Consider the following 288,358-nt stretch of genomic DNA (forward strand, 5'->3'; position numbering starts at 1 on the left):
AAAACACTTGTCACGCCTCTGTTTTTCCACCTAATCTGATTGAAAGGGAATCCTGCGACAAAACGGATGGTGGATACACAGTCTGAATGAAATGAAATCCATGCACATGTGAAGTGTCTTGTGTTTGTGTGACCTGGGTATGATTTCCTTGGAGAGAGATTTATTTGACTTTAGCTTGCTGTTGGGAGAGTGGGAGAGGTAGAGGTTGGCTTTGTGTTTTCAAATTCAATTGTCCACTATACAGTCAAAGAGCCAGAGTTTCCTGTGGTTTGCAGTAATAAACCTAAACTCGGGTTACATCGGAGGAATGCAAATGGTCAGGAAAAAAAACACAGTGATGTGGACGTGTAATAAGGTTAAGGCCTCAAGCTACAAGACCCTGCAAGACCTAAAGAAAGTGCCAACAAGTTCATCCTCTGAACTCTATCCCTAAACTAAAGGCTGACGTCTGGCTTGGTGAAAAAAAAAATGAAAAAACAGCTTCTATGAAGAAACAGCGGATCTTCCAGGGCCTTCCAGACCTCCTTGTCTCTTCAAAGTCAGTGAAATTGGGGTCTTTAGACTTGTGTGGTTTACAACACATTCTCTGGTCCAACCCCAAAATTGAGATCAGCGTGGCAAAGAAAAATAAGCAGTGCAATTACAACACTGGGGCCAGATTATTTATACAAAATAATGAATTTGTTTCTATACATGCCAATCATCTCACCCAAAAAGGAGTTTATTAATATGGATTTTCTTTCACTGTGAGCACAGCACTGCAGTAGAAGCATGTGTCTGGTCCATGGAAGTGTTTGAGGCATGCGGAAAGCTTACACCCATTCCATGTTGACACAAAGTGATTAGTTTATTATAGAAGCCGATGGCCTGAGTACATGGGTATTTGCTTCCATGTTGTAGCGGTAGCATGAGTGAGATCCGGCCGGGCGTCCTGACACACTGAATGACGACAGGGCCGCGGAATCGGAGAAGGAGAGGCGGCGTGTGGCCAGAGACATGCCACACGGGATGGGAGCACAGTGAACAAGGGGAATTATGGGTGGTGGGATGATGAGTGAAGTTACTCGTCCCTCTATTTTGTTTCCACAGGGCAGCAGTGCCCCAGCTGACGGTCTGTTTGCGGCCCTTGTGCTTATTGCCACAGTAGCCTGAGGCCAAGATGAAAGCAGCCCCCACAGTGAGAGCCGTTTTCTCTTCTAGGGTGAGGGGTCCCTGTCTCCTGCTTTCTCTAGGGCCTGTACACAGGGCACTGTGTTTTGGAAAATAACAAGAGTGGGTTACAATGCAATCATTTAGGTTCAAATTAGATTGACAGAGTATCAAATATGAGGAAACTCAATTTCAGCTCTATTACTAGCTGAATTGACTTACATGGATCGGAGGCCAGAGGTTCACACCAAACAAGGATAGAGATTTCCTGCTTACCCGGGGCCTGTTCTTATTAAGTTATGGGGGTCTGGTGTGATTGATGGGTACACATACAGGCCTGCTGCTTCGGAGGATATAGGTAAGCCCGTGTGTTGACAGAATCCATTGGAATTCCTCATAGGACTTCCTCCCTAAGATGTTTTTATTCCGTAAATTTAACACTATGACCATTCAGGTCGTCTCCTTCGCTGAACTATTATTTAATATAAAAATATTTCTATCAGCCAGGCCCACACAAGCAGGTTCAAGGATCGTCATTGTGAGTCAAGAGAAGGGTTGTTGACTGACTTCTCTGTAACCCAAAGGCCTACCGCAGGTCACACAGCTCAAAACAGATCAGAGTCCTCCTGTTGCCTGATGAAATGTCAAAGGGTCTAAATGTAAATGGATGCATTACAGTTGTAAACACAAGGTTCACATAATCAGTGTTTCCACCTGTAGTGACAGAGCCATCAGTTCTGGGCATGCGGGTCATTACTTCACAGTCTTGTGGTGCTCAGAGGGTAACCTTAGAGAGGCCAGAGGTTGGCTTTGGCTAACTTTAGAGGAAGGAAAGAGCAGGAGCAAAGGGGGCTTTTTCCTCTACCTCACCTCAGAACGTAAACAGTAAAAGCCTGCAGACCTACAGATGCCTCAGAGTCCTTTTGCCCAGAATAAGGAAGGTCGTCCCAAGAGAAAGGAAAGAGAGGTTTGATCATGTTTGTAAAGGTTCAACCCTATAAGCTGAGGGCCCAGGAACTGTTAAAGTGAACTCTGAGAAGGCCTGCTGTACCTCAGTGTCACCCACACCTATCACATTCTCATTATCACAGAGCTGACCTTATGGGGAACATATCAGTTCCTCACGACAATATACAATTCAGGTGGTTGTGGCAGAGGATGATCTTTCCAATCACTCTCTCACTCTCTTATTTGCTCTTTCTAAGCCAGCATGGCAAAACAATTACCTGATAGCAAACCGGCTATGAGCATGACAAAGTGAGTGACGTCTGGGAACCCAACACCTTATGAAACGATGCCCGACGTCTCGTAACATTTTTACACATGACAGCATGACTGCTCTCCTGAGGGGCTCGTCAGAGCGTTAATCCATACGGCCCACCGCTGCGACAGGCAGAGGAGGAGCAGGCAGACAAGACTCTGTTAATGAGAGCCAGATCTGCTCTGTTAGCTTAGCGCCTGGCTGAATGCTCAGACACAGACAGAACGCAGTCCATCACACTGCGCCTGCAGAGCTGCTCAGAGGCTTCTGAGGTGGGGCAGGACGAGTTTGGCATGTAAGTCTGGATGTGCAAGTGTTTAGTTAGTGTAGTTCCTTGCAGTTTTTTGTTGTTGTTGTGCAGCCAGGGTTAGTCTAAAGCCTTGTTCAGACAGCGAGTCCAAATCGAATCAAATTTAGAAATCTGGACAGCAAAAAAACAACATGAAATGCAAATTTTGAAAAGGTGCTCCATTGGATTGAGATCTGGTGACTGTAGAGGCTATTTGAGTACAGTGAATTAATTGTCATGTTCAAGAAACCAGTTTGAGATGATTTGAGCTTTGTGAAAAGGCACGTCATAATACTAGCAGTAGCAATTAAAGATGGGTAGACAGTGGTCATAAAGGAACAATACTTAGGTAGGCTATGGCATTTTAACGATGCTCAATAGGTACTTAGGGGTCCAAAGTGTGCCAAGAAAATACCCCCACCCATTTAGACAAAGAACTTTGTCCAGAAAAACAAGAAAATGATGAAAAGGAGTAGGTAATTCATTGTTTAAAGCTTTAGTGCGTAACTTTTTTATAACAATGAACGTCTGTTACATTCAAGCCATTGCTAAATGAGTTGCTACAAAGCTAATTAAGACTATCAGCTCCACCCAACTCTCTCTGGATTTCTCAGTATGGCTATGTTCAGAAGATTGTGGCGTCCAGTGACTTTCACGCACAGAAATTAGAGTGAATTACCTCTTCTGAAATGTCCTCCTTGGCTACTAGCATCTGTGTGGAGGAGGGGTGGGGGTGAAGCGCGTTTACGGAAGGCTTGTATCAGGTGGACTCACCGACAGAATTGTTGTCATCGCTTAGAATTCCTCATGGGGGTGACAGAAACTACGCACTATAGCTTTAACAAAACAATTTACAGTATCTTCAACAATTTGAAAACTGGTAAATCATTTAAATTGATCAAGGAAAAATTCCCAGCTCATAAATGTGATGACTTCCTTCCTTTATGTTTTTTGTGATTGTAAATTAAAAGTTTGGGACTGTCAGAAATCAAACACTTTGAAGAGGCTTTTTTATCTATTTGTTTTTTTTTTACACAAAAAACGACCTAGTTGCAGCCTATTGAAGAGTCAATTCTGCAATAAATTACACTTTAGACATTTCCAGTGCACCAAAAAAGAAGCACTGCTCAGTGAAGGAGGCTTTTAGGAGGCTCTACTACACGCTGCCCTACTTCACATGATGCGGCTGTAACAGAAATGTGAATCGACCGACTTTGTAGATTATTCTCAGAAAACATAGAATCCGTCAGCCCACTGAGTAGCTGATGTTTTTCCAGTGTAGTCATGGGGAAACGGCAGCGCTACAGCTCAGCACATGGTTGGACCACATGAAGGCATTATTACGCTGTATGCCTCCGTTGTTGTTTGACTGAGACATATTTCCAGACGGCTGCCTGGACTGTGGCAGGACACGAAGGATATGCTACAGGGGAAGAGTACTCGCTCTTGCTGCCAGCCCCGACCCTTTCATAATCACCCAGGAATTATGCACATCCCAGTTAAAGCACTGGTAGAGTGAGTTATGGTTATGGTGTGGTGTTTCCTGAGAAGTCTGCCAAAAAGATGATTTAGATAGATCACACGTCTGGGCTCTGAGGGTTCTTCGGACACTGTTAAACACGAGTCTTTATTCTGAGGACAGAGGAATGTGAAGGGCGCAAAGTGAAAAACCCATCACCTAACAGTGACATTTCCAACATCGCAACCGTGACAGCAAAACTATTGGTCATCTCTGCTGAAGACTTGGACATTAGATCGCTTACAAAAAAAAAAAAAAGACTTCATCTTCATCATTATACATTCTGGCTCTTTGAGTTACAGCTTGGAATAGCATAACACATCAACATGACTTCACTTAAAAAAAGAGTTTTATTTAGTTTAATACATAGGGCGGTTTGTGAAATATGTATACATTCAGCTTTACAATTCATTCAGGAATTCTCCCACCAAATTCCTAAAATACACAATTTACAAGGTATACATGTTTCAACAGATTTCTGAAGACAGAAAAAGACAGCTCTACAGTTAAATAAGTCAAAGCCTACTTCCTTTTTGTTTAATTATACCATTAAATTCAAATGGTATGCAATGTTTTTTTTTCCAGCTAAATATGATTTAGTGTTTATAGTAAATAGCCCCTGAAGGCCATTCACTGGACAAACAAACAAATAAATGGCACGCAGAGTTTCCCATGCAATTAAAAAGAGATTTAAAAAAAAAATCCATTTGTGATAAGACATGCTTGAATCCATGTAGTTTTCACCATCCCTTTTACAAGATCAAACTCTCAGAACTACATTTCCCAGAATATCTTAGAACACACACTAGCACTTGAACACTACAAACATGGTCAGAGGTCAGGGGTACAGTACATTTTTAACTGCTTCTCGGATACCAATACAGAGATAGGACTGCTGTTAAATCCATCAGCAATGTGGAGCGCACAGCTTTTTCTTTGATTTTCCAAATTCAGTGGAAACACCCTTATGACTCACTGCCCTGTCTAATATTGAACACTTTTCCTTTGTCTCTGTCCAGTCAGAGGGATCTATATGAAAACCCATGGTAGTGCTAGTGTTATTACTGATATTATCTGTCTGAGTGAGGGAGTGCCAGTAGGTCGCACTCCATTAAAGCAACTCGTTACAACAAAGGCGTGCAATTTTAAGAGGTTCCCTCTTCTTCGGCACCCAGTGGAAAGCTTGCTGGTGCCAATCTCTTTGATTTATGCACTCTTCAACACACACCAAAAGTTTGAAGTCCAAGTCAATAAAAGCAGTAAAACGTCATTCCAGACAGTTGGTAACTCTATTATATTTTGAAGAAAAGAGGCAGTTGTGTGGTAAACAGAGACACATGATCCAAGCCTTTGACTGGGAGTGGTGAGATGGAATACAAGATGACTTGGCTTGATAAGCTTCTCCATAAGCAGCATAATGTCCACAGAGTCCGGGGGCAGGATCAGGACCAAGCACAGGGCAGAGCAGAGGGAAAGAGACACACTGGAGAAAAGTGGGCCCTGCATTGAGACAGATGTGCTTACTGAGGCAAGGTGCTCTGAGGACAATAAGCATGTCGGAGACAAAAGAGAACCCTTGGTCAAAACACTTTCCCAATTCTCATTCTCACATTTCAGACATTTAGCCATATGCCCGACGACCTTTGGTTTGTACTTTTGCACTCATTTCACTGCACTGCTATATTTAAAATCATATGTACGAAGTGAGAATGGTTTATATTTTGACCGAGGACCCAGAACTGCAAGAAAACTGGAACTCATAACAAAACAGAGGAGAGAAAAACTTACTCAAATTCCATTAAGAGGAAGGCTGAGTTGCATTTGCATTTTAGCACAGCGTTGGTATTAGAAAGTGTGCAAAAAAAAATTTGTGTCTGTGTGGACGGACGGTCAACCCTTACAGCTGAGCCGGGGGGAGGGGGAGACAGGCGGACCTCCCCTCCACTGCCTTCATGTCTGATGAGGAAGCTCAGCTCAGGAACCCCAGTGGGAGGGGAGGGGGGCTGTTCTTTCAAGTGTGTTTGTGTGTATGCTTGTGTGGCACTGTGTGTGGTATTCACATGTATGTTTGAACACATGCTTTTGAGCGCGTGTGTTTGTGTGTTGTCTAGACCAGGGAGCAGTAGCCACCGCAGCCTCCACCTCCGGCGTCCTCGTCGCTGAGCTGGACTCCTCGGCCGTGGCTCTCGCTCTGCCATAAGCCGGGCGTCTGGATTATCTTCTCCACCAGCTCCTCAAATGCACACTGAACACCGTCTCTGGTCTTGGCACTCGCCTCTGGAAGAACGGAGTGTAGAAGGGAAAAATAAAAAGGAAGAAAGAATGGAGAGTGAAGGGACGGGCAGATACAGAGGAGAGGAGAGAGGCAAAAAGGAGTGAGGAAAACCAAGAAATAAAGAAAAATGAAGAGAAGTGGACAAACAGAGAAGGAGGAACAGAAGATGGGATACAGATGCAACAGCTGTTAATGTCTGCACCTTGATGTCATCATCTGCTGGGCTCCCAGAGCGCAGGGGCGGGGGGGTGGAAAATGTCTCAACAATAACTGTCAACCCTAGGCACTAGTAGTGAACCATAGGAGGTTATTAGGGGGTATTGTCAGCACCCGCTACACAACAGGACGATATCCAGAAACATTACAATAACAACAAGCAAAGGATAAAGAAATCAATCTTCGCCGAGTCAGAATTAATATATTAGGGTATGTATTGGGGAACTTGGAAACATCAGTAATCTTTTCATTTCAACAAACGTTTTTGAAATCACATCTTTTAGTACCTGATGAAGATTAAAAAAAACTTTTTTTAAGAAGCCCTTTACTGACAAACCAGAAAAAAAATTAGAGGACAGGGAAAACAAGAGCCCAATGGAAGATGATATATGAAGCCGGTTTTATTAATAGAACTATGCAAGCATTCCTCAGCAAGTATGATAGTTATTTCAAAAAGTTGTTTCCCCCTGTGTAATAGTCTGCTGTAACTCATGCCCAGCAGGTCTTTGTACTGTAGAGTAGGGAATCCTCCCGACTTACCTATAAAAAGCATGGAATGTTTTCGTGCGAACTTCAGCCCTTCGGCCCTGTCTAGCTCGTGGTTTTCCTAAAACAAAAGAGAGGTAATGGCTTATTTGAGGTCTGCCGGGCGGAGCCGTCAGCTACTGTGGTCGTCACAGGGCAGAGAGGAAAAGTGATTTTCACAGACAAAGAACAGGACACAATAAATTCATAATGCTCTACTTAGTGGGCATGTTTATCCCCACTGACTGATTCTGGTATCCTGGTAAAGGACCAGCTGCTAAAAATATGAAAGTGAGTCTGCCCCGGTCATTTAGTTCTGTCATTTGTCAACTGGCTGTAAGATGACTTTTCTTTAGTTTAATAAAGATACTTATTTTGGCAGTTTTACTTTCCTAAAATGTGGTACATATTTTTTATATAAAGTTACTGCTTAGTCCAGTTTTTTTTTTTGGTTTTTTTGCATCTCTGCGTAGATACAGAAAAACAATTTTAACATTTGTCAAAAATATTAAGTCCATTCAAAATGATGAATTTCCTTGGACAGTTCAGAGGCACAAACACTCACCTTATCGATTTTATTTCCCACGAGCATTTTCACGAGGTCGTTCCTTGTACAGTACGTCTCCAGCTCGTTGAGCCAGTTGTCAAGCTTGGCAAAGGTTTCCCGTCGTGTGACATCGTACACTGTGCCAAACCCAATGAACAAGACACGCTCAGAATGAAGGCACACACACACACACACACACACACACACACACACACACACACACACACACACACACACACACACACACACACACACACACACACACACACACACACACACACACACACACACACACACACACACACACACACACACACACACACACACACACACACACACACACACACACACTTCCTAGCTAAGAGGACTATACTTTAGTTCCAGGCATCGTTTCTGGATTGCTCTCTTCGCGACCAGGACAATTTTGCAGCATGGGAATGATCACATCAACATAATCACGGTACTGTCTTGCATTCCTAATTGTTAATAATACGTTTTAACACATTTGCATACAAGACCTAATAGAAAGACTGTATGCTATTAACTTTAAACAATGTTTTCAGGAGTGATTTTAGGTGCAGTAGGGGCCTTTCTGTGTGGAGTTTGCGTGTTCTCCCCGTGTTGGCATGGGTTTTCCTCCGGGTGACCCGGTTTCCTCCCACAATAAAGACATGCATGCTGGGTAACTCCTGCCATCGCCTTTTGGCGCAGGTACTGACATAACAACTGGAGTTGGTCCCCGGGCAGCGGACTATGGCTGCCCACTGCTCATAATTGGTTAGGATGAGTTAAATGCAGAGGACATTCCTTGTATGTGTAAATGTACTTATTGATACTATATTAATATTATTATTATTATTATTATTATTATTATTATTATCATCACCCTATAACGCTGCAGGCGGCAATACTGACAACCAAGCAATCGGCCTGTTCTGAACAGGCACGCGCAAGGTCTTTCTGTCTTGCGCCGCCATAGTCACCTCTCTCTATCACTTCTGACTGAGGTAGCAGCAGCGGGCCTATGGGCGCGTCGTGTCGTACTGCAGATTTGATCTGTGTGCTGTGCAGGAGGAAAAGCAAGAAAGACATTCTATGGCTTCTAACTTTCTCTCTGCTTGATCATTTTACAAGTGCATACAGCTGAACTCACAGGCACAGCCGTTGTCTTTAACTTATGTGTTTGGGGATTTTGTCAGATGACATCGTGATTGTAAAATCACTTCAGCAGTGCAAAAAATAATAACACTGGGAACCAAGCAATCGACCAGTAGTAGTACAACAAATTAAGATAAAATAACCAAAATAAAATGGTATCAACTAAAAGCATGTGGGAAAGGGACTGAAAACTTCTGAAAAGTATCACATAGGGAGCTCTTACAATCCCAGTGCTATAGCAAGGTGCCTTGTCTTTCTATGTCATTGGAGTGGTCAAAAACCATAGGCTGTAGAGGAAGTCTGTTTAAGAGGTTTATCTTAGTTCCTGTATGTGTGTGTGTGTGTGTGTGTGTTCATATACATGCTGTACATGCATGTCCATATGAGCAGCCTGACTTAAGGGCATAAACTAACTACCAGAGAGAGGCAGGAGTGTGTGTGCGTGTGTGTGGGTCACAGGATGAAAAGCCATCACTTTCTTTACAACCAGGGGCCTGAATCTGAAGTGAAGAGGACACACACACACAAACACACACGCGCGTGCGCGCGCGCGCACACACACACACACACACACACGCTTGAGCGATGGCGTCAACAGCTTAGCTTACCCAGGATGACTCCCTGGGCACCGCGGTAGTAGCTAGGCGTCAGGGTTCGGAAGCGCTCCTGTCCTGCAGTGTCCTGCAAAACAAAACCAGCTCAGCAGTGCAGGACACACTCACACTCACACACACACTCACACACACACACACACACACACACACACACACACACACACACACACACACACACACACACACACACACACAAAAGAAAACCAGGGCAGATGGACATAAACAACAAGGCTGACTCTTCTGTGTCCCTCAGAGCATGTAGGCAGAAATGGTGTTACGTAAGCGCCATCTTCTGGTCACTTGAGAGAATAGACCGACTGGAGTCATGGAGGACTCGGGTAGTTAATCTCTCTGCTCAGACTGACAGACAAGAGCCACGTTTTGCTTTGACGAGCGCTACTCAAGAGAGTGAACGGAGCAGAGATGACGAGGAGCGAACAGAGCTGGTCACTTACCCATATTGCCAGCTTTGCCTTGTTACCGTCCACAGTAATGGTCTTCACTTTGAAGTCCACACCTAGACGAAACGAAAAGCCAGTCAATCCCTCATGCTGTCATGATTACCTCATCCTGTTTCGGACCCAATATAGTGTCTCTTACAGGTTTGGCCAATTACTGCCAAGAATATGACACCACTGTGACAGACTATAATTATTGATGATGAATTGTCAAATTATACATATACCACACGTCTCTAAACTTCTGCTAACCCCAGCTTTTTTACGCCCATCCCATGTCCTGTATGTAAATTATGGTGTGACTGTGTATTCATATCCACCACAAAAGGGACGGTGTGTGGTTTAATGTCCTAAACTGAAACCTATACAGGTCTGTATTAAAAAGAAAAAGAAAAGTCCACCACCTGTGAAATGGCTCAGAGAACCATGATTCACCCCTAAAAATCCTGTCAGGTCCCAAAGGAACAGACATTTACATGAAAATAACATGTCCCTCCCCCCTCCCTTCCCTTCCCCTCAACAAGTAAATCTTCTCTATTGCCTTTGTGCAGGGTCTCAGCGCGCAGAGCCTGCAGTGTCTGGATGACATATCTGTCCCGAGTTTTAGCATCCACTGACAGATTTACCAGGGAAATGTACACTTGTGTTGGGCTTGTTGTTACATCTGGGGCTAGGGAAGGGAGCGAAGTTCTGAGCCAAAACAGAGGAGGAGAGGAAAAATAAAAAAAATAAGACATGAAGACAAGCCGAGGATATAAGACATAGAGTATGTGTAACACGCACAGATTTACATACAAATACTACAGTCTGTTCACACTTAATCACAACAACAAGCTCCTCCTCAAGTCCAGCAGGGTTGCTCAGATACTGAGGCCAGATGCATGTGGAGAGGACCTTACAGTAAACATTTCCCTGAACCTGAACCAGTCTCTCTGGCTTTCATGCAGTATAAATTCAGAAAGGCCTAGCAGATAACACACAGTTCGTACAGTACGCGTTTGTTAGGGTGGGGGGGGGGAAATCGATTCACATATGTATCGCGATTTTTTAAATCGTTAAGTTTTTTTAAATCGATTTTTTCCCTTAGAATCGAGATATATATATATATATATATATATATTTAAACCAATGATTCACCAAAATATGTACGGTACTGCCGACGGCGACTACGTCATATTCATTACATGTTAATGTACTTCTTTACAAATGAAGTAAATGTCAGACTGACATGCATTCTTTTTTTAAGAAAACAAATGTCTCATGATATATTGCCTTTAGAAGTGTAATATTCATTTTGTTTTTGGTGAAGAAGGAAAAGAAAAATCGCAATACTCAATACTACTGAATCACAATACTTCTTGAATTGCAATAATTGCAATACATAATCGAATTGCCACCCACGTATTGTGATAGAATCCAATCGGGACAAAAGCATACGGTCCCGGCCCTAGTGTTTGTGATATCACAACAAAACGAGATGCCACTGCTGCTGGCAGTCAAGGCTGGACTCATCTCAGCAGGCCAGCACGTTCACGGTGGACCTAGCGCTGCACGATACATCGTTATTTTATCGCCATCGCAATATTAACTGGTGCAATAAACACATCGCGAAAGGCTGCGACATATCGCGAAAGACACGCAGAGATTTGTTTGTGTTAGTTGAAAGAAATTATCAGTAGAAAACCGCAGTTTTAAATGGTTTTCATATTCAACTCAGTGTTCAATTTGTTCAATAAAAGTGTTTTCAATTCAACAAGCAATTGTTGCATTTTAGCAGAAGACTGAAAGCAGCAGAAATGCAGAATGGAGGACACTTAAATATCGGTTTATTTATCGCAAGTAGTGTCGTTATCGCGATATTCAACAGCGTTATCGCATGTCGCATATTTTCCTCACATCATGCAGCTTTAGGTGGACCTCAAAACAGCCTGTCATCATACAATATACATACACAGAGCATCACAACACACCCTGCTGTCAGCAGGCGACGTGGCGAGTCAACGTTACCCTGTAATGACAAGTTCATGGACGACGGTGAAGACAACACAAGGGTTAAGACCGACAGATGACTGGGTGTCTCAGTGATTCATTCTTGCCTATTTAATAACTTGAGGTCAACACACTGCATGCTAATTTGACGATGTACTGAGAAAGCTATTGTCACAGGGAGAAATACTCCTCAGATGAACGGTTTTAGGTGGCAAGGATGCAAACGCATTAATTGAGATCAAGTGATGCTGGATTCAATGGGATTTCTGTCTGAATGAGGAAACTTGAGGGAGGCTTAACTCCAATAAAGACATCTGTTTGGCAAAGACTCCCAGCTGGCCAAGTAAAACTGCAGAGAGCCATGCCTTGGCCTTCAAAAAAATAAAAAAAAGTGTTTTAAATGTTTCAACCTCTACTGGAATCTGTGCTTTTGGTCGTTTCAACAAAGACAGCATTGTGAGCTATACGCAATCCTCACAAAATCACATCAGTCAGGGTGGAAAATAAATTCTACGTCCAAACTCATCAATTAGATTATAAATCTTGCGTTGTTGAATGCTTTAATGAACATAAACCCATTAAGGTAGTTACAGCCTGAAGGCCACCTCAAAGTATAGCAGGTGTGTCCTTGGTGCATCGGATGATTTATCTGATTTTAAAAGAAGCTGATATCATTTGCAGCTCAACCAGAATTTGGGAAAACCGACACTTGTAAAAAAACATATTGTAGCACTAAGTTCACAATTTCACCGGATGAGATGGATAGCCTGGTCTGCTGCAGGATTCTTTTCCCCAAACTCCTCATTAAGTTTTAAATAAATCAAATAGCTTTGTGGCAGTGAGAGTGTGTGGTATGGTGCTAACTTTTACTTCCAGATACCTTCTTCCTTATAGCAGATCCCCTAACAGGCCAAACATCTGTACGGTGACCTCACCTTGAATTTGATTCCAGTATAAAAAGAAAAAAGAAAGAAGAAAATCTTTGATTTTGATTTAAATCATTTGCAATACATATAATGGGTGTTTTATTGACACAAGAAGCGAGGGTGGTGATTGGGCCAGCTCTTGTCCTGGAGCAGATTACCAGGGTTCTGTCATTAGTGGACTGTTGTTTAGTACAATGTACAGGATCTGCCAGCAGCCTCAGCAGGGCCTACAGACTTAAGAGGAAGAATGTAGAGCAGTAGGTCTATTTTACTGAACGTGGTAGCCATTATTGTCTACTGTAGTCATTTATAGCTCCAGACAATGTACTGGACAGCACAGATATTCTGACCGACCTAATGAGCCTTCTCTGCCAATTAATGGCACTAGCATTTGGTGTGCCGTCTGACCAGTGTAATAATAACAGAACTCCAGGGATATTCTAAGTCTCTTATTGTCTACAATATTTAGACAATAATATAGTAAATATATTGTTTTATTAACGAACACTCCATTGTCACTTTATTAGGTGCACCTATACAATCGAATGCAATCCAGCATCCTCATACAATGGTTCGTATATCTTACAAATAGTTATGCACACTTTTACATGCACTATCCTACAAATGTCCCAGAAACATTAGCGATCAGTGCGCCTGCCGTGCAGAACCTGTTTAGGCAACAAAACTACTTAGGTTTAGGAAAAGTGGCCCGGTTACGATTCCAACCAGCAGCCCTTTGCTTTGAAAAGACTGTTACCCAGGTGGTTTGGATCTTTACGGATTCTCCTAGCCTCATTCTTTTTCTTAATCACCAGTTTCTGTTAAAACTTTCAGAGAGGTGTTAATTTAACTATGGGTTATTACTGAGTGGTGGTGGTGTGCATTATATTGAAATGTCTATCTAGTGATCTTCGCCCCTCGTTTGTAAATGGGCTGGGCAAAACATTAGAAACGCCGCAATATCATGCAGTCCAGTCCAACACCACTACAAAAATATAACCTCAATAATGAACTATGGCCGGGCTGTTGCATTGGATTGCATTAGAAGTTACAGGTGTGCCTAATAAGGTGGCTACTTGTATTATGTTTATATGTATTTCTACTTATTGGGTGCATTTACAATGGCAACAATAAACATTTTAATATCATTGATTGTACTTAACTCCCTCGGGTCTAAGTGTGTGTGCAATTAAGTGTGTGGCTCATATTGACTCTACTAATGATGGTCTTGCAGTTCCCGCAGAACAAAACCTTACTTTTATTTCACTAAGCGAGCTCATGTGTTACTCACCTATTGTCGCTGCCTGCTCTGGGTCAAATGTGTCATCTGTGAATCTCAAGAGCAGGCTGTTGACAGGAAGGAGGAAATCATTAGATTAGGACTCATCATGAATCACTGAAAAAACACGGCAGAATGGCTTTATTTAGTAATTCTATTCCACACGGGGTTGAGCGGGCTTTTGGTCTGGGATCGGGTTTCCGTTGGCTTTGTTCACATAACCTGTCCTGCGGCACCAGACTTATCGAATTCTGTATCTCTATCTCTATCTATTGATTACTTTATCCTTCACTTGCATTATGCGTACACGCTCCAGATGCTATCACCATTAGATTGCAGTCAGGAGGACAGGGTTCATTTCTTAACTATGACTAATCAAGTGCAAAGGCCTTAATCACAGCACTGATGATGGGAATAAAGCTCACGTCTTTCCCTTGACCCAAGCATAATTCTCTTATTTTTCCTCATGGGCCATCAGGAGAGATGCTGGGGCAATGAGTGTTTATTGTTTGAGGTCCGTAGAGCCGATGAGCTATGCTTGGAGACAGCCAAGTTAGAAATGTGTTCGGTGTAGGTCATTTGTTCAGGTTAAATGCAACTTGTGTATTCCTTGCCAGGCAAACATCTCCCTGGTGATTTAAGGGCTTCTACAGATTGCAGGGAAACAAATTCAATATCTGTATGCTATTTAAAAATCAGTCCAGTCAGTGTACCGACTTGACAATAGCACAATTGGCTCAGGATAGTCCAAATCATGACATTTGAAACTAATCATGGTCTGAATTTGTTTATTGTATTAAGCAAAAGCCCAGTTAATAATAATACAAAATTGCGTTCTGGAAGCCCTTGGCCTCAATGATGCAGTCAGCGTACAGTATAGCTGGCCAGAAACTCTTCGGTTTCTTGGAAATATAAGCAAAACTAGGTGTAGGTTATGGTGTTGGCCATCCTCTGTGCTCGTTCAACACAGAGCTGCAATCGCAGTAAGCAAAATACCAGCACCACTTCCCCAAAAAAAATAAAAAAAGGTAAACATTTCGACTGTACAACTAAAACAGGCACAGACCCAATATTAAAATCACAGTTGTGTGTTAGAATCAAACAATTATCGAAAAAGAATAATGCCAAAAAAAGAGCTGACAATTGCTGCCAACACTGTGGACACATTACTGCTGACATTCTGGGATGAAAAGTGCATGAATTAGTACACACATTTGAGATTATTTACACCCTTCCTGGCTAACACTTGGCTGATCTAAATTTAAGGGTATTCTCAAATCCCTTTTTACATTAAATCAATCCCCTTTTGATCATCCCAGTCTTGTGATTACTACATACAAATCCCTACACCCTTTTGTGGTTCATGTTATGCTCTGTTATTATCAGAACCTGAGGCTTGGTCATCAGTCTGCAGTGAAAGATGATTTTTGTTTTTTGGCCAGACAGTCCACTTGTCAAAAGGCTTACAATAAAGCTTTGGGCAGCTCATTACCTATGCACCGTGCTATGACTGTGGAAAGTATGCTGTACTCGATACCATAGTTTGTAATGTGATGGTTGATGGCGTAGGCTGTCTATCAGGATTCTTTCATGCAGTCTGGACCACATTCTTGGAGACCAGCTCTCTGTTGGCATCGTACACAACATAAATTGCCAGACTAATGTTGGTAAAAACATTATACTCTGCTTTGAATATTAGGCTGATTTGTGGTTGCTAACAAGGACCTCTGAGTACCACATAATGGCAAAAGCAACTGGGTGGTAAAAGCTATACAGCCTTTTAGTCCATCTAGAGAGGCCAAGATTACTCAAACACGACCTGTTAAATGGAGCTACTCTACGTAGTTAGCCTATGTGCGGTTGTCAAGTCAATTTATTTATAGAGCACATTTAAAACCAACCTAGGCTGAACAAAGTGCTGTACAAAGTTATATTACGTTATAAAAACAAAAAGGAAGACAATACAAATATAGACACAATGAACATCATACAAACAACACACTTCTTTACAAATGTCCCTAAACTAAATCATACGTCAAAGAATAAAAATGTGTTGAAAGACGAGACTTAAAGATCTCGGCAGTAGAGGAGGACCTAATATGAATGGGAAGTTTGTTCCAGAGTCCCGGGGCCTCAACGGAGAAGGCACGATCACCCTTTTGTTTTCATCCGAGACTGTGGAATAGCTAAAAGGAACTGATTAGATGATCTTAGGTTCCTGGAGGAGTGATGTAGGTTAAGGAGATCAGTACTATATAAAAAGGGCCAATCCATGTAATGCCTTAAAAAACAAGTAACATTACCTTAAAATCGATTCTATATTTGGGCGGTAACCAGTGAAGAGAAGCCAATGTCTGGGAGATATGATCCCTCCTTCTGGTACCAGTCAACAAACTAGCAGCCACATTCTGGACAAGATGCAGGCGTGATAAAGATGATTGGCAAATCCCAGAATACAAGGAATTGCAGTAGTCAATACGAGACGAAATAAGAGCATGAATAAACGTCTGCTTTTTATTGTGTTCATAATGATGTGTTAACCACTTGATCTTGGTGAAGCTAGCGCTACAAATACAGTAAATAAGATTAGAAACAGGGAATGCTTCTTACAGAGCCATCACAATTATCCACAACAAAAGTGACAGTCACTGCTCTTCATGTCGTCACTTAGCTATATCGTCTGACATACATTTAATTATACTATAGATAACTGTCCGCCCCTATGGCAGTCACGTCAACGTTATGGCCACAAAGACACGAATAGAAGGTGGTCTCGATTGTTAAATTCAAAAGGCAACCGGACTTGGTTAAGGTTCTTGAATTCAGGAATTAAACCTTCCTTGGCTACTATATGACCTGGGTGACTGAGAACCATGGACAGTATATAAGAAGCTGAAAACCTTCAAAGACATCGTTGCTCTCGATTGCAACATCTTTGACCAACTGTTTCAGATGTGAACAAAGATGAGGTCACATACAGCTAACGTTACTGTCAGCTACCTAAGGTTAGCTGGGCAGCCATCACACCACAAACCTTATTTTAGCTTTTAACAGCCTGAAAGTGTGATTTTTTAAAAATTATTATTAAAGAAGAGGGCAACCGCAGTCAAGTCGTCTAGCTACGTAATTTTAAAATTCCGCATTATCTTTGAACCTCACACTATTTGGTTGGCTGCTAAGCTAACGCTAGCGATCTAACGTTAGCAGTGAGCCACGACATCAATTTTCTTGGAGATAACTACAACTTACCTGGACTTCCCAACACCACTCTCTCCTATTATCAATATTTTCAGAGTCGTTAGTGTATCGTCTTCCATTTTCCTTGTACAATGAGATGTGTTACTCTCAATAAACAGCTACAACAGCCTGATTAAGACGACGTTCCCAACTAACTTGCGTTCTTGTTTACAGCTCGCAGAAGATAGTTTGACAGTAAGAAGCCTCACTCCAACAATATCCGGTAAGACTTTTTGGCACTTCCGCTTGGTACATGATGATGATGATGATGAAGATGAGGTTATCTTTATGATTACATAACATAACAGTACCTCCAGGAACGATAAAAAGTAGACGCTGTAACACATGGAATGCATGAGTTTTAATAAACGAATGCTGCAAAGTGGTTTATAGGTATAAGTAAATCAAATGTGTTATTTTATTATGTAATGGGACAACATTGGAATCCATCATGTTTCTACCAGTGTTACATAACTTCAGTGAAATACGTCTATTTATTTCATTAAATATGCATTTTATTATTGTTTTCACACATTCCAATACATTTTAGTTATTGCTGTTATAAACTGTTACATAAATACTGTACACAAGGTTCATGGTTTTTGAATTATTGCTACAGTACAACAGAAATATGACTGATTATTATGTCATGTTAAGGTCATCGGCACCATTTTGTTTTGTTGCAAAATACATGAAATACTTATTTAAAAGATGCAGTGCTTGGCATGCAGGCTCTCACAGTAAAATACAACGTTGCATGTTTTATTTCTACTTTATGAAGTCAACCAAAATATAATGGGCTGATGTATATCCAGCTTGTCTACAGCTTTGTCACTGGTTTGACTATTTCTTTGAACAGGATTTTGTCTTCAATTCAATTCTCAGTCCTCCTCTGTATAACCAAACCCTATGAATACATACTACATACATACTTTTAGTAGAAAAAAAACACCATCCATGAGCCAAACCATGGCAGCACAATGTAACAGATGTTATCTTGAACTTGAATTATATATGAAATTATCGCTATTTGATCTTACTGCTCCTCAGTTTCTTTAGACATTATCTTTAAATCGTTGGAGAATGCCTCTAGCCTTCAGCGTTAATGTGTCATTACTGCCGTTTCTGGTACGCTATTGAAACGAAAAAGATACGCAGCTGAAAATAATAATAAAAAATGCTTGGATTTATTTATTTTTTTTATATTTTTTTGTGATAGCCACACAGAAAGAAACAAACTGTTTTTGTACTTTATTTAATAAATAACTCAAACAGCATTGATAGGGAACATGGTATTGAAATAAAAGGCACTTTTAAAACAATACTGTAAAGGCTTGTGTGTGTTACATTAGAGGCATTTATGTGTGAAAGCATTTCAGAGGTGATTCATGTGAAGTCTGAAAAAATACATGTTTCAGTCTTATAATCTAAAAAAAGTCCACTGCTTCATGGAACAGGCAAACATAAAACATATTTTTGGCATACTTGACAAAAACACAGGAGAGGACCTGAGAATGAGTAATAAAAGTTAACGCAGTTGGCAATTACAGCAATATTTCATTAGTTCATTACAACTTGTTTCATAACTATACAATGCTTCAATTGTTCAACATTGCCGCAATTTCATAATTTTAACAAGTGGTATACAGTCCCTTTGTGATAGTATATCAACAATTCAAATAATGATAGTTGATATTTATTTTTCATCTTGTGTATTTAGTCTTTAGACAACAGTACTCAATAAGAGTGCAATACAGTGTGTTTCTGAGCTGCAGTTAAAAACTACATTTACAACCACTGCATAATCTACTGTAATTCAACATAACTATCCAATCTAAGTTGAATGTGAAATATTATTCAATACTTCCTATTGCATTTGTTTTCTATATATATATATATACACACACAAACACACATTGACATAATGTGCCGTTATGGCTGACAATTTACACATTAAACTCAGGTCCTGTCTGGAACACACGGAGACACACAGGAAGTCAGTGCACAGAGAGACGACAAGACAGAGAAGTGTCTGAGAAAAGAGACAGAAGCTGAGGAATTCATGTAACATATATTGTATATGCATCGTGTCCACAAAAAGCTAAATCCTCTGCCAATACCAGTCCTGTGTTAGGAAAAACACCTTCAGGTCATCATTTTTGCAAATATGTAACTTAAAAGTATATACACATACTGTATACTGTACATCCAAAATACAACAAATATATAAATTGTAAGTGTTAGTAAAAATACAGATGCAGTGGTGGCGTGGTACATTATACTGGTAAAGTAGCAAAAAGAAATGATGTCAATTCCACCACAGGTCCCCCCCCCAGACCCCAAACCCGTGGTAAATACTGCAGTTGTCAGATACTTGATAGCAGAGTTCATTGATAAACTATGACGCCATCATTTTCCTTCATATTTGGGATTGACCACAGTCGTGACAGCACTTTTGTAGATGGGATTTTCACCCTGGAAAGCAAGAATTGAAGTTACAATCGTGGCATTACTGAGTCGAGCAATATGCAACATTTTGGTTAGATTTTCTGACACATTCACCAAATCACACAGACAAAAAGCTGGGTTCTCATTAGGCATAATAATAATAATAATAATAATAATAATAATAATAATAATAATAGAGCATCATCATTTCCTGTACATGTCATTTCTTTAAAATCACACTTAGCACACAGCCATGCTTTTGTGACAACACACCAAATATCAGGATGTACAAATTAGGTATCGTATTTAAATCCATTTCATACTCACCGGACAAGGTTTTGGTATTTGTGCCCTGAAGTCACTTAATATCCTCAAACACTGAACCGGTTTTGCGATTTTCTTTTCAGCTGTATTGATTGTCGCAGCACACTCATGCACTAATTTTTTACAAACTCTGAAGGTAATATTTTTCTTCCTAAGGTTCCACTTGTCTAGGAGTTTACTTCATAGCTTTGAAAGACGAGGTGAATTAGAAAAAAAGTAGATACTGAGTGAAATCAAGACACACATAAACAGCCCATGCAGGAAAATGGAAATGCAATGGAAAATAAATACAAACTTAAAGGACAGCAGCTTTACGTCCATAGCTTGGATTCTGGAACTGATTGATAGGACTCTTGTATATAGGGTTTTCTTGCTACAGATAGAGAATGAGGACAGAATAGAGTTCAGCAGGAAAAAAATAGACCAACAATACAGAAAAAGAATAATAAAAAAAGGCAGTTAAAGGGAGAAAAGTATGAATAAAGCCCAGTGAGAGTGATGAAAGGAGGACAATGCGAGAAATAGAAGGTACTGTAAGAGATGTTTAGCCTTGTTCACAAATATCTTTTTTTGGGGGGGCTTTATTTGATAGTGACATTGGATAGACAGGAAAGGGGAAGAGAAAGAGAGGGGATGACACGCAGCAAAGGGCCGCAGGTCGGACTCGAACCCGGGCCGCTGCAAAGGACTCAGCCTACATGGGGCGCACGCTCTTACTGGGTGAGCTAGAGGCCGCCCCCAAAAATATCTTTATTGTTGATCAAGTTTTCAAATGTTGTGCACTTTATAATGAAAGATCTTTTTTAATGGGAAACCTTTATTGAGGCAAGGTAAACAGACAGGTAAAGCCCACCCAAAGAGCCTACCTACCAGAGCACACCCACTCTAACTCTACGCATCACTTGCGGCCATTTTGTGTCTTTTTCTGGGGTATTTTGCTGGTTAACCCTGGGGACCTTTGTTGCATGTCATTCCCTTCTTTCTCCCATCATTTTTCTCTACTGGAATATATTCATTTTATAATCAAAAATAACAGAAATACTTCCTTTCCAACAAAACAAAGCAATTGGTTGACAGACCCTAAACTTCGGTCGGTTGCTCATGCTGCAGAGATGATCTCTCCCTTTCAGATACAGACACTACAGACAGAGTCGATCTAGACCACACGCTATAATTTACAGGGACCCAATGACAGTGTTGTGTCTGAACGCGTTCATTGAACGATAGTTCATGAACTCGTTCATTTTTTGGGCGAATTTGAACTGAACGTACTGTATTACTGCCTGATGAAAGTTTCTGTGAACTCCTTCATTCTGGTGTCTGTGAACGGCACGCACTCTCAGTTTAACTTCGTCCAATAGGGTGCCAGATTTCTATAGAGCCTTCTAGGCCAAAACCCGGCTAAAACACACCGTAAACAGGACTTAATATGTGGCGGAAAAAACACCCAATCTGGCAACACCAGCCACCAGAGTCGCACCGCTGCATGCGTCATCAAAACAAAAAGCAGCATGGAGGCTTCGTATGATCATTTAAACAAGTTTTATGACCAGGTCGGTGAGGATGGGAAAAATCTTACATTTCTGTGCAAACTTTGCCCGCCAGCTTTCAAAAAGAAAATCCACACTTCAGTCACATCCACAGCAAACCTGAAACGGCACGTTGAACTGATTGGATATGAAGATGAAATCTGACGCATAGTTTCAGTGTTAAAACTGAATAGTTGAAAAATAATAGCTCGCAGCAACATATGGAAAAAAAGAACTATGAACTAGTTCATTTTTGGAACTGTGAACTTAGTTCAACATTTTTAAGTATGAACTATGAACTGAATTAGTTCATTTTAAAAATCAATTGCTGACATTAGGAGAAACTCATAAGAGGTCAAAACTAGTTCATGTAGAAAGTGAACTTTCCCAACACTGCCCAACGATGATTTTAAAGGGGTGATAGAATGCAAAACCGATTTTACCCTGTCATAGTTGAATAACGACAGTTCGGTGGGTAAATAGGACATACATAGAAGCTCAAAGTCCCACTGACACCCCTTTACTATGAAAATCTCATATTTTGAAACTGCCGCTGAAAACGGGCGAATCCCAACAAAGCTGAGTTGCTTACGCAAGCGTTTTAAAATCCGGAACCTTAAGAGAACAGTCACGCCCCAATATTTACATAGGCTACACAACTGACCTGAGATCAGGTAGTCTTCTGAATCTAGCTAGGTCACGCGATCTCTGCTATTCCATTACAAAATTCACTTCAAAAACTTTTTTATGCGGAAATCAACCATATAAAGCTCAAATATGGGCCGCTTTACGAAAAAGGATGGCTAATTGCAAATTTGTGTGTCGGAGTTTAGTGCCGGTGTTGGTGCTGCCTGGGTTGCTACATCGCCCTGACCGCAGTGTCAGCGAGCTTGTTACGCCGCAATCTTTACCGCGGCCCGCAGGTTCCAGTAAATCTTATAATGGGTATGTGTGTTGAGTTATTTAAATAAACAATCGGGGAAATAAACGCCTCTTGTCGCGCGAGTCTCATTGATAGAGCGCGCTGAGATGGAGTCCATCAATGAGAGCTAGGTAGCCTCCTCTTAACTCTGACATTCACAAAAATACATTCAATTGAAATCCGAAATCGGACAAGTGTTAGCTAAGCTTTGTAAGACCTTGAGGAACCTGTAATATTCATGCCGGTGACGAAATTCAAACTGTAAATATACTTTAGTTATGCGAAGTGAGCAAGCCGCGCATATTTCCCCATTGTAATGAATGGGACATATAGCAAGCGCGTGCGTCCTACAAAGACGCCTTATAGTTGCTCATAAAAATGCCTTAAAATCAAATCGGACACAACGGTTAGCTTTATAAGACATTGGGGAATGATGTAATATAAGTGGTGTGGCGAAATTCAAACTGTAAATATAATTTAGTTATGGCACAGGTGTAGCTAGCTAGCTGCGGTATTTCCCCATTGTAATGAATGGGACATATAGCAAGCAGCTGCTCGTTCTTACAAAAGACCCCGCGTTCATAAAAATGCCTTAAAATCAAATCGGACACAACTGTTAGCTTTATAAGACATTGGGGAATGATGTTTAATAAGTGGCGTGACGAAATTCAAACTGTAAATATAATTTAGTTATGGCGAAAGTGTAGCTAGCTAGCTGCGGTATTTCCCCATTGTAATGAATGGGACATATTGCAAGCAGCTGCTGGTCCTACAAAGACGCCTCACGTTCATAAAAATGCCTTAAAATCAAATCGGACACAACTGTTAGCTTTATAAGACATTGGGGAATGATGTTTAATAAGTGGCGTGACGAAATTCAAACTGTAAATATAATTTAGTTATGGCGCGAAAGTGTAGCGCTAGCTCGCGGTATTTCCCCATTGTAATGAATGGGACATATTGCAAGCAGCTGCTCGTCCTACAAAGACGCCTCGCGTTCATAAAAATGCCTTAAAATCAAAGTGGCGTGACGAAATTCAAACCGTAAATATATTATAGTTATGCCGGCAGCTGGCCGCGGAGCCCCGTAGTGCAGTATCCACAAAGGGTGACTTTGCCCTGGGTATGGAGCCCAGCAGGCTGCCGCTTTCTCGTCAGACTGTGTGGAGCTCCTAAAGTCCGACATGTCTTACCAAATTTGCAATTAGCCATCAAATTCTGTAAAACGGCCCATATTTCAGCTTTATATAGTTGATTTCTCGCTTAAAAAAGTCTCAGAAGTGAATTTGGTAATGAAACATTGCAGTGTCTGGAATATGAGATTCTGTCGCGCTTCTCTAATGTATGTGTATTGGGGATTCGCTCAACCAATCAGCGCGCGTCTCTAATATGTGCGTATGGCAAGTCGCTCAACCAATCAGCGCGCAGCTCATCTAAATATTCATGACCATACCATATTTGGAAGAAAAGCTCTTGTTACAAATAGGGCCAAAACACAGGGATGCATAAGGGCCAATAAAATATCAACCAGGCCATTTTCAGCCCAACCAATGTTACATACCCCATTAGGAGACCATAAGGAACAGTGTGAAATACCCTATATAATCATTCTATCACCCCTTTAAGAGCAATTGCACGTAGTGTGGCAACGGCAAAAAAAAAAAAAAAAAAACTTTTAACAGAAACCTCGGACAGAACCTGGCTCTAGGTGGGTGGCCACCTGCCTCGACTGGTTTGGGTGAAAAAATGAATAAATATAGAAATATGGCTCATAATAATTATAGCAGTGGGTATAATGGAATGGCATGATGAACAGTGAAAATGATAGTGGCCATAAAGATAGTTGTTGGAGCCATTACACAACTTTGTTTTGCTTTGTTTATATACCACGTTGGTTATGCTAATTAATCTGCAGTTTTATGTTTGAGCACTGGGTGGAGCATTGCCTTTGGGAAGGCATATAGGTAACTAACAGCCAGGGACACACAGGTGTGTGGCTAGGGTGAAAAGCAGACAGCTTTTCACCGTGTCAGGTTTGCGTGTCATTGTTAGATTAGCGTGCAAAAGAGAATAAGTGGGTCACAGCACCGAAATGCAGACAGATTGTGGACACTGATTATTGGCACGCACAACAAGCAAGTTCTTTCCTGGTCCCACCTCATTGGCCCAATGTAGGAGTTGGTAAAAGACTCTACAATAGCAGAACTATGAAGACTAATAACAATGATAGTGGTAGTAGCGGTGGGCGACGATGCAGGAACACAGCAGGAACCGCAGCCATGATCCAGGTGCCACCACAATCCATCTTCTTTTAATCTATTATTACATCTATTTCAAATAACTAAAACCAAGTACTCTGTTGAGGCTATGGACCAGAATGGTGTGGTTGCAACCATAAGAGAGCATAGGAAGGAGCTCATGCAGTATCTGTGACATTCCTTATGGTTGCTCTGCCTTGTTATCTTTTTAGAAAACCCAGGCTAGTCAGAGTTTCACTGACAGTCTATCATTTCCCAAAATGAAAGGAATGTGAAGCGATAGTTTGCCCTGCCCATGGTAATAAGTAAGACATACAGATCAGGAACATCTGTATCGTCACACATACACTCTGTGGGTGTAACACAATTCCACCACTAGGTGGAGGCATATTACTGCATGTGAATTTGTGCTGAAATCCAGTGTTCTGTCATATTGATGTTGGCTGATGATGCCACAGTTGGGAGGAAGCAGGGAGGGGAAAGAGCTGTGGCCACTCCCCGGAAAAAGTCCAGCTATGCTCAGAGTGCATAACATTCCCAAAAAAGTCCACGCAGGCTCCGACATTTTTCCTTTTTTATTTTGAGCGGCACTCAAAAGCAACACATTCAATCTATTTCTGCAGCTGTTGAGACTGAAGAGAATGCGAGCGAGACACTTTGCAATGACATCAACGAGTCTGCAAATCTCATCTGCTGCTGAGAACAACAAATGATCTTTGCAAGTAGATACCCTGACGGCAGCTGGCTGTGCAGTGTCGTTCAAACAACACGTGTTTTAAATGACTGAACCAAACTTCTGGCAAAAATGTAATTTATTCATCTTCCAAAGAGCCGTTTAAGGATCCAAACACTCACCGTATCCCACTTGGCGTTCATCTTCTCCTTCTCAAACTTGGCGAATTCTCTTCTGTCGTGGATGATCATCAGCAGCTTCCAGATGAGCAGCAGAGCTAAGCCAATCAGGACGATGCCGGCGACCACGCCTGCCACAATGGGGATGATGTCAGGACCAGCGGGGCAGTCTGAAACACAGCGGGGCGCAGCGGTGTTTAGGCAGCTTGAAATAAGAGTGCAAAAAAATAACAAGACCATGGGAATAACACGCCATCACCCTGTACGTGAATAAACAAATGCCCTATTTTTGCAACCCCAGCCACCACAGGCCCTGTAATTAGCTTTCTCTGTAACAGAAACCTTCCACACCCTGGCTCCATGTTAGCCCAGCTTTCTGCTTACCCAGCGTGTCCACCACATGGACCTCCTTCTCAGTGTTGTTGTTGACAGCGTAGGTGTAGTAGAACCAGCAGTCGTTGGCGTCCCTCTCCTTGCAGTGCATCACGGGGTAAGAGGCGTCGTTGGGCTGGGGCAGCTTGTCCCGGTCCTTCACTTTGATCAGGTTGAAGTAGCTGCAGTCTCTCTCACATGTGTCCTTCTTCTCACCGGTGCCAAACGCCCGGCACTGGACGCACTCTCTGGAGGCAACGGGGTGTCGTTGTTAGTAATGAGCAGTGAGATTTGCGCTGCCATTAAAAGGGTCACACATGTCACCAAAAAAAACACACACACATTCTCACTGATGTCTTGTTGTGTGTAATAATTAGAGATGGTCCGATACCATTTTTTGCTTCCTGATACCGATTCTGATACCTGAACTTGCGAATTGGCCGATACGGAGTACCGATCCGATACCAGTGTGTCATATATTTTATTATGTTTAACAACTGTATAATACTATCCCTGTATGGATGTGATATGATTTTTTATCTTTGTTGTCGGTCTGGCTCAGGTTAAACATAAACAATGAATGCCACAGAACTTTCTTTTATTATCCAGTTTGACATTATGTCAGTCAAAGAACATAAATAAACTACTTTAAAGTAGATTTTCTTTAGGGCTTTATTATGTGGTATCGGATCGTTGCAAAAGCTCCAGTACCAGCGTTTTAGGCAGTATCGGAGCTGATACAGATACTGGTATCAGTATCGGACCATCTCTAGTAATAATGACGAGTTTTTAGTTTTTACTTTTACAGGTTTTGAGATATATGTCTCCATATATTTCCTCCACTCCAGAACAATGCAGGTAAATGGATTTACATTCAACATTAACATTCCAGAAATTGTCATAGTTACTCTAGACCAGGGATTTTCAAAGTCTGTGGTGCCCCACTCAGACAAATTGAGGGCTGTGGGCTACATTAGTTGGCTTTTATTTTTTTTACCCCTATTTGTTTCCATTTTGGTTAATTAGCTACATCTCGAGTCTGCCGAAATAGCTATCAGCAGTTCCTCTTTGCGATGTATGGATGTACAGACAACTATCAGTTGTGTTTTGGAAAACCGACTGGATGCTCTCGCTGATTCACTTCCTGCCTGGCTGTCCGAACGCCCCGCGGCTCGGGGGAAAATAGACCTGGCGCTTATCTTTAGCGGAGCGGAGAGCCGCTTCACGCCCGCTTCTGGGATGCGCAGTGGCGCAGCTGGTGGATTATCAAGCATTGACTTGAATGGCCGCGATTGCTCACAGGGCGTGCCATTCAAGTCAAAGCTTGATGATATATATACCGTATATATATATATATAAAACATAGGTCTATGCGTTTTTAGACAGTTTATTACATAAATGTTACATATTATACCTTTAAGGTTTGAAAGGTTAGTTTGGGATTTTTGTCAATGCACTAAAATGCCTCATGCGTATTAAAAGAGTTATGGATCGCTGTAACCATTCCTCCTCTCCATTATCAATAAGCAAACAAGCATTGTAGAGTGACTACAGTGTACTATAAGATATGAGGGATATGTGTATATGGACACATCTTCATTTCAGACTTACTTGTGTTCAGTACAGACTCCTGGGCAGGTAGGGCACGTTTCACAGGTGGGACCCTGGAATTTGGGGTCAGTGCACTTGCAAGTGCCACATTCACACGTTCCTCGGCCGTTACAGATCTGCTTGTTGCTGGCCATACACGTGCTGTTGTCCAGAGAGCAATCGCAGGCACTCCCGGTCCACATGGGGTCACAGATACACACTCTGCACTCACAGCGGCCATGCCCTAAGTAGACAGGGAATAATAAAAAAAATGTTTCCCCCTTCTAAACATCATCTTAGGTCCATTTAACAGTCTGAAAAGAAAGCCGAAGCTGGGAATGACGTCACACCGGAGTTGACTGCGTTGTATTTGACTTGTCGGAATTCACAATGGGGTTTGCTCTAGCCAGGTTAGCCATTGTTAGCAATACCAGTTGATAACCATTTTTTTGTGCATACAAACAGCTAGGGGTGGGAATCCCCAGAGGCCTCACGATACGATATCATCACAATACTTATGTCACGATAGGATATTATTGCGATTTTTAAACAACTGCAACATTCTGCCATATATTGCAATTTTCCAACTTCAAAATTGTCCCAATTTCAAATGATGTCCCCAAAAGGAAACTTTGTCAACATCTGTTTTATCTAAAAAGATACATTTCTTTCTCTGTTTGTTCATCTCACTTCAATTTTATTGCTGCAAAATGGGATTGTCGAGCAGACAAACTGACCAAAACATATATAATAATAGATCGATACTTGCTGTCTGTGTTCATACACGTGTGTGTCTGTGTGTGTGTGTGTGTGTGAGTGTCTGTGTATTCTTGTATGAATGAGTGTCTAGAGTTGCATGTACTCTAATGTGCCTAAGCTGCTGCTGAACTGTTTGAGTGTGTGTGCTGGGAGGGGGGGGGGAGAGAGAGTGAGTGGGCTGATGGCGCCCCTGTTTTTGCTAAACTGCTTGTTTTTAATTACTATGGATACCATGTCATTTATAGTCCTGTGAAATTTCTATTTAAAATTGTTAATTGTTTTTTTAAATTTGTCATACCTGCCCAGGGACTACAGGTGGAAATTTGCAATTGTTGCTATAACCTGGCCCAAGACATATTCTCTTGTTTAACAAGTTTAATGTTTATTTGTGCATTGTCCCTGTTTCAAATAAATCAATTTCCATTCCATTCCAATACAGTACTGCCACGGAAAATATTGCGATACTATGCTGTATAGATCCCCCCCCCCCACCCCTTCAAACAGCGTCACTGTCTGCAGATAGAAGTTGGACAGGACTGTGTGTACAACTGATTTAGTGAGATACAAATAAGTCTGAAGTGCTGATAAAACTGTATATGACTACAGCTTTCACTACTGTTGATGCGCGGAGCAGCCGTGTTGGATTTTAAGCTCGGGGGACTGTGAGGTTGTCCGACTTTTCCCAACTCGGAAATCCGGGGGAGGCGAGTTCCCGACTTTGAACTCGGAAATTCCAACTTCCGAGTACAAATGGAACGCGCTATGAAGCCTACGTGCCGAGATGGCTTCATCGCTTCAATTCTTCTCTGTGGAGCTGTCACACTCACCTCCACACAGTTTGTTTCCAGAGCGGTCGCAGTTGAAGTTGTCACACTCGCAGTACAGGCCGCTGTACCTCTCCTCAGGGTTGTCCCTCTTCTTGCACTCACATGTGCCGCACACACAGTCTCCGTTGTTGCTGCAGATGTCGGTGCCGTTGTCTTTGCGGCAGGTCCGGTCCATGTCCTCTGTGGCCACATCGTTGCTGCTGCATTCACACTGTCTGCCCACGCGTCCTTCATTACACCTGAGACAAGGGGAAAGGGTGTGATTCTGAAGCACTTCTTCACACTAAAACAGAAATCCAAGTAAGCTTGAACATGAGACTTAAAAGGTTCTGGATATTTTATCCGTGTAAGAGAGATGTATGGTAAAATAAAGATTGTGGAAATGGTCATAGACTCACTTGCAGGCTCCACATTCATAGGTCCCGTTACCAAAGTGGCAGAGTGGACTGTTCTTGATACCGTCCTTGTTGCATTCGCACTCACAAATGAAGTTGAGGGTGATCTCCACCTCCTCCGTAAATCCCAGGGGCTTTATCTTGATGATCTCAGGCTTGCCTTGTTTCGGACAGCCCTTAGATGTCACACTGATGCTAAACATCACCTAGGAATGAAGGGACGAAAAGGGGAAAGCCTGACTCAGAGAGCAAAATACTGAGTTTGTCGCACATCTGTGAAAATCTCAAAACAAAGTAGTTGTGTCGATTAGTTAACGTTGACGCTGGGCAGAAAACAAACCATAGTGACTGAGCGCCTACAGGTACAGTAGATCAACACAAGGTGTAGTTTTTGTGCAATACAGTGTGTGAATTACAAAAGTGAAAAAAGAAACCTCCATTTCAGATCAGAGCTCATCCCCTGCTCATCAGAGAAACATTCACGCACATTTACACATCGACAGCGCAGCCATTGGGAGCAATTTGGGGTTCAGTTAATTGCCCAAGGACACTTCAACATGTAGACTACAGACCTTCTGATTGGTAGACGACCGCTCTACATCCTGAGCCATAGCCGCCAAGATACACGTTAACAAATGTGCATCTATAGTTAATGGCAAGGAAAGACACGTCTAGTTAAAAAGGTGAGGATTTTCAGGTGTCAAATTAAAATGTCAAATTTGTAACATTACTTGCCATTGAGTTTAAGACCAATAAAAGAAGACAAAATAAAGAAATAAAAACAGGAAAAACAAGATATTTCTGTTTTAACGTAAAGGTTAGGAACTGTAAGTGGCCAGTATAAAGTCTGTCTGTACTGATCAAGACATGTTTCAAATGAAAAGACACTATGATCTCCACTGTGTGTTACTGAGAAACCATTCATTGGCATTGCATGTATACCTTTTTCATGATCTACTGTACATTTAATTGGACATTTTCAGTGTCTCAATGACAACTGACAGGGTTAATCATCTACTGGCGAAATACAACAACAAATAAAAAAAGAGCAATTTTCTAATCCTCACCTCATCTCCGATGGAGATGTTGGAGCACTTGCGTCCACTTTCGCCCTCACTAACCACTCCGTTCTTACAGCGGGACGTGTAAGCTATGGTCACTCCCTCTGGAAGCTTGCTGTTCTCCAAAATAACCTCGGACGAGAGAGACTGCCAAAAAAAAACAAGAGATAACAACACGAAATGTTGGAATGTCATCTGGTAGCTTTATTTTGACAGCGTCCGATACACAAAGGATTAGCTGAGTATTAAATGAGAATATGTGTGTGGAAGAATCTTTGACTGGTCCAACTCACAATGTTGAATGCTTTCATGTGGTTCATGTGAGTAATACATTTTTGTTTTTAACAAGGGTGCTTGAAAATCACCATTCTTGCCAGTGTACTTACATTGTAAGCGTCTATAATAAGGTTGATTACATTGCTTGAGTTGGCAGACAGAGTGCCCACTGCAGACTTTGGTATCAGATTTTTAAGCTCCTGAGAAGAGAAGAAAAAAAGTTTAGAATAAAGCTAAATCCAAGCTCTGTTAATCTTGAGATATCTTGAATCTCTATTAGCAACAACACAGGATCGAGAATATTTTTCTATTAACTTTTAAAGACTGTTGTGCATTTCATTACAGCCTGAAAATACATGTATACTGGTTTAGCCATTTAAAAGGTGCTCTAAGCAATGTCACACGTTTCTTTTAGACTACAACATTTTCCCCTCAACACACTGTAAAAAAAATGCGGTCTCTGTAGACAGCCCAGGCTCCACAAACGGCAACAAAAACAAACTGGCCAACCTGCACCACCAAACATAACAAACAGTGTTCCAGCCAATAACCGACAAGAAGGATTTGGGGGTGGGGGTTGGGGGGTTAGTGCGCGGAAGGGAGGCGGAGGGGACGGGATGAGGAGGAGGAAGGGGCGAGTTAGCCAACATTTTGTTTGAAAATACTTCGAACGTCAACAAGAAGTGCCCTCACCCAACATCGCTTAGAGCACCTTTAATTGCAGATTTAGATAAATACATTGATTTTAACCTTGAAATCATGGATTTGTTATTTGGCTTTGAAGCATACTGAAGCTACTGTGAGGCTACGTAAAAGAAAGAACTTTTATTAAATTCAGATGGAACTGGGTTGAACTGGCCTGAAAAGCATCGGCATGACACAAGGAAATAATTAGAGCTTGAATGGGGATCCATAATTCGCAGCAGAGGTACGCACTGGATTACTTCCAATCACACACGCAGAAGGAATGAGGAATGCAGGAAGTGTGCTCAAAAAGAACGGGATAAAAGTGAAGTTAAATTGTATCACGTAGAGAGAGAGGACTCACTTGGTAAACGGGCTGGAACTCCTCTGTGACTGCAAAGATAGTCTGAATGTTGTTGTCGCTCAGCTTCTGAACCAGGTGGGCAATGGAGGGATAGTCCTTCAAAACAGGATGGAGGTGAAAAGTAAAATTTACACTGAGTACGTTTACATGCAAACCAATATTCCACTAATATTCCGAGTATGACAATATTCCAAATTTGATACAGTTCATGTAAACAGCATATTCCGGTTGGATATTCCGAATAAGGCCTTTTTCCGAATATTGCATTTTCCAATTAAAGGTGCAGTAGGTAAGACTTATAAAACTAACTATCTAACTGCGTGTTAGTCACTGCTCACGCACACAGATTCATTCTCCCTTGTGGGGGGAGGGGCTTAGGAGACCGTTTTGGGCTTTAGCGGAAAGTGGGGAGGGACAGAGAAGTTGTCAATGTTCACATTTTTTGGCTAAGTCCTGGATCTTTCCAATCTTTAAGACATGTGGGATATTCCTGTATTATTTGGGTTTTAGAAGCATTTTTTCAGACATGTATAGAACACATTCAGAATATACTTCTCAACCAGGGTTTGTACCGCAGGCTTAGGGTCAGCTCTGTGCGTTGCTATGGTTGCTGTACACAAACCAAGCAGCCGACAGTTTGCAGGGCTGCAGACCCGATAAGAAGGAGAAACACGGCTACTTTTAAACATGATCAAAGACTTGGATACCAACAGGTTTTTGGATATGCACACATAGTCATTGTAACACACAGTTAACACGAGTAGCACTGTAGGCCAAACAATACTGAGCAACTTACATAGTAGTGGCTCATGGTATACACATTGTCCTCCAAGTGACATTTTCCATCATTGGGCAGAACGATGCCACCCAGTTTGCCATCGCCGGCAAAGTGGAAGCCAGCATCAGTGGAGAACACAAGCAGACGAGTCACATTCCTCCAACCAATATGATTCTGAGAAATGAGAAGCAAAACACTCAAACTGCAAGTAATAATTGTCTGCCAACAGCGATATATCCTCTCTATAAAAGCTAAGGGAGAATATGACCATCTTATAATCTGACTAGGGCTGTCAAACGATAAAAGAAATTTAATCGTGAATTTCTATAGTTAATCGCATGTTTTATCACATGATTAAAATTCTATTATTTTGCATTTCAGAACTGTTTTTAAGTACATATTAACAATGGAAAGCAATTCTTACCAGTGTATCTTGTATCTATCAAAGTTTTGGAAAATAAAAAGCGCCATTCAGAATTGTGTTGTTGCTGCATTTCTCAATCATGCCTGCAGCCAGCAGCAGGAGGATGTGTTAAGAGGAAGTGTGACAGCTTGATGATATGTAAAGGTGCGGCAAAGGGTCAAAATAGTAGCCTGTTAGGCACGACGTGAAGCCGAGTGAAGTGAAAATAAATTAATAAAGGACAGCATGCGATTAATGCGGTGAAGGCGTTATGCTCGGCCCTTAATCGCGTTGCGATTAACGCGTTAATGCTGACAGCCCTAAATCTGACACATGAACTATTACTGCATCCAAAACTCTCCTTGTAAACACCAAGGACTTATAAAATACCTTTTCACACATCACCCCATAAACGCATTTATTGGTGCTGTATCCCTCCAAGCAAGTGCGAAAAAATTGTGGGAAATTTACCTTTTAATTGAGAAACCTGAGAATGATTATTTCCCACAGGATTGCTGAAGGGAAACAGCTTTTTTCTTCTTTTTTTTGTTGTTGTTGTTGTTGCTTACCCCACACACAGCCACTTGCATGATGGCATCAAACCCCCCCTCAGGAGAGTCCAGGTTTCCGGAGATGTGCTGCTGGCCCACCAGGGTGTTGAACCTCTTGCCATCGCTGGTCAGCTTCAGCACGTTCTTGTAGCTGAACGGGCTGGTGCAGTTCTGGTCGCCTGTGCATGGGTTTAGCAGCTTGGCCGGGGTAGTGCTGATGTATGGCATGACTGTCTTTTCCACAAAGGAGCCAAAACCTGTGAAAGACAATTGGATTCAGAATTTCATTTTAAACAACTTGAGCAAAAAAAAAAAAGTCAACAAGTGCTATGGGTATAGTCTTAACAAGATGCTTGGTTTGGGACTGGGTGCGTTCGTCTAAAGCGTAAACCGACCCTACGCCGTAGCCAGATGTGCACCTCTCGAAAAATATAACTACACGTCACGGCAACGCACGTCTCTCTGCCGTGGCTTGGTAGCGCTGCATTTCCTCCCGACTCATTTCCTGGTTCTCCTTCTCCATAAAACAACATGAAATCAAGGAGAGGGTTAACTTTTCCTGCTACAGATTTCCCACCGTGGTCAGAAAGAACAGGGGACACACTGTTTCTCTCACTATGACTCTAGAGTCGCTACTCCCTCCGAAACTAATAACCGTCACTCTCTCACTCGCTCTAACACACACACACAGGCCCTGCTATTCTCTTAAAGAGAACAATGCACAAGTATTAACTTCAGGCCACTTACGTAGGCTACGGTGAAAGCTCTGCGCGGAGCCTCCGCAGGACCATAAATCAATCTTATGGGTAAGTTGACACCAAATGAGTTGAGAGTATGTTGATGAGCTCTCTGGGGATTCTTTGGTTTGTTTGTGCAGGTCACAAAAAGAGCATTCAAACTTGGGTGGCACTAAATACAAGACAACAGGACACCTGAAAAAACAAGGACAGTCAATCTACCTCAGGGGGGTTTCAAAGTCTGATACTGTGGACCCCCTCAGACAAAATCAAGACATCACCTGTACACCCCACACTGCTGTCACGATAAAAGTGTTTTCCCCTGAATACTACAGGTCAATGTATTATTATCAAATTAATATTATCATTTGTCTTACTTCTATTTGGGGGAGATCATTCTTTAGGTTTTGGAATAACGGTTCCCAGAATTTGGGAGCTTTGGAGGGTGTAAACAGCCAGTTGTGCTGGCTGCAGGCTACAATTTGAGCCCTGTCTTTTTTTTGCCGAGGCAGTGATTTCTAAGTTGATTTATGGAAGTTTATTGTCGATGATATCCTTTATAATTTTAAATAGATTTGTACGATTTGTAATAGACAGGCCGGAGAAGTGTGCAATAACTTGGTGTTCTGCATTTTATTTTTTATTTCTGTGTCTATGTAGCCTATGTGTAAATTTTTTTAGCTGTTATTTGTATTTTTTGTACGTGTATTTATTGTCTGTAATGGCAGCTACTACTATGTACTATGCACTCTTGAGTCCATGACAAATTTCCCCTAGGGGACAATAAAGTATATTCTATTCTATTTAAAAAAGTGTAAGTCACACTGATTCTAAACATGTATCATGTCTGTGTGTTCTGATTAAACTGACAACACTGAAAACATAATTCTATGAGCTGTTACAGGCAATACAGCTGCTGTAAATATTACCGTTTGAAAACCTCTGATCTACAAAGTACTTGAAGAAGAAGAACTGGTGACTGGAAATGACCAAAATGGTTTCAAGAGTATGTTTTTTTTTGCTTTTTTGGCTACTAAACGTGTATTCTTGTCATTTTTTATTAAATAACCAAAACCAAAGTGGGACAGTGAAAGCTTTTAATTTCTTTGCCCCAAAAAGAAACAAAGTGTCAAATGTGATCACACATCCCATAATGAAAATCCTCACCTATCCTGAAGTCAGAGGTGATCTTTGACATCTCCAGCATTAGACTTGTTCCCAGGTTCTTGACGTTCTCCAGATCGTCCTTCATGGAGTAGGACAGGTCCATCAAGTAGTACAGGTCGATGGGATAATCTTCCGCTCGTTTGAACTTTAAGTTGAAAGTTTGAGGCTCACCTACATAAAGTTACCGTTGTTAAAACAAAATTGCCAAAGTGGACTAATCAAATCCGAAAGAAGGTAAGAACAGCTTCAGAAAAAGCTTCGCTCAAATGTATTCTCACCAGATCGGAGGGTGAGGCTGAGTTTCTGGGGCTGGATCTGCGTGATGTCCTCGGGCCTCAGTTTCTCTGCTCCCTTTCTGCGATTTGTCACTGCTTTGTTCTTGAGAGTCTTCTGTTCCCCGTGTGGGTTCTCGATCATGGCATCACTACAGCCCCTTTTTATCAAAGACTGCAGCTCGTCACAACGGGTCGACACAGTCTCACCCTGTTTCAGGAATTTCTACGAGAAGTGACAGCAGCAAAGGGAGAATTAAAGGGACAATCCATTCGTTACACAAAAGGAAATCGGTTTGTCATGAGACACACTATTCAGTCCGTGGAAGCTGTTGCATAATGTCTTTTGTGGCTCTGGAGGAGCCTTTATCAGTTTATTTATTATTATTTATTTTTTTAGATTTATCTTGGCTAAGGCTTGGAGACTGCAAGTTTAAAACAGAAAGCCTATGTTACAAACTGGGAGCATTGTAGGTGACACATGGTCATTTACATACTGTACATACATTTAAGAGTTGCATTATGGAGCATGCAGCGTTTGTCTAAAGTGTGTGCTAAAGACAAAAAGTAAGGATATTTTGGCCTCTACTTCTCTGATTTTGATCATTATTTTTTAAGTATTTCGCAAGTCCTGTAACTTTATTAAAGTGCAATACAAAAAATAGTGACTTTATCACTTCATATTAGTCTAGTTCTGAAATTATTAATCAAAAACAATTTTGATAATCATTTTAGTTATTTTTTGTGCAAAAATACTTCTCAAATGTGAGGAATAGGACTACAACTTATCGATTTTCTACTTTTTATTTTATTGATGAATGAAGTGATCATTTTTACAAAACATCAGAAAACACTTCAAAATGCCCCTCGTCACTATATGTGATCTCTTTTAATTGCCTGTACTGTCTGACCAACTGAAAAATCCAAAATGAAAAGATATTCAATCTACAAAAATATCCTTTTCGGCTCTACTGTAGTAAATTGAAAATCTTTCAGTTTTGGACAGTTGACAAAAGTCTGACAATACTAGGAATTTAAAGACATCACCTTGGGCTCTAGGAAATTGTGATGGGTGTTTTTCATTATTTTTTGATATTTCACAGGCTAAACAAGTAATGGATTACATTAAAAAAATGATCATTAAGCACTAAGGGTGTGACGAGATCTCGTTTTACGAGATCTCGCGAGATTAAAACGTGACGAGATTTCTCGTCGAGGTGAAAAGTTGTCTCGTGAGGCGATGTGATGTCAGCGTGATGGAGCGTGAAATTACTATTGAAGATCCCCCTGCCACTTTTAAATCATTTGTGTGGCAACATTTTGGTTTTCCTGCGGAAATAATAAACGGCGAAAGAGTGACAGACAAGACGAACACAATATGTAAACATTGTAAGAAAAAAATGCCGTATACCGCGGCTAACACGAGCACTATGCAAAAACACTTACAGCACCACCACAGCTCTCTACTAACTACTGCACCCGCGACGAAAACATTAAAAGGGCAAACAACTCTAAAAGCCTTTGCATCTCTGCCACCGGTAAGTTCAAGAGCCACGGCACTAACCAGGGACATAGGCGTTTTCATTGCAGCTGATATGAGGCCATTTTCTGTGGTGGAAAATGTCGGATTTCGGCGACTCCTCCACACATTTATTTTTTATGTTCGATTTGTGGAAAGGAGTTAGATTTCTCATGTGAAATTGTACAGGGCAGAAGCCAGTTGGTAGAGTTTATACAAAACATTTTGCAGTGTTTGCACGTCCTTTACTGCATATAATTCATTAAAATAGTAAAAAAAAAAGTTAAATAACATTAATCATTAATAGTTGATTTCAAAATGCACCTAAATTGTTTTGCATTTTGTGATTTTTCAGTTGAATAAAAAAATAATTTTCCATTCATATATTTCATCATTGAGGATTTCTTTAAAAAAAAATTTTAAATCTCGTCTCGTCTCGTTCTCGTGAACCCAATCTCGTGATGTGTCTCGTCTCGTGGAGTAAGCGTCTCGTCACACCCCTATTAAGCACGATCCAAGACTACATGCTCACTATCGCTTTGGGCTATGCCTAATGGCACCACAATGGCATCAAACTGCATTTCTCAGCAGCGATTATGGCTGACAGCTTCGATTCACATACCGGGTCTTTACACCAGCCACATTTGGCTCCCGCCTGGATGCACTCCCCGCAGTATTTGGCATTGGCATTGATGCACTCGTTCCCCTCTGGATGGAAAACAAAGAGAGAAGAGAGGAGGAGGCAGAGTCAGAGGGAGCAGTGGCACAGCACAGGCCCTGCAAAGTAAGCAGCCCGTTAAGCCCCCCGTGTTTATACATCAGTTCATCTGGAACACTGTGTGGCTCGATGGTAATTGGAGACAGAGACGGAATATTCTGTCTTTTCCATTCTCCTCTACGCTCTGTGATGCTAAGGTGGATATCTGGTCAATGACATATTTAAGATAAAGTAGCCAGGAGTCCCTCTCTGGGGGGGGGGGGTCATTATGTCATCATTATGACTCATACGTTTACTATGCATTCTGACATCAACGACAAATGATGTTACGGCAATACAGTATGTAGGCCAATCTTACCTTTCTGAGCATTACTGTAACAAAAGACTCCTAACAATGTGTATATCAAGAGCAGCTTCAGGTCCATCTGAAAACACACACAAGAAAAAAATATTTTAAATGTGTTGTTGTCTCATCAAAGAGCGACTGTTGTTTTGGAAAGCAATATGCCATTTGTGATTATCTCTTTGTTAACAGTAATAGGTGGTGTGCCTGGTAGCCTGAATGCTTGAATTACTAATTTCCTGAACAAAAGGGTCGAGAAGAGCGAGAGCGTCTCAGAGAGATGACAGATTGAATGTGTAAATGGCTTGGTAATAACTGGAGATAATAAATTATCCAGTGGCAGGGGTTTGGCTATTCTTAGTCGGTCTAAGGCTAACAGGCAGCTAATTCAATTCAGACCATTTTCACATCCAAGCGTGTATGCACACATTTACGTACAGGCACTATCACACTGACTCGCCCATGGGTTGGACTGCAGCCTCCTATTTCCCACAATCCCTTTTACTGTAAATAGCATCAGTTCCCTAGAGTCCACCCCTCTCTGTTTGTGTATGTATATTGATCCCTTGTCTGTGAGCAGGCCATTTGGTCAGCCATATTGATGGCTCTTGTCCAACTCTTGATGCAAAGCTTCTGATTAACTTAGGAGAAGTAAGCTGAAGGACATTTATCTGCTCTAATGGGCTGATTTGTGAGCAGTCTACAGCCATGCTATGGGGGCGCTTCTGTGAGCTTGGACTTAAGCATAGTGGTGCTTTGAGCAAAAGCTTGCCAGCATGCTCACAGTGACAATGGTAACATGCTGAGGTTTAGCAGGTCTAATATTTGCCATGTTCACCATCTTAGTTATGCAAACATTTAATTATTAGCACTAAACACAAATAGCAACTGAGGCTGACGGGAATGTCATAATGGTGCAGGAGATTCATGTTAGGATCACGAATGTCTGAATAGCTGCAAAGGTACAGTATGTCTGGACCAAAATGGCCGACCAACCATCCATCCATCCAACCAACCAACCTAGTTAAGCGTCTTACTCATGGTGGGGCTACAGAAAAAGTCAGTCCAAAGATTCATCGATAAGTCAAAATGGTGAAATATGTGGATCAGTGTTTCCCAAAGCCCAAGACGACGTTCTCAAAAACTCAGATATTCACTTTACCGTCATAAGAGTGAAGAAACTGCAAAATACTCACAAAGAGAATTTTTACTTTTATTTAATAAAGAAATGACTCAAACCGATTCATCGATTATCAAAATAGTCGGCGATTTATTTAATAGTTGACAACTAATCAATTAAATCCACTAATCTTTGCTGCTCTAGTCTGTAGCACATTTTGTCCCAATGGATTCAGTAGATGTTGACCAAAATCCCTCAAGCTCATGGTGGCACTGGAGGAAAGTTTAGGAGATCACAAAAGTTACTAGAAGTGAAAGCAGTTATGACGAGGTCCAAGCCTCCTCGGCACAAGTCTCCCCCGACGACCCGCCCAGCATCCATAAGCGATACCCAAGGCGCAACGGTGGGGAGGCAAATGTCAGGAAGGCGCGACGGTGGGGAGGCAAATGTCAGGAAGGCGCGACGGTGGGGAGGCAAACGTCAGGAAATATTGTGAGGTGTGAGCTTCAACGTCTGTAGTACATTGCCTTTGCAAATTTTCCATTTACATTGAATGAGTTATAGGTTGATTATAGTGCTCCCTTTTGGCCAATCTTCACCAAATTTGGTACAGAGCCTACAGGGATGGCAAGGCAATAGGGATACTAATTTTTGTGCGGAAAGCAATTCATTTGGCTGAGATATGCTGAAGTTCACGTTGGTAGCCAGCTACGAAATTTAGTTTGGTCGGTAATTGCGCATAGTTTTACTTAACAAAATCCTTTTGATAACTTTTAGTCAGGTCCATCTAGAGATGCTACGTACCAGGTTTCGTGCAAAACAGTCGCACGGCCTAGGAGGAGTTCTCAAAAGTTTGCTTTGCAAACGCGGTTCCCAGCCCCCTCGGGCTTGGACCCCTAATATTCCTTAGGAAAACAATAGTGTTCAACAGCTCCACTGGATCTGTGAACCATGTTGCATTGCAAATGCAGTTCCCAACCCCCTCGGGCTTGGATCCCTAATTATAATACACCCTCTGGGGACCATTTACATAATTTCATTAAAATCCATCCAATAGTTCCAGAGATATTTCAGTCCAAACAAAGACCAACCGCCCGACTGCTAGCATGGCTACAAATTGCCTGAGAAGATTTCCTTGAGTTTGAAGGTACAGTTTTATTGACTATAAATAATCATGAGAACAGAGCTGAGGTTATATTTACAGTCTGCACAACAAATTTTCAGTGACCCCTAACTATCATCATAAATTCCACACTACTGCTGCTGTCTCAAAAGACTTATTTAGCATTGACACGCTTTTGGAATTCTCATCAGCTCTCATTGGCAGTTCTAATAATCGACAGCTGGGAGGGCTCCTACAGAGGAACACAGATTCTATGGTCTGATGTTGTATTATGGTGCACTGGCCTGGGCCGAATCTAATTAACATGTGGAATGTAAAAACAATATCCCGCTTGACCATAAATCACAAACTCATGGGAACCATTTCTAAGAGAATCTCCACAGTAGCTAATGTCTACCACGCTGGGTATTAAAGCATGAGGTTCAAATTAGAGCTAGACAGACAGTGATGAAGCGACAAAAACTTTTCTTCTTCGTTTTTCAGACCAGTGGCCATTGCTGGCTATTTAGAGAGGCTACATTAAGAGACTGCATTCCCGTACACTGTGGTAAAGGAAGCTCTGACGTTCAGTGTGCGCGGTGTTGAGTGATGCATTCCTGAGTGCCTGTGTGAGCGTGTGTGTGTGTGTGTGCGTGTGCGTGTGTGTGTCCGTTTATATAGACACAGACGGGCAGACGGCCTGTCTACAGCCCCCCCAGATTAGATCAGTTGGCTTGAATCTCCACTGCTGTACATGGGCAGTGTGTGTGTGTGTGTGTGTGTGTGTGTGTGTGTGTGTGTGTGTGTGTGTGTGTGTGTGTGTGTGTGTGTGTGTGTGTGTGTGTGCTGTGCTTCCATGTGAGATAAATACCACATTAAACGTGGTTATTCCTCTGTTACAGCATCACACCCTACTGAAGCTAGTAGACTTTCAAGAGGATAACTGTGTCACAAAATGTTTACGTGATGACCTAAAATAAAAGATCCACACAGTATTTGATCCTTGTGCAGTTTATGGTGTATGGTAAGTACAAGCACAATGAACAAGTGATTTCCATGAAAAACCAAGCTTAAAATGAAGGAATTTAGGTTCACATTCCTCTTATAACAAAACCACACACTAGATATTTTCTTTCCACTCTCGCTGGGGTTTCGTCTTCAGCTCCAAGGAATCATTCAAATGCAGACAACGTCTACAAAACGCCAGCCAGGTGTCAAGTTAAGAAAAATAACCACGCTTTCAATCCTGCGAAGCTTAGCAGCTGCACAGGAATGCTCAATAAAAACCTACAGACGGAGAGCAGTCCAACAAAAGGTCTAGGAGCAGGATGTTATGCTGCCTTAAAGTGCACATCCAAAGACGTCGTAATTGTCAGCATTTCAAGGTGGTTTTCGGTCAACGTGGCCACTATAACAAATTGTTTGTGTGTACCATTTTATGAATTTTATGAATGTGTTAGTCTGGTTGATTCCAAAGTTGAATGTCTGTGACCGGCAACATTTTTTCTTCACTTTGTTGTTTTAAAAGATATTTTTTAGGACTTTTTATTTAGAACAGCTGAAGAGAGACAGGAAACGGGGGAGAGAGAGGGGGCGAAGACATGCAGCAAAGAGCCTCGGGTCAGATTTGAACCCGGCCCGCCACATGGGGCATGTTCTCTACCAGCTGAGCTACAGGCCGACCCATACTTTCCATAATTTTAACAGAAAATGAATGTATCACGAGTAGAAATTGAGGGGGGTATAGCAAGTTGAAGAGAATTCTTTTTTTCTGCTGATGCCCTCAGAAATCTATTTAAGACGTAAAAAAGCCAGAATAAAGATGGAAAAACACAAATCAATCATAAAAATTACATTTATCCATTTGCAAGGTTTATATAGTTGACCCCTCCAAAAAAACGTTATCATTAATGATGAAGACCGTGAGATGTGGTTAAAAGTGCTCAAAAAAAGTTTTGATCATTTTGATCAAGTTAGTGTTTTGGGTCAAACATGCATTCTATCAGGTACAACTAAAAATTTTTGGCAAATGGGTTCTCTTTGTTATATCTGTACAGGAAACCGCTGTGCATAGCCACAACATCATAGCATGGTTTCCAACCTGATATTTTTTTAGTAGATAAGCAGAGACAGGGCTGACTATCCTGTTAGCTTCCTGCTCTTTAAACGGGTATTTATTCAGTTTTTCTATGTTTAAGACCAGAGAAAAGCTGCAGCTGAGGTGGTGGTGGTGGGTGGGTGGGGGGGGGGTTTAACCGTGCTAGCGAAATGGCTTAGGCATGGCAATGTCAGCCTGATGGTCAGTCCGTCCACCATTGAAATATCTCAACAACTACTAGATTGATTGCTATGAACTTTTGACAAACACATCTTGTCCATTGAACCAATATATTAACTCAAATATTTAAATAGTGCAGCAATCCATTATAGTTTAATTTAAAATGATAGTCTCGCATTGCCAGACCTTCCTCCACAGCACTGCGGTTGAGGGTCTGGCTAGTCCACACAGCATTACGGGAAGAGAGAAAAACGCGCTCTGGTTTATTGGCATTTCTTTAAACCAATCACAATCGTCATGGGTGGCGCTAAGCGCCGGACGCAATAACGGTGCCTCTGCAAAATAACCTCGGGAAGGAACTTGTTTTGGTGGAACGCGTGCTCGGGTTGTTTTAGTCGGTCAACAGAAAACTCAGAATGGACAGATAGTCTAGCTGGCTGTCTGGATTTACCCTGCAGAGATCTGAGGAGCAGTTAACCAGAGTCCTCAGAAATCCTGACTACACTTCAAACAAATTCTGACTTTCCTAGCTATATTAAGTATGTTTTGAGTTATTCATACAAGCTTAGTTGGGAAGAACCCAATTTGCAACAATCTGTGGAAAATCTGAGTTTCAGGAGGCCTGATGCTCAGATACCGTACACGCATATCATTTTGGACAAGCAAGATGATGCCAAGAAAAACATTATCTTGTATCAATGAGTGACATCACTATAACTTATACAGTCTGAACCACGAGGTGTGAAAAGTGCACGCTGCGAAAAGTACACTTTCATAAACAGCTTGAATAGTTTGGTTGTGGCACAGATATGAATTGCTCATGTGCAGAGGAGAGGGATGAGGACTATTAGAGAGGTTTGCATAACAACCACAATGCTCAGATGTATTTGTCCATGGTTAAGCATAAAAATAAAAAATACATTCCAGACAGTTTTTCCTGACTACCGCAAGACATAGCAGCACTGGTTATTCTCTTACAGTTTACGTAGCTCCCACACTCTCCCTGCCTCTCCGGGAGATACCAGCATGTGTACACAAATTTCACTCCTCAACGCCCTGCCCACTTGTCACACACACCTGAGCTGTGACTAATGGCATCCCAATGTTTTATGGGCTTTCCAAAGCTCTATCAGTTGGCAGGAGAAGGTGATGCATGGCAGACACTGTGGTGCGTGACTAAAACGGGCTGAGCTACTCAGGCATTCCTGAGGGACTGAACGCTGCCTGACCAGTATAGTAACCTGCAACAGTGTTACTGCTCTTTGGGGAAATGGGAGCTGTGAGACCCATGATGAAACGATGCCAGGGGCACTTTTATCCCCTTTTTTAAGGGGTGCTGGAGCACCTCTTAAAAGGTCCCATGACATGGTGCTCTTTGGATGCTTTTATATAGACCTTAGTGGTCCCCTAATACTGTATCTGAAGTCTCTTGCCCAAAATTCAGCCTTGGTGCAGAATTACAACCACTAGAGCCAAACCCACAATGAGCTTTCCTTAGGATGTGCCATTTCTGTGTCTGTAGCTATTGAGGAGGAGAGAGGGGGGGCAAGGTGGAGGGTGGGGGTGTGGCCTTGACCAACTGCCACTTTGCTCGTTTGAAAGCCATGATGTCTCTCTCTTATGGGTGGGCCAAATTCTCTTAAGGAGCAAGATTAAGAAGCAAGATTCCAGAGCTTTCATTTTCTCAAATGCAGAGCAGGATAACCAGGGCTCGGTTTACACCTATCACCATTTCTAGACACTGGGGGACCATAGGCAGGCTGGGGGAACTCACATTAATGTTAAAAAACCTCATAAAGTGAAATTTCCATGTCATGGGACCTTTAACTTGATCCCATCAGCCCTAAAAAATAATTGCTTTAATAAAAAAATTAAAAAAGTCTGTTAATCTATTGTGAGCTAAGGACTTCTGCCTTTAGGAATGCCACAGCATCGTGAAACTAAACCCAGAATCTAGATGCCTTACATCATTCCGAAAACAATATGAGCCATTTTCAGAAAATAGTGCTTGTCAGCAATTAGTCAAAATCACATTAATCTTTAATTTTCAGACGTCACTGATACTGCATACTGGAAATATCTGCTTTTCCATAGATACATCTCCAATTTCATTTTTAATACCACCTCACCTTTGCAGCAATGGCCCTGTGACTCAGAGCAAAAATGATGTTAAAAGGCACAGTTATCACCGTAGAATATTGTTTAAGAAAGTTACGTTAAAAGGGTGTCAGGCACCCCTAAAGCTCTGATCCTACCTGAGCGATTCTTTATTTGTAACACCCTGATTCCCACAACCCCATTTCCCCAGTTTGTTTAACTGATTAGTCAATTGAATCAAATCTTGAGATATTTCCTTACTGTTTAAGTGTTACGATTCACAATTATGAATCAGTTTGTTTTCCTGCTAAATTTAAAGTGCTCATATTATGCTCATCTTCAGGTTCATAATTGTATTTAGAGGTTATATCAGATAGGGTTTACATGGTTTAATTTTCAGAAAACATTTTTTTTGTACTGTACATTGCTGCAGCTCCTCTTTTCACCCTGTGTGTTGAGCTCTCTGTTTTAGCTACAGAGTGAGGCATCTCACCCTGTTCCGTCTTTGTTGGGAGATGCACATGCACAGTAGCTAGGTAAAGACTACTAGCCAGTCAGAAGCAGAGTATGAGGGCGTGCCACGCTAGCAGCTAGGCGAGCATTATAACGTGTGTTACAAAGTGACCACGTTTGTCTCTGAAGTAAAGGCTGGACTACAACAGAGCTGTTGGTGAACAGTGGTTTCTGTTGGAGATGGTATCTTTGGGGGGGGACTTTGGGCTTTTTCACTTTGTAAAGCTATAACGTGCGCAAAAAAATATATATAACACAATAAAGGAAAGGGAAAAAGCCAAAAAGCATAATATGAGCACTTTAAGACTTACGGTAATTTTCTTCTTGGTTAGATGCTTCAACTAAGTAGAGCACGGACATCCACTTTAATGGCTGGTTTTACTGAAAAGTCCCTAGCACTAACTCGTCTGCTCCTGCTGTTTGTGTGTCTGGACATCAGCCTGATATCTGCAGACAGCTGGCTAGCTAGCGTTAGCTACCAACTGGTCGAAACAGACTGAACCAAATAGAACTCACACACAATGTTCCATGAACTCCCACGGCTTCACCTCTCATAACCACAAATGATGATTACCAAATGATCTGTAAACCTTTAAGAAATCAATTGGAAAGAATATGTATATAATATTTGGACGGCAATTAAAAAGTTGCAACTGATTATTATAATACCTTGATGGTTAATGAATACTTTTAAAGCATCTGTGAACATTATTTAGATTACACTATTATCAGTGTACAAATATTCAAATAATCATCTCTTTTATAGATCACCAAAAAAATGATGTAATAGAGCCAAATTAATGTTACTTGATGCTTTATAAACCACGTATTAAGTATTAACTAATTATTATAAGCATTAGCCTACTTGCAACTTTATAATAGCATCCAAATAATAATTGGTAACGGCTTGAATGTAATGGATGTTCATTAATATAAAACTTTTATTGCAGACCAAGGTCCATATAACACACAATACAGTATATAAAAGAGATACAAAAATACATAACAATTACACATTAACCCATAGGATATACAGGCTATTGCACCAATGCTGTCTTAACCTGGAAGTGTATCTATAACAGCTTTTCACAGGGCTGACCAAAGCTTCAATTATGTGGTTCTCTGACTTGTCCAGTCGACATATGAAACTAAACATCAGCTGTCTTAAGAGTGCCTCACAGGTTGGCACTCTAGTGGACACAAACAAATGGCTGGCACTATGCCACCTAGGGACACGGAGCAACAGCCTCATTGCATCATTGTATGCTACCATACTTTTTTTCTTATAATTAGACCAAAATTGAGCAGTGTATAGCGGTGTGATATAAGTTCTAAACAGAGAACACTTCACAGAATCAGAGCACATGGAAAACTTCCTTATGAGCATGTTAGCTTGAGAGTAAATTTTACAGCGCTGTCGGTAAAGGTCTTGGAAAAATGTATTTCCTGTCCTCATCGCTTCTAACTATCATTATGTGACTTTTCTTAGCATTATACTTTATGTCATAATCAAGGCCATACTGAGAGCACACCTTCAGCATCTGCTGCAGCCCAGCACTATATGGACAGAGCAGGACCAGGTCGTCTGCATACATAAGATGATTAACAATAGTGTTGCCCACAAGAAAGACGGTTTTTAACCTATTTAGCTGATTTGATAATTCATCCACATAAACATTAAATAAAATAGGAGACAGAATTCCTCCTTGCCGTACTCCGTTACTAACACAGAATGGAGCAGATACAACATTATCCCATTTAACCTGAAATGTTTGGTGGGCATACCAAAATGCTAAAATTCTCACTAAAAATTTAATTAATTTAATGTCAAAAAGTTACGCACTAAAGCTTTAATAGAGCAAAACAAACAATAGATGTGAAGGGGATTTACTTTCCTTTAAACTGAGCTGCATTTGCATCACAATACTTTGTTGCAAGTGCTAAGCAAGCACTGCCATGAATAATGACCAGCAGAGTCAGGGAGCCAGACACAGTATAGCAGTAAAGAAGCTGGCGGCTCAGAGTCACAGCGCTCTTTGTAGGAGAAGGTCTGGGCTAAGAATGACTGTTATTCTCTGGCCGTGAAAAGAAGGAATGGAAAAGAAGGAAAAACAGGAAAGGGCGGTGCACAACTCGGGAGGGGAAAGGGTGTGCTTGAAGTCCAAGGGATTGGAACTAACAGACTCTCCTCTGCTGAGTTTGCCATTTAGTAATTCCTAAACATGCCTCCTCCATTTATACAGTATTAGTCTGATTGTTTAGGCCTTTTCAATGTAAATACCATATTAATGAGTTCATTTAGTAAAGGCAACTAAGTGAAAATTAACAGCTAATAGCGACTTATAGACTTTGAGGATCTAGAGTTAAGTTAATAATTAAATCATTCCAAGATGCATTCAGTCCCTCCACTGTTGTCTGTGAAGTATCTCTGGCATCCTTTACTCCCATCCTCCGTCTTTCTCCCCCTTGTTTCCTCTCCCATTCTCCTTCTCTCTCTCCCTCCTCCGTCAAACCACCCACACAATTGCTCAGTTCACTCCCTCCACTGTGAGCCATGCCAAACCAGTGGCCCCTTGACTTCACATACCCTTCAAACAGCGCAGAGAGGAACATGTCTGAGCTCTGAGACGTACAAGCCGCCCGACAGAACCGCAGGAGAATGCCAAACAGTGTCTGTCTGTGTCTCTTTCCCCCCCCCACCACCACCACCACCACGTCCCACAACCATCCGGAGGACCCTCTCATAGCAGACAAAAGCAATGAATCAGACTGCCCTCTGAGATCATGACAGAGGCTCTGATCCTTAAAGTGTTCCCAATCACTGTCCCCTTTTTGCCAGAAGCCTCCATGTGATAAATAATACTAATGAGGCAAATGTTGATGTCTTTAATCTTTTGGTTCTTTCATTGCCTCTAGGACATCGATACTGGCCGACAACCCAATGTGATTTTTCCACAAAAGAAAAAAAAAAAGAGAAAAATACTCCAGGAGAAAGGAATGAAGACACAAATGCCTAGAAAAAAAATGTCATCATAGTTTTCACATTACATGAGCTTTCCGGTTTCTTCAATAGAAGAGGCTTTGTCAGATATAAGGAAAAGTGATAACTGTATTGAACAGCTAGGAGTTGGAGTGGAACTTGCGAGCAAGGAGAAGCGATGCCACAGAGTTTCCATCAAGTCTGATTCAGTCTGGCATCCTTTATTTTTAGCCTCGAAGAAATATACACAGATGTTAATGACATAGGCTTCTATTTCTGTTTTCATATTTCAAGATTTAGGGCACTAGAATGATAAAAACTACTCTGCACAGTTGTGAAAAATAGCTATCAAGATAATGTCAGCACCGATAGTACCTTAAAGTGCTCATATTTTTGGCTTTTCCCTGGTTTACAAAGTGAAAAAGCCCAAAGTCCCCCCCAAAGGGACTTACCATCTCCAACAGAAACCACTGTTCACCAACTGCTCCAAACAGCTATTGTAGTCCAGCCTTTACTTCAGAGACAAACGTGTAACACACGTTATAATGCTCGCCTAGCTGCTAGTGTGGCACGCCCTCATACTCTGTTTCTGACTGGCTAGTAGTCCTTACCTAGGTACTGTCAGGGCACGCCCTCATACTCAGCTTCTGACTGGCTAGTAGTCCTTACCTAGCTAATGCGCATGTGCGACTCCCAACAAAGATGGAACAGAAGTGAGATGCCTCACTCTGTAGCTAAAACAGAGACCTCAACACACAGGGTGAAAAGAGGAGCTGCAGCAATGTGCAGTACAACAATATGGAAACATATTCTGGTACAACCTCTAAATACAATTATGAACCTGAAAATGAGCATAATATGAGCACTTTAAACATATTTTACAAAATTTGTAACACAGGTAAGACAAGCAAAGTAACATTCTGAGTGTGATGAGGCACTGGATTGAGCAATATTTTACATTTGCTGAACAGCAGCCAATAAGTTCAGAAGTAACAATCACAGGATAATAGCACATTTGATTTTAATTCATTCATTAAATGTTTATCGTGACCTGTTTAAAAAACATATATTTTTACGGAAGCACCAGTAGAGGCAGGGCTCGACAGTAGCGGTTGCCCGGTTGCCCTTGGCAACCAGATTGTGTCAATTGGCAACCATTTCGTGGCCTCTGGTTGCCCCCTTTGGCAACCACCTGTTCAATATTTGTGTTTTCAAATCCAAAAACTTACAAAAGTGGAAAATCTTATTTCAAAAGAAGTCAATATTTTATTTGGTTGTCTCCGTAAAGTTTAAACACTACGTTTGTGCGCAACACAAAACACTTCAGCTTTGCCGTGAAAACATACAGGCAACGCAATTTTCTGTTCACGTTAACGCCGCATGTTAAAATCCTAATATGGCACCGGTGCCTGGTATTAACCGGACGGAATAGCAACGCGGATTTCGGTGCCTCATTACAGTGCCACCTAAATGTCTGCGCTGCTCTCTATGCTCCGAAATCGTAGTAACAGGCAACAGAAAGCTCGCTGCGTGTCACGCTAGTTAACACTAATAACACACTTACACTTGGCAGCAAGTAGCATTAGCCTACCGTTAGCTACAGTAGTAACTGGCTAAATTACTGACAGCTAAACGGTGTGAAGTGTGACTGTATTTTACTGTCGAGGGTTCCAACAGTGGGACGTACAACAGTCTGCCGCTAAAGCTACAAGCTAATAGACACAAACTAGCACCATGGTTACTGCTGTTGTTGAAAAAACAACACAGACGGGACAAAGTGTTGCGTTTATTTAAAACTGGTAAACCTCGTGGTGCATTCAAAGTTATTGTAAAATACCCTTTTCTCATCTGTTTTGGTCTTTTAACAGCAATTTACTGGTGAAAGAAGTTATTATTGTTAAAGGTTATTGTTATACTAATCATTTAAATTCCCCCCTTTTTTGTGCTGATCCGAAAATTGATCCGATCCGTGACTCAAAACCGTGATGCGAACCATGAGTTTTGTGATCCGTTGCACCCCTATTTGAGAGGGATGGGAAAATATATTGCAAGATATTATCTCATTGTTTCATCATTAAAATGTGTGGTATAGTTACATAAGAAATGAATTGCTCCAAATATAGGCAGTTTAAAACATGGCAACTGTATTGCCAATTTCGGCAACCAAAAGCTGATGCCTGGTTGCCAAGCCGGCAACCACTTTAAAAAGTTAGCGTTGAGCCCTGCAGAGAGATAAATAAGGCAGCAAACTTTAATGCCGTTACAGAGGAATTATCTATCTAAAGTTTGCCAACATTAGCCACCAGATATAAGTTGTTTTGCACGAGTCCTCGTTACCCAGAATCTCTATTTTAAATTATGGGAATATGCCAGATAAAGAAAAAAACTGAATTTTCCTTTAAGGCTGCAGCAGCAGGTCCCCCGCGTGTACTGAACTCAGCAAGAGTGTGTTTTATTGCTTATGTAATCTCCTTTTAAAAGTTACATTGTCTTGCTTCAATGCTTAAAATGGTGAAAGTCATTGTGTTAAAAAGGTTTAGCTGAAATTAAATGTTGGTACAAGTGGTCTAAATGTTTTTTTTTTATTCAGGACATGCCGTATGAAAAGTGTTCTGTTAAATGATTCAGCTAGGCACCCATAATCATCCACTCTGTAATAGTTTAACAGAATAATGGGGGCAGTAGCTATGGCCTACATGCCAGCTTTATGAGTAGCTTAACAGACAGCTTTTTGCTGCTCTTGAAGATTCTGCTCTACTTTCCACACAAAATACACATATATTGGCTTGAAGCCTGCAAACATTCCCCTTGTATGAAGGAGGCTAAAGATACACCTCTGGGGGGGGGGGGCTTTCTAACTTTTCCAGTCAGAAAATCAATAACATTTAAGCAGTTCTGGTTTCTTCACAGCGCCTAAATACATTCCAATTGAATAGGGTTCACATCTCCCACAGCAGTTCAGTAGAAACATTTGAGGCAAAAACCACAACCTTTGGAGGAGGGTCAAGTCCATATCACTATTCGGGGCTCCATCTCTGTGTTGAAAATAGCTGTGCAGTGCTAACGAGTTATTTCTGACTCCTCTTCTCCACCTGGTGTCTGCAATCACTCCAAAAAGGTGGACTAAATCACAGGAGACACAAAAACAAATCTGCCTCAACCCCATAGAGACATGGAAAACCTCCAACTAACCTTGTGGTAATATAAATGGCAACATTTCAGTGTGTCAGTCTTGGAAATGTGTTCCACACAATTTAATCGCTCCAATACTGTTATACTGTTGCATTTTAGAAGTAAACCTGACAGTAGACCAGCTTTGCTCAGGCATCTGTAAAAGCTGACATTTTTGGGGAGCCATCTGTTTGACCGTTTATGGTGATCCTCTGAAAGCAGACCTAGAGATGGACAGAGAACATTGCATTTTTACCACCAACCACCAGGCTAACATGTAGGCTATTTTTGTTGGTTTTCGGGGATCTTGCGGGGTTGCCTGGCTGTGACGCTGTGAGCCGAGGGCTCCGTCTGTGGAGCTGGGATCTGCTGTACAGTAAACCTCCCCAAACTCCTTGTCTTTGCTGAGTCGGCCCTTCCTTTGCTGAAACACAGGAAGCTCAACTGGATCACACAGGAAGCCTGTATCGTGGTGCCTGGAAACCAGCCAATTCTTTCTCTTGAAGCCATAAAGATGACATAGTTGGCATTCGCTTGAGAAAGGAAAAGAACGACAGACAGGGGGAGAGAGGGCCAGGCTGGCTTGTTACAGAGAGTCAAAAACGCGGTGAGCTGCCAAAACAGCAGCATATTGTCTCTGTGAATCAGGCGTGTCTGATTCCTAAACCTAAACCAGTCGGGCCATCACTGTAATCTAAGCTCTGGGAAAAGTCAAACAAGCCTGAAAACCGCTTAACATAATGCTAGTAGCACAGCCAAACAACCTCCCTGTATATCAATAAACAGCTGTTGTCACAGATGTTCATTCTCTGGGACGATCTACAAAAATGAGCGCAGCACCTGCATCGCTGAGACAGTGAAAGGAATAATTTAGATACATGACAGCAGTGTGCAGTCTCAGGCAAATATTTACAGCAGTGAGGTGATTATTCAACAGTCTGTGGGGACAGAGACAGGGAGAAAGACCAGAGCTGATGGGCCCGAGAGCCTGTATCTGCTAAAGAGAAATTACCAGACGTCTGTACAGTTAGTACAGGCTGTTTGAGGGTGAATAAAAACAAAATTCACTTAGCTTTCTGTCTGAACACACCTTGACAGTCTGCAGAGCATGCTATATACATACACACACACACACACACATATACATATACACATAGTCCGCATATTTATGCGGGGGCCGCATTTTTTCAAATACACCGCACTTTCGCCGCATAAATTGCCGATTTCCGCGCATAATATGTGTGGCTTGCATGATTCCATAACCCCCGCATTTGTGTTGCAAAAAAGTCACATATATCTTAACAGAAAGTTGAAAAATGTTGTGTTTACTTCACACAAGAGCAGCCGTTTTCCCCTGTCGCCATGGGAACGTTATGAAGTGACGTAATTACGCGACGTGAACATCATCGAAAAGCAGGGTGTTGGGGGGAATCACTTTTTTTTCCTCTTTTTCATCAAACCGCAGTTTTGTAAGTTCCCGCAATTTCATCACATAAAATTGCATAAATATCCCGCATATTCCATCGCATTTTTTACGAAAACGTGCCGCATAATCAAGGATTTTTGCCCGCAACAATCACAAAAAAAACTCAGCATTTTTCTGGAAGGACTGGCATGCAAGCAGCTCTATATGGGGATTTGAGCTAAATGCTAGAGGTGGGGAAAAAAAATCGATACAGGATAGTATCGCGATATTTTCCATGGCAATACTGTATTGATACACAGATGCCAAGTATCAATATGTGTCAGTCAGTTTGTCTGCTTGACAATCTAATTAGGCAGAAATAAAATTGAAGTGAGATCAACAAACAGAGACATTTCCCGTAAATCTCCCATATTTTAACCTGCGTTATTAAAAAATAATAATACCCCGGGCCCGAGCGGAGTAAAAAAAAAAAAAACACAACATTCCCAATCTGAGCTCTGTCACTAGCCTCGCGATAACTGCCACCTGCAGTAGCCTACTACAGGTACTGTAGGTGGCTGTTGTCGCGAGGTTAGTGTGTGAGGTCAGATGATGAGTGACAACGCGGGGGAAAAAAAAGAAAAAAAAACAGAGACGGATGATGGACGCTGTCACTACCCAAAGTGAGTAGAGTGCAGATTTGAGTTGCGCATGCGTCACTTTGCGACGAGTGCAGATGCGAGTTGCGCATGCGTCACTTTGCGACAAGTAACCTACAAGATGCTAACGGCGGTTTGAGCTAACGTTAGCAATCAAGTAGCCTACTAGCTAGATGCTAACGGCGTTTTGAGCTAACGTTTGCAATCAAGTAGCCTACTAGATGCTAATGCCGTTTTTAGCTAACGTTAGCAATCAAACAATCATAGATAGCTAAAACGTTTTTGAAATGACTGCTAGCTACAAGTTAGCAATCAAACAACATTGGCTGTCACTTGAATGGCGTTTGAGCTAACGTTAGCAACCAAACAATCATAGATAGCTAAAATGTTTTAGAAATGATTTCCATCTTCTGTTATTGTATGTAAAGAGAAACGTTTATTATTTTACAGATTTCACAAATTTCAGTAAGACACGTTATGCCGTAAACAGTTTAAATCTGAGCATGCGCAACTCACATTTGCACTCGACCAGAGCCGGTCTGACTCGGCTAACATCGGGTATGACACGTTATGCCGTAAACCGTTTAAATCTGAGCATGCGCTACTCACATTTGCACTCGACCAGAGCCGGTCTGACTCGGCTAACATCGGGTATGACACGTTATGCCGTAAACCGTTTAAATCTGAGCATGCGCTACTCAAATCTGCACTCTACTCACTTTGGGTAGTGACAGACGCTACGACAGAGACGGTGCACTGCCAAAACTTATGAAGGCTTTACTATGCATTCCCCATAGCAATGCAAGTTGATAAAGGGTGTTTAGCATGGTACGAAATATTGTTACAGAGAATAGGAAGACGTTAGACAACAGAACTGTCTGCGCTCTACTCTCATGTAAAATGAACCACTCTGGCCCAGCCCACAAATACACTCCTTCCAAAACAGTCTTAAAGAATGCAAAGTCTGCAACAAATTTGTACAATAACTCACTAAAGAAAAGTTATGTGAAATTAAAAGAAAAACTGTAAAAGAAAAGCAATATGAAATGAAAAGAATGTGTGGAATGAAAATAAAATGTAGGCTAAATGTAAAGACAAGCAATGTTATAAATTGTAAATGTTTTCAGCATTCTGCATCAAGTGGTGATTTTAGCTTTCTTGTACACCCGTCTTAAAATGTAAGGGATACTGGAGCTTGGTTGGGGTGGTGGGACTGCTCGAGGTGGGCACCGGAAAATGTCCCTTATTTTCAAATCCAAAACTTGACAGGTATATAGATGTTGACAAAATTTCCTTTTGGGGACATAATTTGAAATTGGGAAAAATTTGAAGTTGGAAAAAAGGTAATAAATTGCAATATATCGCAGAATATTGCAATATCTTTAAAATCGCAATAGTATCGTATCGTGACACAAGTATCGTGATGATACCGTATCGTGAGGCCTCTGGCGATTCCCACCCTTACTAAATGCTAAGGTCAGCATGCTAACGTTCTCACAAGCACAATGCTAAACATGCTGATATTTAGCATGTGTAATATTTACCTTACGGTACTCACCATTTTAATTTAGCATGGTAGCATGCTAACATGTGCTAATTAGCACTACACACAAAGTACAGCTGAGGCTGATGGCAATATCATGTCATGTTAGTTTTGCGGGTAACTGGTCGTAAACCAAAATATTTCAGCTGGAGATAAGAGGTTAAGGCGTCACTAAGTTATTACAGTTCATCCTGGGGCGGGTAATAAATGGGTGTACCAAATTCTATGGCAACCCATCCAACAGTCGAGGCATTTCACTCAAGACCACAAATATGAGCTTCATTGTAACACTAGTGGAAACGTATGCAAAAAAACCAGCCATGTCATTTTTTGTGAGAACAGCAGCACAAAGGGCAAACTACAGAGTATACCAGCTGTCCAACAGAAGCTAACAGAGACTATGTGGAAACGGCTGCATTAAGTCCTTGGCTGTTCTGTTTTTCGCTACACAGACAGATATGTCAAAGTTTGGTCTTAATTGGATTTTAACCTAGCAGTAGGCCAGCTGTGGTCACCTTTGCCGTCTTTCTGCGGAGGCCCTAATGCTCGAAAAGTGGCACTTTAATGAAACTCGGATGTCTTTCATTAGGCCTCAGACTTAACACTTGAACTAGAGGGCCTCCATTTCCGCTACCATGGGAGAGTGAAAACTGCAGAGCTTAAACAGTAAGCACTCCACAGTTGCATGCATTTCCTCTTGGGAACAGTAGAGGAATATCGGTCATGTTTAATTCTCAAGGCCTTCTTAGAGGCCACTGACTGAACATCATGTTCTTAAAACTGTGTTTGACCTCTGCTGTATCACTTAGTCAGAACAATACAGTGGACTGTAATCTTTAATGTATGTTGGTTTTTTTTTAAATGTGGACCCCGGGAAGACTAGCTGTGCTTATGGGGATAAAGATAATAAAGACAACTAAAATAGACTTACTTTAGTTAATGTTCCCTGCTATACTACTGTCAAGCTTGATGTCCCTGACCTGTACAGCTGGTGTTGAATAGAAATGAGTGAATTAGATATCACGTTGTTCCTACATTTTGTTTTAAATGTGGTATTGAGTTCATGGCTTGCGATCTGCCGCATCAGTCTGCCTCAATTCGAGATACTTATGTTTGTTTCTGTGGAGTTCCTCTCCAATTCACTTAGATTTTAAAGCAGCTTAGATTTAGATTGTAAAGCAGCAGGTGATGTAAAGCCATTAAGGGTAAGAACTAACTTAAACTACTTCCCTTGTATCGGTCAGGGGTCGTGTTTTATAACTTTGGGAACAGGGATAGAACAGATATACGTCCTGGCCGATTATCGGGCCGTTTTTTGGCAGTTTGCAGATTATCTGTATCGGCGTTTTATTTGCCCGATAAACGATAAAGTTCCATAATTAAAAAGTGGTCTACTTTGGCCTGGCTACAGCTCCGTGTCTGTCCCTCTGCTTTGGTTTCACTCACCACTGAGTCTGTCCTCATTCCCCCAACACTATCTGACTATCGTTTACTGGGTATTATGTTGGAAGTTTCTCATTTATTAAATAATTGCTTAAAGCATCTAAACAAAGTTTTGTGTTGGATTTTGTAACATTCCACAATCTTGATTTTGACTTTCCGCTGTAAATGCATATCGGTTTAAATTATCGGTTTCATTAACTACTAATAATTGGTATCGGCCTTAAAAACCCAGTATCGGTCGATCCCTACTTGGGAACAGTTGGGAAGAGTTAGTTCCTTTTAAGTATTATATCAAACTAAAAAGATGTTTGTATTTTGGTTTATCTATGTCTAGTCAAACTTACTGTATCGTGCTCAACAGTTTGTGGTGGGAATGATGTCACCTCAATTTAATTAAATAATGGGCTGGTTCTGTCCGAACAATCAACTCATTATCAAGCTGCATCCCATATAAATAGAGGAATTTCCAAGTGCAACGAGTAGCTTTAAAGAAGCCCATCTATGAAGCCACAGTACTACAATGTGTTTCTGTCTCTGGACTGGTGGACTGCTGGGGACTCACTTAACACCCCTGAGACAGCAGCGGATAACAGACCACGTTCACACAGACAGAGAACAGTGTTGGCATTGTATTGCTTCTAGTGTTCATGCATATAGGGCACTGAGGGGTGGCACATGGGGAACTGATCATATGCTCAGTAGATAAAAGATATATAAAGACAAATTGTGATGTCAAAATATTAAAACAAGAACATTTTCAAGATAAGGCTTAGATACTGTAATATATGTGATATAGTACAATTTGTATACTATAATACTACTTAAAAATTAGCTAAATAAACTGACTAACAATGCTTTCAATGATGTCCTTCACATTTCAGGTTTTATGTTGACATGACACATACTTATCTAAAACTAAAACTAGGGTCAGGTAATGTTTCTTTTTTTTTTTTTTTCTCAATACTACTGCTGTTACGGTACTTGAGTTTCAACAGTCCACACCCTCCTACAACCGAGATGGCTGCACCTGATTGGACGAACACTACATGTGGGGCTCCCAGATTTCGTGAGTTTTTGAGAGGCTGCTGCTCCTCCAAAGCGTCGACCTATGAACTTGCGCGTGATCTTGACGACTGCACGCGATAATCGGTCTGGAGTAGGCCTGCACAATATATCGTTATAAAATCGCGATCTCGATTCACCTGTTCGCGATTTAATTTAAAGCATTTGACAGTGACATGTTTAAATTATGTAAAGACATGTTCAGATAGAGCCTGTATCAGGGCCATATTTAGTTCAATGTGTTATATGTCACTATTTTTGGTAGCCTACTGTACTTAAATGGCCAGTATGTACTTGATTTTCTTTATCCATTGAAGCCTCTACGTTTACAGGCTTGTGGTGATGCGCAATGTGCTATAGGTGCCAAAAATTGGTACTGCCAATTTGTTTTGTTTTGTCATGGTTCATGTGTGCAATAAACATTACACTTTATGAGAAGAAATCGTGGCAGAGAATCGTGATATCAATTCTAAGCTAAAAAGTCATGATTCATATTTTTCCCCCGAATCGTGCAGGCCTAGTCTGGAGGCTGGTCGGTGTCATACTTGTAGTGTTGCCACTCTTCCGTCCAAGACACAGAAAAGAATTTATGGCACTACGTCCGTCTAGTGTGACATAGTGACTGTCGTGAAAGACAAAAAAAATTGTGTAGTCTAATCCTGGCATAAATCCAGCTGGGGACTTTTGCTGTATGTTGTCCCACATTCCTCATTTACTGTCAGCTCTCTACTATCTCCTTTCTAATAATGGCAGAAATGTCCAAAAATGCATTAAAAAAAAAACGTATTCCATACTGTGAATACTGTGTCTAATTTGTACCAACAAAGTATTAAGGTTTGATACCCAGTCCGAATTTTCTATTGGATTATACTGACCATTTATCTGATTACAGCTATGTTACTGGAAGTGCCGGCGTTCATGTTAGTGAATAAAAACTCATTTCTAAACAAACTCTGTATATCCTTGAAGTTCTTTTGTGAATGAAAGGCACATAAAAAGTTTCTTAAAATAAAAAGTTAGGCCTTCACACTGTCACAATAATGAACACAGTAGGACAGAGCTTGCCTGCTACTATTTACTACCAACATAATATGTTTAGCCTCGTTTTCTCAGCAGACCTTGGCAGGCAGAGGTCAGCTGTAACCACGCCACTCCTCGCAGGCTGTTTTTAGAAGCAAGAGGCCGCCCACAAAAGGCCCAGAAGTGTATTTGAGCCCGATGTGGAGAGAAAGAGTGGATAGAGAAGAGCAAAGGCAAAAGTGTTGGCTAAAAGCAGCTCTGGAGGTCACAAACCAAAACCAAGAGTAAGGCCCACCCCGCAATCTAGCTGCAAAAATATACCCATTTTCAGAAGAATATAACAGAACAAAAGCAGCAAAGGACATGATTGTGTTGCACAGAAAATAGTCTTAAATTACCTTAATTAGTTTTAATCTATTACAGAAATGGGCTGATCATATCTTAACGGTTTGGTACTGTAACCATGGTAATTATGGTTAGGACCTTATTTAGGAAAAAATACCAAATTGAAAAAAAAAAAATGAAATCCTATTTTAGACTCTTCCTTTCTTAACTTAAGACTTAAGATAGGCATTTCTGTAATACAGCCCCTGGATTTGAAATGACCGTATGGTTTAAGAAACCTGGGAAAGACTGCAGAGCTTTGTGCTGTGGGTCAGGCATGCAGTTCAGAGCCTAACAAATCACAGATAACTGCTCTTCAGGGATCATCAGTTGTAGACCTACTTTCAAACTTGCAGGGTTAAGTGTGTGCGCATGTGTGTTCATGTGATGGAGGTAAATGGCTGTAACAGGCGATTATTTGTACCACCTTACGCCTCGGAGCCTGAGATCTCCCCCTCCGGCACAAAGCATGTGGCGGGGAAGGGAATCATACACATTCATCACTTCTGTCCCACACACACACACACACACACACACACACACACACACACACACACACACACACACACACACACACACACACACACACACACACACACACACACACACACACACACACACACACACACACACACACACACAATCACAAAGTGCATATTCATCACTTACGACTGGAGGGGACAAGTTCGCACATAAGGTGCACGTCCAGGCTTCAAAATTAACTTTTTCGTCTACCAGCCAAATGGCTAATGAATGTTCAAATATTACCAGCCATTCAATAGATTACCATTGGGTTTTTTGGCTGGTGAGTGAAGCAAATCTACCAGCCACTTGCATATTTCACCAGCATTTGGCTGGTAAACGGTGCTAATTTAGAACCCTGTGCACGTCACTCGCTGACAAAAAACAACAACAACAGACACATGTGAAATGTCACATGTCTGGGAGAAAGGCCTGGGTGTGGCTCTCTGGGTGCACTAAGTGACCTCGTAAATCAGGTGGGGGGCCAGCAGCAGCTGTTCCCCGGGGGCCTGAGGTCACATCCATTCAGCTACTGGCTCCGCTACCGTCGTCCAACTCCCCCACTGTCCTACAGTTACCCTCCTCCTCAATTAGCCCCCCCCCCCTCCCTCCCTCCTTACTGTTCTTCCTCCACCCCCTTTGCCTTCCATATCTCCTTCGGACATCCTCTCTTTCCTTCAGCCCCTCCCTCCCTTCCTGCCTCCATTTCCTTGATTAAACTGATGCCTAGGCTCTCCAGCTACTGTAGAGTCAGCACGGTCATATTTATGAGGCCCTCATCCTCCTGCTCTCCTTCAGATGAAATGGGGGGGGGGGGGGGTCTCTGCTTGATCCAATCAATGGATGCCGTTTAGCCCACCATTCACACACTGCATGGACAATAACAAGCATCATGGTTTTTATGGTCTATCAGAAAGCTACTGTTTCTGATGTCTTTGTCCTACTAAACACATTCATACCTCTGCTTCCGGTTTTCCACAGAAGGTTTTAGGATTTACTTCATTCTGTCTCTTTGGACGTCAGAGACGCATGCTTCAACAGTTTCACCCTCCATCCCTGATCGTCTCTCTCCCTCTGGGCTGTCAGTAGTCTGTATTTCACGTCAAGTGACCCTTGCCTAGCTAATTCAAATGGATCATGTGAGATCACTTGTTGAAGCCCTTTCATCTCACCATCCACATTAAATGTGCAAGCCTGTTGCATCTGATCCCGAAAAAAAAATGAATGGGTGTAGCCTATAGTTCACACAATATCCAAAGCAGATGAGTTTATTAATTCCACTAAAACACACACACACACACACACACACACACACACACACACACACACACACACACACACACACACAATCATTACCCTAACTTTTAATAGTGATAGGCTACCTAACATAGCCCATATAAACTCAAGCCATTTTTGAGTGCAATATATATTCAACTATCAACATTAAAAATGTTACTTCAAGTGATAGAAAATGCCCCAAAGTAGGCCTACCATCGAGCACTACAAACATAATACAAACCCCCCCAAAAATACAAAAATATGATGGCCTTTATAAAGTGCTATTTTTTTTTATTTATTTATTTTAGGCTGAGATAAAAACAATACAACAGGAGTACATTTACGAAACCTCTTTACCTTGGCGCTGTGGTGAATTTCCGCGACAACATACAGAAGTAAGCTAGCTTCTCTTCCCCAGCACCCAGCGATGATGATCCGCTAGACAGACAGCGGCAGCAACTATCTGCCCTGTTGGCACCGGGGGCCACTTTCTCCTCCGAAAAAGTCACGGTAGATTTCCCCTGCTACTCATTCCATCCCCCAACTTCCCTCTACAGAGAAAATGTATACACAGTTTATATTAAAACCAAATGCGGGAACAGTTTTGGTAGCTGGAGAATGAAAGAAAATCCCAACAGCGTCTGAGTGGACCTCTTTTCCTCAGTCTAATCGGGGGAAAGCGGCCAGGCAGACCCGCAGGGCTCCGCTCCTCTTGGCCAAACCATGGATGTATAAAAATAACGGCCAAACTACACAGCGTAACAGAGACCTCTTCCGGTTATAACCTTCAAAATAAAACAGAAAATTGGATGTCAATTGTACGTCGTGTTTGAAAGCCTACAGTACTTTTTAAACATCTGACTAGAATTCATTTTATTCCAGAATTCACAATTATGAACATAAATACATTTAGGTTTTTTTTTAACCATAAATATGTGAGGTTTATATGTGCCCTAACTTATAAGCCTTACTGCTACATAGCAAACACCTTAAACATGATACAGCTACTGTTAGCACTTTAAAAAATAAATATATACAGTGCTCAGCATAAGTGAATACACCCATGCTAAAGTTGACTAAAAATAGGAATAAAATCATCTTTTGGAAATTGATCTTAATGCCTTAAAAAAATTAGGGAAAATCCAACCTTTATGGACAACAATTTTCTTTGTGAATGAATAATGTATTGTAAATAAATAAATGTTCTTCCTTAAAATATTGATTGGCATGGGGTACTTTCCATAAAATCATCTCTCAATGTAAAGCAAACCAGCTATTAGGCTAACTGACATAAAACCATGCCAATCTCTAGGTATGGTGAAGGGTATGTGATGATGTGGGGCTGTTTTAATTCCAAAGGCAAAGGGAACTTTATCAGGATGCATAGCATTCTGGATCGGTGAAATAACTGGCCTTTAAAAATAAAAATATGCCTGCCTCTATGGGAATTTAACATAGGAGTTTACTTACTTATGCCCCCTGTATTTTAAAGAAGAACATTTATTTATTCGCGATACATTATTCATTCACAAAGAAAATTGGTGTCCTTAAAGGTTGGATTTTTACTCATTTCTTTAATTAAAGCATTAAGATCAATTTCCAAAAGATGATTTTTTTATTCCTCTTTTTAGTCAACTTTAGCATGGGTGTATTCACTTATGCTGAGCACTGTAGGCTGAAATTATACTGTATAGGATGCTTGGTAAACAATCACATGAGAGAGGACATAAAGATAAGAGAATGCACACACAATAAAGGCTTAAAATCTTCAACCTTAAACATAGAAAGAAATAACTGGAACCTTCTGATCATTTATGCAGACACACATACTGTATTTTCATTCTTTAGCTACTGTCAAATGTTTAGAAATGGATCACATTTCAAGAACTTTTATTTTGAAGCCAGCTATTCTTTTCCTGTTTCATCTTAGCTTAATGTTGCTGACTTAATGCAGCTCAAGTCTGGGCTCCAGTTTACGTCACTGCTAGAGGACACCCCCCACTCACATAATTGCCTATTTATATAGATGCTGGCAACATGTCTATTCAATGTTAGATCAATCTGTAAGTCCATTAAAATGCATATCTGTCATCGGCATCATCATCAACATCATCCTCATCATCCAAGTAGGCCTACTGCTTTTTTTTAATTATATATATAAAGGCCAAAAGTTTGGACACACCTTCTCATTCAATGCGTTTCCTTTTTATTTTCATGACTATTTACATTGTAGATTCTCACTGTAGGCATCAAAACTATGAATGAACACATATGGAATTATGTACTTAACAAAAAAGTGTGAAATAACTGAAAACATGTCTTATATTTTAGATTCTTCAAAGTAGCCACCCTTTGCTTTTTTATTAATAAGGGAAAAAATTCCACTAATTAACCCTGACAAAGCACACCTGTGAAGTGAAAACCATTTCAGGTGACTACCTCATGAAGCTCATTGAGAGAACACCAAGGGTTGCTGCAGCTATCAAAAAAGCAAAGGGTGGCTACTTTGAGGAATCTAAAATATAAGACATGTTTTCAGTTATTTCACACTTTTTTGTTAAGTACATAATTTAATATGTGTTCATTCATAGTTTTGATGCCTTCAGTGAGAATCTACAATGTAAATAGTCATGAAAATAAAGAAACACATTGAATGAGAAGGTGTGTCCAAACTTTTGGCCTGTACTGTATATATAACAACATTAATGCAAGAACAAGACTGTCTTGTTGTAATGTTAGCATGTATGCACATTTCTGTGCTGACATCTAACTTAAAGTTATAGTGCGTAGTTTCTTTTGTCGCCCCCCATGAGGAATTGTAAGTAATGACAACAACACTGTCCGCGCGTCCACATGATACAAGCCTTCCGTGATCACGCACCGCCCCCACCCCTCCTCCTCCACACAGTTGCTAGTAGCCAAGGAGGACATGATGATGATTAAAAAAACATGATGGTCTCTTCACAAGAGCTCATTATCTTCAATCTAGTTTCCGTGCGTAAAAGTTGCCGGACGCCACAATCTTGTGAACATAGTCATACTGAGAAATCCAGAGAGAGTTGGGTGGACCTGATAGTCTTAATTAGCTTTGTAGCAACTCATTTGGCGATGGCTTGAATGTAACGGTCGTTCATTAATATCAAAAAGTTACCCACTAAAGCTTTAACAATAAAACAAACAAGGTATAGATTGTTTAAACACCTCTGATTGTTTTCTGTTCACCCCCCCCCCCCATGATGCTTTGATGTGTCATTAGTATTTACCACAAAAACATGAAGAAAATCCAGCCCAACCCTCAGAATAACAGTCTGCGTAAAACTACTTCAGTCCAGACTGTAGTTATTTAAACCACAAGTTGAATCACCAACCTAATTGTTAATTACATTAGTAAAGTTGGTCTTATACCTGGAATTTAATTAATTCATTAAGTACAGCCTTCTTGCAAATAAAGTGACATTGCTCATTATTGGGTAACGTTTCAAATAATTTCAGGTTTCATGACGTGTTGTTTCTTTGTGACAAGTGACAACCTTGTACATTTCTTCTCCTCATCATTCACGTCTCCTGAGGTATCTGACATGTCTTTTTATGTATTTTTATGATTATCACATCACAAATCAAAATGTATCATTTATAAAAACCTGAGCGTTTTTTTTTCTCTCTTCACTTTTCCACGAATAAGATGCCAAACAAGCAGAGACTGCACATTTTTTTTGGATTAGTTTCAGTGAAAATAATCAACCCAGCTCGTTATATTTGTTTAAAACTTAGTGGGAAGTTATTTCTGTCTCGGCACTGGGGATGCAGCGCAAAAATGTGAGAGAAAACAAACCATCATGTCCGGAAGACCCCCTTGAATTCTGTTTAGTCTCCAGGGAGTGTTTACAAGGGAATGCAGCTCTTTATCTCTCTCTCCCTGCTGGACTGGACTCTACATGTCTTTCCATTCTCTTCCCCATATAGTTATTATTATTATAATTTTTTTTTACAAAGAACAACAGTTTGGAATTCATTGTAACATATTATGACTCATGAGACCCAGATGAAGCGATTTCACTGATATACAGTACAGGCCAAAAGTTTGGACACACCTTCTCATTCAATGTGTTTCTTTATTTTCATGACTATTTACATTGCAGATTCTCACTGAAGGCATCAAAACTATGAATGAACACATATGGAATTATGTACTTAACAAAAAAGTGTGAAATAACTGAAAACATGTCTTATATTTTAGATTCCTCAAAGTAGCCACCCTTTGCTTTTTTTGATAACTCTGCAAACCCTTGGTGTTCTCTCAATGAGCTTCATGAGGTAGTCACCTGAAATGGTTTTACCTTCACAGGTGTGCTTTGTCAGGGTTAATTAGTGGAATTATTTCCCTTATTAATAAAAAAGCCCAGATGTACAGGAGACTTTATAGAAATGAACTTCATCTGTGAGTACATTTCTCTCGTCTGGCTTCACCATGTCATCTCCTCTAACTAGAAATGTTCAAGTTGGTCAAATGTAAAAACGGATTGGTGAGTGGATCATCCCCTTTACAGATGAAAACAGCCATAATGTATCCATTTTTCTTCTTCTGTGTTGTAAGGATTTTAAGATATTAAACCTTTTAACCATTAATTAAATGTATAATATAGTATAAAACAATGAATGGGTCATTCGTAGTGTTGATGTACTGTACATGTTGTCAAGGGTGTAGGTTTTGTTTAAACATTGTGTGTGTGTGTGTGTGTGTGTGTGTGTGTGGGGGATTACATTATTACTGTGGGGTCTGGTGGTCCTCCCCCCCAGAAAATGTTGAGCATCAAACACTTAATTTCCTGCTGTGGTAAACTGTTATGCAACAATGTGTACCCTTTCTGCATCAATTAATGCTGAAAATGCGTTTAATTATATAAAGCTAATCATTAATATGAATTATTCTCCTGTATTGTTCACTTTATTGTTGTATTGAACGGTTATTATTTTATTTTTTTACCTCTTTTGGGGTTGTCTTTCATATTTTTTTGAATTATTCTTCTAAATATTGGGGGGGGCAGACATCCCCTGCATTCCCCCCCCGATACGTGACAGTGGTATCAGAAAAAGTGGGATCTTTAATAAACACAACCATATTTTGTAACACATTCTGTACTTTTTATGCATAGGAATATGTATATGCTGTAAGATTTCACTTTTGTATAGTCAGTGCTTATTTTAATGTAATATACAGTAGCCTATATGAGCACATGAAGAGGAATATGTGTGGCTATGTTTGCGAGAAAGAATATTGTTAGTTATACTATTCTTATTTTTTATATCATGTGGTTGTTTTGTCTTATCTGTTATGTCATGTTTGATGTTTTGCGTGGAGCCCAGGAAGAGTAAGGGGGATCCTAATGAAATCAAATCAAATCAAAGCTCCCTGTAGCCCAGTAACACCCTGAGGGCAGAAGCTGGTTCACCCAAACGACAAAACCCCCAGACACAAACAGAGCAATGTAGTGTCTGCCGTTGAGTGCAGTGAGGAACGCATAGACCTGTACATGGGGCAAACAGAACAATCGCTCCACAAGCGCAAGGCCCAACAGCTTAGAGAAGCGATGCTTGTGACCGGGAACATCTGCAACAATTATGACATAATTGTCTAATTGTCACCTTTTTTTTTCTTTTTTACATAATCGCCGTTTCTTTGTTTAACCACAATGAATTGCTAACATTGACCCGTTTTCAATTTTTGTTTTATATCAGAAAATATGGGATGGTAGAAATAAGCGCTGAAAATGTGTAGAAGAAAAATGTAACAATTTAAGACGTTGGAAAAAGCAAAAACAAACTGTGAAAAAAAGGCGTCAAAAACGTCGAGAGAAAAAAAAAAGTGTTGTTTTCAAGGTTGACGGGAAGACAACACAAGGGTTAAGGTCTTAAGGGGTATGACTGGTAATTGTTGATTTTGTTTAGATATGCAAAATTGTAATTACATGAGACCTCACGATACGATATCATCACGATACTTATGTCACGATACGATGTTATTGCGATTTTAAACATATCGCGATATTCTGCGATACATTGCAATGTATTACCTTTTTTCCAACTTCAGATTTTTCCCAATTTCAATTCATGTCCCCCAAAGGAAAACTTTGTCAACATCTGTTCATCTCCCTTCAATTTTATTGCTGCAAAATGGGACTGTCGAGCAGACAAACTGACTGACACATATATAATAATAGATCGATACTTGGCATCTGTGTATCGATACAGTATTGCCACGGAAAATATCGCGATGCTGTATCGATTTTTTTCCCCCACCCCTACTAAATACTTGTATTATTATTTAAATTGTTAGTTGTTGGCACTTGACCCCGTACACATTCCTAGCAACAAAGATGATCCAGTTAGAAAAATATTTTAGGATAATAAAGAGGTGTGCTTTACTTCATAGGCTGTGTACTTGTGTCACTACATTATATGGGTCACATGACAGCTATAAAACCTAAAGACATATCCTGGGATTTGTTTAAAACTTACATTTATTTAAAAAAAAGTAATAAATAAATGGTTATTTTTAAATTGGAGCGAAAGAGACAATTATATTGTTAATCGCAATTATTTCTGGGACAATTAGTTGCACAGCAACATTTGAAATAGTTTCTGCTCTGCCTCTACCTTCTCCCCGTGAATGTAGAGGGCAGAGTGCTCGGTGCGCTTGGATCTTCTGAAATCCACGATGACCTCCTTAGTTTTTGTGGTGTTTGAGTGTTTAAGTCCAGGTTATTGTGGGCACAGCATTTTGTAAACGAGGGTCTTAAAGACCCTCAGGCAGAAGCGGCCCGACGCATAAGTGAACTAAGCGGCTGCTTAGGGCCCCGTGGCTACCAGAGGGCCCCCAAGAGCGCTTGAAATTTCTCACAATTGAGCTTATTAAAAATAAGATAAGATTTAAAGATAAAGTGGTGCTGCTAATTGGTCTCGCATTAGTCTTTAAATGCTTATTTGAGTGCTTAAACTAATATTTACAATACACAAGTTGGTTTAGTGCCAAGTGCAGTGGCAAAACGTTACAATGTGGAGAGTCCCAAAACCAAATCCGGCTTAGGGCCCCCAAAAGTCTTGGGCCGGCCCTGCCCTCAGGTGGCACAACCCACCAGAGGTTAAATATCTGCAACTCCTATCTAGTCAGTCAGAACGTTTGCCTTTTGGACAAGAGGCGAAATGTCTTCAATCATTTCTGGCAATGTCCTATTTGCCTTTGCTCATCACAGAGAACTACTGAACATGTTAGACCTTCCATGACTACTGGAGCCTCCCTGTGGTCTGTTTTGGTCAGTGCAGGAAAAACAGGGACACGTGTAATAAATGCAATAATAGTTTGTAAATTTTTTTGCTTTTCCTTTCATAGCATCCAAAATCCTTCATTAACATCACATTCAGAACAAACACTTGTCACTGTCATGAAAACATAATAATAGGCTCTTTTTTTTTAAAAGCAGACAATTTGACTTTTCAGTAGGAAAAAGCACTAATGTCTTACTAATGACGTTACCGATGGCTCTGTTGTGTTCAAGTGTCCCAGTAATGTACTCTATCTGTAAAGTGTCTTGAGATAACTCTTGTTATGATTTGATATTATAAATAAAATTTAATTGAATTAAATCATGACAGTGTGACAGTGAGCAGGATTGCACAGTACCAGGACCCTAAAATGGAAATGGAGTTCAGCCACCATCATTAATTCTATTATGTACCGCTGTGTTTTCCTGTAAAAGGGCCTATGCAGATATTTACTGTGTTTGGTTTACTGTGTATGAATCACTACACTTTATTAATTTCCTTTGGCAATTATTTATCGCCTAATATATGCCCCCAAAACACATGGTATCATTTGCAGAGGATTTAAGATGGAGAAGAATAGAACGGACCTTTGACACACACACACACACACACACACACACACACACACACACACACACACACACACACACACACACACACACATGCTGGTAGACACAAATTTCAACTACCCATTCATGACACATTTGTACTTTCTACTAATCTTACTCCACTGAGCCATCCAGTGGTAAAATGGAAAACTACCGATATGGTTTTCACTGCAGGCAGGGGATGTTGGTACTGCTGTTAAATGATCTTATTCAGTGGTGGAAGAAGTATCCACATACTGTATTTTACTTAAGTAAAAGTATCAAGGCAACAATGTAAAAATACTCCAACAAAATCGTACATCAAAAAGTGTTATCAGCTAAATGTAGCCTATTAAAAGTATCAGTAAAGTACAAATTTTGCAGTAAAATGACCACTTTGACTATATTGTTCTATCTGAAAAATTGTATATTAATGCTGTATGGATCATCAGCCACTGATAAGAACAACATTTGGGTTGCCAGACTGTGAAAGATCAATTTGTGACACTTTCTATTTTATTTTTTAACTCCTTAGCTCTTCGTGCAGAACGCTTGGATGGCTTGTTTGACCTCTGAGCTTGTGGAAAAGAGCTGCATGGCCTTGGCACCACCATCCATTTATTAACAATGTAATTACATTAACTGCAGACCTGATGGATTATTAGTATTTATGACTGCATTACATCACATCAGAGAATTACCACCCATCACATATTTCAAAAAGGCACACAAACTGTTTCTTCTCAACAGTTACACTTGCACACATCGATTGTTCATGTATTGTCCAAGTCTTTTTTGCACTGTTTATATTGTTGTTTTGAGTTGACTGTATCTGTCTAGCCCATGCTAATGTCCTGTACCAATGTTTTTGTCCTCATGTGCCGTAACTGTATTGTTGTTTTAGCTGTCTGTATCTGTCCAGTCCATGCAGATGTCCTCTACAAATGTTTCTGTCCTTATGTACTGGAAGTTGTGTCCGATGTTTTCTTTTTCTGCAAAACAGGAACCTGCTGGAAACCAGTTTTTAAATTGAGTCAGACCCGTTTATATTGTAACTTAATGTTACTTTTAAGTTTCCTGTATAATAAATGAAAGAAAGAATTATTCCTGAATGTGAAGTTTAAAGGTCCCATGACATGGTGCTCTTTGGATGCTTTTATATAGGCCTTAGTGGTCCCCTAATACTGTATCTGAAGTCTCTTTTATATAGACCTTAGTGGTCCCCTAATACTGTATCTGAAGTCTCTTTTATATAGACCTTAGTGGTCCCCTAATACTGTATCTGAAGTCTCTTTTATATAGACCTTAGTGGTCCCCTAATACTGTATCTGAAGTCTCTTTTATATAGGCCTTAGTGGTCCCCTAATACTGTATCTGAAGTCTCTTTTATATAGACCTTAGTGGTCCCCTAATACTGTATCTGAAGTCTCTTTTATATAGACCTTAGTGGTCCCCTAATACTGTATCTGAAGTCTCTTTTATATAGACCTTAGTGGTCCCCTAATACTGTATCTGAAGTCTCTTTTATATAGACCTTAGTGGTCCCCTAATACTGTATCTGAAGTCTCTTTTATATAGACCTTAGTGGTCCCCTAATACTGTATCTGAAGTCTCTTTTATATAGGCTTTAGTGGTCCCCTAATACTGTATCTGAAGTCTCTTTTATATAGACCTTAGTGGTCCCCTAATACTGTATCTGAAGTCTCTTTTATATTGACCTTAGTGGTCCCCTAATACTGTATCTGAAGTCTCTTTTATATAGACCTTAGTGGTCCCCTAATACTGTATCTGAAGTCTCTTTTATATAGACCTTAGTGGTCCCCTAATACTGTATCTGAAGTCTCTTTTATATAGACCTTAGTGGTCCCCTAATACTGTATCTGAAGTCTCTTTCCAGAAATTCAGCCTTGGTGCAGAATTACAGCCACTAGAGCCAGTCCCACAATGAGCTTTCCTTAGGATGTGCCATTTCTGTGTCTGTAGCTGTTGAGGAGGAGAGAGGGGGAGCAAGGTGGAGGGTGGGGGTGTGGGGGTGTGGCCTTGATCAACTGCCACTTGTTTGAAAGCCATGATGTCTCTCTCTCATGGGTGGGCCAAATTCTCTGGGCGGGAAAAGCAGAGAAAGGGGAGGTAACCTTGCTCCTTATGACATCATAAGGAGAAGATTCCTGATTGGCCCATCTGAGCTTTCATTTTCTCAAAGGCAGAGCAAGATACCCAGGGCTCGGTTTACACCTATCACCATTTCTAGCCACTGGGGGACCATAGGCAGGCTGGGGGAACGCATATTAATGTTAAAAAAACTCATAAAGTGACATTTTCATGCCATGGGACCTTTAAACCAAAGGGATTTTAACAACCTGGCAACCCCAAAGATCTTCCTATTAAAGGCGTATAGCATCCTTATATTAATCATTAACCATTGATAATCCATTGGTAACTTCCTGTATAAAGCCTTTATAAAGTATGGCATATTAGAAAGTGGTACCGCTAAATGAAAATATGTTTTATGAGAAGTCATACACCACTTATAATCAGTGCTGGAATGTAACTAAGTACATTTACTCAAGTACTGTACTTAATTAGAAATTTTAGGTACCTGTACTTTACGTGTATCTTTTCTTTTTATGCCATATATTTTTTTTTACTTCTAGCCTACTCTGCTACATTTCAGAGAGAAATATTGCACTTTTTACTTCACTACATTCATCTGAGCTTTAGTTACTTGCACAAAAAACACATGTAGTTTATAAAATACTATGTTTTGTTATAAATTAACCTTATAATATATAAACCTACAGGTGCAGCTGAAATGATTACAGCCGATTAGCCGATTTCCAGTTTTCAAAATGTGGGGATGTTTCTGCATTGAGTACTTTCACTTTTAATACTTTAAGTACATTTACCTGACGATACTTAGCTACATACAGTGTGCGAAAAAGCACAGCTGAAATGAATAACCTTAACGATGGCTTAGTTCCATCAAGTGTCCCAGTGAGCTATTTCAGTGAGTCAGCATGTACAATACCAGGGCCTCTCCTAAGTGGAATGCAGCCATCATTAATGGTTTTGAATACACCTGTGCTTTTCCTACTATGACATGTCAACGTGTCTGCCGTGAAAAAGGTCTATTAAGGCAGGAAAATGGGTCTGTTTAGTGTGTAGAAAATCAAAAAACGTTGCTACTCTCAGAAAAGGGACCGGGTTTACACCTCGCTGAAGAATGGGTCAACGGTGACGTTACTAGCTCTGGTGTAAAGAGGCTACGAAAGAAGATATACAAAAACACGGACAGCCTGGCCCGCACAAGGTCAGTGGAAATAGCCCAGATGAAGGAGAAAGACACCTTTGGAAAGTCGCACGTATCTCCCCACGTCAGCTGAGTGCGAACGAGGCTTTTCCACAGTTAATAACACGGACAACCTGACGCGCAACCACGCGCGCAACAGGTTGGGCGCGAAGACAGCCTGTCTCCACTCCTGTTTGTGGACCTCAACGGACCTCCTCTGGACAAATTTGACCCAGTTCCATTCGCCAGAAGCTGGATTAAAGCAGGACGTCGCCTCTCTTCTTCCTGGAAACATGCAGGACGGCAACCATAGGAAGTCGAGCCAATTAAGACATCTTTGGTCTATTCTAACTTGAGGTAAGAGGCTATTTTTTTTCAATCTTCGCAGTGACTGAATTGTGATGATAGAAGTGATTGTTGTGCATGAGATGAGTGTGTGCGACTGTGTGTGTGTCCTTTCCGGCTTTGGCATAGGCTTACTGCATGGTTATATGTAGGCCTTGTGGTTGGTTGTGGTCTTAGTGAAGCAGCCTAGCCTTGGAGTTGGAGAAGTTGGAGTGATTGTGTGTGTGTGTGTGTGTGTGTGTGTGTGTGTGTGTGTGTGGAGAGAGAGAGTGAGAGAGAGAGAGAGAGAGAGAGAGAGAGAGAGAGAGAGAGAGAGAGAGAGAGAGAGAGAGAACTCGCCGTGGTGATGTTTGGCTTATTGTAGGCTGTCTGTCAGCATCCGCCGTGGTGCTTTTTTAATTTGGAGAGATGGCCTGTTTAACGGTTAGGCGAATGTGTTTTGTGTAAGTGTTCAGTGATGAATCTGTCTGATCGTATTTGCTGTAGATGGAGGGTTAAATAATGTCACATGATCGCTCATAGGCCTACTGCAGGCTCTCATGTGATTCCGATAGGCTGTACCTGGCATTTATTCAGTTGATTGCTCTAAGTGCGCCACATTGGTGCCAATTATTGTCATGTCTGCGTTGTAATGCACAACTTTGCCTCTCGTTGTTATAAAACAACGTGCTCCAAACAATTTTAGCCAATGCAACCTCCTATGTCAGTGTTGCTTTACGAATACTGTAGCATATCGGATTATCAAAAATCGTATGTGTGTGTGTGTGTGTGTGTGTGTGTGTGTGTGTGTGTGTTATAGGCTATAAGACTGATTGTCTTAATGGCATGACATATTGTAATATTAGTGGCCTACTGCATATTGAGAACATTTAGATCGGGAGATGGAGATATTGACGGGTATTTCGCACACTGTCCGACATAATAACATTGTACATACGACAGAAAATACGGAAAAGCATAATATGTCCACTTTAAGTAAAGGACCTGAATACTTGTCCCACCGCTGCTGATAATATCTAAGCAGTTTATGAAAACTGTTTCTTTGTAAAAATGTGTCATTAGGCTATATGTTTTTAAATTCTTCGATTGTTCTGTGGAGCTCTTAAAGCTCAACATTTATATTAAGTATGCAACACAGATTAATGATTGATAATGCGTTGCCTCTTGCTTGCTTGACTAATTCATTAATTAATTGATACTACATTTTTCTTTGTAACATCCTTAGGACAAGCAGTTTTAGAAGAGATAAAAAGGACCTAATGGAGTTTCTGGGTTACATATCTCTTACAGTTAATTGTGTGTGAAGAATATGCAGCCAAATGATGTTAGAGTATAGAGTCTAATTTGCTTGTTTATCACAATGGTGACTTAGTTACGGCTATTTATCCAAGATGTGCTAATGTTTAAAGACATTAACATCGCAAATAATTACATATTCACACTTTTGTCCCGCATTCTGAACTAGAATTTAAAGTGCTCATATTATGCTCATTTTCAGGTTCATAATTGTATTTTTTGTTGTACTGCACATTGCTGCAGCTCCTCTTTTCACCCTGTGTGTTGAGCTCTCTGTTTTAGCTACAGAGTGAGGCATCTCACTTCTGTTCCATCTTTGTTGGGAGTCGCACATGAGCAGTACCTAGGTAAGGACTACTAGCCAGTCAGAAGCAGAGTATGAGGGCGTGCCCTGACAGTAGCTAGGTAAGGACTACTAGCCAGTCAGAAGCAGAGTATGAGGACGTGCCCTGACAGTAGCTAGATAAGGACTACTAGCCAGTCAGAAGCAGAGTATGAGGGCGTGCCCTGACAGTAGCTAGGTACGCTAGCAGCTAGGTGAGCATTATAACGTGTGTTACACGTTTGTCTCTGAAGTAAAGGCTGGACTACAATAGAGCTGTTTGGAGCAGTTTGTGAACAGTGGTTTCTGTTGGAGATGTTAAGTCCCTTTGGGGGGGGGACTTTGGGCTTTTTCACTTTGTAAACCTATAACGTGCACAAAAAAGATATATAATATAACACAATAAAGGAAAGGGGGAAAAGCCAAATAGCGTAATAGGAGCACTTTAATATAAACTATAAAACTAATTCCATTCATATTCTCCTATATGCAAAGTCATTTCCTGTTAATGCCCTGCCAATATAACACACCGATACTTTAGGAGACTTTAGGATGTGGCCTTAGATGAAAAACAAATCAGACTAAGCCTAATTTCGGCTAATGATAGACCAACAAGGAAAGCAGATGAGCGACTGAGTGTAGCTTCTCATTAGTGGTCACGGTCAGTTCCCGCCCTTCGCTTTATGCCATGATTTCCTCCGCTGTTTACTACTGTCCTCACATTAGACACTTCACTTGAGCTTTTTTCCATCTGCTCCGGGATCTGGGTATAAATATTCACCATTTATTACTTGGTGTCGGAGTAAATGACATAATCAGTTGCATTTTCACTGCATAATTGCACCGTAATTGATAAATAAGCAAATAAATGATCAACATCCTTCATGTGAAGATGCCTTTTATTTTGTATCTTTGGAAAGCGGCAGCTGTGAGACAAAGACTAGACATAACTTGTTTGCATCACTGTCTTGCTGTAATAGTGCTTTCACATTACTTTGATGCAAAAAAAACAGATGTTGCTTCCAAGAGCTGCTTGTGAGGCTGCTGGCTAGTCCTTTACAGCACGGCTGTGATGTGCTGTACATCCGACTGGAATAGGGACAAAAAAGAGTTTTTAGATTCCAGATCACAACACAAGTATTCCTTTTTTCTTTTTAAGGCCTTGCTGTTTATTCATTTTTTTTTTCCTACAACAGCAAATTACAGAAGCAGTATTGAAAATAAAAGTCTCCTTTTCTTGTTTTTGTAAAAAACAAAACAAAATCTGCACAAAATTCGAATGACAGTACAAAACGAAGCGTTAATAAGCCATGTAAATGGAGGGGGGAGGGACATTACTGTTGGAAAAATCTTTTATGCCTTTTTCAATAATGAAAACATCTCAATATTTTTACATTTCAGAATTATATCACATAATCTGAAACTATATATATATATATATATATGTATATATATAAAAAAGATGAAAGAAATTGACACGTGTTTTTTGTGTTTTTGACCTTCTTCTGTTGTTCTTTTGCAAATGAACGCTATAAACACATAAACCTCTTAAATATATTTATCAGTGCAACATTGTTTGTTTGGATTCCACGCTACAGTATCCTTTTTCTCTAGTTTCAGCAGACCTCGCTGGAGCTACAGTCCTCCGCAGCTGTGAGCACAGACGGAAAAGGTGTAGAGGTTGAGACAACGCAAGGTCAAATCCGAGAATGAACAAGCTGAATGTGTTCACCATGGCACGACACACAAAGCACACGGATGTAAAAGACGTCACCCTTCTCAGGATCAAAGTTTTTTGATTGTTTGATTGTGGTGCGGGAAAAAAAACACACCGAGTCCCAGTCCCATGGGGCCCTCGTGTCCTGATCCTGTCAATCTCACACAGAGTCCCTTCCCCTTGTAGTGTCTGGTGGTGGGATTGACCCATCCATCCTTCTGCCAACAAGAGTCTCAATGGAGATTTGAAGAGTCCACATTGAGGTGATATTTGCACTTCTTTTGAGCTTAGAAAGAGATATAAAAAAAAAAAAAAAGTCACACATTGCTCTTCTCTACAAGTGTCCTATCATTCCCCCTCTTGATTTTCTCTCCGGGGGCTGTGACAGGGCCAAGCAAGTAGTCAGTTCTTTAGTGAGCGATGACCATCGGTTGAACTGTGGTCTTCTAGTATTTTGTGTTTAAGTGAGAACCCCCTGTGAACAAATAGGAGGCAACCATCCTTTGGTAAGGCCACGGAGGGGAGGCCAGGTGACCTGATTCAGGTGACGCCACTCAATCCCCTGCTGTACCATTGTCCCGTCCTAATGACATCAGCTCTGACATCACAATGTTATGGCTGCTACACGTGAAACACGGATAAACTCTTTGCGGTCCGAAAGGCCTTACGCTACAATACAGCAAGTGAACAATACAAACTGGGTTCATCATGAGACAAGTGTGTCCAGCTAAAGTAACGATAGCACCATTCTTCAGTTAGTGTGTTTACCCCCTCTTTTAGTATGCTCCTATCATAAGGGAATCAGTAACAAAGTGCATTCAAGCTGCACTGGCCAGTTAGGACTTCTTCAGTGATCAATCCACAGTGACGTTTGGTGGTGACAAGCTAGGCTAGGTCTTAGCTAAAGCAAAGCAACAATGAATGTTGTTATTTATTTTTTTTTGTTACCGTTTGATTCATTCGACAAGTGGGTGTTTTTCGATGACAAATGGCTTGAATGCACATTGAAATCGCTGTAATATCACACAAATCTTACTCATCTGAGCAAGGTAATCTAAAATAATAAAAAAAAAAACATAACACTTCACCGTCCACAAAACAGTCAGAAGATTGTATTTACACACACACGAACCCATGAAAAAAGGGATACTGCAGCTTTTTTACTTTCTTTAAAAAGGGCAATAAAATATATTAAAACGTATTTACAGTGTGTGTTTTTCAGGACAGAAAACAATTTTTTTTTAAAAGCGCTGTGACAGACTGTTATCCTGTTTTGCAGGTATTTATAAGATAATGTGCCCCTGTTTCCTGTCATCATAACTTAAGCCAGGTACAGTAAAAAACACCCAGATCAACAGAGGAGACCAACTGAAATGTACTAAAGGCACTGTCCGAACCATACGTTGCCATGAATGGGACCCTCACTTTAGAGTGACACCGGTCAAAGGGGAATGGGGGTACGTGTTTTAGGGTCATGGGTTATGGGCACACCCTGTATGCCACACCACAGGGCAAATCTACAGTTTTGACGGATATGGTTCATTTAGGATTTTGATACGTCTCTTTCAAAAAACAGCCTTCGTGAACTGATAATTAAAAAAACATTTCTTTCCCAGAAAAAAGATAAATACTTTAAACATTATTAATAAATTGGTCTCAACACCAGCATCCGATTGTAAAAATGAATGAAAATCAAAATAGAAAATTAAAATATCATCTAAATCATCTGTACATATTTTTTTTTCTTCTGTATTTTATTTGTACACAGTGTCCCCTACTGGTAGGTTCTTTTTACTGCAGCTCCTGAGAAAAGCGTGGATCAGTCCAAACCTCCCATTGGTTCCTGAACCTGTCCCTCATCCAGCGAGTTGAGGGTGTTGGCAGTCTTTTGAGCCTTCCTACTCGTGGATATACGAGAGGATATGCCTACAGCCAGTCTTGTGCACGCTCTGCGAGCTCTGCACATCATACAGTCACACCAACGCATTGCAGTCCCATCTCACGCCTCCGAGTATGAGCTCTGTACATTGAGTTTGTCCTTCTTTAGCTTCACACCGTCCACTAGTTCAAAGTTATAGTTCTCCAGGGCTGATAAGTTCCTGTCCGACATGCCGCCGTGCGAGCAGGCGCAGTACAAGACCACGCCGCAGATGGCACCCAAGAAGACGCCCAGGGCGGACATGGCGATGATGGTGATGAGGATGGGGTCGAGCGTCTTCAGCATGTTGCCCGCTCCGCTGATCTGGTTGGTCTCCACAAAGTCTGGGTATTCGGTGATCTCTTCAACTGGAGTGGAGAGACAGAAGCAGAAGAGGAGAGAGAGATGTGAGGTATAACATAACGTAGTCTCGCTTTGCCAGACCTTCCTCCACAGCGCTACGGAGGAGGGTCCGGCTAGTCCACACAGCATTTCTGGGATGAGAGAAAAACTTGCTCTGGTTTATTGGCATTTCTTTAAACCAATCACAATCGTGCAAAACAGCCTCAGGGAGGAACTTGTTTTGGTGGAACGTGTACGTTCAAAAGTAGTTTTAGTCGTGCAACGGAAAACTCAGATTGGACAGATAGTCTAGCTAGCTGTCTGGATTTACCCTGCAGAGATCTGAGGACCAGTTAACCCTAGTCCTCTGAAATCCACTGGAGTTTAAAATTCCAACACAGAGAAAGCGGAAGGTAACAGACATCCGGTCGAAACGAGTGAAATCTGGAGGAATCCCAGAAGTGGAATGTCGTGGATATAGACTAGACATAACATAATTATGGGGGTCTACGCTAACGCTAAATAAACCCTCCATGTGAAATGACTTACGGATTTCATTGAGGCGATCCTCTGGTAGCATCGGCTCAGTGGGTACGTCAGGATCTGTTCAAACAGAAATTTGAATGAAATCGAAAGAAAACTGTGCAACCATATTTCAGATTAGAGCTGGGCAATATATCGATATTATATCGATATCGTGATACGAGACTAAATTTCGTGTTAGATTTGGGATATCGTAATATCGTAATATGGCATAAGGCTGCATTACATTAACGTTATGTCATTTTCTGAACTTCCCAGACTGTTGTAACTGTTCTATTATTTGCCTTTACCCACTTATCCACATTACTGATGATTATTTATCAAAAATGTCATTGTGTAATTATTTTGTGAAAGCACCAATAGTCAACACTACAATATCGTCGATATCGAGGTATTTGGTCAAAAATACCGTGATATTTGATTTTCTCCATATCGCCCAGCCCTATTTCAGATCAAGAACTGAATGCAGGCATTGTAACAATGAAAACTAAAAGCCTCACCTTTACAGTCCATCATGCTGAGTCCATTAGGAACCTTAATGTCATCCACAGCAATGTCCCCCCAGCTATTTCTCTCCACCACACCTTCGATCACCACCTTAAAATAAAGCAGTGACTTTTGGCAACCTTTTCTTGAATGGCACAATAGAAAGAGCATGCGTTTAGTGGCTAATGCCCAAACAAGTCACAGACCAATTGTGATTTACCTGATAGGGTTTGTTGGTGCGGGGCACAAGGACACGCCCTTCCCTCCAGCGGTTGCCTTGGTGACCACTGATCGTCCACAGCAGGATGTCAGCCGGACCATCAACTGTCTGTTTGCGCTGTTTGATATGCAGTGTGCCAATGTGAGGCCCGAACATGTGGTACCAAAAGGACACACATAGGTCTGCGTCCGGGGAGCTGACCATGGGGCTGACCAGCCGAGCCACCTCCGTCTCTTGGGGACTTGTCGCTAAGGTGTAGATGAAGTTCCCTGATCCACCTGTTGGATAAAAGAACTCGTATCACTGACAAAAACTCATGTACTGTTTCAAGGGGTTGACCTTTACTTGTATGGCCCAATTAAGCAGTAGCCTACAGCGTCCTCACCTGTGTGGTCCATGTTAGGCCCAGTGTTGAGGGTGGGGGTGCCGCTTGACTGGATCTGCCACCTAGAGCCAGTGTCATCTGATGTCCAGCTGCAGAAGGAAGGGTCATTGGCCCAGCCGAAGTCGCAGGCAAACCACAGAAAATCTGCAAATGACAAAAGGTCAAGATCATGTGTCAGGAGATCACATTTCATCATGCCCCTATCCTCCATTACAAAAGGAGAAATTGCAAAAAGCGAAAAATGACCTGGGGGGCCTGTCATGATATGACTGCAGGCTACACTTTGGGGCTTCATTCACTCAGCCATATCAGCTACAAGCACTAGAGGGCAGCAAAGAACTGTGGGCCGTAAGCTTGAACTCCCAAAGCTGGGGGAGATAAACACAGCTAACTCAGGAGAGAGAAACAGACCGGGACAGTTATGGCTCTAACATGAGAAAAGAGCGAGCCGATAGCATAGAAGTCATGTAGACCTTATTTCTTGGCTACAGTTAATGATCTCTTATAATGAATGTAACAGGGTATATAAAAGAGGTACAGAGGGACTCTAAGAACAGGCACAGCACAAAGATAGGGACAGGGGGAGAGGAAGATGGGGTCTGGACATGGTGTCCAGTTGAGAAAGCAACATTCATTGCAAGCCGCGGGGAGCTCAGGATTTTAATGAGAGCAGGGACTTGAGGTTTGAAGACATCTATGGTAACAGTGCCGGGGCCCCATTTCAACAATGCAATCCCCCATGGACACTCGCCGTGCTGAAGGAGCCTCAGTAGAGGCACGGAAATGTGTGGGAGCTCAGGCTTTAGTGTTTTTAAAATTGGATAAAGAAAGACTTCTAAGGAACACAAGGGAGCGAATTGTTTGGGATGTCAGCCACGGCCTTAAACTCCTGCATGAGATGCCTTTAGAGATACAGGGAGGCCGCTCTCCAAATGACAGAATATATGAGCCAATATTCCCTTTAATAATGGGAAGGTTTTAACTAGCTTCCACAGGCAACGACTCTATTTACCCATTAAACACAAAGGATGGAATTCCCATGTGGAACCGCATTTCAGACGCCAAGCCACTTTTTTTCGTCGAGACATCAGCTTTTTTTTTTTTTTTTTCATTCTTGGGAGGCTTCGACTAAGGCTACCAACAAGCTCTGGATACGATGAGCAGCCACATGACTCACTTGGCCATTCGATGGAAATAAAAAGAGACTTTTTCTTGCCGAATGCCAACGGAAACTATAACCTCTGAGATTAGAGTGCACGACACGCCCACAACCAAAAAGAAACGGACACACACACACACAAATACTCAGAACTGATTAGCATGCAAGGTTTGAGACTCTTGAAATGAAAAGTCAGACTGATGAGTATTTACCCACAGAAATAAAGTCAGGTTCATACACACAGACACACACCTGCCACCTCAGCTCTGATCTACTGTATTGTAGCTGGTGCCCCAGCAGACTGCAGACAGACCACAGAGCCAGCTGATAGAGTGAAGGGGGCTGGGTGGAGCCTATGGCCCATTAGCCAAGGTCAGACTGGGGCAGAGCCTCTCAGCTGGCTGCTGCCTCATCAACCTGCTACAGGAAACAGCACTATGTGTGTGTGTGTGTGTGTCTGTGCCCCCCATTTTCTGTGGTCATTTGCATTGTGCTTCCGTGTGTGTGTGTGTGTGTGTGTGTGTGGCGGCAGTGTCGGCCCAGTGATTAGTGATTATGCTGAGAAGGCAGCAACAGAGCACCAGTGCTAATCATCAGCTAGCCCTGCATCACACAACCTCCCTCACCCTGTCAGCAGGAGCCTCTCTGGGCCATATCATCAGCTTTAATAACAGACACACATCAGAGGAGAGAGGCCACCTTGAGCTGGCAATTATTAGCTATGGTAGGCTTCTTGATAATTCTATGGTAATGAATTCAAAAAAACCTTGAGCAGTTAAATATTTACTCATCACATCCAGGGCTTAGTAAGATGTGGAATCATTGATGGGAGAGAAAAATATATAACTTTTTGGCTCACCTGGGATTGTATCCACTTCAGCAGTAGTGGTCTCTGGCATCGTGGTAACCCCTGTCACAACACAGCACAAGACATTAGCAAGGTTAGCCTAGCCTGGCAAGAGTTAGGTTTCTTTTCAAATAGCTGCACTCATGCACTAAATGTATCCATGCTAGCAAAATCTATCTAATCAACACATGCCTTGTCTTTCTCTTCATTCTTACAGGTACCCTGTCTCGGTATTTCTACCACGACACACTTATGTAATACTTCTGAAACACGTGACTAAGACGCTGCCATGCTCATCATTGGAGACTGCTGGTTAATGGGGAGTGCAGGCAGCAGTGCAGGCTCAGAGAGCTACTGGGTTAGTGGGAAATGAGGCCAAGAGAAGTTAGTGGAAAAGAAGGTGGGTGCATGCATGCGCGCTTGAAAGTGTGCACAATTAAGTGGCCGATTAGCTGCGGTAATCTAACTATAACAGAAAGAGGTGAAACTGGGAAAGTGGAGTGGATCGAGTGTGAGCCAAAGCAGACGGAAGGGCAAGAGGGGGGCAGTTTTTTTTTTTGCAGTCTCATGAGGGCGATGTTAGCACCTGTCACATCGTAGTCATCACCTGTGCCGCTGTGGCAGCTCGCCTGGTCGTCGTCACACTCGTCCGACGGGGTAGTGCTAGGGACTAGCGTGGTAGGCGGGAGCGTTGGAGCTGTAAAGATGGAGAACAAGAGAGACAGCAGACAACATACATTAGATTTGAAGTCAAACATGGAAAATGCCTTTCTGATTTGGTTCACATTTTAAAGATTTTAACCAAACCTTTGATTTATGCTTTTCCTTATTATTCAGAGAAGGTTCGCTGATGTGGTCCATCAGCTATTGCAGGACATTACATTCCTGTTGTTTGGTCTGATCAATGTCGGATCATGTTCTCAGCTTAAATGTTACACAGAGATAAAGAGGAAATATGCTGCAGGACTTGAAATCACATTACATTCGGGCAGACACTTTCGTCCAAAGTGACTTTTAATCAAGTGTATTTCAACATGATAGGGACTGGAAGTGAATACGTCTCAGATAACCAAACACTAAAAGTGTGTTCAGACTGCCAGATTAAAGGTACTTGAGAGGTAAGGAGTGCTCACATGGGGTGTAGATGTTGTCCGAAAATGTGGGTTTTCATAGCTAAAATAGAAAAGAAGCCAAGAAACACTGAAATATGTATTCGGAAGCTCAGCATGTTCTGCCCACAGTTACACACTATGCTTCAATTAAGGCCTGAGCTATTAGAATCCTTCCTTTTATCATGCTGTGGAGGTGTGGGCGTATAAATAAAGTTGAAGCTAAAGCATGATGCTTAGGACTTAGGCGGTCGAAACTATAAAGATGCAGAAACAGGGCTTGTTATTGGCTATAGGCAGGGCCCCTGGCTGACATAGTGGCCTATCATTACAGCCCCGCCACACTTGGATGTGGGCATGGCCGTAGATTGCCTCCACGTTCCGCTGCTGCACAGCCGTGCTGCGGTGTGTGTGCATTTGTGTGCGTTTACACTGGTTGAGTAATGAACGAGAGAGAGAGAGAGAAAGAGAGAGAGAGAGAGAGGGGGAAAACTGCCTGAAAAATGTATATGTACTGTACAGTATCTGTGTGTGTGTGTGTGTGTGTGTGTGGGAGCCAGTGCTCTCGCTCTCTCCCTCTGCTGGATGAAATATGAGGCAGATCAGCCCCTGTCAGATTCAGGGTGGGGGAGGTCAGGGATGGGGTCAACACTGCGTCAGGGGAGCCTCTCACAGAAATGAGGATTTAGCCCTCCCGCTATGGCTTGCTACACACATAACTGTACACACATGCTTGTACACACTTCTACAAGCACCTGTGTATGTGCCTGATTGTGTATACATGCCTGTAGCCACATATTTGGCAGGGTGATTGCGGTTGCTCCGTGTGTGTATACATCTGTGTGAGTATGTGTGTGTTTGGAATTAACATTGAAAACAAGCATTATCATCTGACTAAAGCTCCCGGTGGGAGTCCATGAGGCTTACAACGGAACGGGCCTCCCTGAAATCCAATATGTAAATCCACTTAGGGCTAGCGTGCTACACACTCTTATATCGCTGAGCTGTTTCTATGCTACATCAGCTTTGAGAGAGACTGATAGAGAGCTGGAAAAAAACAAATAGGGGTCGTTTTAAAGATAGCAAAGTGTGTGCGGAAGAAAGACATGCAGAGGTTGGGAAAAGTGCGATGGGGGCCAGGCTGCAATAATCCTACTGGGCCAGGTGGGCTTTCATTTGATCCCCTCTAGAAGTGGCTAGCTATGGGGGCAGCTTTGATGTTACAGGAAGACAAGACAACTGTCCCTTGTAGGGATAAAGAGCAGGAGCTGGGCAGCTGTGGGCTCAACACAGGGAGCCCCCACATCTTTAAATAACCCAGACTGTGTCAAAGACATGAAGCGCGAGCTACTTACAGCCATGTCATTAGCTAGGATGATAGATGGCTCACCTGTGAAAGAACACACTGAGTATAGTTGAGTTAGGTTGTCATCGTGGGTAGACAATTAGTAATCGGTCTAAACCAGGAGTGAAAATGTCATTGCCTTGGTCAAAAACATTACCACAGTTGGAAATGTAATCAACATACGGGAAAAAGGTTTCACTCTAGTAACTTTGCCACCATAGGTAGAAACGTTACTGGTAGAGAGATCAGCACTACATGTAGAAATGTCACCACCATAGATAGAAATGACATTGCTTCTTAAAAATAACTGCCTTTAACCCATCCTAAGTATAAGGATTGGAGGGCAGCTGTACATAACGCATCCAGGGAGCAACTTGGGGTTTCGGTGCCTTGCTCAGGGGCACTTTGACATGTGGCCGGAGGAGCCTGGGATCAAACTGCCAATCTTGTGGTTAAGGGGGCGACCACTCTACCCCTGAGCCACAAGACACCCCAAGCCAGCCACATTGCAAGACAATACAATAGATTTGAATAGAAGTTCCAGTTTACCTTCAATCTCACAGCCCAGGAGCTCAAGTCGCAGGCCCATGCCAGCAGGAGTGGCCCTCTCTGGGTAAATTCTGATGAAACGAGTCAGCAGGGCCTCCACCGTCCTCAGCTCAGGAGTGTCGTAGTTGCTATTCCCTTCGAATATCTGGCAGGGGAAAAGGAGAGAAGGTGAAAGGAAGAGGGGCAGAGATGAGAAAAGAGTGAGTGAAAAAACACAATATTGGTGATAAAGTCACAGCTGGGTATTTTTTTTTGGACTGATCCAGCTCTTCAAACGCAGATGCCCCGAGGCACACTTCTGAAAACCAGATGTGGGGTGTACCAGCGTGTGCTGGGTACGTGGTAAAAAGAAACAGAAGATGACCAGATCTCTCTCTCATCTTGCTGACATCTGAAGCACAGCTACGGCGCAGGCAAGTGAAGCAGGGAACCAGTGGCAAAGACAGCACGACACACACCTCTTTCAAAAAGGTGACTTTCGGCTCCTTCAACTCTGCCTCAGATCCTCCTCAAGCTAAAGAAATACATGATGAAAAAGAGGAGGACGTGGGATGCAAGAGTAGCAAGCAGAGGAGGAGATGGAGGACTGATGGAAGTGGATTAATGGGTGTGATCACGTGAAGGAGCCCGGTGCACCTTAGATGCTGGGGGCAGGAGAGAGGCGAGAGGAGAGAGGCAGCTAACTAGGACGGGGGTATGGATCCTCCTCACTCCCTTCATAAATCAACCATCAACCCATCTGGATCAGATTTATGCCCTGTCAGGGACGCTTGTAATTGGGGACGGGCTGTTGCAGCTCTTCTTGGAGGTGTGTGCGATTGTGTATGGGCTCGTATATACGGTATAGATACATATTAATACATTCTTTGTGTGGAAGCGTGGGAATGCATTGGGCAAAAAAGTCGGCGTGTGTCTTCTGTGCGTGTAGTGACCCCGGCAGATAAATCTTGGGTCACTTTTCTACGTTGCACGTTCTTTCCTCTCTCGTCCTCCTCTCTTCCCTCTGTTTTCCCCTGGCTCCCTTCGCCCCTCCTTCTACCCTGGAGAGGTTTCACTAGCCATCGAAAGGGTTGAACGGTGTGCGTGTGTGTGTGTGTGTGTGTGTGTGTGTGTGTGTGTGTGTGTGTGTGTGTGTGTCGCAGAATACAAAGCAGGAAGACAGAACTGGGAAAAGGCTCTGAGAGACTTGAGATGCTTATCCTAATGTGATTCAAAGCACTGCTGAAATTGACTCGACGACGACTCCTGAATGACTCACAACTGCCAGGCACAACGCTCCGGTGAAAATTGACTGAATGTGTCATAATCGGCATCAATGCTCTCATGTATCTGAGAGACATTTTTAGGAGCATTTATTTAAATCATTTCCCACAATGCTGAAGGTTTAAAAAACCTATCTTTTGGATTGTGTTAGAAATCAAACCAATTCCAAGAACTTCAGCCTCGACCTAAAGAACGCATTAAAGGAATACGCCACCGTTTGTTGATGAAATAGGGCTTATCACGGTCTACCCTGGCTGGAGATAGGTGGGCCAATGCATTTTTTGTCTCACTGCAAGTAATTAGGTTGTTTTTTTGTCTTTTGTTTGCTCACTTTTACTCACAACATGCTAACCGGCAACATAGGATTCCATTCACTACGCTAAGCTAACTAGCGGCGGCGCTGCCGGTATTTCACCGGACTAAATCAATGCATGCACAAAAAATGCGTTGGCCCACCTATCTACAGCTAGGGGAGACCGTGATAAGCCCTATTTCAAAAAACGGTGGCGTATCCCTTTAAGGCTCTTTGGTTAGGGTTATGCTTCTGATGTGTAAGCAAAACTGAACCAATGTCCCAGTCCATCGTAGCCCATGATTAACAGAAGCCACGTAAAGACAAACGCTCACCTGTGGCTTGCTCCCGCCGGCGTCCGACACCATCCTCCAGTCGGAGCCGTTGTTGCTGTAGCCGAGGCGAAACTTCTTCATGAAGACTTTGTTCTCGCGGTGCTTCCCCCCCTGGATGATCAACCCCTTCACCAGCTTATCCTCGCCAAGATCCACCTGCAGCCATTCGCTGGTGAAGGGCTGGGGCTGGGGCAGCAGCGTCCACCCGGTCCTGCTGGTCAGCAGGCGGGCGTTCTCCGGCACCCAGCTCCGGTCCGTATGGGAGGATGCAGTGATCTGGTTGTCGGCGATCAAACCTGATACCATGCCCAGCATGCCCAAGCACGGGTACTCTGAAAGACCAATAAGGGAAAGCAAAAGGTGCTTAGCTTTTTTTTGATACAAACTAATGAAAACCTTCAGAGCTGATGGCCAACGAAAGACTTGATCCATATCCAAAAGCTCGATGTTCAACATCGTTAACCGATGCCACAAGTCTAGCTTGAGTATGAGGTTCATATGGAGGGGCAACGGATATAGTGAAAGTCAAAGTGAGGAGGACAATTCCCCATACTCTGTGTGATGTTGCAGTGATCTCTCCCTCTATTGTATTTCTCTCTGTCTGCAGATCTCATGCATACTAATTCCTCTGCCTGAAGCGGTTGTCTCCAGGCAGCCAATTAAAACCCTCCACCCGGTTGGTGCTTCGACGTCCTGCATTCTGGGAGTGCTGTTCCTTTTCATCTCCCTCATCCAGCCGCACCTCCCCTCTATAGGCTCACATATACTGACACACAAAACCCATTCTCTTTGTGTTTTATCTGCTGCTGCACTCATCTACCTTCTGCTCCACAGCTGTCAACATCTGTGGGACTGCGTCTTTTAACACCTCGTTGTTTTCCTGTCAAACTTTCTTCTCATCCTTTTATTCTACTCCTCTGATCTTACCCTATTCTAAGTCTCTGTAGGTGTTGGCATCTTTGAATATGTTTCTCATTTGTTTCAAAAAGGAGACAGCTGTTTTCACATTTTTTTTATTTCTTCTCCTTTTTTCATAATGACATCCCTCCATATCAAAAGCCGAACAGGACAGCAACCTGTTGCTGCAGCTCGGACGCATTGTCATGTTTAAATCTGAATTTCTTAACTTTCCACATGTTGTCCCCTTCATACGAGTACAAAGATACCCAGTGCCATGCTTTTTAAGTTGTTGCTGGTATCCTACCTAATAACATGTTATGGATTGTTCAGGAATGACAACATTTCTACTGGCACTGTGAACCAGAATAGATCCAACCTAACCTGATAAACATTTCTAATTAGCAAAAATACATTTTTTGAGCAACAGTGCCAGTTTGTGTGTTTAACCCACTCTCCTCCCACATAAAAGAAACAACAAATATAATGTTTGTTTTTTTATGATAGACTCTCGCTTTGAATTTTGACATTAAGTTTTCAAGGATTTATTACACCGTTGGAATTTTGAAAGTAGTGAAGTTATGGCCTGAAGTGAATTGTGCCTGGCATTCTTTTTGAAAATGACCACATGACCAAAAAGATTCCATTCAAATCTATAGATACATATATTATTTGCTCCTCTTCATGTAACATTTAGTAGTACTAGCAATCTGTAAAACCTCCTAGTTCTTGTGTCTCGTGGGTGTAGCATTGAGTTTCGAAGCCAAAAGTAGAGCCCACAAAAGTTTCTCCATGATATAATCACCACTAGAGTTGTGACAGCAGCTTGTATTAGGGCTACATCTTCCTTTCTGTCTCTTCCTAACACTTAATCCCAAGATACTGAGTCAGGGACCTATGGTGAGCAATAACATATTTACTATCTGTCTCCCACGGAGGGATAAATCTAGACATTATTACATATTCTGTGTGTCTGTACGAGACAAAGCGCGCACTGTACTGCTGCAGGACTCAATAGCATAGCTGTATCTGGGGAAGAAAGCGCAAAGACTTGGGAAAACAAGGCCTCATTCAGACTTCTCTCTCTGGTTATCTAAAACCGCTCCTATGCAGACCCGTGAGACAAATCTCTGGTCCTGCTCTATAGAAAATCGAGGCTCAAGGAACAAACGCTGGCGGCGCGGAAGCCTCTTGACTGTTTTCGTGGGTTTCTCGACCTTCTTTCTTTCGTCTTCGGCCAAGATCTGTCTGAAACTGATCACAGCCTCTGGTAGAGCTAAGCTAAGGCACTGCACACTGATCGCCTTTGAAGTGGAAGGACATGAGGGGAAGGTACGCTGTATGTGCGTGATTGTGTGTTTGTGTGTCTGATCTGAGTTTAGACACTTGGGTGAACTCCCCGGCTCATCTGGAGCTCTTAATTGACTTCAGCTGCAATCACAGACGCTTCACAGATGACATGCATGCAATGACACACCCAGAGGAACAACGTGTGTGTGTGTGTGTGTGTGTGTGTGTGTGTGTGTGTGTGTGTGTGTGTGTGTGTGTGTGTGTGTGTGTGTGTGGACTGCAAGCGTGTATATGGTGATACATGGCGGTGTGGGCATTTAGGGTTTGGGTGGAGCATCAGTGGTTCATCAGAGATATTTATACACCATGGCGTATTTACAAACAACAGGGCGGTGGATCTTTTTATTAATGAGCAGCTATTTGCATCAGCTGGGGGAACGAGACCATGATGATTTATGGAAAAACATCTTGCAACATTCTGGGGTACACCACCTCCTCTAATCTGATGCCTGAATTATGGTCTTGACATCTAAAGCGGAAGTTAGAAAAAATGAACTTTAGAATAGTTTTATATAGCTCACACTTTTGTGCACGTACTTTTCAGGAGAAGTGGAGATGCACTAAAAAGTTCATATTTCTTTCAACAAAAGTTCCTGGAGTTATCATAACTCAAGGTAGAACGGAGTGAGTCATCGAGTTTATGCAGCCCTCAAGAGCCTTTCGCAGTTTCTCTCTCTCTCCGACTGCGCTGCTAGCCTGCAGTGGAGCTGGCAGTGACTTCACAGCGCCCAGGGGTGCTGACGTCCTTACGGAGGCCCTGCGGTGACTTCAGTCCTGTGATGTGTTTACGCTCTGTGCAGTGGTCTGGTCGCACGCCCGAAACACACGCCCCAGCTTTAACCCTGCTGTACCCGCAGTGCCCTCTGCTATTACATGAACAGCCACACATATGTAATGCATAACTGCATAACGCCACACACACACACACACACACACACACACACACACACACACACACACACACACACACACACACACACACACACACACACACACACACACACACACACACACACACACACACAGAGAACACTTGCATACTGTGTGAGCACATTTGGATGGTTACAACTAATCCGGACCCTAACTTTAATCCAAGGCTTAACGCTGAACTAACAAAACTGACAACAAATGGCCGTTTTTTTCCCTGTCCTTGTAAGATACGCTCCCTATTCAAGCCTATCCAAGTACAGAAGAACAAACCACACAGGCAAGCACTAATTAACATTCAATACACAGGCTCATAAACCCATAGAGATGCAGACAGATGTGCTAAAACCATATGAAAGTGAGCCACACACACACACACACACACACACAACCGCCCCACTTATTACAACAGCATTGCATCTAGCATTGACAAAAAAGCAAAGATGAGAAGAGCTTTTCCAAAATCAAAGCTCTCTAAGCAAAAGACAGACTGTGTTGGGACCATATAGATCCCACCCATCTCCATCTCTTTCTGTCTGCCAGCTGTTGGCTCCATTTATATTGAATGAGGTACATCTAAACATGGGGTAGCATAAATAGGTAATCCTCCTTCCTGTGCCACTCCTCTATTATGCAGCAGCTAACTTCAGGCTTAGAGCAGAACTCTCACAGAGATAGAGCTTCATCTCACACCTGGCAGAAGTAAGGTGTCTGTGCAACCGGGGCCACAGTGGTATGTTGCAACAAGAAGGGAGCGAAACTAACATCTGGGCATGTGCAGAAATCCTAAATCGAGTCAGTGGCATCATCTGATCATTGCATTTGAAACTGTATCTAGTTAGAATATATGCATGTGTAATGTAGAGTTGTGTGTTTTCAGTGGCAGCTGTGAGCAAATATAAAGCTGAGATGTGTGTGTGTGTGTGTGTGTGTGTGTCCCTAGGGATCTCAGCAGTACCAACCTGATATCTTACATCCATACACCTCGAAGCGCAGTGCGATGCCTGTTTCCCAGGTAACGGGACGGATCCGGACGAAGCGCGTCAGCGTGGGTTTGGGCAGCATCGTCTTGGCAACGTCTGTTGGGTTGGTGTTGCCTTGGAAAACCTGTGATAGAGGCGGAAGGAGAGTCAATTATTGACATGTTGAATTGAGATGCCGGTTGGAAATTTGTCTGAGATCTTGGCTGCATTAAATCAGGAAAAGGAGAGCGAAGTCAGGGAAAGGTTGTCATTCAGTGAGATTAAGATGCAGTGAAACGGCAGCAGCTGAATGATTGGTCATATTTTGTACTGAGTCAAGGTGCATTAGGTAGTGTTGGAAAATCTAAATGACACATTTTAAAGGACAACCTTTTCACCGTGGTGCTATTGCTATAACCTGGACATTAACTGACACTAGAAATTGCCCTGCCGCAGTGGCCGACATGTAGACTGTGCACAAAAGGCCGTGCCTTTTTACTTCTAAGGCGGTATGTGTAACACTGACAAGACCATATTGGTTCAAGATGCCCTTTTTCTGTCCTCTAGTTCCAGATTTGGTGGAGGTTTTACTGCAGTGTCTTGTTTAAAGGTCAAAGATGCCACTGTTCTCCCCTGGGGTCGGTTGACAGTTTACCAGCACCATACCAAGAGGCCGACCACCCAGCAAAACAACAGTCCGTCACAGTTCATTCTGGGTAATTGAATCACACCGGTGAACGGGTGACCTTCTGACCCGCCCACGGAGTAGCTGTGAGGCAGAGAGGAATCCAGCTGAGAGGAGCAGGATGGACACACTGATAGAAAGGATCTAGGGTGAACTAAAACAACACCAGCGCTGATCCATTAGTACATACAGCCTGCCTCTGCGGCCCAGTCCCTGAGCAATACCTGTCAACCACGTCACTATGGGACTGCAACAAAGTCATCCACTCTCTTAAATGTCACGCCGAGTCTCCTCTCCACTCGCTAACTGTAAAGTGGCTTTTTCCAGAGCGAAGACGCCAAACTGCAGGCTCAGCATGTAGCAAATGGCGCCCCTCCGCACAAAAGCACTTTAGAGTCCGGAAAAATACAGGCCGGGCCTGTGTACTTTGGGGAGACTATAAAATAATCAGGCCCGGGGATATGAGTATACAGCAGCACAAACACTTGTTTGGATGCTCTGTTGCTGTTGAGAACTTTTTTTTTTTTCTTCCACTTGCGTCCTTGCAGTCTTTTACTCTGAAAATGCCTCGGTGGTATTTACATGTCACACAGACACACACATGCATCTCTGACCCCTCCGGAGACCCACAGTGGACGGGGTGTTTGCCTCCAGATGGACAAAACCTGGTCTGAAACGGCAATCGATGGTTACAGCGTGTGACGCTCCGGTCAAGCATGCCATCCCTCCCTTCCCTACTCTTCTTTTCCTCTCTCTCCTGGATGCTCCTCTACCAGCTGCTCAAACATGACAGGCTTTATCCCTATCCCCTTTAACTCTTGTTTGTCAAGTCTTTTGTCATCCCTGTCTTTTCTTTCGTCAAGTTGACGGGTGCCTGACATAAAACAGAGACTACATTCCTTACATTATCCTTTCTATAGCTACTGCAGTGCTGCATTAGCACCGCAGTCTGTGCTGGAAAATACCATCCACTTACAGTATATACTGTAGACGGTGGGTATTACCATACAGAGGAAAGTGTATAATTGTACGTTGGGAGACAGACACTCAAGTACATATGGCTGGGTATTCCCCCTTTTGTTGAGTTCAAAAGCAACTTGGAATAGACCACAATTCAAGTCAGATGCTTTTTAGAGACAGGATATTTTGAGTGCAGTGCATGCGCAGAAGTGGCTTTTATGACGCAGTCACCGGTCAGGGAGATGTAAAAAATTAACCATTATCGAGTCTGAGATGATAGTCTAACATAGAGCTCAGGGATGCAAAAGTATCTAGAAAAGTTATCAGAGTTTTTCAGATTATCATTTTCAATTATAGTTTTAGAGCCTAGAGATGATGTCATCAGACCACACTGCTGGCTAATGAATAATGAGGAACAGGCACTTTGTCTACACCTTTAACCTTAAAGATATCATCTGTTTCTACGATAATTCAGGAAATGGTGCTCTTGAGTATCTAATTAATTTCATCATTCTATATGCTAAATGTTATATTCACAAGCAGAAATGTTCAGAAGTCACTTAGATCGTTGGATAACAAAAAAAGTATTCAAATTGTGGAAACTGTAGAGCTTTTTTTCCTTGAAACCGCTGACTAATTGTAAATGTATGTTATCATGTACCTCTTTTTGTTTTTATGTAATGATTATCTTTTGTATTGCTTTGTATGTTTTAAATTTTTATCTTCAGAAGTTTGTACACTTGATTACTGATTCTCTGTATACTGCATTTTGTCAATAATAAAAATTTACCTGATGAAGGTCTGAGACCGAAACGTTGTAATTTTCTTAATAAAATATTGCTTGCGTAATTGGCAGTGTGCGGGATTTACATTTTCTTTTTATCTGCTACTTTTGATCATATCCCACGCACCTGCCCGAAAAAAGAGGTGTGCAAAAAAGCTTTCCTACGTCGATAATAAATTTTTTTTTTTTTTAATATTGTAGGAGCTGAAAAATAAATAGAAAGATTTGTGCCGTTAAAAAAAAAAAAGGAACAGGGTCCCCTACCTTCTGTTTGGAGCCTTCCTTCAAAGTGATCCAGTCCTCTCCATTAGAGCTGACGTCCACTTTGTAGGACTTGACATAGTAAATCTTTCGGGTCTCCTGGGAAATGGCGCCCTGGGTGCCAATGGCCGAGATGAACCGCAAGAAGCCAAGGTCCACCTGTAGAGGGTAAAGAGAGAAGAGACACCTGAGAAAATGCTGCTTGAAATCTTCCACAGGAGCTGTAAGAATGACAAGATGTTTTCCTTTAGGTGTTTAGGAAGATGCTGATTAACTGGAGCCGATACAGCTGAAATATAGCGCCTGTTAAAATGCATGAACAATTTCAGTAGAAAAGGCTTTCAATGCATCGTCTGTGTTAATAATACACTGACAAGCTGCAGAGTTAAAAATATAAGCCCACTATTAGAATCACCTCTGGCCACAGTCTGCTACCTGGAATTTAATAAACAGCAATGAAATGATATTCACATTAATGAAAGAGACACAGGATGACAACTTAATTTCCTGAGATGGGAGACAAGAGCTTATTGGATAAAAGTGAATGTTGAATAGAGCGAGGTCTGCAATCACATTATCAAAATTGGTCAGGAGGAAAGAGAGATACCAAAACGTTGAATATCAAATATTGTGTCTTTAAAATATGCAGGGCTTTATAAAGTAATGATGGACTGCGGTACATTACTGGAGGGCTTTTATATTTTCACATGGAGAAAGCCAGAGGTGGTAGGGTCAGAGAGTGTCTGGGTGTATGTCTGTTCTGTCATTGCATATATATATATATATATATATATATATATATATATATATATATATATATATATATATATATATATGCAATATGTGTGTGTGTGTGTGTGTGTGTGTGTGTGCTGCATTCAGAGCTGATGCTAGGCAGAGAAAGTCACTGGTTTGCATCAGACCTGTGTCTGTCTGCCAACCATCACTGCCAGGAAAGGGAAAACACACGCACACACAGTCCTCTATATGTCACCCTGGCTTCTGTTTCTGTGGTGAGAATAGCCTTTAAACTGGCTTTTGATGATGTTAATAAAGCTGCCTGACTTGACTGGGACTATAAGGCCTGACTAGCGGCCTGGAGGTGAGGTCCGCTGTGGTTAGTTCTCGGACACACAAGGAATTTTTCAGCCACGAGTGAAAACTAATTGTCTCCCTTTGACCTCGGTGGAGGCTATTTAACCCCACCGTATTATACCTTCATCCATAACAGGAAAAGAGTGAGTGTATTGTGAAACTGAAAGGCTTTAAAAGACCGCTAACTCCTCAGCGTGCTGTATGAAGCAGCGAGCTTCATTTTAACAAGCGTTAACACTGAGCTGACGTTAATGAGGAGTAATGGTGTTGCGTGCAGACGCCGCAAAAACCCAGCAGTGTGGCAGGATGACGGAGCATTGGTGGAACAGGTTTCCAGATCACGATGAGAGACGAGGCCTTTGATGTTGACGTGAGATGGAAGGGCGACCAGAGTCTTGAGTCGATTACTAAGGAGATCTTCGGTATGTGCATGTGCAAGGGTGTGTAAGACACAGTGAAATCCTTTGTGAGAGAGGGCAGACGGACACGGAAGCGTGCACATATTTTAGAAAATCAAAGCCAGTGTGATCTGCCACCAAAAATCTCCATAGAGCCCCAGCATGCTTAAACCATACAGTCAGAGCCAGCTAGCTTTGTCTGCCAACCTTATATACGGTACTGCACCACACTTAATGACTCGGAGCAAAGAGCAGAAAAAGGAACATCTGCATGCCACAGAACGCTGGTCATTCCTGCTCCTCAATTTCACTTCCAGAAGTAAAAAGACATAAACAGATGGGAGCAATAAATGAGGTTCCACCGTGCTATTCTCTCACTCTCTCTTGGCTACTCAAAAAGATTTGGATGGATGCAGACTAACAAAAAAGACACACACACGTCACATACAGAGACAGAATACTTTTGTTCCTGTCTACGGGCTCATGGGGCTTATACAGTAAGTCCCAGATTTCTTTTGGGTTCCACAAATAGAGACAAAATCAAATCCCCTCAGCTTCAGACGGTTCCCACTTAATAAACGCAGCAGCTGAATTCCTCTCTCATAACGGCCATATGTGCCAGCGCTGGATGAGGAAAGCATAGCGGATGGCAGCGCGGCCCGTGCTGGCGTATATTAGCCAGGCAGGTCTTTAACATCTGTGCTTAAATGGCCAGCATGACTCATTTTCAATCTGGACCAATAGCAAAGTGGCTTATTGAAAAGGCTTACATCAAAAAAAGGTCTAATGGGAAGACTTGGCCTTGGGATTGTTCTCTAAAAAACATCTCATTAGGTGTAATAGAGAAGAAGAGCCTCTGGGAAGGAAATGAGTGGCAGGGCTAATTGGGAACACTCATGGGTGCTCAGACTCAAACAATCTAAGACCCTGAGCGTGCTGAAATATGGGTGGTTTAAAGAGGGCTGGACTGATGTATGACTTTAATCAATACTCTGGGCTAGCTGGAAAGTTTTTTTTTTGTTGTAAATGAATGTTTTTATTTAAAGGGTAGTACTTTTTGAGGGCGTGGTGAATTGGCGAGTTTTAAGGAGCTGAAAACTCTAACATACTTTCGCCATTTGTGGGCCACACAAACCGTATGATGTTGGGACAAAAAAATGTATTGTATGTTTTTGGCGCAAAAGCTGAAATTTAATGATACTGAATATATGCGAGTCCGAAAGTGGCATCGGGGTAAGCTATGATGGGATGTGACCAGGGGGAAGAATGATGAAAGAGTGGAAAGAGGAGAGAGAAGAGTGCAGAGGAGAAAGTTGGGAAGGGAAACGAGCCGCTGACAGCGACGCCTTGGAAGATGTGAAGGACAGAAGCATGGGGTCTCCAGTGAGGAAGTGCACAGACTAGATCAATTTCACAGACACGAGCTGATAACAGAGCCCGGGTAATGAGCAAAGCATGATTTATTAACGTCTGCTTGTTAGAAGCAAAGTAGCGAGGACGAGCCTGCGCTAACAGACTGAGGTTATGGGTCAGGGAGAGTAGACTGGCTGCCAGGACGCTTTGGATGTAAAGCACAGTCCATCCCACACCACAGAGACCACGGTGAAAACAAACAGGCCCAGATAATGATTACTAGTGGGACTCCTTTTAGCCCAAAGCCACGGACAGCACTAGCTGAACTATATACATCAAGCAATAACCAACACTTGGAAATCGCAAGTGTGTGTGCGCGTGTGTGTGTGTGTGTGTGTGTGTGTGTTAACCAATAGCCAACACTTGGAAATCGCAAGCATATAGTGCACTGTGGATGTCGGGCAAATATATCACTCTTTGATGATAAACTATTTGTCATCGAGCCCTGAAAGGCTGAATCACGCTCAATGGATGATGTAATCACTGTGCAGAAAGGTGTGAATTATGACTCCTAATTTAGCAACTATAGGGATCAGCTGCGTTTTGGGACTGTGCTGATCTAACAGAAAGAAGCTTGTGTCTGTTACTCGTATACCATGTTGTTATTTCTCCTATGAGAGTGCATGTTTGGACTGAAGCCCACCTAGACAAATGACACCATACATTCTTGGTATGCTGGTGCACAGTAACTCATATCTCAAGGGACACACACACTAAGCCATAAACATGCCAGGGAGGGTAAGAAATCACCGAGACATCTCAGAGTCTTTCCATAAAGCAATGTCAGGCTGATATGTGGGCAGGACTTCTGTGCGTCCTTGTCTCCCAGGTGTTTTTCCCTGCTCGAGGTGATCCAAAATATGTTTGACTCAGTGTGTGTGTCTGTGTTTTGGGTGTTCTCTACCTTCCTGTTGTGAGGCAAACCGATGACTCAAAAGCCCCTTGCCTCACAACAGCCACTGTACACGGCTCCAGTTGTTTCTCATGACTAATGAAATCAGAGAAGCAGAAAAGGAATTAGTCGTGCTCGGGCTTGTAACATCAGCCGCTTAAAGCCTGGTGTGCATGCGATTAGATCAACATACTGAAATCCGGCATTTGATTATGGCCTATATGTGTGCGTAAGTGTGGGAATAAATTATGGGGAATGACAGACGGGCAGTGTGTTTATGTATTTATTTGTGTTTGTACAAGTTTGAAGAGACCATTTTCCAATTATCCTTCAACAGCAGCAGCAGCAGCAGCTGTGGGCGAGATCATTACATCTGTCTGTTACTCAGAGTATTGTCTCTGTGCTGTGTGACTCAGACGTGCAGCGAGGCCACATGATATGTATTTGAGGCCAAAGCCTAGTCATTGTTGTGTGGGTGCAGTGAGGAGACATGCGGTTTATAAGACCAGGGAGGGGAGAGAGGGGGGGGGCGTTCAAGAAACTGCAAAGGCTCAAAAGCTTTATCTCTCGCTGCTTGATTGGCTTATAATTGAGTTGCCAAGAAGTTGTATGCAACAATCTGTACTCTGGGAGAAGTTTACCGAATTCTTTCTTTTAAATCCATTACCCTGCTTCCCCAAACAGAGGGGAGAAATAGCTTACCATCTGTATGTGTGTGTGTGTGTGTGTGTGTGTGTGTGTGTGTGTGTGTGTGTGTGTGTGTGTGTGGGCTGCTGACTGAATAACCGAGGCCTCTGGGGAATGAGTTTATTCGTTTTCCCTCACTAAAAACAACAACAAGAGAAATGCCGAGGGTGAGAACGGAGGGAGCGCTTTCTCTCTGTTCCAAAGTCAAAGAGCAGCTGGTAGACATAGACACCGGCCCCGCGTCCTGGAAACAACCTCTGGAAATGCTTTATGGATCTCAAAAGAATGGTATAGTTAGAAGAAAGATAGCCTGGAATCATTGCCTGGCCATCAAGAACGTGCAGAGCCTCTAGTCACACTCACAAAATCTGAATATAATGTCCTCTTTGTATGTTAATGAGAGAAACATTTTAGTGAACTGACATACATACAGCTACTTTACCATGCAGCTAAAGAGACACTTTCTAGCCCCAGATGCAGCATTTCTAAACCAGCTTTCAGCAATCTGTTCACTCATTTCACCTACTCGGGTAGCAGAAGCTTTTTGGAATAGCTGTATTACCTGAAAGTGTAATTAATTCTCCTTTCATGAAAATTGTATTACTCAAATGCTGCAGGACCTGTGAGCTCCGCTCACGACCTTCCATTTATCAGAATATTCACCTGACAGTCACAGTTTTTTTTTTAGCCCCCCCGACACCTCTTTGGTGGCATTAAATTATGCATGTCTTCCCCATGCGCTGATCATCTGTTTTCCTGACAAAGAGGGATGTATAGGTTTAGACGACAGCTATAATAAAATAAGAGCTTGTCTGGTTTGTTGTGTGTGTGTGAAGTGAGCTCTGATATGTACTGCTGCATGATTAAACGGACCAGCTGTTAGAGGAAGCATTTAACAGAGGTTTTTTTTTTTAAGATTTCCTTCCTTCTGAATCATCTTAAAGACTTTAACTCCAGGGCCATTCCCATCCTTGCAACACACACACATGACTAAAAGCTCTGCGTCATGATTATGAGACCAAGAAACAGTGATCAGGAAGGAAAGGAGGGCAACCTGAAGGTATGTCATGTCTGGAAGCAGGATATACAGCTGTGGAGGACCGTTTAGTGATGACGACCGACTCTATAGCTGTAAGGAATTTTTTTTTTTGGCCCATAGCGCAGACACTGAAAATGACACTGATTACGGCTGAGCTGCCGAGTTTTTGTCTCGGGGGACTTAAGCAGCGCTGTTTCATTTCATTACATCATGCCATCCCTCATGTTTCGATTTCTTGTCCCACTTTTGGGCTATCCTCCACTCGAGTGTGCTTCTCTATCCTCCCATTGATTTTCCAATTGAGAGCGAGGCCTGGGAGCAGCGAGGCACAGACAGCGTCCATTGTTTCCATTCGTACGACAGGATGATGATCTCACCGGCAGCCACATGCCAGCCTCCGCTCCTCCGCTCTCGCTAGACTTCATCAACCGAGAAGCTGCTGTTAATTACCAGTCCATATTCAAATTACTCATCACTCGGGCACGGCGGCAAGCCCTCGAACGGTGACAGAAGTGAAGACAGACACAATGGCAATGAAGGGGGCATTTCTGCAACTCATTGACCTGGGATAATTGGAAGCACATTCGTGGCATGGCAGAGCACGCTGGTTTAGCGTCTGGCGTTCGCTTAAGTAAGACAAACGCTACGGTGGCCGGAGCGGTTGTTGTCATCGAGGAAGGGTGCGATTAGTGCGATTGTTTGGTTGGCGAGGCAGTGGAACTCAACCTGTTATCTTTGCTAGGTGTGTTAACATGTGTAATGTTTCACAGTGCTGTTTGCATTATGGATTCACACGTTTCAAACTCCCATGTAAACCCGTGACAAGTTCCTCAGTAAATGGTTTACTTTACCTTGAGATAAGTATCACATGCAGGAGATAAAGGAGCATACTGTGCAAACAAACACTGATATACTTCTCATGTTTAGGGCGCCTGGGTAGCTCCCCTGGTAGAGCACGCGCCCATATATAGAGGTTCACTCCTCGACGCAGCGGCTGCGGGTTCGACTCCGACCTACGTCCCTTTGCTGCATGTCATTCCCCCTCTCTCTCTACCCTTTCATGTCTTCAGCTGTCCTCTAAAATGCCCAGAAAATAATAATAAAAAAATAATACTTCTCATGTTTAGTGATCAGACAAGGAAGATGAAAGAATTTCTCAAATGACTGGAGTAAATGGACTCACTAGCTCCTCTTATGATTAAACTATTTAGGTTATCAGAGTTATCAGAGAGAGGCTGATAAATACATAAATACCAATGAGGTAATTAAGGTATAATGCATCCTGGCAAGAAGATGACGGCAGAAGCCATTGCAGCTAAATTATACATATGGAGAGCAAAATCAACTCAAGCTAGTGTATGGGATAACGTACTGTATATTGCCATTATGAGATGCTCAATAAAGAGGCTTTCAGGTATTGACAGTTGGGTTCTCTCCAAGACAGTGTAAATTATTCATGTTTTGTGTGTATGCCCGATCAATGGCAGCTGCCTGACAGAGATTCAACCTTAGGCTTTATTGCGTCATTCGGTTATTGCGTCACACTCTCGGTGACCATCAGATCCTTTCAAAGCCATTCCACACTATATCAGCTTCTTCGCAATCGAACCGAGGAACCATCAGTTCTCAGGCCTTGACGCGCCAAAAACATATACCTTCCTCTTATAGGCGTATGTGTTATGTGTCATTCAGGTTTTCCTTATAGAGCCAGTCTGAGTTCATAAAGCAAGGATCAGGCTATAAGCTGCATAGTGTGGGGGTGTACCCTTTTGTTTTTGCTGCAACCCACTGCAGAGACCCCCGTTGTTCATCCTCTTAAGCTTCAAAGACAGTCATGGCTCACACAGGCAGATTATAAGCACAAATCTCCCCCTACCCTGATATAGATCTGTAGACCGGAATTTTCAAGAGATCAGTGGAGAAAAGGGAAGAAGAGAGAAGGGAACAGATCTGAAAGGAACAAGGAAAAAATTAAATGAAGGCCTGTTTTTGAAGGATTATTGCCTCTTTCTTTACTCCGTCCTCAAGCCGCACACCCACTCAAAGGACATCTGTCCATCTCTGTGTACACCTAAGGGCTGATTAATGGCCCGGCTAACCCGGCACTCCATGCCGAACCACACCAATCTAATTACCCAGAGAAGAGCATGCAGACTCTAGCATATTGCCCACCTCCTCTCCATGCATCAGAATGAAGCAGCATTAAAATGGATGACAAATCTGGATTATGTTAAGCAAAAAAAGGAGGGCAGAGTGAAGGAAAATGCCCAGAAATCAAAAGGCTGCCTGTCATGAATAATAAAAAAAAAGGTCTGCCTCAGACTACAGTCAGGGAATGATAATGAAATAAATAATGAATTGATTACCATGCATCTGACGGCGCACTGAGATGATTTGTACGTGCCGCGAGGGGGCCTTAGCTTGTTGCAGCACTACGTACAGCCGTAATGAAAGAGGAATGAAGAATTCTACTCTTTTGATACCACTTGTGATAATTGGGCCTCTGCTCAGAGTGCTCGACACAAGTGCATCGCACTCTTTCGAAAACATAAATTACGTGGCAACCACAGACTTGGCTCTTTCCCTGCGTTTGAAATGAGAAATTAGAAGAGCCCCAGTTTTGATCTGATTAGTACTGGGAAATCAGCATGCCCATCAGAGCACATCCCCTTTAAAAATCCAGAGTTTACTGCCAAATCAAATCCTCAATATGATCAATATTATAGCAGGGATGGTCTAAAGTGGCAACAAATCATTGTGATCACTTGTAATTTCCGCTGACAAAATGGCAAACCGAGGTGGAGAAGCCTTCAAGCCTGTGCTGTTACCCTAAATACACATATCTGACTATGAACAATGGATTTTCCTTTCAGAGAGAAAAATGCTTTAGTATAACAGACTGTCCAGCTGCTAGAGAAAGTGGTAAGGGAGGCCATGTTTCATCCTGATCCACTCAGATACATGCCGAGTTCCTCTGCAGGACAATATTGACCTGGCCAGACCCTCTTACTCAACCCCAAAGCCATGACCGCACACATGGGCACACATATGCATGGGAGACTGCACTCAAATCCGCTCAAACACTGATTAAATTAGTCTGAAGGAGCAACAAGGGCCCCTAAGGACAATATTTTCATTGCAATAATAAAGGAAAAGCTTGCTTATGGCCCTCCCCAAGCAAATATTTGGCTTTGGGTCAGCTCTATTATTTATCCCTTGAGGAATATGTGGGGGCCAAACCTTTCAGCAATGAAGCAAAGACTGTAGAAAAACAGTAGAAAAAGAAAAACAGTCTGGGCATTTACAAGGCCTGGAGGCTTTCGGTTAATAAATCAAGCATGCTCCAAATGCATCAAGGTAGTGTGCTTGTGTTACAAGGGGGTTTGTGTTGTGAGTGGACTTGGGAAATGTGACTTAAACCCATCTGGGAATGGAATGACTAAATCCTTAATCTTTCTACATAAAGTTCCCCCCGGTGGGTGATGATCGCTTTGTGCCGATAAGCCGACAGACAGGAAAATATGACAGAGCCTGTGTGTGTGCGTGTGTGTGTGTGTGTGTGTGTGTGTGTGTGTGTGTGAGAGGGCTGGGCAGGATGCCTGGACTAAATCCCAGCATCCCCGGAGGCGGCCACTGTTATCAAGGAAAGGGGGAAGTTATCAGGTAGGACAGGAAGACAGAGGGAGACAAAAGACACAGACCGACAGGTAGACAGTGACAGAGAGAGTGGACGCAGGCAATTTCTGTGAGGCGTGGACTCCACCACCCGGAGGTCCATCAGGCCGACATTCATCATCAAAATTGTTGAGTCTCGTCGGTGTTATGGAGACACCGCACCTCCCGAGACTGAAGGACAAACACAGAACACTCCTACTGTGTTCAAGCAGGCAGCAGTCACTTCCAATACCGCCTACCCCCCCTCAGACTGTGACTCACCTCCAACAACATACTGCAGGCAGTTGGCGAATTGTTCTGTGCTGCTACGGTTTACTCTCCAGATATTCTCAACCTTTCATCAGTTACTGATACTTCCTTTCGTGTAGATTTCTGAATAGTTTAATCAAATAGCCGTCACCTCTGTGTGACATGAGATAGGGTGCGGTACCTGTATCCACTCTTTGTTTGAGTCCTCGGCCGGCGTCCATGCGTTCTCATAGTAGTTGAGTCTGGAGCGCTCTGGGGACCAGCTGGGGTTGTACTGGGATGAGGCCATGATTTGGTCCGATGTTATCTCTCCGGATTCCATTCCCAAAGGGTCGCTACAGTCGAAGTCTAAAGGGAATGAAAAAAAAGGGAGAGTAAAAGATGTTCAGTTGAGTCCCGAGCACCAGAATGTACCCAGCATGGGCTTTCAGTGTCCCCCAGAATCAAGAGCTCGTCTCTGGGGAGGAGGACGCCACACGACAGGCACTCAGCGCTGCTGGCAGGAAAAGAACAGCACATCAGCGACGCCTCAGTAAATCCTTTCTGTTTCTCTCTTCTTTTTTTTGTTTGTTTCTAATGGAAGCCGGATGGAAGTGTTTCGCATTAAGACGTAAAAATGTCTTCATAAAACATTCAGCGTGGGCTAAGATTAAGCCAGTATTAGCCGTTAAAGTGACTTTCACTCTAGTTATTTCTTCCGCTGACTGGATCTGTTTCCCTCACCTCCCTGTGGGCAGTTTATCTTTTTTGCACACACTGACTATTTTGCCCAACTTGGTCTCTTGGGGGAGTTTAGGTGCGTTTAGTATCTGTATTTTGGGGCCATATATCATACTTAACGGCCCAGCCGCCTATGGTAGGAGCGGCTTCCCTTGTTTGTGTTGACATGGGGCAGCCGTTTCGAGGCATCCTGGGCTCCGGAACTAAAGACTCAGATGGGTCAGCTTGGGGCCGGCCTCTCTAACCCCTGGGGGTCAGACATGCTGACATTAGTGTAGACGGAGCTGCAGCAACAGTTGGAACGAACGATCTGACCTTTTGATCCGAGAGGGAGTCGTATAATGTCACCACAACAACACAGAGGTATGGGAAGGCACACTTTCACACATTCATGTGGACCATTATTCTTCCCATTGTTTATTTACTTCATTTGTTTTGTCCCTGGTGGTAAAGTCATGAAGCATCTCGACAGTGTTTCTGTTAACCATTCGTTGGTCTATATCCACGACGTTCCACATCTGGGATTGCTCCTTTGCCGACGGAAATTCCGCCGGATTTCACACTTTGGATGTCCGTTACCTTCCGCTTTCTTGTGTTTTTTTTTCTTACACTGCGGTGGATTTGTGAGGACTATGGTTAACTGTTCCTCAGATCTCTGCAGGGTAAATCCAGACAGCTAGCTAGACTATCTGTCCAATCTGAGTTTTCTGTTGCACAACTAAAACAACTTTTGAACGTACACACGTTCTACCAAAACAAGTTCCTTCCTGAGGCTATTTTGCAGCGGCACCGTGGAAATGCCAATAAACCAGAGCACGCTGTGTGGACTAGCCAGACCCTCCTCCGCAGCGCTGTGGAGGAAGGTCTGGCAAAGTGAGACTAACCGTTGGTCACAAGCCCGCTTCTTAAAGCCACACCAAAGCACTTTTCTTCTTCGGTCCCCCTACAGGTTGGAAGCGAAATTGTCCCTCATTCGAACTACAGATCTGCTACCTGATCTGGTAAACTTGCATAGTGCGGTCATATACATACACACACAAACACAAACACAAACACACACACACACACACACACTCAGAGTGCACAGGACAAGGAGCAGTGTGGAGCTGCTATGTGGCTGCCGCCTATGAGCTAACACAGATGGTCTCCCCATCTGCCACTATGCTAACACACCTCAGTCACCGGGTCAGCGTGTGCGTTTGTGCTTTACAGTGTCAACGCGCGCTTGCATATGTATACGTGCTCACGCGCGCAAGCGTGTCAGAGTCTGAGAGTGAGGCTGACAACACCGTCTCGCACCTCTCCACCCTCATCGTCGTCTCTCTTTGAGAAGACTGCCCGTTCTTGTCAAACTTTTGTACTCAGACCCACATCACGTAGATAACTGGATCCCGATCATACAAAGAGGCGTTTGTTTGCGGCTAAGGACGGTATCTGATCATGTGGGTTACTGACCAAAGCGGGGCTAATAGCCGAGAAGATAGCGAGGGTGGTTGGATGGGGTGGGGAGGGTGGATGGAGAAACGGGCTAAAGAACAAAAGACAAGCCCTCCTTTCATCGCATTATCACCTCCCATCAGTAGCTTTCAGCTCGAGTGTACCCTTCCCTTCGCCACGCCGAGGCGAGAAAAATCCACCGTTTATTATGCATAAGGGGATTATGAATGATTCAAGTGGTACAAGGTTGGAAGAGTGCAGACAAAGTTTCGAGATTTTCATTCCTATTCCTTGGACATGCCTTGGTCGGTGATGTAAGACCAAGCAACTCATGTAAATGAAGGTATTTACTGATCGCGGGTCAGATATTTCCCCACGCCTCTTAATAGTGAATGTGAAAAGTTGATTTGCGCAATCTGATCTTAGATGTGTGATTAAAGCGACTCAAGTAACTCGGAGGAAACTGAGGAGAAATGACATCAGCAGTCATCGTTGTGCATATTACTGCGAAGTGGGGTTGTTTGTTGTGTGTGTGTGTGTGTGTGTGTACTCTGCGCCTGTCTTCCCTCTGGGCAAGACAAAATCCTTTTTGGAGACGATTAGTAGATTTGTTGAATATCATCGATCTCTGTTCTTATTCAAAGACTGACTGTGTGTGTGGGGGTTTGGGGTGGTCTAGCCTCTGGACAGATTTATGGCTCCTACGAGCTCTCGTCTTCCTTAATGAAATGTTTAGTCAGAGCGTCTCGCAACATGGGGTCAGGGGGTCGAGCCCTGCGATGACGATGCTGGATGTAAAAGCCCTAGGGGTGTGTGTCCGGGGTGGTTGCTGGTGGGGAAGCTGCCTTTTGGAGTCTGTCTGAGCTCACGGTGTGTTAATAGGGCTTGTAAACCATGGGAGGCAGACTTGTACACTGTAACACATTACCCAAATAAAGAAGCAGGAGGTGTTTATTTATTAACTCTTCAGCTCTGTTAAACTTTTGGGAATTCATCATGATAGGACCATGTGTGGCTTTAGTTGCAGACAACATCTGCTTCTTACTTTAGAAATACTCTTCGGGGGGGGGGATTACTTTATTGCCCTCTAATTCAGGCTCATTCAATCCAGATGTTTGATTGAACAAATCTTTCTGGATTGTTATTTCATTTTGATTTCTGCCTCAATATACTTTTTTTTTTTTTTTGGCCTCCCTGACATCCCCATCTGTCTGATTTTCATTGTTTTCATGCCAGCTCACCCTCTGGAACAGTCCTTTCGATTACAGTGAAGTTGGCCGAAAAGCCTTCCTTAGCGATGGCGCTGTCAGTGTTGATTGTCAGTGCCAGGATGCCCGTGTAGGAGATGATCCTGCCCGGGGTGTTCTGCCCACAGTACCTCCCAATGTATGGGCCGACTGGAGAGAGAGAAAGGAGAGAAAAGCACCAACATTGTTACTCGGGTTAAGACTTGGGTTAACTCAATATTTGTTTGTTTGCCACAGCCATGTCACACATGGGTTTTACTACCAACTCCTCCCCATTGAGGTGTGAAAACTAGAGTGTCAGTGAGGTATGGCACCGGCTGCATTTTTCCACCACATAAAGACGAAAGAAAAGAATCCCAACATTCCTGCTTCCCTGTCGGACACAAAAAGAGCAAAGCGGAAGAGGGACCTGTGGTGTGGGCAGGTCACGGTCTATGTCTATTTGCTGGCTGTAAATTCCTTTGCCGTTTCTTTAGTCTTGAGGCGGACACAGCCTTGGCCGGCTGAGTTTTGCTGAAGGAGACTGAGCAGAGACAACAGGGAGTCATTCAAAGAGAGAGAGAGAGAGAGAGAGAGAGCAATAAAAGCACAAGAGGGACATGTTCCACTGAGCAGGCTGAGTGGAATGGGGATGCGGGAGGGACGGAAAATGGCAGCTGAAGGGAGGGTAGACGAGACAGAGTGGCGGAGAAAAAATGGGAAAAGAGTGATGGGGAAACGAGGGCGAGGGAGAGCAAGAGAGCACAATGACCTTGCCCTATGTCTCTTGACGTGTGCTATGATCCATGCACACGTGTGAGTGTGTGTTCCCTGTTGGTGTGTAGGGACCTGCAGCTTATCTGTGATTAGTAATGCTATGATCAGCAGCGAGTGACAGTCCTGCCTCCCTGTGGCCTCCCGTCATCCAAAACATGCCACTTTCAGCCCAGCTCCTATATGAAAGGCAAAGGCCAGACCACGGGGACGTACGGGGCAGGGGGTGAGATAGATCCGGTTAATCTTCATAGCCCAGGTGGCCCAGTGTATGCGTGGGAATGTATGTGTGCTTTTAAACCCGCTTCGGCCTGGGCTGAACATAAAAATGCCATCTCCCGGATTATCTGCATGACTTCCCAGTGCTATGAAATTTTAAACAGCCTCGCTATGAAGTCTGCATCCTGCCTGCCTCTCCATTCCTCAGGGAAGAGGGACGAGGGAGTGGAGGTTGTTCTTCCACAGCACCTGTCCAGCGAGGTGCGAGTACCCCCGAGCAGATGCATTTGGCCCGTACATCTCCCATCTCTACACACCCCAAACGGCGAGCGTGCCTCCAGCCTTCTGTGCTAATGCACTATTGATCCAGCAGGCACCACAGGAGCCACCTGGCAAAAGCCGACACACTATTTTCCTCCCATGGCTTATTTTTATACTAAGGCTATCTGTCACATCAAGCAACACTTGAAGGGTGTGATGCCACGTCAGACACAGCGTATAGTGTCCAGTTTCTGCCCTGAATAGGCTCACTCGTGGACAAAAGAGATTCCGCTGTGTCTTATTCTGTTTCTTTTGCATCGTACTTTTCGCTGCAACAAGTGAGAAATCTCTGAATTTTAATAAGTTGGAAGTAGCACAGGAAATGTTTCTATTCCAGACCCCTGAGGTACTTTTCCTTTGTAAAAATATGCATTAAAATGTGATAATAATGTGAGATATTCTCAGCTCTCCAAGCCTTCCCGGGTCTCCTCTATTAATCAACACAAATCTGGAAAATGAAATGTATGTCCCACCTCTAGTAGAGAACATACAAATGAGTTATGGAAATACTTTGTGGAATTAAAGGTCAACTACGTTCAATTCAAATCTACGGAGCTGTGAGCTCGGAGAACATTGAACTTCAAGTAAAACTCACTTGAAAAGGCGCTGTGATTTACACTTCAACCTATCACTCGGAACGCCACGGCAGAGAATACTGATGTGCACCAGTAGGTTGAATGCTCCTAGATAAGATTCTTTCAATTTTCAGCCACTGATGGGTGAAAAAAAAAAGCTTTCATCTGGTCCGCACCCCATGTTGGACTAGCCAGGAGAAAAACTGAAGAACTTCAAGAGGTGAATTCTCTCGCATGAGTTCAAAGCTTTCTCTCGGGCCATGGGGGCATTGCTTTTGAACACCACGTGCCCACTCTCACTCTAGGGGCCCTATCCTGCACCCGGCGCAGCGCAAAGCCCGACGCAAGTGTCTTTGCTAGTTTAAGACCAACGCAGTTGTCAATTTCCCATCCAGCGCCCACGTCGTTTGAATAGCAAATGCACCTGCGCCCATCTGAGCGCCCATGGGCGTGCTGGTCTTACAGGGAGGTGTGTTAAGGTGAACTCTTGGCGTATTGCTATCTAGAGGCAGTGGGAAGTAATCGCGCCATTGACCGACAAAAACCTGGTCTTAAGTCAATAACGTAGCACTTCATTATTTTAACGCCTGCTTCACCCTGCAGAGTTTTGGTGGCATAGTGCTCGTGCCATATCTGATCTGCTCGCGCGCTTTCACTTCACACACGAGCAGATCAGTTTCTTCTCCTGAAAATCTCTCCTTCCTGCTTAGCAAATCCGCCATCACAATTATAGCAGTGCGCCAAGGTACAAACGCGCCTGGCTTTTAAAGGGAATGGGAGAAGACACTCTGATGGGTTTATTGCAGGTTACGCCCAAAACACAGCCACGATTAACGTGTAAGACACTAAGTACAACTCTTTTGAATCATGGGGCTGGCGCACAGACCCTTTTTTTGGTTTCGTACCCGCCCTAAATGCACCTGCGCCAGGCGCTTCACGCTGTGCGCTTAGATCGTTAAAATAGGGCCCTCTGTCTCTTACCTGCTGATTTTTAAGACAAATGCGGTTATGGCGATATTTTATTGTCTGTCTGAATCTACACAGGAGCTGCCGCCTTTGCTCAACCCTGCGATCAAGAGACGTTGGCTCTAAACAGCACCAAGCCGGTTCAGTTCAAATACTCTCAAGGAAACGCAAGGAACTCGAATTCCTTTCAGAGTCACATCCTGCAAGATCGAATTATGTTTTCTATGTGTCAGAACAACTTAAATATCATAGCCTAGATTAGACCTCGGATTCCCAAATGTGCAGAAGCTAACAAATCCATGCAGCCTGTGACAGAAAAAGGAAGGGCGGGAGGCTCTCGTAATCAGGAAATGTTTGGAGTTGAGCGATGACGAGGCGTTCACACTCACACTGACAGACTCTTGGACCCCTGCCAAGTCTGGTTGAGGCAGTTAGCCCACTGGCCCGGATAATGCCATCATTCTGTGTAAACCTGTTCATTTTCACTGAGAAAAGCAGTGAGAAGTTAAGTTGAAACCCACCATCTCCCTTTTGACTACAGGATAGCAGATTCAATAAGCAGTGGGATTTCAACTATACCTTTTTTTTTTTTTATACCAGTGCTATTTTATGGAAGTTTAAGAAATGAAAAAGCACAACACAATAGTAATACTAACAAAGAGAAAACTAGTGTATGATTATAATAGAGATCTCTTGTAGAAAACCTCTTAAATTCCAGGTAAAACAGATCAGGCACAGATCTCAGCTCGCTCACCTCCAGGGAAGCCATCCCAGATCTCCAGTCTGTCATAGCGGCAGAAAACACCAGTAGGGGGAGTCGGGTCAGGCTCCAGCTCAAAGCTCTCGAACTCCAAGATGATCTCGGACATCTTGGGGGCAAAGATCATGAAGGTGCAGTCCAGGTTGTTGGGGTATTTCTCTGGGAAACCAGGCGACTTTATGACACCGCTGTTGGAGGTGAAGTTCCTGGAGCATTCGGGGCCTGCAGGGAGGAAACGAGATGGCAAGTGAGAAGATGAGACGAAACAGGCAAAGAGGAAGGGGCGGGGGTTGATTCTTTTGAATGAGTGTTGGTTAAGTGATCTGTTGCGGGTGGCTTTGTGTGGTGGATATTGAGAAGCTCTGCCCCCCAGCTGGTCTATTGAGTGGAGGGCAGTTTACGGCCCAGAGATGAGAGACCACCTTGATAGTTCTTCCATTCACCAGAGGCTACATCTGGGTCTCTCAACTCTCCTCTATGTGCCTTTTTTTCATTCCCTCATGGGCACAACCATCACACTCCTTCATCACTGTGTGTGTGTGTGTGTGTGTGTGTGTGTGTGTGTGTGTGTGTGTGTGTGTGTGTGTGTGTGTGTGTTTTTTTGTGTGTGTTTTTTTTTTTTTGTGTGTAAAATCTGTAACTCCCCGCAGCATGTGGACTGTGAGTGTAAACATTTGTGAAAGGCTTCAATCACCAGAATTGGCGATGAACAAACAGCTTGATTCACTGTGCAAAAACCTGTCTTTCTCACGCACGCACGCACACACACACACACACACACACACACACACACGCACACACACACACACACACACGCACACACGCACGCATGCACGCACACACACACTAACATACACACACTAACACACACGTCTGTGAGACATATGAGAGGTGCTCAGACAGAATAATAGTGTCAGTGATGGAAGGCGAGGGCAATGACTGCGCATACATCAACACACTCACACTTAAACTCACAATTTTAAGAGAAAGTCAAAATATTTATTCACAGCTCCCACGGAGAGCTGCCTTTCGGCTGATGTGGAGCATTAACACATTTCTTCATGTTAGCCACTTCTCAGAGCATCATGAGCACAAGATTATGATTTAAGAATGAGTGACGTGATAAAAAAAAATAAAAAATGACACTAACAGCTGCAGGATATTTTTTTAAGAGAGTGATAGATAGCACATTAAGATGTGTTTACTATGCATGCTCTAGCGCTGGGCCAGATTGTTACCAAGCCTGGCTTGAAAAAAAAAAAAAAGAGGACTACTGTCATCTGGGGCAATTATTTGGAGCCATTAGTGGCAGAAATGTGCACAGGATAATGTCATTTCCATGCTAGTCTGACAGCCGGGGTGATGGGCGCACAGGGGGCCGACTGAAACCAAAATTGCAGGGAGTTATCGCTAGATAGAGCCTCCTTGCTACAGTCATTTGCAGCTTAAATAAATGTGGCAAACTGCTTTTTCCACTGTCACTCAAGCTTCTTACTTGGCCCATAATTCAACACGATCAGGCCAAATTTTTGCCTGTCCACCAACGGAGTGAGCGAAGGGACTGAGAGCCATGTTGATTTTCTCTCTCCCCAAGTTGCAAGCCACGGCGAGCGGCGTTTTGACTCTAAAGAGAGCTGACATTTAGTGCTGCCGCTAAAGTGTGGCTTTCGAGAACAGTGGGCGCCATTAATTTCACAGCTTCCCCTCGTATTTACCCGCTGGAAAAGGGAGAGATGTTGTCGAGAGAGAGAGAGAGAGTCGGCCGAGATAAGAGGGTTGCAGGATGCTGCACTTTACCTCGCCGTATTTGTGGAGAAATGTCAGACAGTTTTGGGGGAGACAAAAAATCAACTATAGAAGCGAGCCACTTCTTTGAAAAAGTCACCCGTGATTCGCTGAGTGCTCTAGACAGCTGCAGTATGCAAAGTGCATTTCAGGTCAGCATGTTGAATTTCCTGTGGATATTGTCTCCTCCATCCATTTCATCAGCCTCCACCATGAGCCTTATCTCAGCTCAGCAGTTGACCAGAACAGATTTGGTCTTTGGGAATGGTTCCCTCTGAAAACCAGTCAAAATCCAGGCAATAGAAGAATCTTAACGCCTACACCGATTCAAATATTCCATAATATTTTGCCAGTATTAAGTTCAGTCTTACAATTTGAGGACATTTTTATTTAATACATGCATTTGTGAAATGTAGAGTGGGGCTTACAGTAAAGAGATGTAATGGCACTTATTCCCAGTTTAATTTACATAAGTCACTATCACCATTAGGCCTTCTTGTTTCTGTGCTTTTTTCGGAGTTATCATGACTGAGGCCGTGCCAAGGACAAACTCTCCTATTGCCAGCCCTTTTGTGCCCGGCTTTGTTTATACCCCCTCAAGAAAAGGACTGGGCGAAAACATCACAAACAAAATAGAGCGGCGAGAGAAGACAGAGCACTCTCGCAGGTCCCACCGGCGAGATAATCATCCAACAGATCTCTTTTATCTAGTGCCTCCACATGGGAGGGCTTCCGTCCCCCTGCTCCCCTCGCTGCACCCAGGATGCTTTGTGCTGATGTCTGCGTGAGAGGCATTCAGCGATATCAGTCACGCTTCTCTGTGGCGGCGGCGGCGGGCCGTACGGCGCGTTGTGCATGCGTCTGTGTTGACAAGGAGCTTCAGGAGACAAATACATCCCGTTGTCAGCCACACGCTAACACCCCTGGCCCTTCTTCTCTCCCTTTTTTCCTTTATTCTATCGCTATCGCAGTTGCTGGTGTCTTTCCTGGCGGATGTATCGCCTCAATATAAAAAGGGGTTAAAATAGGAAAGGTTTGATGCGGGTGAGGCTGACAGAAAACACACACTTTGATTGTTCCATTTCATCTGAAATAAAAAAATAAAAAAAATAAACTGTTTGGCCACCGTGCACCCAGTAGTCCAAACACTGCTTTTAAACAAACAGCTGAATTTACGACAGGAAGTTGGAAGAAAGAAAAAGATGTAACCTTGAACGCACACTACATTTAGTGGCAACCTCCAACCAGGCGCTCAAACATTTACTGCCGGCAGTAATGGATTCCTTTTAACTCTCGTTTATATTGGCGCCCCCTGCTGGCCTTCGTGCGGTTGGGGGGAGTAAACGAATGTCACTGTGACTCGCTCGCTGAGTGATTAGAGTTTCGTCGTAGCCGACAAAATGATATTTAATGTGGATCTGATTTCAATCTTTGCAAGTGTTAGAGATCGAAAATAAATCTTAAATAAATATGGTTTCAACATTAAGGGAGCAGGGCGCCTTTCCACTGTTAGTGTCCCTGATGACTTGTCCTCTATGTCTCTATTAAGCGGTTGCTTTAAGTGCTGAAAGCAGACTGCGGCGTTAATCATTGGAACAACATGGAGCCCAGGAACAGGCGTTAAATGTGACAGCCTCTTGCTTTTTTCATTTTTTAAAACTGTCTCTCTCTCTCTCTCTCTCTCTCTCTCTCTCTCTCTCTCTCTCTCTCTCTCTCTCTCTCTCTCTCTCTCTCGCTTTTCCCCACTTCTCTCTTTTTTTGTCCTCCATCTATTCATCTCTCTCTTTCTCCTTCATATGGGTTATTAGAGGCCGGAGCCATAGGGGCTGGAAGTGTTGTTTTTGGACTGCTCAGTAAATCACCACTGTTTATGTTCCATGTTGCTCTCTGGCTGATCATTAGCGCGGTTCACAACCCCTCCAACCCCCATTACTGCCCCCACCCCCTTCGTACCTCCTTTCCCCTTCACTCTGTCGTTACGCCGCGCGGACAGAGGGCTTAATTGTTGGTGGAGAATTCACTCTTTCGACCCTGAATCAAACATTAACCTGAAGCCTGGTGCGTGTCAGTCACTGAAACAGATGAGGTTTACATTTACCCATACACACACACACACACACACACACACCCCGAGGCACTGCACCACTGACATGGTATTTAGCGCATTTACTGTGCCTAGGCTGTTGTTTAAGGGATGACACAGTGCTGATGGGATGGGGGGGGATGGGTCACGGTCTCCCTCTGGCTCCCCTTAAAGATATTTGTTGTCTTAGGTTTCCATGAGGTCTGTGTGTGTGTGTGTGTGTGTGATGACAGTACGTTTCCATGCCAGATGTGACCTATGCGATCAGGGCGTGCCGTCCATGAAAGCAGAATGTGCCCCCTATTAAGCCCCACCCAACACACACACACACACACACACACACACACACACACACACACACACACACACACCTTGAACGTGTTTTCACAGGTGTATGCTCTGAGTGAAAGCGCTCGCATCCCAGTGACATGGTAAACAGGGCTGTTGCGTGAAGAGATGGAGCTTTTTAGTGTAAAGATGAAATAATCCTAGGCAGCCTAGTTTTCTGCTGAGTAATCGTGAGGAGAAAGGGGGATGAGCTTGTGGGTATATGCGAGTGGGAGGGAGGGAGGGGGCACTATCTCTGCCTCAGCTCCCACTTCAATGGGCCCTCTGCCAGCCTTGATGTGGCTCTAAGCTCATCAGAGCTGTTAAGAGAGAACACATGTTGTGCATGTGCGCATGTGTGTATTTAAAAGGGACGGATCTGTCCAGAAACACTTGAGGATTTTAAGTGAGATTCTGTCAGATGACAGGATAAACGCAGCTTTCAGTCTTCTACAAAAGCACCAGGATTTGGGCGGTTGGTAACCCTAACCTCATCTCGGTTTACTCTGAAATTATTCATTTTTGATCATACTGGTGGTTGTTTATCAAGTCAAGGCCATAGTTTGCCCCGACTCTTTAATGCACCATTTCATTACCGCCTGGAAGCCGAAGGCCTCCGCAGAGACATACACAAATACAAACAGCTTGCTAATCTTTGAGCTCCCTGCAGCTCAAAGATTCCTCACTCCCTGATTTATCCCTCTTCTCTATCTCTTTCTCCCCCACCATCTCGCTTTCCCTGCATGTCTCTTGCCAGACTTCAGCCAGTGGAGTGAGGCTGCCAATTTGCAGGCTACAAAATAAATTGCCCATGCTAATTAAGATAGTTGGATGGGATTGAAGAGTGGAGAGGGGTAGAAACGGATGTGGAAGCGGCCATAGAGAGCCCGCAAAACAACCTGTTCTCTTCCAATTAGACACTTTGCAGGCTACTGGTGATGAAAGCCAGGGCTACAAACGCCAGCATGTTGAAGTGTGTGTGAACATGTATTTACATAGTTTATTGCTTAAGTGGGTAAACCTGCACATGTAAACATACTTGAATAAGTTGGCGTATGATCCCTGAGGGGAGTACGTGTTTACACGCATGCTTTGTGGGTATATTTGTCTTCCATGTGACCTTTGCTTGTATAACCTGAGATGATAGGCAGCACCATCGCTGAGGTTGGCTTCCAGTGATCCCCACTCCTATAATCACAATGACAAACAGCCTGAATTCTTTGAATTCCCCTTCATTGGCATGCACAAGTGCGAGCCTCCCATTCCTCCATCCGTTATCGGAGCATCTGTGTATCATCATTAACGTTACATGTGTTAGCCAACACAATGTTTTCCCAGCTAATACCCTGCTTGTTGATAAGCTGTGCTAATCAGCAAGCTTTGAATCTCTCTTTCTTCTTGGTTCTCTCTCTCTATCTCTCTCTCTCGCTCTCGCTCTCACAAACAGGGCTGTTAATTGATCTCAGGGCCCTGGTGTTGGCGGCACCCAGAGCTGCACTAGTCAAAACACGGAGTAAACTCAAAGCACATCGAGGGTTTGGATCCACTAAGGTAGCGACGGCACACCTTAGTGCTCTCCTCCGCAGGGGGGATGGCGCTAGGTGCAAAACACCCAGAAGACAAAAAGTTCTGTCCTGGGTTTAATCTACAGCAACGCCCCTGAAGCCCCTTTTTTTCCACCCCAAGCCCTGATTCCCCTTTAAATTCCATAACCCCCCCCAAAAAAACACATATTCTCATCTAGGGCTGTGCAATTAATCGAAATGTAATCGTGATTATGATTTCGGCTCCCAATGATCACAAAAACAGAATAATCGAGAAAAACAATTGTTTAGCTCATTACGTTTCGCAAGTAAACTCTTATTTTTTCTTGTGTTCTAAATGAAAAAATAAAGTTTCAATAGGAAAAGTATTAAGGCAAATTTCACGTTATTTATTTTTTTTTACTGTTGATTTAGTTAACTTTTTCCACTGTTTTTTTAAGTTCAATAATTGCAACATCTTACCAGAAGTCAACGAGTAATCGTGTTAAATTATCGTGATTTCAATATTGACCGAAATAATCGTGATTATATTTTTTTCCATAATCGAGCAGCCCTATTCTCATCTAGCTCCAAGTCTCTATTCCTCTCTATTTTCTGTCTACACTAGCATCCATATTTCTTGCTAGTTCCCTATTTCCTCATATCTCAGCCCCCCCCCCCATGAGCTGATGTGCTCAGCGGTTCCCCTACCACCACTGGGCCCCCTAACACGCCTTATTTATAATCAGTCCTGGCTAATAGATGAGACTGGAAAATACCAAGCTAATCATGGAAGAATGTAGTAGATTGAACTGGCCTATCAAAGGGAAAGTAGGGAGTGTGTGCAGATGAGTTTGCGTATGTCGGGGTGGAGTGTCGCTTTGATCTGGTAAATGGAGCCCACACTCCTGCAGCTTCCCCGCCTGGTGACCCGCACAAACCCCAGACACACAAACGCACACAGGATAACACACACCAGCCCCGATTAAAAGGAAGGAGGGACCTCGCAGGGACATTCATCATGTCTCCGAGGTCACGGGAGGGGGCGTCCCATAGACTGCTGCTAAGGTTAATTAATGAAAGTGGAGTCTGTAGCACCTGTCTGCCTACAAGTCACTCCCCAGATATGTGCTGTCCTCCCCCTCTTCCTCCTCCTCCTCCTCCTCCTCCTTCCAGACCAAACAAAGAAAGGCAGCCAGCTAACAGGAAATTCTTCCTCCTGGGATGCTGTGTTCTGATAAGATAGACATCCCCTGAGGATATCTGCGGTTTATCATACATGCTTTCCCACTAAAATGACGCAGAGGACTTATTTTTAGGTTTAACATTAAGGAAGGAACCTCACACTGACTGTATGCCACTGCAGTGAAAGTACTTCCTAATCCCAGTTTAGTGGCTTTAATTCACTTCCTCGACAACCTGCTTGCCAGTGCTTATAACGGCAGCATTGGTGGGTTATGAGACAACGGGCCCCTGGGCACTCACAGACTTTGTGATGCTTCTGCCTCTTTTTGTTGTTGTTTTTGCGTCTCTTTGCAGTCATTTTGCGTCTCTCTCTGCGGTTGTTCACGATGTGAGGAAAATATGCGATAATGTTGTTGAATGTCACGACATCGATATTACTCGCGATAAATGAACAGATCAAAGTGTACTCGGTTCTGCATTTCTGCTACTTGCAGCATTCTGCTAAAATACAACAAAGCGCAAAGGCCCGTTCAATAATCGGGCAGGTTCGTACTCTTGCTGTGGATTGCCATCTAATGAATCAATGCTCAGCAAATTATGCCCTTGCTTCTTGTACAATCATTCGCACCAGATAAAAAAAAAACTGCTACAATTATGGAACATATGGGACTGTAATTCATTGGTTTCGAATAGAGCATATTGCATGCCATATTGGGATTGCATAATTTGATGCTCTGGTGCCTTGACTAAATCGCAAACAAACCATGAAACTACACGGAGAGGCTCTTTCTTGCCCCATTATCAGAATTATTCCTACAGCTTTCATAATGTATCGCGCTACGTATGTGTCACAGTGTCCGCGAATGACAAATTAGACTGAATTGACTTGTAATGTGGAGCTTATGTTATAACACAGGTTTCCTAACTTTAAACCAAGAACTTAATAGCTCATTTAAGAGGTCAGGTGGCACGCTTAATTAAAAAAAAATATATTGATGATGCAAAATGATATAATATGAAATATAGCTGTGGCTGTAGGTCTATTGTTTTGATATCCTATGTAACATATGAGGTAATATTCCAAATTAGCTGGGACAAAGTGAAGCTGCAGCTGTGTCAGGTCACCCACCTGTCTTGAAGATCTCATATCGAATGGAGAAACCCGCTCCGTGCGTCTCGTAGTCAGACACAAACTTGATGAAGAGCTGGTTTCCGGAGGAGACGACCGGAGAGGGAGCGATCTTCCCGCAGTACTTCCCCACCAGCTGGCCGCTCTCGTCCACGCCATCTCGCACCTCCACATAGTCGTACCTGAACAAGACAAGAGAAGAGGAAGCAGTGTTAGTCACAGTTTTCGAAAACACGTTTTTTTGATTTATTTTTGTTTGGTTTTCATTTAGTTCTGTTCTTGCTCTGTTCCCGTAGATTGGGTTTGTTGGAAATGACTATATCACTGTCATTACGCTCATGTTGGGCATGTATGAACACACACACACATAAACACTCACACACATGGAGATGAACACACAGATTCATACTCAGAGGACCACATACACGCAGAGCAACACAGCATATTGTGCAGGTAATGTAGTGGAAATAAAACACTGTGTACTAATGAGGTCTCAGGTTAAAACTCAGAGAACAGGTGGGCAGGTTAAGCTTTCATTATATCAACCCGGCACGGACACACACACACACACACACACACACACACACACACACACACACACACACACACACACACAGCAGAGGTGTTGTGCTCCCAGCAGCACTGTGGTCAGGTTTACGTAACTGCTTTGACTACTGAACTCCAGCTGAACAGTTGTCTCTCTCCTGTTAAACCACTAGATAACACTGACAGTGTGTGTGTCTCTTGTATGAGTGACAATGGGAGTCGAAAGTGATTATATCTTGGCCTTTGGCTTAGGCTGGTGTATAGAAAGAGCAGGTGTTAAAGCTGTTAAACACACACCCACACAAACATCACATTCAAATGGAATTTCAGACCTACGGCTATTGAAGGGAGCGGCGGCAAAGAGTTTAGGAGCAGCTTTGAAATAGGACTGGGAACCGGAGCCATGACACACACGCACGCGCACACACACACACACACGCACACACACACACATACAGAATCTGGCATGCGAAACGTAAGCTGGCCAACGAGGGTGGTCTCAACAGCCTTTGGTCATCATTGTGTGTGTGAGTGTTTTCAGGCACTTAAATGCACTTGAGTTGTGGTTTTAACTCCAGTGTGTGTGTGTGTGTGTGTGTGTGTGTGTGTGTGTGTGTGTGTGTGGTTGAGATGACTTTTCCGTGCTGTGTTTTTGACTGTGAGCGACGGGGAGTGCGTCGCTCAAAAAGCAGATTTCAGTTCATGTTTCCAAAGTCCCTAATTGCCCAAAACTCCCGTTCCCGCCAAGGTTTTAGCTCTGCGGGCCACTTATTGAAAATATTCCTGCCCAAACCCTGATGACCTGCTGCAACGGTCCTCCATCTTCATCAGAAACCAGAAGAAAAAAAATCCAACTCACACACAATGAATGAAGAAATCCATTTTGATGCATGTTAAGTGTAACGTGAAGCAGGTGTGCGGACACATTCAGCCACACACATCACGCTCTTTCTGTCTCCTCCTCCCTTCCTCAGAAAATATGTGCCTTCTGGGCAACAGGGCCGATTTTCATAGTTCTGCTTGATTCCCAAATTACTGTCAAAACATCACGTCTCCTTAGCGATCCTGAATTCACTTAATGCACAGGATTTCACACAAAAAGGCAATTTACACTTTGAATGATGGCTCAGGGTGGGCTAAATCCCTCAGGTGGGGCCTGACTTGTATCCACACGCACCCTTTGACACCTTTTCCACAAAAATGGTTTCCTTCACCTGCTTCAAATTTAAAAACAAAATAAAACATATTTGTAATACAGAAATGAAGTTACCAGAGGGGATTTGGAGGAGGTAGGGAGGGTAGTCTATGGGTTCTTATACACCAAATATAAAAGCAAGAAGCAGGAGGGAGCTAGTGAGAGAGAAGGACAGAGACTAGAGTGTAACTAAATGTAGAGCTAGACAGATTGTGGCACTTCTTGAAATTGGGTCCCCTGAGGAGTTGCGGTGGATGGATGACTTCACTCGTCCTTCTGCTCAGATGGAGTGATCTGAGGTGATCTGGAGATGTCAACATGGATCAAGTGCTGCTGCTTCTTTTTCTTACATGTTTAGGCTTTTATGACTTTTTTCGACCTACTATACTATGGCTTTTTTTTCCTCACTTTTTTCAACATGCTATACTATGACTTTTTTGTTTGCTTTTTTTCAACATGCTATACTATGGCTTTTTTGACCTGTTTCAAAACACTATATACTATGACTTTTTTGACATACTATACTATGCGTTTCTTATGACTTTTTTCGTTTTGTTTAAATAAAAAAAATCCTTTAAGAGCTCAGTCCTCTTATTTCTGTTTTAAGTCCCCTGCTGGAGCCGTTTGGCCTCTCGTCGTTTCTCCGTTGTGTGTGATTTCAGACCAGGTCTTCTTCCTCTCTCCTCGCCGGGCCACCAGCTGTGGCAACAGCCAAGCTCAGCTCACACAAGTACCTTTGTTTCAGCTACTTTACCAGCTGCAGCACAGTCAAAAATACTAGTTTCATTTGGTGTTTACAATGTTATTCCTGCCCACGCTTTGCAGCTAAATGGCCATGGAGTTACTTACTATTTAGTTTGAAGGTCTCCCCTGAAGCAGAGATCATGTTTCTTTCTGCAGTAACGATGTCATTGTCTAGTTTAGTCACCAGGGCAAATATTTATGAAGAAAGAATTTAAAGTTACAAAACTCATCCTTTTTTTTTCAGTAAAAATGGAAGTTATTATTGTCTTTTCAAAAGTTTTGTTTGTTTGTTTGTTACTGAAAAAGGGGCATATATATACACATACACACACACACACATATATATATATATATATATATATATGAACTTTCTTAATTTCAATTGAACTTTAAATTTGGGTTGAAGTCATGTTTTTTTGCCTGTAATTTAGTGGACAGCGTTGATCAGCATACATTAAAAGAATATTTCAAGAAGATGCAATAAAAAATAAGTGATACAATTTCCCCCCCAATGTTTGTGCAATATCTCCTCTCCTCTCCTCTCCTCTTTTTTCTTTTTTTTTCTCTCCTCTCCTCTCCTTTTCTCCTCTCCTCTCCTCTCCTTACTCACAACAGAGAGCATCAATCTTTCCGTGGCTCTGCTCTGTTGTATCAGCAGACTTATAATTCACCTCAGAGCCTCTGTTTCTGCAGCTATCTCTCCCCCCACCTCCCTCCCGCTCCACCCAGCAACTGCCAAAAGCTAAACATTGCCAGACGCCTAAAAAATTGATGCTGAGATGCATCGTTGAGATGAAGAAGGAGACAAGAGCAAGCTGAAGTAAGCAGCTGAAGGAGCTGAGCAAGTGTTTGTGTGCAGCTTGTGTGTGCATATGCACGACATATGTGCAAGCGTGTGTGTGTGTACTTGCAGAGCATTATGCAGAGCATGTTTTTATGTGTGTGCGCATGAACCGTTGCCAACCAATGTTTGCATTTTGCCTGTCCTCACAAACTCCTCATTCACCATCCAAACAAGAGGACTGCTCTTATTTTAGTTTCTATCTCGACTCCTCACACCTGCAGAAAAGCTGTTTATTGCATTTGTACCCTGGTGCATCATCAGCAGCTCGGATGGCCCTCGTAAAGGCAGCACAGCGGGAGAGAGGATGCAGATGGAAGAGAGAGTACGCCCTGGGGATCCTCGCTGTGCCCTATGTGCTAGTAGAGACAGAAAGAGCACCTCCTTCTCCAAAAATGTCTCTATTTGTGCCTAAACGACTGGTGTGTCATCCAGAACTCCAGCGGTTCTGCGCCAGTGGGCCCACGCGCTCTGCTCTACTAACACAGATCCATCCAGGCCCTTATCATCTGGAAGACATTATGGCTAAACGCTTGGCGGGGCACTTTGACGGCTCCGAAAGGCTCTCCTGTTGCCAGCTGTGTTAAACGTAGCTCTAATCCATTGCTCTAAACATCGGTGGGGACTTGCTTCTAGGGTTGAGAGTCCATGGGGAAGATAGAGGACAGTTAACAACCTCTATTTAGGATCATAAAAGAAGAACATGGCCGACATTTTAAGCCCGAATGGTCCCACAGTTTTTTGGGGTCCTCCTGACCTTCCAATTTAAACTTAAATTCCTCTTCTTAGGGGGCCTGTGTGGTGATTTTTTCATGTTGTATCACTCCTGTTGTTGTTGTTGTTGTTATTCTTCTTCCTCGTGACGGTACAATCCAGTCAAGCCACGCACCTATTTATCTGTCTAGTCTGCTTTGGGTCTGGGTGGGCCTGCCACAACACACACAGACGATTACACACACAGAGTGAGCTGCCTACCACAGTGCTAATAGTGAAAATGGTTTGCCAATCCAGTGGGGAAATTAAAGGAAAAAAAGAGAGTGGTAGGTGGGTGAGGGGGTCGGGAGGAGTGAATGTAATTCTCAACGACCTTCGCTTCACCGACTCAAATGTATTAGCCTGCCTGCTTTCTTCAGGCACAGAGAGAAAGCAATCCGCTAGTGTCAAACGAGAACATTAGCCCTCCTTGCAAAGCCAAAGAGAAGGCGACAAACCACCGGCCTAACAATATAACAGTTATATTGCCTGGAGCTTTCCCATGGAAACAATCCGTCCTCCCTCTATAAATGTCTACTTGATATGGTTCTATAAAAGCAATACAATCTGAGGCAATGGAATAACGCTATGACAGACTGTATAAGCCTCGTACAATTGGTTAGATTTCTTAATCAGACCATTTATAAGCTCCAGTATGCTGTGGAACCCCCAGAACAAGAGCGTTTTTCTTTGCTATTGCTCCCTTTGGTTCAGCCGCGTGTAGAACAAACGCCCTGCGCTTTTCTCTGGCATTTTTCTTTCCGTGGTTGTCACAGTACATCTTGCTATCACACGGAAACATGGCACCTACGACATGTCAAAACATATCTGGGTAACCCAAGTGGAGAGGCCCAAACAGCAGACTTGGGACAGCTCTGTGAGGCTCAGGGGACTTAGCAGGAAAAAGGACTTTGTTGTCAGCTGTCGGAGAACTCCGGAGACCTTGTGTTAACTAGTCTGGGCTAACAAACTGTCACTTGGGGCTCCGGAAAAACATCATTAACGTTTGTACAAGGGGGGCACAAGACAGGCTGATCCCCGACTTACTTTTTTCCAAGCCTGGAGGGGACATACCTCGCTGAAATAAAATGGTCTCTCTTTCTTTGCTTTCGCTCCAATACGGCCTCCCTCGTGCATGTGACATTCATTAACCCGCACTAGAATAACAGGTTCCCTCTTTCCTGTAACGACCCCCGCATCAGCTCACTTGGACAGAATAGGAAGTACGAAAAAAAACCAGGCCAGTACACCGGGTCTACATCTTAATGCTCTCAGCTGAAAACATTAACCCTAATTGACTTGCCAACGTTACCATTTTCATTACAGGTCAAGACCTCATCGTTAAAACAGAAGCTTGGACCATGAAGCTGGAAAAAAAAAAATCAGCAGATTTACTTTTCAGCTATCATCCTCTCCACTGATGTGTCTCCACTTCTGAATCCGCAATAAAAATTATTGCAGGAGTTGAGGGCCTCAGAACGTGGCAACCCACCCAGCGGGACAAACCACCGACCAATCAGAGATGATGGGTTTAGAAGTGGTTCCTTGTCGGCGAGGGGAGAAGGGCATGATTGCTTCGCTCGCTACCACGCTGCCACATGGATGGATGGAAGATAAAAAAGACAGATGAAAAGACGGATATTCCCCCTGCCCAGACGGTCCAGCTGCACCCCATCCGACTGGCCTCTTTGGGTGTCACCCCCACACGGTTACACTGACTCAGCTCGCTCATATTTTTAGATGCCGTGGCTGATTTTATTTTTTTGTGGCGGCCGCGGCCACACTTTGGTAAAGCATGTTCGCTTTCCTGAACAGCAATTATCATTAGCATTGATGGATTTAGCGTGCCTCCATCCATTAGCTTTCCTAATTACACTGTCGAGAGATCTGCTGTCGCCAACAATCAAATTAATGAATTTGGCTATTTAGACTCAATTATTGCATCCCCCCCGCCCCTTTGCAACATGAACAATAATCCTTTATTTGGAGATATGAGCACAGACTGACAGGGAGAATTCTTCCCCAGGGGGGGAAGCTCAGCCTGCTCAGCAGTGTGAGCCTGCTCTGCTCCGCAACACGGCCGGCTCACGGATAAGGGGTTGGGAGGGGGCTGAAAACAAGCAGGGGAAATAAAACTGACCACAAAAGCTCCCACTGTTAGCAGGCCGTCTAAATCCCCCCCGTGCTCACCTCACATGTAAGACCTATTACACTTTGAACCCTGGCGATGCTGAAGTATGTTCCACTGACTTTCTTTCTATTCCCATGGGCGACTGACATGCCTACAGGGCCAAAGCAGAGCTGTTCATATGTTCAGTTTTCCTGTTGTGCACACTTTGACCTTCTTCCCCTCATTAAAATTGCAAAGCATGACAAATAGGTCACGATAACGTGATTATAGAAATGTGAAGTAGTTTAAACAAAAGACGCAGTCAATATGCTCGCTGTTACATAGGTCTTTTTCTTATGTGGCCTGCGGACTTGAAGCTAAAATATTCAAAGTGATTATTAATCAAAATACCTATATTTGGTAAAGGGGCTTATTGGTTTATAAGAAAAAAATTTTGGTTGTGATGCATCCGAAAATTATTGTGATTCCTGCTCCAAGAGGACAATGTTCACCACATTTTACAATGAAGATGGTCTTCTTACTGAGCTTCCACTAATAGAAAGTCAAGAGAAAAATGTGAATAAAATATGCAGCTGATTATCCCTAAAATTGAATAATTAAAGAATAAATGGTTGTTGCACTGCAAAGGGCATTTGTAAAACCTGATTTTCATCTAGACATTATTGAATATTTCCATACGATTTCAACTGTATTTCTTTTTAAATATTCCAAATAAAATGTGAAAAATTAAATATTTAATAAGATATATATATATATATATATATATATATATATATATATTTTAATGAAAATCAATACGGCATCTACTGTATCAATGCACTACAAAATTACAAGCAACCATTTTAGTAATAATAATAACGTAATACAGTGCTGATGTGTAGAGTTCAAGACTATATCAAAGCTGTGTAAATAGCTGCAGTTGTGAGCAGGATTGAGAATATCCATCAAACCACATCTTTTTGTCCCCATCACACATCTTGTTATCACGAATACAGCGAGAATGAGTAAGTTTGAATTAATTAGAGAACTGCCCATGGCAAAATGGAAACACGCATTTAAAAGATTTTTTCCTGCTAAGTGAGCTTCGAAATGAAATTGCTTAGCATACAGCAGCGCTCTGTATGCATCTTAGTGGGCAGATATAAATATTCACGCGTGGATGTATGCTTTAGCAAATGAATCCCTTTGGGTACATTTCTAAGAAACACTTCATAGTAAAGCCGTGTAGTTATGGCCTTATTATAGAGTCATTTTGAATGGGCAATATTATGCAATATGTCAGTTATATCACCCTATCCCGAAACTGTTTAACATGTGAACAAAAGAAAGCCAGAAACTCTGTGATTTGATTTACAAGGGGCCAAAAGAGAAAAGCAGGAAATTGGCATTAAAGTCAGAGAAATACAAAGAAAGAAAGCAAGCCAATAAGATAGAGAGGATGAAAAGTCCTGCGTGTTTCCTCAAAGAGGGAAGAGAGACAGAGGGGGAGGGAAAGAGAAGCAGTGCAGCCCATTTCTGGGGCCATTACAGGAGGGAATGGCTCCCATTTGTCCCACCTTGACATTTGAGAGGATCTCTGATTACACAGGAGAGAGAGGCAGGCAGAGGTGAACGAAGAGAGAGTCCTCCACAGGGGTCTGTGGCACAGCTCAGATGATATGCCGTCGTTACAACAATGAGAAGTCAAGGGTAAAAATAACAAAGGGGCCAATGTGGCACAGCAGGGCCAACATGTGAGCTGTCTTTTTTAAACCACTGTCACCACCCTGCTCTAGTCGCCCACTCGCTCCACAGGGCACCTATAGGACTCAGTGGCTTAGATACAGGCACACCCTGCAGGGAATAACGAAGTATACGGTTGCTTCATTCTTATAATAGACATAGAGTGCATTTAAGTCCCGCCCCTACCGGATGGGAGTCCAGCAGAGAGAATGGGAGATACTTTGGGATCCTGACACTAAGCTAACGATATGTCCCACATTACGTGTGTTAGCTTAACTTACAGCCTAAAACTAGTCTTGCTTTGCCAGACCATCCACACGTTGCGAAGCGGAGGAGGGTCTGGCTAGTCCACACAGCATTCCGGGATGGGAGAAAAACGTGCTCTGGTTTATTGGCATTTCTTTAAACCAATCACAATCGTCATGGGCGGAGCTAAACTCTGCACCTAGTCGCTGCAAAACAGTCGTGCGAGAGAAAACTCAGATTGGACAGATAGTCTAGCTAGCTGTCTGGATTTACCCTGCAGAGATCTGAGGAGCAGTTAACCATAGTCCTCAGAAATCCACCGGAGTTTAAAATTCCAACATGGAAAGGGAAGTGGAAGGAAACGGAAAATACATGCATCCTGCGGAATTTCCTGTGTCACTGGAGCAATCCCGGAAGTAGAACGTCAAGGATATAGACTAAAACTAACATAAAACTAACATTTGGATATTTGACTTGGCAACTAAATGCTTGCTGCAAAGTTATCGTTGGACATAACATTAGCTTACAGTCTTCCCATTCTCCCTGCTGATTCCTCACGTCTGAATCCACCTTTGTCTTCTTTTTCGGGTCAGCAGCTAATAAAAACTTAAGTCATGGGTTATTTATCCTGTTGGTAGTGAATATCGCCACACAGCAGCTTTTAGGCATTTTTCTGTTGTTTGCTAGCACACGAAATTGACCAGGAGGCACCTTCACGCAATACCAGTCAATGGAGAGCGGAGAGTTGTTTTGGACGTGGCTTTCAGAGTGTGATGTGATGCGCTCTGTCTCTATGAAGACTCAAAGACCCATATTCCTCAGCTTAGTTCATAACATATGAATGTGTAACATATCTCGATGAATTACAGGCCTTTAAGCTGGAGTCCAAAATGGCCCAGGATCATGACCCTAATCAAAAGAGTCCATGAACAGTATCCCATTTATTTTGAGTAAATCATAACAAGGGGGGCTTTTAAACTATAACTGGATATCCTGCTCAATGATTACATGTGTAGGATGTACATGATTGAGGCCCGGCATGCTGCAACCATGTGACAAGAAGAAACATAAGGAAACACGGAAATAATTGTCCACAACTTCAAGCTAGTGACCCACTGAACTTAACATGGGACTAACATTAGCCGAGTGAACGCTACATAACCTCGCATTTTACGGGCTGAGGAGAAAAAACAGCGACAATATGCACTCCCCAAAATGGAGCAGCATATACATAGGCAATCATATATCTGTTTCTGATGCTGTGAGAAGCTAGCGGTGCTCCCCGCTGGGTAATGAGCTGTGTGTGCGAGGAGCACGCCGCTTTCAAAGAAGGCAAAGAAGAGCTGAGGAGAAGAGTAGAGGATGGAAGGATAGGGAAGGGAGGAGGGGAGTTGAGGCTGAGGTCAACTAGAGTTAAAGCCTTTGGGTGCTGTTCAAAAACTCTCTTTCTCATCTCCACAATGGGCAGGAAGGGGGAAAGAGTGTGGCGTGGCTGAGATGGTGGTGTTGCTGGGTTTAAAGGAAACTGAGTGACGAGGGAGATAGAGACAGAGAGTGAAGGCATGTAAGTTGAGCGGTTGATAGAGCGACGGAACTGAAACAAAAGAGAGAAGTAGTGCAAATAGCTGATAAAGGTAGTTGGCAAACAGGGGCCAACATGAATCCAGCAAGAGATTCAGAAGCGTAAAGCATGCTCTCTCTTGCTCTCTCTCTCTCGCTCTCTCTCACTCTCTCTCTCTCTCTCTCTCTCTCTCCTCACTCTCTCTCTCTCTCTCTCTCTCTCTCTCTCAAGATTGTTTTACATGGCTCAGCAACAGCTAGGAAGCTCGAGGGCAATGGTAGTAATAACTGCACTGGGAATTATTCAATTAAACGCCCCATCCGTCCCCCCTAGCATTCTCCCTCGTCTTTCTGTTCTTTGTCCTCCCTGCAGTCTGCGGAGGTGGCGGGGGATTGAGGGGGTCAGAGAGCAGTCTGGGCTGGGTGCTCCGTGACCCGGTCATCCGGCTGGACACGCAGTCACTTGGCTGGGAGCAGCGGAGACTGTGAACAGGCCCTGAGAATGTTGTGGAGGACTGGGATTGTCCGCCTGAGTGTATACAATAAGTGCAAGCAGCTACCTGGCCTTCAACCACACAATAACCTTAAGACAAGACAAGCTATTTCTAGTTCTTAACAGGAAGAGGAAAAAGGATGGTGATCAAAATAAATAAGGGGAGTGTTTTTACAATAGGCACATATTTGCGAGTTGATCAGTTGTTGCCAGATTTGGTCAGTTTCCTTTTTGAACGTTGATTAGCTCTTGGACACAATATCTACGGTTTAAAACCACATCCTTCATTTTATTCCGATGGCTGTATTGTTCTCACTGCATGCAAAGAACTCAGATTTTCCAATGATGCAGCACTTTGGAAGCCGAACAGGCCATGCTGTTGGGGCCACATGCCAAACAGTGTATCTATTCCATGGTGCTGGGCACACAGGCGGAATGCTTGGCATTACAGAGCCAATCTAAGTGCTGATGGCCAGCCAGCCCTTGCCAGCATTTTGAAGGGCAAGGTGACTCTTCCATTGACAGGCCCAACAATCAAACTTTCCTGCCAAGTTGGATGCCGTCTGCCCAGTAGGCTCATTCCCCTCTGCTTTCTGGTGAAATCCTCTGGGAAATTGTGTAAGTATGCATGGAAGAGATGGGCCTTCTTGTCACTTATCCCTGTGTCGGCAGGGGCCAGCCTAGAACGGCTTGACAGGCACCGGGGCTACAGGCTACTAATAACACTTTCAGCACTACCCCACTGTGATAATGCCACAGAAGGTTGCTGTGAGGCTGAATTGCTGTCCTCTTCTTTCCAATTACTGCCATCTAACAAAATAAATAAAGCCGTGAGAAAAAATAAATAAAGTGGTAGCACTTATGAAAAAGAAAGACCACAACTAATGTTGCCAATTTAGTGAGGAAAGATCAAGCAAAGAGCAAACAAAGCGAGGGATTGTGAGTGGCTCTAACTCAATCAGAGAGCAGTGGGGTACCGCCCCATCAATCACTGCCTGCTTGCCTCGAATCCCGTCCGGTTGAGTGGTGAAAAAAAAAACAACACCAGCGAGCCGACCGAAACACATTGACCGAAAATGACCCCGGGGATTTGGGGCCGAGACAGGAGGGTCCTTGGCTTAACTTCCTACCTACCTACCCTCTTACCCACTGCAAACAAACTTTGCTTTACCAAGAGCCTCTCCGGGGATTTGCTTGATTTGTTGAATAAAGAACCCTGTGGTCGCTGAGCACCCCACTTCCACCTGCCCCCACACCCATGTGGATCTGAAAGCACTGTGGCGTAAGGGCAACATAGGACCACGGCAACATCAATCAAACTCATGAGCCCTATTCAAGGTTAGACCACTGAACGAAACATGTCTGACAAGCCTGGACACGCTATGTTAAAGTGTCCAGAACTCCCTCTTCAATTCAACTAAACAGCCTCTCCTTCTTCCTTTCTCCCCTGGGACGGGAGCGTAAGTAAGACATTGGGAGGTACTGTTTCAAAGTTATCCTCTCCCGACTAACGCTCTGCCACCCACGTATCGTGAACTCAAATTATTCTTTATTGATTTACCCTCCTTATCCCTTCTTGTTGTTTTCCATGCAGCCTCATGAACTGAGAAATGAGCATTTGATGGAAAGCCCAAAAGGCGAGAGACGAAAACCTGTTGCTAATTATGTTATATAAGGCCGAGAGAGGGGGAGACGGTACTTATTGCCAACTGTCCTTTTGGAAACAGAAACGCATAATTGAATCATAGCCTCAGTGTTTAATGCATTTTCATCGATGCTGGAAGGAAAATGACAATGAATTTTCTTACAGTCAATAGAGGTGATACATAGATAGGTAGGTCGGTAGATAGATAGATAGATAGATAGATAGATAGATAGATAGATAGATAGATAGATAGATAGATAGATAGATAGATAGATAGATAGTGTGTCCAGATAGCGAGCTGAGACTACCAGATCTTGTCCTCCAATCTTGAGACCGTCCATACGGCTCCTTTTCTAGCAATCTGTTTTGGATAAAAAGTAAGAGCACACGACTGACATCTCTAAGCTGTGTGGGCCGCGGCTCCATTCCACAAGAAACTTCCATATAGGGAAGCTCGCATCGGTTTGGACCTGGAAAGAAAAAGGACGGACAAAAAAAAGAAAACAAAAATAATTCACCAGCCATGTGCCAGAAACAGCTTAGTGACACTCAGTCCCTGGCCAACACGAGCCGCTAACTCCCACATCGAGATGAAAACCAACACAGATAGACACGTGAGGCTGCATGATGCTTTTGTGCTTTTGCGCTGAAATGTGACCAAGGCTTACAATCCGGCAGGTTATTTATGAGCATCGGCCTCGTCTCGTCGGTCTCTCTCTCTTTCTCTCCCTCCCCTCGTTCCTCCTGTTCTCACTCCTCTCTGCCTGTGAAGTGGACCTCCCTCCCGCTGCGAGGCAGAGTGGCTCGCCTCCCGGTTGTGGTCAGGTTGCGCATGAATCAAAGCGGTGACAGAGCAGCGGGGAGGATGGCAGATGCCACGGCCAGAAAGCTTTTCAATCAGGCTGCCCTTCCAAGCCGCGGCCAAGGTGAAACACTTCACCGGCGAGAGAAAAAAAAAAAAAAAAAAAAGAGAGACCTCAACCTCAAGGTCACTCCCACACTCACAGTAATCCTGCTCATTAGCCAGGGAGTAACCCTTTCTGTTTAAAAGAGATGAAGAAGAGGAAAGAGAGTGAAGGTGCCACATCTCTGTCTGCTGCCCTGTGGTTAATTAGCAAGGTGAACACTTCACATCTATCAGCAGCTTTCATTTGCTTTAAATGGCTCAACTCACGTCATCAACGGTTACATTTTACAAACACAAATTGAAAGATGCAGAACGCTTTTGTCTAGAAGTGTTACCATGCTGACAAAATAAGGTTTGGTATAATTGCCGTAAAGTGCAGACAAGACATATCCAAAGTGAATTGCTCTTTGATATGCTGCTGACAAGCTAGTCTTTTCAAAGTACACTGTTTCAATGTAATTTCAGGTGTAATTTGATTTCCATTGTTATGAACTGTTGGGAGTCTTACTGCTGTGGAAAATACCAGCTGCATCATTTCATCTGCTTTTGTCAAACCTTTAAATCGCTAAAAGCAGCGGCGTCGCCTTATGCGCTCTTTATTTCGCTGCGCTTACGTTGCGACGCCGCTTTGAACTACACCAGGACAGATTCTTCCCTGACACGCACTACGGAAAAGAGGCACACACCGACAACAGAAATAAATGTCGGGATAACAGGCCATAAGTATCTTCCGCAATCCATGTCACTCCAAATCCCCGCAGGTCAAAGCACTTTAAAAGCCTCCGCCGCCCCAGGCCGGTTAAGAAAAGGCTGCCGTCGCGTTCCTGCTTTATTTATTTTCCTCCATGACAACGGCTGATAAACGGTCACACAGCCCACTTCTCCTTATTTGCCCATGGTTGCCTTGCAGAGAGGAGTGAGAGAGGAGTGGGGAAGGGGGGGGGAGAAGGAGCTGTTTAAAGATCCAGCAAGGAGCTAGCGCTCCCCACTCCCTGGCTGTGAAGCTCCGCTGCTCTTTACCGCGGAGCTGCTACATGCTATTCAGGTGGCAGGATAACAGGGGAATTAGGGAAAGTGGCCAGGAAGATCTTTTTTTTTTTTTCCAAAGCCCATTCTGTCCGCCACTCTCACTTCCTTAAAACAGGTGGCACTCTTTGTTGAGCACTATGACCGTATGAGTGGAGTAAGTGGGATTCCACATGACAAAGAGGGAGCCAACTATAGATCCAGGGCAGGGTATTACCACACTCCCCACCCCCACCCACACCTCTCCCCTTCCCAAGCTCCTGTTAGTCATCCCTGGAGTCCAAGACTGGTCAGGAATGTCAGGAGGGGCAGGAAGTCTATTGTAGAGGGTACACAGCAGAGAATGTTTGCCTTCCCAGCAGGCCAAGCAGTTCCACAGGGGCAGCTCAGCGGGAGATCGCAGTGGAAGGGGCAGAGGGACCGAAAAAAAAAGAGGAGAGGACTACAATTAAAAAGTAAAGGGGTAAAAGTGCTTTTCCAAGCTTTGAGTTACAGGTACCTGAAGGCAGGGGGGCTCTCGCAGACTTTTGAAGCGTGGAGAGTTGGGAGGCTTTCACTGACTTTCCCGTCGATCTCCCCCACAAAGAGCTGCTTGAGAAGGCATTCCTCAAATATCTCCGCTGCCTAGTACCACCCTACCATACATCTCATCTGAACTGCACAGATGCACCCGCCTGCACAGACTGTCACACTGGAATTTCTGTTGAGTTCCAGAAAAATACCATCCAGAGAGACAGAGACAGAGACAGAGAGAAAAGCAAAGAAATGAGGGAGTGCTAAGAAAGAGGAGACAGTGTCTCTCTCCCTCTGTTTCTAACCCCTCCAAAAGAAAAACAGTGCAGCCTTGACTTGACTGACTGATTGACTGACTGCAAGGGGATTGCAGTGTGCTGAAGAAGTTTTTTTTACGTCTGGTCAGCATATCCGATGCCATCAATGATTCATAATGTTGTCAGGGGGTGCATCGTTTCAATAGAAAGTTGGTTCTCCTCTTGGAGTCAGCAGGAGATGGAGAGAACAGCCTGCAGCTCAGGATGAAAGTTTAGTTACATTCCAAACTGGAAACTTTTTCAGATTTCTAAAAAAGAAATATCTTACTTGAACAGTAAGAACCACAGTCTGTCTTAGAAACGAGATAAATTGCCCTTCAATCTGCATTATGTGAGACCTGTCTGTCACTCGTTTAGATTCAAATCCACTAAAACCTCCATTTTTCCTTCGATTGGCAGAGCAGCGAGAGTCAGACGGGCCTGACAGCCCTTATCAGATCGCAGAGAAAACAGAGAGTGCATGTGCAGGGGGGGAGCGGAGCAAAAGCATATCTATTCGCTTCAGTTTTTTCACTCGAGCTTATAGCTTTCTCATTCCGCTGATTTTCAGAGCGAAATTGACTTCAAATATTTGCCTTGATGCAGGCTGCGCCTTCGCCTCAAACTTCATTAGCTGTGAGAGAGGCGAGGGCGGCCCCCAAAACTCCACTCTGTGAAAGTCTACAACAGTGCGTGAAAGGTAAACACGTTCTGCATTCAGAATCGCAGGGCTCACTTAGTCTCCTTATCTCTGTGATGAAGTGTTTTCCTCCTCCGGCTCTCAGGATACAGGCCTCCGCGCTTCCCCAAACAAACCTGTCAAGGGTAGCGCACACGTGCAACAACACCACCCCCCCCTCCCCCGCCAGACTCCACTCAGTAAAGGCTGTTTTTCTTTTTACGAGCACCACTTTGAGTGCTTCTTGTTTGGTTTGCTGATAACAGCCATGTTGGGGAACATGTGGAGCATATGTGTTCCATTTGCCCACTAATTAGATTGCAAGGCAGTGCACTGAAGCATGCATCGCGGCCCCCACCACCTCCGCCCACTCTGCCAGTCCATCAGATAAGGAAGCTTTTCTGTCTCTTATCAGTTTCCATTATGTAAGGGCTGATTTGGTGAGTGGCGCTGCGACAGGGAGTCTGACGTGTCCAACACAAATCACACCCAACTACTGTCTACAAATACATAAGTCACTATTCCCCCCATCCCATAATCGAGTTACCTATGATACGCCGTGTCAGCGATTAGCACAATAACTCACTCTCATGTTACATAGAGCCATCATTTAAAAATTAAGAAGGAAAAAAGGAAAAATGGATTTCACTTCATGGCTTTTCTTTGTGAAGCCACACAAGTTGGAATCCATTGTGAAGTGGAACTAAAGTCCCATGAAACCCAGTCCATTAAAAACATTTAAAATGAAACGGTAAAAAAAAAGAAGAAGAAGAAGAAGAAGAAGAAAAAAAAAGCTATAAGTCAGGTCACACCGGTTTCCGGTGCGTGGCCACATGAATCGGAGACCGTCAGCCGGTGTCATTTGTTAGCGTTTGCTCTAGAAAAGTGGTTTAAAACCTTCTAACATAACATGGGTTTTTTGTCTGCTCCAAATAAGTAATGAATAAGCAAATAGGGTAAAGGCAAAAGAAGAAGAAAAAAAACAGCGAGGAGGGGAGAAAGAGAGGGAGGGAGACGCTTACAGATGCAAACACATGCTCTGCGCGAACTTCATCTGCCAACACATTTATGAACAACTAACTGGCAATCAACAGGCTGCTAAATGAATGCACAGAGCTCATTTTGTAAATGATACATGGATGGATCACTAAACTCAAAGCCCGCCCTCCTTTCAACTTGGAAAAAAAGCAGCCTTCTGTGAGCCTGCAGGGACTAAATTCTTTTTACTGCATGTGTTTAGAAACAGGAAATTCATTCCTGACTAATTTGATTAGCACAAGCATTGTTACTGCTAACCCCCTCCTCCTCCTCCTGTCCCTTCCTCGCTCACTCTTTCTAACTGAGGATCTTGGACAGTTTAATAGTCCCTCTGGTGCTGAAATCGGACCCAAAAGAAGTGTCAAGGAGCATCCAGCTTTTAAAAGACAGCAGCATTCGGCCTGCCATAAATCTCAGACGGCAGTAAAGAAAGGTTAAAGTGGGATTGAAATCCGGGATTAAAAGAGCAAACCCTGCAGACATATGTGCAGGGGGGGGTGGGGGGGCATTGAGGGAGCACAAAAGAAGCATAGGGTCCAGGTTTTGGGTGGAGCGGGGATACAGTAACAGGATCCAGCAAAGCCCTGTACTCTCCCGAGCCCTGCAGCGTAAACAAACAGCTGAGACAGAGCAGGGCAGAGGCACCGACACACGCACCGAAACCACACACGCATGCACACACGCACGCACACACGCACACACACGCACACAAGCAATCAGAGTGAGGCAGTCGGCCCAGGCAAGGCTCACCTCAGGGCACCCGCACTGACACAGGCTCATCACATTACTGTCTGTCTCCTGTTCCATCGGCTTAAACTATCTATCTGACAACAGGTTAGCCGCTTAGCCTTATGTTGGATGCGACAGCTCGCAGCTTACAAGTCAAATAAGGATCAGTGACTAACTGTCACTGAAAGATTTACCTTAAAAGGGTAAATCCACCTAGTTTTCAGATGAAATCTAGGTGAAAAAACTAGGGATGCACCGAATCCAGGATTCGGCTTTGGCCGAATATTGGGCTTTTTGAAGGGGGTTCGGTTTCTGCCGAACCTTAGAATTTTGTTCCACCGAACCGAACCCTACGCTTGCACTACGCGCGCTACGCTGGTCGACGGAATGGCGCCGCCATTGATTACGGGACGGTGTTTACGTAGGTGGAGCGTTCAATGCAGTAGGCTGTGAGAAAGTGAAAATGGAACTCGTGAGCAGAAAAAGTGTTGTTTGGCAGTACTTTCAGTCAAAAGAAGGCCATTCAAGTCCAGCTACATGTTCAATTTGCAATGCCGATTTGTCTCGTGGTGGCGAGGACCCTAAACAATACACACCATCGCCGCTGTTAAAACGTTTGCGTATGAAACATCCGAAAGAATACGAGTTGTGCATGAAGGAATCTACGGTACAGCAAAGGAAGGACAGTCACAGCTAAAAACTGGTGTTAACCATGTGTTTACTTCATTACTGTGTTTACTGTGTTAATGGACTGAGGATGGGAGTAGGATTCGGTATTCGGCAGAATCTTAACCAGTGGATTCGGTATTCGGCCGAACCCCAAAACTCTGGATTCGGTGCATCCCTAGAAAATAGTCAAATCATTTTCCTTGTTTTCCAACTCTGACAGTAACAAAGAGTCACTAGCTTATTAAAATAAGCTAAGGATTGTTTGTTTTTTATGGAATCCGTTCATGGATGTTTGGAGAGTAATGGTATTTTAAGGGGAAATATGAAAGTTAATGGCTCATTAATTTGGACCTTTTTTTTTTTTTTTAAGTAACCACAGTTAATGGCCTCTGGTGAGCTTTTGGACCCACAGCTCTGTCTCAATGCCTTCTGCAAAAGTACAGCAACTCAAATCAATATTATACCCCGGTGACTTCATTCCACAAGAAGGAGAAGCGAGGACATGCCAAAACCAAGTAGCAGGGATGGGACATTCCTGCTGCCATGTGTAGTGCCAGAGCAGGATTGCATTGACACAGTTTCAGTGGCCCTGCAGACACTAGATGGCGCAGTTTCATGTGCAATATGCATGAGGGAAAGGGGGGAATGAGCGTCACACACATGAGCGCTACACAAACATATGTAAGGAACACACAGACATGCCATAAAATAGGAATGTAATGGTGTGTGTGTGTGTGTGTGTGTGTGTGTTTGTGTTTGTGTTTGTGTTTGTGTTTGTGTTTGTGTGAACAGCTTCTACACAGCCTGTCAGTGTGTAGTGGCTCCCAAAGTGAGGTCTGGGGGCCAAATTGGTACTTTAAAAAACCTTTCCAGACAGTTTAATTTCACTAATACTGTTTTTTCATTCATTTTTTTTTTTTTTTCGCAGGATGAAAGCATAAATCATTTCCAAAGAGGTTTCTCAATATCCATCTTTATTCCGGACTAACTTAAGATCAAATTGTGGCCCGGGGACAAAATCTGATTGAATAGAATAGAGTTTTTTTGGGGGGGGACCAAAAGCACATCTGTTTTTCATAGACAAGATTGCGGCGGCGTACTTACTTGCACTCCCGGTCCTCCAGATCGAAATGCGGATTGAAGTTGATGAGAATCCGCTGGTGGGGGCCAGGCGCAGATATCACCCACACACATCTCTGAGAAGAGGGATAAGACATGGGGTATCCGGGCGAGGTGAGGTAGTTGGCGGTTGAGATCCTGATGTTGCCTCCACATTTATCTGCAGAGGGGAGGAAAAAAAATTAATAAAAAGAGTTCCTTAAGGATGGAAACAAAAAAAACCCTCATAATTCAGATTTCTGATTATGCCATTATTTACATTTGTCTATAGCTACACAGCGATAGAATAGTTGGACTACACCAGTTATTGTGTGCCTTCAGATAAAGTTTGTTCCTCCTATGGATTGAAGTCAGGGTCCAAAATACACATCTATCTATCTATCTATCTATCTATCTATCTATCTATCTATCTATCTATCTATCTTTTACAGACTTTAATTGGAATATATATATTATATATATATTGGAATATATATATATATATATTGGCTCTATATACTGTTATTATTAATATTGGGTCTAATAGTCTAGTATAAAGTCTGTGGCGCATTGGGATGAAGGAGTAGTTCCTCACATTGAAATAAGAAAAGGAGCAGCTTTGGTAATAGATGTATAAGCGATCCAAATAAAAAGTGTGAATGGAGAAGCTTCAGGAAAAAAAAAAAGTTTTTCTTTTGCCGAAGCCAAAAGTCACAGGCATCTCCAGTGTGTTCCTTTAAACTACAGTATGAGTGTCATCATTCAAAGGAATTACCCTTTGTTTTTATCAGAGGCCCGCTGCTCACATTTATCTTCATTTGCGCGCGTTTTCATCCTTTTATCACAAAAAAAAAGCTTCCACCGTCTGCTGCTCTAATCTACACACGCCTCTTGGAAATTAATGAAATTGAAATAAAAATGAATAAAAAGCGCAAAGGAGAAACGAAACTGTAACCGATACTGTAAGAATAGAACACGGGTGGAAGTTGTGTAAGCCGAGGATTTGGGGGGACTTTTTGAACTTTACCAAAACACAGACCTTCTTAACCGAAAGCTGTCACCACAAGAAGGGATTAAAACATGTTCTAAAAAGAGCCTATTATAGGTTACAAGTCTCACAAAAGACTCTTATTACGTAGCCTAAATACAAAATGGTATAAAGTTGTATAAAATGTAGGAATTGAAATGGTATTATGATTATGATACCGTACCATGGTAACAAAAAAAAACCTACTCAATATCATAGAGTTCACGACAGGAATATCAAAAGTTATATAAAACAAAGAAGGAAACACATTTGATGACGGCTTTGACAGCATCTACTGTATAAAGTCACTATTGAGCAATGATGTTAAAGTCTCTGTTGAAATATAATAAGAGGGTGTAGGCGGAGTGGGCAGGTGAGCGCCTTGCGAGTTTGCCTAAAGATCAGCGGAGATCAGAGCAGGGCTAATCTTTTAGAAAAATATTGGGATTAGTAGCTTTGCAGAGTACATAAAGGCTTTCTTTCTATAGATATCAGATGTCACACTTACCGTTTTTGAGAGCCTTGGCCACCAAAAGGATTCCCATGAACAGGATAAAGACTAATCCACAATGCATCCTTGTTTTCTCAACCAAAAAATAAAATTACGTATACAAAAAAAACTCCGAATTTAATCTCCTCCAACAGGTTTTCTTTTTCTTTTCTTTTTTTTTTGGCAAGTATTCTTCTCTCCTCTTAACTCGACAAATAAAGCAGAAGTGTCTCTTTTAGCGAAGTTGGAACTGATCTGAGAGCGGGCTCAGGTCGCGTGCATCCTGCCATTCAGCTCCTGTTTCCTCTCGCCTGTGCCGGCTGCACTCCTCTCTCCAGCGCCGACCGTGCCATTCCCTCTCCAAAAGAAAGCCAAGATATATGAAGAAATGACCCACTCCTTTCTTCTTTTTTTGCGCTGTTACTCCGTCAAACGATGCCCGGGCAGGATGTAATCCTTGGCTGTGGAGTGAGAAGATAAAATACGGAGATGTGAGCAGGTTAGGAATGCGTGCTGCGGCCGTGCGCTCTGGGCATTTCCCGATCTGTCTAAACGCGCTGTTACTGATGCAACAATACTATAGAGACATGGATACACCCCTACACCCCAAATTGTGACCACTTTGCTTCTATAGGCTCAGCGTGGGCACTCGGAGAGGTTGATGATTGGCTTGATTACAAATAGCCAACCTATGTGGGGAAAAAAAGCTCCGTGTCTTTATATGTAAGCGGAGCTGCACACTGAGTCACAGTGTACCAGCAGTCCGTTAAGTGACATGACTCTCTCTCTCTCTTTCTTCCTCTCTCTCTTTTTTACTCACTCATTCTCTATTCCCCTCCCCCTCCCTCCCTCTCTTCTTTTACAAAAATGAGCTAGACATTAATGGGATAGGTAGTAGCCTAACAGAACATGACTCCCCCAGGAACATTTTAAAACATTATTTGGGTTCCCATAACCAAATATGATATTTGGCGAAAATATGCTACTATAAAACATCATGAATTGTAACAATTACAAATCTGGATTATAGAGCATACTGTAGGGGTGTTTCCTCGGGATGTCCTCTCCGGCATCTATCCGGGACCGGTTCTTTTTATATGACACACTGGACTGCCTAATCTACAGAAGTTCCCTTTTGTGTCCCCCAATTCGTCCGTCTCTCAAAACACTGTTTCCCCAGCTCTGATAAAAGCATATCTGCACCGCAGTGCTTATAAGAGGCCCCGTTTTGTTTGGACAGGAGCTAAATAATAGAAAGTGTTTTTTTTTCTTCTTTCCCTGTTAGACCTTGTGGGTTTCCTTTAATGCACCAGTAGCCATCCAGATGCACCGATTGTCTGCCCCACAACAGTGACACCATTAAACTGGCACTCTGAAATGTAGGGGAAATCAATTAAAGCGTAAATTAACGTAGCCTCGAGTCATTTACTCAAGGCTGCCCTTACTGGGTCACTCGGCACAAAAAGGAACAGAGCAGGCTTGTATTCAGCAAACCTCAATCACACAGTCCTGTACTGCAAAACCCTCCACAAACACAATGCGGGGCAACAGCCTACATGAAAAGATAGTTTTCTTTACATTATTGTTATCTGTATATTTGAAACCCACAAAATAAGGGACTGCAAAAACAATAGCGGGATCAGATCGAGCCACATTGATAAAATTGTATGTGAAATGATGGAAACAATTGTGGGAAAAAAAGCTATGCTCGTTTCTGTGCACTTTAACGCAGCGATACTTCTTTCAGTCCTATGGATAAGGCAAATAAAAGCAGCTGCATTCACCTGCGTCTTGAGGACTCGCAAACCCGCAGGCATCCAGCCCTCCTCTCTCCACTTCCAACATGCGTGGAGCAGAGTGTACGATCCGATAGACTCCCTCCGTTTCTGTTACAATGACACCAGATCTTCTCCAGAGCCCCACAAAAAGCAAGTCAAGTTATCCCCCCCCCTCCCCAAAAAAGCCGTTTTTGTACGTCGGGGGAGAACCACAGCGCAGTCAAAATCGGTCCTCGGTTCCCCACGGCGCAAAGACGCACAGCCGATGCCCGGAGACTCGCTCTCCTCTCCGCGTACAGACAAGTCTTCTCCCCGCTGATCTCTCAGCGTCTCGCTCCTTGTTTCGCTCCCTTTCAGTCAGCGCTTTCACAAGTGAAATCCGGCCAGTGTGAGTGGCAAATAGACAGTCCCGAAAATGTCAAAGGGATGGAAAGAATAATAGAAAAGTCCTGGTTGATCTAATATAAGTTTTACTCCCTGTCCGTCTCTCCGTGCGCCACCGCTCTCGGTTCCTCCACTGATCCAAATGCAGAGGGTTTGAGTCCCTGCCAGCCCTACACGCCCCTTTACGAGGGATGAATACACGTGATTTCTCACACGTAAAATACGCGGGCGCGTGTGATTGTTGGCGTGCGTGTGTGCGTGTTGCAGTCAGTGTGTGGAGGAGGTCTGCAATCGAGATGCAGATTTCACCCATGCAGATTTCACCCAGCTGCCTCTCTCTCTCTCTCTCTCTCTCTCTCTCTCTCTCTCTCTCTCTCTCTCTCTCTCTCTCTATCAGCCTGTAGCCTTCATTGGAAGCATCAGAGTCACTTTTGACACTAACCCAATGACGTCTTTGAGCTTGTAAGCCATCTTGAATTAGATCCATTTTTTCATTTGGATTTTGGATCACTCACAAAAAATCTTTCAATATTTTTCTGTCCTTATGAGAAACTATAGTACTTAGTAGTATAGTACTAATACTTCTATTATAGCCTACATTTTAAAAGGGTGCAACACGAACATCACAGTTAAGTATTATTAAATATTGGAAGATTATTAAAGTGACATTGGCACTATTGAGCTCCATACATGCTCCTATATAGAAATATCATCGGAATATCATTGAGGTACACTATGGGCTGAGGCCCTGTTTCCTGGGAGCCTATAGGGGCCCAGGGGAGTCAGTGAGTGCACACTGTTGTGTCTGTGAACAAAGAAGCTGTTCTCCGTCGGTGTATGGACAGTCTGTCCGTCTGTGTCACACTTCCGCCTGTACCAAAAATGCACAGCTTATGTCATGTTGACTGTGATCTCGTCATTATAGGTGGGAGACGTGACACCAACCAGGGGTGCCAAGTGACTAAAAGCAAACAAACAAAAACTAGAAGTCCCTCTGATTGGTATTATTAACAATGAAAACTGGGTTTATAGCAATCAAATGAAAACATATGTTGGACTTGGCACGGATGAAGTGTTGAATGAGCATCAGAGGTGACAGGGAAGGATTCTGGAGATCTGAAAAAAAAAAAAAAACACACACAGGACAACAGTGGAGACAGGAGCATAGACTGTAAAACTAATGGATGAAGCTTCCGGGTCTGAAAAGTGAAGCCAATGCGGAAGTGCCTTAAACCTGCATTCTATCAATCTTGTCCGTGTTTTAATCCTAAACTTTGACCCTCTCACTGTGAGTCAAGCGTTTCAACTGGATGACTCCCTTCAGGTTGAAAACCGGCAACTTTCGCCAAACTCGAGGCTTCAAAACGGCAGTCCACAAACCAATGGGGGTGATGTCACGGATGCTACGTCCACTGCTCATGTCCTGTCTTATGGGCAAGAGTCCCAAAAACTTTGAATTACTAACGCCCCTCTAGTTTATAGTGCATTCACATACCCCTCATTTGAAATCCCTTAGGTAATTTCCAGGAAAATGCAACAGTATTTTTTTTCTTCTATTAGATACAACTGATTATAAAACTAGACAGCTCCCTGACACTGACAGCGGCGAGCGCAAAACGTCCATTCGTATTTTTCTGTCATTGTGCAACTGCAGTAATAAGAGGAACTGAAAGTTAAACAGAATCCAGGCTAAAAGTTCCCCTAACGGCAGTCACCGGTTCTTAAGGGTTAAGCCTGGCACACACACCGCTGCTTGAGTTCTCTGCTGTTTTAGCTCAATTGAGTGCAATAACTGGAGGTTTCCAGCTGCAGGTCTCTGTGGTTAGGATGCTTTCTGCCCTGTAGGGGGCATCAGAGCTGGTGAGCAGCTCAGAGAGAGCCACCCATTGCTCCTCAAGCTCACCTTACTGTAATGCCTTTATGATTGCACAGCTGGGTTTACAAACAAGTGCGCTGATTAAAGGTTTTTGCAGACTTAATCACTATATTCAGCATCAATTTTGAGTCCGACTTCCCATGCATCAGCATTAACGGCATTCTTCACCGTAGCAGTTGTGAAGTCATTTCAATGCACTGTGTTTAGAATCTGCTTGTTTTCAGAAATAAATCATTGTGTCGCCCTACTAGGAACGTAAGCAGCACTGTCAATTCCGGAGGTTGACATGCTTTATGCACAGTCTGTTGAGATGTCCCTCTTTTGAAAAGTTTTTGTGACACAATAGCACAAGATAAGCGCACAGTTCCTGCACATTATTATTTTCTGTTCCTAGAGAGAGGGGGAGACAGAGGATTGAGTGGCTTTATTCCCATCCCAGCCTTGCTAATTCTCTGTCTTGCTGATAACACAAATGTTCAAATGGTGCCAGGCATCTCTATCTGAGGCAGCTCTAACTAGCCTTTCGTGTTTTCAGGATAACACAGGAACAAGAGTCATTTCACAAGGGTGCCTGCCTGTGCCATATCTAAAATGTGGGGTGGGGGGGTTGTAGGGGAACAATAAAAGAGCCATTTAGGGATTTGCTTCTTCATATATATCCGCACTAATCTTTAGTACAGCCCTGATGAATAATTAGCTCTGGTACAAAAGCCGACGTTTTATGGCTCCTGTGAGCAGTGGACTTGATTTCATTAGCCTGGCCTCCATTCACCAACGTGAGTGAGTCAGAGTGAAATGTACAGGTTCAACCCATTTGGCACAATGGCAGTGTGAGCATTCCATCTCTGATTGAAAAGTCTGTCTTCGGAGTCATTTGCCAGAATATGGACATGATTAAACACTTTTTTTTTTTTTTTTTGGGTTAGAGTTTGCAGGTAGGTGACACATTAGAGGAAACACATGAATATATGATTCTGTGCAGTACACAAGGGCTCACTGAATGGTTATAACATATGTTATGGCCTTCCCAGTCAGATCTCCACTCAACTGAACACCTATGGGAGACGAGAGAAATAAGACAGTATTAAAGACCTCATACATCATTTTCAGGTTCATAATTGTTTTTCTAATTGTTTTTAATTTAGAGGTTGTACAAGAATAGGTTTACATGGTTTGATTTAAAGAAAACACCATATTTTTTGTCGTACTGTATATTATTGGCAAATAAAAATCCCCACTGATAGGCCTATTAGCCTATAGGTAACGTACTAAGGTAGCCACCCACAGATACAGTTCATCCTAAGGATTCACTGTGCCACATGTACAGTGTGTTTAAAATTAAAACAACAATTATTATTTTAATAGCTTAGTATTATATGCAAACAAGGTATGTATAAAGGCTTTAGGCCGCCCTACACGTTACTGTAGGCCCAGTTTAATATGCAACTTAATTTTATACAATGTATGTAGTAGGGGGTCCCTGCTCGGTCTCTCTTTCAGTTAAGGGCTCCTTGGTTTAGGCAAGGCAAGGCAAGGCAGCTTTATTTGTATAGCACATTTCACTAACGGGGCAATTCAAAGTGCTTTACATAAAACATTAAAGAACAGTTAGAAAATGATTAAAAAACAAATTAAAACATTAAAGAGCAGATAAAAATTATAAAAAAAAGAATATTACCTATTACAAAATTGCAGTAGTTCTAATTTTCACTACGATGTAGCCGTCGCTACAAAGCTTAGTCTAATCTCGGTAAACCTTGCTAAATCCTAAATCTGTCTCTTGATAAGTTCACAGAAATATCTGACAAGTTCACAGACGTTGTCTTTCTTATTGGCCTAGTTCACAGACTAAATCTGACCAGTTCACAGACGTGGTCCTTGTATGGATAATGTATTGTCACACCCGTGTTTTTTGAGTTCTAATCTATGTCACACCCGCGTTGGAGAAATTCTCAGAAATATGTCCGTTATCTGTTCAAAAATACCACTAGATAAAAGACAAGAATAAAATTGACAGTGCAGTATAAGAAATTAAAGAACTGAGAGATAAAATAATGTTTAAAAAAACATTCAAGACCCCTGCCCTAAAGCTATATTAGCTCCCATCACAACTGGACTAATCGCTATCCTGGCTAGCCTTACAGGCTTATAGTTCATAACAGTACCCCAAACAGTTTACTGGTTAGAAGAATCTAACCAGCTAGCAGCCTCACAGAACGCGCTGGGCCACCCATTAAGAGATTTCGTCCATTTTCCGCTTGCAGCTGCACAGCGAGGTCTGATATTTTCAGCCCTGCTGCCTCAAATGACTGGGTGCAGGATGCCAGTCCTGATGTCACATCATCCAACGTATGGTGCACTGATCTCAGCCCGACACTGGATCTTGCTTGCTGCTGTGATATGGACAGTTTAATCTCTTGGATTTATGCACTAAAAACCCCAACCTTTTGATATCAACTACACCATATCCATCTTGGCAGAGTTTCCTCTTCAAAAACAAAAAAAGTACTCTGACCGTCCCAGAGTGCATCAGGGACATCACTGCGGCGCACACTCTGGACTTTTAAGTTCAGTATGAGATGACAGATATGCTATTTCCTCCACCAGCAGACATATTTAAATGCATGCTCCCGTTCCACTGCATTACAAAGTGGATTAGAGGTGCAGACCATGAACATTTTACAAGACCTTGTTAACCTACTAATCATACTGTGTTCCAGTTTCTCCTCCATGACAACCGCAGTGAAAGACAGCTTACAGGCTGAACGTGAATAGGTACTGTTATCTCTCGCACTATAGTAGCCGCTGTACCTGTTTCACAACATCTGGAGCTGTTGATGATTACAAGCCCAAGAATGTTTCACGTACTCTTGAACAGGCTTGCTGGCACAAACGGGGGCCCTTTTTGTTCGCAGGGATGTGGGATGCACATGTGTGTTTGTGTGAGACAGGAGGTGAAGCAGGGAGAGAGAGAGGTAAATGGAATTGAAAACGGCGAGTCAGAGAGACAAACAGAAGCCGAAGTGAGCTGGCTCTCTTAAAGCCGGTACACACCAACCAGACGGCCGAGCCTCGGCAGAAAAGCCAGTCGAAATGATCAGTCGGGTCCCCGAGGTCCGAAAAACTGCCTCGGAACACACTGAGGCGACACCGACTTGAGAAACGTAATACGTCTCCATAGCAGCAGGCGGCGCTACTCTGTATTGTTGCCCAAGAAATGAAAACCGGCAGCTGATTGGACGAACGTGTCACGTGAGTTTGTTTTCTCCGGAAATTCAAAGACAGACTGTCATGGCGGCTCGTTCAGAATACGATCTGAATGTCAGCTAAATGACATGTAACGATCTCATATTGTACTAAAATAGTTCACTGAAACATGTTCCTGAAAACATTTTAAGAGAGAAATAGGCCGTGCAGTTGCTGAATCTGTCTTCATTTCAGATCAACCAAGGTCAGTTTAAAAGATTGAGAGACTCTAGTCACGCTCATTCTGCTCGCCATTTCCGGGTGAGTCCCGACTGCCCTGTCTCCGACTGAACATGTCAGGTCGGCCAAAATGAACGCCGACGGCCCCTCAGACAGACGACGGCACGGGACACACGGAACAGACTCGAGTCACCGACCCTCGCCAGACTGTCCAACAGCTGATTATCAGCTTGGTGTGTCTCGGGCTTTACATTCACTTTCTGAGGCTCTGGGTGAAGAACCAGAGGAGACCCTGAAAAATCCTTGCACCGCTGACTCTTACGGGTGGTGGTGGTTGTGGGGGGGGGGGGGTTCAGTCAGCTCAAGCTCTGGAGTAATTGCTACAAAGGCAGCGTTTCTCCTCCGAGACATTTGCGCGAGGTGAAACTAAGTGTGAACGGAATTAGCAGAGGGCTGAATAAAGTGCTTCTGAAGTTTAGAGACATTATGGTAATAGAGAAGGAACAACGAACCTGAAACGTTTTCAGGAATATTCCTCATTCAAACAGATGCAGGGTGGGGTGGGGGGTAACACAAAAGAAGAGGAGGATGAGGGTGGGGTAGAGGGAATAGAACAAAAAACATAAAGAAATAGCTTCATTAGAAGTAGAAACATTTACAGTGACATTTAGTGAAGCGGGGAGGATGTATGAATAAATATGCATAATGTTGCCGGGAAGCATCGAGAGCTTCTCAGGGGCAGAAGGAGGGTGAGAGTGATGGCTCCTGAATTAATGATGAGGGAGCCTAGTCTACTGCCTGTCTCTGGGTGTGTGCATGTGGGTCTGTATGAGTGTCTGCACATGTGACAGCATTTAACAGCAAATGGGTGTGTGTGTGTGTGTGTGTGTGTGTGTGTGTGTGTGTGTGTGTGTGTGTGTGTGTGTGTGTGTGTGTGTGTGTGTGTGTGAACTCAGGGCACACACACACACATATTCAACTCACTCTTGCAGCACCCCAATTTCACATCATCACTGATGGAAATTACCCAATCCTCGATACCTAATCAAGCGATCTTTTTTTTTTTTTTTTTTTTTTTTTTTTTTTTTTTGGGATCCACGCCGATTTGCGATTGCCTCGCTTGCTTAATTACATTTCTGGAAAGCCAGGGAGCGAACCGCTTGGCAGAAATTCCAATTTTTGGTATAGATATGATTTTTTTCTCTTCTTTTCGGGTTGATTTTCTATTCTTCACTTTTTTTTTTTTTTATTCTCCACTTCGGGGGTGATGAATATTGTGCTGCTCATCATCAAACGCACAGGGAGAAGCCCTAGAGATCAGGGCAATGGAGGGGAGGGAGGGAGGGAGGGAGGGAGGGAGGGAGGTGTAGAGCGAGAAGGAACTGTCAGGGAGAAATGCTATGTAGGTCAATGAAGAATTGCACTGGGATATTGCCTCCTCAGCTCACAGGCTGGGAAGCTGATTTGATTTCCGGTGAACCCACCCGACTTGAATTATGAGAGATTACCCTCACTAAAATCACCTTAGAAACGCTCTGCTCTCAGGGGGGGGGGGGGAATCCATACAGTACGACGGCTGATATATATACTCAAAGTCTGACCAAGTTCTTCAAAGAAACCTTATTCATACAGTTTCTCCATTGTGAAGGTGTGTCCTTCAGATAAAGGCCGACATGTAGCGGGGAGGGAACTGTCCTTCGCTCCGACATGTCATAACTTCCTACTGTGTATATTAAATAGCAAATGATAGTAAAAGCAACCCTATCCCCATACAGGAGTGCTGATATTGGATGGTTCTCCAAAACCTCAAAATATATTCAGTGACAAAGTTTTTAACATTCAGTGCTGACATTTTCAAATTCTACAATAGGGGCGTAAAGGAAATGATGTACGGTCAAGCTTAGAGAAAGATTGTGGTTATGGATATGAATCAAAACTCTAGTTGAATTCAAATTCTGTCCAGAAGAGCAATGTGTGAGTCTACCTGGGAGTCCACATCAAAAGCCAGACGTGAGCAGCGAGTAACAGTCCGCCCAGAGCAATGTGGCGTCACAGGGGCCCCACGGTGGCACACAACGCTTGTGCGTGTCTCGCAGCCTGTTTGGATTGTTACATTTAATATAACCGAAGTGTATCGCTTCCATGAGATGGGAGGGTGGACTTACTTCAAAAACACTTTCGGTGTGGATTGGCCTTTAGGATGCACTCAAGAAACAAATTGTGCTGCTCTTGAAGACAACAAGAAAAACGTGTGCCCTTGCACACACAAGAGCAAAGTGAAAGTTAGGATAAATAGCCTTTATGCTTTTTCATTGTAAATGGGGCCATACCATTAACATGGCGTTTCGAAAGGTCTTCATCAAGGTTCAAAGCAAAAGAAACCACGTCCGCTTGACTTTTTTTATACATTCATTCATGGGAGACTGGATAATTGGGGCAACCGGTGGACAATGGGATAGATGAGTCGTTGGGCACTTTGCCTAAGAGCAACAGCAAACAATAGATGAGAATAAAAGTCATTATCATACAACATTACGTATGAAAATGTATGTATTCATGAATTATTCTCTTTGAATTGGTTGTATTTACTTCTGCTTTGAACCCAGATAAACAACTAGCAAGGTTTCAACTTGTTTCCTAAATGTAGCACTTGAACAGTTTTGCTGGTTTGCTGAAAATAAGCCCTATTCACACAGACCTGGTATCATCTGGGGACCTTGTGTGATTTAGCTTTTCGCGACGGTTTTGTCACTTTTTTTAGACGTTTTGGTCACTTTTCCCGATGTTTTTGAGGCTTTCATGCAAGTTTTTATGTCCCTTTTTCTGATGTTTTTGTCCCTTTTTCTGATGTTTTTGTCCCTTTTTCTGATGTTTTTGTCCCTTTGTTCGAGGTTTTTGTCACTTTCCGATGTTTCAGAAGCTTTTCCGACATTTTAGTCACTTTTCCCAACGTTTTTTTTTTTTTTTACGTTTTCGTGTCTTTTTGTCCACGTTTTTCAACATTCTTTCATAAATTTTTCTTCAAGTACTATAAAATTGAACAAAACACCCAAATTCAATGAAAGTAGTGAACGGATCACTTAATTTACTTGTGTAGAGCATGGCATGGAACCATCCACGTTATTGACAGTTTGGTTGAAAGAAACCCAAATTTCCAATATAGAAACTTTATAAAAATGGGTCCAAATTGACCCGAGGACAACAGGAGGGTTAATGCACTTGTTCCATGCTGGTTATGCAGTTTGTATTGTATTTCATGACATAAAAATCTACAGCAGCTTAAATGCTTGTATTGGATAATAGTGGTGGTAGTTTGCCTTCTGATGATGATGATGACTATTTTCTTAAAATATAGAAAGCACTGACAGGTAAAATAACACCCCTCCTTGCCTTCAGTGCTTTGTTCAGTTAGTAATTGCCACAACAGGTGGTAAACCTAGCTGGCCCTCTGGCACTCCAGCCTCACAGGGGGGTTAAAGACACACAACTGGGTTAGAAATGGAGCCTGACACTGCCGCACAGTAAGCACAAAGCCCAGTTTCCTGGTAATTAAGAAGAGGAAATCCCAACAATGGCGGCCCGGCCTGTGATGGTAAAGATTAGTTGAAACAGTGAGATGGGCTACTGAGGAAGATGAGACGTTGGCCTTTGTTCATGATTGTGTGTGTGTGTGTGTGTGTGTGTGTGTGTGTGTGTGTGTGTGTGTGTGTGTGTGTGTGTGTGTGTGTTTTGCTGGAGGGTTGGGAGGTACCTTATCAGTCTTACTGTGTGAGCTTGTGTGAGTGGACATACAGTATGTGCGCTGTCATGCTGACATTTTATTTGTAATGTGGCTATTTTAACATCGTGGTGTGTGTCTCATGTATTTCTGTATTTGTCACAAGGTCTGACAGTTGTCATGAAGCTGCTGCTGACAAAACACTGTATCATGTGACAGGTCTGGTGATTTAGTCTTGGATTATTTACAGAAGACGTGACTGGCTTCCAAGGCTGAGCCACTGAGATCATAATAAAAAAGCTCTTGATTCAGACCAGACTTGGACAGAAAGTTGTAGTTGCACTAAAATATTTCATTCACACAAACACACACTCACAAGACCACATTTATCAACTCAATCAAAGTTGATAACAATCAGTAAAAAGGAGTTTTTCCTCAGAAAGCAGAACAAGCAAGGGGACTTTTTTTTTTTTTTTACATCCAATGTATTTACTGAGGTTTTTTTTTCACATCCAATGTATTCATGTTGCAGAGTTCTGTGACACAAACATACTGACACCCGTAGTAAATGCATGAAGGTACAACATTTAAATCCCACGAAAATGCAATCAGAGTACAGGATTCATTCGTCAATAAGACTGAAATTCCTCCAGCAGCAAACTGATGCACAACACTTCAACTCCCATGCTGCTCAGGATGTATCATCATCCTCAAGCTTTTCTATTTAATTAAGTTTTCTAAATGAATCCACTCAACAAAAAAAAGAAGCAACAAGCTAATAGGCTCTCCAGTCTCCTCAGCACAGCTAAATGGGATTCTACGGTGTAGCAACAGTGACAGGGCTATAGTTCAGTTATGGATACTGTTCCTTCCTCTCTGTAGACTGGTAATTACATTTAACAAAGAAAAACTCACCTGTGGGCTGTGACAAATTTTAGTCTTTACCACGACCACGATGTCCTTTTCTAGTTTCTTGGTTCAGAGCTGCAGTTTTTGTTGTCATTGCCACCGAGGGAGTCAAAATTATTCAGCCCAATGGCAGCCGAAATCCAACATGCCTGTTGCCAGACACAATGATGGACGATGCACCAGAATTGGTCCCAGTTCAGTGGGCTGATTCACTGGCCCAAAGCAGGCTATGGTAGGGTTTATTCCGGTAAGGAAGTACTTAAATCCCTTAAGTAACGGTACAAATACAACAATATAAAAATACTCCATTACAAGTAAAAGTGCATATAAAAAAAAAAAAAAACTCACAATTACCGGTAAGCTAAAGTCCAGAAGTGGCAGTAAAATGTACTTACAGTATCAAAGTAGAAGTACTAGTTTCATCCCTGTTGTATTATGATATGTAACATTATTAGATTGGTTATACTACTGTGTATCAATGTGTATGCAGCATATTACTGGTTAGTACTGTCACTCAAGGTGGAGCTAGCTTAAACTACTTTATTTACAGTTAGCTAGTTTAATCCACTGGATCCCAACCTAGGGTTTGGGCCCTGCCAAAGGGTCACCAGATGAATTTGAGGGGTCGTGAGATGATTAATGGGCGTGGAAAAAAGAAAGAGTTCTGCTGCAAAATAGCCTCGGGAAGGAACTTGTTTTGGTGGAACATGTGTATCAAAAAGTTGTTTTAGTCGTGCAACAGAAAACTCCGATTGGACAGATAGTCTAGCTAGCTGTCTGGATTTCCCCTGCAGAGATCTGAGGAGCAGTTAACCATAGTCCTCAGAAATCCACCGCAGTTTAAAATTCCAAAACAAAAGAAAGTGGAAGGTAACGGACATCCGGCCAAAAAGAACGACATGTGGCGGAATGTCCGGCGAGAACGGAGCAGTCCCGGAAGTGGAAGCTCGTGGATATAGACTACGTACACTTAAACCAATATTAATTTTTTTAAGGTGGGCCTTTTTTTCTGATAGCTAAAATACGTTTTGCTGCTCTCCATGCTGGCCCTGTCAACAGCAGCATGTCGCTTAGCTTCTGTGTCGGTACTGCTGCCTGCTTTTACAAACTGGGATGTGCCGGCTGCCATCTATAGATAATACTGAGGCTATGGATACCTTATACAACCCCACTTTAAAATATCCAAACTATCCCTTTAACACAGAGGTAGAAATAAAGCTTTAATAGTCATGATCTGTGAACATGGCAACATTCCCAAAAATAAACCCTGATACAAACTATGAAAATAATGTAAGATCCAAGTTGAAACAAACCATATGTCTTAAGGAAACCTACAGCTGATGTGTGCAGCATGGTCAAGCTTCACCTCTACTTCCTGCCTGCTCACGGTGACCCCTCAAGTCAACTTCCTCCTCCCCGTCAATATCTGAAGTTGTTATCCTCACTGCAAAGTGCCGCCGTCGCTGCAGGAACTAACTACCTCCATTTCACCATGTCAGTGTGCAGCCCTCAGAGAAACCAACATGCCCACTGAGACAAATAGGGACAGACAGCAAGAGAAAGTGATGCAGCCTGGACAGAGACGGAGAGGAGGATGAGACAGGCATAGACAAATAGAGGCAGGACGGGAAAGAAAAACAGGATAGAAATATTTGCAGTCAGATGCAGAGAAAAGGGACAGTGAGTGAGAAATGTGTATAAATCAAGAGTGAGAAATGGAATTGGATGGAGAGAGAGAGAGAGAGAGATGGAGGGAGAATTTGTGTTCAGCAGAGAGAGAGAGAGACAAATGGAGAGAGTGGGAGGGAGAAATAGAGAGATTTGGAGTTGGATGCAGACAGTAAGAGAGGTAGAGAGAAATGGAGGTTGGCAGGGAGAGAGAAAAATGTAATTGGATGCAGACAGAGAAACAGAGCAGGGGAGTCAAGTAGAGAGAATGAGAAAGTGAATCAGAGGAATATACTGTAATCACATCTGTGTGTGCAATAAAAGATGCATATCAATTAAAGAAAATGATGCTGCAGAATTGTCAGCGCTATTCAAACCTTGCCTGTAAAATACTTTAAAGGATGAGGCTGTGTGTGTGTGTGTGTGTGTGTGTGTGTGTGTATATGTGTGTGTCAATTTCAAAAAAATAAAAGGACATATTTGCAGTGATATTATAGGAAAAGATCTTACAAGTAAATGTTCTATCCTATTTTTTTGTTTTTTATTTCCTTGTTTAAATGACCAGAAGCATCCACACTTGGTCGATGTAGCCCGATAGTCCGCTGTTGGTAATTTAGGATTATACAGTATGTGTATGTGTGTGTATCTCAAGCCTGATATACAGTACGGTATCTTATTAATCTGTGCCATTAACTTAAAAACACATCAGTGAGCCACACTGTTAAACTGGGTGACATGTTGCCTCATTACAATGAACACACACACACACACACACACACACACACACACACACACACACACTACAATGAACACACACACACTACAATGAACACACACACACACACACACACACTGTAGAGGTTTTGTACTCTCAGCAGTGCAGAGGTCAGTAACTGCTTTGACTACTGAACTTCGGCTGAACAGTTGTCTCTTTCCTGTTTAGCATTTACACATTTGCACCAAATATGTAAAAAAATAAGTTAAAAATGTTAAATGTAACTTCTAATAATGCAGAGTGGACTGTACTCTGGTTGGTAGCAAAGTTTTTTTTTAATTGTTAATCACATGTTCTTTTTTTCCCATTTACATATGTAACAGTGGTCCGTTGCTTGTATGTTGCTCTTGGCATTGTTTGCTCTGGCAAAATGAGAGAGAGAGAGAGAGAGAGAGAGAGAGAGAGAGAGAGAGAGAGAGAGAGAGAGAGAGATGAAGTTGGGCAGAGAGAGCTAAAGGGACACAGGGATACAAACAGAGAGAGAAGTAGACAGTGAGAAACTTGGGAATACAGAAACTTTCAGTTCCACAGCTTTCACAGATTTAGTGGCTTTTTCAAACAACGAAGACTGTTATCAAAAAGAAAACCAACCTGGTCCCCAGTGAACATCAGCTTTCTGAGCACTGAGCCCGGAGAAGTACACGTTTATTGGTGCAGGCCTCCAACACCTGTCAAACCGGTTATTAAGTAGCTCCACTATGGTCTTTTCACTTTTTCTGACACGATTCTCAAGATAGCAAAGAGGGCTGGCGAGGGTGGGTTAAAAACACAAACACACGTATAATCTGCCTGGCGGTAGACGACAGGGTTTTACCAGTAGCTACCAATTCTAACATTTTTCACTTGTTTCAATTATTTACATTTTTTACTACAAGATATGTAAAGAAAATAAACACACGGAGCTGCACACAGTCACACTACTCTGTTTTAATTTGCTGTAAAGACTCACGAAATCATCCTACTAGAGGAAGCCAGGCTCATTTTTTTTTGGACAGAGGACAAACGCGACAGCTCACCACACTTCCTCCAGTCATATTTTATGGTTAATTATAAAGCGTTTGATGAGAGTGGCTGTTTTTCAAAGGCCGAATGGATTGGATGGCTGCGAAGCTACAGCGCTCACAGACTAGACATATGGCTGGGTGTAATCGCCACAAGGTTTCAGCAAACGCTTTAAAAACAGAGGACTGGCGTGAGAACAACACAAACAACACACTTGGCTCCCAACACATTGCATTCTTGTTACTTTCATTTTGGAAACAATTATTTCAGGCTCTGTAAATTCACTGATATGAATCACACGCCAGACTAGGAGCTACTATTCTGTGTTTTTTTTTGCAATAGTGTGTCAGAGCTCAGCTGTTAGGTTTCTGCAAGACTAACGGTCATACCACCAGCAGACTGAGACTGACATTGTGATGTTTATGGCCTTCTATGACCCCATTTGTTTCACTGCCAGCGTCTGATGTAGCGATATGCCTCTGTCTGTTTTATCCGGACTGGCCTGTGCTTCTCCAAATGTGCCACCTCCACAGCCTCCCAATGGTCCCTTGAGGCAAACCACCCACACACAAATGCACATATACATACAGCATGACACATACGGAAAGGGGTTATCTTGTCATGACACGCGGGTGGTAATCAGCGTCACATCACACTGTGTGCAGCATGTCCGACAACTCTCCAAATGAGTCTCACACAATGCCGTGTTTTCAGTTGCATGGTTGCTTGTCTACTCTTCACATCTTTTCCCATTATACCGCCCCCGTCATCTTGTCAAGCTGAGGAAGTGCGCCTAAGCAGACACTTAATTTGTCTTGTTTTGTCATTAGCTCTGTGGCCACGGAGCGACCCACAAATACATGACCCCCGTATCGATTTAATGTCAGCCGCCGCGTGGCAGTGATGCACGGATCGGCCGCCCCTTGTTTTTTTAGTTTTTTAAAAAAAAAACTGACGGCACATCGCATCGACAAGATACAATGGGCAGCGGGGTGACAAATAGGACTGATGACATTGTATATGTCGTTCCTTCACTGCTTTGAAAAGTCGACACATACAGCAGGCGGCTGTCTGCGATGATGAACTGATGTGAAGGGCAGGGAATCCTGCCTGTCCTCTACATAATGCTTCTCATCTGACAACTGCATCTATAATAATAATAATAATAATAACGTTCACAGTTTTAAACACGTGGTTAACATTGTGAATTAAAACCAAACTACTTGGTTAGGTTTAGGAAAAGATCATGGATTGAGTTGCAATAAATATGTTTGTTACAAAATTTCATTTACCTATGTAAATTAAGTATTTGACGCAAGTTAATTTACGTATGTCTGTTAAAATAAGTCAACGGCGACTTTTGGTTTCATACGGGACTCGAACAGCGGTCTCCTGGGTAACAGTCCTATGTTTGTTTGACTTTGTCACTCTTTATACTTCGTCACCTGACTACATCAGCTGACTTCCTCCTTTGCTCCGGTCAATTACAGATAAGGCATGGGTCGCTGCCTAACATTAAGCGTAAATATGGGTCCAATAACAATAACCTGGAGGATTAATTTTGAGATTGATTTTCAAGGTAAGGGACGAGACAACGGTTAAGATGGTTGGCAATACAGGAAACGGAACGATAACAAGCGGTGAATGCATTACGTTGTATGGTTCGAACAATGGGTCGGATTGACTTGGATGAGTAATTATCATAAATCAAATTTGTAATAAGGATTGAATGGAACAGAATGCGACATATTTGTAAATGTTGTGTAGATTCTGACTGAGTGAAAGAAAGTGATTTGCTGTTCATAACTGTGAGCATAGTTGCACAGCGTTGTTTAACTGGGTTTGGTGATGTATAGTCTTGCTTTGCCAGACCTTCCTCCACAGCGCTGCAAAGGTGGGTCTGGCTAGTCCACACAGCATTCTGGGGGTGGGGGAAAAACGTGCTGTGGTTTATTTGCATTTATTTAAACCAATGACAATTGTCATGGGCGGAGCTAATCACCGAGCAGAGCCACAGTGCCGCAAAAATAGCCTCGGGAAGGAACTTGTTTTGGTGGAACATGTGTACGCTCAAAAGTTGTTTTAGTCGGTCTACAGAAAACTCAGATTGGACAGATAGTCTAGCTAGCTGTCTGGATTTACCCTGCAGAGATCTGAGGAGCAGGCGGCAACGGAGCAATCCCGGATGTGGAACGTCGTGAATATAGACAGGTGATGTATAGCTCTTGATACAGTCCGAAAGTGAGGCATAAATACATAATCAGTCCTCAGCTCGTTGAAGCACACACATGCATGTGGTTTGATGTTGGATTGGGATTTAGGCTGTCACTATACCACCACCAAAACACCAGCACCTCTTTTTATAGCAGAAGTCACATCACAATCAATGCTATTATTTGCATTATTATTATTGTTGTTATTATATCATGGATTTGTTGAGGGAAAAAATGCCACTCCATAATCGCTTATAAAGTGTAGGCGGCTTTATAATGGTCATTTGTATATCATCCCATTTTAGCTTGAAATCTTGCATGCCTCTCCACGGTGAACGAAGAACTTTACTTCAAATTATCAAGAATATTCTCAGTTTTGGAATTTTTTTCGTTCAATGGCACGCTACAAAAACTAGTTTTTCCTCAATAATTCAAGGGTGAAGTAGTAGTCGTATAACTAAATAATTGTCTTAACCCAAACCATGACCTTTCCCTAAACCTAACCATGTTGTTTATTTGCCTAAATCTAAAAAAAAACAACTAACTATAGCATTGTCACGTCATAAAACAGACTTGTACCTTCGGCCATGTAGGGTAGGGTTATTGTCTACAGTGTCCTAATTTTCATTACAAATGTCAGGATCCAAGTGTCCCTGGTTGCCTTAGACATCAAGGATATTAACTGTCCAGTCCTCTGGAGTCATACAGTATATCAGCTGCAGACCTAATGACAGAGGACACCCGACACACCAACGCTGCCTACTGAGAAGGAAATGTTGATCTACCCAACAGTTCCCCCTAATTGAGCCTCACTTTCATTCAAAAACTTTGCATATACTTTATATAACAAGGTTTACTTTGTGTCAGAAGGTGTTCTCTTCACATGTCTTCGTCAAACTCAGTTTCCAGGCAACTGAAGGGCATGGTGATGAGAACAGCAGAGCATAATACAGGGCTGGCATAGCTGCAGCAGGAACTTGACAAGTTTAATGAAGACAGGCAGGGAAACAAAGAGGAGTGAAAAAAGGAAACAGAAGCCGGCGATGACTGTAGGTCAAACGAAGGAGGAGAGAGAGTGGAAATGCAGCACAGCAGCTCACAGATGGCTTCCAAGTCTCCCACAAATTCGAGGAAGACCAAACACTGGCCTTGATATACTGTATATGGTAATAAAGTTATTAGGGGACTTTTAGGCAATTCGCTTCGGGGGGGTGGGGGGGCGATTCAACAGAATGACCTCACTTAGATATGATGCTGCTTTGGAAATGGCTTTGACAGGCTGCCTCGCGGAACCCCCAACTCTCCCAAAGGCCCTCTGATACCAATACATGTGGAATGTTTTACTTGGCTCGGCTAGTCGATGCAATGCTTGGGATCTATTTGGGTTTTTCAATGTGGGTGAAGGTTTTTCATTAGAGAGGGCATTTTGAAGTCCAGCTGAGAGTGCCAGGTGGGTTTTGGGGGGGTTTATCTCGGATATTGGATGATTCAATAAGACGTTTGTGGAAATCCGGCACATACTTGGATCTTTTATTGCTTGTTTAATCCAGGATTTAAAGGGCTTCGTTGTTGCTTCCCACATTCAGTTACGCAATTTGACGGTTGACGTACCCACAAAAGGTGATGTTTATTGTGAAGAAGAAATGGTTAATTTTTCTTTTGACCTTTGAATATAAACATTTAAATCCCCCTATAAATATAGAGGGTAAGATGTTTAACCAGAGGAGGATAATATATGTTATAACAGCTAAATCAAACAGCGTGGATCGAGATGCGCCTTCCTCAAACACAGTGTCACCACATGGGAGACATACGTATTTAGTTATTTGCCATAAATGAAAAACCCTCCCTCCGAACATGAAACCACAGCTCGCCTATTTCAAAAAGCACTCAGTACAAGAAACAGGCTTGAATAAATACAGCGCAACGCTCTGGTTTGAATTTTGAAAAGTACAAGTTTGCGTGTCGCTGCTGAGGTCAATGGTAGTCTCGCTTTGCCAGACCTTCCTCCACAGCGCTGTGAAGGAGGGTCTGGCTAGTCCACACAGCATTCCAGGATGGAAGAAAAACGTGCTCTGGTTTATTGGCATTTCTATAAACCAATCACAATCGTCTCGGGAAGGAACTTGTTTTGGTGGAACATGTGTATATTCAAAAGTTGTTTTAGTTGTGCAACAGAAAACTCAGATTGGACAGATAGTCTAGCTAGCTGTCTGGATTTACCCTGCAGAGATCTGAGGAGCAGTTAACCATAGTCCTCACACATTCACCGGAGTTTAAAATTCCAACACAGAGACACATTCTTTATCAAAAATATGTGAGACAACTTTAAAAGCTGTTTAAAGTTCACAGTTCTTAAGGGGCTTAGAAAAAAAGGCAATTTGAACTTCCACACTTTGTGAACTGGGCAAAGTACATCTGCTGATCATGTGATATGATCGAGAGCCCAGAACAGCTTCTATTGACCTTGAGGTTTTCAAATTGTTTTCTCAACTGCTGTTTCTTATGTCAGATGTGAACTTTGAACCCCAAGAACATCTACATGTGAATTAGATGCCCAGAAGTCCACATAGTTAGTTGAAATTTAGCTTTCTTTGAATGCACTTTTCAAAGAAGGGACTTCACTATATGAGGTTCAGTTTGCTTGTCACGAGGAGTACAACTCCTGTTAAAGGGATACTTCACCGATTTAGCATTCAGCTTTGTATCAGTAGAAACCCGATAGTATTTCTGAATGACCGTGCCTCCCTCCCTCATGTCCCCCTGAGACGAGAGATTTCTGCATTTGGGGCCTGGAAAAAATCTTCCGATGACGTAAAATGACGATTTTTGCGTCATTGGAAGATTTTTGGGGCCAGAGGCAAAGGACTACAGCCAGTAGTAGGATCTACTTCCGTATGTTTTCAACACGCCCACAGGGGTTGGACTGCCGAGTCTGGCCGGGTATTCGAGAAAACGACTGTCAGCCATCTTGAATCTTCGCTAAACAGGCTCTCGGTTTTCAGCAGAAAACATTTACAACAATTATCTGCATTCAAACTACCGGAAATGTGTACCACCGGAATACATTGTTACAGATCGGAGAATATGGAGGAAACGTTATTAACGCACGCCATACCCGGCACACTACGTGAGCTGCGCCTGCACGGAGACCAGCGGTGTCGCTCAATGCCGCTAGCCGGCTAGGGGACATCCTCATCGGCTAGGTGGAAAGCTAACGCTAACTGTCCACCTGTCCCAGCCATCCTGCTTGCAAGTGTCTGCTCATTAAACAACAAGCTGGACTACATCCTCCTTCAACGAAACTCCCAACGTGAGTTCAGAGACTGCCGTGTTTTTGTTGTTGTGGAAACCTGCCTGAATAGTGTACCGGACTGTCCAGCTACCAGGCCTGCTAGCCCTCCGAGCTAGAGATGCTCTGTCGCAAGGTAAAAGAGGTGGGCTGTGTTAACACCGAGTGGCGCAGAAATGTGGTGATTTGTATCAATTTAACTGCTAACTGCTGGTGGAGTTTGTGACTGTTAAATGCCGACCATTCTACATTACACACTAATTCACGGCTGTGTTTATGCTCGGTGTTTACAGCCCACCAAGCGCTAATGCTAGTATGCGTTAGCTGAACTTTACGGAGCCTATAAAGTGTGTGTACTAAATGTAGCCTGTTTCGTATGTCGTTTTTATATAATGTCGTTTTTATATATGTTAAATGTGTAACACCACTTGAGTCACGATGAAACGTTGTTTCGTGTATATGGTTGAAATGACAATAAAACACGCTTGAGTTGAGTTGAATGCCTCTGTCGGTCTGTCAAGCGGTAGGCGTGGCTTGGGAGTGGACTCAAAATAACGAAGCAGGTGCATTCTGGGATTTGGTGTTTTTCATCCATATAAGACCAAAACACATTTTCTGGCTTTTCTCGGCCTAGAAGGCACCAATTTCAATTTTTTTTTCACATTTCTACTACATAAGTGACCCAATTTAAAGATATATTCAGCTTTCCAGCGGTGAAATATTCCTTTAACAACATTTTTGTACAGAGGAAACTCTCATAAGTTTGAAAAGTAACCCGGATGATGTCGTCAGGGGAATCTCAAAGCTTTAAATGTTTAACGGAAAGCCTGCATTACTACTACTACTACTACTACTACTAGTAGTAGTCATAGTTCCATTATCTTTATTGTGACTATTATTGCCACTGTTCATCACACCCCCAACCGGCACCGTCAGACACCGCCTACCAAGAGCCTGGGTCTGTCCCAGGTTTCTGTTTTTCCTCGCCGCTGTCGAGTCGCACTAAATGCTTGCTCTTTAGAGAGAATTGTTGGTTCTTTGTAAATTATAGAGTGTGGTCTAGACCTACTCTATCTTGTCTAAGTGTCTTGAGATAACTCTTATGATTTGATACTATAAATAAAATGGAATTGAAATGGAATTGAATTGCATTACAAAGTGGAGGTGTAGGGTTTGAAAGAATACACTGTAAACCCAGATTTTGTTGTAATTCAACTTTTTAGTGGTCACTACTTGTTCTTTCATGTTTTGTTAAAATCCATAAGCATAACTAAATCACGTTAGTTGTTTGTAATAATCATCTTAAGTATGCAGTGCACAGATCATATTAAGTAAAGATAACTAAGGATGTTAAGTTTCTGTATGGGAGGGGCGGGGTCATTTGACTGTTCCGTGCTAAAAGCGATGCAAAGGCTCATGGGAATAAAAGAATGTTCTGAACAGTTTCTGTCCCAGTTAAAGTGTGTGTGGGAGGGGGGGACTGTTGGGGTCTGGGCAGTGAAAAAGTGTGTGGTCAAACATCCATGCAGAGCACGTCAGAGATTACAATCTATGCATTGTCCTCCTTTCTGTTTTACTGGAATGAATGTATTGAATACATTCTTCTTAACACTATACTGTTATAAAGAAAAAAACATATTTATAAGTTTGAATTCATACTATAGTTTTGATAAGTAGAGCCTAGTGTTTCATATTTGTTACATTTCAAGTAACATATGATTACTAATGATTTTTAGTAATGACTACTTATATGAACTGGATTTGTCTACCGCATCAAACTACCAGTCTGTGCTAATACAACTTGACTTGTTAAGTTTCACCTCGTCTAAAAACTTAAACGGTTTAACGGGTTTCCACGCAAATTTCTAGTAAAGTCAACGAATTCTGGATAACAGTGTAGGCCGCTTAGGAGGCAGGGAAGGTCTGTTGAAATACGCTGTCCCGTTGCATTACGGGAAATGTAGGATCCAGCATTTCTGAAGCATGGCCCATATAATATGGACCTAAAGTCAGGACATCTCTGCCTCTGCTGCTTCGAGTTTGACCATTCCTTTTTAATCTGTCCCCCAGCTTTATGAGAGTTCAGAACCAAATTGGAATTCCGGAAAACTCCTGTCTGAAGGGCAAAAGCTCCATTCAGAGATTTTCTTACTCACAGCATCTCATTTTTTTTTGCAGTTTCTCACTGTACCAGAGCTGCTTTTAACAGTTTACACTGAATTATTATGTACTGACATATTTACATTGCAGGGAACTCCACTTATTGATGTACGGGTCTCGCGTTTCAGGATCTGTAGAAGGATATGAGGCAAATGTTTAGTATTTGATGCCATGCGTTCTTCAACACATCCGCAAACAGAGATTCCCACATTCCTCACTTTGAAACTATTTCTACATGAAGCTGTTCATGCTGTTGACACATTCTGCATGTCCCCAGCCTACCTGTTTATCAGGGAGGATAGATGTGGAATGTGTGTGTGTGTGTGTGCGTGTGTGTTGAGTGCACATCAGAAGGGAGCTGCTGGAGCTTTTGTCTGAGTTAATTACTAAAACAGCATCAAACAACAGAACAGAAAAGCTCTCCATGGATAGCCTTAGCTGGCTGGACAGTTTGTCACAGCTTCAAAACCACCTCCCACTGCGAAGATAAGGTGTGTGTGTGTGTGTGTGTGTGTGTGTGTGTGTGTGTGTGTGTGTGTGTGTGTGTGTGTGTGTGTGTGTGTGTGTGTGTGTGTGTGTGTGTGTGTGTGTGTGTGTGTGTGTTTATGTGCGTGCAGGTGTGTGCATGTTTGTCAGTTGGATGGCAAAAGAGTCTGTCTGTTTGTCTGCATTTACCTGATGTGAGCTTGCGTGTGTTGTCGTGCTGGGTGTCCCACAACAATTTTGACAGCGAGCAGATAAAGAAAAGTGTCTGTGTGTGTCCAGCAAACAGTACAGTGGGGACACATTCCGGTCAGCTTTGGTGAAATATTTCCACGGCAGCAGTTGAGGCAGGCTCGCAAAGATAAGCCCTGTGGCCTTCAGGCTTCGGTACAGTGTGACTTTCCCTTTCTGAGATTCAGTCACAACTGTTTCAGCTTCCAGATCACGTCAACCAGTCGAACGCTCTTGCAGTTTTTCTCGATTGCTAAGACACATTTCTTGAAACCCTCACCCATTTTCTCCAAACTGTAAACACAAAACCAAATTCTCAAACTACAGTATATTCACAAAACACCTGACTCTGCTGGCAAAAATAATGCTTTCAGATCATACACCCAGCCAGTCAATAACTAAACACTACAGAGCATTCATTAGACATTACCTCAATAATTCCAGAACAGTGTCCAGGGCATGTTACAGAAACAAGGGTTGATTTCATGTGGTGAATGCAATGAAAACAAAAACTTGATCACAACTTGTACAGTGAATATCTTGTACACTGCAAGAAGTGCTAGTGCTACAGTTTTTCTCCATCGATTTGGCACATTTATTGAAACAAACTTCCAATTTTCAAAATTCTAAGTACTATCCTTGTGGTACATTCAGCACACCACTCTGTGTGACCTGCAAAAGGGGATTACTCAGTCAAAAATAATTAGCTCCTGTTTCAAATTTAAATAAATCCATCAATGAATAGATCGTTGCCATCAAAACAAAAGGTTCCTTCATCATAGACCAAGACAGTCAAAATCCAAAAACATGTCAAATTAATGAATGCATGTACTCTAAAAGAGTGATAGTTGCCCACTCTATAATATCGTCCAGTTGCTAACATTGTATATTTAGGCAGCTGAATAGTAATGGTGTCAGCCATGGCACACACTATAATTGCTCAATGTATGTACACACCAGCCAGCCACAAATACACAAAGGAAGATATACAACAGCAAAATACTGCCTAAAATGCTGGTATCGGTATCGGCAAGTACTGGAGTTTATGCAACGATCCGATACCACGTAATTCAGCCTAAAGAAAATCCACTTTAAAATAGTTTATTTATGTTCTTTTTCCGTAATGACTCGCTGTCAAACTGGATAGTAAAAGAAAGTTCTATGGCGTTCGTCTGTGTTTGTTCATGTTTCAAAAAGAGTTTAACCTGAGCCAGGCCGACAACAAAGATAGAAATAATATCACATCCATACAGGTATAGAAGTATACAGATGTTAAAACATAATAAAATGTATTTTAGGCTTTTGTATTGTAGGCTTATCAGATGCCAAAACACGGAAAAGCTTGTTATAAAACTGATTTCACTGAACTGATACTTAAAATAATGCACAAATACCTCAAAGTTGCACTGCAGTACATGGAAACGTTTAAAAATCACAGCATGACAGCAAAGATTGTGAGAGTGTTGTGAAAGTGCTTGTGTTTGTGAGCTTTCAGCAAAATCTCTATCTCTGCATGTGGATGGTTTGAGTACTTAAGATTAACAGCTATCAGTTTGGGAATACTATTCTTCTCACACTATTGTTGGATATTTCCTACCCTCTTCAGGTATAATCATATCTTTAGCTCCCTTTATTAAAATCCCTATTTCAATATCTTAGTTTCCTATTGGAGTCACGTCTGGGGCTCAGTGAATGACACAATAACATGATATTTTCTTCAATTGAAATGCCATGGAGCAATAACCATTTGCTACAGCAAACAGCTCGCAAATAAAGCTTGTCTCCCTGAGCGGTAATAAAAAGCCTCATGTGGAAGAGGTTATATTAGGACTGTGAGAAATCAAATAGATATGATCTGGAGTGCTTGATTTCACCTAGAGCTTCCGAAAACAGAGTTAGACTGCCTTGTGGGGCAGGGCAAATATTGAAGCATTGCACTCAAACTATGTCAGGGGAGTTGGGCAACATGCTGAAATGTCAGCAGGTCACAGACATACGTGCAAAAGCTGCCACATATTTGGCCTCAATGACTGAGTTTGGTCATTCTTGAGTCAGTGTGTTTACATGCACTCAAGTTACTTGGCTACTGTGGGCGTTCTGCAGTACCATCCTTAAACACCTGGTCTCCGTAATGGTTTAGAGAAACCTTATTTCCCCAGCCAGATTTCTATGTATAGCACATTTCTTTACCATGTATATGGGTACCCAGGTTTCTGACAGGGTTTTAACTATAGTGCATAGGGATGTCACAAGAACCGATGCAAGTCAATGCCAAAATTTTGAAAACACTAAAGTAGTCATTTTTGTACCAGAGGTACTTTATCAGGGTACCAGGGATGCAATTCTTTCGGACCTGGCGGGGGCAGCTTATACGCCTACAAGTTTTCTATTCTGTTGTTAAATGCCGAAGAAGAAGAACACTTACCAGCACAGAAAAACTCAAAAATCGACCAATTTTAGTCTGCATACTGTCTAGTTTGAGTATACTTTTGAGTATTATTTTGGTTTCTTGTTTGCATTTAAATTTAGTGAATGTGCTTTGGATATATTTGAATTCATTACAATTTGGGCTTTTGTCAAACGCGAACCGGTCGAGGCAGATAGCCACCTAGAGCCAGGTTATGTTTGAGGTTTGTACCTGTTAAAAGGAAGTTTGTCCACTATGCTGCTCCACTAAGTGCAATGTTCTTGGGGGAATTGTTAGGTCTCTGTTAATTATAGAGTATAGTCCTAGTCTATATCCACGACCTTCCACTTCCGGGATTGCTCCGTTGCCGCCGGAAATTTCCCATATGTCCTTCTATTCGGCTGGATGTCTTTCTTTGTGTTGGAATTTTAAACTCCGGGAGATTTCTGAGGACTATGGTTAACTGCTCCTCAGATCTCTGCAGGGTAAATCCAGACAGCTAGCTAGACTATCTGTCCAATCTGAGTTTTCTGTTGCACGACTAAAACTTTTGAACGTACACGTTCCACCAAAACAAGTTCCTTCCCGAGGCTATTTTGCAGCGGCTCCGTGGCTCCGTCCAGAGCTTAGCGCCGCCCAAGATGACATGGCAATAAACCAGAGCATGTTTCTCTCCCATCCCGGAACCATAACCATAACCCACAATTACATTTTCACATTTAACATCATTCCCTTGACCCCATTTACACTCCACATACCTCATCTATCGCTCTTTTTTTACTGTTCCCTTCTATTTATCAAGTTCATTTAATACTTTTTAACCTTCCTTTTTCCTTTTGTAGTAGGCTACTTTAATGTCCACGACTGCCAGGAAGTGGCTTTATCTTTTATTTGATCTTTCATTCATTTGTGCCCATTTGTGTTTTGTTTTAGTTTTTTCAATATTTACGTATTTATCTATTTCTTTGATTTATTCTTAATAAAAAAAAAATTTGGTCACATGCTGACTTCATTCCTCCCAGGAAGGTCTGGCAATGCGAGATTAGTCTAGACCTACTTTATCTGTGAAGTGTCCTGAAATAACTTCTGTAATGAATTGACAGTATAAATAAAATTTAATTTAATTTAGATTGAATTGCATTGGTTTAGGTGTCAAAGACAGCACAGAACAATTACCCTGTGATTTGCTTGGGAATAGAATGTAGAATCTTTACATACATACTTACGTACACTTACACAGGTGACGAGGTCCATGCTGTCAGAGGTCAAAAACTACAAAACATGTTTTATTATGCGGAGTGTTAACCTTTAACCAGAGGCAGCTTTGAGGTTTTTACATACACAAAGGCTAACAAGGTCACACAAGCTTACCATCCTGTCCACATGCCTGCAGGGTCCAGACTCCACTTTTAAATGGAGATAACCTTCCTAAACAACAGAGGTCCTGGGACCCAGGGCCAAATGAGTCACTTATTATCTGTGTTTACAAAGGTCAGCGTTGTTATAGGCCTGGATGTGGAGTGTCCACCGGCTTATCTGTCACCTGGCCTTGATGGCCCAACCGGCTCCTGTGTGAAGAGGTAAGAGTGGAGTGTGTGTGTGTGTGTGTGTGTGTGTGTGTGTGTGTGCCTGCGTGCGTGTGTGTGTGTGATAGTTAGCCAAAATAGTCCAAGTGTGTTTGTGAAGAAATAAGAGTATGTGGGAGAGAGGTAGAGAGGGAAGCCCCTCTCAGCCCTCAGGGCATAATTAGACTTCCCCACTCCAACTAGTGCAACATGGTGCTGAGTCTCCATCTCCAGTGCCCTGCTAAATCTTTTGATTAGCCAGCCGGGGCTTGTGGTGGAGCCCTCCCTTCATCTCTTCCAACCGTGTGCTTTGTAGCAGAACATGTACATGAAATGCTATTAGGGAACAGGACATAGACAGTGCATAGAATTCATATTTCATTGTAAAATTCTAATATTGTTAAGTGAATAAAGGCTGATTCCTAAAACCTCTTGCAAACCATTTTCTTGTCAACACTGGGGCTTTCAACCGGGCCTGCTAACAAATGCTATTATCATGATAAGTGTGTGTGTGTGTTTGTGTGTGTGTGTGTGTCATCCTCTGTGTGCAATGGAAGGGTAAGTGATTGTCTATGATGCCAACTCTTAAGTACGCAAAACACATTTGCAGCATAATTATGCACATCTAGCTACTAAATAGCCATGTCATTTTTTCCCTAGAATTTTATTGTCTTGGCTCGCACTCTCTTTTCTCTCTCACACACACACACACACACACACACACACACACACACACACACACACACACACACACAGGTGACATCCCTTATCAATCAAGCAGGAAGGAATGAAGAGGCATCCACCGGGCGATTGTAATCTTTACTGTGTATCATTATTCTGTACACCTCTTCTATCTTGTGGAGGAGAAAGACAAAATGATCTCCTGCCTCTATTAGAAAAAAGAAAGAAACCCTTTTCATCATGTCAGACGCCCTATTACATATGCACATGAGCAAAATAGGCATGCACACAGGCAAACACGTACCCACACACAACCTGAGGGATGCTGTAGGGTGAAATAAACAAAGTGTGCAAATGAGAAAGAGTGCATACAGGATGTGAATAAAAAGAGAGGAAGGAAATAGCCAAAATTGAAGGATGAGATCATGAAAGCATTGATGTTGCTTTGTTATTTTTACTTGTGGCAGTTGGTGAGTTTAATCTTTTTTTGCTTATCCTTTATTTCAGCTTAAAAAATGGAGCAAATGCTTTTGGCAAAACATGGATTGCCTGGCTAAGGGCACCTTAAAGGATAAGGCTGGTTTTATTTTATGTTTTTCACATTGTCAACAGATCTCATAAAAAGACCAAAACCAAAAGCGCTTTATGCCGGGATCAGATATATCATATAGTCATACTTTTTTTTTTTTTTCAGACTGGTCCCCGACCAATCGTAGCTTGCTGTCTTTTACAACTTGCATGATGCACATTGGTGATGCGAGGAGGTTCCAGGGACCGATTTCTCTGTTCCAGACAGCACCAACAACATTATTCCACTTTTGCTCCGCCAGTATTCCAGTTGTACACAAAGGAGTGCTCTGTGTATGGATGAAGTTCATTGAACATGTCGTAGAGGTTGTGACACTAGGAACAACATGGCAAAAACTTGACACACACAAGTCTTAATGTTTGGTCATCATGAGGGATCCCAGATTCTGCGTTGCTTGTCTTCCACTATGACCCGCAGCACTGGATAAAACAAGTTTCTTAGTTTCTGATGAACCCCATCTGTTGGGTTGGACCATTATCGGTTTGTGTTGTCTGATAACTGGGTTAGTCATCACTCAGCAATTTTTGACTTCCCCACCCTGTCTGTGGCTCCCAGCCCCAAGCTATTTTTTAAAGGGGAACTCCACTGATGTTACACATAAATGTCTGTTTACAGGCGTTGGGGAGTAATATTGCATAGGCACAGCATAGTATAAAGCCCTTTTTGTATCCAGAAGGAGCTGCGTGATGTTTGATAAATGCCTTGAGTGCTGCCACTCGAGTTGACTGGCTGTGGAATTAAAAAAAAAGAAGTGAGATTACCAGGCCTCTGTAGCCCACTCCTCCGCTCTGCTGGAGGCTAGGGTTGAGGCTATGTTCTGGGTATGGTAGCATACTAGTAGCTGTCAAAGCTATCAAACAGGAGCGAACATTGCATTTGTTGGGGACTATATACATCTTTAAATTAATCCACATTTTAGCGCCATAGTGAGTATTTGGGGCAGCAGGACGGTGTATGTAGGATTGAGGTCAAATGTGTGTTCATGGTAATGAAGGAACTTTTTTATTTTATAAACATAACACACATATGCTGTACATACATAAGACACATATACATACATAACATAAGACACATACAGTATGCTGTACATACATAACATAACACATATACTGTACATACATAACATAACACATATATACATACATAACATAACACACATATACATACATAACATAACACACATATACATACATAATATAAGACATACCGTGGTGGACACCGGTGGTCAGGGAAGCCGTCCGACTGAAGAAGGAGTCTTTCCGGGATATGTTATCCCAGAGGACTCCGGAGGCAGTTGCAGGGTACCGAAGGGCCCGAAGGGCTGCAGCCTCTGCCGTGAAAGAGGCAAAGCAGCGGGTGTGGGAGAAGTTTGGAGAAGACATGGAGAAGGACTTTCGGTCGGCACCAAAGTGCTTCTGGAAAACTGTTCGCCACCTCAGGAGGCGGGGAACCATCCAAGCTGTGTACAGTAAGGATGGGACACTGTTGACCTCAACTGAGGAGGTAATAGAGGCGGTGGAAGGAGCTTTTGAGGAACTCCTGAATCCGACTATACGCCCTCTATGTTAGAGGCAGAGCTGGAGGATGACGGGGGATTGTCGTCGATTTCCCGGGCGGAAGTCACTGATGTAGTCAAACAACTCCACAGTGGCAAAGCCCGGGGATTGATGAGATCCGTCCAGAAATGCTCAAGGCTCTGGGTGTGGAAGGGGCTGTCCTGGTTGACCGTCTCTTCAACATTGCGTGGAAGTCTGGAACAGTGCCAAAGGAGTGGCAGACTGGGGTGGTGGTTCCCCTTTTAAAAAGGGGGACCAGAGGGTGTGTGCCAATTACAGGGGTATCACACTTCTCAGCCTCCCTGGTAAAGTCTACTCCAAGGTGCTGGAAAGGAGGGTTCGGCCGATAGTCGAACCTCAGGTTGAGGAGGAACAATGCGGATTCCGTCCTGGTCGTGGAACAACGGACCAGCTCTTCACTCTGCAAGGATCCTGGAGGGGCCTGGGAGTATGCGCTACCGGTCTACATGTGTTTTGTGGATTTGGAGAAGGCGTATGACCGGGTCCCCCGGAGATACTGTGGGAGGTGCTGCGGGGGTATGGGGTGAGGGGGTCTCTACTCAGGGCCATCCAATCTCTATACGACCAAAGTGAGAGCTGTGTCCCGGGTTCTCGGCAGTAAGTCGGGACTCGTTTCAGGTGAGGGTTGGCCTCCGCCAGGGGTGCGCTTTGTCACCATTCCTGTTTGTAATATTTATGGACAGGATATCGAGGCGTAGTCGGGGTGGGGAGGGTTTGCCGGTTCGTTGGGCTGGGGATCTCATCGCTGCTTTTTGCAGATGATGTGGTCCTGATGGCATCATCGGCCTGCGACCTTCAGCACTCACTGGATCGGTTCGCAGCCGAAAGTGTGAAGCGGTTGGGATGAGGATCAGCACCTCTAAATCGGAGGCCATGGTTCTCAGCAGGAAACCGATGGAATGCCTTCTCCAGGTAGGGAATGAGTCCTTACCCCAAGTGAAGGAGTTCAAGTACCTTGGGGTTTTGTTCGCGAGTGAGGGGACAATGGAGCGGGAGATTGGTCGGAGAATCGGCGAGCGAGGTGCGGTATTACATTCCATCTATCGCACCGTTGTAGCAAAAAGAGCTGAGCCAGAAGGCAAAGCTCTCGATCTACCGGTCAGTTTTCGTTCCTACCCTCACCTATGGTCATGAAGGCTGGGTCATGACCGAAAGAACAGATCCAGGGTGCAAGCGGCGAAATGGGTTTCCTCAGGAGGGTGGCTGGCGTCTCCCTTAGAGATAGGGTGAGAAGCTCAGTCATCCGTGAGGAGCTCGAGTAAAGCCACTGCTCCTTTGCGTCGAAAAGAGCCAGTTGAGGTGGTTCGGGCATCTGGTGGGGATGCCCCTGGCGCCTCCCTAGGGAGGTGTTCCAGGCACGTCCAGCTGGGAGGAGGCCTCGGGGAAGACCCAGGACTAGGTGGAGGGATTATATCTCCAACCTGGCCTGGGAACGCCTCGGGATCCCCCAGTCGGAGCTGGTTAATGTTGCTCGGGAAAGGGAAGTTTGGGGTCCCCTGCTGGAGCTGCTCCCCCCGCGACCCGACACCGGATAAGCGGACGAAGATGGATGGATGGATGGATGAACATAAGACATACATATATAACATAAGACACATATACCTATATAACATAACACACATATACACATATAGCATAACACACTTATACATACATAGGACACATACATACATAACATAAGACACATATACATACATAACATAACACACATATACATACACATAACACACATATACCTACATAACATAACACACATATACATACATAACATAAGACACATATACCTACATAACATAACACACATATACATACATAACATAAGACACATATACATACATAACATAACACACATATACATACACATAACACACATATACCTACATAACATAACACACACATATACATACATAACACACATATACATACACATAACACACATATACATACACATAACACACTTATACATACATAATATAAGACACATATATACATACATAATATAAGACACACATATACATACATAACAAGACATATATACATACATAACATAAGACACATATACATACATAATATAAGACACATATACATACTTAATATAAGACACATACATACATAACATAAACACATATACATACATAACATAAGACACATATACATACATAACATAAGACACATATACATACATAACATAAGACACATATACATACATAACATAAGACACATATACATACATAACATCAGACACATATACATACATAACATAAGACACATATACATACATAATATAAGACACATACATACATAACATAAGACACATATACATACATAATATAAGACACATACATACATAACATAAGACACATATACATACATAATATAAGACACACATATACATACATAACATAACACACATATACATACATAACATAAGACACATATACATACATAATATAAGACACATACATACATAACATAAGACACATACATACATAACATAAGACACATATACATACATAACATAAGACACATATACATACATAATATAAGACACATATACATACATAATATAAGACACATATACATACATAACATAACACACATATACATACATAACATAACACACATATACATACATAACATAAGACACACATATACATACATAACATAAGACACATATACATACACAACATAAGACACATATACATACATAATATAAGACACATACATACATAACATAAGACACATATACATACATAACATAAGACACATATACATACATAATATAAGACACATATACATACATAATATAAGACACACATATACATACATAACATAACACACATATACATACATAACATAACACATATACATACACATAACAACATAAACACATATACATAATAACATAAGACACATATACATACATAACATAAGACAATATACATACATAAAACACAACATACATAACATAAGACACATATACATACATAATATAAGACACATAAATACATAACAAGCACATATACATACATAACATAAGCACATATAAACATATACAAAAAAAATAAAAAACATACACATATACATACTTAACATAAGACACATACATACATAACATAAACACATATACATACAAACATAAGACACATATACATACATAACATAGACAAACATACGTACATCAACACATATACATACATAACATAAGACACATATACATACACATCACACATATACATACATAACATAACACATATACATACATAACATACACACATATACATACATAACATAAGATATACATACAAACATAAAACATATACATACATAATATAAGACACATATACATACATAACAACATATACATACACAAACACACATATACATACAACATAGACACATATACAACAAACATAACACACATATACATAAGACATACATACATAATAAGACACATATACATACTAACATCGACACATATAACATAAAAAATACCTATACAAAATTATAAGACATATACATACAAACAAAAACATATACATCATAAATAAAAATACATACAAAATAGACATATACATACAAAATGACACATATACATCACAAAAAATCACACATATACATACATAACATAACACACATACATACATAACTAAACAATACATACACACATAAACACATACATACATACAAAACACATACATACATAACATAAGACACACATACATACATAACATAAACACATATACAATAACACATATACATACAAACACACATATACATACATAACATAACACACATATACATACATAACATAACACACATATACATACATAACATAAGACACACATATATACACAAAATAGAACACAAAACCACACACATACATACATAACATAAGACACATATACATACATAATATAAGACACATATACATACAAATAACACAATATACATACAAATATAACACACATATACATACATAACATAACACACACATACATACATAACATAACACACATATACATACATAACATAAGAACACATATACACAAAACACATATACATACAAACAAACAAACAAAAAACAACAACACACATACATAACATAACACACATATACATACATACATAAGACACATAATACAAACAAACAAACATAAAAAACAAAACAACAAAAAAAAAACAAACAAACAAAAACAAAAACAAAAAAAACAAAACAGAAAAAAAACAAAAAAAAACAACAGAGAGACACAGACACAGACAGACAGAGAGACACATACACACACACATACACACAGACACAATACAATAAAAAACACATAAGAAAGAAAGATACAACACAAAAAGAAAACAGAACACACAACACACAGAAAAAAAAACACAACCACAAAAAAAACAACAAAAAACAAAAAAACACAAAAACAAGAGAAAACAAGAACAACAACAACAAAGAGAAAAACACAAAACACACAAGACGACACACACAAAACCAAACAAAGAAGGAAGAAACATAAAAGCTAACCATGAGGACCACACCACCCTGATATGTCAAGGAAATTATCCTCTCTTTACTGATTCCCTCTCCTCTGGTTGAAGGGATAATGTGCATGGGAGGCAGGGGCCCACAGCCTCTCTCTGTCTTTCTCCTTGGCTTTTTAATTTAATGCTGTCTGTCTGCTTGACTCTTCCCTCTCGCTCTCAGACGGGGGAGTTGTGGTGATGAAGATGCTCATTTCTCTCTCCCCTGGAGGGCCAGATTGCAGTGTTGTGCCATTAACCAGAAGTTGTGCTCATTCCTTGGCAGCTAATTAACATATTTCATCTGCATACGCTGTGCTCTCCCATCACAATTTCATTGCGCTTCTTATTTTTCTCGCGGTAATGTGCAAGCCATAAGTTACAATAACTTATTTTGGTAATTCAAGGGAAATAATCACCGCTTCGGAGGAAAGCGTTTTAGCATATAATTACACTGTGAAGGGGAAAAAGGCTCTACGCTGAATTATGGACCTATCCGTAATGTTTTGGGTAACAAAGAAGAGATATTAGTGGTCACACGCATACACAGGGGGGAAACAAGAAGTTGGCCACGCACTATATAACCACACATCTGTCAAACACGCCGGTGAAAGGGTGACAAAATCAGGGAAGAGAAACTGTGGAGGGAGAGAGAGAAGAGTTTTTTTCCTAAGTGGCGGCACACCTCCATCAGTTGTATCTGAGTTGTTAACAGTGTTTTTCAGGGACTGTGCATGCATGGGTACACAAAATCATGCGCGCACACACAGACACACAGTCATTGAAATGCACCTGCCTCCACATTGCACTCTCTCCCTATCGCACTCTTTTGTCTGCCTGCTTTGTTCAATGCTAATGGTCCGCAGCAACGTTCGGTCATCCTGAGAGGCAGGAATGTTGCACGGAGCAACAGGGAGGGGAGGTAACCCCAGCAGCAGGGAGGGTCTGGAGGGGCCGAGGAACCGGAGCTTTTTACACAGCAATCACACTGGATTAAACTTTGACCCAGAGAGTGGAGAAGTGTCTATAAGCTCTAAACTCTCAGTTGCAGTTTGAGAAGGTGTGCATAGTTGTTTAATGACTCAGTAAAAAAAAGAAAACAGGCTGTGCAGGGGTTGCAAGTGTCAACTCTCAGCTAGTCTATATCCACGATATTCCACTTCCAGGATTGCTCTGTTGCTGTCGGAAATTCGGCTGTATTTCCCTCTTGTCGGCCGAATGTCCGTTACCTTCCGCTTTCTTTGTGTTGGAATTTTAAACTGCGGTGGGTTTATGAGGACTAGGGTTAACTGCTCCTCAGATCTCTGCAGGGTAAATCCAGACAGCTAGCTAGACTATCTGTCCAATCTGAGTTTTCTTTGTACGACTAAAACTACTTTTGAGCGTACATATGTTCCACCATAACAAGTTCCTTGCTGAGGCTATTTTGCAGAGGCACCGTAGCTCCGTCCGGCGCTTAGTGCCGCCCAAGACGATTGTGATTGGTTTAAAGAAATGCCAATAAACCAGAGGACGTTTTTCTCCCATCCCGGGAATGCTGTGTGGACTAGCCAGACCCTCCTCCGCACCGCTGTGGAGGAAGGTCTGGCAAAGCGAGACGAATAACTCTCAGCTGGACTCAGTAGTTCACCATGAGGCAGTGAGGACGGCATCTTGTTTAACACGACTCTTAGCGGGGAGCTCTGGCAATTATCTGAAGTTTTTTATTTAGCTCTCACATCATTGCTTTTTTCTGTTTTGGCGTGCTTCATAATGCAATTATTTTCAGTAACAATTTAGGAAAGAATCAAACTGTTTTGAAAATCATTTGAATAGTGCAACACCTGTGAAATAAACAAACTGTATTGATATGATTTGCTTTTATTACATCCAACTGTCTACTCGCGTGAGAACATCAGAGATAATACATTTATTTCACTCCATTAATGGGCCTCAGCGTGCTCCTTGCAAGCTTGTCGTCAGTGGCTCTCCACGATCGAGCTAATTATTCCTCATCATATCCAGCAGGTAGTAATTAGGCCTTTGTTACTCGCTATCATACTGTTGATACAATAGACAGCTCTCAGGCTGCAATTGTTCTTTGCAATTGTGAAGAGGTAAAGGAGATTATGCATTTTAATAGGTGAGAATTAAAATGATATGAGGCAAAACCCAGCGAGAGGAGAGACCGACCTCTTTGTGTTTACTAGTGATGTTTATTCATGGAATCTATGAGTATAATATCATGATTCAAAGTGACTCATTCACCGCGCTCAATCAATTGTTCTTGACTGCTGCTGATGATCAAAATGGAAAAACCGAATTGACTCCTGTCTCAGTTGATATACAGCAGAGGCAAAACAAAGAACTAATTGGCTATTTAAGAGATCGAGCTATAAAAAAAAAGCTGATTGCTGAGTGTGTTTTTCGCAGATGTTGTTTGTCGTACAAAGGGATGAAAGGGATTCTGAGTGATGGGCTAGCCGATTTTGATGAACACAACACTCGGAAGACTCTTTGCTGATTGCTGTTACGCCCACAATCGCCCATTGGCAGGGACCTATGCGCAAACATAATTCTATTTATGATAATTCATTTTTTTAAACTGAATGTTTCTTTCAAAATATGATTGTGACAGGACAAGAGTGTCCTCACAAGAAAAACAACAACAACAACAACCCATGTTTGCCATTTCCTAACAAAGACCTCTTGTGGTTCGGAGACTGAGAGACTTCAGGAGCAGGGGTTGGATGTACACTTTTTTTTTTACATATTTTGCTTGGGGAGATTGTAATTTAATTCAGAAGCAAAGGCAGAAGTAGCTGTAGTTAAAGTTTTGCATCCTGTCTACTTGCCGTTTTAGTTATCTATAATCTTACTAGGTGGCAGAAAAGAAACTACACATACGAATCCGTTTTGTACAGTCATATTTTTGGAATTCAATGGCAAATGAGCATTCTTCACCTTGGAAAGAGTGAAGAGCTCTCGTTCTGCCGGAAATTCCGCCTGATGTCACTCTTTTCGGATGTCCGTTTTCGGATGTCCCATTATCTTCCGCTTTCTTTGTGTTGTAATTTTAAACTCCGGTGGATTTATGGTGGTTACCTGCTCCTCAGATCTCTGCAGGGTAAATCCAGACAGCTAGCTAGACTATCTGTCCAATCTGAGTTTTCTGTTGCACGACTAAAACAACTTTTGCACATACACATGTTCCACCAAAACAAGTTCCTTCCCGCTTAGCGCTGCCCATGACGGTTGCGATTGGTAGTAGCACGTTTTTTTTTCCATCCCAGAATGCTGTGTGGACTCGCCAGACCCTCCTCCGCAGCGCTGTGGAGGAAGGTCTGGCAATACGAGACTATCATAGACATAACTCATCACATAAATCACGAAGTATGAAAATTCGGTCCTGTGCTGACATGTGGTCATATAAGGGGAGAGATCGTAACCCCTGTCTTTAGTCAGAGATGGTCGCCGACATTGGGTGGCCTCCCTGATCTTTCTCCGGGCATTCACTGACTCCTACTCTTACTCGATTGTTGACTCCTTCCTAGTCAATTGTTGTGATTTGGTCTGGTCTGGTGTTCTCAGACAACTGATTTTGTCTGTTTCCGTTGTTTCTGTTTCTGGACACTCTGGAAAAAGCTTGGAAATGCCCCAGATTTAAGAATATTTTGTCAAAAGACCTCTTTGGTTGTTTACGTGCTGTGTAAGGACTTGTTGAACCAGACTTGAAAATAAGACAACTTAGAGGAAAACAAAAAATTCTTAAAAATGCATTAAGTATGATTTGTAACAACAATAGGTTTAAACCCTTATAATCCTTTATTATACTTATTCACATTGTGTTTTTTCTTATTCTATCCAAATGCAGGCTTTCTTTGGAATTTCCAGCTGTGCTGACCTAAAAAAATGTAAGATATGTCTGAGTGTATGGGGGGGAATATGAATGAATGTGGTCAGTGGTCAGTGGTCAGTGTCTCATTGTATTTTATGTATCTGTGAAAAGCAGACAGGCAGGCAGAGGACATAGACATCTTACAGAGGAGGGAAGAAATGTATAACTCACTGTGTCTATTTCTAGCGAGCTCTGTATCTCAGGTCATAGCTATGATAACAAGCATCACATTTTACATGGACACAAATCAGCTTCCAAACCCCAGCACAGTGATTTGTCGTAGATGATTTGAAATCCAGCCAACAGCACAGCTGTTTTGGGGTTGGCATAGAAAATACTTCTTTCCTGCTGCCATGCAATCCAGAGATCTTTCTATTTTATTGATCAAACTCAAACACAAACCCAGATACCTGCTTTCAAAACAAATATACTGAGAACATAGAATATAATCCTCTCCATCAATTACAGCTAGGGATTAAGGTGAGGTTAGCAAGAGAGACAAAATCATTAAGGAAAGTTTTTATTCATACACAGTCACATACAAAGATAGCTTGTGGGAATAAGTGCTGTAAGAACAATCTGTAAAGTCTAAAAGAGCCACTGCTAAAACCCCTTTTTGCCTCTCTTCACATAACACAACACATTTTGGGGACAATGGACAAGTCTTCACATTTGACAGACTCGAACCAAAAAAAAGTTTGGCCTTATTTATTTATTTTTTATTCAACATTTTGGTGAATGCGCCTATTCTTGTCTTGTCATGCAGTCTTATCGTTGCCAGGAAACGAGAAGAAACTCCAAGAAATAACCCGGGAAATAACCCCCCTCTAAAAACCACAACTTTATAATAACTACACACTATGAAGCATAGTTAAGTATCAGTAAATACTTAATTCATAATTTATAAAGCATTGTTCCTACATTATTAAACAATAGTATGTAATTCATAAACACAGTTATACATGTTTTATTCTTGATTAAGAACCGAATGTGTTTAATTGATGTACTTTCATACTTATATTATTACATCAATTACAAACCAGTTATTTAGGAATTGTTAAAGGAACAAGCCGACTTATTGGGAATTTAGCTTATTCACCGTAACCCCCAGAGTTAGAAAAGTCGATACATACCCTTCTCATCTGCTCCGAATAAGTGACAAAATAACACCAGAATGTTCCTATTTACATGTTGTGATTTGTAGAGTCACAGCGTGTAAAAAACAACGTAACATGAGACACAGCCATCTTCTAACCGTAAACAAACCGGGAACTATATTCTCAGGCAGAAGAATATAGTACTTGGGGAGTGATATGCTCGCAGCAAGCCTGTCTGAGAATATAGTTTCGGTTTGTTTACTGTTGAGAAGATGGCTGTGTCTCATGTTACGGTTTGTGTACATCGCGTGACTCTACAAATCACAACATGTGAATGACAACATGCGTGCGTTATTTTGTCACTTTTGTCACAATTCGGAGCAGTAGGCTAGTTGGAACCAGTTACCTGCAGGATCTGTGCTAGGCTAAGCTAATGCTGGAGCCGTCAGACAGCGTTACAGCACGCACGGAGATGAGAAGGGTATGTATCGACTTGTCTTACTCTGGGGGTTACGGTGAATAAGCTAAATTCCCAATAAGTCGGCGTGTTCCTTTAGGTTCCTAAGGTCCCATGGCATGAATATTTCACTTTATGAGGTTTTTTAACATTAATATGAGTTCCCCCAGCCTACCTATGGTCCCCTAAAAATGGCGATAGGTGTAAACCGAGCCCTGGGTATCCTGCTCTGCCTTTGAGAAAATGAATGATGGGCCGATCTGGAATCTTCCCTTTATGACGTCATAAGAGGAAAGGTTACCTCCCCTTTCTCTGTTTTGCCCGCCCAGAGAATTTGGCCCGCCCATGGGAAAAAGAGAGACATCATGGCTTGCAAACGAGCGAAGCATGGCAGTTGGTCAAGGCCACACCCCCACCCTCCACATTGCTCCCCCTCTCTCCTCCTCAATAGCATTTAAAACTACAGACACAGAAATGGCACATCCTAAGGAAAGATCATTGTGGGACTGGCTCCAGTGGCTGTAATTCTGCACCAAGGCTGCATTTCGGGAAAGAGACTTCAGATACAGTATTAGGGGACCACTAAGGCCTATATAAAAGAGACTTCAGATACAGTATTAGGGGACCACTAAGGTCTATATAAAAGAGACTTCAGATACAGTATTAGGGGACCACTAAGGTCTATATAAAAGAGACTTCAGATACAGTATTAGGGGACCACTAAGGTCTATATAAAAGAGACTTCAGATACAGTATTAGGGGACCACTAAGGTCTATATAAAAGCATCCAAAAAGCAGCATGTCATGGGACCTTTAACGGTTCACAAGATCATTTACAATGTGATTCTAATCTAACTTTTAAATGCTTTGTGAGGCATAGTTCTCACTTTAGATGAGTTCACACAAGTACTTAACTAACAACTAGTAACTACCTGAATTAATCATGAATTGCAGTATTACTAAGACATGTATTAACACACTAACTGACCATTAGTGCATGTCTAAATCATTATATGTGTAAATACATGCATACATAGTAGATCTAAATGGTTTGGTAATCATTTGCCTACACTTTCTTAAAGATCTTGTGAACCATTGACAACAACTACGTAACTGGTTTGTAATTCATGTAAAACCTAATTTAGAAATGGTCAATCCATCCGTAATGAAGTATGAAAATACAATCATTACTGTTATAGATGTTTTAATCTAGAATAAACAATGCATTTATGAATACCATACTAATGTGTAATAATGTAGGGAAGTTTTATAAATGATGAATTAAGTATTTACTGATACCTAGTCTCGCATTGCCAAACCTTCTTCCACAGCACTGCGAAGGAGGGTCTGGCTAGTCCACACAGCATTCCAGGATAGGAGAAAAACGTGCTCTGGTTTATTGCCATTTCTTTAAACCAATCACTATCGTCTTGGGTGATGCTAAGTGCCGGAAGGAGCCACGGTGCCTCTGCAAAACAGCTTCAGGAAGGAACTTGTTTTGGTGGAACATGTGTACATTCAAAAGTAGTTTTAGTCGTGCAACAGAAAACTCAGATTGGACAGATAGTCTAGCTAGCTGTCTGGATTTACCCTGCAGAGATCTGAGGAGCAGTTAACCATAGTTCTCAGAAATCCACCGGAGTTTAAAATTCCAACACAAAGAAAGTGGAAGGTGACGGACATCAGGCCGAAAAGAGGGACATCCAGAGAGCAATCCTGAAAGTGAAACGTCATGGATATAGACTAACTGATAAGCAACGTAACTAATGCTTCATAGTGTGTAATTATTATACAGTGTTACCCTTTTTACACTGTAGCTTTTATATGGACTAAATTGATGAGATATAATGGGTTAATTAGAGCGCTTCAGAGGTGGTGCTCAGGGAATGTTGTGACCTATGGACAGAGCCAGGCTAGCTGTTTGCCCAGTTTCCAGTTTATATGCTAAACTAAGCTAACCAGCTGCTGGCTTCATTATTTAGAAAAGTATCAATCTTCTATCTATCATTTATCTCGGCGAAAAAGCAAATAAATGGCTTTCCCAAAATGTTCCTTTAATGATCTGATTTGATTTGATTTAATTAACAACACTGTTGTTGTTTAATTTTATGTTAACTGACTGATCAATTAAACCATGGGTTCCCTCCATCACACAATCCTGTCGACTACATCAACATACTTAGTGCCTCATCATAAAACCTATTTTAAGTTTTACTTGTAAACACGTTGTCATTCTCTGGATGATATTAAAGTATGTTTGAGTGCTGGTGTGTATAGATTGTCTAGGAGATTAAAAGTGACAGTTCTAAAAAATTACTCATCAGTTCCCTTAACGATGTAAGATTTATCTGAGTCCCTTTTTGCTCCTCACTGTTCATTAACACTTCACAGCTTTTAATAAGTTCTACCAGAAGCAAACACACAAATCACATCTGATAAGATAACGACTTGGCCGGCTTGCAAAAATGTTGCCCTTCACTGTGTCCACAATGTAATAATGGAGGGGGGTGGGGGGGGCTCTGTATCAGTGTGATTCATCAAGCCTTTCACAAACCTCTGTTTTTTGTTTGTTTTCTTCATATTTGTGTTAATAGCCGTCATTAAGAGAGTAATAAACCACCTCCGAGTAGTGAACACAGGGAAACTCCTCCTGCCACCCCCACCTGCATCACACCATGTATGATTGCTAAAGTTTCTCCATTAGTTCAGACATTTTTTTTCTTTCACAAAATTTCCAAGACGGAAGGAAGACAGTAACAAAAGTTTGAACCTTGGGGGTTTTGACCTGCAACAGTGAATCAACCATTTTATCACACTCACACGCAGATTGATTTTTTTCCTTCAAGTGATGGAAAGCTGGTATCAACTTCTCAAACACCTCCCACTCCGGAGGCTCAACCTGATCTGACTTTGAACCACTCCTTAAGCTGCGGAATCTGTAAATCGCCCTGATTGTTTCACGGTAGCGAGTTGGTTGAGTGTTTTCTCAATGATGCTAACACCCTCAAAACAGTGCCAACATTACATTTTTTCCCTGCGATTCAAGAGCTTAGAAGCACAGACGCTGCCGCCGTGATGAATCAAGTGGTGTGTTTGTGCTTCTTGTGAAGTAATGCATTTGCTGTGAATGCACCTCTCGAGCCCTCCTCGTCCATCTCTATTGTCCTCTCCATGCAAATGCTACCAAACACAACAAATGCATTGCCCTGTTATATTTTCTTAGGGGCTTTCATCTGTGCGTGTCTTTATCTAAGAGGGGGAGGACGGGGACTGCTGTGACATTTATCGCCGTGTTGGTATGTGAGCGAGTGTGTGTGCGTACGCTTCTTCTTATCTACGAAAAGCAGTAACAGAAAGATGAAGATAGCAATGCACGCTGGAATGCTGGTATCTCACTAGGTTTGAAGCTGAGCGCGGCAGGGGAGGCTTATGCATCTGCATGTGTATGTGTGAGTATGTGTGTGTGTGTGTGTGGTAATGGCATTCGAAGGCTTTATGAAGATCATCTGGTTAAGTCCTGTTTGAGACTGAAAAGCATAACCCTGTAATAATGTATAGATGCAGCGGCACAAGAGTAAAGTTGAGTCACAGTGAGTCATCTGGATCTTAGATCACCGTCAACCACAAATACGTTCACCAGTTTATGATTAAACCCCTTACACTAAAACAGATAGAACCTCTGGAAGTGCTTAGGACGTCCCAGATAAGAGCAGCTGGGGTTTGCAAAACGTGCATTCTGGCACGGTCCGGCCCTTTGAAAACATCACAAGGCAGCGTGCCTCCCGCCTGCAAGGAACACTTCAGTATGAGGGATGCTGTGCCTCACTGACACACATTTATCATTTTGTCTTCCTGCTCACCCCTTAAACAACTCCAGCATTTACATAGCCCAAAAAACATCTGTCTTCATGTCAACCTCTTTCGCGCAACCCCAAAACACACCGCTGAGTGTAACAGACCTACTCGGTTTAAAAATCTGGCCTTAAATTAGTTTGTTTAGATGTCTTTATGTGGCTGGGAGACTTCTAAGCAAACGACTTCTACTAAAACATGGCAATGACTAACGCAAGTGGTACAGTGATCAGCTTTTCAAAGGAACCTTCAGGAATTGAAATGTGAGTATCTTGTTTAGAAACCACAATCACAATCATTTTAGCCTTTCTATGCAGATCATCCATCCCCATTTGGAATCCTTTCATTTAGTTTTTCAAACACTAATCACTGATGTTCAGTGCCAAGCTGGGGTAATGGATTTAGTAGCAACAAATCTCGAGCAGTGTCTTCTTTCAAAAAGATGGACAGAGATTGTGGCTGCTCTGATGCATTGTCCGTGTCAAAGGAAATGTCAGCGAGCAAACAAACAAATAACAGCTGCTCATTTCAGCTGAGTTAATGAAATGAAAGACAGAAAACAAAAATTAGGGCTGGAGCAAAGTCCTTCCTGTCTATAAGAAAGAGGCGGCCATATTGATGGGCTTTACTGAAAGGCGGCTAAAGTGCTAATGTCCACTGAAATGTCATCAGTCAAATCAGCGCCTTCATCTTCTGCTCCCAGCTGCTTCGACCGGGAGATTCCTTTCAGCTCAACATTGATTGACAGAGGAGGGATTGATGAGGGTTTCTACGTAAGCTTGTCGGCCCTGGCAACACATCTATTCCTCTTCAACAGTTGTGCTCTAAACAGACAAGACAAAGTGATTGGGTGCCTGGTTGCGCGTTCCCCCGACATTCCTCTTTGTCTAGAACATGCAAAGTGACAATCTGTCTAAGCGCACATCATTTATTTTGAACATCACTGTTTTTTTCTGCACAAGCCAAGAGTTTACTAGCTCCCCATAGTGTAAGTGAATGGATTCTGAGCAACTGCAGCGTGTTGGCTCTTTTGATGTCCCATGGGCTCGGTCCTGTGCAGCAGATAACTCATTGCTGGTGAAAGGGAGGTGAGGAGGTGGGAGCAGAAGCTGTGAAGCCGGTCTGAAGGCCTCAGCGGAGGGCTGTGTCTTGCAGGCAGGCAGGCGGGCGGGTGTGATGAGTGACTGGCACCTGCTCTAGAGGCACCAGATGGCCAGGCAGGGGCCCGTGCCAGCGGGGTGAGGGGACCTCGTGTCACTCTGTACATCTGCAGCCTGTGTCAGGATTCTGGCAGAAGCGCCATGTTCGGCCAGCCGTTGCCACTCAGCAGCCTGCAGCGATGAGGATGAAAACTCAAGTTGGGCAAGGGATGAGTCGAAATGCTGCCACGCACCTGATGCCGTGTTGACGTGCAGTGGCAGTCATCCAAATAGGATCTGAGAGTATGGATAGGAGAACGAGCGAGTTTGGCTTTGGCATTTGGACAGCTTACCTAGGTGAAGTAAAAGTTAGAGTTCATCAAAAAGTCCATCTTAATTATAGACTCAGCCAGGTGAGTTGCAGTGCCAAATAAGTTATGTTTTGAGCATTCAGCACCAGGTAACATGTCTCAGCTTTCATGTCTGAGTCCCCTATAATTAGGGTTGGGTACCATTCAAATTGAAATTCTGTGCTGGTACCCAGCAGTAACGTTTTTTCAGTACTTAATTTTAGTTGTAAAATAATTCCAAACCTATTTATCCTATTACTTAGAACATTTAGTTGTTTATTTAGAACATTTTACACCCCCACACAAAATAAAACACCTCCCTTTCCCATCCCTAACCCGTCCCTACAACCTATTAAACCAAATCATTATTCATTTCTTACACTACACTGTAACTTAAATCTTGTATTTGTATCTTATTTTATTTTTTATATCTTTCATGACTGTTTAATTGCTCTTTAATGTTTTATATAAAGCCCTTTGAATTGCCTTGTTGCTGAAATGTTGCTATAGAACACTACAACCTTCAGTCTGTACCCATAATCCCCAAGATCCCCGTTTCTATGGTTTAATCTGTACCCATAGGTTGATCCATCCGTATCTCACATTTCACATTCCAAGATTTCAGTTGTTGAGAAATGGGGAAATGATGCTATTTAGCACAGAGTTTAAAAAAATCTTAGTGACAACCTTGAGGACTGCCCACATCGTCCATGTAGCACGACTTGTTTCCGTTTTGTAATGTCTTTCATTTCTTTGAGTGTAACAATTTCTATGGATGTGTGGCTGTATGACAACACTGAAATCAGACACTTCGGTCTTATGGCCTATTGACCCCGACCGATCAACCATCCACCCTGGGTCCATCCTCAGGGATGCGTCATTTAGCAGTGCTGAGCAGAACGCCAATACAAAGGTGAGGCTCTCTCCAAGGACTCCTACTGTGATAGAAGCAGCGGCATCTACCATTGGAATGCAGATCAAGTCAGACAAGCTTTCAAGTTCTTGCTCTCTTTGTTGTGTGGCCTTTTCCACCCATCACCGAGTCCCGCGGGCGACTGGCTGGCTGAGACTAACCAGCTCAAACAGCCACACTGATCAATATTTGAGCAGCTCAGCACTGCCTGAGCTCCCCATCCATGTCATCGGGGTCCCCATTCCTCCCGCTGGACAAGTGCCAGGACATGCCGAGCTGTTTGAGGCCTGCTTACTGAGGTGATCCAGGACTAGCAGCGAGAACATTCCCTTGATCCATTATAGATGACCTGGGGAATTCGTTGGCTGGTTGTACACGTGTAATTAAAGGAAACATGGCGGCAAAACTGGTGCATGAACAATAAACACATACACATGCTGAACACGTGCCAGACACAAACACAAATCTTATCTTAGTACAGACAATACAGAGGTCTGAACAACAAAACAGATTGGCTTCTCAGGACCTAACTCAGGAAGAGGTGGGCAGATGACAGAAAGTGACACTTCTTTCATAATGCAATGTTTGAGTCTTAAAAATCTACAGCTCTTAAAGCCGAACCGTGGGCTTTGAAAAGAAGTGTCTGCATGCTTGTGTGTTTGAGTATGAGAGCTCCCCACCTACACAACCTCTGAAAATTACAAATGTGATCCAGCAGAACTATCACTGCAGTGAAGGAAGGAAGGAAGAGCTTCTGCCTTTGATCACTGCGAGGCTGGTTGCCACAAATAGCAAATTCTTCAAAATCCAGAGTTTGTGACAGTTTCCAAATAATGCAGAAAAAAAGTCCTGGAGGGTTCATCTTTCATTTGAAGTCTTTATAACCTTAATTTAGACTTTGGAAGTGTTTCACATTCTTCTCATTGACTACCTATAGCTTATTTTGCTGATAATTTATGCAGTAAATCTGTATTTCATTTTTTTTGCATCCTATCAAATCAAGCAATACTTTGATCAGTGTCTAATTACATGAGAGAGAGAGAGGAGTTGTGAATTGTGTTGCCTGATAAGTACTTTGGAATACATTATCAGTTGGATGTATGCAGAGCGCGGATTTATTTTGTTGCTCTCGTAATGCTCTGTTAATTAGAAGAGGGGAGGGATGTTTAATTAATGCTGGTGGGGAGGATTAAGGACAGGGGGGGCAACAGCGTTCAACTTGTCAATTAGAAACGCGGACGTAAAACAACACAAGCCAGATAACTGTCAGATACACAGACTGAACACAAACAAGATGCTAACAAGGCTCTGCAGTTTGTCATTGCGGCTGCTGGTTTCCATTCAGGTTGAACGTGCGGCTTTGAGCTTTTTCCATGTTTTGCTGTCACGATTCACATAAAGTTTCTCACTCTTCCCGTGTTCGTTTTGTGTTTTCTGGAGAGAAGAAGCACCCATACAGTACACTTCAAGGACGGAACTTTTCATTACAACTTTGTATTCGCTTTTTTCAAACAAGCTGTACTACCCATACAGAAAAAGATTTTGTTTATTTTTTTTGCATGAATAATGCCTCAACACTGCTGTCCCACCTATGACTATTCTGTATTTCTACACATGTGTTATGCAGGACAGAAGTGATTACAGATTTGAATCTTTGCTCTGTAAAGTCATGGGCTCCTATCTTGCTTCTCCCTCAACCTTCTGACATGAAACTGTAGGTTTCTTTCAGTCACTGTTTCCTTGGCAACTCTCTCCGAGAGACCAGCAAGGTTTCAGCAGGAGACACGAGTGCGGCAGTGGAGTCATTATTTACTGCAGGGCTCAAGCTCTGATATTCACTGACATGCTTTACAGCATCACCCCCTTTTCTCCCATGTCTATTTCCACCCCTCATCAGTACGTACATAATTACAGTCTCCATGGCGATGCTGTTGGTCGGGCTACTGACTGGACATTTTGAAATACAGCAATTATCTATTATGAGAAAAGAGAGAGAGAAAATAATACCTTATTGTTTGTTGTTAGTGGCAGTAGGAGAATGCACGTTAACATCTAAAAGTTACATATTTAGTAAGGCTCCTAAACCGTGAAGAGCTTGTTGAGGTTCATTTACAAATATGTGCTTCAAGGCTAATTAGAAGAGTTATTCTACGTGCTAATCACTGTTTGTTGGTTCAACGTCCTCACAGTGAGGCAAGGCATGCGGCAAGGCCACCTTTTACTGGGTGATAAATCTAAATTTGAAAAGTGTAAAATTCAATAAGCCGGGGTCCTAATTACCGCCCATGTTCACTTTCTCCATTCATCCGTGACCATAAACTGAACAAGAGTGCTCTGAGTGGCTGTAGCATGCATGGAGAAACAAATGGAGTTCACCTTGTCCCAAACCCATGCATCATCAGCTGTCATCCCCAGGGCAATGTGAGCTCACTTTCATTACTAAACACTTCATGAACTTTGGTTAACAATTAGATACTGCAAGACAACTGTCAACAACTTAGATAGTGGTGTAAGTGTTGTGTCTTCAACCAAATGTTTGAAATCCACCTGCAGGTATTTCCCCCAAAATACCCCGTTGTTTAAATGTCACACCCATTTTGTTCTCATTTATAACAAAGTGTTCTGTCAGTGGTACGTTGCAACCCAGTCTCATGGCAGATTGTGAAATGGTCACGTTATTTAATCTATTGATTCGTTTTTGTCGTTTTATTTCGTGAGACCGTGTTGCAGGTTAGTAGTGAAATGGTAAAAATAACCAAGAAATGCAAAATTGACTATTGCACTGTTCATCAAAACATTATTAAATGTGTATAAAGCTAAACAATGTCGATTTGGTGGCAGCGGTAGCTCAGTTGGCTTGGCTTGGGAACTGGAGGGTCGCAGGTTTAAGTCCATTGACCATGTACGCGGACTGTGGACTGGTAGCTGGAGAGGTGCCAGTTCACCTCCTGGGCACTGCCGAAGTGCTCTTGAAAAAGGCACTGAACCCCCAACTGCTCGGGATGCCTTTCATGGGCAGCCCCTTCACTCTGACATCTCTCCATTAGTGCATGAATAGGTCCTGTTTGTGCATGCGTGTGTATTTTAGCATGTTAGTATTGTCACTGTTAGCATGGTTGCTGGTTGCTGAGTTAGAATTTGGCCCAAAACACACAGCCTCACATCGCTGCTTGCTTGTTGTGGACTCTTAGTTGTTTCTCATGCTGTTGTAACACTGAATTTCCCCACTTTTCAATAAAGCCTTATCCTGTCTTGTCTTGTTATCTTATCTTACACAAAAAAATTTGCACACTGGTTTAGGAAAAAAACAACGGGGAAAGGACGCCTCACGCGCCGGGAGACAGCCGCAGGGAACGCGCAACAATAACGGGACGGTTAACGGGGAAACAAAACACCACACGCGGGACGCGATCCCCGGCCTCTGGCTTGAAAGTCCGGAATTGTTTGACCCATCCACCACCTTATCCAACCTCCTTATGCAGATTTTCAGCATTTCATGCATACTACTCACTACCGTAGACATGCTGTGACCACGACATATGCTTCCCATTTAAATACATTAGTTTACATTTTCGTGCTGGCCACCACGAAAAAAAAGCGACAAAAACGTCCCCGTGAACACGATTCAATAGATTAAATAACGTGACCATTTCACGAACTGCCATGAGACGGGGAGGATCTATTTAGTCTTTAGGCCCAGCAGTTCCATTTAAGGGAATTCTTAATGTTACAACATGATACTTCATACAGTAGTTGTGGCGGCGGCGGGAAAGACGTTTTCCTGTTTCAGCACGACAATGCCCCTGTGCACAAGGCAAGCACATAAAGAAATGACTTTCCCAGTTTGGTGTGGAACTAAACGAACATAACTTAACAGACCTGCAAAGAGCCCTGACCTCAACCCCATACAACACATTTGACATGAACTGGAACACTGACTTCGAGTCAGACCTTATCACCAACATCAGTGTTGGACCACCTCACTCATGCTCTTATGTCTGAATGGGAGCAAATCCCTGTAGCCAGGTTTCAAAATCCTGTAAAAAACCTTTACAGAAGAGTGGGAGCTATTATACAACTAGTACCAATTGCTTATCAATGAGATTGTATCTTATCATCTAAAATTACTAATTATTTTATAACGAAAAAGAAAGATGTACTGTAGTATGAAGTACACATTTTTCTTATCTATTTCTAATTAGATTTGATTAAGTGTTGAGTACAACAACATACGAGAAATATTAAATAAACACAGACTCAGTTAAGCTTGAAAATGGTCCGTTTTTAGCAATAGAGCAATTCTGTCAGGCAACACAACATCCCTTCCCATTCTCTATCTTGCTGGCTGTTAATGACCGGTTTTGAAGCAGCACTTTTCTCCACAAATGGAACACCTTGAAACAAAGAGTTGTGCCTATCAAAGCAATGTGATTCCAAACACCCACCAAGCCTCGACAGACACGCAGGTGTTATTGGAGCCCTTCTCCTTGACTGACCTTCCGGATTGCCTCGCACCAAACACCGTCTTTGTCTCTGAAATGGCAGCAATTAGTGGCTGGAGCCAAGCGGAGGGGTTATTTTGAACGTGCACGGGGGCAAACAGAGCGAGGAGGGAGTGAATGGGAGAGAGAGGAGACCCGAACGAACCAAAAGGGGGCCCGGAGTGGGAGGCAGAGAGAGAGGGAGAGCCAGAAGGTCAGGGATAATTAGAAGCCTTTGTGGCCCTCTCAAGAGGCTCAGGAGGAAGCCCACAGATGGGACCTCAGCTCCCAGACACCTTGGAAAGGGTGATACACACACACACACACACACACACACACACACACACACACACACACACACACACACACGCCATACACCTGAGGGACACTGTAGTGAAAGCAGACAAACAAATGACAATGGTGTATTTGGAAGAACGACGGACTGACAGAAAACATAAAAGCCTAAATGTTACCCATTCTGCTTTCTGTAATTGATAAATGGGTATAATGACCGCTATTTCAGCATTTTGCCAAGGGGATGCTGTTTATGAAAATGCTATCACATTCTGGCAGCCAGTTTTCTTATTCACAAAACACAATCCTTATAATGTCACACAGTTGTGCTGGCTGAATTAACTTTCTCGCTGTGGAATGTGCTGCCACCAGTGCTTGACTTTTAACTTCAAATGTCAATTATGTTACCTGGGTCCACATCCGGCGTTAAGCTTGCCTTTCCTCTGTGACCCGGTAAAAAATCAATTAAAGTAACCGTGACTTGCTGGGCCTCAGGTATAGAAAATGCGAACAGCCGTGATCCTGGCAATTAACGGCCTGACATTTCTATCCAGGCTCCATGCAAAACCACTGGCGGAGTGTTTAACAGTGAGGTGATGGAGATCATTTCAGAGGGGCTGCAATGCTGTCGTCTGCAGGCGGATCAAGAGTTAGAAGCAGCATGACACAAATACATTAAATGGAATGGCATTTATTCTCCTGGAACCAGTAATACCCATCGGTTTAGGCCTTGACATGCACTCCAGCAGGCCTCACGAGGCTGTCTGGGAGCTAACCTGCTGATATAAGCGCTTCTGTCGCCGCCAGTTGTAAGTCAGGTAACATCTCCATTAGAGGTGTTGATGGCAGACCTTACCGTCACTGTCATCTGATTAATGTAAAAAGCAATCACTATTGCCTCACATGTCTGCCTGCCTTTCAGCTGGCATTCATAGTTTACCTTTTTTAGTATGCAGCCTTGTTTACTGGTTGTTGTTTTTTGCTGAGCTGAAATCATTTCTGAAAGAGTGCGACACGGAGAGGGATCCACCATACAAATGCCCTTACTGCTTTATATTCTCTTTGCTGCTGGTGCCATAACATCTTTCAGTGTTTTTGGAGTCAGTGTAGTGAGGGATGTAAATGGTAAACAAATGTATTATGACAGAGGGTCAACATTTGACTGCAGCGCTGACAGCCGAGGCAGTGGGAAGAAATTACTTCTGATTGATATTTTGCCTCGTCAGCGGAGCAATTTCAACCTGAGCAGACGGACAGGATTGAAAGTTCCCCCTGCAGAGGTACTGTGTTTTGCTTCACTGCCATGTCAATAACTTGTGTGTGTAACATTTTAATGAAGGTTGGGTGGGAACCAGGACTAAGTGGATGTCTTGGCTAAGCGGGTCACCTGTAGTAAGTCTTTGCGTGATAGATTGTGTGTAATTACTTAACTTTGCTTAATCTGAAGCTTAGTGTTTGGCATGCTAATTCGGTGTCATGCATGGCATGTAAATATCAGCTAAATGTCACATTCATTAGGGGATGCAGAGCCGTCTGGATGTGGGACAGCCCTTCTTTCTGTCTTTGCAGTGGCTGTAGATGAGTGAACATGCTACTGGAGGCCTGGAGGGGGCTGGGGGGAGATGGGGATAGGTGGGGATCCCCAATCTGGGGTCGTCCTCAGAGACCACCTTCAGTATGTGTGTGTGTCCATGCAGAGATGCACAAATGTGTGTGTGCTGGCATCAAATCCATTATGCAAACTGTTTTTTCCCCCCCTTTTTCCTCAGCCTTGTGCCGCTAATGAACAATAGCTTGATTGTTGACTGCGGTGTGAAATGTCGGCTGTCTGTTTGTCTGCATGTGACATATCATTTTGACAGGAGCGGTTTTCCTCAACCACTTCACAGCCATCTCCCAGTTGTTTTTGTGAAAGTGTTTATATGTTCTCAATGCTGCAGCTCTCCTCTGCAGGAACCATTAAGAAAACTCATAGATCATTCCCATTTCTCACGCTGTGCTGCTGACATGCACAGCATTTTGGCCCAATTATTGCTGTTTCCATTGTAATGATGGATTGCATATGTGCATATTTATAGTTTTTAAATGCCCTTTGCACAGTGGAGGGGATACTTCTACTTGTCCATCAATAAATCTTCACACTGACCTCCCTGTGATCTGGTGAATAGCAAATACCCAGGTCTGGCTAGGGTCAATAATGTGAACATTCTGAGTATTGATAGCAGTACATGGAAGGTCAACCAGATGGCCAATAGCTTCCTACTTCCTGTTCCCATCATCATCCATCCCAGGGTCCTCTAAGCTCTCTCCAGTGAGGAAGACGCTCCCTGTGGTGTTGTGTTGATTCTGACTGGCAAAGCTGCAGCTTTGGTCTTTCCCCCTCCGGGCACGCCGTGGAGTAAAGTAGGGAGTGTGTGTGTGTTTGGCAATAACCAGGAGGTATTTGTGTACATGTGGGTACTGCCCTGATAATTAGCTAAATAGCATTCTAATGGCAGACCACGCCATCTGTCCAATGGGGTGGAGCACAGAAAAGGTCTCACGTTTTTGATGAGGCTTAATATTCACACAGAGCAATAATAGGACTGCACAGCGTGACTCATATCTTGCATTTTAGCAAAAATGTATCAGGGTACGCTGTCAATCAGCCCGCTACTGCCTAATTCATTTAATTTTCTGTACTGCCATGCGTGCAGATGAATGGCGTCTGCACCCTGGGGTTTTTACCCAGCGGTAAAACTCCGGCGGATGACTGGCATCAGAAGGGTGGAAAATTGGCCGTCATCACAACCGTAGAGACACTGTCTTAGCCGCGTCATCCTTCCTAGCTCCACACTCTTATTCAAAAACGGTCACATCCGGATTCAAAACACCAAAAGTTGGCGATGGCCAAATAACCAAACGGCAGTCCACAAACAGAGGTGAAGTCACTGATGCTACGTCCATTATTTTTACAGTCTTTGAATATACACTCAAATTCATATTCATACTGCTCAACAGTGTACCTTTAGTATGGACAACATTATGTATAGATAGTGTAGCTAAAACAAGAGTCTAAGGCCGGTTACACACTGGATGCGTTGCGCAAGCGTGTCAGCTGCGTGGCGTGTCCGTTTATATTTCGGCTCCCATGTTAACAGGTTAGAGCCGCGCCGAAAATGCATGCCTGCTACAAATAGAACCGACGCCTATTTTTCACGCGACATGCAAGCGTGTTGGAAGCGTTTCCAGGCAAAATAGAATAGGAAAAGATGTTTATATGTCGTTTAGACATGAATATATATTAATAAATGACATGTTGATGTTTGAAAGTCTCTAGGTTTTGATATAAATGCAGATATAAATATAATTTTTAAAAGAATTATTGATTTTCTAATATTGCACCTGTCAATACAGAACGAAATATTCTGTAGCCTATTTTGCCGTCAATGCTGCCGATGCTGTCTTTGCTGTAATCAAATCAGTATATATTTATGTTTAACATGGTATTTAATTTTATCAATGGGAAACATATATATACAAAAATACATATGTCCAGACAAGGCTAGCAGCAGCAGCACCGCGTCAGACACGTTTCTGGTGTGTAAATACATAGAAAAATCCTACACAGCCGCCACGCAACAGAAACGCCACACTCACGCCACGCAGGCAGTGTGTAACCGGCCTAAAGCCATGCTGGCGTGAGCATGCTAACATGTTCACGATGACTAAATGCTAACATGGTGATGTTTAGGAAGGTATAATGTTTACTATGTTTAGTTTAGCATGTTAGCATGCTAGCATTTGCTAATTAGCACTAAACACCAATATAGTTGAGGCTGATGGGAAGGTCATTTTTGCAAGTATTTAGCTATAAACCACTGGAAAAATTAAAAATTTGATCTGATGATGGTGCTAGATCAGGGTCAGGGTATCACCAGAGTTATTCGAAAACTTCTTAAGCGGGACACGAGTGTCCGTATGAAATTTCCGCCATCCGCCATTCCGACATTGACATCTAATTGTCGGAGTGGCGAACTTCCATTGTTTTCAAACGTCCCACCACTCCGACAATTTGTGTTTCAATTAGGGTTAGGGTTAGAGGTTAGGGTTAGAGAATAGCGGCATGTCTGAATATCGGCATGTCGGACTGGCAGCATGTAACCTGAAATTTCAAGGCAATCCACCCAGCAGTTGTTGAAATATTTCTGGCCCAAAGTGGTGGACCATCCGACAGAAAGACAGATGGACATTGCCATCACTAGCATAGCTAAAAATCCAAGCAATAAAACCATCCCAAACTTTTCAACAATCCCAATTTTCTTTCTCTTCTACTTAACCTAACAGGCTCGATGGTGTTTTTTGCCCCCAACTGCTCCTTCCAGGCAGCACTGCAACTGTTGCCTTCAAGGCACCTAACCCTAACCTTAACCTTAACCCTGGAAGGCACCGTTGGGGGCAAAAAACACAGATAAACATCCAACAGCCCTCCTCTCCATGATTTATACCGTATTAGTTTAGATGTATGGGATGTCCTGTCCCAACAGGACAAAATAAAGTACATCACATCAAGAGAACATTTCAGGGACCTACCTTTTCTTAAATGACCTCCTCCTGATTCTATTTTCTGTGATGTACTGTATACAGCAGGTATCCAGACTATTTTTCATCAAAACATGCATGCACACAACTACCACCACTGTCAGAGATTGGGTGTGCGTGCTGTAATTACTGTCACACATCCAAAATTTCCAGGCATCTGCTGTCCAGGCTGCACGGCAGCTGACCTGCAAGATGTCAGATCTTCAACGTTAAAAAATAATTACAGCTGCCAGTTGGGCTCGAGCCATTAGCAGGTAGAAAATACAAAATGGCATCTGCATGAAACCACTCCATAACCGTTGCTGCTGGAAATTCCACCGGATGTCCTTCTTTTCAGCCTGATGTCCGTTACCTTCCGCATTCTTTGTGTTGGGATTTGAAACTCTGGTGGAATTATGAGGACTATGGTTAACTACTCCTCAGATCTCTGCAGGGTAAATCCAGACAGCTAGCTAGACTATCTGTCCAATCTGAGTTTTCTGTTGCACGACTAAAACAACTTTTGAACGTACACATGTTCCACCAAAACAAGTTCCTTCCCGAGGCTATTTTGCAGAGGCACCAGGACTCCCTGCTTAGCAATGCCCATGACTATTGTGATGATAAATGCCAATAAACCAGAGCATGTTTCTCTCGCCAGACCCTCCTCCACAGCGCTGTGGAGGAAGGTCTGGCAATGCAAGACTACTCCATAATCATAGAAAACAAGGAGTGATATTTGCTGATTACAAACAATTGATAGATACTGTAACCAGAAGAGAAAAAGCTAAAATGCCTTGAATGGTTCATAAAATGCAGCTCAGGTTCAACATAAAAAATATGAAAGTCATCTTCATCAATACCTTGTCAACTTTTTTGAGTTCATTTATTTTATTTTAGTGTCAAAATACTGCAAATGTTGTCCTCCGTGAGCCTCCATACTGTGGCTGGTGATTGGTGGGAACTTCTGATGACATGAAAGCACATAAGAAGCCTGAAGCAGAGGAACATGCTGGCACCATGCAGCCAGAAGTAGAAGAAAATACCAACATCACATAAACCACTGTGTCAACAAAAACTTCAACCAATTTTGTAAATAACTAGAGGCGTGGAGGATGGACAGGGAGGGCGTCTTCGCTGTAAGGCCAGCAATCAGGTTCCAGAAGTATTTAAAAAATATTTAAGACAGAATCTTTGTGGTCGCATACATTTTTCAGTGAGTGGATCTACTATACGAAAAAAATATTATGGCAGCCACCCAAATATTTTGCATGTTTATATCAAGCTTAATATACAGAGAAACAAGTGCCTGCAATCATACCTGATGCAAAACACACATTCTGTTTGGATGGCACGTTGATGGCTGCAGCACTTTCTTTACTTGTAGATTATCTTTTGAAGCACAGAAGGCAGAGTATCGATCGCATATATTGAGGTCGGTCACAGGCCAGCCATTAGTGAACACCGGCTCAAGCAGAACATGAGGAGACGGGTGGGTGAGCACTTGCTACTGGCTTTTTAATAACAAAACCAGTGGGCTCTCATTTTTAACCACTCATGGAGGAGCGTTGTTGATTGGTTTCACTCTTCAGCTAGAAATATTGATATGCCTCATGCTCCTTGTTGTGGAAAATCAATGACAGGAGTCATGAATAAGGAGAGATATAAAAAAAGAACAAGATGGAGAGAAAGACAAAAAAACGGTTATATATACAGAAAAATACAATTCAAGGTAAGAAAGCTGGAGCAGGAGAGATGGTGTGATTTCCTCACACAATGGCTGAATGCAAAGGAAAAAGGACAGTACGGGGAAGAAAAGAAAGAGGACTAAAAAGAAAAGGGAAAGACAAAAGAGAAAAGAAATGGAGAGGAAAGTAAAGAAAGCAAAGGAGAGAAAGGCACAGAAGATAAAAAAGATAGAAAATAAGACAAAATGAGAGGGAAAAAAAAGAGAATATGAAAGGAATTGAACGGTCAAGACAGAATAAAAAGCAAGGACAAGGAAGGAAAGGATAAGAACGGAAAGGACAGGAACAGAAAGAAAGAAAAGGACAAGGAAATTACGGTGTTACGTTTTGTAGTTGGACTCAAGGGCGGACACAGATCAAGGCAGGTAAGCTGGTTAGCTGGTGTTGAGATCCAGGTTACAGACGTGGGGGGGGACCATAGGCAGGCTGGGGGAACGCATATTAATGTTAAAAAGTGAAAATTAAAAAGTGAAATGTCCATGCCATGGGACCTTTAATTGCAGGAGTGCTTGGATTGGAAGGTAGATAGTAGCTTAATGAACACGCGAATGTTCTGTAAAGTACTTGTAGAGACAATATAATCTGCGAGTCTGGCAGCAACACGCTCCGCTTCTGAGACGCTCCCGGTGTGGTATGGCACATGGCGGAGGACGGAGGACGGAACAAAACCAGAACGCAGCCGGAACGCAGCGCGGACGTGCCCAGTGGAAAATCTGGGTAAGGCAGACAGGGAAGGAGGAGAGAGAAAATGAGAGTAAGCCATGGAGAAAGAAAAGGAAGAAAACAGAAAGGGAAGATGGCAGAGAAAAAGGAGAGGAAGAAAAACCTAAGCAAGGGTCAGGAAAAGAGAAAGAGAAGAAATCATAGGAAAGGAAAGACAGAAGAAAGGAAGAAGAACGAGAAAAGAAAGGGAATGGAATTGGAATATACTGTATATAACGAGGGCATTTGAAAACATCACAGGCAGAGTATGAAATATAAAGAGTGTTGTTCGACTGACGCATTATTTGAGAGTGACCCCGCCCGCAGGCTCCACAGGAAGAGGTCCAGTGCCTGTTGTTCTCCCCACAGACGGAGCTCCACGGCGCTGATGACACAGCCAGCCAAAGTCCCGGGAATGAAGAAGCCTGAAGAGCAGCGGCAGGCCACGCCAGAGCTAATTACCCCTTCGAGAGATGAAGAGAATCACTCAGCTGTGTCTCAGACACACATACACTGAGAGCACAGATGAATCCTATTGCCACTCATCTCTGGTGACAGAGACTTTTTTTTAATGAATCAAATGAGGTTTTTAAAGCATCTCGTGTCTTTCACTCTCCCTCCTCAATTTAATTTGAAAAGCAAAATCTCCATTTTCCCCCCGGGTCAATCAATGACAAAAGCTTATTGGGATTGACCCGATTTTGGTGCGACTGTTGAGATTCGCACATTTTGATGCGCCGACACATTTCATCATCTTATTTGTATGCCCGCCATGCCGATATTTGATATCTGCAAGAGAACTGAAGCGATCAATGCAGTGGCTGGTAATGGCACCTGCTCAGACTCTGCTCAATAATTGGACCCACCAACACTTTTCCACTCCAATTTGTTGAACACTCCTTCAGACCGAGAGATGACAGACTCCAGCCTAGAAAAGTGTTGCATTGTCGAATGCAACTCAAAGTAGAAGTCCTGTTAATTTTCTGCACGGTAGGTGACTAGCAGGAGCACTGCCAAGGCTTAGATCAGTGGTCTCCACACTTTTTCTTTTTTATACACAAGAGCCACACTGATAGGACAAAGTCAATTGGGGAGCCACTTTTACCGCAAAGTAGTCTCGCTTTGCCAGACCTTCCTGCGGAGGAGGGTCTGACTAGTCCACACAGCATTCCGGGATGGAGGAAAAACGTGCTCTGGTTTATTGTCTGGTTTATATTTCTTTAAACCAATCATGAGATTGCGCCAATTTAGCGATAACATTATATATTTTTTTGTAAATGCCCAAATATATTCCAAATTCACAAGCATGCTTATGATAGCCAAGGGGGATGCATAATATATTTCTTAATGACCTTATTTTTTTCTACATTAGCCAATTATGTATCTAACCATCCAAGAGCACATTCAGCGATAAGAGCTGTAAAGACCGCCCGAGTCAGTGTCATGGATGTAAGGGCAGAGCAAGTTTAAATATATTTTATGGGTCTATATTTCCATCTTGTAATGCCACTGTTTTGGGTATTTTTTAAATATAAATGATTTGTAATTGAGCAGACACTTTGAGTTTTGTATCGACTTATGTTATAGCCCTGCTTGTTTTTGATGTTTTTATGTCTGTATTGACTGCATCATAATATCACCGTATTATTTACTGCCATGCGAGCCCCAAATGAAAGCTTGGCGAGCTGCAGGAGGCTCGCGAGCCACACAATGAGTAACACTGGCTTGGATAGAAAAGAAACTCGCCAGGTGAATTATCAGCACGAAAATTAGCAATTCTAATGGCATTAGAAAAGGTCTGGTTCTTAGATGAATTCTTAAAGGTAAACAAAGTCAACCAGAAATCACAAGTTCTACTTCGGCAAGAAACACTCAGCAACAAGCCTGAAATTCTGTAGCATGCGCTGCTAACAGCGAGCTGAAGGTTTGTACAAATCTGATAAAAGGTTCAGCAATTGAAATAAGTTCACTTTGGAGCGTCTGTGTCAATTTTACATGAATTTAGAAACTATGGTGCAGTATTATTGCCACACAATTCTGAATTTGCCACTGTTATGATTTGCAGGCTTCTTCTCCATTTCAGTGGCAAATGAGGTGTCATGTTGAAATCACTCCCTTTTACTATAGTACACTATACACTTTCTGTCAATTTGTGTCCACAATTAATCAGTGCACTGTTTCAAATCAGTTTTTTTTTTAAATCGTCACAATAGGTTAAAAGTAGTGTTAATGGAATGCCATCTTTTTGTTAACAATCCAATCCATTATACTTCCCATTTATATAGATGCAAAAATGACAGTTATGTGACACTGTACCAGTCGGTGATGACACAAAATGAGGACTCTTAGAAATCTCCATAATTCTCACTATAAAGTACATTTCTGAGTATCTATTATTAATTCATTATCATGAATCATCATCATTATCATTAATTGCCAATGAGTGAATGCGCTCTGTCAATTGTTTTAACAGTAAAACTTGAATTAAAGCCCTTAAACTTTTACTTAAAAAAATTACAGTAACACAACTATCCTTACAATGTGGATTAGATGGCTTTTCAGTCGAAACATTGTTGGTGTGACATCAGGAAGTTATGGGCCCCAGGGGGATATGCCTGAATGATGAGACCCGTGTGTGTCATCATCCTGCTTTCTCTTGAGGCTCCCATGGGTGTTCTTCCCCGAAGGCAACACTCTCTCTGATGAGCCATCATCAGAACAATAACTAGCTACCAGCCGGTTATGACAGTAGAGGCTTTTATGTGCCAATGTGTTAATTGTGTGAGCCTGCCTATCTTTCAGTTAGTGGTGACTTTTCACTGTCTACTGTTTTTCTTCATATTCCCTGCTGTGTAGGCTAACCCTACTCATCTGTCATTTCAGAATGCTGGAAATGTCAACGACATGCAGCAGCTGGAGTGAAGACTTCACAAACTGTAGGAGTGTACAGCTCAAAACCGGCACATCATGGGACACATCACGCATTTAACCTCACATATATTCTGAGCTAGGAACATATATGAAACTCAGCGTAAGTTCATTCAGGAAGATTTGAATGCTTCACACTTATCTCTCTCTCTCTCTCTCTCTCTGTCTCTCTCTCTCTCTCTCTCTCTCTCCCAACCCAATCAGCTGCATTGTCATTAGCTGTCGGTTTCTTCACAATGTCTGAGTTGAAAATGCATCTTGTTGTCATGTAAGGGCCCTTTCATGTTGCACAGACATTTTAATTGCATTTTGTGTCTGTTAAGAGGCACACAGGCACTCTTTAGAACATGCCCCCACAACTGGCATTTTAGCTAACAGGGAGCTCTGGCCATTAGCTGCAGCAACTCCAGTTTGCTAGCACCGATTTTGGTCGTTTTTATTCTTCCTATTGACAGCACTCATTTTGACACTCATGACCAAAGGGTCATTTGTCCAAAAGGACGGTTAAAGCTTTAGTGCATAACTTTTTTATATTAATGACCGTCCGTTATATTCAAGCCATTGCCAGAGTTTCTAAAAAGCTAATTAATTAATGGGCTCCACACACTCTCTGTATTTCTCAGTATGGCCGTGTTCAGAAGATTGTGTCGTCCAGCGACTTTCGCACGCAGAAACTCAAGTGAAGATAATGAGCTCTTCTGAAGAGTCCATCATGTTTTTTTAATCCTCCGTGTCCTCCTTGGCTATTAGCAACTGTGTGGAGGAGGGGTGGGGGCGGTGCATGATCACATAAGGCTTGTATCATGTGGACGCGTCAACAGTTTTGTTGTCATTACTTAGAATTCCTCATGGGGAAGACAGAAATTACGCACTATAGCTTTAAGTCTCCTGATTGAAATATGTGGATGTGTATGTAGGCGGGAGGTGGGGATCTGGTGGATTTCCATGTTTTATAGTGCGTTCCATTTACCTCGGAACTCAGAAGCCGAAGCAGGGAATGACGTCACACCCGAGTTGAAGGCGTTCCATTTACAAGTCGGATTTTCGTTGTTTTCATTAGCTCTAGCTAGGTTAGCCACTGTTAGCAGTACCAGTTTACAAAAACGCAGTTTTTTGTGCATACAAAAAGCGCAACAGCATTTCCACAGATAGAAGATAGACAGGACTCTGTGTACGACTGATTTAGTGCTAACAACTGTATGTTACTACAGGTTTCTGTACTACTGTTGACGCACGGAGCAGCCATGTTGGATTTTTAGCTCGGGGTACTCGGTGGTTGTCCGAGTTCCGAGCTCGGAAATCCGAGGTCAGGGGGCTAGTTTCCGACTATGACCTCAAATGACTTCCAATTACAAATGGAACGCACTGTTATAACCTTGTGGAAAGTAAAAGTATTGGGGTTGCTGGACCTGTTTGATCTTTCCCTCCAGCAACCCTCCCAACCCTTCCTATCAGCTCTATTTTCTGCAAATATCCCTTATAGACAGTGTAATTTCAGTGGTAAACAACACCTGAGTGTTCAGTCCTCCCATACCCACACCAAGTGTGTGTGTGTGATAGTTTGTGTGTATCAGCTTCTATCCAGAGCCCCAGTGGGCCATCTATGTGCGCCGGCCACACCATGGGACATAATCACCTCTCTTTCCCTCCCAGCTGCCCGCCAGGACCACAGAGGTGTGAATGAATTCCTGTCTTTATTTCATTTAACACTCGGGTCCTTGGTGTAGGTCCGATTATGAAAAGAGACGACAAGGAAAAATAGAGACGGTGACAGAAGGTGGGAATGATACGTCCTTTCCGTGTCCACTGCCGACAAAGGGGAGCGTGTGATAAATAACTTACAATGCAAGACATCTGACAACACCAGGGATTTCCAAAGCGGTTGCAAAATGGTTGCATCTCAACACTTATTTTTTCCCCCTTTTTCCATATTTCCCCTCTCCGTCTTTATGCACGCATGAATTACCACCTCCATATTTCATTATTCCTTGAATGAGGCCAGGCCTGATCAAGCCTGCTGAAAGAGACACTTCATTTTACATTTGGCCTTTTTTTTAATAGCATACCTGAGAGTCCCGACTTTAATTGGAAAACTCAAATATGATATACGTGCACATTCAGGGGCCGTCCAATCATGGCTAATGAGACTCTTGTAAACCAGGTAGAAAGGGTTGAAAGGGTTTGAGAGCAGAGAGGGTTTCGGGTCAATACCCGCCACCTGATACCCCCCCCCAACACCTGTGTGTGGGGCCTTCTTCTGCAATTACACCCCTTGCCCAGTCATTTCTCTCCCAGCACTTTTATTGCATCTGCTGCCTAAGACAAACAGCAATAAAGCCAAGGTAACCATGGATACATGAGGGCCACATCTCTTTCTTTTCTTCCCTGCCCATGCTATTGAAGCATCCCTCTTTTGAATTGGAATGGTAGGAGTCTCATATTTCTCCCTGGTTCCTCAAGGTTATGAACGACGTGTGGGAAGGAAACAATGCTGCTTTCAACGGAAAAAAAGAGAGGGAGAAAGGCACCAAGGTGGTGTTGGAGAAGTTAACGAGGTAGCCTTGACATTTTATTTCTTTTAACAGAAAGTGTAATCACAAGAGTAAGAAACGCGATTCAGTCTGCCGCCCTGATTGACTGAATTTCTAATCTCTTGACGGAGATAATGAACACATCAGTTAATTAGAAACACATGCACACTCACAAAACTACAAACACACACACACACACACACACACATTTGCCCCCCTCAATCCTCTCAAACACCAGCTATCCATCTTTGTTTCTCTCTCTATCTTCTCTCCCTGTGGTTGTAGAGCCTGCAGACATAGGTTTAGGTAGTCTATATCAACAACGTTTCACCTCCGGAATTGTTCAGCTGATGCCACAAATTCCACCGAATGTCCCTCATTTCGGCCGGACTGCTCCTCAGATCTCTGCAGGGTAAATCCAGACAGCTAGCTAGACTACATGTCCAATCTGAGTTTTCTGTTTCACGACTAAAACAACTTTTGAACGTACACGTGTTCCACCAAAACAAGTTCCTTCCGAAGGCTATTTTGCAGAGGCACTGTTGCTTCGTCCGGCACTTAGCGCCACCCAAGAAATGCCAATAAACCAGAGCACGTTTTTTTCTCCCATCCCGGAATGCTGTGTGGACTAGCCAGACCCTCTTCCGCAGTGCTGTGGTGGAAGGTCTGGCAATGCGAGACTAATGGCGTTTTTTCCATTACATGGTACCTGCTCAACTCGGCTCAACTCGACTGCGGTGCCCTGTCCTCCTTTATCCATTGCAGATTTAGTACCGCGACACACACACAGAACGTTGAAGGTGTGTTGTTGTTGCCACAGCCAGAAGACACATTTTGTTTCAGAAGAAGCTGGAGGCAGCAAAAAACAAACACCGCTGGCTAAACTATTTAAAAACGGCGGGTTTGTTCACTACACCCCCGTCTGTCGCTAGCAATGATGACGCAGTGATTAGTTACGATTCTCTCCAACCAATCAGAAGTCTGCAGGTTTTCACGTCACCTTTTGGTATCGCCTCAGCTCGCTTGGAACCTCGACGGAGGTGATCCTAAAATTTTCTTTCATAATGGAAAACCAAAAAAGGCGAGTAGAGTCGAGGCGAGTCGAGCAGGTACCATGTAATGGAAAAACGCCATAAAGTTTAGGTAATCATGTATTTTCTCTTGTTGTTGTTGGCTCACAGTAATGGCGATGGCAGGTGGGAGTATTGGGCTTTCCTGGTGCCCAAACAGTGAGGGATTGACTCCCATGTCTAAAAAGCAGTGCCGTCAGTTAAACGCGTTATTAACGACGTTAATGCAAACCCATTTTAACGGCGTCAATTTTTTTATCGCGAGATTAACGTTCTTTTTGGCCTAGCAAACTTTGTAGTTTTTTTCACATGCTGTTGCAACAACTAGTAACGTTGGCATGCGAGCCAGCCAAAGAGTAGTAGGCTAACGTTACGTTTTGAGTGGATGGCGAGCGCGAGACGCCGAAATGGATGCCAATAAGATTCTGAATGGAAAGTTTACTTTTAAAAAGTTGCCAAATGGTTCCATTGACAAGACCAACGTGATCTGTGTGTTTTGTCGTTGTGAACCGAGCTATCATCGCAGCACGTCCAGTCTGAAATACCACTTGATGATGGCCAAGCACACAGCTGATGCAACAGTGTAAAGCAATACAAAGCAAGCCAGTCCACTTTTCCATGTTGATAAGAGCATTAAAATGAGAAAAAATAATGGGACAAAAAGAAATCAAGGGACATTTAGAATAGATAAAAATGTGCGATTAATTGCGAGTTAAATATTTGAATCGTTTGACAGCACTACCAAAGAGATAATTTGATTCTTTGGATTTCACGATTTTCTCAGACACCTTACACAAGCACAGGAAAGGTGAACGAAATCAGAGGAATAGAGATGAGAGGGAGTGAGGAGAAGAGTAGGAAGCAAGGGAGCAAAAGAGTTCTTTTTTCTTTGAAAAGGAGAAAAAGAGACAAAAATATAAAGGTGAGCAGAGGCGAGGAGAGTTAAGAGAGAAAAGGTGAGAGGAATAAAGATGGAGGAGAACAAATGGGGGGGTCAGATCCTATGATTGTACCTGTATAGGAACATGACAGTGATTGTAATAGATTCTCCTCACACCTTCCTGCAGGTGACCTGCCTGTGGGAGAAGGCCTCTTCACTAATGACAGGCGAGAACGCGGAGGAGGAGGCCTTCAGAGGCTTATCATATGCTGCGAGCTATGACGACAATACAGCTTTTTTGTAACACACTCGCATGTCTTTGTCTGTGTTTGGGTTTTGAAGCGATCAATCAAAAAACTGACGACATCTTAAAACACTTTTATGGTAATTGCAGAGGTGCCGGTGGGAACAATTCCCTCTTTCTTCATGTATAATGTCCTATGCTATTATTCCCTCACAAAGAAAAGGCGTTATTAAGTGAGCCGTAATCCAACAAGCTACAATGAACTAAAGTGTTATTTTTTGCCTCTGTCTTCTGTTTGTGCTGTAGCCTGGAGAGTTGGAACACCAAGAGATTTCATTATCCTATTGTATCGCCAATGCGGCTAGCAACGGAGTCACCAGGCAACGAGGCACCTCACTCCCTGTTCTGGGTCTTGTTCGAAAAAAGTCAAAGTGTTTGCTTCACACTTTCACAGCAACAGTTTCTGTACACATGCACACACACACACACACACACACACACACACACACACACACACACACACACACACACACACACACACACACACACACACACACACACACCTCCAAATCCCCCTTTTCAGTCTCTAAATCAGCTCTAATCCTTTTGGGTCTGACCAAAGTCCTCCAAACAAACATAATGGTCTATAATCAGCTCTGCTGCAGTCAGTGTATTGGCTTGTTTTGTCATGCTCGGATGACCAAATACAATAATACTGTTTTCTTAATAAAAGAGGAGGTTATTAATCTGATGATCTCCAGTCCCTGTGTGTCATATAACCGACACACACACACACACACACACACACACACACACACACAAACACACACACACACCCCACTCTCTGCCTTTTATTAGTCTCACTCTTTGCGTTTCTGTGTGGATGTGTGTGTGTGTGTGTGTGTGTGTGTTATGGGTTGGTCGAGACTTGCTCACAATTAAGCTGTGATGTGAGGTGTGCATAATCACTGTGTTATTAACCAACTTCAGAGGCACCTCCATGTTTGATTGAGACATTAAAGTTACTGGGGACAAAATATTTTAATTAAGGGCCAATTCAAGGTTATTACAACTTGTCTTATCTTTATAGTTTCGGCAGCCGTCATTTCTATCATTGCACTCACCAAAATAAAAAAGTATAAAAAGTATGTTGACTTGAAATGTTGGGAACAGTCTCTGATTGCACTGTGTAAGAAAATAACTACGCCTATGTTAAAGTTAAACAGCGCCGCAAGTTGGTCTAAACAGTGATGGATGTTTAAAACAGGCTAGTCTGGCTTCCTGGATGTACAGTGCGGATATAAAGCTGGATGTCAGGCATTCTCCTCCACCTCCGCTATGTCCACTATCTATTTTGCAAGGGCACCGCCGCTGTATCCGGGGCTTAGCGCCACCAAAGACAATTGTGATTGGTTTAAAGAAATACAAACAACCCGGAGCGTTTTGTCCCCTATACCAGATGCTAACTTGTGCAGCCAAAGCATGCTAAAGCGCTGACCAAGTGCTGTGGAGTTAGGTCTTGCAAAAAAAACAGGGTAATACATTTACTCTACAAGTTTGACTAACCTTGAGGTTTGATTAAAACCTGTTTGATCATTGAACATTATGTGTCCTGCCCCCTCCAACTTCTTTTTAGCCATATTATTATTACCTATTGAAATGATGATCAGTGGTTTTCATGTCTTTCCTCTTATTTATTTTCTATACCCTCTCTCTTTATTAATTTTTTTCTTTTTTCCTTGGGTTTTTTTTCAAACAGTGGGGCCCTATGATGGTACCCCAGGCCAGTGCAGGCCAAACAATAAAATGTTCATCCAATTCAGTCTGGCATGTGGCCCTGCCTTTCCGAATGGAGCAGGTAACAGCACCTGGTATCTCTTGTGTCTCCATTACACACTGCCAAGATTGGAGAAGATTGCTCTGCCAGAACAATAATGCATGGACATCCACCATGAGCGTCCATCAGCCCAACACCCCAACACCCCAATCCTCTCTCTCTTTGAACCACTCACCCAAATCAATCTATGTGTGTGTTCATGGATTCTCCCTCCTCACAGTCTGTCCTTTATGGAATAAGTCATCACAGGTCCTTATCTATCTTGTACTCTCTGTCTCTCTCCTATGGTATTGGCTTTCCTTATCGTCGCTGAACCAATGGCTTGCCCCCATATACCCTACCCCTTTTCACACTCTGACAGCTCCTCCCCCCATTTTTACATCCCCCACCCTGCCTTGGCTTCCATTGTCAAGAGTCTAATATCTTCCCTACATCCAATGATTCTGCCAAAGATGGCTAGGAATAAATGTATAATTCTTAATGCATATGTTGTGCCTCATGACTCAGTCACATGAGCATTTAAATCTTGGGCCAAATTAGATAAGTGTTTATGGTATGGCCAAGATTAGTGGATTTAGTTTTGGAGGTGAAGTAATTTACATGGTTAGTGAGTAAAGCTCAAATTTGGTGAATCTTGACACACAAATTCCCACCATTGACGTTGCCTTGACAGTGCTGATCTTCAACACAGTAGAAGGAAGCACTCGGGTCCAAAATGGGTGATGTTATCTAATTTGATGTGTCTTGTGACACACAAGTCGTCACTACGCCACCAAGCATTTAGCACCACCTATTTCACGAATGAATTTCACTGTACATACTGAGCCTTACAATCATGATGTACCTACTCCAGAAATGTCCAGCATCATTTCAGAGGATCCTGCACATGTAAGATTAGATCGGCAGCTTCATCGCAATCATATAGCCAGGATACATTTTCACCCCCGTTCTCCAGATAGTGCCATGCCCTAGAGACCCACACACCCCTTGACCCATTTCCCTGATGTCCATGCCTTGAAGACCCCCCACACATTCACCAGCACTCTACCCCCGACCCCTGTTTATCTGTCATGCCTTGGATAAGATGTTGCTGGGCAGATTGGTTGGTGAGCTGCAAGGCATGACTTGAGCCTGTGTGGTTTGCTGTGCAGCCACTGAGGTGTAATGCAGGATGACACTCACGCATGGGATGAGGATGTTATCACTCGGCTCTGTGCGTGAATAAACTAAAGGATGTTTATGAAGCACTGCTCATTGTGTATCTTTCTTTCAGCATGTTGTGGCAGGATAGTTTTTCATATTTCATGGCAAGCGCCAAAATAAGTTATAAAAACGTAACTTGTTCGCAAAGGAAAATATTGTGCACCCATATATATATATATATATATATATATATATATATATATATATATATATATATATATACCAATGCTTATTTAACCTGTAAATATAAATCCTTTATTGTTGAATGATACCTAACGTATCTAAACCCACAGTGGTAAGCTGTCAACCACATTAGGTCATTATATGAACAGTAAAATGCAGCAGAGGCAATAATGTGGTGCAAATTACAGCACACTTGGTTTCCCGCATTGGCCCTAATGGCCGTGAGTACAGTTTTTTCATTGAACTGTAAAGTTTAATAGCATTATTAAATGGGGCAAAATATATCACGGCTCGCATGTGATGTAAGGGTGGATCTATTTGCATGGGCAAAGTAAACAATGTGTTTAATGGATTATTGGCATGCCAGGGGGGTAATCAACAGGCCTGTCAATGAAACAAGAGGTCCTGCATTGTATCACTAATAGGTTCAATGGTTGCAATCACTAATTAGAACACACAGGCGCCAGGAAATACAGCCAAGGGAAGAGATACTAATTGTGTAATGGGAAATCTAGACAGGCTTATCCCCAATATTAGAATAAGAGCAATGGTAAAGGAACTTCCTGTTTTTCAAATTAATAATTTAATCAACCATGAAACATTAAAGGGTAACTACCATTTTTCCAACCTGGACCCTATAAGTGACTGATGGGAACAACAATCTGTGACATTGGTCCAGTATATAATAGGGCAATTGTGCAGCTTGTATTTACCTTCACAAAAGTGCTCGTTTTACCCATTGACAGGCTCAGATTAATATTCTAAGTGTCTGACAACATTATGGAAAGGATTTGTAAGGAGGTTGACTTTTCTGTGAAAGAGTAAGATCCTTTTTTAAACACAAAAACAGCTGCGAAATTTCATTTGCTAAAGCCGCCAGGCTCCATGTAAATAAACAGCAATTTTACCATCGTAAAATACACTTAATTCAAAGTTGACAGAAACAAAACAATGAAGACGTTTTGGGTCGTCTTTCCACTTTTCCAACCATCACAGCTCTAGTTTTGGTTGAAATAAACACATAGTTTACCGATTTACATGAGAAAATATGTTGGCTCTATACACGCTAAAATAATAGTTTTTTTAAATGCAGTGTGGTGGGTTTAGCGCTAGCAACCTCAGAGCTGTTTCCGGTTTAACAGTTGTTGTTCTTATCAGTCACTTACACACAAAAACATAGGAAAATAGGGTCCAGGTTGAAAAAGAACGTAGTTACCCTTTAATTTAAAAAAATTAAAATAAAATACTGGTTTTGTTGGATCTATGGGCTGCAAGGCACAGAAATTCATCCATCTTTAATCCCAGGATCAGAAACTTCTGCAGTCTGGAAAAGATATTGAACCGAATCCTTGAAAGGCCAGAGATGTAGAGATTTCATCAACTAAAAGGACAGTGTGAGTTCCTGTAGAAAATAGAAACAGCATGATGACTCAAAGGACGACTCAACGCCTCAGATGAGACACAGGTTCAGAGACAGTTCACTCACTGACACCCAATAATCAATGTGCTTTAGCTTGACAGAATCAGATGAGTTTCTGGGGCACTGCACATAAGGCCCATACCGTCAACAAAAACAACTTTACTTGGTCCACACAAGTTCTGTCATAGGTCAATAAACAGAGTATCAAAGCTTTCGTTTTAGATGGACTCCTGCAGATAATGTTGTGAGAGTAAATCCTGTGTTAGCAATCATTTACAGAAATGTTATGTCTCAGGAGTGCAGGCATGCTGCTTTATTGCAAGAATTCACTCTAGTACAAAATAAATAGGCTATTCTTCATAAAATGCATTTGTAATCAAGTTGTCAAGCTGCTTTTTATTAGTTTCGTCTTTGCACAAAATGGATATTGTGTGCAATTTGCCCCTCTTCATATTTTTTGGACATTTTCTAATCTTGTTCTAGAAGGAGTTAGTGAGGAGAGCGCAGAAAGCCAACGAAGCATTAACACAAGGCGTCAGTACAAATGTAGTTCATTGTCAGTGGGTGAAGATTCTCAGGAAATTATGCTGAATTCTTTCTATTTTTCCAACGACAAAAACAGAAGTGGGTTGTAAAAAAGAAGAATAAAACAAAACAAAAAAAACACTGCCACTGTCACACACTGAAAAGCATTGCAGGGCTTCATAACCAAACACTCTGCTGACTTCTTCCCAGAGTTCATACACGGAAACCTCAGCACACAATGTTGCTGCTTTACAGTGAAACTGACAATTGTATCCTGAAGGCTCTTCTGCGGCTTAGAGACATCCCATTATGTATCGGCTCACCCACGTACAATATTTCTCTCACACACACACACACACACACATACAACTGACCTTGACTTCAACACCCATCTTGTGTATGGGTGCTGACAGTGCTGCCTGTCAGTGAGTGACTTGACTGTTGAGTTGTGTTTTTACAGGCTATACGCAGATTTACATGCTCAGCAGCCGGGAGACTTAGAGACAAGAGAGAGGGGGTGGTATTGAGGGGAGGGTGAGTTACCTATCATTTGATGCTGCCTCTCTTGCATAATCCCACGCTTCTTTCAAATGGAGGGAAACTGCTGATGAAGCCATGGAGCAGAACAATTGAAGACAGACAGAGAAAGGGAGAGAAGGAGAGAAAGAGGAAGAGGCGGGACTGCCCTCTTCTTTGGTGTATCAATGTAAATTCCTGACAAGGCAAGCCTCCCCTTCTTCACCAAGTTTGTGTTTTCCAGGCTTGCATTTTGACTGCATCAGCATTCTGATGGAAGACTGTGATGGCCCAGAGCTCTGTTTGAATCCCTCAATAAACAGTCAGCAATTGTCTCTTTTGTCAATGTGCAACTTCTGCCGTGCACCTGTAGAGAAACTCATGGAACATGAATGATGTTCTTATCCTTACAGCACAGGAAAGCTAGTTCTTCACCTGTATCAAACTAGTTTTAAAGTATGAGAGATATGGGGAAACTCAACATAAAAAAACAAACATTTTGGACTAATATTATACAACTAGGATGTCTGTAACTCCGTGTGAAAAGGCTTCCTTTCTCCCTTTTCATTAGGCCCTGTTCAGTAGGTTTTATGGGTTCATAATGCTTTGCTATGGTTCTTCCTGTGATGTGGGGGGGTAGATCAGCTGCTCACTAGCTTAATTGGTGGAGAGTGCATGCCTGTTTGCCTCATTAGGTCCTTTCTGTAGGGAGGGGCTGGGCAACCCTAAAGTGTAGAGCAATAGTTAAAACCGTTTTTGCAACAATTGACATTGTGATATTATATTACATACATATTGATATTATGTGTGTGCTTGTGGTTGTGTAAGCACATATATATATATATATAACTAGGAATGTCAGCAATCCCATTTGTCTACATGGTATGCTATTTACCACATTCAAGTGTCTTGTTTTCTTCAGTTTGGCTCACCCTCTAACCACCGGTACAGGTGGTAGGTGCCAGTTGGGTGAGGCTGGGTTAAAAGGGTTTGAGGAGAAGAGGAACGAGAGAGAGAAGGAATGGGCAGCTTGCAGAGAGGTTGCTATTGTCGTTTTTTTTTTGTATTTTGGTTTGAGTATGTTGTGGTGTCGTTTTGTTAATAAATACACAAATTGTGCACTTTAAAAGCCTCCTCTCCGGTCTTCAATCATGACACTCCCACTGAACTTACTAATCTTCATCTCCCCCCACCCCCGTCATACTTTTTTCTGCTTCCCTTGATTCTCTGGGCCCAGCATAAGCACCAGAGTCCTTTGGATCCGGTACAGAATCAACCAGAGCATGCAATGCACTTGAGAGCAGTGTAACTCTCTGTTACACCCAGATTCCACCTGGAAAACATTAACATCTCAGACCTGCACAGCTTCGAAACTGGTCCTTGGTCTGGATGTATCGAAACAGCCTCAGGCTGTTTCATTCTTCGTGTGTGTGTGTGTGTGTGTGTGTGTGTGTGTGTGTGTGTGTGTGTGTTCCAATCAGTGTGTGTAGCACGAAAGCATTTTCTATTTGCGAATTACTTGTGTGGAAATAGATGCTGACCAGCTGGTACCTTATGTTTGTCATGGCGTTGGCTCATTACAAGGTGAACAGCAGGAAACCTCTGCAACTGTTTGCTGTTTTACATTACAAAACAGCAATAGGGAGCCAAACTTCTTCTTGGTATTTCATACCAGTTATTTACACACTGCAACAAGCGCAGACACATGAGGATACGATTCAAAAGAAGGTGTGACGGTGCACATTTTTCATTCTGCTCCACATTCTAGTTGCCATTGAGATTAGAAGAAACTGTGTGAGAGGACAACTAAAGCAGCCAGACTTAGAGCTCAGGGTGACTTTATTAGTCTGTGCAGACAACCTTTTCTTTGCTAAACGTTATCATAACCTCTTCAACTGACCTATGCTTTTGTCATGTACACCAAAAACAAAGCCATGCAATGACTTATTCCCATAGTTGCATTAACTTTATTGTGACTATATTTGCCACTATTCATTATACCCCCAACCGGCACCGGCAGACGCCCGCCCACCAAGAGCCTGGGTCTGTCCGAGGTTTCTGCCTAAATGGAAGTTTTTTCTCGCCACTGTTGCAATACATGCTTGCTCTTGGCAGAATTATTGGAATTGTTGGGTCTTTGTAAATTATGATGTCTTGTTATGATTTGATAATATAAATACAATTTAATGTAATTGCAATACTTGATCTGCTGACCAAATAGAGCCAAATATGTGCATATCCTTTTGTAGAAACCAATTTTTATGGAAGAATAGCATGGCCAAGACAGTTCTGCTAACTTACTGACAAACACACAGCATTCTCTAGCTGGTGGAAAACCTTTTAATATGCAGTTATTTTTTTTGGCATTAGCCGAAGCTTGAAAAAAGCTCAAATCTAGCTCTGATATAGCTGTTAGAGCAATTAGTCAGCAGTAATCGGGGTGGTAGCTGAAAGCACAAACAGGAACATAGGTGTAAAACTAAACTCCAAACCATAGAGATTCACTTAAAAGCTGCAGTGACGAGAGATGGACCTAGTGACACTCTTGTCATCAGCACAGCTAAATATGTTGATCAGTTTGGCACAAGACAAGGCTTTGGTGTGAGGGAGCGGATAGTGTCAGGATGTCACCTGAAGCCTTCCACGGATGTAACATCATCAATGCAGGACGTGGCGCCAACTCTCTATAACGTGCCCATTTTACGACGGCCTATTTGCCCTATGGAAGGTGCCAGATTCTGCTGTAGTAACACAATCGCTAATGCAACTGGCGTGGAGTGTGGACGTAATAATTGCGCGCCAGGCCCTTGAACCTTCTTGGAAGTGACGTAGGCAGTGACGAAATCTGAACACTAGGGGGTCAGCTGGAGACGCATGATAGACGGCAGCGTGTCTCATAGTGCGTTCTATTTGTACTCGGAGGTCGGAATTTCCGTCGGAAACACGCCCCCCTGAAATCTGATTCCCGAATTGGGATGTTGGGCCAACCTCGCAGTACCCAGAACTCAAAATCCAACGTGGCTGCACCGTGCATCAACAGTAGCGAAAGCTGTAGTAACATAGTTATTATCACTTCTGTCTCATTTGTGTCATACACACAGTCCTGTATCTGTTGACATATTGTTACGCTGTGTGTTTGCACTAAAAACTTTGTGATCAACTAGTATTGCTAACAATGGCTAACCTGGATAGAGCTGACCCCGCAATGAAAAAATCTGACTTGTAAATGTAACTCATTCAACTCGGGTGTGACGTCATTCCCTGCTCCGACTTCCGAGGTTCCGAGGTAAATAAAACGCACTGTCAGCTGTCCAGTGCCCATAGGGCCTGAATGTCTTCCAGGAGAGACAAAAATCTAAATGTGCATCGTTATCCCTACATTTAAACAATATTACATCTCCCCACTCTCATGACGACCAGCTTTTCACTCCACCGATCAAACACACACATGACATCGACATGGTCAGACAACACAACTTTTCTAGCATAACCCAGCACTGAACCAACTTATTGTTAAAGTAGGCTGAACGGTGCCCATGAAAACAATGGGCCTCATTCACCAATATCTTCCTAAGTTTTCTCTTAAATATGTTCTTAAGAAGGTTCCTAGGAAAAGGATGCACTATTGAGTTTACTTAAGTAAAGTACCAGCCCGGTCTCATGGAAGTTCGTGTAAATGTGACGTTATTTGAATCTATTAATACGTGTTCACGGAGACGTTTTTGTCGTTTTTTACGTGGTGGACAACACGAAAATGTGAAGTAATGTATTTCAATGGGAAGTATATTTTGTGGCCACACCACGAAATTGTAGGGAGTAATATAAAAAGCCGAAAGGCGCCCTTTCCCCGTAAGTTTTTTCCTAAACCCAACCTCCGCCATCCCGTTATTGTGGGGCGTCCCCAGCGGGCCGCCTCACAGGCCGTCTCGCGGGCGCCTCCCGGCTTATGGAGCGTCCTTTTCGTCCGCCTCCCGGCGGGTCCCCAGCGAGGCCCCGCCGGCGTACTCCGGCTTATGGAGCGATAGCACCGGCCGCCCCCCGGCGTCCTTTCACCGAAAAAATAATGTGACATTTACACGTAAAAAATAACGTGACAGTTACACGTAAAAAACGAGAAAAACGTCTCCGTGAACACGTATCAATAGATTAAGAATAACGTGGACATTTACACGAACTGCCGTGAGACCGGGTTGAAAGTACAGATACGTGAAAAATGTACTTAAGTACAGTTAGGACGAATTTGTACTTTGTTACATTCTACCACTGTATTTTGGCCCTATAAATAGCGATCAATCACCAAATAATGCAAGATTTAATCAGTTTAATTGCTGATGTAAATTGCAGTGTTAGTGTTTTTTTTGCATACTATATTTTTTTCAACAAATGATCAGAAATACATTACAGTACAATACTATCATTGTAAACGACTGTAGAATTAAATAAAATGCAGTTAGCAATCATTTGGAGCAAATTGTCATCACTCAAATGTGCGTAAGAGTGCTTTTCAGTGTTCGTAAATTTTGTTCTTAGCTAAGAACAAATCCAAGTTAAGAAAACATTAGTAAATGCCAGAATCTTTGTAAAAAGTTCGTAAGAAGGGTTTAAGAACACATTTCTTCGTAAGAACGGTTGGTGAATGAGGCCCAATATTTGTGCAACATTTATTGGCAGGTCTGAGGAAATGTATTAGCAAACACAGACACAATTTCACATGGATGATCAATACAATGAATGTACACCCTGTCAAGAATCCTCATCCTCTCTTTACAAAGCATAGTCTTACTGGTAGCCACCAGCACTTAAAGCTGAATCTACAAATCTGACTGTGCTCATCACTGCATTAAATATGCAATGAGAAACATCCGCTGGGACACGGGTCTGGGTCTTCTTAATGATTGAACAAACTAGGGCAGAGAACACTGACGCAAGTTCAGCTAGCAGCCCATGAAATCAAACGTCCATGAACTCACCAGTCTGGGAATCACTTGGCAAGAGATTGGCATATCGAAGGATGAGGCAGTGCCCTGATAAGCGAAGCTGGCATTTGTTTGAACATTCGCCCATTGCCTCCCAATAGCTGAATTAAACACTGGCTGGGAATCGACTCAAGGCAATCAACAAACGGAGACCAGTTCCCCACCTGTTCCCTCCAAGGAATTCATGCAGGGTTTTTTTGTTTTTGTTTTTTTATGTAAAGAATGCAAATCAAAGTAACTGTCTCCCAACATAATAATGTTATCAAAGGATAAAGACAATGCTGTAGCTGAAAGGAAGTGGGAGAAATTGTTGTTTGTTGTTCTTCTGCATGAAAAACCGAATGATTGCACTGGAAGATCAGCCTTTTCTCCCGTCTTCTCCTTCAGATGAAAGACTTGTACCTGTTTTATCACACACACACACACACACACACACACACACACACACACACACACACACACACACACACACACACACTTGGCTTTGCACTCTACCTTCACAGTCCAAGTGTATATCAAACACTCCTCGGCTTTGCTGTAAATTTCTTTCACATGATTTCCTTCTCTCTCTTCCTTTCATTCCATCGTTCTGCTTGCCGGGTAAATGAAAACAGAGGTGGAACCCGGTGATTGAATCTTTATTCATGCTGTCTTCCTGTGTAAATATGGAGCCGTCATGTGTAAACTGAATTCCGCAGCTGGTCACAGAGAGCCCGCATGGCAATGTGGGATACCACTGGGATACCACACAATCCCACACTTGTTCCTGTCACATTTTTCCTGCCATTCAAACCGAAAACACACCTCGTCTAAACAGTCCTACACAGGAACAGGATCTCATAAAAAACAGAACAGAAAAATCCTCCATTTGGTATTGCTGTTTTTCTTTTACTTTTTTACAGCTTTCAACCTGTTGACTGAATTCCAGCTTCCATGGCATGTGGGTAATGGTTGTACACCATTATAAATGATTTTGTTTGTTTGCGGGTTCCCAGGGTTTTTCATGTTCTAGACAGGTTCAAATATAGATCTAGGTTAAATGCTGAAAGAAGTAATCAGCATTGCATATGTTGATTACAGATATGAAGATAGCAAACAGTTCCTTCATAATGACCTCCCCTGGGCCCCTGCATGGTTATCCAGCAGTGTGCTAATGGGGTTACTCCCAGTCCTCTGTGGATTTCCTACCACCATCTATGAAAGCACATAAGCATTATCAGAGTAAACACCAAACATTTACATATTCATCATTACAAACATGACCTAAATTAGTACTTTTAATACACTGGGATGAAAGTTTTAAGATCCTTGAACATCAAAGAGTTTATAAAAAGACATAAAGGAGTCTAGAGGACAATGTTGCACATGTAATGGTATTATTTCATGATCTTGGAACGATTTTTAACTACCCTGGTCATAAAGGGGTCCACACTTCATACTGATGTCCATATTCACCATATTCACAGCCACCATTTCTCTCCTCAGTTTGCGCTCCACTCAAACTTCTGGTAGTGTAGCTTACCAAAATAAAACTTGTTTGTCCTGAATATACCAAAAGACAAAATATAACAGTTTAACTCATAAAGAACCCCAAATTCAATAAACAGAATGTTTTATAATAATGCGTAAAACTATAACTACTTAGCAATCATACAGATTGCTTGTATTCATTTCCAGTGTTGTCATGGCAACATATATACACTTTCCAGCGTCGGCTACAACGATGAAACATCGTTATGAAACAAGTAAACAACCATGCCAGTTTACAGAAGATGTTGTAGATTCTAAACTCTTATCTACGGTACTTGCCGTAGTCGTGAATGTTTTCTGTGCGTGTAGCGATTATTAGCAATGCTTACCTTAGCGGCATTGTTTCCCCAGACGTCAGCAGGTACTGTATTTTCGTCAGTACAGTACACATTGTTATAACATCATATAAATGATGGTGAAAACCAAATATAAAAAAAAGATAGAACCCAAGTTAAAACTAACTATGAATCTGTATACTGTCATCTTTTTTCTTTTGTCCACTTGGGGCAGCGCAACAACAGACGTGTTTTCACCTCATAAAAAGTTATGTCCGAATGTACAAATGTGTTGCTCACTAGCAAGTTGCTAACTTTGTGTGTCTACCTGGGCATCTTGGTGGCCTTGTTTATGTTATACTAGTCTCAGCCTCAGATCTCTGCAGGGTAAATCCAGACCGCTAGCTAGACTATCTGTCCAATCTTTTCTGTTGCACGACTAAAACAACTTTTGAACATACACATGTTCCACCAAAACAAGTTCCTTCCTGAGGCTATTTTGCAGAGGCACCGTGGCTCCATCCAGAGCTTATTGCCGCCTAAGACGATTGTGATCGGTTTAAAGAAATAGCAATAGTGGCTGGGTTGGCTCGGTGGGTAGAGAAGGCACACATAAACATGGGAGGTTTATGCCTGGATGCAGAGGTCCAGGGTTTGAATCCGACCTGTGACAATTTCCTACATGTCTTACCCCTTTCTCACATAGCTGTCCTATCCATTAAAGGTGGAAAAGCCCCCAAAAAATATCTTGAAATGCCCATAAACCAGAGCATGTTTTTCTCCCAACCCGGAATGCTGTTTGGACTAGCCAGACCCTCCTCCGCAGCGCTGTGGAGGAAGGTCTGGCAATGCGAGACTAAGGTTACACTGAAATCGTAAAAGCTGGGTGATAAATCTCTGTGAGTTCATCAATACCAGTGACTCTTTTACAACCACGTCTTCAGGACATTCAGAGGCCCACACATTCAGCTTTCAGCTCCTACTGCATTCCCGCCAACCTCTGTGCTCTTCCCTTTGTTCTCGCTACACGGGGAAAGCTATCTTGACAGTAGGAGATAAGCATCGACCAGACGCTCTGAAACACAAGAAAGAGCTAAGAGAGGGAGAGAGTTTTTTTGCAGTACACACTCTTGCCTTGCAGCCATGTCTTGTTTGTACACTGGGGAGGTTGCAGGATCTCATGTTTCACCAGCTCTTGTCGCTTAGCCTCACCGCTACACCGTCTGCTGCTGTCATCCCTGTATACCCAGTTGTTAAGAACAGCATGCGATGTGCAGTTGGACTGCTTTGCATCTTTCAGGTGGAGGTTTGTGCTGCTGCGAACAAGAGGAAGAGTGGAATAAATCAGACCAGCGGAGCCAGGCGTAGGATCTGCTTTTCCCTGCTTATTTCATGCCCCATTCTTTTTCTGAGGCCTCCTCCCCTCTCTCAGCCTCTCAACTGATGTAACATGACTCCCGCCTGATGTCTATCACAATCCTCATTACACCTCTGTTGTCCTTTCCCAGACCCACATAAGAGATCCTCTGTCTCAGGTGGTCCTTGTCTCCCTCCCTCACCCCCTCCATTCTTTTGTACAATCTCCATTTTTCACAGAGAGCCTATCCTATAAAGAGATGAGGCAGCTCATGTAAATTTAAAAAGGTCAAGCTTCTAGCATTGTCATGATACCAGAATTTTAGTTTGTTTCCTACACTGTATAGCATTGTAGCAAATTTAGCACAGCTGGGTTGTAATGACATTTGGGTGTCTGTGGCAGCAGCAGCAGCAGGAAGGAATAGAAGGAATCTTGAGTTGTAGCCAAAATGGCTGAAAATACAAAGAAAGAAATTGCTCCTATAAAACCTAAAAAGTATTGCCACGTATTGATTTATAAGTGATGTCTATGTTGTGCGGGTGCACAAACTCAACATCAGTGAGCAATTACAATTGCTAACCAAAATTAAATCTCACACGGGCCTATGTAGTCGCGTGGATCCGTGGGGTCTACTACGCTCCTCATGTGAAGGACGACGCTCCGCGATTAAACGCCAGGCGATCAATATGTGGTAATCATGGGGATTCTGTGCACTACTGTATCCCTGCCAAACTGAATGAGATTAGCTGACTATGGTATCATATATCCCTAATCACAGGTCGATTTATAACAAATAGTGGCAATACTAGTCTTTCCTTACAAAGGACTGTTATTGTTGCCTCACACGCCGGGAAACTGCCGCAGGGGAGGACACCTCACACGCTGGGACACGGCCGCGGGGAAAGGACGACTCACACGCCGGGAGACGGCCACAGGGAACACGCGACAATAACGGGACGGTTAACGGGGAAACAAAACGCCACATACGGGACACGGTAAGGAAAGTCCGGAATTGTTTGACCCAACCAACGTCCTTACGCGGATGTTTGGGATTTAATACTACTCGCTACCGCAGACGTGCTGTGACCACGACATATGCTTCCCATTTAAATACATTAGTTTACATTTTCATCCTGGCCATCACGAAACAAACGACAAAAAACGTCCCCGGGAACACGTATCAATAGATTAAAATAACGTGACCATTTCACGTACTGCCATGAGACCGGGTTGAAAGTTAGCTAGCTAAATTAGCATAGTCATAATTACCGATGTGGCGATGCTCTGACAAGCAAAAGCCCCGCTGTCTGCGTCCTGAAAAGTGTTTAGAAAACCATTTAAGTGAACTCACAAACAGCAAGAATCAGTCCATTGTTCAATGATTTGCACTGCGCGTCTCTCACGCGGGGAAAAGTTCAACACAATTCACCTCTTGCAGCGGGCGGGCGTTTGACGAGCACAAACACAACAGTTTTACGGGATTTCCCCCACGTCAAACTGCCCGCGCCTCCCTACCTGCCCGCTTGCCTCATTGAAAATGAATTACGAGGCGCGACAATCGCTTCCCGTGTGAAAAGCCCTTAAAGCTAGATTCATGAGACACTAAAGTGCTTAATGCAACAGGACAACAAATACAAATATCTCAGACAACTTAATCCTCAAAGATGTTCTTCACACTGCAAACTTGACAGAATTGATGCAATCAAAGGCGTCCTCTCCACAGCAATCAAAGTCCTCTCCCAAAAGTTTGAATGGTTTGTGATGGTGATTAGTTGACCATGTTGCGGAGCTGAGGAGTGGATGCAGATGTGGCTAATTCCAATGGGGCATGGGATGCTGATTGTGTGGCACAAAGTGCTAGCAGCTAATCAATACAGTGAGCATTGCTAGCTCTCGTTTCTACATCTGAGAGCTCAGCACCTGTGACTGCAGCCCTGCGCTAATTTCAGCTTGATTATCATCAGAGCTCATCTGTTTCCTTGCATTCCAAAACTCTCCAATTAGAAGACTGTTAAATCAAAGTATACAGCAGTGTACTGTACACAGCAGGGACAATTATTGTAGGGAGTGTGGAAACCTTTTACGAATGTAATATTTTGTAAAAGTCTGAAGTCTTTTAAACTTGCAATCAGTTTTGTGAAGAGACGACTTGCTGAACTTAGTGCAGTAAGGAATACACAAGCTATTCAATGCATTAGTCTCACATTACCAGACCTTTCTCCACAGCGCTGAGGCGGAAGGTCTGGCTAGTCCACACAGCATTCCGGGATGGGAGAAAAACGTGATCTGGTTTATTGGCTTTAAACCAATCACAATCGTCTTGGGCGGCACTAAGCGCCGGACAGAGCTACGGTGCCGCTGCAAAATAGCCTCGGAAAGGAACATGGGTACGTTCAAAAGTTGTTTTAGTCGTGTAACACAAAACTCAGATTGGACAGATAGTCTAGCTAGCTGTCTGGATTTACCCTGCAGAGATCTGAGGAGCAGTTAACCGTAGTCCTCAGAAATCCACTGGAGTTTAAAATTCCAACACAAAGAAAGCGGATGGTGACGGAGGTATTATAGAGTGTGGTCTAGACCTACTCTATCTGTAAAGTCTCTTGAGATACCTCTTGTTATGATTTGATACTATAAATAAAATTTAATTAACGGACATCTGGCCGAAAAGTAGGATATCCGGCGGAATTTGTGGCGGCACTGGAGCAGTCCCAGAAGTGGAACATCGTGGATGTAGACAATCAATGCGTTGATGGGAGTTTCCGATGACCGACTAATTGTGAAATATATATTATAATATATTGCCATACTCTAAAACAGTTCAAGTCCATGTGATGTGTCAAGGTGATACCTAGAAAACCCGAGGCTGCAACATTGTAAATATTTCATTTCTACAACATGTTGTTCAACTCATATATTCGTGCAAGGTTGTGTTTACCATTAATGGCATTGTTATCAACTGACTCGTGTTTTGAATTTGGAAAAGGCACAGGAATATCATTTGGATAGCAAAGTAAGGACCTCTATATTATGTACACGTACAATAATGTATAGCCATCACACGTTGCCCATGTGTAGACAGTGCTCGCGGCTATCATTCCCCAGCCTTTGTTTTTCCCTCTTTTGAAGCAGGAGACGAGCCGGGGAATGACTCCATTAATGCAGAACCTATTTCTTCCAAATCAAAAGAAACACCCCACCCAATGTAATGACAATCTCTTCCCTCCTTGCCTCTGGTGCTTTTCTTTTACTCATCACAGGAAAGGAGGTCATGAAGGTTGGGGTGTACAGTAGAGTATTTTGAAGAGTCAATGTGCATGTGTGTGGTAAAGTATTTACTTACAATATGGTGCAATCCAGCTGGTCAAAACACCACCATATATGATAAGACCAATGCATATTTTTTTCTTTGGTTTTTGACGTATTTGGCGTCATTCATTTCAAACCCAATGTGTTTTTTATGTGTTGGTGTATAGAGTGGTACGTGTAAGTGCTTTCTCCATCTCTTTTCTGCAGCCTTGCTTGTGTTTATTTACGCCTGTATGCTTTTATATGTAATTCTTATTCTACTTCACTCATCAGGCCTTCAGAGGTTATTTTGGCTCTCTTGCTAATTCCAGCAGGATTTTCTGTCTACATTGAGCAGTTCATTTTTTGGACCTTTTGTTTTTTCTAGGTATTAATTGATAGGTCAACAAAACAAAACCCCACCCCCACAGAATATGAGATATTGTTCACTATATTTCATTTAAGTATTATCTTCAATCAGGGCCAGATGACATGACACTAAACCCCTGTGCTATTTCATTCTACTGTGTATTTAGTGTCTCTCTGCAGATGGTCACCTGTTGTGGGAGTCTGTGCTCAAACCACTGATGGTTAGCCACTGTGGCTGGAGTCCTAATTAAGCCAGGGTGGAAATATCGTTAGCCAGCTTCATAATGATGCTAATTGTTTGCTTCGACCCAGGAAAAGTGCATCATGGGCATAATGGGATAATAAGAAGCTCTGATGGCACCGTCTTGGGATAGCACCTGCTTATTACACGCAGCTATATTTAGTCACTGTATGTACTAATATGAATTAACCATATATACACCGTGTTTTGGACCTTTGTGTCACTCGTGCTTGAGTGAACTTCAGGCTACTTGTTTGTTCGCACATGCAGTTTGCAGGCTTTGTCTAAAGAGGAGAGAGAAGAAGAGAGAGTTTCTGAAGGAGGGTAAGGTGGGGTTGCCTTTCATATTCTCTGCATGAATCCTGCAGAAAGTTATTTCCCGCAACAATAGAATTTCTGCTCTATTTGTCTGGCATATTTTTCCATCTGGTCTCTTAAGTGTGCCACCCTCAGTCTGGAGTCTAAAGAAGCGCCCCAGACAAACAGGTCTTTCTGCAACTAGTACGGACATGTCATACCCACTGTGTGAGGATGTGTTGGGAATACACAACTGCTGTGTTTTCTCATGTCTACCATTCTTATGCAACAATAGGATAAGGCCAACCAAAGGTAAGAATCCCCTCTGTTATGATTGCCATAAATGTCTGCTGGATCAGTGATTTCAAAATAGAGGCATCTTGGTTTGACATCTTATCCAATGCATTTTAAAATGTGGACATATCAGTATTCAGTCTTGAATGGTTGGAAACCAGTGGAGTCAGTGGGTCCATGCTGCAGTCTGGAGCTTGTCATTGAGAACCAAACAATGCAGTGTATCATTCAAGGGAACAGCTTTCTATGGTACCTGATGAAAATCTGAAAATTACTTTCCAATTGTATCTGCATTGCACTCACTGTAATCATGTCTCATTGCTCTCCAACAATTAAACAGCTTTGGGAAAACTGAGATGCAATAATGGATCCAAACAAAACACTTGGCAAACTACTATAATGGCCCAGTATATGGGAAATATTCTGAATGGGTGGGAGAGCTCTCATCTTTCCTCCTAGCTTTCCTTCCATGGCTTGCTTTGCTTTTTCACTCTGTCTCTTATTAGCAGTACATGAGAGTGGGAGGAAGAAGGAATGCTTTCTGGCATGGGGTTCCTTTTGTTGTCTTGGTGACTGCTGCTCAGCCATCTCAGAAAAACTCAGGACCCTAATACATCATCACCCTGGCTCCCCAGGCAGTCATCACGAGGCTCAGATCGGATTCTCTATAGAGCACCATCCTATTCCACACACATAAACCAACAACTATGATCCACATTTGCCATTTACTCCAGAAAATCTGCTTCCTGGCAATCATCAAGCACCTTAACATTCACCAGAAATCTTCCCGTGCTGCTGCACGCATGCCCACCCAGTTCATCTGCAGTTATTTAAGTGAAGATTGTTTTTCTATGTGTGCCCATTGGCTTTGAATTCCCTGTTCTGTACGCTTTAAATATGTCTGTGTTTTCCTGCAACACAAAGCCTCCTTCTAATTTTTGCGGCTATGTGCAATTTTGGCGGACAGCCATCAGATTTACATAGCAAAGTGGCCCACCTGCTCAGTGTTTGTCAAGCAGAGAGACGGATACAGTGTCTTTGTTTAAGATTGTAGATGTGATTAGGAGATTACTAATTCATCCTTACAAAGCTTGGGTTACTTGAGTGCTTCATGTTTTCGGATTTATAAAGATCTTGGATTTCTATTCCTGTGCTGATGTAAGCAGATAGCCTTGTGTAAATAAAGCTATCTGCAAAAGCTACAGTAGACTTCACTGGATAATGACTCAAGGAAGCACAAGACAAACATTGTAATACGTTTCCAATAAACATGCTTTAAGTTATGGAAAGGTCTCCATTAACTCTGGAATGCACAATTTGCTTCTCCAGCATCTGGCTCCCTAGCTTTGAAGACCTGCTATTAATCTAAATGTGAGATCTTTATTCATTGTTTTTCATCTTAATTTCTGTTGGCATTTCCTGCTGAGGATACACATGGACACACGCTCACATGCATGCACGTGAAAAGCACAAGCCTAAACACACACACACAGTTCCTCTGGCTTTGTGAAACATTTCCCGAGAGGCTTAGTGACTGAGGAAGTGTCATGTAGATCATTTTCTCATTTCTCCTTTTGATGAAAGCTTGTTTTGAGAACCCCCCACCCTCTCTGAACACACAAACTAAAGTGACTGGAGTGAGTGAACGAAGACGCTCCCAGGATATCATAGCTGCCAAGGCGATATTACATTCCCTGAATTGTTTCTTTGGACTATTGTTAAATTGAATTACACTACAATTGAATGATCAACATCATCTGCATACAATACATATTTAAATTGTGGAGGGACTTTAATAACCACATTTTCTCGCTGTTAAAGTTTGAGCATAAATGGCTACAGTCATTACTCATGAAATGTATTGCCCCCAAACCTGGTTTCTTTATTTGACTATATCTTTAAAGTCAAAGTATCAAAATGAATCTATTCCACTGTGAACTGACCTATTCTCAAATAGCATGTGGAAACCAATTCAGTCCTGCCTCCCAGATATGTGGTGTGACTCCAGTCTGGCAGGGGTGGACAGGAATGAACAGCGCGATAAGGATGTCCAGCAGTCGTCCACTGCCCATTCGCAGGAAGGCAGACGTGTGACAGATCATGAAATTAACAGGCTGCTCCTTTTTTTGACATACAGAGACACTACACAAACAGAACTGCTGGACAGAGATAGCCGGCAAGGCAATCATCACGAGAGACAGCAGGGGTGGGGGTGGGGGTAGAAGAGATAAGGGAGGAGCAGGATGGAAAGATGAGCCATATATTCTGCTTAATAAGATGTACAGTTTCCTAACATTTTAGTTGAAGCAAATGAATACTGGTTTGTGCCATTTGAAAAACAAAAATCTAACTTTTTTGTCCATTTAAAAACATGCATGCATTAGGCCTGCAACTAGGCGCCCTTTTATATTCCCAAACAACGGGGGGCCTTAGAGGTATAGTGCCCAGGGCCACCACATTGTCTTAATACGGGCTTGTTCTTTCGGCAAATGATTGCAAAGATTTACAAAGAATATGTTTACGGCATTTAATATCTAACTGGGACATTTTGGGACCGATTGGCGGGGATTGCAGTGGACGAGTTGAACTGGGCGAAACACTGGTAAGAAAAAATGAGGTTTAACCATGTATCCAGCTCATTTAAATACTGTAGCTCACGTTACTGTTGTTTGTGAACAGTTACGTTTTATGTGGTGTTTTATTTTGCGGGGTGCAAATGTTCCAGAAAAACAAGTTCCTTCCTGTGACTGTTTTGCAGAGGCACCGTCCCTGTGTCCCGAGCTTAGCGCTGTCCACGACAATTGTGATGAAGAAATGCAAACAACCAACGCCGTTTTTTTTCTCCTATTCTAAAATGTATCTGTGGCGTAGCCAGACCTAATTACACAGCCCTGTGGAGATAGGTCTGGCAATGCGAGACTTAGTATGTAGGCCTATGTAACGTTATGAATGTATAACTATCGCTAAGCAAATCACGAACTAAACCGGGGCTCTGACTACAACAGAGCGCGTCTTCTCATGCTGTCACTACTATCACTGGGAGGAGAGCTAGTTAGCTGTTAGCTGTGGTGTGTTTGGCTAATGGCTACGAGTCCATAATGATTGCCCGATGCCCTGAAGCCAGTATAAAGTTACGTTGGGCCAGAAAATACATTCAGCCAGTTTCTCGTTCGTGTCAGTGCTTTAAAAAGTACAAAAAATAATTTCCTTTAAATGATTTGGTAGACACTGCTTCCGAACAACTACTACTACTACTACTACTACTACTACTACTACTACTACTACTACTATTCCTCTACTCGCCGAGACTCTGCTCTGCCTTTATCTGTCTCCAACTTTAGCGGCGACTGGTCCGACCTATCGTCTATGGTTGCGGCGATGCGAGTGATGGGGAGCTTGACCGAAGTCTTTTTCTCGGTCAACCAAACTGGATCAAATCCTGTCCTCCTGTGCTTTTTGGTTAGTCCGGAGGCAAACACCTGATGTTTCGGCATAAAGCTTGCCGTCACTCTCATTTCTGTGGTCAAACCAGCTGCCGTTAAAGTCGGGGTGGCCCTGTATTCTGACCTTCATGGTGAATGCCTTAAAACGGCCTAGGATACAAATATGATTATGTCCCCTATAAAAATAATTTGTTAACACAGAGTATATACAAAATACATATATGGGGAAAAATAGATTATTTGGATTATATTTACAGGAAGTATAAAACATGTTACCTGTGTCCCTTATAAATTAAGAAATCCCACCAACTGTTAAGGGAAATTACTTTACATTGTCAGGAAAAAAAATCCTGACAATGACTAAATTTCAATTAAGGACACCTCAGACTATATACAATCTCAAAAACAAGCATTTCTACTTTGTCAATTTGGAGAATTGCCGAAATTAAGCCACACATGTGAAAAAAAAAGGTGCTGTCAACTTATACGTTTAACTATGCTATCAGCTAATACCAACAAACTTCTAACAACTTTTTGTCAAGCTAAGTAGCTAAGACGGGAGATAAATACGCGGCTAGCGTAAACATTCAAAAGTGAAAGACAAAAGACACGTGTTAACTAAAAAATCGTGAAGACTGCTGACAGCAGCAGGAAGGTTTTCATCATTCATTGAGGCAGTCAAAGGCGGCGTCTCCCAGATATCATTTAAAGATACCCATCAGCCACGTCTTCTCTGCCCGGCCCTCTGAGCTGCTCTCCGGGATGACCAACAGGCCTCAAGCGTGGCCATCTCTGCTCCGGCTGATAACCCGGCGTCACCGCTGGCCCAACGCAGGGCAGTGTTTTTCTGCTTGGATGGATCCAATGTTTTTAAAATTCTATTGACTCTGCTGCTGACCTGAGTAGGGAGAATAAATGAAATAAGGTGGCAGTGGGGAGATGTATAAACCTGCTTTCAGTGATGGAAGGTGAGATTGTGAGGCGGGTGGGTTTGGGCTCCAGGGTGTACAACCTATGCTTGTGCCTTTGCCCCTTACACCACTGAAATGTCAAATCTGACCTTTTTGCTCAGTTGAAATGTTATTATTTTTTATCACATACAGTACAGTACAAGCCCCACTCGGTTGTCTGTCACTCACCTCCCTCAATCTTATTCAATCATACGTTTTCATATCTGGCTCCTGGCTTCAAGAATATCCTGTTTTTATATATATATATATATATATATATATATATATATATATATATATATATATATATATATATATATCTTTTAATAGTGCATGTATTTTTTTTCTCTCCATGTTGAAGGAAAATTAAGTTCCAATGAAGTTGCATAACTGAGTGTGGACAAATGCACAAACAAATGCCTCACAGCCCAGCGCTGTTCCTGTGCGCTTGGACACAATAGCTAGCTATCTTGCAACCTGTCAGCTCAGGGCCTATAACTTCACAAATTGTATTCAAGAGGCTTATTTTTACTATTGTCTCCTGTCTACAAGTAGTGTCTACAAACCGTGTTTCTTTCGTGGACCAATTTATACTCCCCAAGAGGGGATTAAATAAAAGGGGATTGTACAACAACAAGCTACGATAGCTCATTCAGAATCAGAATCAAAAAAAGGTTTATTGCCAAAATAAGTAAACTTATGTGGACTTTGCCTTCGTGAATGGTGCAAACATACGTACATATTAAACATTAATATGAAATAAACAATACATACAGAAAACAGATATATACCTACAAAAAAACAGTTTCATAAGAAAAGACAAAAGAGGCTAAATGGGTTGAGTGCGGAATGTGCAAAGAATATATAGTATGTGCAATGGTCCGATGTATAGTCCAGGATGAAGGTTATTGCAAAGTGTAGTGACTAGGGGTTGGGGGGGGGTTAAAGAGTCAGTGTCAGTGAGAAAGTCACTGGATTGACTTTGCTCTCTCAAGAGAATTGTTTTTGCTGCAAACTTTCACAGTTGTAAAATGCAGTGTGACTGGGCGTTTTCACTGTTTTAAAACATTAACGTTCCCACAAACCATTGCTCGCAATGTCAGTAGTGCATCGCCTGCATATTATCCAGAACACATCATCTTCAAAGCACTGATTATTATGTATAACTCCCCAACCTCTCAGACAGAAAGCTGCTCTCTCCACCAGAACCAGCACGGTTACAGTACCGTGAAGAGAGCACGGTTATGAAATGCCACATTGAATTTGGGCATTATGTTGAGACACTGGAGTTGCCAGGCTCTGTGGGATTTATAACGTAATGAAAAAAAACAGCTCCTCGCCATGGCCTGTCTCATTTGGCCCCTGTGTTCGTTTCCCATAATGCCAAGCTACAGGGAGTCAAGTGCTCGGAATGGTCCTCTCCCTCGGATCTAATGTGTGCCCCACGCTGTTGTCACAACGACTTAGCTGTTACCTGGTGAGAGGTGCTAAACTTCACTTAGGCTCTTTCACAGCAGAAGGTGAGTGGGGTGGCTCAGCAAAGCTGCTTCCCAGGGACACGTCATGCTGTTGAAAGACAAGACTTTCAGAAACTGATGCTTACTATCTTTGGATGCGAAGCAACGAGAACACGCAAACCCACTTCATATGTCCAGCCATGCACAATTTTTTTTTTTTTTGTCATGTCCTCATCCTTCTTCCTCTTCTTTCCAGACATGCTCTCATACCACATGCTTCGCTCGGTAAAGCTCTTTGCCTGGACCCACTCCAGCCATGCAACATCCTGACTGATGGCTCCCTCAGCAGCACTCTAAATGACTGTGCCCATAACCATTAGAAAATATGGAACATGAGCACTAAGCTAGCGTTGAGAAACATACACTGCCGATTAATCAGGGAGTGGGCCTTTCCCCTCTCTGGCGCTGGCTGCTGTATTACATGGGCACAGGGGACAACTCAAAGCTGAGGAGGCCAATAAAACAGCACATTCTCTTGGGGAACCGAATGCTACCAGGCCATCCGCCACCACCAGAGCCTGGTGATGTACTGGGCCATTAAAACCCAGCGACACCCGATACTGGATGCCTGCAGGGGGCCGCGGGTCTGTTCTCATCTCGGCTTTTACAATCCGGCTCATTTCTAGAGAGGAAATCTATGTGCACGGTTCAATTCTAATGGAGTCAGGAACATTTGTGTGAATAAGCTAGAGAAATGTAACTCTATATTCACATGGGTGTTGTGTGACGCTGAAGTGAGCTGATTGCTGAAGGTAAAATGGCATCGATTCAAATGACTTTAGAGACCTCTTTCAGCGCGACTCTTCGTGCATAGCGATTATCTGTTTTGTGGAAAACAGAAGCTCCATTCAAGTATGCCGTTTTCCTTTTTTTTCTCCTTTCAGTTTTACCACAAAAGGAACAAAGCAAGGGAAACTGCTGGGATTGTTTTTAAGTTAATAACAAGGAGCTTGGGGGAATAACATGCTAAGTGAAGTTGTGAGCTAGAGTCCTGCACTGCTGAGTTGATGTTTATTGCCCACAAACAGCCAGGCGCAGACTCTCTACCTTATCCTGCACATGAAAGCCTGGCCCGATTTCAAAGTTTCCGAAGAGAGCACAGTCTGCAAAACACCTGCGAGATAACACTGAGGGAGGATTAAACTGCCATTTGACTCTCTCTCCTTTCTCTCTCCACCATTCTCTCTCTCTCTCTCTCTCTCTCTCTCTCTCTTCTCTCTTTTCATGTGTTGAGTCTCTTAAAGACTGCGACCGTGGCATTCCTGCTGGCTCCAAAGGCCGACTCGCCGATATCATTCAGACGTGAGCCCCTCGGATTTGTTTACTTAATCCAATATTTATGCTCTGTGTGTGTTAGCGAATGCAAAACAGTTTGTGCCTCCAACAAACAAGACACACGGTCCCCAGATAAATGCGAGAGAGAAAAAAAATACAGGAATGGTTGGAGAGAAGGAAAAAAAAAGGGAAAATATGAGTATTAAGGGAAATTCTGCGAGGAATGTTTGCAGCTCACGGTAAAGCAGATAGCCACAGTCGACCCAGGGTGGAATTATCATGGCCGGCAAGTTAAATGTGTTCAACATCTCCACAGTTCATTTTTAGCACTGCTTGTTGACAAAGAAAATGCACAAGTCTTGCCAGAGCTTAGTCAAATTGCTGTAGGAGTGTGTTAAATCACATTAAGCGGGAGCAAAATGACACGTCAGTCAGATTTGTCTGTCTGTGGGTAAAAAGAAGTGGAACTCCAACTTAAAATTCGACAAAGGGTGATTATTCTTTACAGATCAGCATTGAGAGTATAGAGTATAGTATACAGTAAATAATCTAGCAGTCAGTATGAGGGTGATGCTACAAGCCCTCGAGGAAACCGTCCGTCTGAAATCGTCCATCCCTCTGATCTCATCGGATTTTCTCAGAGGGAGCTGTGTGTCTGATCGCCTCGGCTCTGCCATATCCACACCTAGCCATGATGTTCTCCCAGAGGTGAGCGTTCGGAGGTCTCTTCTCTGCACCCTCCGTGTCAAGGCAAATTGGTCTGGAAGACATTTATTGTGTCTCTGACCGGCAGGAAGGTTAACACTGGCGGCAGAAATACCGTAAAGTGCCACGATCAGGGTTCAAAATGAGCATCATCCACCAGCCAAATGCTGCTAAAATATGCAAGTGGCTGGTAGATTTTCTTCACTCAAGAGCCAAAAAAACAATGGAAATCTAATGAGTGACTGGTCAAATTTGAACATTTACTAGCCATTTGGCTGGTGAACGAAAGAGTTAATTTTGAACCCTGGCCACGATATGTCTATATGCCACCAGAAGCGCATTTCACCGTGCCATTCAACAAGCCATTCTGCTCATCTGCTGTTTTCTAATCGCACGTGAACCCAGCTATTCTCTGTCTCAGTGTGTGTGTGTGTGTGTGTGTGTGTGTGTGTGTGTGTGTGTGTGTGTGTGTGTGTGTGTGTGTGTGTGTGTGTGTGTGTGTCTCTGTCTGTCTGCTTCCCTCTGTCGCTCTCTGTTTAAACACAACTGACCAACGTGTGGACCAAGTACCTACTTTGAAAACAAAGCAAAAGGACAATAACAAACCGCAGTGACCCTAGGTTATTTCTGAATAAATGTAGTTTGGCAGGTTTTGATATTTCATCATGTAAAAATCGGGGGAATTGAAACTTCAGAACAGCAGGAAGAGGGGCAGGAAGATCAAAGAGGTGGGCAATGCATGGGTATTCTATCATCAGAATCATGTCCATTTTTGATCATACATATTATGTCATCTACATCATTAATAATATATTATCAGTGGGTTTTCTCTTTAGGCAAAATGACTAATCATCACAATTATTTAAGACTGTTTTTTAGGGCCGTAAAGATAGGGAGTCCGGTTCATGACCGTGCCGACTGTACGCATAGCAAGCAGCCTGAATACCCCCCCCTGAACAACAACAGTTGGCAGCAGTAACATGCTAAGAATTGTAGTAACAAAGGCAAGGAAGAAAAGGACTGTTCGCTAGAACACGTGGATGAAAACATGGATGTGTAAACAATGCCCAATTCCAAATATCAAAACAGCTGCTTGGCAGACGTTTTACGAGAATAGAACTTATTTAATATTTAAAATGTGCAAAGTGTCTTTCCAGACACAATGTCCAATGTTACTTTGGACAATCGACAGACCTCCCTGTGAAGAAATCTGAGTGGTGGCCAAAATCAGAGAGACAGATATCTCAATATCTACACAAATACAACCTTTCTGATTAAACTATCTGCACGGCTGGATAACATTAGAGTTAAATGACTTGATTTGTTTTAATATGGGTGAACCCACCCTTTTACCACCCCTCCTCATTACCTTATATAAATATAAAAACAACTGAATTCCTTCAACAACGCTCATTCACGGTTCCATGACCTCAGGCATGATGATGTGCACAATGAGGTAGGACGTCGTGTAGACTTAAGCTTAATGAGTTGTGAGGGCATTATTTATCATCAAAGGACTTTCTAATTACACTTGATAGTTTAACATGTTAAAAAGAACACCAAGAAAATGAGCTTTAGCTGTTATCGCCAATCTGTAGCTGAGGCAGAATTAAGAATTGGCCCTGCACATAATCGCTTGGCACAGGCTAGTTGCAGGTTATAAAAAATAATTAGAATATTAATTAGAATTTCTCATTAGTGCACCCTGTTGTTTTAGGAAATGAGTTTAATGATAGATCCTTTCTAGCGGGGGGCACAGTTTGCCCTGAGAGCAGGAGTCATGGCCCGGGGAAAGTGACAGAGCACACTGGGAATATTATTAAGAGGAAGAAGAAAGAGAAAATCAAACAGAGATTGGGTGGAGTCAATATGGGATCGGGCAAAATACGACTGGGGAGTTGAACATGTATGTGTGACCTAGGGGGGTATTTACATAGTTAATATCCAACCCAGATTTGTAAGCATGACATAATGCCTACATCTTATTCCCAGGCAACGTGATGAGGAGACTTTTTATCATCCAGTCCTTCCAGAAAAATGCAGAGTTTTTTTGTCATTGTTGCGGGCAAAAATCCTTGATTATGTGGCACGTTTTCTTAAAAAATGCGATGGAATATGCAGGATATTTATGCAATTTTATGCGATGAAATTGCGAGGAACTTGCAAATATTGCGGGAACTTGCAAAAACTGCGGTTTGATAAAAAAAAAAAAAGGGAAAAAAAGTGATTCCCTCAACACCCTGCTTTTCGATGATGTTCACGTGGCGTAATTATGTCAGTTCATAACGTTCCCATGGCAACTGGGGAAAATGGCTGCTCTTGTGTGAAGTAAACGCAACATTTTTCTTTTTTGGAACAAAAATGCGGGGATTATGAAATCATGCAAGCCCCGCATATTTTGCGCAGAAATCTGCAATTAATGCAGCGAAAGTGCGGCGGCGTATTTGGAAAAAATGCGGCCCCCGCATAAATATGCGGACTTTGGCTGATTATGCATTGAATTATGCGATCGCATAATTCTGGAGGGACTGATCATCTAGGGGGTTGGGGAAAAAATGAATTGTTAGATGCATTGCTACTATTGTATTAATAAAAGACAATGGAAGAACATTTATGTTTTTGTTGATTTTAATTATGGATCATTACAAATACAGAATGCTATGTTTTAAAAGTAGGAAGTAGTCACACTGTGACCAAAAAAGGAATCATGTACAGAAATAAAAAAAAAATGATGCATCAAGATGCATTAAAAATCGTTTAATTATCACATCGTAACCATCTGAATCAAAACTGGGTCATGAGGTGCCTAGAGATTCACACCTCTAATATCATCTGGGGTCCATCTGAATCAGGGTCAGAACAATGTGGCTCAATGCTTTTGTGAGCGTCCCGCCACTAATTACACTTTCAGTGTCCTGTTTTTGCATTCTTTCATGTAGCTCTGTACTCTTGTTATTTACTACATTTCATTTCATTCTGAGACCATTCTGTTTCCCGTAAGACATGGTGTGGTAAATTCAGTCAGAGTGAGATCTTTCAATTAGCCCTGGCCTGTGTTTCTCTACAGAATATGAATGCTTCTGTCTATTCCCACCACCAGTTGCAGCGTGCTGTGTATGACCCCACAGCAGACAAGCATAGTGAAGAAGCGGGAGACCTATTCATTTGACGGGAAGGCTAGTGGAAAAATCAGCACAGGCCAGCCATGACACTGGATTGCACTGGAGACCGGGCCAGGTGCTCCGGTTCACAAAGTTATTTATTAACCGAGATCAGCATTCAAATGTATTCTGCTGTCACAGCTGCCATTCCCACGGTCATCTCACAGTCGCGCGTTAGACACTGCATGTTTTATCATCTCTCTGTCCCTCAGTCTTTATCTTTCGCCGTGTCGCTTCTTCTCATTTGTTATTTTTCCTCCCTGTGTAAAGGCTTCCTTTCTCCCTTTTCACTAGGCCCTGTTCCCCAAAATGAATACTGTTTTGTGTCTGCTTAATCCTTAATTTCAGTTTAATGTTGTAGGTTATTGTCTCAGTTTATTTGTTTCTTTGTTATTTGACATAGGCCTGTTCAGTAGGTTTTAGGGGTTCATAGTGTTTTGCTATGGTTCTTCCTGTGATGGGGGGAGGGGGAGGGGGGGGGTAGATCAGCTGCTCACCATCTTAATTGAGGAGAGTGTATGCAGGTTTGCTGGATTAGGTCCTAAGGGACTGGGCACTCCTAAAGTGTAGAACAAGAGGTAAGATAGTTCTGCAGTAAATGATATTTTTATAATATTTGGGGTGCCTATTGTTGTGGGTGCACATATATGTATAAATAGTAATGTCGGCAGTAGCTGATCTATCTGATTGTAATGATGTTTTTAGAAACCAAGTGTTAATGTTGCTTGCTCAGGTTAGCTCACCCTATAATCACCTGTGCAGGTGGTAGGGTCCAATCAGGGGAGGCGTAGTTAAAAGGGAGAGAGAGAGAGAGAGAGAGAGAATGAATGAATGAATGAATGAATGAATGAATGAATGAATGAATGAATGGGCAGCTTGCAGAGAGGTTACTGTTTTTGATTGTTTGAGGGTATTTTGCCCTAAAGTGAATAATTTTTTTTTGAGTATGTTTTGGTGTCATTTTGTTAATAAATACACAAATTGTGCACTGTAAAAGCCTCCTCTCCAGTCTTCAGTCGTGACACTCCCACCTTCTTTTCATTCGCACAGATTGAAAGCCCCAAATAAACAAAGTACAGAAGTTTTGAATTCAAACACTTCTGCCACCGGATGAGTTCACGAGATGCCGTACATATTAAAATGCCGTGTTGACAGCCGCAGCCAAGGGACGAGAAGTCCTAGTTTGGCAGCATGTCTTCCTACTGCTAAATTATTTGTCTCCCAACTTTCAATTCTACTGTTAATGTATAAATAAAGTTCCTGTCACACGTCTCATGATGTGCGTGTAAGCTGTCAGTGCATGCAATAAGGCCACCTCCATATGCAGCACCCCAGAATCCATATGGGTTACATATTCACTCTTTGCGATCTAGAAACAGCTCTTTGTAACCTACATGCAATAACACGCAGCACAATAACATGTCAGGCATCAAAGCAAACCCCACTGGCTAGCCAAGGAAATGCATTTCCCTTCAAAGCAGCCTGCACACAAACATTTTACAAACCTTTCCATTTGACTCCCTTTGAAAAATATATCATCATGTTTGACAAATAAACCCATATGGGTAAAAAAAGGTGCACCCATCCTCTCTGTGTGAAAGCATCGACTGTGGAGACTGCCAATTTGCATGAGTGACTTGAGGTGTCTAAACAGTGAGGAAATAGAGTGCTGCCTATTATAGCGTGCTATTGATACCCCTGCCTTGTGTGCCTCCTCTGAGTACAAAGAAACACCTTTCATCTTTTGTCAGAGCACACAATGCTGCTTGTATTGTGGTGTTTTTTTGGTTTTGTTATTTTTTTGCAGCAGGAAAGCTGAAATGATGAGATGTTCCAATGGGCCATTGTATGTGTTTCCGTCAAGTTTCCATATGTAGCAGACAAATGACTACACGAGGCGTCCATCGCTGCAAGAGGCCGTTTTCTGTTTGCCGCATTTTCTCTTTTTGCATATTCAGGAAACGTTGAATGATAATGCTCTTGCCTTGGGGCAGTGTGCTCTACAGTATCACAGTGCACATCCCGGGCTATTCAGCAGCTTCAACTGGGGAAACAAAGAGGCCGCAGCCAAAGAAAGGAGCGTCCAATTGCCTTTCACCACCTCTCCCAGTAAATAGCAGTTGAGAGCTTGCCCATGGAAAATGCCAGGCAGACAGAGATTACAGAGGGAGAGGAGGATGGGGTCTCAGATGTGCCACACTCGGACTACCCATTTATCTACACATGGATGTGATTTCACTGTTGTTGCACCTGCATATGCATACGTGCAAACTAAAGTTGCACACAGCTACATACCAGCTGCATACAGATTGGAATTCTCCACATTTAGGAACATATGGGAAATCTATAAAAAAAATAATTTATGAGCCGCAAATTGTTTCGTTGAATTTACATATTTTAAAGGAAAACATTGGTCATATTTTTGTTATTTTGGCATTTCTGACCATTATGATGACATTGTACTAACCAGTGTTAATTTCGTTAATGAAAACTGTGACTACAACCTTTTTTTTTCCATGACTAAGATGAGACGATGATCATTAAACAATAACTCGTCTGGATCAAAGAGAGCACATTCCCAGGATAATTGCCTCACATTCCCTCGCCTCCTGCCATTCTTAAACTCCGTTACCTCAGGAAACAACAACAAACTTCGAGCTAGCACGCTACTGGCTAAAAATGGCAAATTTTGAAGAAAATTTAGATCGTGCAACAAGGTGGGCCTGCTTGGTTCTTTTACAAAGAATAGTTTTAACGTTACAGCGTAAACTATCTAACTGGGAAATTTTGGGACTGATTGTGGCATGATTGTTAAAGTACCATTTCAAATGGTAAAACACTGATAAGAGGGTGGCCGGGTTAGCTCAGTTGGTAGAGCAGGCGCACATATGTAGGGGTTTGATCCTCGGCGCAGTGGGTGCGGGTTTGGCTCCGGCCTGCGTCCCTTTGCTGCATGTCCTTCCCCCTCTCTCTCCCCTTTCATGTCTTCATCTGTCCTGTGAAAATAAAGGCCTAAAAACGCCCAGAAAATAATCTTTAAAAACACTGATAAGAGCAAATAACATTTAACCATGTATCCAGCTAATTCATATAGCTCACGTTACTGTATTGTGTCAATGGTTAAAGTTAACTCAATTTTATATTATATGTGGCGTTTTCTTTTATCGTAGTTAGCACATTTCTAAGGAATATTGAGGGCAAAATCGATATCAAAGTCTACCATGTCAACCTGTTCTCACTCCCAACTCGTAAAATCTCGTAAAAGCTCTCAGCGTCGGATACAACGCAATAAGCACCCCTCAGCATGCGTAGAGCGGAGCAGCAGCTCCACGGTGCGTGAAGATGATGTAGTATTAAGAGCGACAAGGGTAGCAAGTAGTATAAAAGCCTGAAATTCTGCGTAGGAATGTTGGTAGGGGTGGTGGATGGGTCAACCAACACAAGACTTTCACCCCGGAGACCAGGGTTCATGTCTTCGCTGTCACAGAAATGTTCATGTTAGAACCCCACCCACGATCTTTCCTAAACCCAACTGTCGCATCCCTCTTTTCCTAAACCCAACTGTCGCGTTCTTCTTTTCCTAAACCCAACTGTCGCATCCCTCTTTTCCTAAACCCAACTGTCGCGTTCTTCTTTTCCTAAACCCAACTGTCGCATCCCTCTTTTCCTAAACCCAACTGTCGCGTTCTTCTTTTCCTAAACCCAACTGTCGCATCCCTCTTTTCCTATACCCAACTGTTGCGTCCCTCTTTTCTTAAACCCAACTGTCGCGTTCTTCTTTTCCTAAACCCAACTCGTTACGTAACGTAAACATACCTTTTCTAAGCCCACCCACAATCATTTCCTAAACCTAACTGCATCAAAAGTGATGACAATAGTCCCGACCCAGCGCGTTGCGGTAAAGCGCGTTTAGATACGACGGTAACGGAGAGTTTTAGTATCAATAACAACAAAAAAAGGCATCAGCCCAAGCATCCCTATTTTACGCGATGGGAGTGAGAATGTGTTGGCCAATCATAAGCAAATTTGGAACTCCATTGTTTAAATAATGCACAACTTGACCGACCTCATCATATGACTGCACAACGACCCTGTATATCACGGTGGTTATAGATGAAGTGGAGGATATTAGCACCCTCCGCCCCTCACCCAGTCGCTCATAAACCACTTCCTCCAGTTTGTAACTGGAAGTAGCTGTCTGCATGTTGACCTTGCCATGCTCCATTGATTTGGGTATTTGAAGCTCAGGTTGTCTGCATTTATTAAGACAGGAAGCGGATTGGGGGGCTGGTTTGAGTTGACGGGTCTGACACCTGACACCAGGTACCTTCCCCCGATGCTCTCAGGTCTCCTGACAAATCTAATAGGCTCTGACAGGCTCTCTGAATGGAAAATGTTAATGACCGAGTATGTTAGCGAGATGTTACTAGTGCTAGCTGATATTATCAAAGGGTTTTGTTGCTTGATGGGATTATAGAAGGTGACTGGATATCCAAGGTCCATGATCGCTCATCATGTTGAACAAAGGGAAACACAATACAATGCGAGAGAAGTAAAGAGAAAGGAGAAAATGTGTGTATTTGCAGTAGGCATAACAATATGCAATTATGTTTTTAAGATGTGCATTTAGTCCATTTTAGATGGATTATATTGCGTAGCAGTAATCGGTATATATTCCATTCAGCAAAAACAGGCTGACTTTGAAAACAAAGGACTTGCAATTTTGAGAGAAACAGCAATTTTAGGTACTTTTGGTGGTAGGAAGAAACTCTTCAGCTGCATTTTGTTAATACTTTTAAGGCATTCATCATGAATCTGCTGATCAATTTTGTATTTTGTCATTTAATATGTCTTTCCTTAAATGACAACCCTTGCATATCCACTGTACAACAGTCAACCTTAAAATCAGAAGCTCCACCTTAAAAAAAACCAAAAATCATCACAAAAAAAGAGACATGTGAATGCCAGTGAGACCAAATACCAGTAGCATTTCCCTGGTTTGATGAAAACATCACAGAATAAGCTGATTTTCTTTTCATTTATCCTTGCTCTCCACCACACACTTGATTTTAATCCTGTGCATAATTTGAAGAATTTAGAAATGACAAAATTGACTTGATGCAAGAAGAAAGGGAGGAAATGGCTTGAGTGTCTTATTCATTTACAGCATAATTTCAGTAAAATGTAATTGTGTTCAAATTTGCAGTGTGGACTCTGAAATTGCACATGCTCTTGGCTCTTTCTAATCAAAAGGTACACTTGAATACTGCATAGACAATGCTCTCTCCAGCCCTCAAGTGACCATAAAAGTGCTAACTCCAATCACTGCAACAAATATTCACAGAATTAGCCACCATATTCAGTACTTTCAGGTTAAATTAAATCCATGTTCTAAAAGGCAGCTTCCCGCTGAGTAAGTGCGGGGTAAGAGTTATTCTTTTGTTCTAATGTGGACGTTCCTTGTGTTCCTTGTTTACTCAGATGACATTTACAAAAAAGTCCTGCATTGAAAATGTTACTTAGGTAAAATGATGTAAATATCACAAAGAAAATGTACTTGAAGTATTACAAGTAAAAGTACTCAGTGATCAAAACAGTTCTGTCCATCAACTAAGTGTTTAATTGTGTAATCATTTCAGAAGTACTTGTACGCGGTTGTATTGTTGGGTAGTTTAATTATAAAAAATCGCATTTTATGGGATTTATGTGCAACAATCTTAATTCGTAAAGTAACTAGTAACTAAAGCTGTCAGATGAATGTAGTGGAGTAAAACATAAAATATTTCTCTATGAAATGTAGTGGACTAGAAGTAGAAAGTGTCATGAAAAGAAAAGTACAAGTACCTCAAAATTGTACTTAAGTACAGTACTTGAGTAAATATACTTATTAACATTCCACCACTGCCTACCAACAGTCCACTTTCAATCTTTCAGCATGTAGTTTTAGGTGTTTGTTCTGGTGTGCTCATTTTTGTAACAATCATATGCAGTTTTGGAAGTACTGACAAATTATGTCCCGCAGATATAGACATCGTATCATACACCACTTTTTGGGTTTATGGAAAAAATTTGGTTTTGGCTTGTAACATCAGAGTGTGTGTGCCGTTGTCTCTTTTGTGAGGCGTCGCAAATGAGGCGACATTTCCTGCAATGGCAGATGTGGTCTAAATAGGACTGATAACTGGCTTGCTAGCAGGACATTTTTTTGTTACTCTTCCATTGTATTGTGGAACGGAGGCGTCAGAATGCACTACGTACCGGTTTACAACGTTCTACGTTAACTACATTTTCCTGAGGATACTTACATACTTTTACTTTTAATTTGTAAGTATTTTTACAGTGTGGTATTAATACTTTTACTTAAGTAAAGGATCTGAATACTTCTTGTACCACTGATCCCAGTCCATTCATGCTCCCCAGGCACATTACAATGTCTTCCTTGACAGCACAATTCAGCATATGAGCTTTTCTAAAACTTAAAAAGCCTTTGTTCAGACAGGTTATAGTAGCCTGTCCTGCGGTGCCCTGCTACGCCCTGAACTACAACAAATACTATTTCTAGTCATAGTTCCATTATCTTTATTGTGACGGTTATTGCCACTTTTTTACAAAAAACAAAACCCCCCCCCCCCCACACCCCCCCCAAACCCCCCCCCCCCCTGTCCGACATCTCTCCCTAAAAGGGAGTTCTCCTCACCACTCGAGGTTTCTGCCTAAAAGGAAGTTTATCTTAAGCAGTATCCTTTCACATGTTCTATGCTATTGTCTGGTTATGAATCAGGCAAATGCATCTGTTGATTCACACGTCATCTGGTTTGGCCTTTTGCCTCAACTGCAAAATCTGTCACATCGGCCATCTGCAGACACTGATGCCAAATCTGAAAATTAGAATGTTGAACATAATGTTTTCAACAGAAACCCTTTTTCAAGTTAATATTATATTAACCCTCCTATTCAAATTTGACCCATTTTCAAGGTTACTATGTGGGAAATTTGGGTTTTCTTTCAAGCAAATTGCCCAAAAATAACATGAATGGTTCCATACAATGCTCTTTTCAAGTAAAATAAATGATTAGTTCAATACTTTTATTGAATTTGTTTTTTTTTTGGTTAATTAATTTTATAGCATTAGTAAGAAAATTTGTTTAAAAAAATCCTGATCCTGACTAAACTTTGACATATACCAGTCTGTCCATCAACATACGTTCCTCTAATCTTAACTATAAGTAAAAATAATTCATAGTTTCTGGGTTTTTTAACTCACATATGATGTATACTTTCATCTAAATGAGGAATAATTTAGTAATAATTGACCATGAATTCCAAAATTAAGTGTAAAACTAGTGGTAACAGGTTGGCGATGTAGTGGGGAGCGCTGAAAAAGGGGACAACAACGTTAAAAAACGCAATCCAAAAGTGTTAATTTTCAATGTTGAGCTGGGAGGACAACACAAGGGTCAACCTATATATCTATTAAAATCTAACTCTGATACATAATTAGAGTTTGAAACAAGTCTGAATAAAAGTTGAACAAGTAAAGCACCCTTCTTGCCGGTGCAAGCTGCTGGAATGAAAGATGTAGAGTAAAAAATGCAAAAATTGTTTTTGGAAAAAGAAATTATTGACATGTGCAGCTAATCATACACAGGAGTTGCACGATTGTATGCAGGCATGCTATTTCAAGCATTGTGTGTTCTTGTATCCCTCTACCTCCTAATAGCTAAGCTCTATTGATTTTCCCTTTCCTTGTCCTATTAGTATGGTCCCATCAAATCTCTGATGAGGCCTATTTCCAAGATGAGACGGAGCAAAGCATACAGCCATAACAACAGAACCCCATTAATATAACCCTGAGAAGGTACCTACAGTACAAGTAGATGGAAAAGGATGGAGGATGTAAACGGAAAATAGAAATAACCATTAAATAGAGGAATTTAAATAATAACCAAAGTTACTTCTAAAGGCAATCAGTCTTAATTTGTCCCGAGTCTGAACTGAAGCAGGGTGGGCCCCATATTGCCAAGGTAACTAATTTCTATTAGCTTCAAACATCTGAGAGAGGACAGCTAGGGGGGGTTAGATGGAGGGGGTGGTGGTAAGTAATTGTTGATCACAATAGTACAGCCCAGGCTTGGACAGCTTCTGTAATTGGGCCAGGCATACATTTCTCAAAGGTACAGACAAAGTGCCTTTTGGTTTCTTCGTGTTACTTCCTGTGGTTTCATTATTAATAATGCAATCCAAGAATGGTAAGACATTGGAAATGGCCTTTTTACATAAATCCTTTCCAAGGTTTGATAGCATACGTGACCATGATCAGTTCCATGTGGGCCTTAAGTCAACATTCAGAAGCTGACGTGAAATTTATGGAATAACTGTGAACATGCGCCATCCTGAATGCTTGAGAGAGTTGGACAATTCTGCTTTTTAGAAAATTTTTCAAAAAAAAAAGCACTGGGCCGTGGGTTAGATAACAGTCAGGAAGAAATTAAACGGCTCTGGTACTTCTGACAATTGCTCTCTTTAAACCTTTTTAAGCACTTTTCTCATGTACTTTATGTTCTTTCATGCCACCATTCTCCTCTTAGCAGCCAAAAATGGGGTTTTGTGGTGTCACCACTTCAGCCACTCTGTTTTACTTTAATAGCTTTAATATTTTATACTTCCTTATTCCTCCCCTGAATAAGTGAGTATGAAAGTGTTCATGTTGAAAAGACCCTAACGTCACCCAACCTGAGGAGACAATTATCCTCGTCTTCCCCAGTGTCTGGGAGTAACAGCCTGTCAGACTATGCTAACCAAAGTTCCCATCTCTGACCCAGTCTTGTCCTACATGTGAACATGACTCCGCTCACTCAGTTACTGCAGGTTGAGAATGCCACCCTAATCCATCTGGCAGAACAGGAAGAACAAGAGAGCGCAGGGAATGAGGAGATGTGGTGAAAGTAAAGGTTAGCAAGTGTTTGATTCCATTTAAAAGGCTATAGTAGCAATGCTGGCAACGGAAAGTAAAGGGGGTTGCTGTTAAAGGGGAGAAGGGGACGTGAGGGGGAGAGGCCTGAATCATAGAGAAAGCAAGTGTGTGTTGGACCCTCTCAAACAGCTGTGCAGCGCCTCATAAACGCGCCATGGAGACAGGTGCTCCCTAACATGGAAATATAGCCGCCATGCCAAAAGGAGAGGCCCCATTTCATGCGGCGCTGTGGGACGGGGCGGAGGCGATTCACGGTTCGTCTCCACTGACCCTTCCGTCCTTCGAGAAGATGAGCCCGAGAACATCAACTCGGAGCCAAAACGGAGGGCGGCTGCAATGTGGCTGCAAGGTCTGGGTTCATGCCTTTTGGAGAGGAGGGGGGGACATGTAATCAGTGCTAAAAACACGGCGGAGGGAAGCAATACAAGGAGTACTGATGCATAAAACCGGCTTGCACGCATTCTTAACAGCTCTTCAATCAAATTGATGCAATTGCCCTTTTTACAAACAGTTTGTGACAGGTCCCCGACCCCATGCACTGCCACCACTCCACCCCACACCCCCCGCTTTAATTTATTCTGATTTCAATATGAAAGTGAGCTTTGCACATAATCAAGCGGAGAGGGGACCCAGAATTGGACACACACAAATGGTTGAGATGCAATGCTTTTTTTCATGCTGATGCTCCAGCTTTGCACTTTTTTGCCTTAGCTGCATGTTTTTCCATATATTACACATGGGAGTTTGGATAATAATGTTTCAACCCAGTGTCAGCTGGAGAGATGTCATGCTGTATCTAATGTGAAACCAGCGTCATACAAAGGACAGCAGGTTTCAAAAATTCAGAGAAGGTTAACACAATATGATTTGAAATAATATTATTTATTTATTTTAATTTGTAATACCGGGACCATGTTTGCACTGACTGCGCTGTCTGAGCCCTACTGGTGTTTTGAACACAGTTTAATGCTGTTTGATTTTTGAAGTCAGGCAACGCAGCGATTCAAATTTGACAATTAACAGTGACAAAAATCAAAGACTTCTACGTGAAAACTCCCTCCTTCTCTGTGAATGGACTGAAGCTTCTTAGATTACTTGGATGGATGACAGAAGACGGAGGTCACGCAGAACTCCCCTGGCATCACCCTGCTGGGCTAGGAGGTTTGCAGGTTGGTACATGACATACATATCCTGCCAACTGATGCTATTTCTGTCTGGGCACCTGCTTGGAAGCTGGTTTGGAGTGGCAAACAAGTGCAGACTCTGTTCTCCAACACTTCAGAGCACCTGCACTCTGTATGTGACAGTCGCTGGCATGCTACAGTGACTTTTGAATACAGAGTGTTGCCTTTGCTTGTCCTGCTATATTCAGTTTACTTGGAGTTCCTGGCTAGAGTCCATCACTATGCGCTTCAACTGAGACTATGGCTTTACAATGGACACTTTACACTCCTACTAGGTTTAACAGTGGACAATTATTAAAGTGGCAATAGTACAATTTAAACTGCCTTTTAAGACAAAATGACCATAATGAAGTACATTGATAGGGTTGTAGATCAATGCCAATCACTTAATAAGCTACAGAGATTTCTGGCCTTCAAAACTTTCTTTTTTTGGCAAATGCTGCCTTTTTTGCAACTACTGTCATTCTGAGGCCAAAAAAAAAAATCAATGTGCTTATTCTAAGTTTTAGCAGCGTTTTGGTTGCAATCAGCACTAATCAGCTAGTGGATTCATTCTTGTAATGAAGACAGTCACTATAGTTTTATCCTAATTTTCCTCTGAGACTGATGAAGATGAAGGTTTATAATAATAATAATAATACATTTTATTTATATAGGGCTTTACATGGTACTCAAAGACACTTTACAGTAAAACCAGCACATATAGCACATTAAAAACAGATAAGCAATAAAACCAACACATAAAACAAGCATACTAAAAGCAATTCAAAAGATTTATGGATGTGGAAAGCTAATCTGAAGAGGTGTGTTTTGAATGTGTCCAGGGTCAGTACAGTCACGGATGTGTATGGGTAGGGAGTTTCAGAGGGAGGGGGCTGCAATGGTGAAAGCTCTGTAATATAATAATGATCAATGTTTACTCAACACACCTTCAGTAATAACTTTGCAACACAAGCAAAGTTTCAAATGAAATGAGATTCCTGTCTTTGGTAATATGTTTGAATCACTTTCTTATTGTCGTCAGGCGAAAGACCATTGTTACACTTTGTTGGGATAAATGGAGTGCACTGTGAAATGATGTCTGTCTAATTTTATGGCTATTGAACTAATGGCTACTTTTTAAATTAGAACTGATTTAGCTGCAAATTGGCTGAGAATCCTTTTTTTTTTGCGGTGTAAAAAAGCGGTGTAAAAAATGGGAACTAATTCTGTATTATAGGAACCTGTGGCTTCAAAAACAGAAAAAAATATTCAGCTGAAAAACAGTGTAATAACATGATTAGCAGATATTCCGCGAGAGCACTGTGAAATGTTCATACGATGTTTGCTCACGTATACTTCAGTCTTAACAGCACAGGAAGCTCTCTCTCGCTAAGCCAAATGGCAATGGTGCCATAAGGATGTCCTAATGGCGTCTGACTGACGTCTTTACCATGTCACATAAACCTCATTAGTAGTCCCTCAGTCTACATCCTGATGGCTGCGCTCAGCAGGTTAAAGCCATTACAACAAAGCATTGCCAAAGACAATAGCATGCGAAGAGGTAGGTCTGGCTGCAACCACTCCACTATTGGATTAGAAAGCCAATGAGAGAGAAAGGCGATATCCCATAATGATGTGTCGTGGCTGCCTGAATAGGCATGGTCTGTGATGAATCGGATGGTTTGGCCTCGTAAATTATAATTATTTTGTGCCAGCACGACTTGAGTGAGCCACTTAGCATCACAGCATCTATCAGTCCACCCATATGGCACAAAGATTAACACTAGACATTTTTTTCCTCCTCAGAAAAATATCGTTAGGGTGAGGGAAGAAAACAGTATGCGGTTAAGGGGGCAAGGAGGCTAAATAAATCAGACAGACTTTAAAATTGTCTTTGAAATGGAAGCATTTGCTTCACAACACACAGTAGTTGTGCCAACCTGCATTTTCTTCATACTCTATTCTGAGACATCCATAATTGGGGATCCCCTCAAAAAAATACATTTATTATTTTCCTCAGCTGATGCTGGATGTCACATATTCAGAGAACTGATATTCATTGAGACAAGCGGGGTCTGAGTGTGAAGCCCATTGCAGCAAGGACAGCTAAGATAACTGAAGCCATACCTGGTTACAGTAGGAGTGGTCTCGCATTGCCAGACCTTCCTCCACAGCGCTGCGGAGGAGGGTCTGGCTAGTCCACATAGCATTCTGGGATGGGAGAAAAACACGCTCTGGTTTATTTGCATTTCTTTAAACCAATCACAATCGTCATGGGCGGTGCTAAGCGCCGGACAGAGCCACGGTGCCTCTGCAAAATAGCCTCGGGAAGGAACTTGTTTTGGTGGAACGTGTGTACGTTAAAAAGTTGTTTTAGTCGTGCAACAGAAAACTCTGATTGGACAGATAGTCTAGCTAGCTGTCTGGATTTACCCTGCAGAGATCTGAGGAGCAGTTAACCGTAGTCCTCAGAAATCCACCGGAGTTTAAAATTCCAACACAAAGAAAGCGGAAGGTAACGGACATCCGGCCAAAAAGCAGGACATCCGGCGGAATTTCCCGCGGCAACAGAGCAATCCCGGAAGTTGAACGTCGTGGCTATAGACTACTGTAAACAACACTGGTTTTGATTAGCCTATTTAGTTTTCTTAGTAACTTCTCTTTTAACAACAATTAGTCTAGTCTAGTTTGTCCCTAAAGTTCATTTTCGCATTTGTGAAGCTGCTTTGATTAAATGAACATTTTATGTTTGTCAAGCTGTATTGACATCCTGGTCTACACAGTAGTCACTCTGGAAATATCATTAAAGTGCATTTCTATGTAATGTAATGTCATAACTTTGTGTACATGTGGCTCTATCTTAACTGTTTTCATATGTGGTTTAAATTCCAATTCATCACAAAAGTGCCTGGTTGGTACCAGCTGCTCCTCATATAGAATCAAAAATGAAAAACCTAGATACAATGCTTATGAAATCCCACTTGAGCAGAGTGACACATGCTCAGACAGGCTTCTGGAGCCAGTACTTGTACTAGGTTTAGTAATTTCCAATTAGCGTGCAATTCCATTTCCTAATTGGATCTTGGCTAAACTTGTTTGCCAATTCAAGTGGCAAGTCGTGCCTTATCTGAAAATAACCGTTGTAGACATCTACGAAAAGAGCATGTTGTTTGTCAGCCCTGGTTGCATTGGTTGATATACAAACCTCAAATGTCTGCAGTAGGATAACTAACCAGGTCATAGGAGACACACACAGAGAGAGAAAAAGAAAAAGGAGAGAGAAGCAAACAGAATCAGAGAATATGACCGGGAGATAGACCAAGAGACTAACTAATAAAAGGAAGGAAACCTCAGCGGTCGATTGCTTATGATCTAAACCAAGGAAAATGCCGCTTCCAGTCTCAGTCTGGCGCCTGTCCAGAGGCTCATCCACAGCTTCCCTGATGTTTTTATGTGACCAGACAGCAGACCGCAGGGCACAACTTGCTGTGATAGCAGGCCCTAACATCTCTTTGCTGGTTTTCCTGCCCCATCAGGCAGCCCGGGCTGAGAGAGGACCTGTTGTTTGACGCACCGAAGGAGCTTTGGCCTCGGGACAAGGTGGCTGTAGAGTGATTTGAAACATTGCAATGTTTGGAATCAGCTTTCATGGTGTGCAGAAGGTTTACAGTTTCAAAAAAAGTCATTTACCCAAGTTATTTAATTACTGTACAGTGCATATGTATAACTGCAGTGAAAAATATGTTATATAATAAAATAATGCTAGTGGTTAGTGGCCCTTTGTATATAGAAACCACTGCCCGCTAGGTATGCTGCAGTAGTCGGTGTTACGGGTGTTACACGGTCTCTGGGCATACATGATTACATTACTTGCCCACCGCCCCCAACGTTGTTTTCCTTTTTTTTTTATAAAAAACAAACAAAAAACATTTAGTTTATTTTTGCGTATCAGCTCTGGCCCATACAGCGGCAGCACTTCAGGGCTCTAAAGGAGTTGGAGAAGCACAGCTGTGGTGAGTTTGCGATGTAAGCTGTAACACAGGTATTGTCACGAGTTTATTAACCAGTGGGAAATTTTCCTCACCGTGGCATCCCTACTGCCAACACACGCTAAAAATGACATGGCACACAGGAGAACTATTTTCATTCTGAACAAGAGGTTCGGTTCGGTATGCAAAATTGGTTCGGTATGCCCTGTTCTCTATCATCTGTAACATGCTAGTCAGCTTAGCCCGGTTTTAAACTCTATGCCAACATTGTTCAACTGAAGTCGGGTAGGCTATGTCCATGGAAACACCTCAAACATTTCATTTACGAAGTAATAACTAAGGCTATGGAGTGTTTATCGCTGCATATATGTGGCCGCACTCCGTTGTGCCTGCCCTGTATAAGCGAGCTCAAGCTGCAGCCCAGTTCACGAATTATCAACAAATCAGAGCCTTATGATGGAGAATTACATTTCCATTAAAAGCATTTGTGATTTTTTTTTTTTATAAATTATGCCAGTGTTTGAGTGCCTTAACTATTAACAGCCACAACGAGCCACTGTTGAATGTCTATATTTTTCAACATAAATGAAAATAAAATCAGCACTTTTTTTCCCCCTGTTGTAGCGCAAACATACTGACCTGTGGCCCCAAAACAGACTGAACTGTGAATTTTGTGTGTTGCACCCCCACTACTCATCATTCAAAAGCATAGATAAAACACAGTGTCAACGTCATCTAAAGCGTTACTAATATGTGTCTAGAAATAGGTCTTTTAATCGTTGTTCTTATAATGGTTGTTAATAGGCACATCTTCACTTTGAACAGTTAGACTAGCTGTATCCCTTCTCTTTATAAATAACTAATCAGGCTGGCAAATATTTTGTTATTGTCAAGAAATCCTATGAAAGGAGCCAAAACCAACAATAAGTTAGCCCATTTCTCAATACTTTCGACTTCCCTATTGTGCCTGACTCTTAAACTCTTAAGCTCAAACCCCCCCCCCCCCAAACCAAATGTGTTTGTGCATGTTGCTTTAATGCTTTAATGTGACTTGCACCTACGATACCACGACACATCCCTTGTGTGTGTAAACATACTTGGCAATAAAGCTTTTCTGATTCTGATTCTGATTGGTTCCTACTGAAGATGTGAATCTTCAAAGCTAACAGCTATGTTGTTTCATAAAAATAAAAAAAAGAAGCTACATAATTTCCTGAAAAGGCTGTGTTCTGCCAAACAGAGCAAACATTACTCAAACAGGAATAATTGCATATAAATGCATTTGTTGGGCACTATTTTCAGCAACAGATTGAGTGCTCTGGTGAGCTTTTCCAGCACCAGGACAGTGTGTGTGTATTTGACGTCAAATAAACTACAGTCCCGGCATTCATGGTAAAGGAACATCTTAGTTTTGGTAAGAAAGCAAATATGTGTATTAGCCAAAATATTCCTTTAAACTACACACTATTCATGACCTGTGACCTTAAAAACTGAAAAATGCAACAAGTCAGAGTCCCACTGCTACCATATCCTTCATATCCTTCATTGCGCGGTGTGGGAATTCCCGGCCTTTGTTTGTTTTCGCTCAGAGATCTTGGGCCACACAGGGCTTTATGAGATAGCCATGCAGTCCCTCTCATAACTGCAACCAATAACTTGCTTGGCAATGCACTTGAATTGTAGCCACTGATTAGAGATGCCACGGCAATGGAATCCCTACATATGGAAGACGGTTTTTCCTTTATAAATGGGCTACTGTAAACAACTAGACTGTCTCTGTCCATGTATAATTCTCTCATGTGAGTATTGCTGCTTGGTAGAAGGTAAACATGTTTTGCCCTGAAAAACATGCAATATATGGTGAGTTTTCTCGACATCAGTGCACTTGCTCTGAGTCCTTGATGTAGAGAGGAATAATCAAACTGCTGTATTAGATTCCACTGGGATATGAAATTATCATTACAAACAGTACATCCAAAACACCTCCCTAAGCAGCCTCTCTGTGGACTTGGAAGAAAAATAGGAAAAGGCAAAGAAAAGAAACAAATTTTTCACCTTTGGGCTATATGCTAATTTGAATGATCTAACTAGTATCTGCTTTGGAAGTGCATGCTGAAAGTGAAGTGAATAAAAGGGGAGAGCTGGATCACAGACGACGTGAGAATGACTCAGGCTGAGACGGAGACCTGAGCCGGAATCTGATTATCATAAGCCATATGCCTGCAGCCTGTGGAGAGGCTGCAAGGTAAATAAAGATGATGACAAACAACGCTGCACATACTACCAATACCGCCCCTTCACTCCTCTCCTTTCTCGTCTGAACAACACAGGCTGCCAACCGAATTAGCATCAGCTGGCTGATACATTTGTAATCTATTCTGAGCTAGCAAACAATACAAATTGGATTTCTAATTTATCCTGATTTGTTTATGCAAAGCAAGAGTAATGGAGAGTCCCCATAGTAACAGCTCTGATATATGGCAACTTTCATCACAGAGCTCAGAAATACCTTCATCTTCGGTCCTCAACAGGAGTCGGTATCAAAGTGTGTGATTTTTTTTGGAAAATGAGTTTCACATATTTGAATTTCAACAAACCCGCTGATCTTCTCATTTCAATACGCCAGAACGAACACACACACACACACACTCTTGTATCATACCTACAAAATCAAACACACTTACACACTGAGTTTTTGTTGTTGTTGTCATGGCAACAAATAATCACGCCTACAAACAAAAAAAGAAAATGACCATCTCTAGAAAGACAACCGGTGATTCTGAAAGAGTCTTTGCACACGCCCAAGGCATCAGCCATTGATTAGCCAGATTAATTACAGGATAGCTAACAGATGCCACCTTTCTGCAGCCAGGAAATGAAAACAAAAATCTGCTCCTGAAGCAAATTCACACAAAAAAATAAAAAATAAATAAATAAAAAATGGGAACAGAAAATCGATGGCGAGGCCTCACAATGCAAGCAAAACCTGAGCCCTCACTCTTTTGATTATCTAACTCCCAAGAACAACAAACCCAATTAATGATATCGTTTTCTGGCTCCACTGAGCCATTTTCTCCGTCCGAGATAACCTAGAGACACCAAACATGCTGATAAATGGGCCGTAAAGTCCTATCCGCTAAAATAACAACGTTGCCTAATGTGTCCACTAGGATGCTTATCACAATGTAATCATTATTGTGTTTGCACTGAGATTACGATGTAGGTCAATGCTGTGTATAGAGTATTATGTTCATTATTAAGCTTTGACTTGACATTGAAAGTATTTCATGTGTTTTCCCTATAGCACTGCTGCAGCAGAATGAGTTTAACAATGCGACCGGTGCAGGTTTAGACTAAGTTTGACCAAAAAGAAATGTCATCCACTCAAGTGGTGCTCCGGTACCGTGTACGTGAAACCTCCTGAGATATAGTATAGACTATATAAGCAGCTACAGAGGTAATCTAATTTAACTTTTATTTCATTGTCCCATGAATTAACAGGGAATTGTAATCCATATCGTTGATGAGTATGGCTTCAATTTGACTATAGCAGTGGTGGAATATGTACTTTGCATATGTATAAAATTGGCTGTGATTCTACGCTCTTTCATCATATCAGAGAGCTACATTGTAAAGAGAAATTATTTCATGATTAGCATAAACACACAGTAATAATGGCAGGAGGAAATGAAAGCAAACAATAAAAGCATGACTTTTATTTTAACAGAAAACTTGTAACTGAGGCAGTAAGGTGGCATGATGGGTAGAGACACCATTTCTGAATTCAACTTCCTGGTTTAAACTCTCCTTAAAGTGCTCATATTATGCTTTTTGGCTTTTTCCCTTTCCTTTATTGTGTTATATATCTTTTTGTGCACGTTATAGCTTTACAAAGTGAAAAAGTCCAACGTCCCCCAAAGGGACTTACCATCTCCAACAGAAAACACTGTTCACAAACTGCTCCAAACACACACTTTGTAACACACGTTATAATGCTCGCCTAGCTGCTAGCGTGGCATGCCCTCATACTCTGCTTCTGACTGGCTAGTAGTCCTTACCTAGCTACTGTCAGGGCACGCCTTCATACTCTGCTTCTGACTGGCTAGTAGTCCTTACCTAGGTACTGAGCATGTGCGACTCCCAACAAAGATGGAACAGAAGTGAGATGCCTCACTCTGTAGCTAAAACAGAGAGCTCAACACACAGGGTGAAATGAGGAGCTGCAGCAACGTGCAGTATAACAAAAATATGGAAACCTATTCTGTTACAACCTCTAAATACAATTATGAACCTGAAGATGAGCATGATATGAGGACTTTAAACAAGAAACGGAATCCCTACCTCATAGATAACAGTTGATTGTTCACTTAGGGGTTCTGCTCCCTTTAGTTTCTGTTGCTATGCCTGTCAAAGCTTAAGCTAATGGAAAACATTTTGAGTTGGTATAAAACTGACTTTGTAATGTTTCCAGTTGTATAGTGGAAGGCTGCTAAATGGTCTTAAATATACATGATTAGTATAATATGACTGCATCCCAACCAGCTGATGATCAATAGAAGACATGGATATAAAGAATCAGCATTGTGTTTTTACAGATTAACTGTTTCCCTTTAGTATTATATATCGTAGATAATTACTGTTCTTAAGGATGTGATTAAAATCACATTTGTTTTAACATAAGGGTGTCAAACTCATTTTAGCTCGTGGGCCACGTTCCCCTAATTTAAACTCAAGTGGGAAACATCAGAAACTTCTGCCACAGAGTTTCTTGTCAGCTTGATGTTGGCAAACGCAAGTTGCTTCTGCTACGACAGCGTTCTAAGGCCCTTGTAGGAAAAAAAATAAAAATGTTATGGATCCGGGAGAGAGGAGTAATATTCCTTGAAAAGACTTAGAATTTCTAAGATTAAAGTTGTAAATTTACGGAAAAAGAAATCGGTAATTCTCTGAGTTGAAAATGGTAAATTTGGAATTGGAATTACCGTATTGGTCCAAATATAAAATGACCCTGATTATAAAGACGACTTCTTTTTCAAGACTCATTTTTGGAAAAATACTTTATACAAGCCAAATATTGTTTTGATAAAGAAAATAATTTTATTTGAAAATAATTTTAATAAAAACTACTTGAATAAAACAACGTGGGCTGTTGTTTTTAACATCTTTTAAATAAAATTATATTTAAAATAGCTTGATCTTGAAAGTGTCACATTTAACTGAATGGTAAATATTTCCAAGGCCTTCAGCTGAATTACTGCTCTGGTAATGGGCATCCCATAATTAAGTTTTTCTGTCACGTAATCACACACTCTCCTGTCAATCTCTTGGAAGCTGTAAGATTTTCTCTGGCTGTTTGCATTTTTAGACGGTGTAACCGTGGCCCGTTATTATGGCTCCCACGTAACTTCTAAGCAAGTCTCGTTGTACTTCTGTTCTAACTTCCGACTTCCAGCTTTTTGTAGCTGGATATATCATTTGTTTTGTCTATGATATCAGATCGTGCAACGTTAGTGATAGTGAAATGCTTGCTACAGTTCCACTTCTAGTGATGAATCGGCGAAAACACGTTTTATTTCTCTAAGTCACGGCTTTGTTCTAACACCGCTGGGCTCTCTTTCTCTTCAGTCTCTTGCTATCTCGCTCCACCATATAACATAACCGTGCTTTCGGGCGCTCATTGAGGCTCCGTCTAAAACTCATGGATCATTTTATTTCTATAGTTTTTAGCTGACTTCTCTATTGGATGTTGAAACAGGTGACGTCCCTTACGTTCTGCGACTTGAACAGCTGAAAGTCTAGACCCCGATTATAAGACGACCCCACTTTTTCTTGGAAAAAAAACCTTATATTTGGACCAATACGGTAATTACCTCTCACACTTTGCAAAGTCATCCAGTGGGCCTGATTGGACCCTTTGGCGGGCCAGTGTTGTCCCACGGGCCGTATGTTTTACACCTCTGGTTTAGATGCTCACTGTAGAAAAACATGATTTGGTATAATATGACAGCATCCCATCGGCTGATGATCAATAGAAGACATGGATATAAAGAATCAGCATTGTTCCTGTTTATACATATTAACTAGTTACCTCTAGTATTATATATCGTACAGAATTACTGTACCTCAAGATGTGATTAAAATCACATTTGTCCTAACATAACTCTTGAATGGTTTAGATGCTTACTGTAGAAAAGAAATACTTGGACAAGCAACAAAGAGGTTAGGTTTGAGGATGAGAAATAATTGATCAGTTTGGCAACTGTGACTCTTTCTTATACATGTTTGGCTAAGGCTGCTGTATGTTCCAGTCCTGAACAGGTATTTTTGTAATGTAACCTGTAACAATACATAATAATATAGTTAGCTAATGACATGGCCCCTGCCTTTGGAAATAATAATGTGGGGTACTACTGTATTAGTGTACAGTAAGCTAACTATAGAGCAGATAAACACAGCAGTTTAAACCCTTATACTTGTGCTTTTGTGTTTTGGGGTTTTGTAATGGGATTACATCATTAATGAATTTTCCAACAGGGACCAGTTAGCAATCATATACCTTCAAAGATTTTATTTAATCAAAACCAAAAATGGGTTTTGCAGTGTGATTCAGGTTAGGAACCTTACTCACTGGCAGGGTTTACATAGAGTAAACCAATAGTAATCACCAGGGTATCACTGCCAAAGGTCTGTGCAACCTTGAATTTTACACTTCACCAAACGCCTGAAATTGTCCAAACCTTCACACCTGTTTCAGGCAAGTCAGACAATTTACTCAGTCCCTTTTTTCCCGGTATCTCATTTTTTTCTGTCAACAAGACAAGATCAACAACCATATATTTATATTTTTTTAAATGATGAGGCCATCCCGTTCTCAATGATTTCTTGTTACTATCTGAAACACCTGTTGAATTGTGTCTGTGACTTTACCCACCGTCTGTTATTGCTCCAGTCCGTGGGACATACTGACATTGTGACTCATGGTTCAGTGGCTTTAAGTAGGCCAGCTATTTCACCAGGCAGCGGTAAGCCCACAGCTTCCGTTCAGGCTCAGCTCACCACAGCTTGGTCCTGTATGGTACAATAAACTGCACTGCGATATCAAATACAAATCATATTTCTCTATATTAGTCTTACAACCTTATGTCTTGGTACTCATTCCTCAACGCTGACCCCATGAAACCAGTGGAGATACATAACCACAACGTATCCACCCTGCTGACAAATCCCCTAGAGGGGGGTTCTTTCTCAATCCCTCTATCACCTGATCTCACACACACACACACACACTCAGAACTACATACAGAGACTAAAGGAAAATGCCCCATGTGACAGTGCAAAGACAAGAAGCTTAGCGATACAAAGTTTGTGTCGTTAAAACCGTAGAGCCAAAGAACAGATTTTAAAACTTGCTAATGTTAAGCACAGTATATGTATCAATCTGTACAATGAAGCCAATATATAACTTCCATTATGCAGCTCTAGGATCTACAGGGAGTGGCTGGTTCCAAAACAAATACGGACTAGAAGTGAAACCATTTGCCATTGAGTAATTACTATCAATAACGTGGCAAGTTCACTTCTTCTTGTGTGTGTTTTTGACTTGCAGTTTCAGGGCGCTTTGGGGCGTGTTTCTTTGATTGACAGGTGTCTCAGGCAAAATTAAAATTAAACTAATGTGAAGCATAAAAAGAGGCTTTGGCTTAAAGATACCTACATTAAGTAAAGTGCAAGCCATTGTAGGCAGCTAAACTAGTTAATCGTCTTATGAACGACGTGTCGAGACGTAAGCCTTGTATCTGTACTGCTTACAGTTTTACCATAGAATTTTCTAGGTTAGGAAGCAGACCCTCCAAATGCAGATTTGCCATTAAGCAAGCATCCATACATATTCTAACTAGGGAATGCTACGAATCCATGTATGTATGTATACATGCATGCATAATGTAGTTAGTGGAAAGCTGGATTTTATCATGAATTATGAATACCATGGTCACCATTGTGGAAAGCTTTATTATTATTATTGGTTTTTTTTTAAATTAGACAAACCATTTCTTTTTTTAAATACTGGCTTTCAGGAAATGTTTGTGTTGCTAAAATTGCAATGTGCCTATCAATGTAATATACTGCCAACCATGACAGATGTACTGTCAAATGTCTTCCTTCCATGATAATGACACACACAGACGCCGCCAGACTGTTGGCTCATTTTCAATGCTTTCATCCCTGAAGAAAGTACATGGTGTACTGTTTGATGACATTTTGCATTTACAGATGTGTATCAAGCACCTGCTGCGAGCTTCTCATGGCAAAGGTCACGTCTGACGCTCAGCAGAGTGCTTATTCATGGCATTCATCCTTTTTACTGTCAGTTAGGATCACACATGCACAATGCCATGATGGGTTATCCATACCATTAACGGAAGACCCAGAGACGACAGGCAACAAAGACGAGGCTGTCTGAATGGTGAGATCGTAATGTGTTTACGAGGAACCGAAGAAGAAGAAAGGAAGGGAGGGGATCATGAAATGACAGCAAGAGAATTGAAGCTCAGCACTGGGATTTGTCTTACATTTCGCTGATCTTGTCCCCGAGCGCTCCCCGTAATCATCCTTGGAGGGAAGAATTTATTTATCTATTTATTTCCTTTTTATTAGGCTCTCTAGCTGGATATGTGTTTATTCATTTGTGCCGCCATTGGTATCTTCGAGGGGAGCCGTGAAGTGCATCACATTAACTGTATTGACATAAACAGCTCGCCGGGCACATTTGCTCTGCCTTTGATGAGGGTTTAAGTAGGAAGCCATTGAGAGACTTATGGAGAAACATTCCCACGGGATCAATAGAATAGAGACCTTACTGATCTTAGTGCGCTAGATAGCAGAGCTCAAAAGGTAAAACGACAGTCATATCAGTAACACACGGTGCACCATCACTTCTCTCTGCCCTCAAACTGTAATTATTCTTCACTCTGATATGGGTCATGAATGAGCAAGCAGAAGTAATAGTGTCTGTTGTTTTCCATGTGTTTTAGCATTGTACTGGGTTGCTTTTTTCTGTCTTTCTTTTGACCTTATATTCTCTCTAGTCTATATCCATGATGTTCCACTTCCGGGATTGCTCCGTTGCCGCTGGGAATTCCGCTGGATGTTCCTTATTTTCGGCCGGATGTCCGTTACCTTCCGCTTTCTGTGTGTTGGAATTTTAAACTCCGGTTGATTTATGAGGACTATGGTTAACTGCTCCTCAGATCTCTGCATAGTAAATCCAGACAGCTAGCTAGACTATCTGTCCAATCTGAGTTTTCTGTTGCACGAATAAAACTAATTACACGCACAACGTACACAAGTTCCTTCCCGAGGCTATTTTGCAGCCACACCGGGGCTCCATCCAGCGCTATAGCAACACAAAAGACGATTGTGACTGGTTTAAAGGAAAGCCAAAAAACCAGAGCACGTTCTCCCATCGCGGAATGCTGTATGGACTAGCCAGACCCTCCTCAATGATCTTTTAAACTGTGGTGCAGCTGGTACGGCATTGACATTGTTAGGGGATGGTAATTACTCCACACCGTTAACTTATATAGTAAAAGGTTTACCATTCTAGGATGAATGAAACCTTCCAAAAATGCTGCTATGCTAAAACACTTAACATATCAGTCCTGTATCAAATCTGATTGGTTCCTGGCATTTTGGCTACATTTATCCAAATAGCTTGAATCTAATATTATCATGCAATGGATATCTATTTTTCAAAACTGTAGCAAAAGAAAAGTAGATGGAACTTGAACTCCTCCGAGATATTGAGTCTGTATCCTACTAATTTTAGACAGCATATGTTTTAAAAGGAACACAATGGCAACAGATGTTGTTTTTTTTGTCAATATAATTAGGAAATTATGTTAATTAACAAATATGGCAAATCATAAAATGTTGATCAAAATGTTAATTGACAACATATCAATTTCCTTTCTGAAATTTCCACCTTTGAAACTAAATATATCATACTAAAGTATGATTCCACTTTGTTACGGTTGCGTTTCGGCACTCAAAGCACTTAAAACACCTAAAGTTATCCAGTAATATGTAACATTTCAGCATTAAAATATCTAAAAACTAGACTAGATGATAACTATGTTATACAGTATATTTTGTTGAGTTGTGTTCTTACATTATCCCAAATGTTCAAATCCAGTCACATATGTAATTTTATTCATTGTTTCATTTGGTTGCCTGTCAATGGCGTCATATCCCCTTTACCAACTGTAGTTGTTCTAACTTCCAGGGAAACACGGGAAACACCAGAAAATACGTCAACGAGTGAGGAAGGAAGTTGGCGAGCCACTCTATTGTTTACTGTTGTTTGTATTGCTGACATGTGATGGAGCATGGTTATTCATTGCCGTTTGCTGTAAAACTTTAACGCATTGACTTGTCCGTGAACATTATTTCTGCCTGAGTCACGTCAGATAGATCTCCATCGCCAATGGTGGTTGTATAACAATGAAGTTAACAACACCCATGATCCCATGTTACTTTACGACGTCATCAAAGTCCGTCTTTTGTTATGGTTTTGATTGAGAGACCCAGAGCGGAAGAAATTTCATACTTTAATGTTAAGGTGAGGAGAAGACAATGACACCTAAAGGGTAACTACCATTTTTTTCAACCTGGACTCTATGTTCCTATTTTTTTGTGTTTAAGTGACTGATGGGAACAACAATCTGTGACATTGGTCCAGTATTAAGCCAGATTGCCGCAGTTGGTCGAAACAGGCTACAATGTAGATAAATAGGGCAATTGTGCAGCTTGTATTTATAGGCTCAGATTATTATTCAAAGTGTCTGACAACATTATGGAAAGGATTTCTAAGGAGGTCGACCTTTCTGTGAAAGAGTAAGATCCTTTTTCTAAACATAAAAACATCCGCAAAATTGCGTTCGCTAAAGCCACCAGACTCCATGTAAATAAACAGTAATTTTACCATCGTAAAATACACTTCATTCAAAGTTGACAGAAACAAAATAAAACTATGAAAAGCCGTTTGGGGTCGTCATTCCACTTTTCCAACTATCACAACTCTAGTTTTGGTTGAAATAAACACAGTTTACCGATTTACATGAGAAAATATGTTGGCTCTATACATGCTTAAAGTACTGTTTTTTTAAATGTAGTCTGGTTGGTTTAACGCTAACGACCTCAGAGCTTTTTTCTGGTTAAATAGAAATGTCTTAAATAGTTTTTTAAAAGGTCTATCTCTGTAGGGATCCTTTCCATAATGTCGTCCGACACTTAAAATGTTAATCTAAGCCTTTCAGTGGCAAAATAAAGCACTTGACGAGCAAATTGACGATGCTCATTTGCATTGCAGCCCGGTCTGTGGCTGCCGGTTACAGCGTTCACGCTTAATACTGGACCAATTTCAAAGATTGTTGTTCCTATCAGTCACTTACACACAAAACCATAGTAAAATAGGGTTCTGGTTGAAAAAAAAGATAGTTACCCTTTAAGACAAGACAAAACATGTTGACTTAAACAACATAACCAAGACAATATTTTCCTGACTTTAACCAAAGTGCTTTTGTAACCTAAATCCAACCACACTCCGGACTCAGGATGTGAACTCTGATCTCCGTTGGTAAAGTTCTGTTTTATATATATTAAGAATTAAATCATGTTCACACATGTCCCCCCCAACTCTGTCCTACCTGTCCCCTCTGACAGATCCAAGCTGAGGCACCCAGGATAGAGTCCCAATTAGATCTCTCTGTGGGGAGTGAACCCCTGCACCATTCATCACACCATTTCAATTAAAGCCATCTAGGAAATGATTAAATAGTCAGCTGCAGGCTAATGGAGCCGTATATCCTTGTTATGGGAGGACATTGGTCATCGGCTTGGGAATGTCTGGCCAGTGCCAGATGTCACACAGCAATGCCAAATGAGTAAGACAGATGACAGAAAGCAGGAGGAGGGAGAAGGGACAAAGAGAGTTATGAAAGACAAAGAAAAAGAAATGCTTTTGAGGCCATGATGGATTGTAAATGTGAATGTATCAAAGGGCAAATTTCTTTGTCTGGGGTTTTGGTCACATAGTTGAACGCTCCATGCCCATACTAATGTCACTCACGTTTGCAGCTGAGGTTGACGCTGCAGACGGCGAGGCAAAACGATGGGGTCAACAGTCCCCCCACATGCATCAGCTGACAGCGAGAGGTGACATAGAAAATGCCGTGATTGTTTGTTTGTCTGCGGTAATGCAGAGTCCTGTCCCTGTCAGCCTGCTATAGCTACAGTACACAGCTTCAGTGTACAACTGTTTATCTGGACAGCGGGGAGGTGCTGGGAAAAAAGAATCTGGCCTGGTTGTGGGTGGTGACAGACAGAAACAGACGGATAAACATACTTTCTTTCTCTCTGCACACACGGGCTTGTAAATAACCGTGTCAGTATGGTTAATACTTTCATACTATCACCCAGGCTTAACTGTGAAGTTGATTTAGAAAATAAGTACATCAATTTCTCTTTGGAAGCACATGATGACGCTCACAGGAGTCCAATATTTCAGCATTAATGTTCTCGTGCAGACTTTTTAATCGCAAAAACATCACACATACAACTCTGCACAGTAAGACCGGATGGGTTAAGTAGCCGTCATTATCAGGCTGGGTGGCTGTAGAATGGAGGTGACCCTGGACAGCTCTTCATCTTCCTGTTCTACCGCTGCACATTAATGGTTAATTGATGTCACAAGGGACTGCTGATCAAAGGCTTTCTAACCAGCCCCCTATTCAAGCATGCTCCACTGCTATTCTATTAGCAATGCTTGCATGTCAGATGGAGCTGGGAGCATGGTGGGGGGAGGGGGGGGTTCCCCATTCCCCGTTCCCGTCCCTCTCTTCTCTTCTCACTCATCTCTGTACAAAACAGATACCCCTCCACATACCCCACCCTGCCCTCCCTCCTCTATAATTAGCCCCTGCCAAAAACACCAAAACACACACACACACACACACACACACACATACACACACACACACACACCCTGAGCTGCCACCGTACCTGCAGCTTAAAGTGCTGATGTTCTGACAGCCATCAGCAGAAATAGAGGCAAATCTTATTTACCTTAGACAGGGTTTCAATCTTTTCCCCCTTATCCCCCCTCCATATTTATGCCACTTTCATGATATCTCTCCTCACTGCCGTCTGTTCAACTAGATTTCCTCTCAGCAATCATGCTAATGCCGTAAGCAAGTTTTTTTTTAGGTGCTTGGCTACAATGATTGTTGTAGTTGAAGATCGCAGACATTCTCAGAAATGGAGTGATGGAGATTTGTCGCCAGTTCTCTGTCAATCAAAAGGAAATCCTCATAGTTGGGTCTAAATTAAACTTCATAGTGTATATAATGCGATAAATATCACCATGTGGTGCAGAGTTTAGGTAGCAGCCTTTATGTTCGGGTGGTTTTATTATTGATTTAGTTTTTAGACTATAGTAGACCGATGCCGTTGAGTTTAGAAGTTTGCTCTTGCATAGTATGAAAGAAAAATGGGTACAAATAGGACAATAGGACAATACAACACATTCTAAAGATCAAGTAATTCACTAAAATGGGTCTAAACATGCATCTGTGATAACTCTGATTTGGACTTGAATCTATTTGCAGCTGTATTTCCTGACTGAGATGAAAAATAAAAACCATAAGGTCATAGTGAATAGTAGTGAAGACATTAAGTCAACAACGCCTAAAATTCACCAGCTGGAACTACTTCACCCACAAGAGCAATATGCTTCAGAACATCTCTATTTGTCCACCTGGTACCCTGGGTGGACTGTCGCTATACTGGACAATTTATCCTCAAAGCAGAATCGCTGCCACACCATGTAACACAGAGCGAGCACATGCACTAAGGAGGCTTTGTGAAGCTGTAATATTGTGAATTTGGCGGCCAGCCTGGAATAATTAGTGTTGCCCTGGGTCTGAGTTACTGTTTGCTGGGCTCGCAGAACATTCCCTCTTAGGCTCTTTGGCTGCCAATTAACTCACACACGCACAAATGATCTCGCATGCGCCCTAAGCTGTAATCTCATTACAGGTTGGAGAGTACAAGCCTTATTTCTGTGCATCTTCTAATGGTTCGCTCTCTTATTTCTGCGATATTTCACAAACACCGATTTGTCTCTGATTGTACTGTAGTGGCTGTAGAATAAAGTGTCACGTCACACCCGAGGCAGATTATACTGATTTTATTAGCAGAGGAGAAACCTTATAACACATCTGCAAATGCATGCTTAGCGTACTGAGGAAGAAAGAAAGGGGTCAGACTGGATACAATCCACTCACACACTGTTATTTGCTTTAACCAAACACAAAACTCCTGCAATATGCCAAGTGAATAAAACACATCCGTTTGATGCATCCGAGCTGCTGGTTTGAAGGCAAACTGCGCGCTGCGAGAGCGAGGCCGGCAGAGCCAGTTATGCATCACGGAGGAAGCTAGATAAACGCATCATCCTCATCGCTCTCGCACAGCCATTTCCCAGTCGTAGGTCTACTTGATGAAGTGCCAGATCCCCTCCCTGTTATTCTCCGTGCGCCAGCCAAGTGTCCACATGCATGAGTGTATTCATCAGTCAGGAGGCACTAGCCTGACTTTTTTTCCCTCCCTTCTATTCTTCCTCCTCGCTGTGCCCAGGTGTGAATGGGTATTGGGCTGATTTATCTCTTTTGTGCTGCTTATCAGTGAATTGTAGCGATAACCAAATGAACTCAGGTAATACAAAAACGTACACACTCGGTGATTAAATATGTTGTTAGCCTGCAATTATGTTCTGTTTCACATTTTCAGGGCATGCTGTAAAGAATACATTACCGAGTCTGCAAAAATGTACATGATCAATGAGTAACCCAGGAAATCCGGGCCTATAATTGGCTTATGTGAAAGCCAAGGGAAAAAACGGAAAGAAAGACATACATGGAATAAACGACAAGAGGATAACAAATAATTGCAGTAATCAAAACAAAGCCTGCAGCCATTGGCACATTAGACTGACATTTCTCTCTCTCTCTCTGACACCTGCATAATCCTTGTTGTTGCACTCTTTCTTTTGTTTTGGGGCTAAAGTGATTACATGAATTGGCAAGAAAATCAGGCCCTCACACGCAGCATGCCACACTGATATTTGTGTTCACTCTGTTTTTTTAACGGTCACATCCACATTTATGCAACATACCTGTAATTACCCTAAATCCCCCAAACTGCAAACTCAGACGCAGTTGAGAGACGTTTGGAAACATCTGATCCAGCCTCCACCCTGCCATTACAGGTCACCTTACCGTGCATTAACACCCACCACAATCATCTTGCGCCAGATGTCAACTGTGAACTCAAAACACTGGCGAGTTTTGGCAGATATGTCTCCCATCATACACACCATCCCTCCTCTCCTTTTTATTCAGGGGTTACTCAGTAAGTAGTCTATATCCACGTCGCTCCACTTCTGGGATTGCTCCGTTGCCGCCAGATTTCACTCTTTTGGATGTCTGTTACCTTCCGCTTTCTTTGTGTTGGAATTTTAAAACTCCGGTCAATTTATGGAGACTATGGTTATCTATGGTTTGTGGCAGTGGTGGCATAAAGGTTAGAGATGTGAGCTTATGAGTGGGAGGTCGTCAGTTCAATCCCCAGACCCAGATAAAATCTGGGTGGGAAAGGGAAAGAGCAGCACTTGTCCCTCCCTCATTACCACCACTGAGGTGCCCTTGAGCAAGGCCCTTAATCCTAACCACTCCAGTGGAGCTGCTCAGTGGCCAGCAGATCGAACTGTGGTTGTACTGGGCAGCTTCAAGGTATGAATGTGGAACTGTGTGAATGTGATCAGGGCGTTCCTCCAAAAGAGAGGTTGCCTCTCAGAAATGAAGGTAAAAAAAAACTGCTCCTCAGATTTCTGTTGCACAACTAAAACACATTTTGAATGTACACCAAAATGAAATGTTCCACCAAAACAAGTTCCTTCCCGAGGCTATTTTGCAGCGGCTCCGTGGCTCCGTCTGCCGCTTAGCACCGCCCATGACGATTGTGATTGGTTTAAAGAAATGCCAATAAACCAGAGCATGTTTTTCTCCCATCCCGGAATGCTGTGTGAACTAGCCAGACCCTCCTCCGCAGCGCTGTGGAGGAAGGTCTAGCAAAGCGAGACTACTCACTAAGCCATCAAGGGTTGAACCAATGGGAATGCCTGGATGAAGGGGCCCTCTGATGAGCAACCTTGGAGTTCCTCTCACAGCACTTCAAAGAAGGAATTAATAGAATTAGCTGGTCAATAGAGGGGGACTGACTGCAAATGTCAGATGGAGCTAATCAGCCACTACAATAACATTTGCTGAGACAATGAGTCATTGCATAAGCTTTGGACTTGAAAGTTTTTGGGTGTCAGTGTACGTTCACAGCCAGACAGAGGCTGACATCATGACTGGATGTTTTGTGGATCACGTCAGAAATGCATTTAACAAAACCCCTTTGTTCAAACAATTTACTGTTGCAGTAAATGTGTGTGCAGCATTTAGAATTACAGCTGTATATCTAATGTTACATATTAACAACAACAAAATCTAAATCTTTCCAGGTACTGTACAAAGGGTGGACAAAATAACAGAAACAGAAATAACAGAAACACATTATAATATACTTTTTAAGGGCAAAAAAACAGAGCACTTAATACATGATTCTTGAAGCTTGGACGTAAAAAAACATGGTACAGTTATCAATTGGATACAAAGAGATAAACTTTGCTTACCTTGGGTCTCATTTGGAGCTTTCTAATTCGTTGGAAAAGCACAAGGAGTTTGAGTGACCTTATATGGGGATGTTGGTCGCTGGGATGTCCAATGCGAAGTGCCCGGCATGTTTTGTGGCTATTGGTAAAAGCAGCGAATGCTGAAGGAAGGTCAGTCAATTGCCAGTAGAAAATGGCTCAGGGTCTTTTGATTGAACAAAGATCTTATTATTGCACCATCCGGTCTCCCTGAAGATTATTTGATTCGGCAAATCAGCCTAAAAATAACAACCCTAGCGAGGACAGTCCCACCACCGCATCTTTGAGCTTCCTCTGTTTTGGACTGTGTGGTTGTCTCAATTCCCTCAAACGTCAGCACTGCCAAGACAGTTTTTCTATTGGTGATGGCGTACATTTCACTAACAAAATTCACCTAACTCTATTAAAAGCACTGAGCACATTTATTTTTGCATCAGCAAGCAAATCCATTGATTGCGGCGATGCTATGGAAATTGATTGAGTCTAAAATGTCCCTGTTATAATTTGCTGTGCTGACATTACAGTATGCTGATTTTTGTGGCTATGCATTGGATACTTTAAGTCTACATCAACCATTATTGACTCCCATGTGATACCCCGTGAAGTATAGGCTGAAAAAGTAGGCCCTTTTTCTTATATTTCCCTTATGTTGCATTGCACCAATGTGACTAGCCAATCTCAGGCCACCCTGAAACTAAAGGGCAATGCGTTGTCAGCAGTGTTGTAGTTGAGTTACCAACTGTCAAGTCCGAGTCGAATCTCGAGTCCCCAGTGTTCGAGTCCAAGTCCAAGTCCGAGTCACCAAAGAAGAGTCTGAGTCGAGTCTGAGTCGAGTCTTGAGTCCCCAGTGTTCGAGTCATCGAGGTTGAGTCTGTGTTGAATTCCAAGACTGCCTGCATTTCTCCACTCTGGCACCTTTTAAGGAGCTGATATACTAATAAAAGAGGGTCTACATTTAACAAAAATGACACCACTGTCACGATTGCAAAGGGAGTTTATTTACTGACTTTTTTCTAAACAACATTTAGCGGTGCTCTTTTCAGTATTGGATGTAAAATCTGTGTAGGCGAACTTCACGATCCGGGGCGCACGTAGTAGGGAGCCCGCGAATCATGCACTTCAGTTGCATATATCAATATCAATTCCTTTGTTACAAGAGTAGTGAAAGTAAGAGCGAGAATGCAGCGTTAAGTGAGTGACGTCGGTGAGTGTGTTGTCAAGCAAGGAGAGTGAGCGGTAGCGGTGTCCGAGCGTATGTGTGACTGTGAGGAAAAAGCGAGAGAAAAAGAGATCCCAAAGACGATGTAAAGTGAGTTAAGAGTTAACAAGAAACAAGAAGCTTCTCAAGACATGGTGGCTTCATCTTTTGTTAATACTATCGGTGAAGTAAAGGGTGTTACCCCCAAAAGAACATCAGCCCTGGATGGAACGTCTACCCAGCTGCTTCCCAGTCTTGGAGCCCGAAACAGGAAAAGTGTAACATCTCATATCAAATTTGTATAACCTATAAACTCCATCCAACGTCTGAGTCCTTTTTCATGAATGCTCAAGTCCGATTTTATATAACCTCGAGTCCAGTGTTGTATAAAGTACTAGAAAGCAATACTCGAGTAAAAGTACAAGTATCGTACTAGAAAAAGACTTTGGTAGAAGTGAAAGTTACCTTTTAGAATAATACTTAAGTAAAAGTCTTAAAGTATCTGATATATACTGTACTTAAGTATCAAAAGTAATTTTCTGATATTTAATGTACTTAAGTATTTGAAGTAAAAGTAAAAGTTTTTTTTGTTTTTAAAAGCAAGCGGTTAGAACTTTTATTGTGAACTTTATTGTGGCTTTCTTATAGTAAAGCATAAAGCATATTCAGGGTTCCCATATCTTCTTAATCTCACTCATCAAATCAAAATCACATTCTTTTCTAGGACTTTTCAGGCACAATTCTCTTAAGTTCAAAGAACAAACAGCATATTTTTAGAGCTGACATCAATGTACAGAAACATTTCTTGCAAATACGGCCACGCTGCCCTGCAAAGGCAAAAGACCTTAACTCACTAGAGTGTGAAACTGAGAAAAATGACTTTAAAGTTTGTTTTGTCCAGACAAAAGTATTATAGGTAGGACTCCCAAAATTTGACAACTAGTTGCTATAATGAAGAAATGTTTGTATGCAAAAAATCTTGAGCTCAAAATTGACCTTTGACCCTTGTTTTGCAGTTACTGTACTCTGCCTTTGTATCATGTGCCAAAAACAAGCATGGTCATGGCAAGTCATGCAAAGGCAAAAGGCAGTAACTGACATATAATCAATATTTGCTTGCTGTTCACCATACTTACATCCATTATAAGAACACCTAACCAAGGTCTAGTCATCATGGTATTTGTTTTAAATTATAGAAGACCTTTGGTGGTTCCTATTTACTGCTATAATGATCAGGATAGTGTGGCAATACTAACACAGTAGAACAGTATGACAGATAAGTTACTTTGCAGTACAGTATACAATATGAATAAATACAAGAAATATTTTCTCAATAAAGATAATTTAATTATAATTGAATACAAAGGTATATTTATTGTTTAACAATAAATATATTATGTTTAACACTTTTGCAAGGCACTGTATCTGTGTCATATTCTCATTAGGGGCTGAGCCCCCCTAAAGGTCTGATCCAAGAATCGCCCCTGGTTAAGGGCCACCAAACTGCGCAAAATGCACAGTCAACAAACTCGACTTGGATTACTACTTTTTAATTCTGTGATAACATTTAGGTTAGCCTACTTTTTTGTACGGACGTTAGCGATAACTAGCTTAGTGCTATGGATTTGTGTAAAATTTGACATGAACACCTGCAAGAAGGAAATATAGCTCAAACACGTATGGATTGTTGTGGATACAGCAGATGACGTGCATTGCTATGGATTATATCTTCCGTGGATTATATCGGATTGCATGGAAAGGTAGGATGCCTGTGTATTTAATAATTAGTTTACGGCGTCTGATGTGAGGCTACGCCAAGTGAGGAGGTGTGTCAGCATCACCGTTAGCGCTACGTGACACAGATTAAATTTAGCTAGCTCCGGGCTGTCACTGACACTGACAGAATAGGAATTATCGCCACTTTATTTTAAAGATGTGTCGTGTGTATGTTACGTGGTTTGGTGACAATTAAAAGCGGCAAACTTTGACAGTATGATGAAGCCAGAGTACAGTAACATCACGGTGGCACAGTAACATCTCTCTTGCCTGGCTAAACAAAGTCAGAACACCTTAACTCAACTTCAGCGTGCCGAAACAAAGGCAAAGAGCCGTAACAGCTGTTACGGCGTTCTGCTGTGGTTTCTCATATGGTTTTGTCATAGCCCTTTATTTTCTCGTTAAAACAATCAAATTGACTCACGATATTTATTCACATGATAAAGGAGGTCTCCAATACCCCAAAAGTGACATTAACTAATTTTTGCCCAAATATGATGTTACAGCGTTTTGCCTTTGTAGGGCAGCACGGGTGTATGACGTATCTTCACCACTACCCTGTTCACCGAGTTCACCACTATCGTCGGGGTGGTCGTCTACGATAACGGGAGGTCCTCCAGTAGGTGCTCGTGCTTCCATGGCGGTTTCAGTTGTGCGTCCTCCTCCTCCTTTAGCAACAAACAAGCGCTGAAATAGAGCGGCCGGTGTGCGGAGCGTGCGTAATGCAATCTAGGAGCAGTGATTCGCCAAACTTCCCTTATTGCAGTCGCACACATTTCTTCTAATTTTATTTTTTAGTAACGAGTAACGAAGATGCTTAGTGGAAATATAACGGAGTAAAAGTATACATTTTATCTAGGAAATGTAGTGGAGTAAAAGTGAAAGTTGACATAAATTTAAATAGCGAAGTAAAGTACAGATACGTGAAATTTCTACTTAAGTACAGTAACGAAGTATTTGTACTCCGTTACATTATAACACTGCTCGAGTCCGAGTCCAGGACTCGAGTACTCCATCACTGGTTGTCAGATGACAAAGTTGGCACATAGAGTTGGTGTTAGGTGTTAGGGTTAGATTTAAGGTTCATTTTGCCCTAAGGGAGGGGTGGAAATCTTTGTAAAAATGTGATTCGAATTCTTGCTGTGCTGTTATTAACGTTATGTCTCCAGCATTAGTGAACTCCCTCTATGCTGCAACACTAATGCCAGCGAAAACCATCATTTTCCACTACTCTGTGCAGGGCTTTTTGACTGAAACAGACTACGGACCTAATTATGCAGTGTGATGTGTTGGTCAGCAATGTTTTGGTCAGCTGGTGCTTTGCTAACATTAGCCTCTCGGTGATGGCATACAGTGTATTAACAAAATACGTTGCCTTAGTTTTGCAAACGCTAATTATTACGTTAGTAAATCCAAATTGCTCCCAAATGCTTTAACTCTTGTAAGTGCTCGTTGAACTTTTTTTTGTCCAATCAACATAATGTTATCAATGACATAACACAATGCATTTGGGGCATTTGTCAATCAATTCAGAATCAGGACAAGAATTGTAAATCTTACATGAATCAATTCCTCCCCCCACCCCTACTGGTCACAACACTGTGGTACTTAAACTACTTCAAAGGGCACTCATGATGAACAGAGGAGCAGTCGGGCCCTATAATTATTTGTTCACATTTCTACATTCCTCACTTCATCTGTATCCTTGCAGTCCTAATTAGTATTCGATATTCTGCTTACTTAGACTGTTGAGAGAAATAATGGATGTAGCAGCAGTGACGTCACCCATTGGTTAGTTAGGGAGTGAGGAGTTGCAACGTTCGCCTAGACCGGCGGTGGAGTATCTCTGCAGATACGGCACCCCTCCTCTTCTCTGCTTGTCTTCATAGCCATCTGATTCAACCATTGTAGGGCTGGCTCAGGTTTGCCTTGGACGAGTTCATAGTTATGTTGCTATAGTTTTAGACTGCCGAGGGATTACCTTTGACACTCTGATCTCCTCTCCTCTCTTTCCATCTGCATGCATTCATGTTCCAGAAATGCTTGTTACTAACTCATCTTCCCCCGGAGTCCTTATGTTTTCTAGCCTTGCAGTTTTCCTTGGGTTGGGGTGGCACCTAAATCATGGTTGCAGCTGCCGTGGTCTTGCTCGATGCCCTGCTATACCCTATTATGCCCCGCAACGCCCTACTACGCTCCGCAACACCCTGCTACGCCCTGCTATGCCCTACTATGCCCCACAACGCCCTGCTAAGCCCCGCTATGCCCTGAACTGCTAAAACTATTATTTCTAGTGAAAGTTCCACTATCTTTATTGTTACTATAACTGCCACTGTTCATCATTCCAACTGCTATAATTATTATGAGTCATATTTATTCTATATCTGTATATCTGTATCAGTGTCTGTGTCCACACCAGCAGTGACAGATGCCGCCCAAAAAGAGCCTGGGTCTGTCCGAGGTTTCTGCCTAAAGGAAGTTTTTCCTCACCCCTCGAGGTTTCTGCCTTTTTCCTCGCCACTGTTGCACCAAATGCTTGCTCGTGGGAAATTGTTGGGTCTTTGTAAATTATAGAGTGTGGTCTAGACCTACTGTATTTTTAAAGTAGCTTGAGATAACTCTTGTTATGATTTGATACTATAAATACAATTGAATTGGTTTGTGGCCTGCTGTTTTAAAGACCAGAATTTGGCAATTTGGCCGTCACCGTCTTGGTTTTCTGAAACCGGACGTGACAATTTTTGGACAAGAGGGTGGAGCTGGGAAGAATGACACGGCTAAGCCAGTCTTGTTTATGGTTGCTGCGCTAAGCTAAATGCTAAAGAGGGAAAATTGCAGATTTTCAACCCTTCTGAAGCAAGTCATCCAGTGGAGATTTACCGGCAGGTAAACACAGACCTCCAGGTATTGGCGCCATTCTATGTACATTCCATGCATGTACGGCAGTACACAGATCGCTGCTCAAGACATTTTTAGACGACTAAAATGTTTCAATTAACTTATGGAAAAATATGGACAACACCCAAAACCAAGTTCACTGCTATTTTAATGTACAGAGTGCCATGGATCCGCTTTGCTAAGCCTCTGTCCTGATTAACAGGTCATCGTGTAGCAATGCCCTAAAGCATCCCTGCTTTATCGTCTGTTTTAAAAATAAAAGGGACCATAATTTATAAAATTAACATCATGCTCTATTAAGAAAGACTTGAAACTAGTAATTAAGGCCATAAACACATTATGAATTCTTAGTAAAATATGAACCACCCATACCTCTCAGGTGGTCTGGGACAGGTCTGCTTGCTGTCCCCAGAGTCAGAACTAAACAGGGGGAAGCAGCGTTCAGTTTTTATGCTCCACATATCTGGAACAAATGTCCAGATAACTGCTGGTCCGCCGCAACTGTCAGTTCTTTTAAATCAAGGCTGAAGACCTTTCTTTAATTTCTTGTACTGCTGCACTGTGAGTTTTATTCTCGTATTTTATCTGTTTTCAATTTTGTATTCATTTCTAACTGATCTTTAATGTTTTATGTAAAGCACTTTGAATTGCCCTGTTGCTGAAATGTGCTATATAAATGAAGCTGCCTTGCCTTGCCTTGCCTTGCTTATGAAGATATGTATTCAGGTAATAAATCAAGTGAAAAGTAGGGTCATTTTCCCACAGACTTCAATAGACACAGAATACTTTTTGTAATCAGAGAAGTCACCCACTGCTGGAAATTTGATAGGTAGATAGATGCCGATTCAATGCACTTCCACATTGGCTTCCCTTTTCAGACCGAGAAGCTTTGTCCATTATTTTTGCAGTCTATGTCTGCTGCATCGCTTATGTGCATCAAGTCATTGAAGAAATCAATGATTGCATACAGTAAGAATACAGAGACGAAGAACAGCTCAAGTATTAGAGCATCGAATGTACACTTCTGCAGTTAGGAAGCCATACAACCAACCAACCCTTGTACTGTAATGTCTGCCTTTTGCAAGGCTTAATTAAACATGATATCTTAATATGCACACAGATATAGTACCACAAAGTAATTATAGAGTATTTTCCAAAGACTAAGCAGAACATGACGTGAAATTCCCCACTGCCTGTTGACTGGTAGAGTAAAAATAGCTCATTTAAAGCCAGTAGAAGTCTGTCTTCTTTGAGTAAGACTTCGTGTATGGCCCTTTGGGATGAGGCTCACTGCAATTTATCACATTCACTAATTATTCAGGTTATAAGCCACTCTCTCTTGCAGGAAGAAAAAAAACAAAACAATGAAATCACCGCTTGCATTGGCGGTGACACAAGAACAGAGCAATGAAAGCGCCATATGTCTGGATTGTGTGCTTCTGGCTGATTATGAGACATGTGTCTCCTCCAGAGGGAAATGAAGACTTGTGCTATTTGAGAGGAATGTCTGCTTCCAAGTCTTTTTTTATACCCATCAGGCCATTCCTTTTTTTTTTTTTTTTGAGAATATTTTACTGTTTGCTTAACAAATGTGTAAAATAATTTCTTCAAATGACCCTTGTTGTGTGATTAACAAACACGTTATCTAATTTAGTTCAAAGAATAAAATTATGATAATCCAGGCACATACACAAACATACTCTGTTGTAGCTAAAAAGGAAAAAGAAGTAACAGATTTAAGATCCTACAAATAGGTTGGTCTTGGCAGTCTTTGAATGTGTTTTTGCCTTCATTATGTTGCAGCCAGTCACATTATTCTAGGTCAATGGCTCCATTGAAGACCTATCTTGCAGAGAGATCAGCACAGGAGCTAATTACACTAACAGGCTCTGGCAAAATGTTTGATACTTCACTACTAGCTATAATCTAAGAGCTGATAGGAGACCACAAGCATTCGTGTTTTTTCTTTTACTTTCATCTTTAACAATGTTTTCACACATTACACAGAGATTACGAGACTCAACTGTAATTCTATGCAGCTGTAGCACTTGGGAGGCATAGTTCTAGTTTTGAACAAAAGCTGTCTCTCATTGGATCGAGGTCTTTGCCTTATCAGGAAACAACAACAACACTGTGATCTAGGAGATACTGAATGCTTAAGTAGCACAGACAAAAGAAAAAAAACAGTTTTCGTAATAAAATAAAATGAAGAATAATGGCGAAGACAAATGATAGGACATATGAACTAATTATTTTTTTAATGCAAGGTCTTATTCAACAACCAGCCTCCATCTGTGGAATTACTGTGTCCTTCTAATGAATACAATCATATATTCCACTGCCTAAAGCAATCTCTTCAGAGTATGGCTGTGCAATTAATCAAATTCTAATCACGATTACGATTTTCTCTCCTAACGATCACAAAAACAATTATTTTGCACATTTTGCAAGTCAACTCTTATTTTGTCTTCTTCTGTTATGAATTGGGAAAAAAATAAGTTTAAACAGGAAAAGTATTAATGTGTTTTTTTAAGTTGAATAATTGCAACATCTTTCCAAAAGTCAATGAGTAATCGTGTTCAATAATCGATGATTGATTTCAATATTGACCAAAATCAACGGGATAATGATTTTTTTCCATAATAGAGCAGCCCTACTTCAGAGGTTGATTTAGCTGCCTGACCTGCTGCACTAACAAGCATTTGAGTAACTTTATTTCTCCTGTTTGTTAAAGGAGTACGACTACTGTGTTAATATTACCCGACATTTTAGCTGTTTGTCCCAAAGTCAAACCCAGACAGTGAACAAGCATTGAGTTTTTTTAATTCAGCTTTTGAATGATTGAGAGTGTCTTGTCCTGCATCCACGTAACCCTGTGCAATCTGACCCGCAACTAAACACCTTCCACCATCAAGTACTGTTAAGTGTACTGTAAGACCCCACTGTGTTTTAATGTGCTGGGTAATGTCATTTTTCCCACCGTGCGTTACATTAAAATCAATGCGACGCACCTTACAAAAAGCGTGGAGCTGGTCGATATGACTAGGTAAGATGCATTTAAATTGTTGCGCCCAACACTGTTGAAATTTACAGCTATATTTTGATTTCTTTGCAGGAACACTGCCTTCGCCTGCCATTTTTATTGGCTCGTTTTCGGGTCTGAACTTTCCGCGAAGCTTGCGCAGAGATCAACTGCTCAACTGGGTTATAGGTTGCCAGGCTGAGGTGACAAACGGGTTGAAAATTGTATATGGTGTGTGGATTGTGTGAATAGGATGCGTTTCATACAAGATCTGGCAACTGGTCAACAACTGGTTGGCAGGTATGATTTCACATACCGAGAATGCTACCAAAGGCATGGAACTTCGAAGATTGAAGCGGATAGCATGGAGAAATGATAACACAAACCATGAGGCTGTCCTGCTCACATTCAACTCGCTGACCAAATCCCATGGTGCAAAGGTCCTACAGTTCTTAAAGGAACGCACACGCGGTGTAACAAACAACTGCCAGCAATGGGAGAAGAAAAACATTTGGGTGAACTAATGTCCTGATGGGGACAGAACAGATAGTTTGAAAATGACAGATGTGCACTGTCCGCTATGAACAAGTAAAGAGTGCCTTTTCCACTAACCTTGTGATAGAGGGAAACAACACATGTAACCATGGTAACTGTGCACAACAAACCCTCAGAAAGTTTAGAAACCATAAAAGGAAAAATGGAGGAAAATTTCAAAAAACATTTCACTGACAGAAGTTGGACTAAAATGTCTGGTTTCTGTCAAAACTAAACTAAAACTAATGTTTCTCTCAAAAGACTAAAACTAAATCAAAACCATGACCAAAATTAACACTGTGTATATACATTAATCTGGAAACATTATTATTTAGATATCTGCACTGAAGCACATATAGTATGGCCTATGTTGTTATATGACCTAAGAGCAATAAGCTCAGTAAGTAGCTGTGTTTCTTTGTGGGTCGTCTCAAATCTTACAACTGGCAGAAATTGCATCATGAATGTTAATCTAATGCCCCAAGTTTTAAGGTAATCATGTTATATGCATTGCCATTTTTGTCCATACTGTAAAAATTCCTTTAACTTTTTGTCTTTTGCATTTCTAAGATTAGAACAGAGCCGGGACGGTAATTACTGTTATTTTCTGTTCTGTTTATAATAATAATATTATAACATATATCATACATCGATGCTACGGTAGCTATGGAGACACCACAAGTTTCCGAACTGGAGATTGTTGATAAACAATTAGACACCATTAAACAAGCTGAAGAAAGGCTCAGCAGTCCTTGTCTTTTCAGTAACACATACACAACAAGTCCATCTCCACTGCAAACCTTCTACTCACAGTAATCTGCGCTCTTTACCAGCAGTATAAATATGACATGTTCACAGCCAGAGTCTTTTATTGAGTAATATAACAAGATTTGGGAACTTCCCATCAGCTTTGTATACAGCGTTGAAATTACACCATGGCTTTCAGGGGAGCCGTATTTTTCGGGCATGGGGCGTGGGAGAGTACTGTAGTGTACACTACATACATACACGCACATACATACATACATTAAAGTGCCTTCCTACATATGAAAATATACTATCAATACAATTCCCGATACTCGTTCTAACTCCTCAACTCATAACATAATGACGCTTGGTCAGTGGCTCTCAGTGTCGGATACAGACGCAATAATCACCCTTCAGCGTATGTATGGAACGCACTTGGCATAGCAGCAGCTTGACCACGGCGCTGTAAGATGATGTAGTATTAAGAGCGACAACAGCAGCGAGTAGTAAGAAAGACTGAAAAGCTGCCTAAGGAGGTTGGTTGGGGTGGTGGATGGGTCAAACAACACATGACTATCACCTAAGGCACCGGGGTTCATGCCCTGTTCTTGTCCCGCGAGTCACTGAAACGTACGTTTTGTAACCCCACCAACGATCTCTTCCTGAACATAACTGTCCCCGTTCTTGTCCCGCATGTCAGTTAAAGGTACATCCCGAACCCAGAGCGTCAACAAGTGACGCCAAGAGTCCCGACCAAGCATGTCTAAATATGACACCAAAGGGCTACACGCTAGTCCCAAGAGCGTCAAAAAGTGACGGCAAGAGTCCCGACCAAGCACGTCTAAATATGACGCTTAAGGAGACTTTTTGCGTCAATAACAAATGCCAAAGGCACCTGACCAAGCGTCACTTTTTGACACAATGGGACTGGGAGTGAGAATGTGTTGGTATATAGCGTTAACACTGTAGTCCAATTTAGCGCATTTCATTTGTTTTCCCTACAATATCCGCTCCTGCCAACTAAAGTATATTTTTGTTTTTTATAGTTGCTTTGTGCACCCTAACCTTGTCCATGTACCAAGGTGGAAAAGATTTTAATGCCAATTATGGTATGGTAAGTTAGTAGTATAAACGTGTATTTTGCCGGCATCATAGTTACAGCTACACGATTATGAACAACCTGAACAGGATTCAACAGGTCCTTCTTTATAGCCAACACTTTAACCCAAACAATGTCATGCCATCTGTACCAATGTCACCCAATATCCTAACAATGCAATAACCAGCACCAAATGTAAATACACTTATTACATTAAATGCAAAATGCTGTTTTTTTTATGAGATAGTCATATTCTTAGAACAATATTCATACTTGTTTGGATATTGTTTGTACAGGCTACTTCCTGTGTCAATAAATAACTGTCGCAGCAAGTAGAAAAATGCTTTATCTATCCCCTCTGTGCTGCATGCGTGGGAGTCAATCTGTTCATTTCAAAAGCAGGCGTGATAGATGCAGCGTTGGGATTATTGTACACAGTGACAGAGGAACTGCATTTCAAGCTTATCTTCCCAGTAGCCATTCATATTGCCTACTTGGCCAAGTATCCTGCTTCACACCCAAGGAAATGATTAACCGAGAGGCCCTGTGATTGCCACTGAGCTTCAAGCCAAATCTCACAACTTGCAAACCCACAATCATTTTTTATTTGGTCCACAAGCTATACATGAGCATGGCTCCGAATTAAAATTCAGCAGCATCAACAACATTCATTCACTGAGTTTAACAATAAGTCAACAATGAGAATGTGGGATGATTGTGCTTGATAGTGCAGATATTCAATTATGATGGATTGAATGACGGCTTAGTGTGCATAATGCTGTCGCTCTTCCTTATTGGGCTGTTTATTTTGGCTTATTGTTTGCTGCCTGGGTGTAGATTGTTAAAGTGGTCTAATAAGTGAAATGCTAATGTTCCCTGGGCTTCAGAAACAGTCCCACACAATGTATTCATACAGTTGAAGTATTTCCAAGTGGGTGGATTATGGATAAACCCCATTTCATTTCCACACCCAGTATATTTAATCACATTCTATTATTTTCTTTATGCTGGACCACTTGACCTGAAAAACAAACCGCTCAAAACTCTCCATACCTGGGCTGCACATGCCTTTAGTCTCCATGTGTTGGTATGCCACACATGGTTCTACAAGTTAAAAAACAGTCCATCAGGAAAGCATGAAGGAAGTTGTCTAATGGAGGAAAGACATGAAGGAGTGGAGGGGTGAAATTGCCTGCTAATGGCCTCTCTCTCCCAGCTGTGAGAGCTTCAGCTGTCTGGGGGTGCTGAGACAAATAGAGGTGGCTCATGTGGGGACCGCAGCAACCAGACAACAGCTCACATTTTCCCTTGCACACTTGTTTGGCCACAACAAATTAATTTTGGACCGCTTGGGGAGGAACCGGGATACAGCTGGGTGTTGGCTAACAAACATGTAATGTATTTTCAGTGTGCCGAGCCTGCTCTATCAAGAAGATGCATGATTGAAAAGTTGGACGAGTTGAAAATATATTTGCTCCAGTTACAAGTGATTTGACGCAATGTGACCTAGAAATTACGGCTGTGAAAAACTGGGAGGGAAAGAGGAGAAAGTGTGTGGATGATGGGAATGAAAATAACTAGTACATCCATGCTGGTTGGAAAAAATAATCACTCCTAGATGATCAAAAGAAAAAAGTAATCTGCAACCATTGCTATCAGTACCATGGCCAACTTGTTCTTATAACCACAGTGCCTGAATTTAATTTATAAAAACATTAGAAAGGGGCTCACTGGCATAGAGTAAAAGAATAGATGATAAGAATGAAATCCACTTGGCAGAGACTAAGCAGTGAGCTATTTCCAATACTAAAAATGTATGGTCATATTATATTAAGATTGTATTGGAAATTCCATACCTCAAGATTTACATTCAGGCCAACGTGCAGTAAATTGTGTGCCTTATACCTTATAGGGGTGTGAAGTGGTAGCGATTATAATTTTTTTTTTTTTATGTGCTGACATCAGTGGAGCAGCAACAGGCAGAACATACTGTGAGTCCAAAAGAGATGAGCCCTTGCTCATCATCAGTTTGATTTTCCCCTTAATTCGAACAAAATGAATGGTTAGAAGGTTGGTTCATTATTTTTTTTAATGAAAAACACAACATACCCATGGCATGCCATGCTCCTGCTATAATATAAAATAACACAAATAAATTACCCATTCGAAATACATAGTGGCATTTGAAACACTATAGACTTAGCAAACATACTTAGGAAAGACTATTGAACAAAGTAAATAAGAAATGAATAAAAAAGGAAATAAACAAATAAAAGCTTCCACATTGTAGCGTTATGTAGCCTCACATAAATGGCCAGAGTCAAGGCTTTTGAAAAAGAAAAATAAGTTGGCCACAATGTATTTCATGTTGTTAGTCAGGAAAACCAACATCTTCACTTTCTCTGGCTTAAGAAAGGATCTTGTGGGGGTAACTATAATCCCGCCATGATGAACACCCTCTCTGCTGCGCAGCTTGTTGCACATACGGAAAGGTATTATTTGGCTACCTTTGCCAGCAGGGAAAGCCTTCCTTGATTATTTTTCCATCAGACGAGAGGATCCTACTTAGAGTTGATAGTGGACTCCTGGGCATATGTGGCAATCTCCACTATTATGTTTCTTTAGAATAGTTGTAGTTGAGGCAGTGCCTGCGGACAAAATGTACTATGAGACAGAATGAACACGCTCACTGGCTTCAGCAATTTGTTCACCGACTCCAAAAGATTCACGGCCTGCCATGTGACGCTCACATTGGCTTTACGGTCTTCTAAAAGAAAACGATTGATTGCCTGCCTCTGCTCAATCTTTCTCTCAATCATCTTCTGCTTGGAGTCCCACGAATTCATATAAAACGAAGTAGAAAGGCACCAAACCATCATTTACTTTGTTTAGAGTTGATTTTAAATCACTTAAATGTGTGTTCCGGTGTTCTGCACAGATCTGACACCTCACGACTGTCCGGCTCTCTAAAGCTCTGTGTGCCACAGTGGCCTGGCAAAGGCGATGGTGTTGGACGCATGGATGGAAAAATATACCCAAACTTACGAATATGCAGTATATAACAACGGACATTCCAGTAATCTTACACACACAACACAACAATAAAAAAAGCTATCTTTCATTAAAATGCCACTGCTATACCTAATAATAAACTTACTGTCACTAGCAAGTGCTCTGGAAGGCCAAGCTCCCCTCTCCTTCTCCAGCTGTGAGAAAACATGCCAATGATTGAGAAATAAACTGTCAGGGCATGGCCTTGTTGACAGTGTTGGACACAGCCAGGTTCAGGTTGTCCCCAAAGCTGCTCCACCAGGGCCATGAGACAGGACACTTTACCCTCTTCTAATCCCCATTCTTGCAGAGCCCACTGCAAGGCATCGGCCAAGAAAGCTGCAGTGTGGTCCTCTGTCAAAAAACACATTTGTAGGCATTTGGATACCAGTTTCCATTCTGTGTCGATGCAGTGTAAAGTCAGAGACATGTACAGTGTCATTTTTGAGCTGGACCATGTCTGTTGTGAAAAATGCTTGACTGCTGAAATGGCCTTTTGCAGCTCACTCCGGTCACTGGTGTAGGCACACGGGATGGCTTTTGTGGAGAAATATGTCCACTTGCATATTTATTTATTTTGGACCAAAGGTATTGAAATTGTGGATAAGCGTATTTGTTAGGTTTCCAGAGGAGCGTGTCTATGTTCCCTCAACCCTGTGTTCCCTCAACCCAATGTTCCCTCAACCCTGTGTTCCCTCAACCCAATGTTCCCTCAACCCTGTGTTCCCTCAACCCAATGTTCCCTCAACCTTGTGCTCTCTCAACCCAATGTTCCCTCAAACATGTGTTCCCTCAACCCTGTGCTCTCTTAACCCAATGTTCCCTCAACCTTGTGTTCCCTCAACCCAATGTTCCCTCAACCCTGTGTTCATTCAGCCCTAACCCTAAACTAAGATGGTCATTATTACTGCAGCAATGAATACAAGGTCTTAATCTAAAACTAAAAATATGAGCGGGGTTGGGGATGTGGGCTGAGGGAGCATAGGTCCTAATTTGGTGGGAATCATTAAGTGAACATAGGGCTGAGGGAACATAGGAATTTTGATGGGAGAATAGGGATGACCCCCTTTCCTGGGATCAGAGAACCATACTGTTATGTTTTTTTTTGGATATCTGTTTCTTTAGCAGAGTGTTCGTCCAATATAGGTCAACTTTGAGTGTCCCTGTCTCCTGAATGTTTTGGTCATTCTGGTGAATAAAACCACATTCTAACACTCTCTCATATAGGTTAACATGTAGGAAAAAGGTGGTCAGAAAGTGGAATGCCCCATCTGAAAGGTCCAGACAGGTGGAAAAGACATAAAATACACTACATGAAACACACAAACAGTACATACACCTAGCCAAGGAACCATGGGAAATAAAGGGTTACATGCCATTTCTGTCTTGTTGACCACCTGCCCGCACTAAAACTATCTGCATGCTGCAAAGCTATGCCACATGAGCACACAAGAACAATCAACATACATGTGCATATTTCTCCTGGAGGTCATAAATCTGTTGTCACTTTAATTGTAGTGAATCACAGCTGCTGAATGTTGACTCCCATCTGAACTTATTCCCAGTTATGTTGTTTTCTGTTTCTTTCCAGACTGCAAAATATCAGTATTTATTCAACATCAGACTGTCGATGACCTAAATAAATCATGGTTCTTCTGATTTGAAAGCGTAACTATACGAGCCAATGGATTATGACGGCCTTTGAACTATTCCTCCCAGACTGATGACTAGTTATTAATTCATCCATTCTTTTGAAAAGAGTGCCTCATTATCATCCCAATATCAAGCCGTCCCGCGAGAAGTTGCGAAGCCAAGCCGTCAAAATTTTGCACTACAGCTTCACAGGCTTGTCAAATTAAAAGGGTCTGCCAGTGACACTTTGAGGATGGCTTTTCAAAAAACAGAGGAAAAAAGGATGAATTATGTAAGATCTCTTTGCATATTGCATTGCAGAGGAGTGTGTCCCACAAGCCCACCGTTTCCAGTCTCCATCAAGACACGATAGGAATGCGCTCACACTGGCACAATACAGCAAAGGTTTACTCATCCCCCTCTTTTCCCCGTTATCACTGTGAGTGGTGCAGAGTCGGCTCCTGTGGGTTTTCTAAGAGAAAAGCTTTGGGAGATAAGGGGAGACGATCACAGGGCGATTGAATGAGATCTGCATTTGGAGAGTGGACTTGGATAACATCAGAGGTTCTTGGAAGATGACCGGGGTTTATTGGAAATGCAAAGAAAAATAAGATGGAAAAACGCTCTAACAACTGTTATTGAACACAAATATGATAAGTAAGTTAGATTCAGCACTAATGTTCCATAGAGACATTTTTTTTGGGGGGAAGATTTCTAAATGAGCACTCACAAAAGGGCAAAGAATGGGAAAAGGACAGTGCAGGCATGTGATCTGGAACATGAAAATGCAGGAAACACAGCAGGGAAACTGCAATGTCCCATTAGAAATGAATAGAAGTTGTTTTCGAAAGACACTAGTAGAGAAATGCCCTAAAAAGTCCCATTTCCGACTGAAACAAAATAAACTCAAATTGCTCCCCCGGTACAATATTCCACAATCTATTAGTTTTACTGCTAATCACTTTTCTCTTTCACGCTGTTGCTTTTATTGACCTTTTATCGGTACCAGCAGTCTCCTGCTATTTCACTGTGTGTTGCATATTCATCTACTCTTTTCATTCCCTGCAGCAAAACAAAGAGATAATTGAATTGCACCCAACAGGCCACCTGACAAGTCAATCTCATATTCAGAATTTTTGATGAGGTCTCACAGTATGGCCTGCATCCTTATTTTCTGCCTAGTAAGCCCATGTCTAATTGTTATTATTATAATTACTGGAATAGTAACAATTGTTTTGCTGGGGACTATGAGGAATGTGGTACAGCTCTCTTTACACCATTGAAATAAACAGTGAGCCACCTCGGTGGTAAATGCTGGCAGTAATAGAAACCATACCCCTAGACTGGAGCTGGAAGAGCAGATATGTGGAGTTTACTTTTTGAATTCTGATTTCCTAATTATAGTAATTATACTTGTGTGATTATAATGATTAAGTATTTTGTAAATCTGGAAAGGTGTCCAAAATAAAGAAAAGCTATTCATGCAAAAGGTATAGACGTAAAGGGAGACGAGATGGAACATCATTCTGATTGACTTTCCAGTGTAATGAATTCAAATGTATGGTGCCATAATCCTATAAGGGCTATATAGTGCTATAGAAGATAAAGGAAAACTGATTGCAGATCTAGAAATGAAGTGATGACAACCGTCTACTATTTCAAGGCATGCCTCTTTTTTGAGTAAAGAGCTTAACTTAAACCCTTTGTTGTGATATGAAAAAAAAATGCAAAGTTAAATCTCAAAATAAGCTTTGTGGACGAGGAGTCACCAAGAAGGCTGTCAGCCTGATTGCCTCGGAGAAGAAGACGGAACCTCAGCCTTCTCCTGCAAACCACAAGCCGGGTGGTACAGATCTTTTCTTAATTGGGTGAGCCTCACTAATCAGCAGAGCAACTTGCTGTAGGATGTACAGCAGTGTTGTAGTCAAGACCACCTAAACCGAGACCAAGTCACTACCAAGACCAGAGTGTATCGAGACTGAGTCAAGACCAAGACCAAACCAAACAACTGAAACACCCAGTTTATATACACAACTAGCTAATATGTATTGCTAATATTCCCTAAATCCATTTGGGTGAGGAGTGAAGAGATTTCTGGAGAGTTCCTGTCACCTACATTTACTTTGGGGGTTGCGTGGTAAGGGGGACGGGAACAGAAAGTACAAATGAGTCAAATTATTGGTTGCATTTGAAGCAGGAAGTTTTACATCCAAACACGGTAATGATCTTAACACGCAATTTAGCAAAATCCCTGCAGTTGTGGTCTTGACCGGTGATGAAATCAAATCCTGAGTCCTCTTCACTTGAGGCCGAGACAAGACCGAGTAAAAATCTGGTTAATTTCGAGATAGTCCATATCTTTGACGTATCTTTGAAATTCTGCCGGATGCATGTACGTCCGTTTCCTTCCGCTATCTTTGTGTTAGCGTTCTAAACTCTGGTGGATGCATGAGGACTAGGGTTAACTGCTCCTCAGATCTCTGCAGGGTAAATCCAGACAGCTAGCTAGACTATCTGTCCAATCTAAACAATTTTACAGGGGCTCTGTCCGGTGCTTAGCGCCGCCCATGACGATTGTGATTGGTTTAAAGAAATGCCAATAAACCAGAGCACGTTTTTCTTCCATCCAGGAATGCTGTGTGGAGTAGCCAGACCCTCCTCCGCTCCGCAGCATGTGGATGGTCTGGCAAAGCAACATGGCATCATGACTTTGCGTAAATATATACGCCACTTTCATAAAGCCAAATGGCGTGTTATTTTACGCCATTTTCAGCTATCCACGTGTATGATACACGCTGGAAACAGCTGATGTAAACGAACCCCGCCGTGGCCTCGCCGCGTTATTCGTGCATGCTCGTAGAAGCGCGACGTACTATCGCGAGAACAAGGTCACACGCCTGGCAAGAAAAAAAAAATGGTTGAGTTTAGGAAAAGAACACAGGGAAAGGCTTTAGTAACAAAACAGTGACAAAAACACGGAAAATAACGACTAAAACGCTTACGACAACAACAAATGGTTGGGTTTAGGAAAGAAACATTGGGTAAGGCTTATTAAAAACCAAAAATTAAAAACAAAAAACGGCCGAAAAATCGCCACACGCGAACCCAGCTCTCCCAGGTGAAAGTCCTGTGTTTTACCCATCCACCACCTCAACCTACCTCCTTACCCAATCCCCCGTTCCTTTATACCGCTCGCTACGGCGGAAATGGCGGCTGATTTGCGTTGATATACACACAAAAATGCGATTATGCGTCTTCATAACACGCAAAAACGGAATACAAATTATCATCGTCAATGTCATACATACACCAATTCATGAGATCAGTCTGGGAAAAGCGAGACTAGTTTCGAGACCAAGACCAAGACCAAGATCGGTCTCAAGTACTACAACACTGATGTACAGTAATGGCCTCCTGAGCTGAAGTGCATGCTGGATGTTTACCATAAGTTGGAGCAAACAATGCCTATGAAAAGCCTAAATCTTAAGCGAGAGTTATAACCGTCTTTCATTTAATAAACACTGAACTCATGACGACGAAGTCTCGAGTGATTACTCATAAAAAAGGATTTGCATGAGAGCGTGCAGCGCAAATACTGCAAACCATGGGAAGATTCTAAAGGCAGAGTTGTCTCACATGTCCACCATCTGTTGAGGATCCCTACGAGGCACATTTAGACAGGGCCTGGCAGTTCCAGAGACACGCATGGCAGTGGGCCTCTGCTGAGTGGTCATCAGCTCCTTTCAAACCCCTCTGGAAGTGCACATGCTCTGTCGTTTGTTTAATTTGTCAATTGTTGTAAAGCCATCATCTCGTCTCCATCCAGTGGCACGCTGGCTGGTCTTAAAGTGCTCATATTATGCTCATTTTCAGATTCATACTTTATAGGTTATACCAGAATAGGTTTACATGGTTTAATTTTCAAAAAACACCATATGTATGTTGTACTGCACATTGCTGCAGCTCCTCTTTTCACCCTGTGTGTTGAGCTCTCTGTTTTAGCTACAGAGTGAGGCATCTCACTTCTGTTCCATCTTTGTTGGGAGTCTCACATGTGCAGTACCTAGGTAAGGACTACTAGCCAGTCAGAAGAAGAGTATGAGGGCATGCCACGCTAGCAGCTAGGCGAGCATTATAACGTGTGTTACAAAGTGACGCACATTTCGGAAGTAAAGGCTGGACTACAATAGAGCAGTTTGGAGCAGTTTGTGAACAGTGGTTTCAACATGCTAAAAAAAAAATATGTAACACAATAAAGGAAAGGGAAAAAGCCAAAAAGCATAATATGAGCACTTTAAACACGGCCCTTAGGTGCCAAGAGGAGGATAGAAGCTCTGGATGAGGCAGGCTGTGTGAGGCACTGTGGATGTATGGATGCACTTCACACCAATTAGAACAATAAATTAGAATCGGTGGCAACAAAATGAGGCCAATGCCAAAGCTTTTGGAAATTGATATAATCTAAAATTGACGAACTGGCTATTAGTGTGACTCACCCTTCACTGTCAATGCTAGATCATTCAAGTTTATTACAACTTTAGTTTTATTTTCATTGTTTTGTCCATCATTCCCACCGATAACTATAACATTGCACTTGCAAAGTGAATTGCTGAGATCTCTGTATGTGGCAACATTGCTGAGATGAAGTCAAACAGACAAGAAACATGATCAGTTAGACCAGGAGTGTTAAACTCAACTTCACTAAGGGCCACACTGGAAGTGGAGTTTATTTAGATGCTTTTATTTTATTGAAAAGGAAAATATCTTTGACTGTATTACTGCATGTCGTTTTATTTGACATTTTTGTAGCTTTTCTTCGTCATTTTTATTGCTTTTTCCGACTTTTTTTGTGACTCTCAGACGTTTCTATCACTTTTTTAAAATTTGTCGCTTTTTGCAACGTTTTAGTTGCTTTTTTGTCGACATAAAGCCCTACAAAAGTCAGAAAAAATTCCTTAACCATCATAGAATTAAGCAAATCAAGCAAAACAATGATTACATGTTTTACAGCAACCTGTTTCACAGCCTGAATATGAAAGCTCTCTGCTTCTGGGGGAATTTCTGAGTCTCAGAGTCGGCCAATCTGCTAAATTGTGTCACGTTATTACAGTTTAAAAATGGTTTCCCATCTTTTTGGTTTGGCGCAAAACTAGGCGGGCCAAAATCTATTGTGAACATAAATTGATAAGCGGGCCGGATCAAAATCTGCGATGGGCCGGATTAAAAAAACTATTATCTTGACTTGCACGTCATTTTCTCTGAGCCAATATTGACATTCATCATTTGCATATAAGTAATCAGGTCACTGTCTTATTAGGATTATGTGCCAAACTGTCATGCTGCTGCAAACTGAGCTGTTGCTTAATCTGTGTTGTATTTAATAGGGATCTAGACCTCTTTCATTTTTTTCTTTTCAGTAGCCTTGCCCACAAGGAAATCAATGGCGCAACAAACCAGAGCTCACAGCATTAACACATTAAAGTCACAATCAAAAAAATTAAAGGTCTCAAAACAGATGGTCCCATTTTATGCAAATGTTATTATGCAAAACTAAGCTTGGAGGCTTGGCTGTTATTTTAGTTTTAGCCTTTTAATTGGCAGAGAAGAGAGAGAAGTGCCAGACGTTGCAGGTGGCAAGGTAGCCCCACTTTCTTTTGTCACATCCTCAGAGAGAAATTTATTTAGTGTTATTTCCACCAGGGCCTCGCCACTGCCATCTGTACGCTAAGAGGGGAGTCCATTGGGCTCTGTGTGATGCTGCAGCTTCTCAAAGCCGGGTGAAGTGACAATGTAGCATGCTTTTGCTCGCTGCAGGGGCTGGCTCACCAAGGCAACAACGGCTGAGAATAAACCTTTGGTTAAGATGGTGAGCATTATCCACTATGCTCTTTTCCTTCCCCTTTCATGCCCCGAAAAACACTCTCAATTGCTGATTAGCACCATGTTGTCTGGAGTATGTCAGGATAATTAGGAAATATGATCTGAACAGGCCTTCGCCTGGAAAGGTCTGTTCAAGATGCCTCCTTACGAATTGAATAATAAACATTTGGCTTCTGACGTTGGCTGGCCTCTGAAACAAAACATGTCAATTTAATTGTATTCAAATTTTATTTCCCCGTAAAGAAAATGTGCCTCGCAGACATGGTTTACGATAAATACAGACAATAAAAGCACTTCTAAACATGTAATAAATTGCCACAACACATACCAGTGTAGACTGACATCAGCTGATAAAACCCAAGTTGCTTACTTGACAAAATACAGAGTTCTTGTACAGGCATCAACACACTATATCATGTCATGTGCAAATTAAGTAATCTAATTGAAGGATGACTTGAGTTGTGGGTTCTCTTACTTTTGTTTTGACGCCTGCAGAAGCAGCACATATCAGCATCCACTCAGACTTCTCTTTTAAGAGAAGCTATTGAGCCCAACAGAAGAGACAGGGAAAACCCAAGCAAGCAGCTCATGCAAAATAACCTCAATCACTCTTAATGAAATCCAGTTTTTTGGATGTGGATCAGATAAACATATTCAGGGGACATATATGGCTTTGAAATCCCAAAATATATAACTCCTTCCTAAAATATGAACACAAGCTTTTGATGTTGGCTCCTCTTTGCAAGATCAGTCTTTCTGAAAATATGCTCCTCATCAGTAGAGTCTAGGATATTGTGCGTTGCTTCTCTTTTTTCATTCTCTGGAAAGTCTCCCTTTTGGTTATCAGTCATCTGCTCACCCGGGGATTGGAATTACAGGAAATAGTGTGATTAACTGCTGGCACGCACTGTACACATAAAGAACATATGTGAATCTGTGGTGGTAACCTCTTAAATTTGATAGCACAACATTCAGATGTTGGCAGCATATATGAGGTTATATATATATATATATATATATATATTTTGGCTCATGTAGATACACTTTTGTTAGGTTTGGTTTTCAAACTATCGAATCTGACTCTCCAAACAAATGATTATGAATTTGGGTTTCACAAAAATGCTTTCCACTCTCATTGTCCTAAACAGACTTATGCATCCAATAAGGGTAAGTGTAACAAGACATGAGCGTGTTTCTGCTTCTCAGTGCTTGTAAAGGGTGACTAAGCATACTGTACATGAGGTAACAACTAGATGCCATGATCTCGCTGTGGCTTGACCTATGGGGCACCACCAACAGCTCAGCAACACCTCTGACTCTATAAATATGTAAAATCCCTGGCATGTTCCAGGGCCC

General features: G+C 42.2%; 3 protein-coding genes across 5 annotated transcripts; all 3 read right to left on the minus strand.

Moving 5' to 3' along the window:
* Positions 1–4,549: 4,549 nt before the first annotated feature.
* LOC120552351 (ras-related protein Rab-18) lies at positions 4,550–17,648 on the minus strand. Its single transcript, XM_039790344.1, has 7 exons — positions 17,455–17,648; positions 14,218–14,273; positions 10,009–10,070; positions 9,548–9,620; positions 7,800–7,918; positions 7,250–7,316; positions 4,550–6,495 (listed from the first exon to the last, which is right to left on the minus strand). The coding sequence occupies exons 1-7, from the start codon at positions 17,520–17,522 to the stop codon at positions 6,326–6,328; spliced, it is 615 nt and encodes a 204-aa protein (XP_039646278.1). The 5' UTR covers positions 17,523–17,648; the 3' UTR covers positions 4,550–6,325.
* A 1,030-nt stretch (positions 17,649–18,678) lies between these two features.
* Positions 18,679–61,894, minus strand: itgb1a (integrin, beta 1a). Of its 2 annotated transcripts, XM_039790232.1 has the most exons (17): positions 61,526–61,894; positions 38,607–38,673; positions 38,153–38,238; positions 36,018–36,237; positions 35,740–35,910; positions 33,854–34,092; positions 32,900–33,055; positions 32,104–32,199; positions 31,166–31,255; positions 30,786–30,926; positions 29,722–29,924; positions 29,324–29,562; positions 27,759–27,981; positions 26,160–26,395; positions 25,779–25,945; positions 20,510–20,587; positions 18,679–19,917 (listed from the first exon to the last, which is right to left on the minus strand). In XM_039790232.1, the coding sequence occupies exons 2-16, from the start codon at positions 38,671–38,673 to the stop codon at positions 20,510–20,512; spliced, it is 2,412 nt and encodes an 803-aa protein (XP_039646166.1). In that variant the 5' UTR covers positions 61,526–61,894; the 3' UTR covers positions 18,679–19,917. The 2 variants fall into 2 exon arrangements, with proteins under 2 accessions (XP_039646166.1, XP_039646167.1); XM_039790233.1 differs by lacking the exon at positions 20,510–20,587.
* A 13,314-nt stretch (positions 61,895–75,208) lies between these two features.
* nrp1a (neuropilin 1a) lies at positions 75,209–140,917 on the minus strand. 2 transcript variants are annotated; one of them, XM_039790235.1, is made up of 18 exons: positions 140,274–140,917; positions 138,508–138,950; positions 136,979–137,153; positions 118,142–118,323; positions 110,104–110,331; positions 106,510–106,665; positions 103,293–103,459; positions 93,667–93,822; positions 90,974–91,118; positions 86,838–87,169; positions 84,948–85,092; positions 82,552–82,641; positions 81,957–82,007; positions 79,939–80,082; positions 79,554–79,831; positions 79,348–79,444; positions 78,854–78,907; positions 75,209–78,330 (listed from the first exon to the last, which is right to left on the minus strand). In XM_039790235.1, the coding sequence occupies exons 2-18, from the start codon at positions 138,572–138,574 to the stop codon at positions 78,044–78,046; spliced, it is 2,754 nt and encodes a 917-aa protein (XP_039646169.1). In that variant the 5' UTR covers positions 138,575–138,950; positions 140,274–140,917; the 3' UTR covers positions 75,209–78,043. The 2 variants fall into 2 exon arrangements, with proteins under 2 accessions (XP_039646169.1, XP_039646168.1); XM_039790234.1 differs by having other exon boundaries at positions 82,531–82,641.
* Between the last annotated feature and the right edge of the window lie 147,441 nt (positions 140,918–288,358).

Source organism: Perca fluviatilis, chromosome 22, assembly GCF_010015445.1.
Source record: "Perca fluviatilis chromosome 22, GENO_Pfluv_1.0, whole genome shotgun sequence".
Taxonomy (NCBI): Eukaryota; Metazoa; Chordata; class Actinopteri; order Perciformes; family Percidae; genus Perca; species Perca fluviatilis.

What these genes read in the sequence shown, in the direction of transcription:
- LOC120552351 (XM_039790344.1), bottom strand. Translation starts at nt 17,522, where the DNA reads ATGGAAGACGATACACTAACGACTCTGAAAATATTGATAATAGGAGAG. An exon ending in AGAGCAGGCAGCGACAATAG is followed by an intron (nt 10,071 to 14,217) that starts GTGAGTAACACA and finishes CGTTTCGTCTAG; the next exon opens with GTGTGGACTTCAAAGTGAAG. An exon ending in ACATTCCATGCTTTTTATAG is followed by an intron (nt 6,496 to 7,249) that starts GTAAGTCGGGAG and finishes CCGTTCTTCCAG; the next exon opens with AGGCGAGTGCCAAGACCAGA.
- itgb1a (XM_039790232.1), bottom strand. Translation starts at nt 38,673, where the DNA reads ATGGACCTGAAGCTGCTCTTGATATACACATTGTTAGGAGTCTTTTGT. An exon ending in TTACAGTAATGCTCAGAAAG is followed by an intron (nt 38,239 to 38,606) that starts GTAAGATTGGCC and finishes TTTTCCATCCAG; the next exon opens with AGGGGAACGAGTGCATCAAT. An exon ending in TATGAATGTGGAGCCTGCAA is followed by an intron (nt 29,563 to 29,721) that starts GTGAGTCTATGA and finishes CCCTTGTCTCAG; the next exon opens with GTGTAATGAAGGACGCGTGG.
- nrp1a (XM_039790234.1), bottom strand. Translation starts at nt 138,574, where the DNA reads ATGCATTGTGGATTAGTCTTTATCCTGTTCATGGGAATCCTTTTGGTG. An exon ending in GCCTAACATGGACCACACAG is followed by an intron (nt 79,832 to 79,938) that starts GTGAGGACGCTG and finishes TTTATCCAACAG; the next exon opens with GTGGATCAGGGAACTTCATC. An exon ending in GCACCAACAAACCCTATCAG is followed by an intron (nt 79,445 to 79,553) that starts GTAAATCACAAT and finishes CTTTATTTTAAG; the next exon opens with GTGGTGATCGAAGGTGTGGT.